Source organism: Microcebus murinus, chromosome 11 (genome assembly GCF_040939455.1).
Source record: "Microcebus murinus isolate Inina chromosome 11, M.murinus_Inina_mat1.0, whole genome shotgun sequence".
Taxonomy (NCBI): domain Eukaryota; kingdom Metazoa; phylum Chordata; class Mammalia; order Primates; family Cheirogaleidae; genus Microcebus; species Microcebus murinus.
In genome coordinates this window covers 94,985,817-95,274,174 of record NC_134114.1, presented here as the reverse complement: position 1 = coordinate 95,274,174, position 288,358 = coordinate 94,985,817, and the positions used below count along the sequence as shown (strand labels likewise).

Genomic DNA, 288,358 nt, shown 5'->3' with positions numbered 1-288,358 from the left:
TTAGGTGCTAGACATCCGTCCAATTCGCATGTCCTTGCTTATGGGAGGTTAGCAGGAAATTTCCTCAATGAATGATCTGCGAGGCCAGCTGTAGGTGTCTTTAGGCTGTGATTTTCTTTTTACACACATATGGTGAGAGTTAGTTTTAAAAAGTTAATTATATGCCTGAAAGGCCTGAAGAATTAACCTAGTATGGGTGGGCACTCTCTGAAGGGGCGTGAATGTATAGGAAAAAGAAGAGCTGAGTGGAGGTCAAACCGACAACTAGAATGGCTAAAGGTGATCCCCACCCAGAAAGGAATCGAGTAAAGGCCACTCAGAGACCTCCTCTGGCCAAACGGCAGGAAACACAGTATGGCGGCTGCATGTCTGAGAATTTTCAGTATCTTCTGATTTCAAATGGTTTGTCCCATTTTTCCTTTAAGAAGATAAGTAATAGACAACCCATTTTATTTCTAAATATATAGTGTGTGTAGTGCTTGCCTCCCTTGAGACTGATGTTTGTTTGAATTTAAAATGGGTACCCGTAGGGCTTAGGCAGGCAAAGATCCCATTTGTCCTGGGTCCTGTAGGAATAAAAAAGATGGTGCAGGGCAGGCTTCACGGATGGAAGTGCGCACTAGCAGACACTAACAACGGCACCAAGAGTGCACCCAGAGCAGTGGCTCTAACCCTGGGCGCACAGCAGGGTCTGATACGCAGTGCCTACATTGGCACCCGTTCCTCCACTGCGAGGCTCAAAGCTTCTCGGCTGTGGCGCCCCCCCCCCCCAGCTTGAGCTTGGCGGCGTGCAGAACGCAGGCCCCGCCCACACCCAGGACCAGTCTGCATTTTAACAGAAGCCCCAGGTGATTTATAGGAACGTTCACATTTGAGAGATCCTGCTGGAAGAGATCAGAATATGCCAACCCAAAATATGCCACTTTAGCATAAGGATTATTTTTAGCTGAAGGTCACTGAGAAGCAGCAGAAGCAGGAAGAGCTGTCTGCCCTCTCCAGTTCTGTCTAAAAGCAGGGCATAAATTTCCCTTTGTGAAAACGTGTTCCCTTCTCCCTACTAGGAAGAGTGAGCAACTCTGGACACCATTCTTATCACCAGAGACAACTGGAGTCTGCATAACAAACTGACAACCCTTATCGACCATGCACTTCCTAGTCACCTCTCCATTTCCACCCTCCCCTTTGTCTAGTCATCTCTCTGCCATTCATCCCCCCTTGCTAAAATCGTTTCCAAGTCCCCGGGTCTAATTGCCTCTCTGGGTTTCCACTTCGTCTCTGGGAAGCCCCCATGTATGTAAAAATGTTCACAAAATGTGTTTGCATACCTTTCCCGTTAATCTGTCTGTTATTAGTTTAGTTCACAGGCCTTCGAAAATTCCAAGGAGAACAGAGGAAATGTTTTTTCTCTACTGTGCTGCTTTGGGGGATAAATTTTTGACTTAAGAAGGGGTTTAATGACAGGGAATACTTTTAGGTATTGTTTATTTAAGCCTTTAAACCTACACCAATTAGAACAAAAATGTTTGCTTCTGGTCTTCTATAGGATTATTTACTATTTACTATGAAATTCCGTCCCCCCCCCACCCAGTACAGGGAGGACTTGAGCTGAACGTCGTTTAGCGCTTCAGGCAGGCTCAGATCAGGGTCCAGACGCCAGCAAAACCGGCCGTAGTTGAACAGAGCTCACCTCTGAATTTAGAACAGAGGCTGCTGTCTTCCTACTGTTTTAGACTTCCTGCTGGCTGAGAGCACCCCTTGGCCTAGAGGTATTGATTATAGCCAGAAATAAATCAGAGGCTTCTACGCCTGCTTGAGTTAAGAGTAATCAGACTTCACACTCCTGGCAGCTCCACCTGAGCTGAGGTCTGCACCCAGCCAACGCAAATCACTTCTCAGCAGAACTGAGAAGGCTTGCCCAGCGCGGGCACGGGCACCGAAAGCATCACACAGAAGCACAGGTTCGGGCCCAAATTAGCGTCCGCATCCCCCGCCACACCCAGACCTACTTCATCAGAAGCATGGAAGTCGAGGCCCAGTAGTCGGAGGAATCGGACTTTAACCAGCCTTCCAGGGGACTCTACTGCAAGCCCCTCGTTGAGATAAGGACGGTTCTTCCCGTGGGCACTGAGCACGTCTGTGTGCCAGGCATATCTCTAAGTCTATTAAGTCATTTAATCTTCACACCAACCCTGTAAGGTGAATGCCATTTTAATCTCATTTTATAGATGAAGAAAGTGAGGCTCAGAGAACACTTTCCATCATTTAACAAAACTGAAACCACTCAAGTACCTGGCACTGGGGCGTGTTGGACATCTGGACACAAAGGGGAGCGAAGACTCACGCCGCCCTGCTCCAGTGGGACTTACGGGCTCACGTAGCCACCTAGGACACAACCAGACAGATGAGAAGTCAGAGGCAAATTTTGTTACATACAGAGATATCTGAACCATAAAAACGGTCCCCAGCTGGCTGTCTCCCACGGCAACAAGTGGGTCCTGGCTGGCGGCAGAAGGCCTCCGATTCTCTCCACGTGGGCCTGTCCACAGGCCGCCTGAGCGCCCTCACGGCATGGTGAGCAATCCCGGACCAGAAGGTGGGAGCCAGAATGCCCTTCCTAGGGTTGCCAGATTTAGCAAATAAAAATACAAGACACCCAGTTAAATCAAAATTTCAGATAAGCAATATATAATATTTTAGTATAAGTATGGCATATGAAATACTTAGGACATGTTTATTCTAAATTTTTTTGTTTGATTTCCTAAAATTCAAAATTAACTGAGCATACTCTATTTTATCTGACAACCCAAACCGTGTGACCTAGGGTCAGAAATCAGGCCGGGCATGGTGGCTCATGCCTCTAATCCCAGCACTTTGGGAGGCCGAGGTGGGCGGATCGCTCGAGGTTAGGAGTTCGAAACCAGCCTGAGCAAGAGCGAGACCCCGTCTCTACTATAAATAAAAAGAAATTAATTGGCCAACTAATACATCTAGAAAAAATTAGCTGGGCATGGTGGTGCATGCCTGTAGTCCCAGCTACTCGGGAGGCTGAGGCAGAAGGATCGCTTGAGCCCAGGAGTTTGAGGTTGCTGTGAGCTAGGCTGACGCCACGGCACTCACTCTAGCCTGGGCAACACAGCTAGACTCTGTCTCAAAAAAAAAAAAAAAAAAAAAAAATCAGGTCAGGCATGGTGGCTCATGCCTCTAATCCCAGCACTTTGGGAGGGTGAGGTAGAGGACCACTTACAGCCAGAAGTTCGAGATCAGCCTAGGCAACATAACAAGACTTTGTCTCCACAAAAAATAAAAATAAAAATAAACTAGCCAGATGTGCTGGAACATGCTTGTAGTCCTGGCTACTTGGAAGGTTAAGGTGGAAGGATCCACTTCAGCTCAAGAGTTCAAGTTATAGTGAGCTATGATCGTGTGCCTGGGCAACAGAGAGAGAGAGATTCTGTCTCTAAATAAAAAGAAAGAAATTATACCATACCCCGTCAGTTCTGCCACACTTCATTAGCCGTGCTGAGCAGCTCTGATGAGACTCGAGAGCACAGGAGGCAAGGGTGTGAACGCCAGAAGGTGGCCATGACTGGGGGTTAGTTTAGAGGCTGGCTATGACACCAGACCCACGACCTGGTCACCCAAGGCTTGCTCCAGGGATCCATTCATTTTTCCCACGTTTTTTCAAAAAAAAAAAAAAAAAAAAAAGCATTGATCTTTTGTGGGGCGCGGTGTTAACGCCATTGCAAGATGGCGCCGGCTTCCTGGTCACGCCGATACTACAGGACTGATAAACAGGGTGAACCGCGCAGGTGTAGGGGCTTTTCCTGTCTCATCAAGTATGCATATGAAGGATCTTAGCTTGGCCTATCAGTAACGACCCTCGCGCGCTTTTAACCTATCCCCATCACTTCCCTCCTTCCTTAGAGTATATAAGTGTGTGAGAGCTTGTGCTCAGTGTCTTCCGCATCATGTAAGTCTAAAGGGAACCTCATTAAAGCACTGTCAGAAGAACTCCAGTTGCCGCGTCTTCCTTGCTGGCGAGGCGGGCGCGACAATCTTTCAGTGTCTATTATTACAATATGACACAAAAAAATAAGAGAAATAAAAGTAAATACCCTGAAGGAAGAGGAAGGGGACAAACGTAAGCCTTTTTTAAAGCCACTTCCTCAACAATGAGATCAATGTTTGCATATGTGTCTGGCTTTAATATCTATTCAAAATTATGTCTTTACCTACTATGCAAAAGGCTTTCAAACAACAGTGGTGCTTTTTTAATATTCCCTTTATGATTTGACTGATGATCACTTTGGGTATTTTAATCACCTTTTGTGTGGATATTTTCATCCCTCTTGAACAAAACATGTTGCTTTCTTTTTCAAGATCTTTAAGTCACTACAACCCTTTATTTTCTTGCCTAATAATATTGTGACGTGAAAGACTAACATTTTCATAATCTGAATACTCCATGCACAGTATTTTATCAGCTATCTGGAAGTTGGAAAACAATTAAGCAGAAGTAGAAATATTACCTGGCATTTCTTAAGTATCTACTAACCTTTGGGAATTTTCCATGCCTTTTAAGTCTCACTGAAAACCTGCAATGTGGATATTATAACCTGATTTCCTTTTTCCCATCGAATTTTATCCCACTAATATGCGAACTGAACACATCATTCTATTGAAGGTTTTTAGAGACCAGGATTTGAATACGTGCTTCGTTCTAACTAGGTACTAGAAATAAAGAAGGACAGGCCCTGAACCAGTCAGAGCAGAGGTGCAAAATGGTAAGTTGGTTTGCACGGTAAGGTTGACAAGTTTCTGAAAATCAGGAGATTCTGGAAAACAATATAGCAGCATCAGAAGGCAAGATATAGCTTGATAAGGAGGTAAGGGCGATTTGTACTATAATGCTCAGAAAATCAAAGGCTGCCTCTTCTATCACAACATCTAAAACCTTTAATTAGAATTTATACTTACATCTCAACTCCTGCAAAAGTACTCTTTGCCTATTTTAGAATGGATTTTATTATGAATAATAAAACAGCTCTCATTCATTGAGCATATTATATATGCAAGGCATTGTCCTAACTGCCTACATTGATAGGTATTATCCTATACAGGGTACCTATATAACCCTATTCCTCATGACAGCCCTGGAATAATGGGTTTCTTCCCCCATTTCACACACAGGAAAACTGAAGCTCAGAGATGCCAAGTAACCAGCCTATGTTTTGTTGTTGTTGTTGTTGTTGTTGAGACAGAGTCTCACTCTGTTGCCAAGGCTAGAGTGCCGTGGCGTCAGCCTAGCTCACAGCAACCTCAAACTCCTGGGCTCAAGTGATCCTTCTGCTTCAGCCTCACAAGTAGCTGGGCGCTACTACAAGCATGTGCCACGATGCCCGGCTAATTTTTCTATATATATTTTTAGTTGGCCAATTAATTTCTTTCTATTTTTAGTAGAGACGTGGTCTCACTCTTGCTTAGGCTGGTATCAAACTCCTAACCTTGAGCCATCCACCTGCCTTGGCCTCCCAGAATGCTAGGATTACAGGCATGAGCCACTGTGCCCAGCCTAGCCTATGTTTTAAAAACTGCTAAATGTCATAGTTGCAGCGTGAACAAATGTTCCAATTTGCCCAGATCAGAAGGGCCTCCCAGGATGCAGGGTTTTTAGTCACCCATATACTTGGGTTCAGATGCCAGATCCTTTTCTGAACCAAAGCTCAAGTTCTTTCCATTATTCAACATTTCTTTGTTGGGTCACATAGTGTTTATTTAGTCCCATCACAGCAATGCTTAGCACAGTTATTGTACATAACAACAATAAGTAAATATTCATTGAATAAATGAAGGAAAGGATGGGTGGATGATTTTGGTAGGTATCATTGGTGTAATGATAATACGTATGGTATGGATTGGAGAGGCTAAAATCATGGTGCTTAGACCTTCTCCTTCTTCTTTTGTAGGTTAATGTGCTAGTAATGGCTCGCCAGCCCTTGGGGGCAAGGAAAGATAGGTGTCTGGAGGATGACAGGGGAGGCCATTGTGTGTTGTAGTGTTTGTTGCTAATTTCCCATGGTGGCCAGTTTCAAGCTACCAAGGCAAAGGCAGCTGGAATGAAGTTGGGAAGAGATGAAGTAGCACACCATTATAGAATATTTCCGCCATATACATCCAACATGTACAGCAGATGTAAACAACCTCAAGAGTGTAGGTGATAGGAAATAGTTAGGAAGTGGTAAGTTTTGATGTATTATCTTTGTTTTAATATAATTTATTTAGCTGTAAATTTATATAATTTAACTTTTGAGAATGATTATGTTTAACAGCCAGCTCACCAAAATCCTAAAAACTGAACAATCAGTTTCTTAGAAATAATCCATTCCTAGTCTGTGTAGTAGCACTACAGAATTCTCCAGCTGGAGAAATTAAAAGTGAATGAGCTGATTCATGCAAACCCCATTATCATGCCTGAGGAGGGAGGGAGGGAGGGAGGGAAGGAAGGAAGGAAGGAAGGAAGGAAGGAAGGAAGGAAGGAAGGAAGGAAGGAAGGAAGGAAGGAAGGAAGGAAGGAAACTCAGACTAGATATCCTCTGACATAGAAAAAGAGCAAATTATATCTTCCAGAGATAAGTACCAAAATCATCGAGGTGAAACTCTGAAGGATTTTAGAAATTTGGTGGTCAATTAACAGTTATGAAAATATTTCTAAGGTTGGCTGAATTTCATAGAAGAGAGTAGTATTCCCACATGCTTGTGCATCTTTATTTTAATTAACTGCTAAAAACAATTTCCTGGAGAAATGTGATGATATAGCTTACCTTGTTTACATATATGCTACAAGAATTTAGTTATAATATTATTAAATTTACATATTGAAATGTTAATAGCTGAAGAAATCCATAGTGTTTGTGATATTCTGTTCTATAAAATGATTTCATAAATGAATTTCACATAATAAAGTAAATTCATAATTAGGAATAGGAATGATTAGGAAAGAGACACTGTAAATACTTCTCTAGTCTAAAGGAGATTATGTATACCTTTGTGTACCACTGTGTCAAAACAATGGCTTTAGGTATTGTAAGATTTTTTTATTGTTGTTGAGAGGCTGAGCTTTATTATGAAGGATAATTAACTCTAAAATTGTGTCCCTTCAAGTACTGTAAAAAGTAATCCCAGAAACAATTATCCATCTCCAAGTAAAAGGAACAATAAACATGCTTTTCCAGGGAGATCAGCTTTGCGCCTGGTATTTTCCAGGGTAGGGTCAATAAATGTTTTAGTGTTTGGTGGAGGTTATGTTCCACTGATCTGCCACCCAAGAAGGTGGGCTTCCAGAGAATCTCTGGGACTACTCGCAGGATGAAAATGGATCTAAAAAGTCCAGAAGATGCAGTGTAGATCATCTCTTGGAACTGAGCAATATGTGCCAAACATGCCACCAATATTCCAAAAGATCATTAGGGCCCTAAAAAGCAGCTAGGCTTGCAGGATGCTGTTAGCTCAGGGATGACATAGGGCTAACACGGCCACTTGGAGCTCTGTCCTAGTGGGTGAATGGGGGTCTCCATGTACTCTATCAGCAAGTGCAGATGAGCCCCCAGCACTGTGCCTGATACTCTGCTAGCCACTGGAGTGCTGTGCTGAATAAGCCAGAGGTGGATGCCTTCATCCTTGCAGCCCACAGAGACTACCAGAGCTGGAATGGACTTAACAGTCTGGAAAGGACTCGCACATAAGCTTCTGGCAATATCTTCAAATAAGGTTTTATAGTCATAGGAATATAGATAAAATTGCAACCTCTTCTTAAAGTCATGTTTAGTGAGGTATAATTTATATCAAAAAATTCACCCCTGTGAGGTGTATGATTTGATAAATTTTGACAAATGCATCCAGTTGTGCGACTACTACCATCACACTACTTTAAGCTTTCATTGTGTTACTGGACCACACCACCTGCGCTACGTTGTGACTGAACATACTTTTAATCCTAGAATAATCTTATGAATGGCATAAGTATGCTGATTTGATATTTCAGATAAAAGTATTAAATTTGTTCAAGGTAAGTTTCTAAATAAACTTTAATGTTTATAAGCCTGTCTTAGTCATTCTTCATTTTTTAAATGAAACCAGGCCTATCAAAAAAGCAAGGTAGTCCTGGTCTCTCTCCTGTGCTGAAAAGACTTAGCCTAATTATGTGGTTGGTTTTGTAGACAGCTAAAGAACTCTGTGAAAAATAAAGAGTATGCACACTACGCTTTTTTACAGAAAGCCGAACTGGATTCTCTTGCACTACTCTTGCCATACCCATCTCTCTAATCACCACCCCAGGTCTAACTATGGCAAGAAGTTAAGTTGCATAAGGTGTTTAATAATATTTGAAAGCTGGTGGATCTGTGTGCTCTAAATACACAGGATGCTAGGAATGGCCCATCAGCCCCTTCCCTTCCTCTGTCCCCATTCTCACCTTACCCTTCTTGAAGATGAGCGTGGCTGCGCTGAGCGGCGAGGCCGGTACGAGGTGATGCTCTCAACACTGCCACATTGAAGATTCAGTTTCAACACGAATTTTGGAGCAGACAAACGTTCAAACCCTAGCAATTTGTCAAATGTTTTTGCAGAACTTTTGCCTGATCATTTGCTCCACTGAGTGATGTTTCCCCCTATGCTGGGACCAGGTTCTCCGAGGTGGAGTATCGCTATGACGGAGCCACTCCACAGGCCTGGGAGGCCTCGGCAACACGCAAAGTGTGGCCTCACTCCTTCCCACCTCCGACTTCTCAGCCTCCATAACTGTAAAAAAATAAATTCCTTTTCTTTACAAATTACCCAGTTTGAGGTATTATGTTATAAGCAACAGAAAATGGAGTAAAATACAAACAGTTGTAAGCATGGATAGTAGTGGAAAGATATAACATTTTGGTGACTATTTCCCCAATTCAATTCCCAATCATGGAGATTGTTGGGAGAATTCAATGAGAATAACCTATTTACCAAGCAAAGCCCCTAGCACGTAGAAGATGTTCTATCATTTTAATTCCTTCCCTCCTCTCCTCCTTATAAATTAGTTTCAAAGCCCACTTGAAATATTCAAAGCTATGTATAGGCCCCCAAATCCACATTTAAATCAAGTAAATCTGGTAAAATGATAGTTAATAATGCTGACCCTTAGTGAAAGTATCGGACTATTTTGAAAGTCCAGACCCCCTCGTGGATTTTGTGTCTCATAGCTTCTCATTGCAAGGGAGCAAGAGCCCTTTGTGGTAACCTCTCCTGCGTGAGCAATGGCAACAGACTGTCTTCAATCTAAAGCAAACAAGAAGTTGCCTAAGTAAAGGTAGTGTCTGTATGAACCATAAACCACTTTCTCAGATAACTGCCATTAGGTAAGTCTGTGGACAAATTTGACAATTTTTATTTCATTGCCTTTTGACAGCCCCTTAAAATGGTTTAAGAGAACCAAGATATGACTATGCCTTTCAAAAATTCATCATTGAATATCTGTTAACCTTGCTCCCTGCGATAGCTGAAGAACTAAGATAATGCCCTTCAAATGGAGATAAATTACAATCTTTCAGAAGATTATCATGGTCTTAATCGAGTTTGCTCCGCGAACGGGACAGCCTGTGACCTTGTTAGTTACACAACAAACATATCTGTTACTTTATGTTTCTATAGGTAGCAAGGTAGAACATGCTTTCTGTATGCAAAAGGATAGATTTACTTCAGCAAATGCTTCTGTAGATAGAAGATTCAGCTTATTTTAAGAGAAAATATCAAGCTAGTTCAGATATGTAGTATAATTTAAAAAAATGTTTTATGTTGACATAATTTCAGAATTACAGAAAAGTTGAAAAACTAATATAAGGACTATATGGCTACCTCTCAGGTTCCTCAAATGTGAATATTTTATAGATGTGTAGTGTGATTTAAAGGAAGAGAAAGATGATTAATTCCAGGTTCAGAAACAGACGTCGTCTTATATAATTCTGCATTAGTGTGATATTATACGTCTGATAAAGGCATAGGAAATTCACAATTAAAATCATTCAGGAGAACGTTAGAGAATCCATATTCTTAATTTCTTTCAAAGAAATCAATTGCCAACTTTTATCCATAAATGTAACTAACTGCAGGTATATGAACAGATCCCAGCATATGGTCCAGTTTATGAAAACTACAATTACTACATCTTGGGAAATTAAAGTGCTTTTATCCTGAAGATAATGTTACAAATCGCATGGAAATCAGCTCATCGGCTGTTCTGGGATGTCAGCACATCAGCCGTGATGCCACAGTGCCAACTTTCAACAGAAGGGAGGGAGAGTTTGAATGGTATTAATTATTAAATGGCAACATTTAATCCTAGATCCTTATTATCTGTGCCAAGAGAAAACATCTGTGGGTGCTTAGAACAGGCGGATCTGAAGCATCCATACAGACTCTGTTAGGTTTTGATGAAGTCTCCGGGTAGCAAGGTGATTTGGGAAGCTAAGCATTTATTCTCCCATTTACAATCATAAACTCTCTGGAAATAGATGACTCTGTGGTACCAAGAAGGACTTTATAACTTACCACATGTGGTGGAGAAGAAAACAAAAGGCGCTTCCTTTCCAGTTTTGCCTTGTCAGGGCTATTTGAAATGAGTTCGGTGTCAACAAAAGAAAACTCAGTACCGCTGCACTGGCCACTCTAGCGGTGCCCGCCACCTGTGTGGCAATATCCGTGTATTTGTTCCCTGCTACCCCTTGCCTCTCTGCTTTAGTGTTCTTTCGGAAGTGTTCCTGACATTTTGTTTATCTTTCTTTTAAACATTCTGCTAAAATTTTGTCTGAAAATGAAGGGGAAAAAGCCTTCATTTTTCACTTGCTAAATCTGTTACAAGGGAAACAACTCAGGCCTTTCTCAAAACAATGTTTCAAGATACTGAGAATTCTCCCGTAAATCGCTGGGTAAAACTGGGGTTAGAGTATAAATGTGAAAGGGACAAAATAAGTTCTCATACATGATGCTACTTGGATGAAAACAAACTTTTAATGGATATTCTATTCTCTCTTTATTCTAATAGTGAACAGTCTTGAAGAAAAACACATTTTCCCTCTTAGCCTCACAAGTAGACACATATATAAATACTTTATATGTTTCTTAATGAAAAAGAGATCCTTTTGAGGTATCTGAAGGAACTTAAAAATTCTTACTACTATTATTTTTGATTGACAAATCATAATTATATACATGCATGGGGTACAATGTGATGTTTTCATATATGTATACAATGTGGCACAATTAATCAGGTGCATTAACATATCCATCATCTCACTTATCTATCATTTTTATGGTGAGACATTTGAAATACACTCTCTTATTATTTTGCAATATATAACATATTATTATTGACTGTAGTCACCCTGCTGTGCAATAGATCTCAAAACCTATTCTCCCTGTCTATCTGAAACATTGTACCCTTTGATCAACAACTCCACTCTCCCTCTCTCCTCACCTGAACTCCCCACCCTACCCCCTGGGAACCATTATTCTACTGTCTACTTCTATGAGTTTAACTTCATTAAATTGTATATACAAGTGAGATCATGTGATATTTGTCTTTCTGTGGCTGGCTTATTTTACTTACCATAATGTCCTCCAGATTCATTTGTGTTGCTGCAAATGATAGAATGTTCCTCTTTTTTAATGCTGTATAGTATTTCATTGTGTGTGTGTGTGTGTGTGTGTATATATATATGTATATATATATAAATCACATTTCCTTTATTCATTCATCCATTGATGACCACTTAGGTTGTTTCTGTGTCTTGGCTTTTGTGAATAGTGCTGCAATGAACACAGGAATGCAGATATTCTTTGGATTTATACTCAGAAGTAGGATTGTTGAAACATATGGTAGGCAGTTCTATTTATTTTTTATTTTTATTTTATTTATTTATTTATTTATTTATTTATTTGAGACAGGATATTCCCCTGTTGCCTGGGCTAGAGTGCAGTGGTGTCATCGTAGCTCACTACAGCCTCCAACTCCTGGGCTCAAGCAATCCTCCTGCCTTGGCCTCCCAAAGTCCTAGGATTATAGCCTGTGAGCCATTGTGCCCCTATTTTTAAGTTTTTGAAGAAACTCTGGAGGACTTTTTTGACAAAGTGCTTTTTATGACTTCATAAATACAATCTGAGATTTCCCTACCATGATTGGATTGGTTATAAGCATTTGACAAGGAAGTGTTTCCTTTTCCCTCTCTGGAGCACCTTGAAGATGCCCAGGGCATTAGGATTGCGGGCACTACCACAGTGTCCATTTGCTAGATTTGGGGGATTTGCTCAGTGAGGGATGCCCCATATGTAGCACTTAACAATTTTCTAGTGAGAACACTACAGCTTATCAACAGAAGGAAGTTTGTAAGGAAGTTAAAGAAAAACATGTTTTGCAAGCAAGTCTAAAGACTGCTTTTGAATTTTATATGTAATTCACCATTGTAAATCAGATTTCCATGTGATCAGATTTCTTATCTGTGCTTTTCAGTAGCTAGATAGGTTGGGTGCACTCTCCCTCCCCCATTTCTGACCTTTTGTTGATCCCTTCTCCTTCTAATATTTGAATCATGTTTTTTCCCCCAAGATTTGGGTATGGCTTAGAAAGAAGATAGAAAACTCCCAGCAGAATGGCTAGAAATTTTCACTAATTTCTATATATTCTGTGTTTAATATTTATAAATCCATGACCAAAAGTTAGACCAGTTTTGCAGACATATCTCAACCAAAGAAGCACAGTCCAAAAAAGTAAGTCCTAATCTTTACTGATGTCCTCAAATGCTTCAGAACATCCAAGAATGTAGTGTTCATTAATTCATTTAAAATCTTCCGTTCTCATATTTATTTTCTAAGCCTGTGAACTCTTGGTAGTCTTTCACTTATCCTAGTATTGACTTGTGGACCTTGTTAAGTTGTTGCCTTCTAAATATAATTTTCAGAAGTATTGATATCACTAAGCCAAAGCAATCTCTATGTAGATAGAACTGGTAAAAATCCTATCAGCTGTTCTGTCAGTTCACCTAGTCTAGATCTTCTTCCTTCCTCCCTCCTTTCTTGCTTCCCTCCTCCCAACATTTCTTCCCATCCACTCCCTCTCCACGTTATTACAGTGCTCTGCTGTCGCGCTGGGGAATAACTGTGAAAAGGGAGCAATCTCCTTCTGCTCAGGGTGATTCATCGTACTCTAAGCTTAATATGTCAGAGGGTACTATCAATGTGTGTTCTCGGGCACTGGGGCAGGTTCCACTAAGAGCTGGGACACATTACTTGAGAGAAAACAGAAATTACGCAGCATAAAAACAGGGTAGTGAGTATTTGTGAACAGTATTTTCAATCAGTTGCAATGATCCACAAGACCAGGTTGGTGACTACACACCCGGGGCTATAGTTTCACATGTGGTGACCGCAAGACCACAAAGTATGGTAGGGGAATCAAGTCAAGGAAACTTGTGACAGGAACCAACCGTTTATTCGGTAACACAGCATCTACTGCAGTCACCGGGGAGAGGAGCAGCCAGTCCTGGCTGCCGAGGGCCCGAGGAGCAGCACGAGGAACCACCGGAAGCCACAGCAGCCCAAAGCCAGAAGGCTGCCCTGTGGTGCTGACCACTAGCGCAGCAGAAAGACTCTCTGAGGGACTGCAAAAGTGCAAGAATTTGCCAGGGGGGCAGATAAAGGGTTAATGACATTTAAGTAGCAGAGACTACACGACTTTGGAGTCACACAGTCCTTGGTGTGGCTCGGCTCTGACACGCATTTGAGTGGCCTTGAGAAAATTATTTCTTTAAGCTTCCGTTGCCCCATATGTAAAGTGGAGATAAAAATAACTTTCCTTGTAGGCTTGTTGTAAGACTCTACTTACGTTATGTATGAAAACACGCTGATAAGACTATAAAAATTTTGATTCTTTCCTGTCTTTCTTCCTTCCTCCCTCTCTCCCTTCCTTCCTTCCATCCTTCCTTCCCCAGAATTCCTATAAAATCAGTTTCCCAAGATAAAGAAGAAAGAATTTTTACATTCCACATGAAACAATCTATTTCTTGTTCATTTAATATCGAGATTCAAATGGTCCTTTACTTACTTAAAGCAGGAAGAGACATTGGGAATCTCTCTTACAGATGCCCCTAGATTTCTAGAACAGGTGACTGTCTGTAAGTAAGCTTCCTCTCTGCTTGTCTGGGTAAGCATGCCCTCACTGTAAACAGGGGCTAGGCTGCCTAGATTATACATACACCGCATGCTTTCAAATGCTAATGTGTGATGGGCAAGAGTAGACACAGAAGAAATGATAAAAATGGCACATTAATAGTCACTAAGTTATGGAGGGGAGGGTCATAAAACTGAAACAAAAAAATAAAGGCAAGATTAATTCCCAAGAAGTTAATGAAAAATACCTGAAAGCAGGGAATGAATTAAGACCTTGAGTAAGGCATTTAGACTTAAAGAAGATGGATTGCTTAGGTGGATTTCAGCTTCAAGTAACAGAAAACTCAGCTCAGAATTGCTTGAACAATAGATTTATTGGCTCATATATCAGGAAGTCGAGATACAGTGAGGGCTTCAGTGTGGTGGTCACTATATCGGCATGGGTCTGGGCTCCTTTCGTCTTTCCACTCCGCCTGCAGCGGGTCAGCTCAGTGCTAAGGTTCGTCCCACGTTAATCACGGGGTGGTCACCATAGCTGTCAGAGCTCCGGGGCTTTCTTGTTCTGTTTCCGTGGGAGGGAGAGACTGGATTCTCACAGTTTCAGATACCCCCCGCAAATCTGCCAGCACCTTGTATTAACTGGGATTGGGTCCCCTGCCCCTGTCTGAAGAGACAAGGACTCAGCCTTCACCCAGTCAGGCTCACCACGGGCCCCGTGCGGGTCAGCTGCCCTTGAAGTATGTGGGCTGTGTCAGGGGGCTCGGGTGCCTGAACTAAACCAGGGTGTGTTAGGAAAAAGAAAGTATGAATGGATCCAGGTAGATCACCCACCTTGTATACTACAGAATATTAGCGAGGTAAACTTTACAATTTCATTCAGTTCAACCCCCTCATTTCTCAAATATGAGGGTAGTGTCATACCGTGAAGTACTGGCAAGGTTAGATCTAGACATGTTTCTTAAGTCCCAGGTCCTAGTTTGTTTCATTGTTGATGTGTTGTTTCGTCTTTATACTATACTGCCTCTTAAACAAGTAATACCAAACCTCCTCACTCTAACAGGTGCATGCAATACGGGTTTTCTAATTCTACAGTCCGTGATACTCAGTGAGTTCCCAGGTCCATGTGTCCCACCGTGTGCCCTATAGTGCGAGGTCCCAGGAATTTCGTCACGTCAGTGGTTCTTAGCCTGATCAGGCAATAGGATCACCTGGGGAGCTTATTAAAAATACACACGCGAGACGATGCTGACTCGTAGGTGTGGGGTGAGGTTTGGACGTCCATGTAGTTTTAATCCCAGTTGAGATGGAGTTAGAGACTGGAAAACTGAAGGTAGAAATAGGAGAGAGCATTACTTCACTGTAGACCTTTTTGTATGGTGTGAATTTTTTAAGAACCATATATATATGTTATTCTCTTTCCTTCCTTTTTCTGTTCTTTCTTTAGGCCTCCGATGTTTCTGAGGTGCAGCCAGGGCTGAGAACCATTAATCTATGTGGTCAGATGTCAATCTGTAGATTAAGTAATCTAGACCCCAAAAGCGTTTAGAACTGGTGTCAGAGTCATAGTCGAGCATGTTGCCTTTTTAATGGAAACCAACCACCCTTTAACGAAGGCCAACAAATGGCTCAGTGCTAACACCTGGCTCTGGTTCCTGGGCTTGTTTTTCCTGGTTTCTGCACACACTGCAGAGTCTCATTTCTTGAAATGAAGAAATGTAGATTACCGGGGAGTTTTGTTGACAGACAAAGAAAAGGAGAATCCCACAGGCCGTGGCTCGGCTTTCCTTTGGAGGCGGAAATGACGATCGTTGGTAACTGGATCCGCCCGCGCTGCCCGCATCGGCGCACCACGCGTGTCCCCTGACAGAGGGGACCAGGGAGCCGTGCTGTTTATTTAAGATGTCTTTGTAAGGGCACTTCCCGACGCCTTCACAGCTGTAAAAAGCAGAAATCGCTAACGGGATGCCCTAAAGCCCTTCTCTGACAATTGAAGGAGATTAGAGGGCTGACGGAGAAAGATGTGTTTAGACATCATTAAAATGGTAGATATTGTTTTCAGAAAGGGACGTCCTTTGCTCACACTTTTGTAGCCAGTTATTATCTGTTGGAAATCAACCACAGAGGAAATTCAATGTAGCCTAATGGTCATTTTCACAAGAATAGCCAGACCACTTGCCGGCACAGCAGTTACTAGTACTCTTTTTTATGTGGGCTTCACATAGGATTTTTTTTAACCAGCGTATAAACTGTCTGACAAGTCTCTCTGCACACCATATATGGGGACTCATTCCTCCCAGAAGCTCAAAAGTCACAGCTTGTCCTTAGACGACTGAAAACCTTTTAGGTGCAGATTGCGCCTCAGCTGTGTGCCAACGCTGCCCTTTCTTCCGCGAGGGCGTCCCGCCCGCGGCCCCGCGCAGACAGAGGCTCCGCGCCCAACTCCAGGGGGAGCTTGCTTGTTCCTGAGATGCAAATCTAGGTGACCCTCCTGTGGAGGGGCGGGAGCTGTCTCACCCTGGACCTTGCGCAGTATAGTGAGTGACTCAGCCCAAGGAAACGCTGTCTGAGCGAATGGCACCAAGCGCCCTGTTGCTTCCTTACAGGAGCCCAGACTTAGCTTGGGCCTATGGCCCGGGGTTGCGTCTAAGATGGACAAAAGATTCAGATTACTTCCAGGAACTGATAAGAGAAGGTAGAAGAAGGGAAATTGACATTTTCGTAAACTATTTCCCCACAAAGTATAGATGGAAGGGAAGCTGAATTTTCTGTTTCCCATTTTTTTCTACTCCTATCCATCTACCTGGGCCTTAAATTTCTAAATACATCAAAAATGATTATTCCTAAGAGCAAATCAAGTTATACAGAATACATATTTCTTATTAGGTGAAAGTTGATATTTAATATTCTACACTGCCTCAAAAATTAAAGAGCATCCTTTTCTTTGGTTCAAAAAAGGGGGCAGAGAACTAACATGGCTTGAGGTCCTTTTGTGACTTAGTCATGTGTCAAAATTGTTTTTTTGTTTTGGAGAGGATGTCTCCTTCCCTGGGCTAGAGTGCAGTGGAATCATCATAGCTCACAGCAATCTCAAACTCTTGGGCTCAGGCGATCCTCCTGCCTCAGTAGTCCCTCTTGAACAGCTGGGACCACAGGCTTACACCACCATTTTTTTTGTAGAGACGGGGGTCTCACTCTTGCTCAGGCTAGTCTCAAACTCCTAGCCTTAAACAATCCTCCATTCTAGGCCTCCCAAAGTGCTAGAATTACAGGCATGGGCTACCATACCCGGCCTCATTTAACCCTTGTAACCATCCTACAAAATAATTACATTGTATAATTTAATATTAATCCACAGATAGTGTCTACTGTGTATCTTCTATGTTCTAGGGACTCTTGCAGGGGTTATTGACTCAATCAATTTGCTAAAAACAGATGTTAATCAACTAGTAATATAAACTCCTCTTTATCTTTTTTTCTCTAAGAGAACTTTGGGGAGGTCCTGAATCTCTTTTTTCCGAATTAAATAACTTAGAACGTTCTAAAGAGACTTCACTTATTCATGCATATCCTTATATTATTTTTAAAATATTTTAATGTGGCTTGCAAAAATATATACAATAGCACAGGGTAAATAAAGATACTCAGTAGCAAAACGACTGTATCTTTCTATGTATCTATATCAGTTTCCTCCTAACATCAATTTCCTGTTCCCCACAAATAACTGTTTCCTTTTCCCGGGTCTCAGTTCTTACTTTCAAGCCGCTGTGGCTATCCTGGCCAGCTCTGGCTTCCTCTGGAGCTGATGGGGCTTTGCTAGGGCCCCAGACAGCCTGGCTGGCGCCCACGCGGGACCACATCGCCTCTTCCACAGGCACAAGCGAGTCACCAAACTACTTAAGCAAGAACTTTTGTCCCCAACAAATCTGTCGATCAGAGAGCCATTGAATCACGTGCTACGGAAGCCTCAACAAACAGGATATTCTATCTCAGATTTATGGCCTCTGGGCGACACAAGAGTGCCTCCCGAGGAAGCCTGTGAGCCTCCAGAACCCCGCGTCAACAACCGCAGCGGCGGGAGGAAACCCGCCAGGCGTCTGCTGCCCGGCACTTCCTGATTTGGGTACAACAATTACTGCCCTTTCTGAGTATGTGCAGCTTTGGGATTATTAATTTCGGGATGGGAAATCGTTAGTATTCTTAATTTAAAGAGGAAACCCTTGGACAGCAGTCTGCAGCTATAAATCAATACTAAAGATTTGCTCTGAATTATGATGTTTTTACCTGACTTTGAAATTGGTTTTCTTTTTTTTTTTCTTTTCTTTTCTTTTTTTAAGCTTTTGAATTTGATTCAACATACTGACTCTGTCAGGTCCCTGTGGTGAATTGATAATGAAATTAGGAGAGACAGGGTCCATTGACTTAGCAGACCTATGCCATTAGTTAAGTCTCCCTCTGTTTCTGCAACTGGCTTGACACCCACTTAGTCACCTTGGCTTTGGCACTCCCCGACACCGACACTCAAGCACGCAGAGCTCAGAATGAAGATGAGGAGGCGGCGTGGTAAACAGGCATTATCAAAAAAAAGACAGAGGTGGAAATCAATACTTCCATTAACATCCAGAAACAGACTTTTCAAAAAACATTTATATGTTTAGCTGACAGTAACATAGCAAGAAGACTAGTTCCTTCAAGGATCACTAATTATGTAACTATCACTACAATGCTATTTCTTTTTCTCCCCATTTGGCTAAGAAATACCACCAGTAGAATTTAAAATTAAAAATAAACAAAAAACTCTGCCTAACAAAAATACTCAAATAAAGCATACACTTTTTCAGGAAAGTAGATAGGATAAAATTTTAGTGATATACATCAAAATTATTAGTAATGTACAAAAAAATAGTCATTTCCTTGAAGTTTGTTGTAACAAGCCTTCAGTCGTATGTGTATTTCCTTTGTAAGGTCATTACATTTGTAACGCACATAACTGAGATACCTGTACTGCAATGCACTGGGTAAGTTTCTGGTTTTACTTTGTGGGGTTTTGTTGTCGCTATTGTTGTTATCCTGTCATCCTCAAATCTGGGTTTATTTCCTGGCTTCCACATTCCCCAGCTCTGTGACTTTGAGAAGCCAGATTATTTAGTGCTCAGTCCCCCTGTGTGTTAGGATAGTATGGGGAGGAGTAGGTAACAGGTGTGTGTAAATGCCCAGCACAGTGCCTGGCACACAGTAGAGTCCCCGTAGATGTTACTCTACGAATATGCCAGCCTTCCTTGTTTTCCCTTCTCCCCTGAGGGTCCCCTTGCCGCCTCTGCTTCACCATCTCTGACTCCACGCCTTCGGAGGGAAACGTCTGGGCAGAGGCAGCAGAAAGGCGACGGCGCTCAACCCCCTGGGGGAGGAGCTGACCTGGCGGCCTTCGCTCCAGTGTAAGCAGGCCGAGGCCCTCTCCCAAGGCCGCCGCCACTCTCGCTCCTCTGGCATTCTTTGCTACCGCCTGGGCACAGGAGCCCAAGCCTGGTGTGACCGCCCACCACCGCTGAGCAGTGCGCATGTGGGACCCCTCGCACCGCCAGGAACACAGGTCTGGAGCAAATAAGGAGACGCGGTCTGTCAGCTCGGGCTCTGGAAGACAGTTACTCTAAACTTGATTCTGATCTTCAAGAAAAGCAGGTTTAGGCCGGGCGCGGTGGCTCACGCCTGTAATCCTAGCACTGTGGGAGCCCGAGGCAGGTGGATTGCTCCAGGTCAGGAGTTCGAAACCAGCCTGAGCAAGAGCGAGACCCAGTCTCTACTACAAATAGAAAGAAATTAATTGGCCAACTAATATATATAGAAAAAATGAGCCGGGCATGGTGGTGCATGCCTGTAGTCCCAGCTACTCGGGAGGCTGAGGCAGGAGAATCACTTGAGCCCAGGAGTGTGAGGTTGCTGTGAGCTAGGCTGACGCCACGGCACTCACTCTAGCCTGGGCAACAAAGCGAGACTCTGTCTCAAAAAAAAAAAAGAAAGAAAGAAAGAACGAGCAGGTTTAGAACAAAGAAGTGCTGAGAACCTTGGGAGACAGTGAGAGCTTCTTACAATTCAAATGCGCGAAAGGCAGGAATACTGAGCAGTATCTTACATGCATCCTAGACTATGGAAAAGCAAATTTCGAAAAGTTCAAAGAAAACATATGTTTGGTCCCAGGGCCACAGGGTTTTCTAAAGGGGTATAAAAGGGCCAGAAGGAGTAGAAAAGTACATTCTAACTATGTAATAAAAATTAGCCAGATATGGAAGAAAAACTAAGGAAATCAATATGGTTGCTTGGGAACTCTCCTTTGAGCTCAGATATTAAAAGGTATGTTTGAAAGATCAAAGAACTTGTAGCCAAGAACAAAAGCGATGCAATAGCACAAATCTAGAATAAGGGTGTCATAATAGATAAAGTAGGCCGGGAACAGTGGCTCCCGCCGCTAATCCCAGCACTGTGGGAGATTACAGTGAGCTACGATAGCGCCACTGTACTCAGCCTGGTCACAGCGGGACACCCTGCCTCCCTCTGGCAAATAAATAAATAAAAATAAAGAATAAAGTAAAAAATAAACTCATTTTTGCTGGGGGGAAAAAGGAGAATAATAAATGACTTTTATTATACCAGCGTATGCAGAGTAAGAGCAAGGGACCGTTTGCCACGCATCTAGGAGATGATGATGTAATGCTAACAAGACAGAGAAAAGAGAATGGCTTAACTCCTCTCTTGCTTCTGTCTTCTCCACCAGAAGAATGAAGTTCAGGCTGAAAATGCAGATGTGTCTGACAACTGCAGACAACACGTGTCTCTGAGGCAGGGAGCGCCGGTGGTGTCCGTGGCGGCGGCCGCGGGGAGGGGACGGCAGCTAGAAAGTGGGCAGCGGCTGTGCCGGCCGCGGAGAGGCCGCAGTGGGGACAGAGAAGGCGGGGGCACGGGATGCCCCGCTGCAAAGGCTCTGGAAAAGCTCTGGGCACGTGTGTAGGGCGAACGCAGAGAAGGAGAGAATCCGCACGCCTCCGTGGCAGCAGAAAGCAGCGGGAAGGCGGCTGGAGAGTGGGGGGGAGAGCAGCCGCGGAGCCTGGTCCTGCCGGCCTGGGCCACCACTCGGCCACAGCGGCCGCGGCCTTGCCGAATCCCAGGCCAAGCCAGGGCAACAGCTGGGTGTCAAGGGGCCATAGAGGGTGGGATAAAATCTACGTCCCGAGGGCTTACTGTCTGTCAGAAGGTCTAGAACGAGGGCTCCTTGCCTGATCAGGATCCAGAGCTGAATTTTTAAAAATAAAATAATAGAGCCATTCACCTGCCTCCTCATTCTGTGGGTGCCGCATAATTGGCATAGAGAGCTCAGACCTGAAGGAATTGAGAGTTCTGTGCATTTCTTTGTGTTCTGTGTGAGATTGACGAGTTATCAGTAAAACTGTTGAGAATGGACAGTGCCACCCCCCCTTTCCCTAGTAAAGGCAGGGAGGGAATCTGGGTTATTAATTATTGAACAGCGGGGTGTTAATGCAAGTAAAGAAAGCTTTGTGGCCAGGCGTGGTGGCTCACACCTGTAATCCTAGCACTCTGGGAGGCCAAGGCAGGAGGATCATTTGAGCTCAGGAGTTCGAGACCAGCCTGAGCAGGAGCGAGACCCCGTCTCTACCAAAAAGAGAAAAAATTAGCCGGGCATGGTGGTGCATGCCTGTAGTCTCAGCTACTCGGGAGGCTGAGACAGGAGGATCGCCTGAGCTCAGGAGTGTGAGGTTGCTGTGAGCTAGGCTGACAACAGGCACCCTAGCCGGGGCAACAGAATGAGACTCTGTCTCAAAAAAAAAGGAAAGCTCTGTGGCAGGCACTACCATAGCTTATGATGAGGTTTCCTGAGGTAGACCGGGACTCAGGAAGGCTTTCCCGAGGAAGTGACATACGGGCTGAGAACTTAAAGATGAGTAGAATTTAGCCTGAAGAAACAGTGCACACATTTGGAGTGTTAAGATTGTTTTCAGATCCGGGGGCCTCACTTTAAAGAGGAAAGTTGCCAGATGGGAGCCCTGCCACAGAGGAACTGGAGGCGGCTCGCTTGGGGTACTGACCTCGCAGAAGAGCTATTTGTCAAGCCTAGGTAGTGGTGGAGGAGAAATTTGACCCAATTCGGAGGCAATCTAGTGTCAAGATCAAACTCAGAGGCTCCAGACCCAAATACCAGGGTTAGAATTCTGCCCCTGCCATGAATTATACCACCTCATATGTATAATAAGATTAATGATAATAATACACATCGCATAGGATTGTTGGGAGGATTAAATGAATAAATGCATGCAAGTGCCTAAGGCAGTGCCTAGAACATAGCAGTCACTGAATACATGTTGGCTATTAGAAATATCCAGTGAATGAATGTTATTACTATAATAAAGCAGACAGGCATGTATCGTTACATAAAAGAATGTTTGAGCAATTCAAGTTGTTGCACAGAGTAATCTGAGTTACCTGAAGTGTTTAGCCAGAGATCACACGACCGTCTGGCAGAAACAGGGAGGACTGCTACCTGCTTTGAGGAGGCAGATGAATTGGATGAGCCTCGTCTGTCTGACGTTCAGCATCCATAATTTCACGTATAAGAATGGGTATGTCAAGTCTTCATTTTGACTAATAGGTGTATTCCTGATGACAAAGTATTTGTTAAATGTTCTGTGAAACTTTCCTTGTCGGGAGAAAATATCTATTTTATAGATTCACAAGACTATCTGTCTTAAATTAGGACATAGCTGTCTGTGCATTTCAATTCGTGTTGAGTCCAATCCCAGGAAAAGCTTTGTGTTCGGTCCATAAGGTGAAAACAAGAACACAGACTTTTAAAAGACTTTATTCCAAAATGTGAAATGAGAGGGTTTTAATTTGCTGTCAAAACTGCCACAACCATTTCTTAAACATTTTTTTGTCGTTAGTGAACTAATTGCACTTTAATCAAGTCAGCAATGACCAGGAAATACAGTATAGATTTTTTTTTTCCTTCAAGGGCTTTCCTCGGAATTCATGATCTCAATGAGAAAGCTGATAATCTGTCAATTATTTACTCTCAAAATGCAGAAAAGAATCAAAGGAGATTTGGAAGGAAGCATTGGCCCATTTTACTGAGAATCCAGCCAGGCTGATCTGCTCAATGGTTAAAGAGTAACAGCAACTGCATTAAACAGGAGAATGGTCAGTGCAATTAATGCAATTAAAGTAATTAGTCCTGGCAGCTGTAAGGTCAAATAGAGGTAGCTTAGTAACAACAATCTGCCACTGCAAAATTACTGACATTTCCAACTAAATTATATTCTCTAAATTGTTGCCTTAATGCTAAATAAATAAAGTTATGCTAATGTAGGGACTGATTACAGATTGAAATTAGCACAATTGCTTGTTATACAGTCTGCTAGGGTTAACATTTTTTAAAAACATAATTAATGGCCTTTGCTTACTGTCTCCGGTTATAGATCCTGAAGCTCATTTGCATTCTTTTGCAATATGCTGACAGTGCTAAACGTCTCAGAAGAAAGATCTCATCTGCAGGCTGAAAATGCGTTCTTCACGTCATCAAGCTAAAACTTGTTATGGTTTCGGGGCAGTGTTAATAACAAAGATGACCAGAAAGGGAATGGATAAGAATGAGACCGGAATCCGTTTTTCTTTTCAGTCTTGTGATCCAAGCCTTTTCTGGAGTCAATGTGAAATGTAATTGCTCTTTTGACCTCTATCTTCTCTCTCCCCAGGTCTGAGGAAGAGCTACACTGGTTGATTATTGCAGGAATGAAAGGCACTCTGACCTTGTGGACCGTACGCCTTGCTGCTTTCAATGTTGCCCATTATACCGAAGGCAGGCAGCTCCTGGAGAGGGGCGGAATCTACGGAGAGCTGCTCCCCGGGCGACCTGCCAGAAACGGCTTCCGCAGCAGCAGTTCAGACGTGACCAAACAGCTCAGGCAGCAAAGGAAACAGCTAGGGGGGGAAACAGAGTATATCAAAATATTGTTAGCACAGTCTAAAGGAGCTCTCGGGCACTGTGCTATAGGGCGCCTTTGCTAACACTGCTCGGCGGCATCGCCAGAACTGAAGATTGACCTGGGAATATTTGCTAAGGAAGGAAGCAGTAACCAATACAAGTGTAGCTGCTGATTCCCTAAAATAAGCAGTTGCTCATTCAGAGGGGTTTGTGATTACATTCCTAGGTAAATAGGAATGTAGAGTGATTTTCTAGCGGAAAGTAAGTTGGGATATTTAGCTATGACAATTGTTCTAGATTATAAATTATTCACTAAAAACCTGGTTGGGTTATTTTTAGAATGTATGGTTGACGTAAGGATTAGGGTACAACTCACGATGAAACAACATGGTCTCTCCTTCAAGCTCTACAGGGAAAGCAGTCTTTGTTTAAAATCAGCTGTAGTTCCTTTACATAACTGCTAATTCTGCTCCGATCAATTCTATTCACCCAGATTTTATCGAACATGTATTATGTGCATTGTGGGAAAACGTAAATGGCATGTGAAGCATGCCTGTGAATTAATGAGACTGGCTGACCAGTTAGACACAGAAATGGCGCCATTTGCTTTATCATTCCATTTTATTCGCTGAGGGAGACCATCAGAGGTCCGCTAGGAGTGAGGCGTGGTGCTAGGTTCTCTAGTTTCAGACTTTCATTTAAGTCTTACAATAATTTTCAGGTTCATGTTGTTTCCCCACTTAAGGAAGAGTGTACCATGGTAAGGAAGACTTTGGAGTCTGGAATTATCCAGACTTGGGTTTGTTCGGGCAGAAAGGTGTGGTTCCTCTCCTCACCCATCATAAAGGTCAAAGCTGACACTCCTGTAACAAAAGATAGGTCGACAAGAGAAAAACATAACAAATTTATTTAAACAAAGTTTTATGTAATACAGGAACCTTCAGAAAAGAAGACCCACATGAAGAGTAGGTTGGCCTCATTCCTATAATGGAGGAGTCTAAATAAACTTAAGACTTTTTCCATCTCTACAGTTCTATGAGAGTTATTGTTGTACCACCACACGTCCCAGATTTTCCTTCTCAACTCCAAATGTTGTCGCCCATCATGTCTATAAAAATAATTATGCTCATCAAATGCTGCATTCAGGAAACAAAATCACCCTATCTAAAAATAAAAAGAACCATTAAAAGTAGGAAAAGAATGATGAATTAAGGCTAGGAGGAATGGTGTTAAAACATGATTTTCAAAAGAAGGGTACAGTCATGACCCTCACACAGATATAAAAATGAACATGTTAGAGATTTGATTCTAGTCATAACCAAAGAGGGACCCCAGCAGATGTTACAACCAGTTCAAGAGAATGTGAAGACACACCTTTAGAGAGCAGGAATATTGAAGTGAGTCTGCAAATGCAACAAAGCTGGTTTTTCAGGGTCAGGGGAGGAAAGTCAACTGAACCTATACCAGACAGGGGAAAATTTGCATGCCTATCAGTTATCTAAGGCATACAGAGTAGTAAAATAGCTCAAAGACAATGAAAGGCTAGAATCAGATAACAGAAAGAGTGTGCTGTACACAGACAGTGCACAGTTTCCCACTGAAGTACAGTTGTTGTTTTCTTTTTCTGCAATGGACATAGCTTTGATAGAATTCAGAATAGGCTATCCCAAAATGTGGCACTTTGCATGCTGAGTGTTTTAAGCTAAAGGTATTTGAGCAGGAGCAGGAAGGTCTCTCTAACCTTCTCCCTCGCTTCTTTCCTGAAGCAGATCAAACAAACCTAGGAAGGATTTTCTAGCCTTCCCTGGAAACAGGTCATAGCACCCTCATGTGAGAGGTGCCCTTCTGTACCCAGAGGAAAGAAACATCCTTACCTCTGAAACGGGATGGGTACAGAGGAGAATCTGAACAACAAGTTTTGCTAAATCCCCCCATTTCATTATCATTGGATTACACTTTTTTATTCAATCATGCTTCTCCACGACCATCCACTTACTCATCAAACCTAGCATAAAATAAATACACGGGTTTGCCTTGTCAATGAAAAAGAACCCAAACTCTGTAAAATAATCTAAAGAGGTTTATTCTGAGCCAACATGTGTTACCATGGTCCAGAGAGCCACGCCCAAGAAGCCTTGGGCAAGTGGTGTCGCCATGGTTCGTTTACAGTTTGGTTTTATACATTTCAGGGAGACAGGAATTACATGTAAAATCATAATCAATCCATGACAGGCTTACTTTGGTTTGATCCAAAAGGGCAGGCCATCGTGAAGTGGGGCATACAAGTTATAGGTGGGTTTAAAATTCTTTGATTTGTGATTGTTTAAAGAAATGAAGCTTTATCATAAAGGCTTGGAATGTTTTAATTTAAGGAAGCTTGTTATGCAGAGACAAGCCACCAGACATACTTGGGACACATACCCAGACTCAAGTGATCTGTTAAGTCAATTGATGACCTGCAGGTGTGACTCAAACTTTGTCTTGTATAGCCTTAGGCCTGTTAGTGAGTTACAAAGGACATCTCCAAGAGGGAAGCGGGGCATGATGAGGCAGGTCTGACCTCCTTTCTCATGGCCAGCAAGGCAGCTTTAGGGTATTTCTGGAGAACCCTTGGCCAAAAGGGGGTGCATTCAGTCAGCCAAGGGGCTTAAAATTTTATTTTCATTCACAACCTGCTTCTTCAGGTCTTCATTTCCTTATAAAGGCTCCCATGTCACAAAAAAACTTAAATAAACTTATATGCTTTTCTCTTGTTAGTGTGTCTTTTGTTATGGGGCGTCAGCCATGAACTTAGCAATAGATGAAGTAAAGATGTCTTTCCTCCCCTACAGCTTCATGTGGAATATGGCATTTCACTGTGGTTTCTGCTTCTTCCATGGCTATTTAGGAAAAGATCTCAGTGGGGGCCTTGATGTGAACAGGAATCACCTGGGAAACTTTCAAAATAGGATCACCCCTCCCACTCGCGTTGAGAATTCTAATAAGTGCTCTAAACGTGCAGAGGCCTCTTCAACTGTGTTTTGAGGCCAACGTTAAGGTTGGAAGAGACTGGAAATTCAGGTGTGTGTAGTCTTTACAGACACAGTCACACGTCTGACCCTTCGAGGAGCCTTTTGTGATTTTTCTTGATGTGGTTTAAGGGGCATGAACTGTTAAGAGTTTGGTTCACCAGGGGCTAAGAACTGATGTGCACACTGAAGGGACAGGAAGGTCAAAAGGAAAAACTGGGAATTAAAGAAATAAAAATAGAGAAGAAAAGGATAAGGAAAACTGGAAATAGAGAATAAGAGAGGACTCAGCTGTGCAGAGGCATGCCAAGGATGCCTCCCTGAGAGAACTACTTTGTTAATAAAAATGCCGTTTCAAACTCGTGCCCAAAAGAGTAGGAGTAAAAAGAAGCTTTCTTTCTAAAGCTCTGCTGCTTTGTAGATTCCCGCCTCCACTGGAAATCTAACGTGGTCGTGTTTTTAGCTAACTTATCAGAGCATATGCATTCTAGCTGCATTCTAATAGTCTGAAATGCTCTCATACTCGCTGTTCCTGCAATTTTACACTTCGGGGTTTTTTCCCCCTCTTTTCTAACACTTCCCTCCCTACACAAAAATTGAAAATAGACAAAATAATGAACTGAAACCCTAAATTGAAGTCTTTCAAAATTTTAACTTATTTTTTAAAAACCCACAATATTGTAAATGAACTGGACTAAAGGAAATATAGTTATTTATAGCTAGGAAAGGGAAGTTTATAAAAATGCCAATTCAGGCTTAGCTCAGCAACTAAAATGAAACATGAAAAAGGAAAAAAAAAAACAAAACAGAAAAGTGGAGAACTTTGTGGTAGTTCCAGGATGACCGTGAGAATCCCTAACTCAAATGGAGGACAGGACGGCTCCAGAGGGCCCGGGTGTTTCAGACCTTCTATGCAGTGAAGCTTTATAACTCTCCAAAATGTTAATCTGGAATCACTTTTGAAATAAAATTTGAAGAAATGTAGTGACAGAGTTCAGGACATGCTCTCCCAAATATGGCATCATGGCATTTGAGAAATAGCAGAAGCAGGAAGGCCACTTTCTGTCTCCCCACGCTCTTCTCCCCTGGAACAAATCGTGAGACCCTCATTGGAGAGCTGCCCTCCCTAATGCAGACAAAAGGCACATCCTTATCTCTGGAGGCAGAGAAGAATGTGAACAAACAGGCCTTCCTGATTCCTCCACCTCGTTCGTTACCATTAGATCACTCCTTTTTGCCCTCTAACCATACTTCTCCATGACTGCACACTCTCAATCAAACCCAAGCATAAAAACCCACACGTTTACCTATTTCTTTGGTTCTTCATTTCCTTATGAAGGCTCTTGTGTCACTTAAACTCACATTAAATAAATGTGTATGCTTTTCCCTTGTTAATCTGTCTTTTGTTATAGGGGCCTCAGTCAGGAACCCAGTGATGGGTAAGGAAAAGATATTCTTTTCTCCTATGAAGGTAACTCTCACCTGCACACATGTCAGCTGAAGATGAGAGGCGATATTATCTTGACTAAATCTTTTGGGAACTATGGACACCAGGGAAGGAAGAAAGGGCCATGGCTTTTCTACATGACATAGTGCAGATGGCCAGCAAAGCCCCTGTGGGCGCTGACTTCACTGTGTTTGAACAAAGTCAAAAAAGGTTAAACCAACTAACACCATGAAACAAATGAAAGAATGCTACTTGAGCCTTTATGAAGTCAAAGTTTCAAATAAATTGTTTGGTCTGACAGAATAGTTGCTTTCTTTTCATTGTTTTAACCTGAGGGATGAAGAAAAATAAATCAGTGTCAGATTTAAAAAAAAAAAGCTCTGGTAGCTTGGCACATATATAAAGAAAATGAAAATAATCATTTGCTTGTGAGAAAAAGAGAAAGCCAATAAAATTTACAGAAGCTTCCTTAGGGTTCAAGACACCCCAAAATATGGTGCCTTGGCATAGTAAATATTTTAAGATGAAAGAATTAGAGAAAACAGCAGAAGCAGGAAGGCCTCTCCGACCTTCTCCACACACCCTGCCATCCTTCTCTCCTGACTCAGAGCATAAAACGTAGGAAGCATTGTCTGACCTTCCTCTGAAGCGGGTCAGAGGACCCTCATGTGGGAGATGCCTTTTTGGGGTAAAGCATAGGAGCTTCCTTATCTCAGAAGACACAGGGACATAAAGAAGAATCTGAACAAACAGGTCTTGCTGAATTCTCCCTCCCCTCAGTTTATTACCATTAGATCATACTTTTGTTTTGTTTCTGATGCCAGGTCTCACTCTGTGGTCTGGGCTAGAGTGCCGTGGCGTCATCATAGCTCACGGCAACCTCCATTTCCCAGGCTCAAGTGATCCTTCTGCCTCAGCCTCCCGAGTAGCTGGGACTACAGGCATGCGCCACCATGCCTGGCTAATTTAAAAAAATTTTTTTGTAGAGACAGGGTCTCACTATGTTGACCAGGCTGGTCTTGAACTCCTGCTCCTCCTGCCTCCTGCCTCAGCCTCCCAAAGTGCTGGGATTAAGGTGTGAGCCACCGTGCTAGGCCAGATCATACATTTTCATCCAATCACACTTCTTCACAACTATCCACTTGTTTATCCCACCTAGCAATAAAAAATATACATGTTTACCTGTTTCTTCAGGTCTTCATTTCCTAATAAAGCATCCTGTATCACATAAAACTTATAGTAAATAAATGTGTATGCTTTTCTTTAGTTAATCTGTCTTTTGTTACGGGGGCCTCAGTCATGAACCTAGCAATGGGTGAGGAAAAAATTGTTTAAACACATCATTTAAAAACGGAACTTTGGACCAGTGAAGTGGCTCACCCATGTGATTCTAGCACTCTGGGAGGCTGAGGCAGGAGGATCACTTGAGCTGAGGAGTTTGAGGTTGCTGTGAGCTATGACACCACTACACTCTAGCCCATGCAACAGAGTGAGACCCTTTCTCGAAAGAATAATAATAGTACTAGTAGTAAAAGAACTTTAGAGGTACACAAACTGTACCAAAATTGCACTGCTTTCTAGATGTTGGGTTTTAAATAGTATCATACACATACCTTCCAAGTTTTAAAAGCCCATTCAAGGCTTTAAATAAAGACAATTTAACAGGAATGGACAGAGAGCACACTACGGAATATAGCAATGTAATTACTTTCATGTAAATTGTCTCCTCTATACAGTGTTAGAACAATGAGAAAAAAGGTTTATCTTGAGGAAGTTTGAATCAGTAGGAGGTGGACTTGCTTCAGAATGCCTGTAACTTCGCCATCCATAGGCAAGTGGCGGGAATGCCTTTCATTCCGTTTGCATTTGGGGAGTTTTCAGAGGTGTATTCATTTGCTGGTGAGATTATGTGTCCCAGCATGATCAGATAAGAGAAGGATAGAATTACTAATGATGAAAGGAGGCAGCACAAGGGCAAGAATGCAAAACAGCTCTTCCTTTTCTCACCTAATCTGGATGGATCTGAATTTCAACCATCTCTTTTTTTTCTAACAGTGATGGTGGGACTATTTTCCAAAGCTGGGTTAGGACATTGTAAATTGAGTTCTCCAGGCTTTTTTTTTTTTTTTTTAAGTGTCATTCAAAGAAGGAATATGATGTCATGGTGCTGACTGACTATTCCATTCTGCCTATTTGTATGCACTTGTTAGTTAATAAATTGAGGGCAGTCTCAATCAATGGGCATTCAGTAAGCATCAGCTATTGTGTAGGTAGAAATAATAAACAACACAGACGTCTTGTCCTTTACAAATGGTTTTGAATACAAAGTTAGAAAACTGCGATTCAAAGAAATGTTTAAATTAATGATTAGAATAATGGGGTGTTACTCTTAGTACAAGTGATGAGCACATAGAAATATAGGCTAAAAGTTCAGGAATAGAGGTGACTTCTCATCCTGTGCTTTCTTTAGGTAAATGCAGAGGCTTACCCAGAGCCCTCAGTGGACTACAATTTAACATTCCCCGGAGCAAGTCAGGGTCTGGAGCTGGGAAGCTGAACATGAGAGTTGGGAGGTCCAGAGTCTCTATCCTGCAAACTACAGAGTGGCCAGGCCCTCGCTTTCCTTTACTGCAAGCTTCAAAAAGTCTCCAGAAAAAGGAAAACTGTGTCCTTTTAGGGAAAATGTGGGAAACAACGGCAGGATCAGCATTCCATTGATATAGATAATACAGAGAGACCGAGTACAAACATTCTTATTAATGAAAAGAAAGTATGAGGAAAAACTATTTTCTGTTGACTCACCTAGGAAAGTTGTTAAAGGCAGCTTGGAACTGCAGCGCTCAGTCGGCTGACCTGGGTGGGGAAGGCTCTGTGTCCTTCCATCTACTGCTTGCTGCCTTTTTGGGTCAAGCACTTTCCTGGGGTGAAGGGGAGCTCTAGAGTGAGAAACAACAGCCCAGACGTAAAGTCAGTCTGCTCTGGGTCACCGGAAGCACCATGACTGGAGCTGACTGCTGCCACAGGCTTGCTCCCGGCCAGCGCTCGGTGGGCAGGCGCGGCTTGGTAGTGACATCTCTAGGCTACATAATGGCATCCTGGGCCCTGCACCACACAGAGAGCAAAGGAACTATGAAATAGTCATAGTCTCATCAAGAAAATAGTGTTTTGTAGTGGAACATCAGTGCCCACTAAATAATTGTTACAGAGGAAATATAGCTCCTATGATGGGGAAATTCTTTCAGAGTCATTTGCCCAAAGGTGAGAGTATGTCAGCAATAATCTAAAAATGAGAATGTAGTTATGAAAAATCCTCCCTAACCCTACCCCCACCTCCCATTCTAATATGTTCTTTAACCAAATCCATGAGAACATTCTAAATTAAGGCAAACACAAAGCAGCCTCGTAGCCACCTTCGCAGGCCATTTTTCAACCACAAAGTCCCAACACGTTGAGACTGAGCTGGGCTGGGCCGCAGAGGAGATGAAGAGACGTGAGAGGGGGCAATCTGACAAAGATGAGTAGAGATGGCAAGAAGGCAGATAATCCCTAAACTTCCGAATGGAATAATGGTGCTTTTATTGAGATACGAACTCTGAACAAAGACTAGGGTTTTTTTTAAAAAAAAAAAAAACCAGGACGGGGAAGAATTGGGTGGGGAGGAGGTGGAGGAAGATATATATATATATGAGAGAGAGAGAGAGAGAGAGAGAGAGAGAGAGAGAGAGAGAATCATCCTGAAAACAGAGAAATGGAAACAAATGATAGAATCAAGACCTAGAGGAAATAGTATGGAACCAATTAGTGCATATAGGTGGAAGGGCTAATCTTAAAGAGAGGAAAGAGGGATATTTATTGTTGTAACTAGGAAACTCCCTGCTCTAAGCTAGGAAACTCTTTCCTTTAAACTAAGGGACTAACATTTGTTGGTGGCTTTGTATGTACTTAGCTTTTCGTTTCAGCACTTTCTTATACACTTGACCCTTGAACAACACAGTCTGAACCGTGCAGGTCCACCTGTACATGGATTTCCTTCCTCCTCTGCCACCCCTGAGACAGCAAGACCAACCCCTTCTCTTCCTCCTCCCCCTGAAGATGACGATGAGGATGAAGACCTTAATGATGCTCCACTTCCACTTAATAAATAGGACATATATTTTCTCTTCCTTATGATTTTCTTAATAACATTTATGCTCTAGCTTACTTTATTGTAAGAATTCAGTGTAGAATACACATAATATACAAAATTATGTGCTATTCAACTGTTTTTCAGTAAGGCTTCTCTAGTCAACAGTAGGCCATTAGTAGTCAAGTTTTGGGGGCGTCAAAACTTGTATGCAGATTTTTGATTGGTTGGGGGTGGGGAGATCAGTGCCCTTAATCCTCAAATTGTTCAAAGGTCAACTGTATATTAAGATATGGTTAAATGAGAGCAGGCTATCATATGATAGCCTTATTTTCTATGTGTCTATAGGACAAGGACACTGGCTGAGATTAAAAAACTAGAGAATGAAATTAAGAAGATGGCTACATTTAGGACTATGTATTGGGGAAAGTGAAAGGAAAATGACTAGAGATAAGTAAAAGAATGCCAAATTGTACTGAGTATTGAAAACTGGATATGCATAGATCAATGTCTTAATTTTTAAAGACAAACTAAATACTATGTTGAAATAATTCATTGTCTATAGCAGTTAGAATGAAGAAAATTGCTTTGCTTGTTCTTAAAATGGTTATGTTCTCAAAAAAGCTAAACTCAAGAAAAGAACTGAGAAAACAGAAATAGCTAGCAAATTTCTGAATCACTGCTTAAAAGTGTGGAGGATTCTTAAATACATGCCCTTCTGGGGTCAATAGGTTAAACACAAGTCTGTGTTAGATTGGTTCAGATACCCTGCAGTAGCTGAAGGGTTATTCCCAAGGGGTTGATTCTACAAATTAGCAGTACTGGGAGATAGGATTATTGCACAACTCAGTGAGCTCTCTTAACATAAATTTTGCACTGACAGGTACAGTGCAAGAGAATAAAAGCAATGTAGTAAGATTTCCAGAAAATGTAACATATTCCAGCAAAACTGGTTACAATAAACAGTCTTGTAACACCCAGTTGAACAAACAGACTTAATTCAATTGAAGAAACATTTACTAGGCACAGCTGGGTTGGAAGCACACGTTGATGATGATGACCACGACGACAACAGGGGCTAAGTTTCACGGAGAGCTCACCATGCACCAAATACTATTCTAAGCCGTCTACATGCATCCATCTCAGTGAGTGCTTATGTAGTAGGCTTAATCTCAAGAGTACAGAAGCAGAAACTGAGGCATGCTGGTCACTGTCTCTGCCTTTCTGAGGCTCAGTGAAAATCAAGCTTGGAGGAAAAGCAACCTGTCTCTCCTTGCTTCTCCCACTCTCACTGTGAAAGTGCTAGCAGGAAAAGAAAGTGAACTCCTAGATAAAGTCTGTATATTGAAAAAATGGACTAATTTCTTATTATCATATAATATTAAATCATATCATATCATGTTATCTTGATTGTCATGCAGATGTATTTAGAAGTGTCACAAATGGCCTTGAAAAATATTGCCTTAATTATTGATTATATTGGGTAATGAGTAACTGCTGAAGTCAGCTGGAGATAGCAATACACACAATTCAATCTTTTTTTTCAGCCATAAAATGTTTGATGATAGTGTAAGTGCTTCTGATGAAAGCATGAGAGTGAATGTGTAAAATACCAACATTTTATCTGAGTTGTTTTAAAAAGAAAAAAGGAAATTATATTTACTGACAAATACTGTGTTTTATGTCCTAAGAGAGTTTCAAGAGCTTCTCTACTACCAAGATCTTTTGGAATTATTTCCATGTTGGAACCATTCCTTCATTAAAATGTCTGGCTATCATTCCATATCATTGCTGATACTGGATTTTTTTTAACCCTATCAAAAACATGTCAGCTACCACGTGCAGCCTCAAGAGTGTACAGCTGTCCCTCCGTATCCATGGGGGATTCATTCCAGAACCCCCTGCAGATACCAAAATAAGCAGATGTTCAGTCCCTTATATGTTAATAAAATGGCATAGTATTTCCATGTAACTTATGCACTTATTCTCCCATGTACTTTAAATCATCTCTAGATTGCTTATAATACTTAATACAATGCCTACTCGTCACTTTATTCACCTGGATTCAACATAGTGCTTGGCATGAGGCAAGTTCAAGTTTTGCCTTTTGGAATTTTGTGGAACTTTTTTTTGCCCCAAATATTTTCAATCCAAGGCTGATTGACTCTACAGATGTGGAACCCATGGATATGAATGGCCAACTGTATACACATTTGTTACACCATCTTTAGAGAAAACCTTGCAAAATTTTTAAAGGGGTTGTGTTTAGTTTATTAACATTATTTAAATAGTAACACATCCAGTGTTGATTTGCTGCCACTACTTTGGAAATATTTAAACATTATTATAACTTAGCTACAAATTCCAGTTTTATCTCTAAAATTAATGCTCTTAGGCTCAATTTATGCCTGTCAACACGTAATGATCATAGATGTGAGCTGCCTCATAATCCAGAGGTACTAGGTTACAATGTGTTACCATGGAAACTGTGTTTTATTGCATTTTCCCTTCTTGATTTAAGGCATTTGACAATCATAGCAACTGTTTGCCAGTCTTCCCACATCATAAAAAATTCAAAAACACAAACAACCAATAGAAAAAAAAAGAGGAAAATCCTCTACTGTTCTTGGACCGCACTAGAAATATAAAAAAGAAATGATAGCCTTATTTCTAACATGGACCTTTTTGTGAATAGCTTATCTCTCAGGAAGTCCAGGAGTGTTGGAAAATTCAATCAGTGGTTAGTCATCAAATGGACCTGTCTGCCTATGGTTCATTTTGTTTATTGCATCATATATCTTTTATGATCACTGGGACTTTAGCCTGAAACAGCATTTTCTTTAACAAGAACTGTGTTTCCTTTAATGTTGTTCATTGCATCTGAAACATTACTCTTCGAAATCATAGCACGTTTTCCATCGAGCAAAGGTCTGCAACCGAATCTTGCATGAATGTGTTTATTCAGGAGCTAGAGGGGGGGATAAAAAACCTCATCCAGTTCATGTAACATTAATCACTTTGCCAGTGTTCAGCTGAGGTCATTGCCACATTCCTAGCAGTATTAAGGCAAGTCAAGATTAATCACGTACATTAAACCTTGGAAAGGGAACACGTGAAAGGGATCTCAAATTAACATTTCTTAAAAGGCAGAGCAGGGACTGTAGTAAAATGGGTTTACCTTGCTGCAGTTTGTCTTGGGTATAACTTGCTTACTTTTACTATATGTGGTTATACAACTGCTATGAATTTGTAGGCCTCCTTTTTCCTATTTCTGGAGGTTGATAGGTTAAATTTAAGGGCTTTCTGAACATTCAAAATGAAGACTCATTCACAAACGTTTTTTTAGTACACAGTAGACACAAGGCACCAGCTAGGAACTGTCCATGCAAAATGCTTGCGATGCAACCCTTCCTGTCCCTGCCTCCTCCACGAAGTGCAGAACCAACCCAGGAAGACTGACACCACAGTGGGAACATGGTTTGGTGGGAGCACAGAAGAATGAATGACTGCTTGTGATGGGATATCAGAAAATATTTTACCAAAGTTAACTTTAGATGGAGATAAAGGTGAGGAAGGCAATCAAGGCATAGAGAACAGAAAGGGCTAGTGAGTTTTCACAGACGAATGAGTGACCTGATGGGGCTGGAGCAGAAAGTAAGATGTTGAGGAAGAGCTGGAGGGAGTGGCTGAAAATAAGATTGTACAATAAGTTGGAGCCAGATTGCAAAAGTCACTGAACATGTATGTACTTTATTCTAAAAGGAATGAGAAAACTGAAGAATTTGGAGTAGAAAAATTAGAATAATCAGGTTATATTCGAAACTGATTATTTGGAGCAAGGGCAGGTTGCGTGGCAGATTAGTTGGTAAGAAACTAGAGTTACTGTTTCCAACAAGGAGAAGGATACAGTCATCCAGAAAAGCAATAAACAGCTTAAATTTGACCATAGAGTGGAGAGAGACCTCATGGAACCAAATGTGACAGGACTAGTCCACTGAGTTCCTAAAGGCAGCCAGAGGGTGGATGATGGAGGAAAAGGAATCTAAGAGGTTGCCAAGAGATTTGGTTGGGTTGATTACGCAAATGACAATACCATTGACCAAGGAATGTGAGGTCACGGGAACATTCGAGTGATGATTTTCTATTAGGATGTTGGGCATCACATGATGGCACTGTTGACTGACAGTGGGGCGGGACACGTGGATTTGGGGGTTATCAACTTATACTTGGTTGTTTAAGTCATAGAAGAAGATGAGAATGTCAAAGGCAGTAAAGTAAAAACATATTGAAAGAGAGTCTAGGGAATACTTGATGGGAGAGAAATCATTTCCCATTTATGTGATAGATTTGCATTAAGGAAAAAAACCGGGGTGGGACACAGTGGCTCACACCTGCAATCCTAGCACTCTGGGGGACTGAGGCAGGAAGATCGCTTGAGGCCAAGAGCTTGAGGTTGTAGTGAACTATGATGATGCCACTCTAGCCCAGGCAGCAGAGCGAGACCCTGTCTCAAAACAAACAAATAAACAAACAAAACATTAGAAGCTTGAAGAATGTTTATTTTTTTTTCCATTTAAAAAGCAAACAGCACATAAGATAACAATTTCTAAAAGACAGAGAAAATTTAAGACTGAAAATTGGATTGAAAATATTTTACATTGGTTGCTCATATATATAAGATAATCTGTATTTAAGATGCTTTGGGGCTCATATTTAGAGAGTAATGTTTCACATAAGAGGCTAACATTATTTTGAACCATTGCAGCTTTAAATGTTCATAATATGCATATTTAAATATGTACTTATACTGCATGTGACAGATTTACACATTTCCCATGTCAACCATCATACACTTCCATTAAAGATTTATTTATTTTTAAAAATACATTTTATACTCTCATAAAAAGAGGAAATTAAATCATAAAAATACACACAAAGTTAGTGTTTACAGTCTAAGTACAATTTACACAAGAACCGTCAGAGTCAGTCGTTGTCTTTCCTGTGTTGAGTGCTGAGAGAAGGCCCAGGTAAGAGCCTATTTTCTGCTCATGGAGCTTTGCATTGCAATGACTAAATTTTCCTTGAAAACCAGATGTAAGAAATGTGAGGTACAAAAATATCACCTTCTAATAGAGCAGGAGACTGAAACTGTATTCATCTGTGCTTGGTCTCACCTTCATTAATATTCAAAATGTAAGAATTTTCTACCATCCAATAGCAGGAAGCTATTGGAAAAATCAGTGTTATATGTTAAATTAGGATGAGAGGTTTATACATTCCAACTAGTTTTCTGTACACTTATACAGTAATGCATTCATTCAAGAAGAACTTACTAGTAGCAGACCCTACGAGTGGATACAGGATGGTGAGACAGTCTTTGCAGTCAAGGAGTTAATACTCTTAGGGTGGAGCTAGATAAAATCTCAGGATGCTACTGTGATTGGCTGTGCAGGGGAAGCCATTCACACAGAGACTACAATGTAGCCCGAGTGGCCTAACCCTGGCTTAAGCCAATTGGCATTCCCATGTCCCTGGCCAGACTGAACAGCTCAGGGATGAATATGTGACCCAGTCAGAGCCAGTGAGATGTGAGGAGATGTTTACTGGGTCTTCTGGGCAAAATAAGTGCCTGCTCTCTCCCTGAGAGCTACCCAAGGAGCCCCTCTTCTCCTGGATAGTGTGGTGTGAGGGTGTGACGTAGGAAATTGCTTCAGGTGTTCTGCTACCGGAAGCTTACAGCCTGGAGTTGTTGAGGTTCATCGTGTGGAAGCTGAAGAGGAAGGTGCACCAAGCAGGCAGGGTGGAGGGGTGGAGCACCCAGGTCTTTAGTAGGGCAAGCCTCCTCCAAAGTCAGAACTACTTCGTTGACATGAGCCCATAGATTCCTTTTTTTGCTTAAGCCAGACTGAGTGGGATTTCTTGTCACAGTTGCAAGAATTCTGACATATTCAATAACATTAACACCTTCCGTATATCTAATTTTTTTATGTATTCAAATATCTACCAGCTCATGTTCTTCCAGATGTTTATTTCAGCTTAGAGTAAAATAGATCCCAGTGGAGTCAATGAGAGACAATGGATAAGCTCATCCTTTTTGAGAGCTTGACCTAAGCATAGAGGTGAAGCCAACTGCTTTATTTTATTTTATTTTTTTTGAGACAGTCTCGCTTTGTTGCCCAGGCTAGAGCGAGTGCCATGGCGTCAGCCTAGCTCACAGCAACCTCAAACTCCTGGGCTCAAGTGATCCTCCTGCCTCAGCCTCCCGAGTAGCTGGGACTACAGGCATGTGCCACCATGCCCAGCTAATTTTTTGTATATATATTAGTTGGCCGATTAATTTCTTTCTATTTATAGTAGAGACAGGGGTCTGGCTCTTGCTCAGGCTGGTTTAAAAACTTCTGACCTTGAGTAATCCGCCCGGCCTGCCTTGACCTCCCAGAGTGCTAGGATTACAGGCGTGAGCCACCCTCGCCTGGCCGAGCCAACTGCTTTCTAATCCATCAATTCTCATTCAACCTGATATGGAGATGAAGACAAAGTAAAGGAATATTAAAAAGAAGTATCTAACATTCAAAGCTAGCCTCCCAAGCTGATTTGACACTATCTTCCTAGATCTGGAGCCCTTTTTTCCTTATGTCCTCAATAGCACATAAGAAAGTGCTCAGCATTTTGATACTTAATAAAGATTTAAGAATTTTTTATTCATTGGTAAAATACACATAACACAAAATTTACCATTGTAACCATTTTTAAGTGTACTGTTTAGTGGCATCAAGTACATTTGAAATGCTGTGCAACCATCTATCCATCTCCATAACTTTTCATCATCCCAGTCTAAAACTCTGTACCCATTAAATAATAAACAAGAACTCCCCTCTCCTCTTCCCCTCACTTTCTAGTAACTTCTATTCTACCTTCTCTCTATGAATTTGTCTATTCTAGGTACTTCATATAAGTGTAATCACACAATATTTGTCCTTTTGTGTCCTATTTTACTTAATATTTTCAAGTTTCATCCATATTGTAGCATAAAGATTCACTTTTAAATGTATTCTTCCCCCTTCCTATGTTTAATTCCTGCTATTCAAAAAATAACATGTCTATATAGAAGTATTCTTTTTTAATTAGAACATGTTCGGGAATGGACATATATTTAGGACCCATAGGAGACGGGGCAATGTACTAAGACCGTTGCTGTTACATTATTTAATACTCGCAATTCTAACAGTTATGTTACTTTTAATGCCCCAGAGCCATGAGATCAGGTGGTATTCTAATTAGAACACAATCTCAATTCTCTCTGACTCAGAGCCTATGCTTTCTCCCTTTCTCCGCGTTGCAATGATCCAGATCAGGGGTCCTCAAACTTTTTAAAGAGGGGCCAGTCCACTGTCCCTCAGACCATTGGAGGGCTGTTGGAGAGTGCGGCGCACATTCCACACATGCGCACTGTGGGGACAAGTCGGCTGCTAAGCAGGACAGGCAGCCTCCGCAGAAACACACCGAGGGCCAGATAAATGTCCTTGGTGGGCCACATGTGGCCTTTGGGCGGTAGTTTGGGGATGCCTGACCCAGATACTCCAAACCAGAGAACAATCTAACAACAAGCCTGTATCTAGTTTCTTAAATCAATAATAGCTTTGCAATTTCCAAGATAATAGATTTATCCTTCTAATTTGGTTTTGTTTGTGCTAATATAAAAACTAGTTCACACAACCTGGGTTTATTTAAATATTTGGCAGAGGCTACCCTCCAGAAACCAGCCTGGGAACTCAAGCTTTCTGTGTCTCAGGCAGAGTTCACTACACACAACACACTCGTGGCCAGACTGACATTTGTCTGAGGCCCTGCTGTGCTTTGCATGTACAAAATGCTCAATAAACTTGGATTGAAGACATGGTATCATGTCCTTCTCAGAAAGGATCTAATGCAAAATGACCTATGATTTTCAGGATGTTTGTCATTATTACAGAGCCCAAGATTCTTCCAGCCTTCTGTACAGCCATTCTAGCTACCCAGAAAGAACCCTGCTCAGCAGCCCCTAAAACAAAAGCACTAGGGCTGCTTCCCAGGCCAAAGACTATGTGGTTGTTTGGAGGCTTCAAAAAAAATAGAAAAGGGTTGCTGGCAAAGGTGTTTTGTCTTGTAGAAACAGAGAAAAGTGGGTCAGAAGGTTTTTTTTTTTTCACATCTAGGGAAAACTTATTTTTTGATTGAGGACTTCAAAAGACACTGCGCAATTTAACAGGCAAACAGCACTGCCACATAGCCAGCTCTTCTGAGAACTGTTTCCCTGAGTTTGTATTTTCACTAAATGTGCAATCATTCATTCTTCACTCACAAATAGTTTAACCTGGTGGATGGCTCTTTGGGGACACACTGGAGAAAGTAGTGTATGTCCCGGCAACAGAACAGACAATGCGGTCAGCAGGCCTGAGTTGGAATCCCAGCTCCAACACTTTATTTCCTGTGAGATAGCCAGCAAGTCTCCAAAACTCCCTCTAGCAGTTATTTATATTGCTGTGTAACAAAGCAGCCCGAAATTTAGTAGGCTTAAAACAATAGCCATTTTATTTGCTTATAATTATGTGGGTCAGCAATTTGGACTAGGCTCCATGGGGTAGTTCTCTGCTCTCTCTTGGGGTCAGGCATGAGTCGGGTCACTCAGGCAGTGACTCGACTGGGACTGCCTGACCTAAGAGTCTCGCACACATGTCGACCTGGGCCCTCAGTGCTCCTCATAACCAGTAGGCTAGCTTGGGCGTGTTCACAAAATGGTCTCAGGGTTGCAACTACAAGCAAAAGATTGCAAACCCATATGCAAACACTTTTTAAACCAGTACTAACATCACATTTGCTAATGTCCCATTGGCCAAAGCAAGTCCGTTGGCCAAGCCCAGGTTCAAAGGGTGGAGAAAGAAACTGTACCTCTGGATGAGAAGAAAGACAAAGCTACATTGCAAAAAGCTGGCCTCTTCTGGCCTCCAATGTAGGAATGTAGGTGTGAATGTAGAATTGTAGCCATCTTGCAAACAAATTACCTTCTTTATGAAATGGGCATAATAACATATGGAATATAACATTACTGTGAACACGGAACCAATCCCTTCCTCTTTGCTGGCTAGATCACTAGGGCTTAGAAATGGAGAGAGTGTGGAATAAGGTAGATTTAAATCTCATAATGGAAGGTCCTGAATGCTCAACTGAAGTATTGGCGGCACTTACCTCAGGCAGCAATGGAACTTAATGCTATATCAGGTACACGTCGAATGGCATGATCTGAATTTGTTCAGGAAACTATTCCTACAGGTGTATGTAGCAAGATGAGAGATCTGGAGTGGACTAGATCAAGGATAACAAGGATGGCTGCAAGGAAGAAAATGGAAAGTGCTAGTGGGAAAAAACATCAGTGGTGGCAGGTAGAACAAAGACCATGGTTTTGGATGCAATCAGTGTAGCGCGAGGAGAGGGAAGAATCTGCAGTAACTCTGGGTCTCCACGCTGGGTGCTTGAGACGCGAGTGGTCCCAGAAACAGAGAAAGGAAAGGGATAAGAGATGCTTGTTTGGTGGGGGAATAGGGAATGGCGTGGAGGTATCAAGGAGACCTGGAGACCACAAAGTAGCCCCTCTGTAAAAAAGAGTCCAAAGTGTTAAGTTGACTTTCCAAAAGAGCCATTTTATTTCTTTATAATTATGTTATATTTTGGACTTGGTTATAGTAAATCTTAAGTTTTACATTCAGTATAGGATTGATGTCTTATCAGGGCAATGACATTTCATTGTATAGGATGCTTTTTCAGAGAGATTTTCTTTTTCTTTTTCTTTTTTTTTTTTTTTTGAGACAAAGTCTCGCTTTGTTGCCCAGGCTAGAGTGAGTGCCGTGGCGTCAGCCCAGCTCACAGCAACCTCACACTCCTGGGCTCAAGCAATCCTCCTGCCTCAGCCTCCCGAGTAGCTGGGACTACAGGCATGTGCCACCATACTTGGCTAATTTTTTGTATATATATTAGTTGTCCAATTAATTTCTTTCTATTTATAGTAGAGACGGGGTCTCGCTCTTGCTCAGGCTGGTTTCAAACTCCTGACCTGGAGCAATCCGCCTGCCTCGGCCTCCCAGAGTGCTAGGATTACAGGCGTGAGCCACTGCGCCGGCTTTTTCTTTTTCTTAAGCGTGTGTGAATTGATCATTTTCTCCTATCTGGTTTAAGAGGTTTTTTTTTTTTTATAGTGGAGGGCAGTTATTAGGTTATAAAGTATGAAATATCCAATTTCCTTAAATACTAATTTGATAGTTGATATTTCTAATGTTTCATTTTGATACTTCTTTATTATTATTATTATGAAGGCACGTGCTCAGTCTTTCAAATGCACATTTTGGCTTGTCATGATCTGTCCATTTTTTTTTAAGAGTAATTTTTGTGAAACCATAGTTAAGTCAAAAATTTGTGTTATTTTCTAATATGAGTTCCATCATGGAACCAATGCAGCACAAACAGCTTGAAATATCAGTGACATGTTTGGGATAAAGCCAGCTGATGCTTTAAAAACATAACTCAGGTCCTAGCACTTTCGTCTTAGTACTTACTGTCCGTTCGTTTTCTTTTTCATTTAGAATGAAATCCAAACTCCTAAACACGGCCTCAAGAGCCTAAGTGAGCCCCGCCCTGCCCTCCCCTGACTGTCTGCCCTTCAGTTACCTTGGTGCTCTTCCTCTCCTCCAAGACACCAAGCTCAGTCCTGCCTGGTGGCCCGTGCCTATGTTCCTTCTGCAAATAATGCTTCGCCCCCGGATTGCAGCAGTGTGGACATGTAGCCACCCAGTTTTTGCTTCATTTTGCCCATTCTTTGAAAGATGTTTTCTGGCCTCTATCAAATGGTGCCTGCCTCAGTCCCTCTCTGTCCCTCTTTTATTATCATCTTGTTTTATTTTCCTCACAGCAATTATTGTTTTTTACAATTATCTGCAACATTTGTTTATTTTCTTGTTTATGGTCAGTTTTTATCCACTAGATTTTAAGTACCATGAGACAGAATATGGATTTCGGTTTTCGACTCTGTCCTCAACACATAGAATTATGTCTGGCCCAAGAAATGCTTGCTACATGATTGAATGTAGTCAAAGTCACTTCAAAATTCCTTCCATAAGGTGGGTTCCGGACTTTTCACTGCACTCACACATATTTAGTGTGATTCAGCATGATGTCCTCTAGTCCTCAGTGTCTTCCAGGACTGTGCACAACCCTCCTGGTGTATTTGATGACAGTCAGAGAATGACAGAAGTATCTCTTGATCTGATTAATCCACCTTTATTCATGCAGGCTAAGATTGAACTTCTTTGTTCATATGGAACTCGTACGCATCTAAAACTCCTTATTTTTACCTACACACTACTCTTAGTACAAATCGTAATCTTATCCCATCCCAAAATTGTCATGAAAAATAATTCAAAATACCATCAAATACATAGGTTTTGTCCTTGTTCAATTTTCTCTTGTTTCTGGCTTATCATTCTAATTTGTCAGGTTTTTTCTGAATCCACATTATGTCCCCAAACACATTTGCTTTCCCAGTTTTGTGCCAAATACAGATATGATAAGCAAATTTCCTCTGTCTTTAGCAAAGTAGATGATAAAATGTTGGGTAGGGAAGTCCTGATAGAGAGAAGTGCCACTATCATCCCATCAGAAACCTCCCTCTGGGTTTAACCAGCCACCCCCCGCAACTCTCCTATCCTCAATTTTCATATCTCTCCCCTTTCTGAGCATATCATTGGCAATTTGTCATATGTCTTGTTGAAATTAAGATATCAAATATTTATAGAATTCCCTTTTCTACCTAATATTTAACCTATCCTATTTTTTAAAATGAAAAGAAATTAGTTTGTCATGATTTGTTTTTAAATTCCTGTTGACTGAACTGCAACCTTACCTACAATTTTACCTTACCTCTTTTTACCAAGGGAAAACGTCCTTAACTCAGCCGATGTTAGGGGCTCATCCTATTAACTCCTTGCACCTTGTTGCAGCCCTCGGACATCTCCACTCTTCTGTAATATCAATACCTCCTTCTTCTTGTTGGATCATGCCATCATCTCGGCAGCATTGGTTCTCAAACTTGATTTGGCTTCAAAATCATCAGGAGGCCTTGTTAAAACCCAGACTGTGCATCTCATTCCCAGAGTTTCTCATTCCCACCCCAGAGGTCTGGGCTGGGAGTCAAGAATTTGCATTTCTAATAAGTTCCCAGCCAATGCTGATGTTGCTGGTCTGGGGAACCGCACTTTGAGAACCACCAATCTAGTGTGTCCCATCTTTAACTAAACAAAACACCAAAACTCTCCTCTGATTTTACAAATACCTACAAAAATGGCGCCTATTTCCCTCTTGCCCTTCATAGCCAAACTTCCTCGGAGCATTTTCTAATGTCACATTCTCCGTTTTCTCATGTTTACCCACCCCTAACACATCTTTCTAGCAAGTTCACCAATGGTTTTCTTGTTAAATTTAAAGGTCACTTCTTTGACCTATTCTTATTCCACCTTTCTGCCACATTAAGAATTTTCTTTTCTTTTCTTTTCTTTTCTTTTCTTTTTTTTTGAGACCGAGTCTTGCTCTGTGCCCTGGCTAGAGTGCAGTGGCAGCATCATAGCTCACTATAACCTCTCACTCCTGGGCTCAAGTGATCCTCCTGCCTCAGCCTCCCAAATAGCTAGCCAATGTTTTTCTATTTTTGGTAGAGATGAGGTCTTGCTCTTGCTCAGGCTTGTCTCAAACACCTGACCGCAAGCGATCTTAAAATGCTTTTCTTCTTTTGTTAGTTTCCAAGATACCATTTTTTTAATGCTTTGCCTTCTAATTCCTTAATCAGAGGAAATGTGCTTATCATATCTGAGTTATTCTCTTTTGCTGGCTCCCCCTAATCTACCCAAACTCAGAATGCTGAGTGCTTTAGGGTTTGGTCCTACACTTTCTGCTGTATCTCATTGTTTCCCTAGGTGGTCTTATCTAGTAAGATGGCTTTAAGTACCATGACCCACACATTTAGCTAAGACCTGGCTCCTGAACTTTAGACATATATCCAAGTGGAGATCCAACTACCTATGTGATATTCCACTTGTAGGTATCTTGAGAATCTCAAATTTAAATCTTAATTTTTCATCATAAACCTATTCATCTCTCACTTATTCCTGTGGCAGGCAGAATAATGTCTCTCTCCAAAATGTCCATATACTAATCCTTGGAACCTGTGAATACCTAACCTTATGTGGCAAAAGGGACTTTGCAGTTGTGATTAAGATGAGGAGATACCCTGGACCATCTGAGTGGATCCAATGTAATCATGAGGGCCTTTCAAAGTGGAACAGGGAGGAGGCAGTAAGAAGGAGATATGACAATGTGTGATTATCAAGGTGGGCCCAGTACAATCCTTGAAAATAGAAAACCTTTCCCAGTTGTGTTCAGAAGGAGATGTGATGACAGAAGGACGCTTAGAAAGATTCGATGCAAAAGCCTCCTTTGTTGGCTTTGAGGATGGAGGAAGGAGATCAAGAGTTAAGAAGAGGTGATCTCTAAAAGCTGGCATTGCCAAGGAAACCGGTTGTCCCCCAAAGCCTCCAGAAAGAAACACGGTCTTAATGATACTTGGCTTTTCATCCACTGAGACCCATGTTGGACTTCTGAACTATAGAACTGTAACATAATGAATTTGTATAGTTTAAGCTGCTAAATTTATGGTAATTTGTTATATCAGCAGTAGACATCTACCCATTTGCCTAGGCCAAAACCACAGGTGCAGTCCCTGATGCTCCCTGTTATGTGCCTTTCACTCACTCAGTCCATCGCCAGGTTCTGATGGTTCTACCTCCAAAATAGATCTTGGATCTGTCCATTTCTTTCCGTCTTCACTGCCAACGTCCTAGCCTAGGCCGTCGTCATCTTGCGCATGCGCTGCGGTGACGTGCCGCATGGTCTGTTTGCTGCGCTCTGGCTGGCCTCCAGTTGATGCTCCATCAGTCAGCGACGATGGCCTTTTGAAAGTGCATGCCACTTCCTGCTTTAAACTTCTCAGCACAATTAAAATAAAATCCAAGTTTCTGAACAGGACCTGCAGGGTCCTACATGACCTGGATTCTGCTTGCCTCTCTGACTTCACCTTGGATGTTTATCTCAACCCCCTTTGTCTGGACGCCTTTCCTACAGCATGACAAACATTGCTATATGTGTTATTCTCTCCTCTAGCAATTTTCTTCCCATGGCTTCTTATGTTTCATGGCTGAACTCAACTATCATCTCCTTAGAAAGGCCTTCATGGACCTCTCCAGCTAAGGCACCCTGTCCCACCAACTTTGTCACTCTTTGTCAGATAGCCATTTATAATTACCAAGTTTGTTTTGGTTTTTTGCTTTTTCCTCCAAGTAGAATGCAGGTTCCATGAGGCTTTCTTAGCTGATTCATTGTACCTCCCCAGTGCCTACTACAGTGCCTGACACATTGTTGGTAGTAAATAGGTGCTCCCTGAAGTCATGAATATATGAGTGAGTGAATGAGTGATGAGATCATGGTTTTCTTTATTGAGGCAAAATGTATGTAACATAAAATTAACAATTTTAAAGTGAAGAATTCAGTGGCTCAACCCCCTACTAAATTTGACTGGCTTAAAAAATAATTCAGTGGCATTTAGTACATTCATAGTGTTGTTCAACTACCATCTCTATCTAGTTTCAAAACATTTGCATCACTCCAAAATAAAACCTCATACTCATTAAGCAGTTATATCCCATTCTCTCCTCCCCAGTCCCTGACAACCTGTTTTCTGTGCCTATGGATTTACCTATTCTAGATATTTCATATAAATTGAATTATATAATATGTGACCTTTTGTGTCTAGCATCTTTCACTTAGCATAGTGTTTTTGAGGTTCATTCATATTGTAGCATGTATTATTGTCCCTTATTGTAGCTGAATAATATTCTATATACAGATATGCTACTATTTGTTTAACCATCTATTTGCGATGGGTGCCTGGGGTTACTTCTACCTTTTTGGCCACTGTGAATAGTGCAGCTATGAAGATCGTACATGTTTCCTTTTAACAGGTCACAAACCCCATTTTGGTAATTGGGAGGCAGTCAGTGATTTCTAGAGTCTAAGCTCATTCAGTTCTTTCCTGTTTCTAATTCCCCAGCATATGTTACATGCCCCAGGATTTCCCAGTCATTGACAGAGCTCCATGATCTTATCTGCTTAATCATCATAGAGTTCTTAACTAAGCTGTTTACTCTATGGATTCAGGCAGTAGGTCCCAAACTTGATAGGGATGGAGACAAACTGGGGATAGGTGGGAAGAGATTTTAAGGGAAAGGGTCATAGGTGTCGTTTAAATTATGACTTTTTAAACACATGCACATTACAAGATAATCCATTCACTCATCCAGTGATGAACTCTGTTTCCCTCAGAAACATTAGTAGCTGCCAATGCTTTCCGAATTAAGCACTTGGAGTCCCTTGGTGGTATATTCAATACCATCTCCAGTGTTAGAAAGTTTTAATCTGCAATCAGATATATATTAAGCCATTAAAATATCATTGCATTTTAATGATTTGAATCTATGAAAATATGTAAATTAGCAATGGCTTATTAAACTTTACAGTTTCGGGTTATTGTAAAAAAAGATCTGTATATATTAAATGTTGGGAGGGAAGCCTTTTGTGTATTGTATTATATCATTCTTCAGTGAAGATGACAAGAATAAAAAATGATCATACAATTAATAATTTTTAAAAATATCCTTCTTGTGAATAGAAAATATTTCCATGAAAGCCAAGTGCAAACAGTTGTTTAGGTCTAAGTACTTTATCTCAATCCCTGGCACTCTATTTTGTGCTTTGGAAAGCTCTCCTCAATTCAGAACATAAATTTAGAAAAGGTTTCCTCCCCAAAACCCTCTGAAAGCCTGTAGTTATGGTGGTTACTTAAATATTATTTCCATAGCTACGCTGGCTTCTAGCCACAGCTGAAATGCATATCAACAAGCTTGGTGTGAAAATGGGAAGGGAGGGGAAAAAAAAGAGGAGACAGAGGACACTAATTTTCCTTCTTCCGAGTAGGAGGTATAATGTCTTTATAAAGTAATAATTAAAAGAAAAACAATTACTGGAACCTTATCTGGACCGTGCAGCTGTACTTCCTCCTTTTACATTAGCAGTGTTTCTAAGGTTATGACAAACCATGAAAATTGCATCTTTAGAGGAGTTTTATTCCTTTTCCTATGATTTGATTGAAACAGACAGCTACATTTTGTGTATATATAATTAGGCAGTAAAATAGGCTTTGAAGGCAGGTTTCCATTTAGTATGTGAGTCACACGCACAGCAGCCTTTCATTCAACAGCCAAAGACTGATCTTTTTAATGCCTCAACTAGCTCAACATGTTTTCTGAATGCTACATCTTGCACTGAGTAGAAAAAAGGGAAAGGAAAAAAAAATCAGCTTTTAGCCCATATTTCTTTCTTTCTTTTTTTCTTTCTTTTTTTTTATCTTCTTTCCAAAGTAAAAAACAATCTGAAAAACCAATCTAGGAAGTCTTTGGTGATTTAACCTTATGACAAACGGATTTTTATCGTCTTTTTTCCAGATTGTCGTCCGGGGCACCAGTGAATGCTGCACCAGTTCTTGGCGTGTCTAATCCCTCTCATAAAAGGCCATTGTGGCAGGAAAACTGAGACCAATGGCTTTTTCATTCTCCACCTCTCAGCTCTCCAAAGTAATGGCGCTGGGTCTCATCGTGTTTTTTCTTTTCAGATGCATAGTTTCCCCCTTTAACAAGGTTTTTTTTTTTTTTTTAAAAAAAAAAAAAAGGAGAGGGGGTGAAAGGAGAAGAAATACAATCCCATTTTTTCAATGCTGTGCCCATATGTGGCACTAAGTGATTTTTTTTCTGAACTTAAATTAGGAAGAGCTTTAACATGGTGCTGTTATTTGAGATGCAGCCTGTTTTTATGAAAGAGATTTTCCTCTGAGATTTTGTGAGCACAGTGAGAACAACCCTAGGTGTATTTTTTTTTTCTTGTAACAGAAGTCAGGCCTATTGGCTGTGCATCATCATCCCTCATCTAATTACAAAGCAGTCGCCTATTAATCGCTAGCTTTCATCTCACTGTATACCGTTTGCTACCTCCCGTCCCTTCCTGGCAAACCCAAAGCTGGAGAGAAATTATATCAAGCTATTTGGTTGATTTATGCAAGCGATAGTGTGTGTTTTTAGAACGCCTTTCATCTGAAGACCTCAAAGGGCCTCATGAACATTATCGTGTTGACAGGCCTGGCTCCCACATAAAGGGCACAGAGGGCCATAGTCATGTAAATCCAAATTTCTGGAGTGATTAGTACCCTGGTAACCAAGAGAGATGAACTAGGTTCTCATTTTTGATGTGAAATTTGATGTCCATGCAGGAATTTCCATTTCCAATGCAGGCCCCATCACTGGATAAACCACTCAGTATTCAATTTACTTCCTGGGATGTCCCCCTGGGGAGTCTACTCCCCAAGATGAAGGGCTTTACATGACAGGCAGGTGTATATATTTCTTCAATTGGCCTAATCTAATAAAGCTGGACATGATTTATATGTGCAAAATGTTGCCATGTTAAATAATTCAGAGTGAAACTGCCTTTCTAGTTGCGCTACAAATAGATGTCAATCTGCATTTGATGGGGCCTGTATCCCACAGGGACTTTGAACCAACGGAAAGAAAATACATTCCTCGTGCAGGTTCTGCGGAAGAGCACTGGGGACAGCTTTCCTAACGGAAGCCTACGTGATCTTGGCCCAAACCAAATGAAATCTTTCAAAGTAGACTATCCTTGCTGGTTCTGTTTTTGTGAGAGGAGCAGCAACCATACAAGACTGCAACAGTGTGGATAGCTGGATCTTTACGTGAGCCTGGCACAAAGAGGCCCTCATTACAAGAGAGAGACGTGTGTGCACACTCAACACCCAAGGTTGGAGTAGTCAACCTTACCTCCTAACACATCTCTCTTTCTTGCTGACTTTCTTATTCCTCTTCATATTTCTTCCCAATTCCTACCTCACTGCCTCTCTCCCCATTCCCAATCTTATTCTCTCAAACTGGGGATTTTTAAAGATTTTTTTTTCACAAAAGCAATATCTTGAGCCAAATTTTTATCATAGCTTCTCTCAAATAAAAGTTATACAGTTTTTATTCATCACTTTGATATTAACCATATAGACACAATGGGAGCTGTCAATTTACAAAAATAAGGACTCCACACTTCCATAGCATTATGTGTCTGAACTTCAGCAATGGTTTACATTTACATGATAAAGCGTAACTGGCGTTATTTCTCAAATGAAGCCTCTTTGCTTATGAAAACGAGACGGCAATATTATGAAAACGATCCAGCCAGTATTGGGAGTTTCTTGATAATAACTTCAGAGTGCCAGTTGTTAGCCTAATTTTATGGATGGATATGAGAAAACAAGGGAAATGCATGTCCTGCACCTTTATTTGTGAACTAACCAGACCAAAGCACTCAGTTATTTCATCAATATTTAACAGCTGATGGGGATCCCAGCATTGTATGACCCTGAGAGAGAACGCAGCCGCAGGCCTGGAAGGAGTGGAAAACGATGGGTGAGCCCTATTCCTGGGCATCCCTCAGTAACACAGAAACGAGGCGTGGTCTTTCAGGAGCTGGCCCTATTGCAAATGGGCCATGATTAGTTGATATGCCCATTATGCAAGAATATTTTTGAGGTTTATTTTAAGCCCAATTTAGGGGAATATTCTACAGTTATAAAAGGGAGACCTGCAGGGATTTTTAATGAAGGGGGCACGTGGAAAGTTAAAATTTCTCCTGCCCCCATCATGTTCCCTCATATCATCCTTTTTTATTGTCTTCATTGCATTTGTTACTGTCTAAAATTATCATATTGTATTACCTTTTTACTTATTATTTTCTCAACTTCACTAGAGTGTAAGCTCCATGAAAGCAGGGACTTTGGCATCCCTAGTGCCCTAGAATGGAGCCTGGCAAACAATGACTGTCCAGCAAATATTTGCTGAAAGAATGGATGAATACCATTATTCTAAATACATACATCAGCATTTGATAGACTTGTGATTCTATAATTCTATAAATACTGGACTAGTATACAAATGACCCGGTTACTTTATTTTGATTGTTGTTTGGTGTAAACACCAGCCCACTCTCTCCTGCCCCTTTATCATGCCTGCCACATCTACATTACACTGGAGAACCAGATATAGATGAATGACACAGAATCCGGGCAAGATGCTAACTTATAAGCGAAGTTTAGATATAGGTTTTGAGTAGTTTATTGTATTAAAATTCGTTGATCATTTTTGGAAGCCATACACTGCACCCCTACCAACGAGTCTAGGAATCAAGGACTGGTGTTGCTAAATCCAGTGTGTCTTCTTACTCTTTTTCTCTATTATGGAGGTCATAGACCACAGTGGTTAAGAATATGGACTTTACACTTGTGTGGGTTAAGCTCCAACTCTCCCATTGTGCCTCCAAAATGGGAGAATAGTTCCTATCTTCTTTTTATTTTGAGATTTTAAGAATAGAATTATGTAAAACACTTAACACCATGCCTAGCCCATAGCACTCAATAAAAATCAGCTATTACTAGAAGTAGTATCATGATGCTCTTGTTGTTCTTGTCCCCAAGCCTATGTTGGCTAGCCAGTAATAACTCTTGGAATTCACTCCTTGAATCTATAGTGTTTCCAGTGCAAGATCTCCCTTCAGACTGCCTATTCTTTCCTAGAGTTTGAGTCATTTCTGCTCTTTTATTGGAGTGGGTCAGTCAACCTGCTTGCCTTTACTCACGGCCGTCTGTGAGATCCATCTCGACTCCCAGCCCAGTCATGCCAGCATTGTCCATTGTCTGTCTTTAGAATCCCAGATTCTTAATCTAGCTACCACCTTGAGTCAGTCTCTCACTGTGGACTTGAAAAATTATTCCAAATATAGTTCTGAGTGACTAGAATATTAGAATAATTTTGCTACTATCTTTGATGTGTGGCCTTGGACAAAACATATGCAAGCTGAATTAACATGTTTTCATCTACAAAATTAAGGGAATTGGGTTGTAATAGTCTCTAAGGTCTTTGCCAACTAAAAATATGTTATTTGAATGATGAAAAATTTTCTTTACTTTCATATCTCTTCAGGTTAAATTTTTAAAGAATTTCTACAGCAGCAGAGCATTCAACCTCACTATTATTTTATCAAATGCTAGACTAACTGATCTTGATTGCACATTTGCTATTATGTCTTTATCTCAACATCTCCTACAGCTATCAGTTTGTAATATATCAGTTTCTAACATACACTTAGGCTCATATGTATACAATTGTTTTGACTTCCCTATCAATTTATACTGGAAGTACAATTTCAGGGCATAACATTAGCAATTTATTATGCCTGTTTGTATAATCCACAGCAATCAGGATGGAGTGCCATCCAACTACATGTTTATTTGATAGTTTCACTAGACAACATACAAAATAAAAATGCATTGCATTTGTGGATGGCTTTATGTCTCGAAAACACATTCACACACATTAACTCCTATGACCCTCGCAACAAATGAATGAGGTAAGTAGGGCAAGCCTTATTGTCCCAATTTATAACAAGAAAAACTAGGGCACAGCAGAAAACTGAAGTGGCTTGCCCTAGGCATCACAGTTGATTAGTGACAACTAGGACAAGAACCCTAGATTCTAACTCTGAATTCAGGGTTACTTCCATGGTGCCTGCCCCCATTCTCAGCCAGCTCACTCACCCCACTAAGTGCCCATCACCGAATCTTTCACTGCAGTAAGAGACTTGCCTAGCCACGAACCACATTGCTTTGTTTGGGCAGAATGGTCAAAGAAACAGTTAATACGAAAATATAAAAGTATACATATATGCTTACATATACATATGAAAAGCGGATACAGGCAAGTATTTGCGGTTTACACTTTTGCATTTGATGTGCTGCTGGAGATAAAAGTCCTGGCTATGCCTGGCTTCAGGGCCCTATTTGCCTTCACTGACATGGAGCCTGTGTGGAAACTAATAATTAAAAAGCAAACTCTAGGATGCCAGTGAAGAATTCTTATGGGAAGCAGTGAACACGGACACCATTTGAACTGTAAAGTTTTTCTAATTATAACCCTGAATAAACTATAGGTCACATATTTACTCATGCAGACTTATACTCACCTTCCCAGTTTTATTATGGTAACATCATGGGCATTGGTATTAATCTCTTTCAAGGTTAGAAACCTAGAAGTTTTGAACTTTTGCACCTTCTCCAATCTTCTGTCACTGACCTTTTTCACGCTAGTGAACCCATCTATCAGAGTAGTTGTCATTCCATTTCTCTTGATTTGCAAATTTTGTAAAATGAGATTTCATTTGTATATTGCTCATTCTACTACATGCCTAGTCATAGTTTAAGTCCTTTGTAAGAAATATAAAAGTAGAAAGTATAGTACCATCTGTCTGTTTGAAGTCTTGAAAGACAAGGTACATCTGAGAAAGCACTGAATGTTTATCTTTCCCTTAGGTTCATATGTTGAAGCCCTAAACTCCTGGCCTCAAGCAACCTTCCTGCCTCGGCCTCCAAAGTGCTGGGATTATAGGCATGAGCCACCGCGCCCAGCCCACACATGCTAGATTTTTATTGGGATTGCTAACATCATATCTGTGATAATTTGCTTCTGTCCATGTTTTTCTCCATTTTGTTTTCTTTTCCAGGAATTTTTCAGAATATATGTTTCTCCGGTGTTGTTTTGTAGCTCTATTAAAGGCTATTTTCTGTCATTTCAGTGGAGTTTGGGATATAAGTAGAGTTTTATAGGTACGCTGAGGCCATTCTCTTGATGTTATCCCCATTGAGTTTAAATTGAAAAAATAAGTAAAAATAATCATGCTCATCTCATAAGTAAAAATAATACTAATAATATGAAAGATAAAATTCAGATGCATATAAAGCAAAAAGGAGTAAGTTTCCTTTCAAATCACCTTCTAACTAACCATACTCTTTTTTTCCCCTACAGTTTACCATATATCTTTCTATACTCTTTGCCAGGTATTTACAAGCATATACATGATATGTAGAGTTTTTTCTTGCAAAAACTAGAATTTCACTATTATGACTTTTTCTGTAATTACCTTCTCTCTTAAGATTATATGATAAAGATCTTCCTAGATTAGTACATATAAATGATCTCATTCTTTTTATGGCTGTATGATATCATTAGGATAGAAATATTATAATTTATTATATCAGTTCTCCAAGATAGTTTCCAAAAAGCATAGGATTTAATTCAACACCTCAAAGAGTTATTAAGGTGTTATGTGAAGCAGGAGTATCAAATAACATATCATAATAGAAAATATTATTAAGCCACTCGTAAAAATGGAAAATGGAGACTATTCCAGGAAAAGTCATTTCATTGTTTCACTTATACTTAGGATTAAAATTATTAGGCAGAATAAAACAAGTAACAGTAGCCATGGCTAAGCATGAAAGCAAGCATCACATCAAATATTTACTTTTCATGGGTCATTTGAAGTTCTATCAACTCTAAACACATTGCCTTAAACTGTTGAAATCTAAAAACAGTTGTGCTACCACGCTCTGTTTTGTCCCTTATTTGTCTCATATCAGTTTACCTGATGTAAGATGTTGTGTTCCAATATTTATCTAAGCTCTTGCTGCATGCCAGAGTATTTTGTTTAACCCATATGCCAGCCCAGAAAATTATTATCCCTGTTTTAAAATTATAGACAGATTTTGTTCAAACAATAATTTTGTTCTTGTGTTGTTCTTTGTTAGTTGCGTGACCTAGTTCAAGTATATAACTTCTCTGAGCTTCATTTTTCTGGTAGACAAAATAAGGATCACATTTTCATATTCAATCATTTACAAATATTTATTGAGTTCCCACTACGTGTCAGGTACTAGGTAGCAACGTTATTTGGAGGATTAAATGAAATGATGCATATAACATCATACCTGGCACAAAATGGGCATTCAAATGATTGTTCAAATAATATTATTTGAATATTATTCAAATAAAATAATTTGAATATTATTCAAATTCAAATATTATTCAAATAATTATTCAAATATTATAATATATTTTTGATTATATAATATAATTATATATATAATCAAAATATAAATTTTTGATTATATTATAATCAAAAATTATTCAAATAATTAATCAAATAATAACTACTATTATTGTAGCTAAAGAGACACCCAACTGAATTTGAACCCAAGTACATATGAGCCCAAAGTCCTTCCTTTTTTATCTTCATAACTCCATGCTATCTTCCTAAAACTATGTCATAGGACTACACCATATAATTCGACATTCTTTTCACTGGTTTCTATAGCTGAAATCATTCAATTCTTCCAAGAATAAACCTAAACCCACCGTGGTCTCACCATGGTGAGAAATACTAGTCCAAATAATTTCTACCTCTCTTATTTTTTATTATTTCTTTGCACTGTGTACTACATGATCTAGTTTTCCATGGGTTGTCATACATTTTTTTCCCTAGTGCTGTAAAAGTTAGCTTGGGCTAGCATGATAAAATAAGACAGACTGGATGGCTTAGGTAAGAGAAATTTATTTTTTCACAGTTCTGGAGGCTAGAAGTCAGATCAAGATCCAGCATGGTTAGTTTCTAGTGAGGGCTCTCTTCTTGGCTTGCAGATGGCTGCCTTCCCCCATGTCTTCATATGGCAGAGAAAGAGAGAAAGAGTGGGAAAGAGAGCGCTCAAGAGTTCTTGCATGCCCTTCTGGGATCTCTTTTTATAGGACAATATTCCTAACAGATCATGGCTCTACCTTTATGACCTCATTCACCCTTAATTACTTCCTTAGAGGTCCCAACTTCACACTCTCTCTACAAAAAAACAAAAACAAAAATCCTAATATGTGCAAAGTTCAACAGAGGTCCCCAGAGCACCGAAAGAACCACATTCAGAATAACTGCACTAGTAGGATCCAATTCCTTGCTTCTTTGCCACAACAGCCGAACAGCAGGAAACAAGGCTTTCTGTACTAATATCTTCAGATTATTACCCTAACTTCTTTCCAAACAAAATAAGAAATAGTGCCAGAGAAGGCTCCCAGTTTCTGAGTTCAAGCTGGAGAAGAATCCTAGGTAACACAACAACTACCAAAGGGGCTGGGGTGCAGATACACACTGAATTCCACAGCCTTCCTTTCCTTTTCCCTGGAAGTTGCTATGAGGATAAAACCTTCAAGGAGTTTCTGAAGTGGGAATTTCTACAATCACTGGAGGCAACACCCAGGTAATTTACAAATGCTAAGAGGCACTCTCATACCCAAAAGATAAGTCAGGAGTACACCCTTTCTGCCTAAGCTTCAAATGGGAGATGATGAGATAGCACCAAACATTTGGGAAAAAAACACCACCTTGAAAAAAAGGGTTCAAAATTCAGGAAACAGAATTAAGCCCTGAGGAAAGAGTCTCAGATAATAGACTCCTGTACTTGAACTAAGAAAAATTAATATTGTGACCGGGTGCAGTGGCTCACACCTGTAATCCTAGAATTCTGGGAGGCGGAGGCTGGAAGATCGCTTGAGCCCAGGAGTTTGAGGTTGCTGTGAGCGAGGCTGACTCCAGCACTATAGCCCTGGTGACAGAGTGAGACTCTGTCTCAAAAAAAAAAGAAAAAGTAATATTGTGAAAGATTTGCGAAACTATTGTATACATGAAAGAATAGTCTGATATGAAAAAGAAACAATAAGAGTTTTTGGAAATAAAAATTATGATTGTTGAAGTAAAAGTCCTCAATAGATATGAGAAGTAGCAGAATGGATAAGCTTATGATCTAATTAACGAGCAGGAAAATTAAGCCCAATTACTGACTAGAATATGGGGTAGAAGGACACTGTGATGGGCTGAACTGTGTTCCACCTAAATTCATTTGTTGAAGCCCTAACCTCCAGTACCTCCGAACGCGAGTGTATATGGAGACAGGGTCATTAAATAGGTAACGAAGGTTGAATGGGGTCATATGGGTGGACTCTGATCCAATCTGACTGGTGTCTTTACAATAAAAAGACATTTGGACACACACAAAGAGACACAGAGGAGCATGTTGGTAAAGGAAAGGCGACACGAGGACACAAGAAGAAAGTAGCCATCTGCAAGCCAGAAGCCAAAAGGAGAGGCCTCAGGAGAGGCCTTACCGACTTAGTTGGATGTGCACTGCCTCAGAAAGAAAATAAATTCCTGTTGTCTAAGCCACTCTGTTTGTGGTATTTCGTTATGGCAGCCCTAGCAAACGAATACAGTGAAAAACATAAAATGTATGAGAAAATAGTTAAGGAACACAGAAGATATAACCAAAAGTTTTAACATTTATTCAATAAGACTTCCAGGAAGGTAGAACAGAGATAATGGAAGAAAGAATATAGTAAAAAAAATAAAAGAAAAGAATAATTCCCAGAACTGAAGACAAGAACCCACTAATGAAAAGATTTCCAGGGTGCTAAACAGGATTCATTTAAAAAGATCCATAACCACACACAACGTGGAATTTAATAAAGATATCAAAAAATGTGATGTGAGGTTCTCTTTGAATACAATAACCTATTTTCAACCTAAATTCACACAGGGTGAGTTTGTTGCAGCCCAGCAATAGTTTTTGATGCCTTTTCTGTCTCCTATAGATGGAATGCAAGTTAGAGTTGGATCAAAGTTTAGAAGCTGCCTACAGTGAATCTTTTATTTCTTTGAAATGAAGAAGTTGAAGCTCAGAGTGATTGAATGGCTGAATGTTTTTAAAAAATATATAGTTGCAAATTCTTTTTATTTTTTCCCATAGACTCCCATAGTGGGGGGGATCTATGTTCCCTCCCCATGGATCTGGGTAGGCCTGTGGCTGCTCCAACTGACACATATGGCACTAGAGCGACCCATCATTCTGGGTTTCCTAGGACAGTCCTGGTTTTAGCACTGCAAGTACCCTAGGAGTCTCCTTAGACCTGGGCAACTGGGATGGTTGGTGACCAGAGAAGGAGCCTCTGTGACTTCCAAGGTAGCATCATAAAAGCCCTGTAGTCAGAACATTTATTTGCTAGTACACTCACTCTTGCAGCCCTAAATTGCCACGTACAGAGTCCAGCTATCCTGAGGCTACCACGCTGGAAAGGCCAGGTATAGGCATTGAAGTTGATAGTCCCAGCTGAGCTCCGCCTTCCGGGCATCTCTCCAAGGTGCCAGATGTGAGTGAAGCTGTCTTGGACCCTCTAAATGAGCCCATGGCCCAGCTGAGTACCACCAGGTGACTTCTGTTGACACTACATAGAACAGAAGTATCCACCAGCAAGGCCTGCCCTTATCACTGACCCTCAAAATCATAAAACATATAAAATTGGTTGCTATTTTAAGCCACTGAGTTTGAGGACTGCTACATATAGCTATAGATAACTGGAACAGTGGCTGAAATTACCAAGAGGCTCAGGTCACATCAGTCTGGTCCAGTGTTTGCTCTACCATAACCCAGCCTTTTGATTTTTTTCTTCTTTCAAAATTACTGTAGATTCTCATCCTAAATTAAGCCATAGATTTCTAAGTATTAGATACATTTATTTGTCTATAGTAAGTAGGTTCTAAAGTAAACCATCTTGGCCGGGCGCGGTGGCTCACGCCTGTAATCCTAGCTCTCTGGGAGGCCGAGGCGGGTGGATTGCTCGAGGTCAGGAGTTCAAAACCAGCCTGAGCAAGAGCGAGACCCCGTCTCTACTATAAATAGAAAGAAACTAATTGGCCAACTAATATATATAGAAAAAATTAGCCGGGCATGGTGGCTCATGCCTGTAGTCCCAGCTACTTGGGAGGCTGAGACAGAAGGATCCCTTGAGCCCAGGAGATTGAGGTTGCTGTGAGCTAGGCTGACGCCATGGCACTCACTCTAGCCTAGGCAACAAAGCGAAACTCTGTCTAAAAAAAAAAAAAAAAAAAAAAAAATAAAGTAAACCATCTTTTGATAAGAAAATGAATATAAAGAATTGTTTTGAAAGCAGAGTTTTCTGGCTCATGGTATTTTCTTTTTTTATAGCAGTCTGGGTCTAATCAGGAGAAAGGAAACCAAATAGTAATTTGAACAGGAAAAGATTAATGTAAAGAATTAACTATAATGGAGGATTATAGTAATGAGAGCATGGCTAGTAAGAAGTAAAGAGAACTTTAGAGAATATAAAAATAGCAGACATAGTATATAATGAAATATCAGAAATAACACAATATAATATAGTCACCATCCCTAGTGCTAAGATAAAGCACCCAAGCTCTCCCCGAACACACTCACTGCTGAGATTAAGACCTTTTTGGAACGTATATGGCCTGGTTCAGTGGATGGCAATAAAGTCATTGTGGGACCATGCCAGGAGAATTTGCAAGAAATCCCCCCCGCCCCAGGAACTTGCTGGAAATCTGAGCCCTAGGATGTTGGGGCAAGCTGCACACAGGGGGTATCTCACAAGACGTTTATGTACAGTGCTGGCTGAGGGGATGCCAAGGGAAGCTGTTGGCCACTGGGTCCGGCCACTACCTGCAGTTGGCCACTACCAACTGCAGGGCAGGGTGTTTGTTATGGTCCAGGAGCTTGGTTCCAGAGAAACCATGCCTGCTGCTCGGAAAGACATCCATGCTGTGGGAGCCTGCCAAACAGATATGCCAAACCAGGATGTGAAACTCCTTCCTCCTGCAGTGTCTTCTGGTGCCCTCTTGTCAAGTTCTGTAAAGGATTGCCCAGATGTTTTCAAAAGAGGAACATTTTAGATAGTAATGGTCATACATTATAATTAAATTCACTATTTTTCAATCATAACTTTTATGTGAATGCCATTTATTAGATGACCAAATCAGTAAATGTGGTTTCAAAATTATTATTTAAAACTCTATTCATTAACTATAAATAAACAAGTAGTTTCCTTTTAGGGTGATGGGCATGCTCTACAAATCAGATTGTGGCAATGGTTACAAAACTCAGTAAATATACTAAAATTCATTTAATTGTATACTAAAATGAGTAAATCTTATGGTACATAAATATCTCAATAAAGCTGTTTAAAAAACCAGACACTATATGCCAGATACTAAAATGGAAAACACACACATACTACATATTTAAATGTATGAAAAATGCTAGGTCACCTGTTTTTCCGCTGTTAATTTATTTAACAGTTTTAATACTGCAATCAGATATTACATGCCTATCCAGTCTTCACATTGTTTCATTTGTATATTTTCCCAGAGCTATATTTCATGACTTCTATAAATCTTTTCCAGAACACCGATTCCTCTTGAGAATGATATACCACTCCTAATTAACGTTTCCATTTGAATGACTTTGAATATTTTGGGAAAGATTTTTAGAATATTTCTATAATCATCTTTAGTATAGAGTTTGACTATATCAGCAGCAAAGCCGTATTTGTGTTCCTAGGGGATTTGCTTTTTAACTTATTTATTCTATTGAACTGAAATAAATCTTCTGAGATGGCTGCTGAGGTTGCAGATTATTTTTGTTTTGTTTTCTTCTTGAAACAGTCTCATTTGGGAAGTCTGTTCATAACTTGGGAGCTACCTGAGCTTTTGGCAACCTGGGTGCAAGGGCTGACATCCTGGGCTCCATTTTCCGATGCTGACCCATGCCTCAGCTGAGGGATGCAGAGTCCACTAATTAGTTTCTGGTTTCTGGAGTGCAAAGGTTAATGACTTTGTAGAATTGTATTAATTCCTACTTATTTTCTAACTTAAATTCTTTTAAATAAAATATAAAAAATGGGTACCTTTCAAGAATTAACCAATAAAGTTCTTTGTATCATCTAGCCAGCACAATGCTTAGAACATAGTAGGTGATTAATAAATGAATACAAGTGAATGAATAAAATAACTAGTAACATAAACTAGTGAGATTTTAATGTGTGCCTCTACTTTGCATTGAGGCAAGCGTCACATATGTGGGTCAATGACAGACATTCAATGCTGGTTTATAGACAGCTATCTGGGTAAACAGAGAAGCCATTTACTTTAGGCAAATATGACCTAGTGGGATATCAAGTTGGAATGTAAAGAAAAGCCTTGCTTGAGCCCAGGAGTTTGAGGTTGCTGTGAGCTAGGCTGATGCCACAGCACTCTAGCCTGGGCAAGAGAGTGAGACTGTCTCAAAAAAAACCCAACAAAATTATCTTTGCTCACTCATTCGAGCCCCTTTATTTCTGCCCCATAGGTAGATGTTGTTCTTCTCCAGGGATCCCATTTTTGACCCCATGTTCTGTTTGTTGACATTAACCTTTGCTTTAATCAACATGTTTTTATTCATAAAGACCTATCTATTGGCCGGGCGTGGTGGCTCACGCCTGTAATCCTAGCACTTTGGGAGGCCGAGGCGGGCGGATTGCTCAAGGTCAGGAGTTCGAAACCAGCCTGAGCGAGACCCCGTCTCTACTATAAATAGAAATAAATTAATTGACCAACTAAAAATATATATATACAAAAAAAAAAATTAGCCGGGCATGGTGGCGCATGCCTGTAGTCCCAGCTACTCGGGAGGCTGAGGCAGGAGGATCGCTGAGCCCCGGAGATTGAGGTTGCTGTGAGCCAGGCTGACGCCACGGCACTCACTCTAGCCTGGGCAACAAAGTGAGACTCTGTCTCAAAAAAAAAAAAAAAAAAAAAAAAAAAAAAGACCTATCTATTAACAGGTTTTCATTCACCAAGATCTCTCCCTGCTTGGGTTAGTTTATTTAATTTGGCCGTAGAATGTTCTTCCAGAACCTGCACTTTCTAAATTGCGTTTCTAAATTCAGAGTTGGCTTATTACATGTTTACTGTTATCTTTTGTCCACTGAATATACTTGTAGGCTTGAGTATATCTCAATACACCCGAGCTGCTCACTAATCATTACTGCTCCCTACAATTTGGGGGAATCAATTCTATTATTTATGCATATAGAAGTTCAATATAAGTTCATTAATTTGATGTAATTTAAATGAGCATTACATTTTCCAAGAACTTGGCCAGGCATGATTCATTACTACCTCTTGGACCATTCTTGACTACCTTTTCTTTTCTATATATGTCAATACAAGACTGTATATGTTAAGAGATTCAAGTGTTTTCCATAGTCCCTACTAGGGGTAGGCAATTGTCCTGTGAAAAACTCAAACTCCTCTTTGAATGGGAGAAAGGCAGTTGTGTAACGTAGTCTGGCTGAGAGCTCACTTTGAGTGGATGCATTATGAAAGGTTGACACAGCACAGAGCCAGGGAACTCAGCTGGGTGAGCAGAACACCTTTGTGCTGATTCATAATGGCCCTATCTACAGTAAGACTTGAACCTACAGCCTGACCACCATTCCTCCCCTTCAGGACCCCTAGAATTTAGCCATGCTAGACAACACTGCAGTTCCATTCATTCTTTTTGCCCTACATCTATGTTCATTATGTCTCCTTGCTTGGCAAGGTCTTTCTTCCATGTACATTCTAATGTGGCACAACAATTTAACCCACTTCTTCCCTAGAGCCTACACTGATTCCTTAGATAAAGTTAGCTTTTCCTCTTCTCCAACATAATGGTTTTTGTACTTACTGTCATAATTCACATCCTTTTCAGAGTTTGGTATCTTATTGCCCCTAGGAAACTTGAAGCATCTCAAGAGCAGAGATGATGTCCTATTTCTTTTCACATCTTCTGTGAAGCTCATGTAACATGATAGAGTTTACTCATACTACTATACAATAGAGGTTAGTATCACTATTAGTGAGGTTATTGTTAGAGGTTAGTATTACTATTACTAAATGAATGAGTATCTCAAACTTAATCACAGCAAATGAGTTAAGATTTGTAAAATGCATAGCTTAGTGCCTTGCACAGAGTAAATGTTATACAGGTGTTTTTTAAATAAAATGAAAGGTTGATAAGACATGAGTTTGAATTTGTGAGGACTATTGTTATTATAATTAGTGAAAATTGGGTTTATACTTTATTAATAGACTCGGAGATACTTTCCTCTTTATCACTAGACTTTTACTAATGTGGAATCATGGGTAGAAGCATTGCTTTCTTTTTATTATTCTGTTCCTTTTTCTAATTACGTATCATTTCTCTCACAGTGATAGTTAAATCTCATTATATTTAATGATTTATCCATTTTCTGCTATAACAGTTTTATCAGTGACTCCTTGTGTTATAATCTCATTATTTCACAAAATTATATCCTATTTGTTAAGAATAGTAACTGTTACCATGATTTTTATCTTCTTCAATGCTCTTTTTAATGTCAATGTCATAGCTCCCTTTGTGAAAAGATTAGACATTTTTTCTCTTCATTTAGTCTAATTCTGTTCAATGTTGCTTATACTATATAGTGTCTTTTACTGTATTTTGCTATTTTATTTAAAGAATTTCTGTGTTTGAATTATGTCTGTTTCATTTCTATGACTGTTTCTTTGAATGAGACACAAAACATGCACTGAAGAAACCTAAATTATTAAATATTTTTTCTTTCTTCCAAAGTATAATATACTTGTAGTGAAATATTGAGTCTATAGTCCTTAATTTCTATTGAATATATATGTTTCTTTATGGGGATTTTTTACTTCTTGATTGAGACACAGTTTACATGAGAAAGTTATAAAGTGTTCAATTGAATCTCCTGGGTACAGAATGTATAAATAGAACATTACAGATTTTTATCATATGTGGCCTTGCAAGTAAATATGATGCAAAATAAACAAAACCTTGTGTAAAAAAAAGGGTAGGATGCAGATGTAATCTGCTGCTTGTTTGTATATATGACACAATAATGTCATTTGAGACTATTTTGCCCTAGTGGATTAATGCAAAAAATGTTCTAAAGCCAAGGGATAAATAGTATTTCTGAATGTCTTTTTCCTTCCTAAGACCTGGTAGCTTCCCCCCAGCCCCAATTTTTAATATACAAATTAAAAAATATACCTGAGTATGTGTTACATAAAGAATAATATTATGATCCCAATGTACACACCACCAGTCTCAGTAATGGCCAGGCTTGTGTCACTTTTAATTTTACTTCATCATCCATTATGGTGATATTTTTTAAATGTTTAAACATTTTCACCTAAGTGATAACAAGAAACTGATTTCTTTTTTAATCTTGAGTCTTAGGATCAGAAGGAACACATTTTCTCACATAATTTGTACATATGATCAAAGGTGCCATGCCTTCTGCTTGGCATAATATTGATCTCTGGAAAAAAATCACCACATTGTTTTTCTTTGATGGAAAAGCAGTTAAATGTATTTTTTCAGGAAAAGAAGTCTCAGACACTTGCTCAACAAAAAGGTTCCTATGTTCAACAAAAAGTGTGGCATTGTGGTCTACAGCCTCCTTTTTTGATGGCAGTCTTAATGTAGTTAATCATATAGTCTCTCTACATTAAATCTTGGCTATACTAAGATTTGGTTGCGAAACTTGGGCAAATTACTTATCCTTTCTGTCTCAGTTTCCCCATGTGATGATAATAGTACTTATCTTACTGAGCTGCTATAAAGATTAAATACATTAATACATATAAAGAAGAAGAGTTTCCGTAAAAATCACACATGTATTTCCTATTATTATTCACTTGAATCACAAATCTATTTTAAGTTTGAAAGCATTGTGCATCCTTAATACATGATAAGGATACACTTTTTAAAACTTTAAAAAAAGTATAGGTAAAATGTGACATTTTAATTATTAAGGAAAATACACTGTCTCCTTTGTCCTTAAAAATGGTCTGACAAGATTACTTTTCGGTATTTAATTGAAGATTTCTTAATTTAAATAAGAAAATGTTTTAAATAAAAAAAATCTCAGAGAAGAAAACTGTTGTCGGAATAGATAATGTTTAGAATTATAAAAATGAAAGCACATGTTAGAACAATTTGTTCATTTAACTTTCCTGGAATTCTTCTAGAATCCAAAGACATATCATGAAAACCCAAATACTTAGAAAACATTAAAATATAGTTAGAAGAAATGTCGCCATACATTAAACTTTCTTCTTAGTAGAGTCCCAATATGATCATTATGTTTTAAAGGGTTTTTTTTTTTTAAAAAAAATACAAGGTGCTTCTCTAGGTGATTTTAGTAATCTAAAAAAAGAGACAGAGAGGGAGCAAGAGAGAGAGGATATAAGAAGAGAAAAGAGAGGAGAAAGGAAAAGAAAAGGTGATTAAAACATTTTGGGAAGAAGAGGATCCACAGAGCAGCCTGGCATGCAGCGCGTGTGTTGAACTGTAGCAACCTTAACATCCTGGCCCAGGAGTCAGCCAATCAGGGGGCTGAGAACCGCATTTCCATAATGATGATTGGCTGCTGGACTGGAGGCTCCGCGGAGCTGTGAGCATGGGGGGGAATGCTCTGCTGAGAAAAACAGCAACACAACTCTCTGGCTTTCTGTTGTTTATTGCATATTGTCCAAATGATTGTAGTGATTCATCCTTTAGGAAAGCTTGTTTGGAAAACAAAAGAGGCACAGTTGTTCACAACAAAAGTGATATTCAACAGCCAAAGGAACAGAGTATAATGAAACTCTTTTATTTTTCTTTAAAATAAACTTTAGTCTGATTTCATCTAACCAAATATGTTAAGACTTCCTAGGAGATGCATGAGCATTGGATTTAAATTATAAATTAAAGGTTACTGTTTCTGAGAAGCATCATTGTTTTTAGTCATCTTCTGTCCACTTTATAAAATGTGTACAAATAAATATATTTCATAAAGTGTGAAAAAGATTCTTAAATTCTAGTGCAAAAAATATATTTAATACTTACACAATTAAGATAATTCTGCCACTTTCCACAAAGAAGCTATTTTAGGCATTTCCCCCACTCCGCACGCAGTCAGTGTGAAAGTTAGAGATACATTTATCAGTGTGTTTGGTATTGCTCTCACAAATTTTTACACACATATAAAAATCTACTGTCATTACCTCATAAGAAGTTTTAAAAATGGCAAAAGGGGAAGCAGAAAAAGGCAGGTAAATAAGAAAGGAGTGGAACATAATGGCTGTGTCCTGCTGCCTCTTGGTAGTATTGCACTTTGTTGTAGTTGTTTTGAATTCAAATAGAGCAGTGACAACATTTCACCTACAAGTTTTTAAATTTAGGTTTACAAACATTGTTTCCACAGGCCATCTTTCTGGAAATGAGAATAACTCTATAATGCAGATTAAGCAGAAGTATTTTACAGTCTCTCCCAGTGACCATTCCTTGGCTAGCTAACAGACCAGCCATTCAGAAGCAATTTTCTTCAGGCTGAAATTATGTGCTGACCTTAGCAGATCACTTCCCATAATAACCCTTCCCCCACCCAATGCTAAATACAATCTGTCTCCTACTCACTGTAATAACGTGCAAATGACTGTAATTTTGCAGACAAGAAACAGCCCAAAGTGAAACGTGTCTAAACAGAGGTCGATTTGAAAAATCAGGGCTATTACCTAAATCTGTAAAATACATATTGTAATAAAACCAGCAACAGCAATCTCCAATAAGTAGTTTTTAAAAAATGTAGCTTGTGTTTTGATCTTTTTTATGCACTGGGTCTCCACTGGTATAAAAGAAAAATCCTTTTTCAGAAATGGTTTCATTACATGCGATGTAAATTGCCTTACTTTGCTAACTGATCCGCAGACCTTGCTTGGGCACCCATTCAGATACAGCAGCGCACACCACACCACAAGAGCCTGAGCCAAGCGGAGGTACGATTTCAGACACTTAACACTGACCTACATTGCAATTCTTTCAATGTGAGCAGTATACCAATGTTTTCCTTTAGAAGAATGTGCTGGTTTGCTATATTTCTAGGTTCTCTAGAACTGCAAGGCAAAAAGGTTCCAATTTGCTGCTTTTTCTTTTTCTTTTAAGGCCGATGACTGGGAGAAGGAATGGGGAATTATGTAAACACATGGAGTTTATAAACATATAAAGTTCTTCAACTTGTTATTTCTTTACTATTAAAATTCATCATAGTCTTAAATCAATTTATGTAATGTTTGCTTTATATCATCTCAACTTGTTTAAGCTAACCTGTGTTATAAAGACCTGTCAAGATAGTCATTCTCACTCTTCTTCCATGTAGGGTCTTTTTGTCGTAATTTAAGGAATTTAAAGTGAAGGTGAGTTAATAGGGCACAGAAATGACCTGAAAAGTTAACATAGCAGTGGTATACAATGTGTATAAATACACATATTTGCAAATGTGTATTGGAAATATTGAAGAATCTTTCATGGCAAGGGGAACACCATTGGTGTCTTTCTTCCCTAAATTTGCCCTCCCAGCCCCACCACCAAAGGACCTGAAATGTTTGTGTGCAGAGTCCTCTCTCTCTGCTGTAGACCAGCTTTTTGGTGCTTTGTCTTGGTCCAGTGATATTTCAGAATAGTGCAAAACATCAAATGTTTGACTAAGAACATTGTTTATCTTTTTTTGATGACAGTTACTGAGAAATGGATAATGTTAAAAGTACTCCACAGAATCTTGAATTGGATTTATTATGCAGGTGTGAAAAGGCAGGGAGACAGTTTTTTTTCCAGGAGACTTTTAGCAAGTCGGAAGTTAGGCTGTTACCACTAGGTTAAAAAAGTGAAGACCTTCTAGTGTTTGTGTGGGAGTTTACTAAATCACTAACTCTATGTTCCCTGGAAATCAGGGCAGGACACCTGTCCACTGTCTTGAAGCAAACTTATTCATAAGCAACTCCAGAGGGATAAGAATCTTTTTCTATAATCTTCTTGGATAGCCAGTACGTTTCTCATTATGTCTACATTAAGTTCTTTTTCCTATAAAGTAAGCCCATTTCCTGGTAAGTTTTATTTTTTATGACTTTGTTTTCCACTTTTTTTGCTTGGTCTTAGGTATCTCAAGTGCCAATGTTGGCATAGATTTAGAAAAGCTAGGCTTAGGCATAGACTCTCTTCCAAATAAACAAAAACTGAAGAAATGATTTTTGATCCTTAATTATATACCCCAAATGAGAGGAAAGAGGCAACAAAGAAAGACCACTATGTTTTCCTGTAATTGAAGCCCTTGGCCTCCTCAGCACTAAGATCTTCTGCCCTTTAAAAGGATGAACAGTCTCTTCTGGGGACCCTCTGATTACCTGGTAAGCAACATAGTATATGCATGGGCAGAATTGATCTTGGGGTCCCAGTCTGGGGGTGGTTATTGGAGGCAAGATGATACTCTTTAACTGCCCCTTTTACACTCTCTTCATGCTCCATTCACCTCTCCATTCCAAATACTCATTTCCAGATAGCTCCTTCCCTCTATCTCATCTCTGAGTAGCTATGCACTAAGATGTAAAATTACAAAGGGTACATATTATACAATAGTGTATTGGTATTATGAAGTATATGCAAATGGATATTAGTATGGAGACAAATATGTTTCCAGTTATCTTGATAAGAGGTTAAGATAAAATTTTCATCTCTATAAATGCAGTTGAACTTTCCAATTTTGTGAAAAGAGTAGCTCTGATTTTCAAAGCTGGTAGTTAATTATCTTAGTTTCAGTCATGCATTAGCTGGTAGTGCTCTGAAGCCTCTTGATTGGCCCCTTTGTCAAACAAAACAAAACAAACACAGGAAAAGCCAGCATAACAACACTGATTTATTCAAAAGTCTCTTGGAAGACCCTGGGAAAAAGGAGAGGGGGTGGGGTGTAAATTGAATGTGGAGATGTTGGAATGGAAGGAAATGCTTTAACTTACCCAACTGGTTCAGGTTAAATATGTGGTCGAGTTGAGCATAAACTTTCATCTTCAGCCAGTGGAAGTTTATCAAAAAGGTTTAAGGTTTGGATTTTGGTGTTGAAGCTAGGGTTAGGTTAGATTATTAGAGTATTAGGAAGCCTAAACTTTGGTTTTAGTTATACTAAATCGATACTGCAGGCTCTGCGATTTGCTTTTAGCAAAAGAATGTATTGGAGGAGCTCTTAGCCTTCTTCAACCTCACTGGGTCTCATTTTTAAAGTCCTTTGAAGTCCTGTTGTTTGAAGAGCTAACCATTGATTTTTCCAAACTAATATAACATATGGGGTGGCCATGGGCTCCCAACGGCTGAAATGTAGAAGACACCACAGGGACACAGGAAGTGCCCAAGAGTGATCTGGTCCTTTGAGAAACCACTCTTCTAAAAGAAGAAAAGTTAAAAATCACATATGGAGCTGTGTTATTTATCAGTGGGCCATATACAAATGTAAAATCTGTACATTCAAAAATATAAAACAAACCTAAAGCTAAAATGGAGGATCAGTGTATATCAGATATTTAACTTGCCTCATTTTATTTGTTAAAGTACAGCTTTGATTTGGATACAAATTGACTTAGGGAGATCTAAGAACTATTATAGATTGCATTCCTATGGTTTATATATCCCAATAAAGGGTGGAAACTGCTATTTATTACTATTTGCAGCATCAAATCTAGTTCATTTACGGTAGTGAAACAACTAATTGGCAATTTTTTTATGAACTAAATATATTGAAAACTCAAACATGAGTCAATAGCCATTACTTAAAACATGTGACATAAATATTTTTATTGATCCACAGAGTCATCACTGAATATTTACATCATAAGCTATCTTCTGCTAGCACTAATTCACTCTCTGTGTCCCTTTCACTCAGTTAAGACACATTGTTAAATTGCAATTGTCATGTGGAAATTACAATGCCAGTAGTACTGGATCTTTAAAACTTGGGATCATGATGCTTTCTATTAAATTCACAGCACCCTTTGGCTTTAAAATTTCCATATTATAACCTCTAAAAATAGTGGAAGATAACAATGAAAAATTAAAAATAAAATGTGCTTTAAAGGCTTAGTATATATAAATACATTAGATTAAATGCATTAACTTTTATAGTAAAACACTAAACTTGTTATTTCATATTAACCTCCCTTATCCTATGACCTCAGAGTCCCATTAACTTGGTTGCTGGCCTTTGTCCTACAAGAAATTCTAAAATATTTCAGTGTTTGTGGATTGCAGCTGTAGCAGTCAGAGGATTTAGGATCTCCCTCGCCTGCCAAGAGAGGGTTAAAGATTTGTGGGAAGAGGCAGTCTGAGGACCTGACGGCTTAAAAAACGGGGATGGGCACTATTTCAAGGGTTAATATTTCTAGCATATTTTTCTCCCACAAATCGATCTTTTAAAAAATTTAGGGTGGCTAGCTGGGGACTTGTTTTAAATATATATATATATTTTTTGAGCCATGTAACACCAGGTGGAAAAGATTTTTTACTAATTCCAGGGAAGAACCATTCACGTAGTGTTGGCTAAATGGTTGCCCGCGTTCACACTTGAGTGCCTGTAGACCAGAGCACTGGAAACAAAAGGGTTACTTGTTTCCCTACCACCGCCTTTACCCCCAGATCGATTTTTCTTATTTAATCAGCGAGTAAAAAGAGTCACAGGGAAAAAAAAAATTGCAGGAAGGGCAAAGTAGTGGGCGAGGGTGGAGAGGCAGAGCTGCAGTACGGAAAAGCAGCCCGGGAGTTGGGCCGCCGGGTCCCGGAGCGAGGCGGGGAGCCGGCGGGACGCTCGCAGCGGTCCGCGCCGCCAGCCTCGCTTCCCCTCGCTGCGCGCCGGCGGCTCTTCGGCTTCGCCGCCGCCGAGCGATCACACACGCTATTTCCCCCAAGATAACGCAATCAAACTTGTATTTACCGACATCCTCTCCTCGCAGCCAGTTTGAGATTTGTTTTAATAAATAAGTGTTTTATGTGAATGATGTGGTAATTGAAACGGGCGCACCATTTTTTTCCCTTCTTACTGCAGGAGGTTCCTCAACCCCAATCGGGTTGGAAAATAAAACGCTTTGTCTCCACAACCACCCCCCACCGCACCCCCACCCGCTCGCAGTGTGTGTTTTATACGTGTGTGTATCTCAACCCCCTACAGCAGCCAAGAGAAAGCAGCTAGCCAATGAGAGCGCCCGGTTTCATAAAAGCTGCTCTCTGATTGGCCTAATGCGAAAGGGCATTGGGAACAAAGAAAAGTCCCTTTCAGGTATAGAGGCTGAGAGCTCCTTTTGCTCCACTCCCCCTGTGTGTGTGTTGTGTTTCAGTCCTGATTTCAGTGTTGCAGAACAAGCTTGTTGTGTGTGTGCACCAGGGGGATTTTTGTTTTGTTTTTAATTTTAATTTTTTGCTTTTATAAAAAATACACAGGACGGTCTGTGACATTTGATGGTCCATCTTTTTTAATAATAAATTTGTTGAAGAGATTATAATTTCTAAAATAAAGCGGCTGCAACCAAACACATTCAATGCAGTTAGAAGGAAAAGGTCAACTCGATCCAATACAGACCGTAAGTACGGTTGCGTGGTGTGTCTCTATATAGCACTTAGCGGGGACTTCATGCAGGGGAATGTGCGAGTTTTATGCATAGAAATGAGGAACTAGTTACAGGGTTTGGCTTTTGCATTTAGAACAACAACCCAAGAAGGGTGCATTTTATTCAGTGGAGGGTGAAGCATTTGTAACTTCTTCACACAAATTAAGCTTGACTGGGCACTCGGGGTAACTTAGAGCAGATTACCTTTTGGGCTCTAACCCAAAGGAGAATAAAAGTGACACAATTACATATCCTGGTCTGCAGTGTCAGCTCTCTAGCTCACCTTGCCCTCTCTCCCTCCTGTCCTAGCTGGGTAGACCCCCTCCCAAGCCGAGCCAGGAAAATGGGGGCAAGAGCAGACCAAGCCGATGTCTGTCTCCTGTCAGATCCCAGTGCCCAATAATTTAATATTAAACAAGGGAATAGTGACCCATTAAATGTAATGGTTATAATTACCATTTTCCATCTCCTTAAAAAAAAGCAAGCAGCACAAACACCATTAAGAGGGAAAAAAAGCCCCACCCAGCCCAAACAAACCCACAAATAGTAACAATCTCGTGTTTATTACAGGACCAGGCTTGGGCGCTAGCAAAATGTTTTTCTTTGTTTACTACATGAGGGGGTCCCTAAAATCCAAGTGGCGGGGGAGGGGGGCACCCCCTTCCGCCGGCGTCCCCCGCCCTGGCCCCTCGGGAAAGCCGACAAATTGGAGATAACTTGAGGAAAGGTTTATAAGGTGTTTCTTTAAAACATCTGCTTTGCTCTTGTGCTCATTACATTTCACTCCTCCCGAACTTCCGAGATCCTAGGGCTCAGAGAAATGTTTCACATTCATAACTTGTGGCTGCGCCCTCCGCAGGGTGGGGGAGGGGCGCGGGGGAGGGGGAGACCTTCAGCTTTTTTTTAAAGACCAGATCAGTATTTTCTTGATACGCTTGTCACCATTTTTGTTCTCACGACAACCAATTGAGCCCTTGATCCTCACGTGATGTGAAAGGCTTGCACTGTAACAAAATCGCTCCCTTCAGATGGTTGGTTGTTACCGCTCGCCCATCCCCCGCGCAGCCGGCGTCTCCAGCGCGGCGACTCGCTTCCAATCCATCAACAATTCATTACTGCTTTTAGCTTCCAAACGCCAGCTAATTAAAAATACTAAGCCAAGCTCCGAGGCCATCTGACTAAACACCGGAGGGGTGGGCGAGAGGAGGAGGAGGAGAGGAACAAATAAATAAAAGGGAGACGCGCCGTGTGCTGCGAGTGCAGGAGGGAAAAACTCCTGGAAAAGGTCGCCTTAAAAAAAGTCTTTTTTTGACTCTAATTATCGAATTACCACATGACTGATTGGCTTCAGCGACAGAGGATATTCCCTCCCGCCCCGGGAGCTGTACTAGGAACTCAGTTCCTTTTTCTTGAAACAACGTAAGACAGGGAAACATCACATCCTTCGGGCCGCAGCCCGGCCCCTCACCGCCGCCCGGCCGCCCGCCCGCGAAGGCGTCGGAGCCGCTCCGCGCGCCCGCCGCGCCTCGCCCGCCGCCGCCGCGGCTCGGCCCGCCCTTCCTCCTCCTCCTCCTCCGCGTCTCCCCCTCCCGTGCTCTTAAGTTAGTTCAAGAAATCAAATCTGTCAGGACGGGCGGAAAAATGCCACTTCCCGACTAACAGGCGGAATCCAGCCCAGATTTTCAGTCCTTTCTTCTTATTCTTTCTTCCCTTTCACTAATTTATCCCGATGTTAGCACATTCTGTCTCGTTACGAGCGGGCGCCTGTAGGTTTGCTACATGGGATCATTACTTACTGATCACGGTGGCTCTGAAGTCTGGAACTGAAGGCGGAATGAGAAGTTGGGAAAACTTTTTTCTCTAAGCTCTCTCTTTTTTTAAAAAAACGATTATTCTCGATGCTTGTTAAGAGGAAAAAAAACCTTTGGTGCTTCTGTTGTGAATGTGAAACATTATCTTCCAGCTGTACTGTGATACATTTTTTAAGGAGAAAAGGACTCCTGGTCCGTTTGCCAAAAGGGGGGTGGGGAGGTGGAATAATGTTATCGAGTGATTATTCTGGCTGAGATGTGTTATTTGGGTTCTTCCTTCTTGATCATTTGGTGTTTAAGTAAAATGAGGCACAGGCTTGTTTGCCGAGTGGAGTGGGAAAGGCATTTTGGTTTGCTGGCCTAATTAAAAAATGATAAAGGATTAAAGGTAAGCAATGTCTGTGTGTGTGTGTTTGTGTGTGTATGTATATTTATTTATTTTTTTCTTGACAATCAACTGTTAAAAAGGGGCTGATCCCTTTAAAAACCGTTTTAACTGCTCTTTGTCAAACACACACTCATTTGCGGTCATTGAGGCCACCTTGGCGCAGATCACTTAAAGTGTATGTCTTAATCAGTTTCCCGTACAGTCAGTAGCACCATATTTAACAGACTGAGCAGTTCTGTGACCTAGGAATATGCTAGAATTGTTTAGATGTATTTTTTTTCTCAGAAGGCAGCTATTTAACTTTTTATGTAACACTGCCTTTTCTATCAAGTAATGCTCTTAAAGACATGTGTATTTATATCCTCCCCCCCAAATTGTATAAGCTAATGGGGGAAAGGAGGATGGGGGGAGGTATGTATGTGTGGGGGGAGATTATTGGTTGTTTTTTTCTGTTCCTTACTGGGAACAAAAACCAGATTGCCCAGACAATTTGTAAAAAGAAGTGCTAAAATTAGAAATAAGGAAAATTTAGCAACATTCTATTCTGAAAACTAGCCTCAGAACTTCCAGGGGCTGGTCTTTTAAATTGGAAGCTCTAGGACATGTTTAGGATGTCTAAAGCCCGTTCCTTGCTCTTGTCTGCGTGTGCAGGCTGTATTCCTGGGTCCAGATGTCACATGTGCCAGCCAAAAATCCTAAACTTTAAAAAAGAAACACAAAAACCTTTCTGGACTTGAATCAGATCCTTAAGATATTTTAATGCTTTTTAAAAAGCGATTATCCTTGTGTTGTTGATAAAGGGATTTTCTTTTAGCTGCTATAAGATGCTTACTGTCATGGGTGTGTTTTTTGGGTTTGGTTATTTTCCTTTAAACCTGATATTGGACTGTGGAGACAATACATGAGCCACCTTACTCTCCATCCTTCCCTGAACCCCTTACTGACTCCCCAGTATTAATCGCTTTTATTCTGGTAACACCCAGACAAGAAATATTCGACTTTTCCCCCCTTCACAGGAAAAGGTGGACCTGGACTGAAGGGTGTAAAATCCCTGGACACATTCGTGGGGCAGGAAAAAGAAGAGGAAGATTAGAAGATTTTTTTTTTTCTTTAAGAGAAAGCCCAGCGGAGCTAAACGAATGTCCCCTCATCTCCAAAGGAAAGTTCATCGGATTTTTATTCTAGAGAGCTCATCTTCAGGATGTCAGTGAACATTTCTACTGCAGGAAAAGGTGTGGATCCAAATACAGTTGATACTTATGACAGTGGCGATGATTGGGAAATCGGGGTTGGAAATTTAATAATTGATTTGGACGCTGATTTGGAGAAGGACAGACAGAAATTTGAGATGAATAATTCCACCACCACCGCGAGCAGCGGCAACCCTAAGGATTGTGGCGGTCCGGCATCCAGTGGGGCCGGTGCTACCGCAGCCTTAGCTGATGGCCTAAAATTTGCTTCTGTTCAGCCCTCCGCTCCCCAGGGGAATTCACACAAAGAGACCAGCAAATCAAAAGTGAAAAGGAGTAAAACTTCTAAGGATGCTAATAAATCTCTGCCTTCTGCTGCCTTGTATGGGATTCCCGAGATCAGCAGCACTGGCAAGAGGCAGGAAGTCCAAGGGCGCCCTGGAGAGGCAACTGGCATGAATTCAGCGCTGGGTCAAAGTGTGAGCAGCGGCGGCAGCGGCAACCCCAGCAGCGCCAGCACCGGCACGGGCGCCCCCGCCGCCGCCGCGGGGGCAGGCTCCTGCGGGAAAAGCAAAGAGGAGAAGCCAGGTAAAAGCCAGAGCAGCCGAGGCGCCAAGCGGGATAAGGATGCGGGGAAATCCAGGAAGGACAAGCACGACCTGCTTCAGGGCCACCAGAATGGCAGTGGCGGCCAGGCCCCTTCTGGGGGGCACCTCTATGGCTTTGGGGCCAAGAGCAATGGAGGTGGCGCGAGCCCCTTCCACTGCGGGGGCACTGGGAGTGGCAGCGTCGCCACTGCAGGGGAAGTTAGCAAAAGTGCCCCGGATTCAGGGCTCATGGGAAACTCTATGTTGGTAAAGAAGGAAGAGGAGGAGGAGGAGAGCCACAGGCGAATCAAGAAACTGAAAACTGAGAAGGTAGGATAAAGTCGCCTTCCTAGATGTCCTACTCTCCTCTGTGTGCATTTGTGTGGGGGTGCGGGGGGGTGCCTCTTGTGTGCCTTACACTTCTTTGTGCTTTCTGGTTCTTTGTGAGATTTCTGTGATATGCATCCTTTAACACCGACATTTGATATGGGAGTTTACACGGGTGCAGGTTTGGCTTTTGCTTCTGCTGTTCTTGCTGCTGCTGCTGCTTGTGATGCTAGTGTTTGGGTCCCCAAGTGGGAGGGCCCTAGTGTTCTAAGGACCTTTTGCCCTGAAGATGGGCTCCTGGCCAGTCAGCAAGTTGCCGTGCGTGCTTTTAATAGAAAATCTTTCCTTCACACACCCACTTGACTCTTGTACTTTCCCCCTCAGGAGAGTGTCTTCTGTTTTAATTTACTGGTCATAGTATTGCTGATAATGTGTCCTTAGGTGCAGGGTTCAAGTTCCTTCCTTGGAGGGCAATGTCTAGGATTCTGATTTACACTCCACCCTCATCCTATTTATTATTTCATTACTTTCTCCAAAATAGTTCTGTCATAGGGTATCTTTGGATGGGTTATTGTTATTAGTCCTGCCTTAAACCCCAAGCTTGGTGTGTTGGGTCATTGGTTTCATAACTCTGCAGAAAAACTGGATGGTTTTGGTGGCTGTTAGCACTCTACCCTAGTTCCCTCACCCAGTTCTTAGTTGGAGATTTGAGAGTGTTATCACATGGATACCTAGCTTAACTGGGAGCTGGAAGCTTGGTAAGAAGAGTGAAATAGACCTGGTGGGTTGATGTTCTGGAAATGTGAAGACACAGCTAAAGAGGATGTGGATAAGAGTGAAGCAGAGCACTAGAATTATGCATTGCATTTGAACAGTGTGGATACTTGATTTAGGCCATTTGGACACTTCCTCTCATCTTTGTACAAATCTGTAGTTAGACACTGCTTTGGAAAAACTGCTTGCAGTTGTGCTGCTTAGTCACAGAGGCCAGTGTCTTACTGGTCTGGTAATTGTTGTGCATTGAGTAAAGTCTGGATAATTGAGAAGAGGCTCTGTACACTAGGTAGACTGAAAGCAAGTTGGGGGCATGTGTGATATTTCTATAAAATTAATCTTTGGATTAATTCTACAGGTTGTTCCTTGCAGAAACAACATTTCTATCGTGTGGTTTGTGGTATGGTTGTTTGGAAACATGCTTCTTAAATAATTTGATCTTTTGCTATTTCCGACTTTATATGTAAGTGGTTGTCATATGTCTTTGGGTAATTATGTCTCTGTAAAAATTGTTCACTGCTCTGTATTTAAACCTTTGTATTTTTGTTTTTGTGTGTTCAAGATTTAAGTTGGAGTACGGGAATAAAGTTTTGATTGTAGAAGTTGATGGAGGTACATTAGGGCGTAGATAATACCAAACTCACAAAAAGCCTCCGTACACTTTTTATTCATATCCCTTGGTCAGATAGCATTTTACATTGATGAATTTAAAAGACTTTAAAATTTCAGGTTTCGATTCTTACGTTTAAAATGTGTAGTTTCACATAATTTCAGCTAAAAGGCATTCTAAAATCTTCTTATTACCTAGTACAGTAGGGCATTTACTTTTGTTGCCAATAGTCTTCAAATTGCAGTTCTAATCTGCTTTAACTATCTAGATGAATTGCCCTAATCCAGAGCTCACAATGGCTGTGGTTAAGGAGTCAGAGCCATTTGATTGGATTCACTGGCTGCTTGGAATGTGGGAGGTACTGCCCTTTTGCATTCCCCTTAGCCTTTTAATCTTCCAGCCAAATGTTCACATTCAACAATTTTGTTTAGCTGGCAATCGGAACATTACAGTATCTCAAAGGCTGCTGTCATGGCAACTGAGATTAGAGCGTGGAGTCATCTCTCCAGTTTTTGTGTTCTTTTCACTTTCCAGTCACAGAGGAAACTAACTGGATGAAGAATGGAAGAATTAAATTATCCACATACATACAACTCATCTTCAGTCAGAGCAGAATAAGTGTGATAATGTGAGTTACATAAATGAAGAGCAGACAGGTCATGGTGGGTCTGGGGTGGGGGAGGGGATTCACTCCTGGCCCTGTGCGGGAGGGGGCTGCATGGCCAACTTTAGCCTTTGGAGTTGGCACGGGGCCCCTCAGGGGCTTGGATCCAGGGGCTTGTGTCCTGCAGTGTTGGCCATTCTCTATCTAACTGGGGTGTTGGAGCTCAAACACCAAACATTGTACCTTAAGACGATCCCCCCCACCACCCTGAACTACTTCTCTTAAGAATGCTTTCATCCCTTGCTTAAATGCCACCCAGGAAAGTAATTCTAATTCCACTAACTAGTGGTTGTATCAAATTAGGCATCAGTTCAGACAATAGTTCCTAATGATACGAGGCTATCTATTTACCTATACTAAAGATTTAGGAGAGGCTTCATCTGACAAAATATTTCAACACTGAGGCATCTTTGAGAAAGGTTTTTATTTTTTGACATTTTATACCATGTTTTAATTTCAGCCTTGCTTGATTATCTGGGTTTGTGAAGAGTCCACATGTGAACACTGAAGGAGAGTTGTATGCGTGTGTGAATTTGGTTTTTTTCTGGTTGGAAGGTTCACAGGAGATTCATAAGACTTGCTGTCACCGGTTAATTTTCACGGCGTGCTTAAATGTCTATTTTTGGTCTGTTTATTCTGTTTCTTCACTACATAAAGTCATGTAAAACATGATAAATTGGACCTTATGAAACCTAATTAAATCAATGAGTGTTCTACTCCTTTATGTGGAAACCACAAGTATGTTGTAAAAGTCGCCACTCCCTTAATACGTGAACAAAATCAAAACATGCTATAATTCTAAGATGTTTGAGCTATATTTCTATAGCCCATTTTGTGGTTACGCCACCAGTGACATGTCTGAATAAGTACATTTGATGGGTTGGCTTTTGGTTGTTAAAACCTGCCTCTCCACCTTCCCCTCCTTTCTTTTGAAGCATAATAGCCTTGTATGAAGCTCCTCTTTATGTGTCCTCCTTAGCTGTCTTACAGTTTTGACTTACCAGCCAGGGAAGCATTTGGCTGGGCTAAATAAATAATTATATAGAGTTTATGAGTTTATTTGATCTCTGGAAAATTTGAAAATACGTAGATTCTTAAAATTCTTAAAAGCAGCTGATATGAAAGGCACAGGAGGTCATGAAAGACACAGGATGGCATTTAGATGTGTCATACAGCTGTGTCTCAATACATATTCAGGGAAGAGAATTGTGTCTGTAATATCATACTGCTTTCATTAAGATGGTCCTTGTCATAAAGGCACTGTCTAGAAATGGACTTGTCTATAAAGGATATCATTCATTGTATTTTATTCTCTGGTAGAAGTCGTTTTACACTTAACTAGGGAATTCTGGCACATTTTCTAAGTGAGTGTGAGCAGTTTAAGAACATATTTTGATTAATGAGTTGTGGACGGTATGCTTTTTTTTTTTTTTTTAATATACTGCCCTGTATGAATTCTGCTTAGAGAGTGCAGTTTATCTACTGTGAAATAAAAGGGCAGAAAGGTCACTTACTATAATTAAAGAACAAAGTCCATTGTTGTTGGACAGCAAACTGTTTTGAAAGCTACATAAGGGATTTAGCTGTTTAAAACGTTGGTAACTAAGGGTGGCTTCCAATCAGCATTGACCAGCTCCTTACGTTTCTATAGGCTTCCTCAGAGGGTGACAGGGCTTTTTGAGGTGAGTGCAGAGGGGCTGCCCTTTCCCCAAGGAAGTTTTCTGTGAGAACTCATAGAACTTGTATTTGAGTATTCAGGAGTATTTGAGTGATCAGGTCCATCACTGAAATTCTGAGTTTAGTGTTTGAAATCCGTCAGGTTTGCTGGAGAGATTAAAAATTTGTACAGCTGATCAAGATTGTGCTAAAGGAGGTAAATAACATTTTGCAACTTTTAACAACTTTGCAAACAGTCTGTAAAAAAAAAAAGAGTGGGAGGAGGGATTGATGGTGCAATGTCATGAGGTTAAGAATGCTCTTCAAGTGAAATTACTTGGCTGCAAGATGTTTTTAATTAGAGTGTTATAAAGACTTATTTTTCCTAAGCAGCATTTTATAGTTAGTAAATGAAATGTATGCCGAAAGTGCTAAGCAGAAATCTCCCTAACCACAGAGGTGTTCAACAACCAGATTCAAACAACATGGAAAGTACCATCTGTTCTTCGTTTTCAGCATGAAAAACAGGGATTGAATGGCTGAGATTTGCTCCAATTTTGACGGTGTCTGTATTTTTTTTTTAATTTAAAAAAGTTCACCTGGTACTTCATAGAAACTCGAAATTGCAGTAATATGAGCAACACTGTGAAAACACATGTTCCTACATTTATTTTAACCAGTTCCACTTTTATTTAAAAGATTTCCAGAAGCTCAGCCATTGAACACTTTATAATGGTTATTCAGTTCCTGCAGGCAATCACAATGAGGGGTCAGTTCTTCAAAGATCTGACTATTTAGTCAGTACCTGAATTATTCTGTCAATTTTGCCCCTGGAGGCAAGGGGGGAAACAGGCTCTCTGGGCTAAGGCTGGTCAGCGTTTATCGGTTAATCTAATTGTGTGTGATATTGGACTGGTGTTTACCATACACAGACCTTGCTCTTGTTCAGAGCTGTAATCTAGGATTGTTGATAACATGGAAAAATATCCTTTTAAAGCTAACTTTTGAGTCCTTGACTTTTAGACACTAAGATTCTTGGTTCTGGGTTTAGTTAGAGCCCTGGGTAAAACATTATCCGGCCTTTGTTTGAGGTCTTTTATTGAAGCTAATGACTGGGCTTGTGCCTCCCTGAGATAAATGACATTATCTCTGAGTGGGCTGACAGGAAACAGACATGTTAATGGTGAAGCTGCGGGGAGGATCTGCTCGGGTTCTGACAAAAGAGTCGAGAAAGGGACCCCTGGTTGTGGTCATTAACACATAATGCATTCTTGCTCTTCCTAAGAGGCCCTTGATAATTGGAAAGCTATTTTAGCCACAAGCACTTAAATCATAAATCTACTACTCCCTAGTTCCTTTGCATTCTTAAAAGTAGCAAAGTAATGTGTTTTTTGTTAACAAGTGTGCGATCTGGGTTTTAACATGGTGGCAGTTCTAGGCTTCCCGGGTAATGTCGTTTGGGAGAGCTGCACCTTGAACTGGATTTATCAGTTGGTATCGCTCTTTGTCTTTCAACTTTGCTCAGCTGTTCCTCTACTTTAATAAAGTGAAAAAGGGGGTACAGAGGTGAAAAGAAGCCATTTTATACTTGAAGCTGTCTTGTGGGAGGGGGATAAAAATCTTTTTTATCAGTTGGGAAAAAGATTTTGCTCAGTGAATGGAATGTGATGAAAACAGCTTTTTGAAGTGTATGTTTAAAAAAGTCATGGGTATAATTGAGTTTCAATGAAGTTTAAACTCTGCTTCTTGAACGAAGATAATTGCCATGTTGAACATACTCTAGAGGTGTAGAAGAGGTGGAAGGATCATGTTATTCTCTTCTTTAATATTAAGCACTGGAAGTTTTTCATAGTAATTACTGCAGCACAACATAGTTTTGATTGCCAGCACTCTGAACTTGCCAGCAATCTGAACATCAAGGGTTTTGCTTGAATACTAAACAGTTTCTTCCTATTTGTGTGGCTGTCTTGTATAATGTGGAAGACAGAACTAAGGAAATCCTGGGCTATCCTTGTTAGCAACATCTGAGTGGAAATAACCCTACTTTACTAGGATCGTTGTCAATAAATGATATTTATACCCTCTTAATGTAGTCATTTAAGATTATAGGGAAAGAACAGGTGAATCCCCTGCCTCAGTAATGACTTAGGTCATCATGTAATATATGTAACATATCGATGCCTTGTAAATGGTGTTTCTTAGGTGTGTGTATATAAATGTTGTAATTGCTACTATAGGTGTTGGATGGGAAATAGTATGGGCTTTATTCTTTTAAAAAAAGGTCGCTGTTGATTTTACATTCCACTCTGCTGCTGAGTATTTGGGCCCCTCCCTCCCTGTCCACTTCTCTCTCCCAGCTGAAGTTTCACTAGTGACTACTTGCTCTGTTGCAAGTTCTTTTTAATTTAAGCTAAAGGTTTTGGCAGCTGGAACATAGCCTTTGCAACTGAATGAAAGGTTGTTAAACTCTTCATCTTTGATTGACCAGCAGTTGGGCTGTTTTGTAATGTTATTTTGAGAGCTGGGAGGATATTCTATCTAGAGGGTGAGACTGGCACTTTGCTCCTAAAGCTGAATTTTGCGTATTTGCTAAAGTTTGCTTAGAAATACCTTTGGGAATGTAGAAGAGATTATGGGTTTTGCCTAAAGAACTGAAATGGTCACAAAGCAAATACTTAAATTTTGATAGGTCAGTAGGCCTTGAACCACAGGGATCTCATCTGGTATTTAGAAGGTTTTCTTCCCCAGTGAAGCTAAATAAAAACTTAAAAGTATATATTATAGTTGTAATAGAGAACTCAAAGGGAAGGGTGTTTCAATTAGAACAAATGGGTTTGAAATGGTGAACAAACAACTAACTACTGCTAGTTTTTCAAAGCCACTTTCTCTTCTTTCTCATCCCCACCCCCCAACCTAGTTTGATTATTATTCACTGTGACTATTCTGGCTCAAACACAGAGCTTTATGCCTCCTGGGAATGCTCATTGTCAGCTAGCACCTTAAGAAAAATGTGCCTACAGGGACATTTAGGCATATTCCAATAATGCCATATGAATGCAGCTTTCACAGTTTAAAAAAGCAAATAAAAATATATTGATTATATTTTGTGTTGTACATAATGATTTTAGAAAGCAGATATTTAGGTTGTGGAATTGGCTTATTATGTTAACCAGAGAGCAGATGGCATGGTGCCACAGACGTATAATTTTACTTAAAGGGACTTTTAAGGTTTTGATGTGTTTTCTTTTCCTCTTATTTCCCTGATGGCTTCTTTTTATTGAAGGGTAACTTAAGGAGACCTGGTAGCAATTTTACTGCCTTCCCCTGACAGTTTGAAATAATAGCTTGGTCTTTGGTTGCACTGATCTTCTACCAGTCAACTTGATTCTGGTTTTTGTCATGTGGCAGAGAATTAAAAAAAAAAAAAAAAAAGCGTTTGTAGTATGTTTTAAGAAATGGACTCTTTTATATGCCTCAATTAGCAACAGACGACAAAGTTCCAATTGGTCACACTTTCATAAACTCCTGGAAGTCACTGTTTGTCCTTTTGATTAAAGAAAACTCCTGGTTTATTTCTTAGGAAAGCACATCTGGCCCTCTGGCTGCTTTCAGTGTACCTTTTTGTCCTTCGAATTAGTCACTGAAGGTTCATAGGTTGTGCTTAAGCTGTTCCTAGTTGGGTTAGCAAGTTTTCCCCATGCTGGTGGAGGGCTGTCCTTTTTTTGGATTACTACACTCACCACGTGTTTGAATTCAGTTGGCATAAAAGTGCCATTTGTTTCTGTGCCTAGATTTTACAGTTTTACCCATTCTTCACCTAAATTATCAGGAAGAGTTGGAAAGCATCTCCTTTTTTTTTTTTTTTTTTTTTTTGCAAAGTGTGCATAACCAGGCCAGATTACTTCTGGATTTCCTGTCACCTCCTTGGCTGATTTTTATGGATGGCTTATGTTAAAAACAACAAAAATGTTTGAATTGGAAGGGTTGAAGCCTCGGGTTTTCATTCTTCACGGATAACTGTTTATTTGTGTGTGGTTCACCACAGTACATGGATAATGCTATCAAATCTGTGCTTTATTATAGGCTTATGACTAGCACAGCAGCACTTTAGTTATGTGTTCCTGTGCTTTAGTTCTTTGCCAATTCCTTTGTGATGGAAATGAAATTAGAACTGAATCTTTGCAGCGAAGGGGAAAATAGACACAACAAATAGAAACTCTCCCTTGAGCCAGTTCAGAAGTAAGCAGTAGTGATTAAAATAAAGAAAAATACGTTAAATACAGAGAAAAATCCTTCAGTTTCACTTTTCTGTGAAGACATGTGGAAGATGAGGTGAGCACCTCGACGAAGGCAGGCTGCCTCAACAACCAGACTTTATCCCTCTGCATTGTCTGACATCCTAGTATTGATTGAAAAGCGATTCACATCCCCACATCGTGGAGATGCTCTAAGGTGGGATTTGAGTCGAGTAACACTGTTTGCTTCTGCAACACGGCTTTAAAACAGCGATTGCGCTGTTCCGCATCCAGCTCCGTTCGGCCAACTGTCTCCATCTCCACCCCTCGCCCAGATCCTTCCCGGCCGTTCCCGAGATGCCGGCAGACGCCAGACGCGGGGAGGAACGCGCAGCTGTTTCCGCTACTCCGTCGCTGCCTTACCCCCACAATCTGCTTCCTTGTTCCCTCCCCTCCCCCCTTTAAAATGAAGCGGCTTCTCTCCCTGTGACTCTCGCGTGCCCCAGTTTATCAGTCCGCAGGTTTACATCTTATCAGCAGCGGGTTTCTTCAGGAGGTCCGTTTATTGTGTGCTCCCCGGGCAGACGCAGGGCCCGGCCGGGGGCGCGGCGCTGGCGCCTCGGCCGGCTGCGCGCTCCCGACGACCGCGCGCTCCCGACGGCCGCGCGCTCCCGACGGGGGCGGGGCGGGGCGGGGGCGTGCAGCCGGGGACGCGCCCTCCTTCCCGCGCGGGACCCGTTTATGGCCCCGAGCGCTGTAAATCTGTCAGCTCTTCACGACGCCTTCACCTCTTTCTTCATTTGCTCCAGCTTCTAGTTTGACAACGTTCCCCTGAGGCGGAATTCTAATCTGCTTCCAATTAGTTGCAAAATGTGACTGAAATTTCCACATTATGACTGCTGTTTTACTTGCACGCACACATCTAGAAACAAATTAATGCTCTTGAATATTTATTTTTTGAGCCCTTGGATTTACTTTAAGAGGAAGAGTTTCCAACTGTTTGGAATGACTTCCAGGATTTGCATTTTTTTCCGAAAGCCTCATATATACTGGATATATTAAAACAAGACAAAACCAAAACAACTATGGTTGGGGTTCCTCCTCCATCCTTTAAATAAGCCTTTTTCATCTTTTCAACATTTCCCAAAATGTACTGCATGTGTTTAAGTTATGCAAATAAATTTTGTAGTGTTTCTAAAATAAAACAGGATGTTTGGCTAAGGAGGGGTTCCTGTGCAGCGTTTTAATAGAAGGTAAATACACACAAATTTCCATCTAAATATATTTTAAAGTATATTTGGCCAAAACACAAAGACTTTTGTTCTTTGCCTTTAAATTCTTTAATATTCAAAAGCTGTAAACCCAAATAAATGAATGGGTGATTAATTGGCTTGACGCAAATATAAGGGCAGCATTAAAGATGTCGCTATGGGCATTAACGTGTACCCTGCAAGTCTGTGTTTGGGTCTTTGGAGTACGCCCTCCCGAGCTGTTGGAGTCTTGTGGTCAAGTGGCATAGTCCATGGGTTCCTGTGACTTTAGTCTCCCCCCCTCCAATAATGCACTCTTAGGAGAATGAGTTTGGGGGTGGTTCTGTTTTGATGGTGATCATTCACCCCAAATCTATTTCTTCCTTTTCAGTAATCTTTTTTACAAAGATGTTGATCCATCTGATTATATGTAAATATTAGAGTTGTTTAAATCTTGCTGAGAAGGTCAAGTTAAGACAACCATTTTATTACTTGCCTTAAAGACTTTCTCAGGTACTGGAGGCTTTTAGTACCAAAGCAGTGGATCTCTGGGTTAGTATTTGTGGAAAGGTGCTGCTGTTAATATAAACAGAGAAATTTACTGGTGCATTTTATAGCAGAGTTCAGTACTCTAGCATCTTGGCAGGTTGGTATCAACAGTAATAATGGGCTTTAAAGAGGTGTGAAGGATTTTATTGATGGTAAAGTGGTTATGTTGATCACAGCACTCTGTATTAGTTTCTAAGTAACACTTTCACATGTAAATGGTGCATCAGTTTTTTAACATCGTTGTCATATATAATCATAAAAACCACATATTGAATGATTTATAATATCCTTTTTATGTGCTATTTTTAATCTCTCTGTAATCAGAAAGTGGAGCATTTAAACAATTTTTTTTTTTTTTTTTTGAAACAGAGTGAAACTCTTGTTTCCCAGGCTGGGGTACAGTGGCTTGATTACAGATCAGTACAACCTATAATTCCAGGACTCAAGTGATCCTCCTGCCTCAGCCTCCTAAGTAGCTGGGAATATAGGTGTGTGCCACCACCCCTGGCTAATTTTTTTAAAAAATTTTTTACAGAGATGGAGCCTCACCATGTTACCCAGAAAGTGATCCTCCCACCTTGGCCTCCCAAAGTGCTGTCATCACAGATGTGAGCCACTGCACCCAGCCAAAACTTTATTTATTTATTATATATAGAGAGTATAAATTATTTAAATGATTTTATGAAAAACTTATTTTTAGTGGTGCTTCAATTCTACAGAAGTAGGAGTCGTCTTTGTATTGCTTTCTTCTTACTCAGTGACTGGTAGGAAAAAATAGCCAGTTTGAAATCCTTAAAAATTTAAAACATGGGGCCTTCAGATTGCATAGACCTCCTGGGTTTAAAAGAAAAAAATAGTGGCTCCATAGTGAAATGCTCACAATAGGCATGATTGTGGTAGCCCCTCAAGTCCTGGGGTTCACTAATTACCCTTTAATGAGGTCAGTCTGCCTGGGCTTTTTCCCTACCTTGGGAGGAAAAGCACACAAGACAGTTGGAGTTCAAGTGGATCTTGCTGTATTTGCAACTTAGCATAACTGCTTTGAAGGCCCCCAGGGTGCTTAATTGGGGCCTGGCATTTTTGTTTGGGGGGGAGACTACACACAGCTCCTCATTGTGGGTGTAGAAGCCACTGTGCATCTTGGAAGCATTACATGCTTTTGTTGATGGTGCATAGTTTTATAAACTCTAAATGAGCTTATTGCCTTTTAACCATTGGGAGAGCAAAATAATGGAAGAACCTAGAAGTCTTTGGGTTGGGCAGTCGCCAAGCAGTTAAGAAAAAAAAAGAATGAATGGTTTAATTGTAGAGCAAACCATTTGTTTACAGATTAAGACTTATTCGGTCGCCAAATCCTATGGACTAGGAGGTGAAAGAATGAGGCTGTAAGGTACAGAAATTGAATGCCCAGTGTTGTGTTTTGTGATCATGCTCAGCTGTTTTTACCCTTTTTGTTTTCCTTTCACAAAGGAGGCAGAATAAGAATGAATTGTTTAATGGTGAGAACTGTTTGGCCAAGTGCATTTTTTAAGCTGTAAAGAGTGAGGGGAGGAAGGGGAGACAGGTTGTTATTTCTTTGCTGCCTGGTTAGGCAGCTGAAAACTTAAGGTTCTAGCTGAGAGGAGCTAGAAGACTTGCTGAAATCTTCCTGTGTGTTGGGCTGAGGGGGGTGGTAGTGGGGCTGGTGGTGGAGGCAGAGAATAGAAAAGCAGAAGAAAGGTGTGTGGGAAAGAGGGTGGCTGTTGTAGAGCCTTTGTTGCAGGGCCCAGGCAAGGCATTCTCTTGAATAATTGGGACCGTTTATAGAAATTCCCCACTATTTCATTAGTGAGTGGCCACGGTTCTAAATAGAAAGGGACTCTCCGGCAAGCAGTGAAGTGGCACAGCACTTTTGCGGGCAAGAGCTGTTGCCTGGCAGCCTGAATTTCAGGATGCCTTTAAAAACACACACACACACAATTTTTTATCAGAACTAGATTATATTTAACAGAAGATCAGAAATCATGGTGTTTGTCTCCATTGTGTTAATAGTTATAATTTGTCCTTCTAATCTTCGCATGAATAAATAGAATAGGCTTATGGAAATCGCTAGTAAAGTGTTGTTTTCTAGAAGTATCATTCTAAGCACTCCCCAACTCTGTGTTTTTATTTTTACATTAATCTTGGGAGTGAAACCTTTTATCTCAATCTGCCTTTTGTGTATAAACTATCACCCTTTCTGATAACTCAGCATACTTACAAGTATTGTTCCTACATGATACCTTTGTGTTCCCTTTGGCCATGAAAAAGCTCTTTTCTTCTGTAACATTAAAATCATTTGTTTATTACTTGATGCATGTTTGATACATTGAACTTTTAAATATCTTGGCTTAAGATGATGTTTTGTTTTTCTCCTTGTTTTAAGTTCTGATACTATTTATTATCTTGGCGTCATGATGCTTTTGAAATGGCATAATTTTTTAGTCTACATCATTGGCTGATAGCTTCTTTTATAGATCTGTTTTTTTCTGGGGGCTGGTGAACAACAGGATTGTAAGAATTGGGGAGCAAAGAGAGTATAAAAAATTAAGTGTCACTGCTTTCAGTCCTGTCAAATTGCTGGTGACTTTTTAATGTGCTATTGTTCATCCCAGATTCTTTTCTATTAATATTTTCTATTTAGTGAGAAAAGAGACAGGATTTTAGTTTTGTGATCATGGTAATTTTTAAAACTCCAAACTTTTAAATTTCATAAAATATAACAGTCATAGTCACTAAGTAGACTAAATTCATGGGCATATATTTTTTAAAAGTCCGTTTTACCGAAGTGGTAAAACCCTACAAATGCTCACCTAAATTTGATTTTTTTGGTTGTTTGAATGTTAATATGCACTCAACCTAGGTTTACTTAGGAAGCCAAAATAAAAGTGCAAAGATTAAAAAAACATGGCTTCTTGTTAATATTTATGACAACCTAGAGGCTTTGAAATCTTGAAATCGCTCCACAGTTTAATCCTTCCAGGAAAGAAAGGTTTTTACCAAATCGTCAGTGCCTCCACAATATGAGTGCTTCTGAGGATTTTAAAAATGCACCTGCTAACCATACCATCTATTTCAGTAAGTTAAGTCTATGTTCACATGTAGCATAAAGAATGGAGAGTTAGATGCTTAGCTTTCTGCCCTTCTAAATTTAATATTAACAAGAATTCCCTTGTCTTTTGCTCCTCTCCTCTAACCCATTCTTCTGTATACCATTTAAGTGGATCCTTTTGTTGTCCATATAAAATGTGAAAGGAAAAACGCTAACCCAAGACACTCTGAAAATGATTTTTAAAAACCTGCTTACACCAAAGTCTAATACTCTCTATCTTAGCTCATATTAAAGGCTTAAAGTCTCCTTTGAAAGGCCAGCATATGCCTCCATAAGCCTGCTATAAATTCGTACACATTACTGCCTTGTAAAAACCAGTGTTTTCCATTTACCTGGAGATAGTACAGCTGCAGAGTTACTCCCAGCAGATAATCCTGTCCAGTTTTAAAGTGATAGAAGTCCTGTGATATCTGTAGTTATGTACTGGTGATTGGATGACAACACAAAATGACTTGTCCTGGTTGGATTTGAGGTCTCTAAGTGTATTGAATCTTAAAACACGTTCGCTTTTCCTTTTCTGACACAGTAAACTCTGAAGAGATTTGAAGACTTATATTTGAAAAATTTAGAAAATGCCCAGTGTATTCAAATCACAGCATTCAACACATACAGATCTCTTCACATTGCTTGTGAATTTGGCGAGCGGCTTTCCAGCACACACTGGTAGTAGTGGGAAGTTAGGCACTGGAAAAATAGTGGAAAAATAGGCACTGTTTTATCTTTTGTCTGTAAAATAAATTCTGAAAGGTTTTTGAAGAATTTTATTTTGGATTTGTTGTAACTCACTTTGGGATCTAAAGAATAATACTAACTGTACAAATAATTCTGTGCAATGAGGTGTAGTTGCTTCCGTGTTATTTGAGCCCTGAATGTGCGTGCATAATTGGAGAGATTATTGGAGAGAGAGTGTTTTGCTGTGGTAGATGTGGTTTAAATCCTAGCACTGAGCGTAGCATTTACTTTCTCAGCTTACCCACAAAATCTGTGACTAATTTAGTGAATGTGAAGATTTCTGTCCAGATGGTTAGGTTTAATTGTAAAAACTGGAAAGATTTCAAAGTACCCTTTGGGGGAGTGCGGGAAACAACAAGTAAACAACAAAAAAGAATTAAAAGTAACCATAGATCACTAACTATGGCATATATGTATATTTTATATTTATAAACACACAGAGACATATATACTTAAACATACATATATATGTATAGTATTTACAGTCAAGGAAAAGCTTAAAGAATTTATTAAAACCGGGTGAACAAATAGAGTCTAGAAGAGGAGTGATTTTTAATATTTAAAGATTTACTGTGTTCTGTTCTTCAGTGTTTCCTAATATGTGTGCATTTAACCTTTCCTGAGCTCAGACTAGGTTTCCCCTCAAGTGTGTTAAGATACCACTTTTCTGTCACTGGCTATTCTTGGTTAAGGGGTTTTGGTATTCATCTCATCAAACAGTGGGGCAAATTCTGCTCTTGTCCAGGATTCCCTCTCTGGGGTGCTCTCTGAGGCCTGGACCCGCCTGCTTTTCCCAAACTGCAGCTGTGGTGCTCAAAGAGAGCGTAAGTTTGCAGAAAGGGGCCGTGCGGTGATGATTAGTGCTGTGTGAGGACGAGCCTTGTTTTTAGCATCCATTCATTTTTCACACTTCGTGTATTTGAAGGCCATGCCAGAATGAGTACAATTATCTGAAGTGATGCTTCTACAGCTGCTCAAGACCTCCTCCTCTTTCTCCTTGCTTCCTGTGCAGGTCAGAGTCTAAAGGACAGACGTAGGCCCCCTTCCCTTTTGTAGTTGGGGCACTGCTGACCTAAATCTTGGACCCATAAGTTAGCTTTGAGGTTGGTAGGCTAATAGGATTCTGTAGTGAACTCTATTTGTGTTACCTGGAATTACAAGGAAGAAAAGAAGAAGAATGTGTCACGGGGCTTAGGAAGCCCTGGGACAGAAGGCGAGGTTCTGGGGCTGTTGATAAGGTCTGCTGTGAGTAGAGGGGGTGGGTTTATGGCACAGTGGTCTACAAGGCCAGCAACATGGGTACATTTCTTGCTCAGGAGTGGAGATATGCCCAAATATTTATAAATAAACACATTTCATAATGTTCAGAAAGTATAAAGAAATGAGCCAAATTTATATGCATTATATAATATTTACCATATATCAGTTGCTTTAATATTTGACTATTAAGTCCTTAGCATTTTAAAATAGCCCAAGGAATGAGCTTGAGGTTGTCTTGTATGGTAAGGAAGATAACCAAAAGGCCAGCCAGGCTGGGATGGTGACTTTCAGTTTATGGAAAACCTGTGCAAGACAGGCCAAGAGAAGGTCCTTCCGGAGGCTGAGGCGATTATTGCCAGTAGCTTGGGAGGGCAAGATACACAAAAAGGCAGCCACTGCAAAGCAGAGGTGATTTTTGGCTAAGCTCCTTTTAAAAACAAACATCTCTTTTAACATTTGATATTTTCCTATCCACTTAGAACCTAATTTTTCTCCATTTATCACGAGCTTTGCCATCCATTAGCAGTCCACTGAATGACCCTTAATGTGATTTTAAGATGGTACCGCCACCCCACTGTGAGTAGGCTTTTAAAGCCCCAAGGTGTGGAGTTCAAAGGTAGAGACTGTTTGGTAAGAAGAGAGGCATGGGAGCTTTCCTGGTGTCTTAAATCACACCTTTTGCGCAGTCATCTGTTCTGCCTATTTGTAAAGCTGGCTTTGGAGAGAACTGCTTCTGTAGATGTTTCTTAAGACACTTGGAGCGAGCAACCAGGTATAAGTGATGAAGTTAAAGCAGGGTCTGATGTAGTTTTTTTTTTCCTGATTTTTTTTTTTTTTTTTTTGAGACAGAATCTTGTTCTGTTACCCCAGGTAGAGTGCAGTGGCAGCATCACAGCTCACTGCAACCTCAAACTCCTGAGCTCAAAGGATTCTTGTGCCTCAACCTCCAGAGTAGCTGGGACTGCAGGCACGTCGTGACACCCGGCTAATTTTGTTTTTGGCTAAGATGGGGTCCCGCGTTTGGTCAGGCTGTTATCAAACTCCTGAGCTCAGGCAATCCTCCTGCCTCGGCCTTCCAGAGTGCTAGGATTACAAGTGTGAGCCACCACGCCCAGCCTTTTTTTCTGATTTTTTTTAAAGGGACTTTTGGAGTGAGATTAAAATAGAGACCTAATGAGAAAATGAGATGCTGAAGATTGATACTGTCTTTAAATTATGGTATAAATGTCATATATTTCTACTTTCTATATTTGTTAATATAGTTTTATATATGTGTACATTTCTGTAAGTTGTGCTTTCTAGAAATCTCTTCAAATTTGAGATGATGAAATTGAGTTGAGGAATAAAAACAGAAATAGTGTGTATAACTGACAAAGATGCTTTGAGGGCAGCCGTGCAAGGGCAAGGCTACTGGAATCCCAACGACACGAGTCAGAGAGATGATGGGTGTGATAAACTCTCCATAATTGGTGTGGGCAGTGGTACTTTTTATTTCCTCTGCAGCCTTGACCTGGGGACAGGAAAGGCTTTTAGGGCTGACAGTGTGCAGGCCTGTGCTGTTTCTGTTGGAGATGCTGGCACATCTCAGGGCACAGAGAGGAAGAGTTTCATTAGAAAAACAAAGTAGGAGATTTACCTACTTGTTGCAAGGGGTCTTAAAGTGCAGGGTCTGAGGCAGTTGTGGTTTTGAAGCCCTGCCACAGGTTGGGGGCTGTGTCGGGTGTAAGCTTGAGATGGGACAGGAAGAGCAGATTCAGCAGCTGGTGCTGAGTGGATAGGGGAACCAAAGCCTGGAATCCTGATTGACTGGCTGTTTGCACTTTTTGTTGGGACATGCTTCTTTCTAGTCTTTTTCTTGGTCGATTGTACATGCTATTGAGTCCACTCAGATAACTAGCATGGAAGGATGGAATGTGTTCTGCATAGACCACGACAAGATTGAATTGGAAGTTGGGCACAGGCCAGGCCATACAGGGCCTTGTAGGTCATGGTAAGGAGTAAGGGAATGATTTCTTTTTTTTTCTAGACAGGGTCTTGTTCTGTGGCCCAGTCTGGAGTGCAGTGGCATGATCATAGCTCACTGCAGCCTTGAACTCCTGGGCTCACGCAATCCCCTTGCCTTATTCTCTCAAGTAGCTGGGACTGTAGGTGTGCACCACCACACATGGCTAATTTTAGAGAAGATAGACTTCTTTGGTAGGTGTCAGGGTGGTGAGAAGTTGTCATGTTATCTTAAGGTAATGAGGATAGGACTTGGATATGGTGTCGTGAAAGCATGAGAATTACAGAAAACACCTGGATTTTGAAGGTTGATGGAATCAAGAGTTGTGACTCACCTTTGCTTTATCCCATGGGTGCCGAGTGCTGATGTTTGATTTTGGATGGCCAGGGCTGGAGACACAGATTGGGGAAATGGGCATTACAGGTGGACTTTAAAGTTGTTGGGTTGGAGTGGTCACCTAGAGGGTGAGTATAGTTGGAAAAGGCTAGGACCCTGAGCTGAGCCACAGAGCATTAGGAGGAACCAGGACTGTGTCCATTGAGGAGGAAGAAAATCCAACCAGTCTGGTGTTTCTGGAAAGCAAGTAAAGAAATTCTAGCAAGCAGAGTGTGATCAGCCATGTCAAATACTGCCAAGAAGTTAGAGACCCAGAATTGATTCTTGGTGACCTTAACACAAATGTTCCTAGGGCTAGAGGTAGGGATAGGGAAATAAAAAGTTTAACTGGAGTGCTTGGATTTTTTTGTGGGAGGTGAGCAAAAACAGAACGTGATGAGTACAGCACTTTTCTTTAAGGGGCAGCATGAGGTATCAGGGAGTATCTATTAAATACCTATCATTTTTTAAAGTGGGGAACTCTCATCACTTGTTTGTATGCTGATGAGAATGATGGGTGGTTGGTGGAGAAAAGCTAATCATACTGGACAGAGAGGGCATAAGGTCCTGGAATAGGCATGAGGGCCAAGATGGAGGAGATCTGGTACATGGGTGCAGATAGGACCTCGAGCTGGGACAGGTCCTCCATTGTCACAGGAGAAGCTCAGAAAGTATAACCAGATGCAGGGCAGTTGACAGGTTTTGTGGTGATGAAAAAAGTAGAAAGTTTTCATTTTATTGTCGTACAGGGTATTGTTGCTATGTTAAGGGATTTTTAAAAAAATTATAGATGTTATAGATAGCAGTTAAATATCCATTTCTTTATTCATTCCTTGCCTCCTCCTGCCATTTAGAGAACTTTGACCATTTGGTGTTCTGACAGTAGGAATATTAGAATGAGGGAGGTGACAGTGCAGGTCTCAATTTTATTCTTTTATTTGTTCCTTACTTTATCGATCCAGTAAGAATATTTACTCAGCAAATATATTTTGAATGCCTAGCATATGCCAAGCACAGTCTGGGTCCTGGAGGTACAGTAGTGAACAAATCAAGTCTCTGCTCTCAAGAAGCTTATATTCTGGTTTATTCTGGACAAATAAATATATTTTGGTTGGTGTTACCTGCTATACCGGAGAATCAGGCAGGGGAAGTGGGAGAGAGAGATGGTAGGAAAGGAGAGTTTATGTTTCTTTTTGTTTGAGTAGGGACCTGAGTACTGTGATGAGCCATTTGACCCCTGTGGAGGGAGCTTTCTAGACAGAACAGCCTGTGAACAAGCTCTGGGGAGGAGGGAGGAAGAGTGTGTTTGGTGTGTTTGAGGAGACACCTGGCTGGCTAGAGCTGGATGACGGAAGGAGGAGAGTGCAAGGAGATGAAGTGTAGGCTCCAGGGAATGTTCCAGAACCAGGTAAGACTCAGAAAGGTAGGAGGGACTAGGGAGTTATGAGCAGAGGAGGGACAGGCTGTGACTTAAGTTATGGAAAGATCTCAATGTGTGGGAACCTACCTATCCTAAGTTTAACTTCTGGCTTCATTCCTCAGATCTTTTGATTTCATTCTCACTTCTAGGTGGTTAAGGGAGATGGGATGTTACCTTGTGTGAATTATATCAACTGACTGCACATGCAAGATCATAAATATTGAGTCTTTTTTCAGTGGACAAAACAGTACCTTTCTCAGAAGACATTAATTAAAAGAGAGTATTACTTTGCCCAGAGGGAATGTTTTCCAAGTGTGTCTAGTTGTACACACATACTCTCTGTAAAGACATACTATTGCCTTAATATAGCCCACCATTACTAAAATCATAAACAACAGAAACTGAAAATAATGAGGTAATAATATAAAAAGAAATGCCAGTCTTTTTTCTTTCTTGTATCCCAATAGATTGCTTGCATACTCCCAGGGAGTTTAACATGCCTCCTGCTTTGGAGACTGGTCTAGAGCCCTGATAAACTAGTTGCATTTATTAAAATACTTTTTAATTGACTGTTTTTTTAAATTAGACAAGCAGGACGTAAATCTGTAAAAGTTCAAACTGTACTAAATTATTATATAATGGAAAGTAGGTTTTACTACCCCCTTAGACCCCCCAGCCTGTTTCCTAGAGCCAATTATTTTTAACAGTTTTGTATGTCCTTCTTAAAATAGTCTCCGTATGTTCAAGCAAATATATTTATGTTTCTTGCCTCCTTATACAAATCAGCATATTAAAGAAACTGATTTGCACCTTGTGCTTTTCACATAACTGTATGTCTAGGATATCATATGTTACTTTTCTACCTTTGATTCCATAATTTAACTGGTCTTTTGATAGCATTTAGGTTAGGCCTTTGTAGTTACAAAAACTATTCTAATGAACATCTTTGCACACATATATTTCAAATTTCAGTTGTCTCCACTGCCCAACTAGAATGCATCAGTTTGCATTCACCCCAACAACAGAGCATGAATTGTCTGTATTTCTATAATTAGCACTACGAGTTATGATTTTCTGCCATTAATCTGTGTTAATCTGATAGTAATCTGATTTTAATTTGCATTTTTCTTGTGTACAAGCCATTGTAGCTCTTTATTTTTCTACATATTGGTAATTTATAACCTTTGAGTAATTTTCTGGTAAGTTCTTGGCCATTTCTTATTGATTTTAATTATTTCAGTGTATATTAATTAAATACATGAGTTTTGGGGTATGTTTTACAAATATTTTTTATGTGCTTTGCAAATCTTTTTTCTATCTCTATTTGTTATTTGATTCTGTTTATGGTAGTTTTTTTTTTTTTTTACCACTGTGCAAATATCTTAAATTTATATACAGTCAAGTTTATTTACAATTCATATTTTTATGGCTGTTGGGTTTTGTGTTGGGTTTTGTATTCCTAAAGAAGACTTTTATTACTCCTAGATTATTAGACATTTTTTTGTTTGTTTGTTTCTACCGCTTTTATGGTAGTTGAACTGACTTTATGGTCTTTAGCTGGAAGGTATGATATTCACCTTATTGGTTTTCGGGGTCATATTTCTATATAAATGATTTTTTTTTTTTGAGACAGAGTCTCACTTTGTTGCCCCAGCTAGAGTGCCATGGCGTCAGCCTAGCTCACAGCAACCTCAAACTCCTGTGCTCAAGTGATCCTCCTGCCCTCAGCCTCCCAAGTAGCTGGGACTACAGGCATGCACCACCATGCCTGGCTAATTTTTCCTATATATTTTTAGTTGTCCAGTTAATTTCTTTCTATATTTAGTAGAGATGGGGTCTGGCTCTTGCTCAGGCTGGTTTCAAACTCCTGACCTTGAGCAATCCACCCGCCTCGGCCTCCCAGAGTGCTAGGATTACAGGTGTGAGCCACTGTGCCTGGCCTGTATAAATGATTTTTGATTCAGTATCCAGAATCCTTGAACCCTTAATATAAATATTGTTTCTTATTCAAAGTTGTACATTTGAATTATTTGAAGAGTGCTTAATTGTTTTCATTTCCCCAAATATCCAGTCCCAGGTCTCCTAAACCCTGTTCTGATTCTCCAGCTCTAGAGGTTGGCTCTTTTGTGTGCATTTAGCAGAAGCTTCAGATAGCTCATTTGCAGATGTTAGGAATGGTTATTAGAATTTCCTGGGTTTTTTTTTTTTTTGAAGGTTCTTTATAGAAAAATCACCACAGTATTGCTTTAAATATGACTTAATTAAGGTGTTTTACAGGTGGTTAATTAGTACAGTTGGTCAAATGGGAGGTAGAGCAGGAAGGACTAATGATTTGCAGCTCCAGCCCTAGGAATATTTACAGCCAGTAAATACACTTACTGGTGTTTCCTAGAATCCTGGGGCAGGAACATTCCTACACAAATGAACTGCTTAAGTAGTAAAGATGAGCCATGGCTTTGCTTAGGTAGCCATTTTGGTTTAGTAGCGTAGATAATTGCTGTGGAGGCAGGAGAAAATGTTTGGGGAGTGTATAAAGCATGCAGTTGTAAGTATTATTGCTGTAGGTCTGATCTATGGAGGTCATCTCCTCTGGTCAGCTGAGCTTCAGAAAATTGCCAGTTTGCTGTCGTGCCCTCTTGGTGGAACATAGCCAACAGGTCCTGCTGATGTTGGCCACATGTGGCTTTTAGGTAGATTGTTCCCTGTTGCAGACCCTTTACTTTGATTCCTACTTTGGTGGTGATCCAGGGAGAGAAACTCTAGAACTGGAATTGGGAGACTGGGTCTCAGTTGATGATTATGGCTTTGATTTCTTTTTTGACTCTGGGCAAAAGCCACTGTTTCTGGGACTTAGTTTCTTTTTGGACTACATTTTCTGAGCATCCTTCCAGTTCCAAAAGAGTTGTAATTTCCCCCATTCCTACTTATTGCACTGGAAGCATGTGTCTTTTTATCTACATTTTCCCCTTTTTGTTCTGTGATATGTGAGTACATGTCCCCCTTGCCGAACCGAGACCTCTGAGGGCAGGGGTGCCACTGCCATCTTATTTTTATCTCCCTGGCACCTAGCACTGTGCCCTCTTCTAGGAAATGCTAACTCAATATTTGTTGAACTGGATTCTCTTTTAGCAGGGTTGCAGAGGAGAAGAGGGCCTCAAGCTGGCTCTACTGGGTCCACGCCTTTTGTCTTTCTTCCATGTAATGATCATAGGCGAAGCCATTGCTGAGAATTATCTGGATTTTCTTTTAGCTTGCATTTATGTGACATTTTTAATTCTTTGAAAGTACTGTCTGTGTCATCGGTTATATTGCACCTGCTTTCTTAGGTCTGGTAGAGCGTGTCTGTTGGATTTTAAGGAATGAAGCTAAAGAGGATTTCTACAGAACGGTCATGCTATGTCAGAATAACAGATTGCACTGGCATCCTGTTTGCTGGCACATTTTTGTCTGATGATTGTTTTTGTTACCCACAAAACTTTCAGGGCTAAAATGGAAGGCTAAAAGTCTTTATTCAAAAGTAAGAGGGAAGTGTCTATTATAGCTTAGGTGTAATCTTGAGAAAATTGTTTCAACCAAGTTAACAGTCTAATTTTTTTTGGGGGGGGGAAGCCAGCCCAACAGTTTGGAATATAATAAGATATTAGGAACTCAGGCATGAATTTGGCCCCTTTATCTCTGTTGAAATTTGTGTAAGAACTTTAAGTACAGCCCATTCTGACAATTTTGGTATATAATCATTGATTACAATCATATGTCATTAATAGCCATAATTGTTGTTAAAAAGAACAGTAGTTTGATTTTTTTTACCTTGAAGATGCCCATTAAACACAACATGTTATTAAAATATGTTTTTCCAAGAAATATACTTGTCAGTATCCATTCAGTAGATTGAAGATACACATGTTTACTGTGAAGGTCTGTTTCACCCGAACGAATTCTGATGTTGCTCTGTTAAATAGCCATGGCATGGTTGTGGTTCCTATAGAGCCTCTAAGTTGTGTGTATTTCTTTTTCTTTCTTTCTTTTTTTTTTTTTTTTTTAGACAGAGTCTCACTTTGTTGCCCAGGCTAGAGTGAGTGCCGTGGCATCAGCCTAGCTCACAGGAACCTCAGACTCTTGGGCTCAAGCAATCCTGCTGCCTCAGCCTCCCGAGTAGCTGGGACTATAGGCATGCACCACCATGCCCGGCTAATTTTTTCTATATATATATTAGTTGGCCAATTAATTTCTTTCTATTTATAGTAGAGACGGGGTCTCACTCTTGCTCAGGCTGGTTTCAAACTCCTGACCTCGATCAATCAGCCCGCCTTGGCCTCCCAGAGTGCTAGGATTACAGGCATGAGCCACCACGCCCGGCCTAGTTGTGTGTATTTGTTAACATTAAGAGAGTTTTTGCTGGAAAAATGGCAGAGAAAAGAGACCTCATAATCAGATGTATTACAAAAGATGATGATGATGCCTGTTCATGAGTAATCTAATATCTTTTGGAGTGAGCTTCTAATATAACATCATCAAAGTCGGGGCATAGTTTCCTTTTTGAGACATCTGCCTTCCCCCCAAGTAAGTTCCCCAGATAAATTGTTTACTCTGAAGGCTATTTCCTTTCTAATAATAAAGCAATAATTTTTAGGCTGGGCGCGGTGTATGGTGGCTCACACCTGTAATCTTAGCACTCTGGGAGGCTAAAGTGGGAGGATCGGTTGAGATTAGGAGGTCAAGACCAGCCTGAGCAAGAGTGAGACCCCAATCTCTACTAAAAATAATAAAAATTAGCTGGGCCTATTATATACCTGTAGTCTCTGCTACTCAGGAGGTTGAGGCAGGAGGATCATTTTAGCCCAAGGAATGTTTGTTGTATTCAGTAGCACCTTAAATTTGTTTAAGTACTTCCAAAGTGATATCCTGTTGGTTTCTTATGATGGTCTTCAAAGATCATACGTACATGTTATTGCTCCAGTTTACAGGTGAAGAAACTGAGATTTAGAACAAAAGCCAGTGGCTTTAGTCTAGCAAATGTTCACTGAGTATGTACTATAGTGAAAAAGAGGCGTAGATTTCTTTTGTCCCTAAATTTACCACTAGGTCGCTAGTTCTTATCTCTTTTGTAGGTTAGGATTTTACTGAGTATCTATGGACCTTCTGTCCAGGAAAAGAAAGAAAGTGTACAAACACACCAACCTTTGCTTCTGTAATTACAGGGTTTCTCAGACTCTACAAAAGTCTTTGAACCCCAGGTAAAGAATCTGTGATTTAACAATTGCTTGTCAACAAGCCCTTGAATTAAGTGACTGACTTAGGGGCCAAACGGCTTAACTACTGAGAAGCAACAGGAAATCATGCTTCTTTTTCCTTCCCTAATGTTTTCCCCACCACCCCACACTGATTTTGAAATGATGAACAACAAATGAAATAATAGGAAAACACTCTGTAAATATAGTGTTCTACAAATAAAAATGCAAACAAATCTGTAAGTGGCAGAGAAACCCAGGCTACACATTTTGCAGTGTGGCTTATGTTCATATATTAGGGAGCCTGCTGGAACCCCACTAAACCTTAGTTGCCAGCTGTTTAGTTTAATCTGATCATTTACAAAAATATAGCAATCCTCAACTGGTGTGTATGTTAAATACAGATATAACTGAAACGAATGCTCTGCCTATGGCATATATTTTTGCAAATGTTTTCTATGTATGGGTTATGAGAGCTAGTTTAATTCTAATTGCAGAAATATCAGTGGGATTTATATCTATCTTCATGAGATAGTTGGAAGGAAGAAATTTAAGTAGAGTTAGTGAACAATTTTGATTTTCGACACTGGAAAGAACTATGTTAATTTGAAGAAACTTATTAATGTGCAGGTTAGTATTAGTAGTTTCTCTTAATTAGATTTTGGTGGATAGCAGAAGTATTAGAAATGGAATATATGTGATGAAATTTTATAAAATTTCTGATTTTGAGGGGAGAGAAAAAGCAATGAATATTTCTACTGTGCATGTTAATTTAAAAATAATTCAATAATGAGTCCATTTATTTCATTGCAGCATTAAAAAGGAGAAAGCTTGTCTGTCTTATTCACCAAATAGCAGTTTTGCAGACCCTTACAAGTTCCCATATGTTAGTGAAAAACATTTTCCAAGAAATTGGCAGCATTGCACTTTGTAGCTCATGCCAGCTTCTTCCTTGGGCCAATTCAACAGAGAGGAGAGAAAAAAAAATGCCTTGTTTTAGTGGCTGAATTACTCTGACAAGCTTTCACATTGCCCCTCCTCTTATTAATATTCTTTTTGATGTGAGCTTGTAAAACAGAGGATTGGCTGTTAATCTCCAAGATCTCAAGGGCTTTTGGCAGTGGCCCATAATTGATGTGTTCACATGGCTGTTGTCTGACTACTAATGATTAGACAGCAGTGTTATCAACCAGCTAAATCAGTGTTGCTTATAAATCACACTTGATAAACTGCAGTTTCATTTCTTCAAAGAATCCGTGCATGTCTGCATACTTTGATGGAACTGCCAGAGGCATTTCATTATTCTATGACAGCTTAGATTGGGTTTATTTTTCATTTCTGTTTGACAAAATATTAGACTTTCTAACACATATGAAAGAGAATTTTTTTGTTGTCGTTACCCTAACAAGGCATTCAGAGAATGATAAGCAGAGAAAGATTACCTGCTTTCGATGGGAAGATGTACAGGTTGGATGGCAGGTCATACTTTTGCTTTGGCTACTTCCTCCAACATAAATGGAGTGGGGCTGTGGCACTCTGAAAGAAGAGGATCTCACCACCAGGGAGGAAGGAAGTTCTCAGAATGTGGGCCTGTGCTCAGATTGTGACATGGTGAGGCAGGCCGTCTAGAACTGTGAGATTGCACTCATTGTTCAGTCACAGTAAGTGCTGAGCCTGAGCGTCAGGGCATCACTCTGCTTTATAGAAGGAAAACGGGCAAGGAAGAAGGTTTTACAAGAGGAAGAGGTAACAGCTACAGAAATTGTATCAGTTGTCTCTCTGCCAATATGAGGACAATTGTCTGGCTACAGACACACCCAGAGTCCCCCATCTGCTCAGAACTCTGCACGCGGGAGATGAAACCAGGTTGCATGTTGCATACACATGGTGAGCTTTGAGGATTTCTGCTAAGTTTTGGGTGTTTATTTGGCCACAAACCCCTGTGGTCTTGAGCTAACTTGCCCCACCTATAAAACTAAGAAAAATTAAAAAAAAAAAAAGGACTAAATAATTGCTAACGTCATTTTGCTGTGCTTTTGTAATTTTGCATTGTATTTGGGCATTATTGTTTGAGAGCCCCTCAAGAAGCTCTTTGTTAACATTAGTTTATCTTCACTTAATTTTTGAGCTGAGATATTAGATTTCAAAGAAATGGTTAAATCAGAATTATTTGTGATTTTAAGAAATTGAATTTTAAAAAATGGACTTTTAAAAAGTCATATTGCTTGTAAGAGAATAATAGGAAATGAAGAGAAATTTATATATATATATTTTTAATTTTTTTATGTAGTTTTAAGGTGTGTCAGGAGTTTAAATATTTTATCAACGTTTATAACTTTTCTTCAGAATAAAATTACGTTCTGTGGCAAAGATTGGAAGTGGGAGTTTTGTTAATAAATTATTAGAATTTAAAGAGTTACTGGAACTCTAGAATATAATACAGGAGAATGCACTTACCACCAAAGCTACCTGAAACATGTTTCACCCACCCCATCCCCCCCCCAAAGCAAAACACAACAAAACTAAAATCACATAAAATGTCAGTACTTCAGAGTTTCTGTGATCTTAATTCTTGGTCCCCAGTTTATTCCTTAACTGCCTAAGAGTGGCTTTGACATGAACACTCTTTTTCCCTAGTAAATTTTGGGCTGTAATGAAAATAAGCACGATAGTCAAGGAATAAATGTTTATTGATAAATATTAACATTGATGAACAAAGGTACTTAAGGTGCTTATCTTAAAATGATTTGTGGTTGGAGAAAGTCCTCCCCCTTTTTTAATTAAACAAAACAATTTAAATGTAAATTGTTTTGGTTATGGTTATTAGATTTTAACGCACTGTGGAAAAATACCCATGATTAACTTAGAGGAGATGGTTGTTGAATGATTTAGATAGACACTTCATTTAGGGTTTTTTGTTTGTTTGTTTTAAAGAGATGGGGTATTGCTACGGTGCCCAGGACCATCTGAAACTCCTGGTGTTAAGAATTCCTCCTGCCTCGGCATCCCAAAGTGGTGCTGGGATTACAGGAATGAGCCACCATGCCTGGCTGCTTCATTTAGTTTTGATAAATAAAGCAATTAAATTATAGTTTCTTGTGTAGCTGTAAAATATTACAAAAATGCATTAAAAGGTATGATGTATGGTTTTCATTCTATAAAATATATATGTATATCTAAGGACTAGATTGTAATATTAAAAATAAAAATGGGGATATTTTAGAAGATTTTTTACACTAATTTTAAATAATTTTTTATGCTAAACAGTAGTATATATACATAAATCTATGAGTTTTATGAAGTATATATATTACCATTATGGCAAAAATAAAACATGCATTCTTTAATTTTAAAAGATACCAGTTTTTCCTGACTGGTGATTAAAATCATAATTCAAATCAACTGGATTTAAATTTAGCTTAGTTTAAAGCTAAAACTGTGTTGCAGGTGTTTATCTACTGACTGGAAATTAGTAACACGTAAGGAGCGTATAATAGAAATATATATTTTAATGTAGATATGGGAAGCTGTTGCTCCCAGGGTGCTTATAGTGTGATATTAGGATATAGACCCCCCCAAATTATATAAAATGTCTTATTCGCTGGTTAAGAAATCTTAGAGAGGTTATAGTATCCACTATAAAATAGCTGAGGCAAGCTTTCTTAATGCCATTTTATGGTTGTTGACACTGTAAGATCCTGATCTCATTCTTAGTCTAGGATTCCTCTCAGGACACCAGCTTTTGGAAGAGGGAAAATCATTTTTCTGCTAAAATAAAATGTTATTATATACTTGATTTTAAATAACTGTAAATATTCAATTATAAATCCATCCCATCCCTAGGTGTTTTGAAGTTTTTCATTTTTTGATTCATTTGAAAACTGTCCTCTGATTTTCAAAGAACGCAGCAATATATTTTTTTTAAAGCCAGAGAGGCTCTTTTATTTATTTATTTATTTTTATTTTAGCATATTATGGGGGTACAAGTGTTAAGGTTACATATATTGCCCATGCCCCCCCATGCCCTCTTGAGTCAGAGCCTCAAGCGTGACCATCCCCCAAACATTGAACATCTCACTCATTGTGGTTGTATATACCCATCCCCTCCTCCCTCCTCCCACCTGCCTGATACCCGATAAATGTCATTCCTATATGTCCACTGAGGTGTTGATCCGTTAATACCAATTTGCTGGTGAGTACATGTGGTGCTTGTTTTTCCATTCTTGAAATACTTCACTTAGTAGAATGGGTCCCAGCTCTATCCAGTAAAATACAAGAGGTGCTATATCACCATTGTTTCTTAAAGCTGAATAGTACTCCATGGTATACATATACCACATTTTATTAATCCACTCATGAATTGATGGGCACTTGGGTTGTTTCCATAGCTTTGCAATTGTGAATTGTGCTGCTATAAATATTCAAGTGCAGGTGTCTTTTTCATAAAGTGACTTTTTATCTTTTGGGTAGATGCCCAGTAGTGGAATTGCTGGATCAAATGGTAGATCTACTTGTATCGCTTTGAGGTATCTCCATATTGCTTTCCACAGAGGTTGAACTAGTTTGCAGTCCCACCACAGTGTAGGAGTGTTCCTCTCTCTCCGCATCCACGCCAACATTTATTGTTTGGGGACTTTTTGATAAAGGCCGTTCTCACTGGAGTTAAGTGATATCTCATTGTGGTTTTGATTTGCATTTCCCTGATGATTAGAGATGTTGAGCATTTTTTCATATGTTTGTTGGCCTTTATGCTGTCTTCTTTTGAAAAGTTCTGTTCAATAGACGCAGAAAAAGCATTTGGCAATATGTTTTTAATGTGTTGGTTTAGCCATGTGGCAAATTAGGCAAGCCCTGTAAACATGTGCTATTGAGATTGGTGGAAACTGCATGCTAGAAGGACAGTAATAACTAATGTTTGTTGAGCACTTATGTGTTGGGGATACTAAGGGCTTTATATGGAGTATCTCATTTAATGTGTCTATTACATTAAATACAGTTAGGTAATATTATAATCTCTATAGGTAAGGAAATTGAGGTTTAGAAAGGGGTAAGTAAATTTTTGAGATTATATAGCTAGGAAGTAAACAACATGAGATTCAAGCACAGAGATTGCACTTTTTATTTATTACATTATATTACTCAGTTCAGAAGTGTTAGTGGGACACATGACTTGTCACATCAACTGGTCTGTCATTATCTTCTGTGAGAAGTAGCTTCTGGGACTGATGGCCTTAGTTGTCCCATCCATGACTAGACTTCTTGATGAAAGAACCCCAGGTGTCTTGGGGTTCATATCTAGTTTCCAACAAAATATATTAGAGAACGATAATTGGTTCATCTAGTTCATTGACTTGTGGGGGAATTAAGATAAAATACCTTGGTTTTTAAGATTGAAATGTTATCAAAAACACATTACAATTACATAGGATGCTAAAGTTTCTTCTATTTCTTGAGGATACATAATTTATTGACTTTTTTTTTTTTGTAAATTCACTTCTCTGTAAACAGGGATCTTGTCTTTCTTGGTTGTCATTAGCACCGAGCGTACTGGCTGCCAAAATGAAGATATTTAGTAAATGTCGGATGTTTTAAGTTATGACAATTCTAATTCTATTCTTATGCTTAAGTTAGAATTGGAATGTGGCTCTTGTGTCTCTTCTGGGCCATGCCTCCTGGGTTTTATTAAGAGAGTGAAATAGTGGGCACACTAATGTTTTTTTTCTTTTTCACCCATTTAGAAAGGGGTCTGGATGTTTACTGCTTGCTTCTTAAATTCCTCGCACTTCTCCCTGCTTCCTGTCCTCTCTTTCTTCCTGCCCTCTCCCAACACACTCTCTCCCCTCTCTTCCTGCCCACCAACCCACATTGAAGTCCCAGGGTGAACCTAGATGAGCTATTGAAAATAGAGGCATTTCTCATTAACTTGACCACGCATCAGCAAACTTTTCCTCTAAAGGGCTAGTGGTAAATATTTTAGGCTTTGCAGGCCAAGAGGCAAAATCATGGATGTTTATGTAGGTACAATCACAGATATTATATAGGTACTTACATAATGAGGGAAAACAAATTTCCACAAAACTTTTTAATTGACAAAATTTAAAATCCATTGATAGTAATTCAGTACAATTTTTGATAATACAGGTCTCCTAATGAGAAGAATGGATTTTTTCTTTTTTTTTTTTGTGAGAAGGGATAACACTTCACTTAATAGAGGTTCAAAGTTAGTATTTGCTATCATGAAATTGATTGCAAAAGTTCATCTGTCAAAAACATTCTTAGCTTCCAGGCCATACAAAAATGGGCAGTGGGCCAGATTCGGTCCATTGGCCGTTGTTTGGTAGCCCTTGAATTGGCCTGTGGACTAAGAGAAACCAAAGCAGGGTCAGCTGGCTGTGACATCCGCCTCTGTAACGGCTCATTGCTCTAAGATGGCAAAGGGAGGGTGCTCAAATGGGACTTGTAGGGTGGAAATACCCTGCTATGTAGGGAAAGAGTGAACCTAATTTTAAAGAATACAAGAGTAGCAAGAGAGAGGGGAAGGAGAGAAAGTTTATCTCTGCTCAGAGCTGGACAGTGATTCTTAAGGGGGGGGTGTGCCTTGGACCCAACCAGGACATCACTCTGGGAGGGCCAGGATGGGGGGGGGGGAGGGCCGGTTGAAAAAGCTTATTCAGGATACTCATTGGTTTTGTGATTCAACCTCCTGTAGTGAAGGGCTCCGTGTCTTCTTGGCAGCCACAGAACATGGTACTTGGGACATGGTACTTGGGCATGAGGTCTGATTTCTCAGAGATTGTGAGTTACCTAATAGAAAAAAAGCGACTGTAGCCATGTATAGTGTGGAGTCATTATTTCTTCACCTAGATGGAAACAGAAGGTTCCAGTTGGTGTAGGGGCCGCACCATGGGCCACACTGCCAATGGCTGTTTCACCCTTGGTTAGGGTGAAACTAAGGGAAATGTCAGGAATCTGCAGATTTTCAGAAGGGAGCGGTTTTGCCCTTCTGGTAGGTGGAGGGTAAGGAGGAACCAGCTCCACAGGGTGGACACAGCCTCCTTGAGGCATCTCCATGGTGTTGGACACCGGGCCTCTCAGACTTCTCTCGTGTTAGAGCGTCTCTCTTTAGGTTTCGGTTCCTCTGCTCTTTGGGCTTGCCCATGCCTTGTCAGCTACCCCGCTCCTTCCGCTCTCCCTCTGCCCCGCCGTTGCTGGGTGCATGCTCTGCCCTTCTCCTCACTCGCTTCTGTTCCGCTGAGCCATCGCAGCACTCCTCTGGCTTCGCTGCTTCCTCTGTGCCAGTGACCCTCTCTAGTCTAGATCGTTCTCCTGGGTTCCAAACAGTTCTGTCGTGTGCCTGGCAGACCTTGCCCCACAGGCCGTGCCTGGCAGACCTTGCCCCACAGGCGTTTCTCTGCCCGTCCTCCGTCCCAGGGAATGGCACTCTCACCCACTGAAGCAGACATCTGGGGCTCGTCTTTGAGTGTGCCGTCTGCCCCCACCTTCCTCCCTCCCCACCAGGGGCCATCTCTTCTAGGAGGACTGTGCCGCCTTCCTCCAGTCCCGCCCTGCCTCCTGTGTTTCCCATAGCTCCCAGTATGTGCCTTTTTTATTTACTTTTTAATCAAATGAATAATCTGATCCTCCTGTGTCCCCTACTTAAAATCCTCAGTGCTCTCTTCTGACTTCACAATAAATCAGCAGATTCTTAGCCTGGTTGGGGCTCTTTGTGAGCTCCCTGATTCTCCTGCTCTCCCTGGTTCCCTGCGCTGCGGCGCCTTAACTGAGTGTGGCATCCAGAGTGGCTCAGCTCTGCCTGCGCTCCCGTCCTGTCCCCAGGCCGAGCCCCACAATTCCTTAAAGTCCGCCTCTGCACACCTGCCCCACCCCCTTGGCGCTCCCACAATGCCTGCTGTGTTTGGCAGCCACTGCCTGCCCACCTTGGGCTCCTGGAGCCATGCTTGGCACTTAGTGGCACCTGGCAAAAATTTGCTGGTGAGGGGATGGCTTCGCCAACAGTGAGGCATCTTAAACAGCAACCCTTATAAAGGGGAGAGCACAGGGTTAGTGCAGAGTCTCCTGTCACACACACTAGGTCCTTATGCCACCTGGGACTCACTTGTGGATTTCAGGGCTCTGCAGGAGGAGCTCAGGTAACAGCCTTCAGTCATCTGCCCTCTCCTCTCTGCATTACTCTGTTGAGTTTTATTCTACAGTGGGATTGCTTAGCATGTTTTTATTAAAAAGTTTTTTAAAAATGATGAAAGTAGTACATGCTCATATTAAAATTCAAGCAACATAGAAGGCTATAAAATGAAAAGTGCTTTCCTCTGTATGTTTTTGTGGATAACATTTCTGAAAGGACACACAAGCAACTGTTAGAAGAGGGGTTCTCTCCAGAGAGTGACCTATTGGCTTTTAAAATCTGTTCTCAGGAGGGAAACCAAATTCCGGACTATGAGCTGCTTTTTTTGTTGATGAGTCTGTGAGGAGAAACTTTTACAGGTTTGGGTTATGGTATGGATTAGAACTTGGAGGAGGGCGTGGCAGACCTCCCTGGGGTACCTGCGGCCTCTGGCTTTGCTCCTGACCCTGAGAGGTAACTTCCCACTTAGGGCTTCAGTGTCCTCAGTTTCCAAAATCAGATGTGAAAGCCCACCCTTCCCTTTCTGTAGAGCTGTAGTAGGAATGAATATGCCTTTAAAGTGTCTTCAAAAATAGGTATGTGGATAAGTATTGTGTATGGATGGAGATATTGCACACATGCATGTATGTAGTTATGTATGAAGATATGTATTAGGAGCTTTGTGATTTTCCTTCTCTTTCTAACCATTCCATCTGTGTGATACACTATAGAGAGCTTTGCCCAGTTGTTTTAACTGTGCTTTATATGAAACTAAAATTTCAATACTGTCATTAATTTATTGAAATTGACCAGTGTTTTAGACCAACGTTTGGCAGGTCTGGAGAGAAGAGGGATGAGACATACATGCTAAGCCTCTTAGACACATGTTGAATTTATGTGAGCAATGTTCAGATTTTGCAGGCAGGAAAGTTCATGGTACCAAGATAGTATCCTGGGCAGGGAGTCAAAATTGTCCTCTTCTGTGGCCAACCCATGATGCTTTGAAAAACCAGGTTTGGGACCCTTTTCAAGACACTACCCTAGTTCCCACACAATGTGACTCAGGTACTTCCTTGTCATTTAATTTTTTATGACCACCATGTATTGTGTTTATAGCTTCAATGTCTAAAATTTTAGTTGAAAATACACCATTTAGGTGGTTGTGGGATTCCTTAATGTAAAGTAAGGAAAAGAACTGCTGTTAGTTAAGAGAAATAGGAGTAAGGTAGTGTTTCCCAAATAGGCTTTTCTTTACTTTTTCTCCCTCCTTTCTCCTTTCTTCAAATCATGTCGGCTTCCAGAAGGGTGACGGTGAGAGACCTTCACCCTTTCTCTGATTTCAACCTAATTCCAAGGAGAAATTAGGAGTCACACAGTGTATTTATCAATGGCCAGCATAGGCTAAGATATATGCATCATTCCCATGTTTCGAAACTGACTTGTTGGCTAATATAGGCGCACGCATGTTAAATCTCACTCTTAAGGGATTGGGAACAAGATCTGATTGACGGAAATGGAATTTATGTGGAACTTTTCAGGAATTCAGCTTTGTACAAACAATGGGACTGTTGAAAAGGCTAGTCATTTTTAGTACCTTTACAAGAGTCTTCCTTATTTTTGGCTTATTAACAGTCTTCGGAAATACGATGAGAGGGAATCAAAGAGTCCTTGTGGACCAGATATGAAAGCGCTGAGCATCTGCTGCCTCGATTCAAGGACACCCAGCACTCTGAGCAGTGAGAGATGTCCGCGCACTTCAGGAACAGATTAGGTATCTGGGGCTCAGCAGTAGGCCAAGTTTTTTCCAAAGCACACAAATGAGGCTAAGTATGTGACAACCGACGTGGTGTGGGGACAGTGCTCGAGGCTGCGCCCGCCCCCCCACCAGGGTTGCTTTGCCGTGGAGCTCTACACGGTTATGGGCCTTAGAGGGAGGAATCTGGTTTGCCTTCGTAAGAAAAAAATGTAAGACGCTGAGTTGAGGAGTTTAATTATACGCTATCTTTATATCCTCAGTACCTTCTGTTTTCTTTGAAAAGGGTCAGGGCTAGAGGATGAAGTTAAAAATAGTCCCTGCTGTTCAAAGTGTCTCTGACACAAGTGGCCGGCCATCTGTGCTTTGTGGTCTGAGTACAGGGCCACTTTTGGCAGTCAGGCACGAACAATCAGTGACCCCCTTTCTTACCCACCAGAATGGTGCCATAGAGACCCTGGGTCGTTGGCATTCTGGAATTCCGGCGTGGCTGGGGCCCTGCTGGAAATGGAAGCATCCTTCTTGGCCCTGCTGGTCTTGGGGCCAGAGCCCTGGTCGCACCCCATCCGCGGGCGGCCACAGCAGCCCCGAAGCCATGACAGCACTTCAGCAGTGGGAGCCCGAGCCTTTGGTGGCTTTTTCTTTAGGCAGGGTTGGTCTTCACACGTGGTGATGAGAAGATGGAAATAGTGTTGTTATTCCCAGTCAGCCGGCATGGTTGCAGCTTTTAGAATTGGATGATTTAAAACAACAACAACAATAATGAAACAAAACCTGAGCTTTGGTTTCAGTAGGGTTTTAAAATGAGTTTTCTGAAGAGATTGTACTATTCTAAGCTGTGGGTAATAAAAGGTGATTGAGGTGTGTGGCTTCCAACATGCAGAAAAGGGTTGGAAATTACCTCTGGAGGAAGTTTTCTTTCCGTCTCGTGTTCTGTGTTACATGTAGAAGAATTTACTTTTAACGTTAGACTCTAATGTGGGTTCAAATTCTGGCCTGGCCACCAACCCCTGCGTGACTTTTTTTTTTTTTTTTTTTTTTGAGACAGAGTCTCGCTTTGTTGTCCAGGCTAGAGTGAGTGCCGTGGCGTCAGGCTAGCTCACAGCAACCTCAAACTGCTGGGCTCGAGCGATCCTTCTGCCTCAGCCTCCCGAGTAGCTGGGACTACAGGCATGCGCCACCATGCCCGGCTAATTTTTTATATACATATCAGTTGGCCAATTAATTTCTTTCTATTTATAGTGGAGACGGGGTCTCGCTCTTGCTCAGGCTGGTTTCGAACTCCTGACCTTGAGCAATCCGCCCGCCTCGGCCTCCCAGAGAGCTAGGATTACAGGCGTGAGCCACCGCGCCCGGCCTCTGCGTGACCTTTTAAGTTATGTCGCTTTTCCCAGGTTTCCTTTTCGTCACCTTCAAAATACTTCCCTGGACAATCTTATGAAGATCAAATGAGGGAATGCGCAGTGTAATCTCTGTTACACTCTGTGTGGTAAAACAGCTGTAATCCCTCTATGCCATCTGGGTTAAAAAGTAGCTGCCAATGTTACTGTCTTTTTATAAGAAAGCCCCTGGACTTTGAATCAGAGAGCTTTGGCTTTAAATTTCAGTTGCTTCAAGAGTTGCCCATCCTCTGAGATCTTCAGTTTCTGCCTCTGTATAATGGGAATGTGAGACTTAAAGGAGAAACAAACAGAGGTCCTTAGACCTTTAGTAAGAGTTGGCCTGTGTTGTTTTTGCAGCAAGCTGAAAGCATAAAGCACTTTGATCATGGTTCTGAAAGGAAAAGCTGCTGCTGCATTTAGGAAAGGCGGAATTAGGAATGACCAAAGTACATTCATACACGTTTGTCCAGGAGGGATGGATGTTCAACCTTGGTGATTAATTTTGGAGAAAAGAACAGTGCCTAATTTAAGGAAACAGTTTTTTGTAAGCTTCCCCTGCTTTGCTATTGAAGCAGCAATGTCAGGCAGAAAGGGTGGTTAAAATGCCAAGGAAGAGACTGTGGCAGTGGTCAGTTCCAAAGAGCTGTGGTTTCCTACAAGATAGTACAGTCTCTGTCTAATGCTTTTTTTTTTTTTTTTTTTTTGAGACAGAGTCTCACTTGTTGCCCAGGCTAGAGTGAGTGCCGTGGCGTCAGCCTAGCTGACAGCAACCTCAAACTCCTGGGCTCAAGTGATCCTGCTGCCTCAGCCTCCCGAGTAGCTGGGACTACAGGCATGCGCCACCATGCCTGGCTAATTTTATATATATATTAGTTGGCCAATTAATTTCTTTCTATTTATAGTAGAGACGGGGTCTCACTCTTGCTCAGGCTGGTTTCGAACTCCTGACCTCGAGCAATCCGCCCGCCTCAGCCTTCCAGAGTGCTAGGATTACAGGCGTGAGCCACCGCGCCCGGCTTCTAATGCTTTTTGAATTAAGAGGTGACCATGGACAATCTCACAATAAAGCCAAATACTGGGATATGGAGAAAACGTGAGCATTAACTAGTCATGCCTACCATGCTCATAGGGTGTAAAACTACTGACTCCTGAGTAAAATAAAAGCACCATGTCTCCTCTGGTTGTCAGTGATCTGAGAATCCCAGGATTGAGGGGTTAATCGGAGGATGGGTGTGGAGATTTTTGGCAACAGATGGGAGAAGCCCGTGGCAAGCTCCCCTGCCGGGGTTCAGACTGGACCCAGGGCGAGGGAGGGAGTCTGAGCGTTCAGGGGTCTCCCCTTCTCCCTCTGCCTGGCAGCTGCCTCACGCAGCAGAGCCACCTTGAATGTCCCTTTGTTGGGTCCCTGTGCAGCAGAGTGTTTGCTGGAGCCCTGCCCTGGTGACCCCTCCTCACTGGGTGTCAGTTTCCTGGTACTGAAGCCATCACTGGCCCAAACAGTCAAAGACTTGAGTGACGAGAAGCTGCCCCACCAGCACTCCAGCCTGGAGCCTTCTTGCTCATCAGCATGAAGGAAGTCCTTGAAATAAGGTGAACAGAGAAATATTGCCAGGATTTCTCTGCAGATACCCCCACCCCACCCCCTAGTCCTCTGAATACACACACTAAGTGCCGCTATCTGTGTAAATAACCGTTTCTTCCCCTCCCCTCCCCTCCCCGCCGCCCCTCCCGTGCTCCCAGGCTCTCTCGCGTGATAAATAGCCAGGCTACTGCTCAGCGTGCACCAACACCTGGGAATAATCATGCAAAAATAACAGTGAGAGACTGCCGCGCGTCTGTTCTTGACATTAACTTTCCTCAGTTTGACAGGCTGCCACCACCAGCTGTTAGACTTATGGGTCTTTTTTTTCCACTGGAGATGGCTGCTTTCCTCTTTTGGGTTCTAATAGGTTACATCAGTGTCCCATCAAGATGACAGAAAAGAGCTTTGACAAAAGAACCACTGCTAAAACTGGCCGGTTCTCTGTTCTGATCTTTTATTCCAGTTATTGGTGTTATTAGACTAATAATCCCTCACAGATTTTTAACCCCTTCGGTGCGGCGCTCCCGGCGCGACGCCCGCCCGGCGCGCACTGCGTCTGCGCTGCGCACGGCCCGCGGCGTTTGCTCCCGTGTGACGAGGACAGCTGGAAGCACTGAGAGCTCGCTTCACTTCACAGGCAGCTTTCCTTGTAACGTAAATCAGAACAGGTAACACACACATACATGTTTTCATTACGTTATGTTTAAATGTTCACAATTTTATTTTGATAACTGAAAAATTAGAAAAGTCACATCACTGCTGTCGGCTGAAGTCGCTGCGCGTTCCTCTGTGGCCGTCGACATACCGAAGTGGTTAAATGAGGACTATCTGATTAGAGCTGTATTAGAGTTTCTCCCCTCAGAAAGGTGTTTCTAATTGCCTCTCTTGAATTGCCTTTGGATGCAGCAAATCCTAGCATTTAGCCCCATAGGGCCAAACCATCTATTGATTTCTTATCAGTTCAGGTCTCAAATATATTTGAAATAATGATAATAATATTGACAAAAGCAGTAGCTCCTATTTATTGAGAGCTACTCTGTACCAGGCCCTGAGCTAAGGTTATCTGTATGATGCCATGAAGTAGTCACATGAGCCCGATGTTACTTCCATTTTACAGATGAAGGCGCTGAGTCCCAAAGATCCAGCTGCCTGCCTGAGCTTATGTAGCTGACAGTAGAGCTGGGATTCCAACTCATAAGACCGATTCTTGCACCACCCTGTCTTCACCTAACACCCTGCATTTTGTACTCAGGCCGCCACGAGTGGTCTCTTGGGTGTGGTTCTACAATTACTGTTGTAATTTTGTCCTATTTGGATGATTATTTGGTTAGTGTCACAGTCTCGCCTGCAGAGTAGTCTGTCTGCTAGGGCAGAGACCTGGTCGGTTTGGGCCCCTGTCCAGCAGGTTGCACCGGGCCTGGCACACAGCAGGTGTGCGGTCGTTACTGGTGGATGTGTGCTTGAGTTGAGTGGAGCAGGAAGAGATTTTGCTGTAGTGTAGGACTCATCGGGACCTCTGTGGCAATCCTGTCTTTGCCATGACGTTATGAAACGGGGTGGAGTAAGCAAGCCAGTCAACTGTCGCCAGATGCCAGTGTATGAAAGAAGCTGTATTTTCCCAGGCTGAGCTTCTCAGGGTTAAGCCCTTTTTCTTATACTTTTAACATACTTTAACTGCACTTAACCGTGCATTTGGAGGGGATTATAGATTTATGTTAAATATAGTAGGATATAAAAAGGAGCTTTGTAAGGCTGTGTGCAGGGTTAGGGGACTGTAATATCAGACCTGGGCCTTTTTTTTTTTCAAGCTGGTGTTTACTGGCTGAGAGCTATGCCGAGCATTCGCTCTGCATGAATTATCTCACTGAGTCTTCACTGCAGCGGGGTGTGTGTGTGTGTGTGTGTGTGTGTGTGTGTGCGCTGTTATTATTACTCCCATTTCTGAGATCCAGACACTGAGCCTTAGAGAAGCCCAGTAACCTGCTCAGGGCCCCACACAGCAAGCATATCCATAGGGCCAGAATTTGAACCCAAGCCTGTCTGCTGCTGAACCCCAGGCGCCTTCTGCCTCCTCACTGGAGGAGCCTGTGGAAACTGGGCCGCCCTCGGCTCGATGAGCTTCATTGGTTGAAGAAACTATGGTTCAGGGTATGGATCAGTGACCTGAGAAATCAGGGTGCAATGGAGCTGATCTTTTGTATAACGCAAAAATAACTACTGAAAGTCCTTTAAAATCCTGTTTTACATATGATACATGTGGCTTTGTGTTTGACACTGTGAGATACAAGAGAACTGAAACCTTTGGTGGGGGAACGTCTCCCAATGGGGGCTTTATCTGGTAGATAGAATTGCCACATTCTTTTGAATTATTTCCCCTTCTCCCTCTTTTGTCTCCCAGTGTATGTTGAACTCCTGTACCTTTTCTGCATGCTACTCTTTTATGCTTACCTGGGTTGTCACTGGAGATAGCTTATTGCCCTTGCACAAATATGGGCCACAGTTTCCTCTAGAATGAGTAGCTTGGGCTAGGTGGCTTGCTAGCTGGAGCATTCTATATTTGTCTCAGGGAAAGGCTGGAAGCACAAACTCAAGCTGCCTGTGGCTGAGCAAGTCAGATGGCAAGGCTGAAGTGAAGCTGAGCCTTGTTAGTTGATGCCATGAAGAATGTGGGCCCAGAAAAGCACATTATCTTATTATTATTGTATTATTAATTATTACAGAGTCTTGCTCTGTTGTCCAGGCTGGAGTACAGTGACGCTATTACAGCTCACTGCAACCTCAAACTCCTGGGCTCAAGGGATCCTTCTGCCTCAGCCTCCCGAGCAGCTGGGACTACAGACGTATGCCACCATGCCCAGCTAACTTTTTATTTTTTGTAGAGACAAGGTCTCCCTATGTTGCCCAGGCTGATCTTGAACTCTTGGCCTCAAGTGATCCTCCAGCCTCAGCCTCCCCAAGTGCTAGGATTATAGGTGTGACTGACTGCACCTGGTCTCAATTATTATTTTAAGAGATAGTGGAAGTTTAGACTTTTCTCTAATTTTTTAAGTGTTGGTAAAAAATTGGAATGTCTTAAAAAGTAATATGCCTGCCAAATAAAACACTTCTGGGAATGGCTGTGATGCCCCACTCCCTAAACCCCTGTTCCACTTTGTGACTTCTAGGGAAAAGGGGCTTGCAGTAGACCACATGATGATCTTTGTGCTCCACTTCTTCCCCCAAATCTACAAATCCCACAGGGAGTGAGGGGAAGAAGAGGTTCCCTCTTCTCTCATTGGTAGTGTTCATCCATAGCAGCTATGGGGGTGGCAGTTTTGAGCGACCATGAGAAAGCCCTAGTAGAAAAACTAAGAGAGAAATTCACTTGTGTAAGTCAAAGAGTTGAGCCTTTAAGACAATATATCTATTGGGTTTAGGGGTTTTAGACTATGACCACTTTGGGGCACTATTTATGGTTAAGTTCATATTTATAGCCAAACTCTCTGAACCTTAGCTTTCTTATTTTAAAACATGTTGGACAGGGCTCCAAGGTCCCTTCTGTAAATATCATCAGTTAAAGTTTATCATTACATTTGGATTGTGTTGATGGAAATAAACACAGTTAACTTACAAGTAGGCCCAAAGTACCATAGCTTTTCCCCTCAAGCCATCTGGATTCTTTAGAAATTTCATCTTGGAAATTATGTAAATATTCCAAATAGTATGTGTGTATATGTGTATACAAATATATCGATAGGTGGGGTTATGTTGAAATAGGGATTTAGTGTAGCAACTGCTGTGATAGGATTTCTCACCAATATTAGAAGGCTGAATATACATTTTGCAGTTGAGAGAAATGGATCTCAGACGGGTTAAATGACTCTCCAAGGTCACAGCTATTTAGTGTTAGAGTTGGGGCCAAAATCCTAGTGTCAACATGTTCTGCCCCCATAATTCTTGCATTCATTGCCCTATTGTGTCCTCATCTGCAAATCTGAGAATTGATTCTCTTACAAGACTACTCACCTCTTTAATTTGATTCCATTTTCTTGCACATCCAATTGAAGCTATATTCTCTCTCTTGCTATTAATGTAGGCTGTTGTTCAGGTGATGTAAAGAATATTTTCAGAGCATTATTCCATTTTGTCTTTTCAATTTATATTTGTAGCATCAAATTGCATGCAGTCAATTTACAACTAACTATACAAATTAAGACGTTGAGAAGCATGCAGAAAAATGTAGTAGAAGCTGGTTTATAATTTTCCTTGGTCTTTTTTTTTTTTAGATTCTAGAATTGAGTCAAATTTCACACGATCTTTTAGTTATAATAAAGACTACAACGTAGCATTGCATTTTTTGCTCTTTAAATTTCCTCTTGCAGAACCCCTTTCTTCATTTGTCAGCTCAGTTTTAAAATAAGAACTATCAATGCGAACTTTGATCCACATTAAGTTACGTTTACACAAAAGCATAAATCACCATATCTGGAGTTTGGGGCTGTTAAATGCTTTTCTTCCTTGGGCTCTGTGATCAAGAATGCAGAACAATAAAAAGCATGGAGCAAAAGAAGTTTTATGGCAGCTTTGAGAGCAGGAAATTAAGTTTTTTTTTAACATGCAGATGGGTGAAAGGCTGTTCTATTGCATCTTGGATCACTCAGGCAAGTGAACGTCAGTTTATCATTTTAGTGAAATGCAAACTGTAGAAATAGTTCCTACAGTCATATGAACAAGGAGCCCACACAGATGACTGCTTCAGCTGTTTAACTAGGAGCACACTTCCTCTTATAACTCTCTTGAAATATACTCTTTGTTTTGTTTTTTTTTAAACAACAAAGACTATATAATATTATGTCTGTAGCCAAGTGGCTATAAAGGATAATTTATAAAAGGATAACTGTGAGTATATGAACAACAAAAGAAGATAGAATTTTATAAGAATGACCTTCTATGTGTCCTTTTTATATATATGATGTTTTAGCCCAACTGATCATACACACAAGCAAGGTATATTGGGTTGTGTCTATGTGCAAAACCGAGACATGGGTAATCTGGAGTCCTGCTACAGGCTTTGCATTTGGCTATTCTGTAGCGGTCTGAAAATGGGCCAAATGATTGAATGGGTTGCTGTGCCTGTTCAGTACATGCAAAGCCTTTGGTTGCATTATGGCCAGACTTCTAAACTTTTTGTGATGAAGAGCTCCCTTTGCTGCTTTCCTGGGGATAGGGGTGCATGGGAGATATCATTGCAACACAAGATTTTGTACTTGGCTGTAATTTCTATTTCCTGGATTTAGAGAGAGGGCTACTGAACTTTGATCAGACTCATCAGGGATCTTTAGAAGTTGAACCACTGAAAGATTTGTACATTGGAGAAACTCAAGTTCTGTTAATGTTGGGCACACACATTTACTTCTCCTTTTACATGAATTCTGCTAAACTTTGCAATAGAATACTTAATTAGGAGTTTACACTTAATACATGCTAATGATATCCAGTTTATGTGTTTCAGTGTATGTAATCAAGTTTATATATTTTATATATCCAGCAGAGTAAGTTAATATATTTCAGTGGTGATTTAATTTATTATGGTTTATAAAGTACTTTCAAAACAATTTTAGTCTAGTTCCTATACTTAAATGTCCAATGATGTATTTGTTACTGTTTATTAGTGTTTATTGGTGTTTCTCCTTTAGAAAATGTTATAATTTTAAAAATAAGATTTCATTCCAAGTGGGAAAGAGCTTTAATTCCGTAAAGCGTATTTCATTCACATCTGCTGGGACTAACAGTTGTCCATTGATGAATTTAGAACAGTGAAGGCCTATGATTCTGGAATCTAGTGCTCTAATGTTTAACCTTGTTTGGCATAAAAATTAAAATGCTCATTTCTATTCTACTTTATATTTTGGCACCATTAAGACACTCAAAACATATTATAATTGCAAATGGAATTTGGAATGGTGATGTATTCTAGAAGTGATGTAAACAGATTGCATTAAGAGGAATTCACAGAATGCAGCGCCACTGCAGTAAGCCTGTCTGTCTTTCAGGTTGACCCCCTGTTTACAGTGCCCGCACCGCCTCCGCCGATTTCCAGCAGTCTCACGCCTCAGATTCTACCCTCCTACTTTTCCCCATCTTCATCCAATATTGCAGCACCAGTCGAACAGCTTTTGGTTCGGACTCGTTCCGTGGGTGTCAATACATGTGAAGTCGGAGTAGTGACAGAGCCGGAGTGCCTGGGGCCCTGTGAACCTGGGACCAGTGTGAATTTGGAAGGGATCGTGTGGCATGAAACAGAAGAAGGTAAATATAATTTGTTTATTTTTATATATTTCTCCATGCCCTCTTCCCCATGATGTGTTAATGTCCACTTGTGAGCGGAATTTGTTCCATGGTATTCAGAGAGGAAAGAAAAGTGGTTTTTATGCTGTCTGGATTTGTGTTGAAATAAGAACTACGTTTGTCTTCTTGTTCATGGCTGCTTTTGCATTCAAGATGAGTCAGTGTCTCTAAAAGTGATTCTCCACTTTTAAGTGCTAACGTGGAAGGACTGTGGGAAGCAGGGTCAGGATTTACCTTTCCCCTGAAAGGTGCTGTGGAAATTGGGAAGGATATAGTACCTTAAGTTTAGTTTATTCTTGCGGTGCAAACCAATCTGTCTTGACATGGTTGTTTTTGTGTCATAGAGGTTTATATTTACCTTCTGAATTGAGCAAGGGTTCTTGCACATGGCAAGGATCATTGTCATGATGTGGCTGTGGCTGGTTGGTGCTCAGAGCTAATGAAGCCAAGGTCAAAGGCTTCAGCCCTAGTTAAGGCAGTCACTTCTCTTCTATGGCCAGAGACATAGAACCTTTCCTGCACCTTAACTTAGCAAGCCATTTGGCAAGTGCAGTCCATTAGTCACAAGAGAAACAAGGTTCCAGAGAAATGGATGAGGATTAATCCATCATTGCTATTGGAAATATAAATCAGAGCATATGCGTTGCTGATACAGTGGATCCAAATCATGGTTGGCGACATCTCATAGCACACGACCATCAGGTACAGAGTGCTTCGATACCAGTGCCATTAATAGCCTCACCGATAATTGAAAACTAACTATAAGGGAGAAAGCTGCATTGCTCCACTGGGGAACAAGTAGAAAAGAAGTAGAGAAATCGTGCCCCAGCGTATAGCAGGGGAACAAGGAGAATGAAGAACAAAGAGAAGTTTTTTTCCCGTTAAGCCAGATTGGTCAAGGGTAAAGGAGATGCCAGTTGTCACTCTCATGGTCATTTTCAGAGGAGTAAGGACAAGAATGAGGATAATAGAAAGGATCTGAGACTCAAAATCAATCATTGGGTTTCTCTGAATAGGGGGGAAAATTGAGGGCCAAAACCCAAAGGGAGAAGGTAAAATATATGCAAAATAGGGATGGGAAAGGAGAATAGATTGAGGATAATTGCTGGGCAAGTAGTTCAGAAAAAAATAGTTAAGGATAGTGACACACTGGAGAATGAAAGAAGAAAATAAAAACGAACAATGAAAATCAGGCGACAGGTTGTTAGAAGGCGGAGAACAGCTCAAGCTGTTTCAAGATAGAAAAACAAAGATTCTTAGAGAACTCCGAATTCTATGTATTACATGAAATATACTCTTATGGCATATATTTTGTAAATAAAACAGTTTTGTAGATAGCATCAGTAAGGAAGAAGAAAGAACTATACAAGAAGCAATCAGGGAAAGGGAATGACAGTAGTAGCCATGGTGAGCTTTCCTTGTTTGCTCAAATGGAAGTGATTAAAATTTACTTTTGGCTTTAAACATTTTTGGGTTTTGGGTCTCCTCCCTCTTTATCCTTTTAATTTGGGTTTTTCAGTTATTTTGGGAAGCCATTTAAAACCATACTGTGGAACCACATTGGGAGGAATTGATGTAGGAGGAGCCAACATTAAATTTTTCTCATCTTGCTTGTCTGTTCAGACACCCCCTGTGGCGAGGGTTCCTGTGGGGAGCAAGCTTCCATTGCCTCTCTTTGGGTTGTGCAGTTTGTGTCCCTTAGATTTTTCCTAAGGCACAAGTAGTGGATAAGGGTGATACCTCAATTGAAAAGTATAGAACAGGAGTCAAGACACTAATAAGGTCACAATTAATTCATTTAGGTGCAAATTTTCAGAAACAGAAAAAGCTTTGGAAAGAGTAGGGGTTAATATCCATGAACTTGAACATCAGATTTTCTTGTACTTGGATAATTTCCTCATTAGGGTGAAGTGCTGTCTTCCCATTTCTTAGCTGTGACTTAGTGCCAGTCAGTTTATTACTTGTCATGATTTTATTTATTCAAGTGTGGGACAGGACTGAGTTCCTGCAGTGTGACCTCACTGGGTGGTAGATGATGTAAAATTAGCCATAAACTCTGGAACAGCTGTAAGGCTTGGGTTATTTTTCACTTTGCTTAGAAGTTAGCTTAGTTTTGATTAACCCTTAGGCTCTAATAAAAGATAGGATTATTCAGAAAAAAATCTGTGTTGAAAAACTACAGGCAGTACATGAATCAATGTGGAATTCTGATACTCTGGACATAAAGAGCTTTAAGGTATTATTATTACTATTATTTTTTGATAGTCATGTACATAAAGCCTTGCCAGTTCTACCTCATGCTTTGAAAAATTGGCCTCCTGAGTCCGGCGTGGCTGCTTTTATGTGCTGTGATCCACCCATCTCTGTGGATATCTTCGTGCATGCATGCCCATGGCTCTAGAAGGTTTTCAGGCCTTCGGCAGCTCCAACCTCCTCTTTACTGCCTCACATTTTCCAGGATTTGGAATGTGTGGATGTTTACTGTGGTGACAAGAGGGAGCTGGAGCTGTTAATAGAGTTATTCTTGCTGAATAAACTAAACTTCTGACCTCCGTAGAATGTAAGAACTCGTCTTAGTTAAAGGCCGAGGTCATAAGATGTGTGTTCAGAGTGCAGTCATTTTCAGGAGTGTTCCATTTGCATTTTTTCTCACTACATGTGTTTAAAGCTCTTGTACCAATTTAAAATTAAACCCATTTGACCATTAATTTTTCCCATTCGGGAAAAACAAAGAGAAACGCAGAGCAAACATGTTTGGAGCCAGTTACTTGGCAGAGCTGAAAGAGGTGGATGTGGGGTGGGGCGGGGGTGGGGTGCAGGCTGCAATAGTGGTATGAGGTTCCACTCACTAAGAGCTTCAAGATAAGCACTTATAAAACTGTCAGGTGCCTTTGACTAATGTCCTGTAGATTGAGTTGGATAAAATCCTTTCCCAGGTATTTTCATTTTGAGTGTATTGTATAACTGGTAGTGTTTTCCACAAACATAATTTGTTGTATGCACTCACAAGTGTACGGAGATTGTAGATGTGCCTGTGTTTTAAGATTGTAGAATTTTAAGAGTTCATATCTGCAGTCCTTGGGGAATTTTGAATATTTTTGTGATTTCTTTGGATGGTGGTGGGGAACAGCAAGACTGGAATATGAAATCTCTACTTAATACTTCATTGTTTCTTGTGCGTGGAATTCCTCTTTAGAGGAGGGTTCTTTTAGTCACAGTGTTTCCCCGTAGAGTCACTGCCAGCACAGTGAAGTCCTGGTTGTCTAAGAACCCAGCTGTGCTCAGGAACAAAGTGTTACTAGTCAAGTTCCTTCTGGAAAAAATTAGTGGGTTTCAGATCATGCTTAATAGGAGAGAAAACTATCACTGCATTTGGATGTTTGGTTATTCTACTCTGATCATTTTCCTTTAAGGTGAATGCATAGAAGCAATGATGTATTGTACAAAATTACTCACAGATGTTGGAAAGAATTTCCTTAGCATTTCATTTCTGACATTTGGGACACACATGCCCATGTATAGTTGTTTGAAAATTTACTCCTTTTTTGGGAGAAAAAAACAAAAAAACCAGAAAACAAACCAGAAAAAGCATGATGTATACAGCAATGTGTATAAATACATATGTGTTGAACTTGGCTTTTTAGCTCTCCTGAATGTGTTTTTCTTTTGATTTTTATTGAATCACGTTTCTTATTGCTTTGTTTTGTTTTTCGTTTGTTTGTTTGTTTTTGCCATACCTGAGAACATACTAGGTTCACCTGCATCCATCATTATATGACTGTCGTTCACTACTGCTCTGCCACTTGGGCATTCCTGACCCCTTTACTTTCCTAGTGGTTAAGCAAAACCACAGAAGAAAAGAAAGTAAGAGAAATAAAACTAGTATCTGCTAGTGATAGCCTTTTAAACATATATCGGCTATAGGACAGCATTTCTCAATGCTGTGCCTTTGAGTCACCTGGGGAGCTCTAAAAACGTGGAACTGCCCCAGACATTTAATTGGTCTAGTTTGGCATTGTGGTCTGGTTTGGTGACCTGGCATTGGTGTTTTGTCAAAGCTCCCCAGGTGATTCTAATGTACAAACAAGGTTGAGAACCACTGTCTAGGGAAAGAGTGGATGGCCTAGCTTTGTGCAAGTTTCTTTACCTTTTCCTTTTGAAGAAGCCACATTTGTTACTGCCTTACTTGCTCAGGTATAAGATGAACAGGAACACCTGCCCTGTTTTCCTCCTGGGGGAAGTAGATAGTGTCTGCCAAGATGCTGTAGTGTGGCAGATGAGCACGCTGGTTTAGATAGCGGCCAGTGAGAAAGAGGGCCCTCAGCATGGACTCTGCGGAGAATTTGAGGGGCTGCATGGACAGCCATTGGTACCACTCTTCCTATTATTAATGTGGTGGTGGACCTGACTGTTGATGTCTCCAGTGAACAAGGCACAATACTTGTATTTCTGTGTGGTCTCTGCTGAATTACTTTTGAAATGGTTCATAAACACATAGTATTGAGGAAAATTGTTAATATAGCAAAGGATTATACTCAGAATCAGCCAGTTTTCAGAGGGGACAATGGAAATAAAAATGGCAACTTATGATAGGATGATTTTAATGAGCAAACTTAACACCAGGTGTGAGAGGAAGGAAGCATGCTTGTTTATGTGTGGTCCTTCACCTATGTTCTTTGGTTTTCCAAGGAAAGAAAAGCGATTTGGGGAATTAATATTTTCAGAGTAATTAATTGGAGAAATAAGCAATTCTCTTTTAAGCTACCAAAGATGTTTTTGAGTTCTTCTGCTTGTCCTTTATCTCCAGTCATAAAGACGATAGCATTTAAATGTGCACTGTAGGGGGTTTCTAGGTAATTCATCAAAAGGCAAATGATTCTGCATAACAGAGGGTGACTCTAATGTATAGTATTGTTATTCCTATTCTGCAGTATTTACTTACCAATCTTATTACTTAAAATAGAACATTTATTTTTAAATTTTAATTAATTTGAGATGAGATTAAACAAGCTTACTTTGTATTTTTAGTAGCAGCATGGAGTTGGTGCAGTACTTTACTGAATGAAATATTATTTATTGAGGTATATCCCAGTGATTTTATAAATTCAACTTTGATTCACTAGGGGATAATCACTTTCAGCTTCTGTATTTTATTACCCCCCAAATCAGTGATGATTAAAACAGTGCCCAGTATCTGAGTTTGGCGGGCAAGCATGATTGTTTAATCACTGTGCTAGTAAGAAAAAGGGTCCAGCCTTGAACCTCAGCATGAACTTTTCCTTCACCTTCCTGGGCCATCCTGCAGTGGGGGCTGCCAATGAAAGTGTGGATGATTCCTGGAGGTCCATCACCATTGGTGGCAGAGCAGCTCAAAGGTGGCTGTGTACTTACGTGCATGAGTGCCGTCCACTTTCACATGAAAAAAGCACCCCAAATAAAAAAATCAGGTCTATACCTTTGCTGAACCATATACCATCTTAGTTACCTCTGATTATTCTGAGTACAGTGATGAACTCAGAAAATTTATTTTTTTAAATAAATAAAATTGGATTAAGGGTATATAATAAACAACAAAATTCATCAAAGTATTTTCAAGATTAATGAAACTAGGCCAGGTGTGGTGGCTCACAGCTGTAATGCCAGCACTGTGGGAGGCCAAGGTGGAAGGGTCTCTCGAGCCAGAAGTTCAAGAGCAGCTTGGAAAACATAGTGAGACCCCCATTTCTATAAGAAATACAAAAAACTAGCTGGTGGCTGCAGTCATTCGTACCTGTAGTTCTAGCTACTCGGGAGGCTGAGAAGGGAGGCTCTCTTGAGCCCAGAAGTTCAAGGCGGCAATGAACTATGATCGCACTGCTATACTTCAGCTTGGGCAACAGAGCAAGACGCTGTTGCTAAAAAAAAAAGAAAAGAAAAAAAAAGGTTAATGAAACTAATGTTACCAGCCTCACAGAAAAATATAAAGAGTAAAAATAGAGGACAGATCTTCAAATAGGCATAGACATTCAATAAATATTTGTTGAATGAAGGAGAGAGAAAGGAAGGAAGCAATTTTCCTAGGTTTTGTGCTGTTTTCCTCGGTATTGCTTTACTCTTGCACCTACTTGTTTTCTGCTTTACTGATGCAGTAATGCAGCCAAAATTTGGATATGATGAGTGATTGTGTGTTTTGCTGGAAAGCAACAACATAGTCATTTTATACCCTTTGTCAATCTGAAAAATATACTGCTGTTAGGTAGGATTCAGCTTAATGTTTCTAGACTAAATTTTTTTTTGGTGTTATTTGTGTAATATTTTGGTGGTGACATTAGGTGTTACTGAAGCGATAAGGTTTGAATTTACTGTGTAAAGGCATTGTTACCTTTTTGTTGGTTGATTTAGCCAGACTTATTCTTACATGTAAATACAGAATGTAAAACTAATGTTCTCTTAGGATTTAGGTGTGGTAAATGACTTAAGTTGTTCGGTAAGACTTGCGTGCACGTGTGTGTGTGTGGTATTATTGTCCCATCTGCTTGTTTATCTTTACCCTGTAAAGAAGGAGTTGGCAAGAAAATCTTGAAAGTATCTTAATATTATAGTGACTTTGAACTGAAGATACATTTTCTAATTACAAAATGGAGATTGGTTGCAAAGAATAGCTGTTGCTCCCTTAAGCATATTGATTAAAGTATTTCATTGACCTTTTTTGTGTGTGTACAATTTTTTATAACAGCTTTATTGAGATAGAATTCACACAATGTACAATCCACCCATTTAAAGAATACAACTCAGTGGTTTTTAGTTTATTCAGAGTTGTATAGCCATCACCAAAACTAATTTCAAACACTTTATTTACCCCAGAAGAAACCCCATATCCATCAGCAGTCACTACCACTTAGCCCAGTCCCCCCATTTCATTGACTTTTACATCATTATCTTTGATTCTTTGTTGTTTTTTTGTGTGAACATGTGTATGGATAAGAGAAGGGACTGGTTGTTGATTTGTTAGTACTTACTAATCGCCAGGCATTGTGCTGGGCATGCTTGCCAGGTAATGGTTTCCTTTAATCCCCAGAACAAAGTCTAAAATAAGCTTCCTATTGTTACCTATATTTAATAAAGGAGATTGACCAGTCCCAGGCTGCACACTTGGTGAGTGGGGGAGTCTGCATTTGAACCCACTGCGGTTGAACTTTCAGAGCCCTCTCTTCACACCATTCCTGGGAGTTCTGGATTGGGATTTCTATCCCTGCTCAAAAGCTCCTGTGTGTTTCACAAAGTGCTCTTTTGAAAGAGGAAGCCAAATGTGATGTAATAACTGGAGTTTATTTTTAAGCACAGAATGATAGGAATTTCTTTATAGTTCTAGCATCTGATTTTGGCAGCAGTACTTGAATCAGCTTCAGCTGGGTTGATGTATACAAACCATCCCTTTCAGCCCCACTATGCTGTGAGCTTCTTAAGTGCACAGATTCCATCTGTTTTGTTACTGTTGGATCCTCAGCGCCTGGCACAGAGTAAGCACGCCATACATATTTGCTGAATGTTGAATAAATTCATAGAACAAAGTGATATGGTCTTGATACCTGTTTAAGTTTTAGTAGTGTAGCTTTTTAGTGAGGGATATGTTACTTTTAAATTAAGTTAGACAATTGAAAATTTAGTCTGAGAAATCTACTTTGTCACTGATTTTTTAAAATCCATTATAAAGCGTGATTTCATGTTATTTGCGCTTTCAACTTGCTATTGTTTGGTTAATCAATACAAAAAGGGAGAAACAAAATACTTGGCATGCTTTTTCCCTTAATCATTAATATGCTCAATATGGTTTTTATTTTCTGATTATAAAAGGAATACATGGCCATGTTTTAGGACATTTGGGAAAAAAAGTAAAAATGTAGAAGGGAAAGAAATCTATAATTCAGGTGACCACTTAGTTCACTGTCTTAGCTTTTTAAAAAATTGTTAACTATAGGTACAGTGTTATACAGCAGATCTCTAGAGTTTAGTCACACAGCTAAAAGTTACATAAATAGGAAATTGTTGAATAGCAATTTCCCATTTTCCTCTCTATGCAGTCCCTGGTAACCACCATTCTACTCTGCTTCTATGTGGTTGACTACTTTAAATACCTTATATAAGTGGAATCCATGTGACTGTCTCATGTCACTTAGCAAAATGGTTCATCCATGTTGTCACATATGGCAAGATGTCCTTTTTAAAAGCTTAATAATATTCCAGTGTGTGTATATTCCTTATTGTCTTTGTCTTTCTTTTCTTTCATCCATTGATGGAAACATAGGTTGTTTCCAAGTCTTGGCCGGTGTGAATAGTGCTGCAGTGACATGGGAGTGCACTGGATCTGTTTGAGATCCAGAATTCAATTCTTTTGAAAAATACTCAGAAGGAAAATTGCTGTCTTTTAGTTCTTTAATGATAACCATCCTAATAGGTATAAGGTGATATCTCATAATGGTTTGATTGCATTTCCCTGATGGTTAATGATGCTGAGCATCTTTTTACATACTTGTTGGCCATTTGTGTGTCCTCTTTGGAGAAAGGTCTGTTTAAGTCTTTTGCCCATTTTTAAATTGAGTCATTTGTTTTTTTGCTATTGCTTTGAAGGAGTTCCTTATATATTTTGGATATTGACCGCTTACCATATACAGGGTTTGCATATATTTCCTCCCATTCCTTAAGTTGCCTTTGTACCTTGTTGTTTCCTTTACTGTGCAGACCGTTTTTAGTTCTATGCAGTCCCACTTGTATTTGTCTATTTTTGCTTTTGTTGCCTGTGTCTTAGCTTTCTAATATGTATTTTTAAAACATAGTTGAGATCATTCAGTGGATACACTATTTTGTTAGAGACTTTTTTTTTTTTTTTTGAGAATTGCTCTATTGCCTGGCTTAGAGTGCAGTGGCATCATCAGAACTCACTTCAACCTCAAACTCCTGGGCTCCAGTGGTTCTCCTGGCTCAGCCTCCTGAATAGCTAGGACTACAGGTACAAGCCACCATGTCTAGCTAATTTATTTATTTTTTGTAGAGACAAAGTCTATGTTACCCAGGCTGGTCTTAAACTTCTGGCCTCAAATCATCCTCCTGTCTTGGCCTCCCAAAGTGGTAGGATTATAGGTGTGAGCCACCACGCCTGGCCTAAAGACTATTTTTTAAGAGCAGTTTCAGGTTCACAGCAAAATTGAAAGGAAGGTACAGAGAGTTCCCATATACTCCCTGCCCCTACATATGCATAGCTTCTTCCACCATCAGTGTCCCCTACCGTAGTGGTACATGTGTTATAGTTGATGAACCTACATTGACACATCATTATCACCCAAAATTATATTAGGGTTCACTCTTGGTATTGTGTAATCCATGGGTTTAGACAAATGTATAATAACATGTGTTCACCATATAGTATCATATAAGGTATTTTCACTGCCCTGAGAGTCCTCTGGTGCTCCACCTATTCATCTCTCCCTCCCCTCTAAGCTCTGGCAGCCATTGGTTTTTTATTGTTCTCCATTGTTTTGCTCTTAAAATATCATATAGTTGGAATCATACACTATGTAGCCTTTTCAGATTGGCTTCTTTAACTTAGCAATATGCATTTACGTTTCTTCCATGTCTTTTCATGGCTTGATAGCTATTTCTTTTGAGTGCTGAATAATATTCCATTGTATGGATGTCTCACAGTTTATGTATCCATTCACTACCGAAGGATATTTTGATAGCTTCCAAGTTTGGCAATTATTAACAGCACTGCTATAAACATCTGTGTGTAGGTTTTTGTGTGGACATAAAGTTTTCAGCTCCTTTGGGTAAATATCAGGGAGTGCAAATTGTTAGATCGTATGGTAAGAGTATGGTTAGTTTTTTAAGAAACTGTCAAACTGTCTTCCAAAGTGCTGTACCACTTTGAATTTCCACAGGCAATGAGTAAGAGTTCCTGTTACACTACATCCTTGTCAGCATTTGTTGTTGTCACTGTTCTAGATTTTGACCATTCTGATAAGTATATGATGGTGTCTTGTTTGTTTGTTTGTTTGTTTGTTTGTTTGTTTGTTTGTTTGTTTTGAGACAGAGTCTCACTCTCTTGCCCAGGCTAGAGTGCTGTGGTGTCAGCCTAGCTCACAGCAACCTCAGACTCCTGGGCTCAGGTGATCCTTCTGCTTCACCCTCCCAAGTAGGTGGGATTGCAGGCATGAGCCACCATGCCTGGCTAATTTTTTCTATATATTTTTAGTTGGCCAATTAATTTCTTTCTATTTTTAGTAGAGACAGGGTCTGGCTCTTGCTCAGGCAGGTTTCAAACTCCTGACCTTGAGCAATCCTCCTGCCTCAGCCTCCCAGAGAGCTAGGATTACAGGCCTGAGCCACATTGTTGTTTTAATGTGAATTTCCCTGATGACTTGTGAGGTGGAGCCTCTTTTCATATGCTTATTTGCCATCTCTGTATCTTCTTTGGTGAAGTTTCTGTTATGGTCTTTGACCCATTTTAAAAATAGGGTTATTTGTTTTCTTATTGTTGACTTTTAAAAGGTCTTTGTATATTTCAGATAACAGTTCTTTATCAGTTCTTTGCCAGGTCTTTCATATATTTTCTCCCAGTCTGTGGCTTTTCTTTCCATTCTCTTGACAGTGTCTTTTGTAGAGTAAAAGTTTTTAATTTTAATGAAGTCCATTATATGAAATCTTTCTTTCATGGATTGAACCTTTGGTGTCATATCTGAAAAGTCATTGCCTAACCCAAGGTCATCTAGATTTTCTTATCTCTTGTTATCTTCTAGAATTTATTGTTTTGTATTTAAGTCTGTGATCCAAATTGAGATTATCTTTGTAAAGGATGTAAGTTTTTTGTCTTGATCTTTTTTTTTTTTCAGTATATGAATGTCTAGTAGTTTCAGTATCATTTGTTGAAAAGACTACCTTTGCTCCTTTGTTAAAGATCAGTTGACTGTATTTATGTGAGTCTGTTTCTGAGCTCTGCTATGTTTCATTGATCTGTTTATTTATTCTTTTGCCAATACTGCATTGTGTTGATTACTATAGCTTTATACAAAGTCTTGAAGTTGGGTAGTGTTAATCCTTAAACTTTGTTCTTTTCCTTCAATATTGTGTTGGCTGTTCTGGGTCTTTTCCCTCTCCATATAAACTTTATAATGAGTTTGCTGATATCTATGAAATAACTTGCTAGGATTTTAATTAGGATTGCATTGAATCAATAGATCAAGTTGGGAAAAACTGACATCATTGAATATCCGTATCCATAAACATGGAATATCTCTCCACTTAGTTCTTCTTTGATTTCTTTCGTGAGCATTTTATAGCTTTCCTCATAAAGATCTTATACATATTTTGCTACATTTATACCTATTCACTTTTAGGGAGCTTATGTAAACATATTGTATTTTTAATTTCAAATTCTACTTATTAATTACTGGTATATAGATAGAGATTGGCTTTTATATATTAACCTGATATCATGCAGTCTTGCTATAATCACTTATTAGTTCTAGGTTAGACAAACTTTTTAATGTTGTCTTCTTTTAATCTTAACATTAAGAAAGAAACACTTCTAATATTATTAAAACACTTTTTAAGAAGCATTTTTCTTTTCTTTTGAGACAGTCTTGTTCCGTCACCTGGCTAGAGTGCAGTGGTGTCCTCATAGCTCACTGGAGCCTCAAACTCCTGGGCTCAAGTGATCCTCCTGCCTCAGCCTCCTGAGTAGCTGGGACTACAGGCACGTGCCACCACAGCTGGCTAATTTTTCTGTTTTCTGTAGAGATGATGGTCTCGAACTCCTGACCTCAAGCAATCCTCCTGCCTTGACCTCCCAGAGTGCTAGGATTATAGGATGAACCACTGTGCCCAGACATTTCTCTTTGGTATGAAATAGTCTATGGAATAAACACACCAAAGTTTAATTTAAATTCTTTTTTTTTTGGGGGGGGGGTTTCTTCTTCTTTTTTTTTATTTCGGCATATTATGGGGGTACAGATTTTAAGGTTTCAATAAATGCCCTTTCCCCCCCTCCCCCCACAAGTCTGAGTTTCCAGCATGACCATCCCCCAGATGGTGCACATCTCACTCATTATGCACGTATATACCCGCCCCCCTCCCCCGTGCCCAATACTCTATTACTGTAGTACCTATGTGTCCACTTAGGTGCTGCTCAGTTAATGCCAATTTGCTGGTGAATATATGTGGTGCTTGTTTTTCTATTCTTGGAATACTTCACTTAGAAGTATGGGTTCCAGCTCTAACCAGGAAAATATAAGATGTGCTATATCACTGTTGTTTCTTAGAGCTGAATAGTACTGAATTTAAATTCTTTTAAAAATGAATATTTACGTTGCTTTCAACTTCTTAGATAAATATAAATAGCATTGCCTAGTATATGCATGAAGTTTTTTTGTTTTGTTTTATGAATTTGCAATTTTTATGCTAGATCAATTTTCAAGCTGAATTGCTGGGTCAATGTTACAGAAACATTTTTAATGTGCTGAAGACATACTGCTCAGCTGCTTTCCCAGAGAGTTGTACCAGTTCACACTTTCTAGAGGAGAGTGTTTGTCTCACTTACCCTCGTCACCTTTGTACCTACTGACTATTTTGGTGACAGAGGGGATGAGATTGCAAGTCAGATGTATAGTTTTCAGTGTCCATGTCCAGGACCTACCTTGGGCCCTACCTTGGGCAGGCAGGGAATGAGACTCGCCCCTACAGTAAGAGCCAAAGCTGTTCAGCAAGAGGAAGCAACTGCAAGGCCTGCTCCCAAGAGGGCCCACGGCGGGGCTCTGCCCAGTGCACGGCTTTGCTCTAGATGACAGAAAGGTTTGGATTTTGCTTCTGTTTGTGTCTAGAGTGACTTTTATAGCTTTTTCTCCCGCAAGTGAAGGAAGTTAAGAGACTTTTAAATATGAAGAATTCAAACTCCCTGGGGAGAAAATGAGTCTGTCAGGCATCCATTCTGAACTGGAAGGAATCTGATCCGCCTGTGTTTCTGTCTTTGTAAACATCTTTCTTTTAGAGTCTGCACCTTCAGAGTAAGGAAGGCTGAAGGACAGGATTTTTACAGAAAACCTTTTGCATCTCATGACTTGTTTATGATATGTGATTTGTCACTTGATGTATTCAGGCAGTATAACGATTTTTCCCTGGCACACCCAAGCCTGCCCAGCCCTCCTACTTGTATTTCCTCCCATGGTCTCTGTCCCCTCGGCTTCTTTGTGGACACCTGCGGCAGTAGGAAGAACTATCCAGGTAGGGTTTGAAAGTAGTATCTACCAAAGCATTCCTGTATGCCCTTCTGGGGCCTTTCTGTTCTCAAATAAGTCTGGCTGATATTTTCCTGGCAAAAGGAAAATAAGCTATAATATGGGTGAAGGCATATAATAGTTCCAAAAAGCTGTTCTCGGCAAAGAAAGTTAGGGAATGAGGCTCAGGGGCACAATTGCAGAGTATCTGGCAAAGTCTGACATAACAGCCAGGAGACCAGAGGGTGGTGGCATATAAAAAGATCTGTGAGGTAGGCCGGACTCTTATTGCTCATTTGATAATTTCTTATAACTGAATTGTAAATTGAGTGGTTATATACACATCTCACCTGTATATATTCATTCCGTTATTAAGCCTTCTGACTCAGTATTTATTTGAGCCACTTTCATAGTATTTCAGTCCTTGAACATTAGAAATGTGACTGTTTCCTTTACATGACAAATGACACATTTGGTGTGTCTGAGCAGTCAGACACTTCAGCCAGGGGAACCTTATGTTGCCCTGTCAATACCAACTAGTTGGCATTTTCTCATCTCTGTAGAAGACTACTGTAATTAGGCCTCTTATTCTTATGGAGCAACTGAGGTCCGACAATCTAAAGAAAGAGACTGTGGGGAATGTATTCTGTCTGGACTTCTAGTTCCTATCTAAAATGATTCACCTTTCCTAGTTTTGAGTCTGCGTCTGTGTGTGTTTGTGTGCAAGACTGTAACCTGTTATTTAAAAACTATGCTAAAAGGCAAATAAACATTTGCCTGTCAGTTTGAGGTTTGACTGAAATGTGGGAACTTAATTCGGCTTATAGAGTGAAATGTTTTTTGAATTAAATATTCACCAAATATTTTTCCCAAAATACCCAAACTGTAGCCTTCAGCTCTGTATTTCATATCAAGAAAACAAATGGCCCACGGCTCCCCGCGCCGCAGAGAGGGGTGCCACGTGTTCCCCTGGCCCAGTGGGCAGCTCTGGTCCTGCCAGCTCTTCAGGGGCTCACCTGCACGTTGGCACAGCTTGTGTGTTGTCATGTAGATGTCTTCTTGATATCCACATTGACAGACAACTTTTGAAGAAACTCAGGTTGAAAGAGCTGACTGAGAGCACTTAATGTGTCTTATTCCACCCGAGCAGCAGCGGAGGCCGTTTTGTTTAAAGAGAACCCACAAAGGCTGCCTTCCCTGCTTTCCTGAGCTTGGTGGGAAGACCAGTCTCCTTTCAGAGTGGGAAAAGCCAGCCAGGTCTGGACAGTGTGCGCAGTTTGCTGCTTCTTGCCAGGACCTCGCACATACCCATATAAAATTATTTCTTGTCCAAACAAACAAGCTCAGAAGAACCATAATTAAGATTGTGGCATTTGCTTGACACTCTCTGACCCTGGACCCGAGCTGGCTGCAATAAGCAAGTCTGTGAGAGGCACTTCGAGTTCAGTAAGTCTTTGAATACTCAAGGGCAGACAAGATAGGGGGCCATAGACCTGGAATTGGGACAGTGTCCATTGCAAAGCGCTAGCACCTTGTTGAATTTGCCTCTTCCATGGACCCTTGCCTGGTAGGTGACTGAAAGACATTATCACATTCACATGGAGATCTAAAACAATAGTAAATTTTGAGTTGATGGTAGAACAAATAACTTAATGGAATTAAGTGAACAGTGGGTTAATTTTCAAAAAAGAATACAGTAAGCTACTTAAAAATATATTGACTACACGTTAGTCTTCAGTGATTAAGGAGAGCATTACCTCAAAATCCCCAGTTGGTTACTAAAGAATCCCTGAAGTATCCACCCTTTAGGATATCTCACTTTATATCCGGCTTTTGAATTAAATGTCTTCTTGAAATAAATACCATCAGCCGCACCAGTCCTCCTGAGCTTGCAGTTTCTTGCAAGCAGCACATTTCCAAGTATGGAATTTCAGCAGAGCACATCATATGTTGAGTGCAACTGTTAAGTGTTTGAGGCTGCGATTTAGCATCAGAGTCCTTATTTTCTCACAGTGAGGAAGATGAGGTATGGGAAATTTATGACTTGTGTAGAAATCAAGGCAGGGTCCAAAGGAGAATTAAAAGCCACAGTGTTCCTGAGCTTTAGGGATGTCTGGAAAGGGATCTGGTTGTTTTGCCCACATATATCCACCTCTCATTTCAGGATAAGGTGGGCTGGAGCATACTGAGCTCCCCCTCTGGACAGCCAGGCCTGGCACCTAAGCCAGACCCCTGGGGTCCAGGTTCCAGTTTGTTGGTAAGTTTTTGTTTTGTTTTGTTTTTTTTCCTTGAGATTTGACTCTCAACCTGAACACTTACACCATACTTTGCCTGAGGGAGATGCAGGTGCTCTATCAAGGAATATACAGCCTTAATTTTTGTGCATTGCTCAGGGTCAGTTGTTTATGTGATTTAGAAAGTAGAAAGAGTAGTCTGGTGTTCACAAAGAAATATTAGGGGATTGTCAGGGAGCCTAATTTTGTGATGTTCTTTCCCTCTGTGAATTCTGGCAGTGCAACTTGTTACAGCTCAGTGTTTGGTGTCATTCCCCCATTTATTTCATTCTGATCATTAATGAAAAGCGACAAAAGCATAGTAGGAGTGCCAGGCCAGTTGGTAAACATAATAAGATTGATTAGAACCCAAAATGAAAACACTAAAATCACTTGAAGGCAGCCAGAGCCTTTCTTCTACTGCACATGAACTTCTTTTTTGAATATGTGAATAGTGAAGTGTCTGGAGTGACAGTGTGTGACTGTGAAAGCATGTGAGAGGTTATTCACCTTTAAAATCCCCCATTATAACTAAGCACAAAGGGCAGTTTATATTTCGTACAAAATACTGTGTTTATGAGGGCCCTCTGAGAGAGCACACTTACATACATTAAGAAGTACCTGTAATGTGTTCCTTAAAAATTCTTCATCCTTTTGGCTGCAATATGCCATCTGTCCATTTAACAGATTTAAAAAAGTGTATTGTTGCCGAATCCTCAAGGGTTCTTGGTATTGCACTTGTGACCACTACTGGGCAAACTGTTTTTGAGAAAAAACCTGTAGCTAAACCATGAGAAAAACCAAATTAAAAAAAAAATGGCAAGATTGCTATAACTTTGAGGTTACTATAGTGTATTGGTTTTAAAAGAAAAGGAAGATTAGTGAAAGGGGAAAAGAAAACTAACTGTGTGACTGGTAAACCTCTGCAGGGAACTCTCACCTCTCACCATCCCCATTTGTTATAAAAATGTATGTAAATATGATGAGGTCACGAAGTTCTTTCAGAGTATTCCTATTGCTTCCTCACCTTTTGCTGACATCCTCTCTCTGTTTACTGTGAAAGTTACTGCATTTTACATAACCTGAATAGTATGATGTAGTTCAGGAATGCCTTACCCTTGTGGGGGAGTTTGATAAGATCCCAGGGAAAAGAAGAACCCTGGAAAACAGCAAGAGAACTGGGCTGTAGTCTCACTTTTCTCACCATCTAGCTGTGTTTCCTTGGCTCTGGGCCTCACTTATGTATAAAATGAAGGGGGCAGAGGTTGATACACATCATCTCTTGAAGATACCTAAAGTTTAGATAACAAAGGAGTATAAAGATCTTAGGATGTTCTTTATGCCAGAATCATTTCAGACTTAAAGGATACTGAACAAAATTCTTAGCAAATAGCCGCAATGGCATTACCCTTACATAATGCCAAGTCCTGTTGAGTGAATAGGCATGACTAGAGTCTCCAAAAATGGATTTATTTCCAGGACTTTTTATTTACTCAAATCACTTACTGAACTGTTAGCACTTCTGCAGGTAAAGAGGGGGTCTGGTCTCAGTGGACTGATATTTATTTTATGTGGAGATAACTCTCCAAAGAAGAATGAGCCCATTAAAGATATTCTCTGATAAGATTCCTAAGAGGTATAGTTATAATAGCTTCATTAGCAAGTCCTGAAGCCCCTGGTCTGATATGCCTGCACAACCTCTAATGACTTCTAGTGTTTCTTATATATACCTCATGTTAAGACTCCTTAAAATGCCCCCCCAAATCACTGTGGAATAGAGAATTTATTGGATGAACTAGAGTTAACACATAAATGTAGTTTAATTTTCTTTTTAACTTCTTTTCAGGTTATATATGTATTCAGTTTAAAGAGCCACACGGTTCTACAAGGCCTGTAGCAAAAACAATAGTTTCCTATTGCACCTTTCTTCTTACCCAATTTCTACTTTCCAAAGGCAACTAACAACTTTAAACTTTTAGCTGTTATTTTTCTCTATACTTGGAAAACACATGTTTATATGGATACTTCTTGATTTATTTTTTCAGAGTTAGGTATTTTATTGTAATTTCTTATGGTGGAAGATAATGCTTTGGCTCTCTTACTCACCCCTCCCCCAACACAAAGATATTTTACCAGCACCCATACTTCCAATGTAGTTAGGAGTTATGAGTTCTATATTGCTGTGTAACAAATTATTCTAAAGTGTAGTACCTTAAAACAACATTTGTTATCTCACAGTTTCTATGGGTCGGGAATCTGGGAGCAACTTAGCTGGGTGCTTCTGGCTCAGGCTGTGTCATGAGTTCCAGTCAAGCTGTAGCAGGTGCCGCTGTCAGCCGAAGACTTGACTGGAGCTGACGCCTGCACCGGAGAGCTCCCTGACGTGGTTGCGGGCAGGCTCTCAGTCCTCATGGACTGTTGAGCCGAGGGCCCCAGCTCCTTGCCATGCAACACGAGCCTCTCCGTGGGACTGCTTGACACATGGCCACTTGCTTCCCCTGCAGATCCAACAGAGAGAGCCCGTAGTGGAATCCACAGTTTTTGCGTAACTTAACGTTAGGAACGCTGGCCCATTCCTCCTCATTGTAAGCGAGCAAATGCAGCCCACAGTCAAGGGGAGGGCATCACACAAGGGTGTGAATACCAACGGGCAAGAATCATTGGGAACCAACTTAGAGGCTGCCTACCACAAGTCATTTTTGGTTAGGTCAATATTCAGTGTTTACATTATTATGATTATGTATATATTATTCACAGCACAACCACGTACTGTGATTACCTTTTTTCTCATCCAACTTTCTCCCTGAAGTTGATAATTGGCTTATCTTTTGTTTGCTTGGTGTTGTATGTACCCGTCACTAACTCACCATTAATTGTCATGCAAGATTTATAATTTGCTTCTCAGTATGTTGAAATACATCAAGTATGTATTCTGTACATTTTATCTTCTGGAGTGGTTTCTCCCAGAGTCTCCCAACTTCTCCATTCTGGACGGATTGCTTAGGCATTATTCATAGCTATAAAAATTCTGAAGATACTATTGCCTCTTAGGTTGGATACCCCATTTCCTGAATCTATGTGCTCTTCTCGCTAGGTCTGACCCTTTATTTTGGTGGAGTACATCTTCCAATAAAAGTTCATGGGAAGTAAAAATCTTAAAATCTTGGATGTCTAAAAATGTCTTCTTTGTATTCTCATGCTTGATTGGTAGTGTGGTTAGATGAAAAATTGGTTGGAAATCATTTTTCCGTAGACTTTGGAAGCTGGTGCTCCATCTCTTCGAGCTCCTCAGTGTTGTCTTTGAGAAGTCCAGTGCCCTTCTGATTTCCGATCTTGTGCTTTATACTCATTGCTCCATCCTGTGAGCTTTTATCTTTTCTGTCTCCAGCATTCTGACATATCTCAACAAAGATAAAGTGGAAAAAAACTCCCCAAATCAGAAAATACATGAATTACCCATAAACCAGAGTTTTAAAAAAGGAGGGAAAAATCAGAAAAGAAGATTGGTGCAGGAGGTTCGAGTTTTAAATGAAAGAAGTTCCAGCAAGAGAATGGAAATGGAAATTACATCCTTTCCAAAGAAATATATCTACACAACTTCCAAAAGTATAGGACCTAAGTTTCCAATGAGAGGAACAAGCTCAGCATAGCAGATTAAAAACAAAAAGAATCACGCCAAAGGATGCCTTTTTCTTTATCTTTGTTTTTTCACTGAGAAATCTGCTCTCTTTGTTTTCATTTCTAAAAGGTTTTTGTTGTTGTTGTTGGAATTGTTTCCTTAAAAAACCTCTTTTTCTACTTTCATGAATGCAGTATCTTCTCATTTCTCTGAGGATATTAATTACCTTCTTTCCCCTAACGCCTGCCCCCAAAGCATTGTTTCTCATTCCTCTAAATTTCTTTTTTGTTTATGTATGTGTTTGATTTGGCCTCTGTATTTCATGTTGGATCCTTTCCTCAAATGCCTGATGACCCTTGGCTGTCTGCTTCTCCATGTGGCATGCTGAGAAAAGCTGATTTGGAAGTTCTATATGCTTCAGTGGAGCTTGTTGATGGTATAGAGAGAGCTGGGCAGATCATTTCTGTAGAGGGTCCACCAGCTATAGGTTTCCATATGCCTTTTTTTTTTTTTTTTTTTGCTTTGATCAGTTTCCCCAGAAAAGGCTTCTCTGATTTCCTGGCTGCCTACTTTCTTGATGCCAATTTTGGGGGGGAGGGGGGAGTGAAGGTTTCCTTCCATTATATAAATATTGACTTAATCTTTCTCTTTTATAGTGGCTATAATATTATGCCCATTTTACAGGTGAGGAAACTCTTAGCCTTAAGTTCCTTTATTGAGATTTCTTGGTAGCTACCATTTATTTTATGATCTGAAATTGAGATAATTTTTAGTAAATATGGAATGTTCCATTGTAATTATTACTTTACTTCTATAGAGAGATCAAATCATTCAATCCATTATTGTTATGGTTTACTTGGCCTATTTCCCCCCCCCCCCAAATGTGGCTTCAGTGATGCTTGGTTTTCAGAAGACTAGAAGTTTGGAAACTTAAAACAGTGACATATTAATGAAACTTCTAATGACCCCAAACTGCCTTTTTTATTTGGCTGTTGTTTATCTAAACAAAACAAATTTAGCAGCTTTTAGAATGGATACTCTCTCCTAACCCCAGTCCTCCCTCCCTCCCTTATGGCCCTGCCGGATCATCATTTTGGGCTTGAGCTCTGGTTTTTTTTATCTTTACTTAGCAACTTGAGTTGCTTACCATGCTGATTTTTAATAAACTCCTTTCAGGGTTTGTAGCAAAACTCTCATCTTCTTTGTTGACCAGCCCATTAGTACCTGCACCTCTAAGAAGCTCGAGTCATCAAGTTAGGTCTCATAAGCCCTTTCCGTCACAAGGGACAGATGCACTGAAGACCCCTCTTAAAACCAAGGCCCACCGCTGTGTTCTGTGGGAAACCAAGCCCCGAGGCAGGGCGCGTTCACCAGCACCCCAAAGCACTCTGCTCACTTCACTAAAGCATGTACAGTTACTTGTATTTTCAAGTTTTTCTTCTGAGCCTAGAAAGGTATATTTTCTTCTAGTCCACTTACTTCAGAATAATAAGAGGTACTTGCTTGCCTTCCTTGAGTATAAGGACTGTAAAAGACGATTTTAAGCATCACACTGTTACCTTATTCTGAGATAGAGGTTGTCTCTTTTGTTCACAAATGTATCTGCAGTGCCGAGAACGTGGGCAGCTACCAATAAATGTGTGCTAGCTGAGTGAGTGGAAGAAGAGGAAGGAGGCCACATTAACCCATGACTTTGTCCTTCAACTTAAAAAGTGGTGATTAAAAACAGTCCTGCCTCCCTTTCCGCCACATTGCTCATGTCCCACGTTGGCGCTCAGAACGAGCCTATGTGGGCTTCGGGCAGTGCTGTCAGTCCTGGCAGGAAGGTGACAGGCAGTCAGCAGAAGGAAACGTTTTTATATCCTTAAAAGTGTTATCTTCAAGGAGCACGGTTGGTTTGTGATGCCGGAGTGAAAAGAAGCCTCTTTTCAGATGGCAGCTTGATGTAGGCAAAGCTGCTAATTTGTTTCCAGCTTCAAGGAGATTTAGAGCGTTGGCCTCCCTGGCAGTAGCCGCAGTGGAATTGTTTTCTTGCTTCTTCATTTAAGTCCGCTGCACAGGAAAGGCCGGGTGTTTACAGAACCGGCAGGACCAAATTCTTCTTTTGCAGACAGACTTGGAGATTTGTTGCCTGACAGTTTTCTGACTTACTGGTGTACGCTTGGGAGAAGGCACCAATCCTTTTTGATATCTGAGGGCAACCACGAACTGCTCACGGGAAGGAGCGCTAGAGTCCAGCCATTTACCTGCCGGGAAGGGAAGAATCGCAGGGAAAGCTCTTGGCCCCGTGGCCCTGGGCAGAGCATCATCAGCCCTGGCAGAAGTAGACAGCATACAAAGAAACACACAGCAACTAATGTGCACCCTCAGAAAGTGCTAGTCAAACTCAAACCCTTGGCAAGTCATACCCTGGCTTGGCCTGCCAGTCTGGATGTGAGCATGAGAACTGAGATGGCAGCCCATTGTGGCAGGGTGGCAGTTCCAAGCTGTCCTTCTTGGTTAAGTCCCCAGTATGTTTAGACTACATTTACAGGAACCTATCAGTGGTAATTATAAGGGGAATGTAGAAAAAGAAACTCTAGGAGGTGGTTATGTTTATGTAGTCTTGGTTAGAAATTTTATTATGTAGATTTCCATAATTAATTAGATTAATTTTAGTCTCTTACAGTTCACTGGGATTTTTGCCCCAAAGTGGAGACCTTTGGGTACTGAGAGTTGAAGTTTTAAGATTTCTTGGTAATGCCTGGATCAACATTCTAGGGATTGCTTCATTGCCAGCTTTCCTTTTTTGGCAATGGAAAAGGCATGAATAATGCTTTCTTTGAAGCTTTAAGACACACAATAAGCAAAGAACTCTCTAATTGAACTTTACAAGCTGAAGGGGCTGACTTATGGGCAGCATTTGAACAAACTTCTAGTCACCATAATTTAGTAAGGGTTGGCTGCCAAAAGCCATGTAAGGCTTTATTTGACCCATTTATGAATTAAGAGCCTGCAGTAAATTAATTACCATATATTGGGGCTAATAAAATCTAGCAGGATTGAGAATGCCTTTGGGTTCATCTGCAGGGAGGAATCAGGACAGAGAGCTGCTTCCTTCCTGGTGTCTGAGTGTTTCCTGGCCCAGGGCCTTATGCAGTGTGGGCAAGGATAGCGTTCGCGCTCCATGTCCACCCAAGAGCCATTTGAGCCAGCTTTTGGCTCTGCAACTGCTGGAAGGCTCTGCTCTATTGATCATAATAAGCTGTTCTGTCTTATTAAAGTTGCATCATGGAGTCTGGTTTTTAGGAGCCCTATTGAGAATTAGTTGCAGAAGAAGCAATTTGCTTGTATTTTCCGACAGTTAACAGGCCAAGCAGATGGGATAGCAGACCTGAAATAGTTGGGTTGGCTGCCTGCCACTGTTCTATGAATTTTGATTTGCACAGATATGTAATAGTTGTATTTTTCCCTTTTTTGGAAGTACTTGCTTATGAGCCTTGGGAAAATTAATCCTTGGTTTCCTGTAAAGTACACCCTTGTAAGCGAATATTGCTGTAGTGCTCCTTGTAGACCTGCACTGTGTCTTGTGTCGATTAGATCAGGACATCATAGATTCTGTGCTCTGTCAGAGAGGAGAGAGTAGTACCCCTCCAGTTTCCCATGGCTCCTCAGGGGAAAACTGTTTGCATTCACAACTTACTTTGTGTCTTAAGTGTTTTCCCTTTCAATGGGTGGGATTACTTTTCCTTGTCTTCAGGCATTGTTCACCAAAATATTGTGTCAATGCAAGAAAGGATGTTGAGCTTAAAAAAAAGGAATTTATGTACAAGTGTGAAATAAGCAGGAGTGGCATTTGGGTGAAGAAAATCTGAGTTCTTCCTAAATCAGCCAAAAACTTAGGTATTGAATATATATGCAAAATAATATTTTAAAACAGGTGTAAGGTATAAAATACACCATGAAAACAAGCATATATTTCCTACCTCCTAGATTAAGAAATAGAAAATTTCGGTTTTCAGTACCTTTTTAACCCCTCCGTGACCCTTTCTCAATCCTATCATGTTTCTTACTTTCCCTTCATAACCAATATTCTGAATTTTGTGTTTTTATTCCCGTGTTTTATCACATACCTCTGTATTCCTAAATAATACATTGCCTAGTTTTGCATGTTTTTGAACCTTACGTAAGTGGAATCATATACAGTATATTTTCTCAACTTGCCTTTTTCACTCGACATTGGGGTGAATTCATTGTCATTGCTGTATCAAGCTGTTTGAATACACCATTATTATTTATACGCTTTTGTGCCCATGGATTTTTGGACTGTGGCCAGTTCTTTGCTATTTCAAACATGTCTCCTGGTATCTAAGCCAGTTTTTAAACAAACCAATCTATTTTAAACAGTATGCTGGTATTTTCTTTTTAAGATTTGTTTTGTTAAGAGGGTATGTCACAAAATATTCCAGGTATTATAGATCATAAAATGACCATTTATTACACACTTCAAAGAAAGCCCCATATTTACACAACAGTATAAAGGAACAGTCAGTAGCTTTGTTTTTTTGCTCTTAACAGTGGTCCAGATAAGTCATTGCTACAGCAGAATGCACTTCATTAATATTTGTTAAAACTACATCTTGAGGAGTTAAATGGAATTTTAAGATCAGAAAGATAAACAGAGGGAAAGAAAACCTCCAAGAAATGCTTACCTCGTTTCCATGTGTTGCAGTCACCTCTCCTTCTTGGGTTCAGAGAGCGTTTATTGTTTGCACGGGAGTCTCAGATGGCACTAGGATTCTGGTTACTTCTCTCCAGGGCATTCATCAAAAGCCTTTGATGACATCTCTTCAACTTATATGAAGTCGAGAACATACTGGGTTCTCAATAAATATGGACCACTCTTGGTGAATGCTCCATCTCTTTTTCTGCAACCCTATCTCCTTGCTGCCGGCATGGCCTGCGCGTGGCCAGCTGCCTCATGTCTTTCAGCTCTGGACTGAGATCCTACCTCCCCAGAAAGGCATTCCTTGACCCCCAAACTACCCTCTCTCCTGTTACTCCCCAAACCATTGTTCTGCTTTGTGTTCTTCAAGGATGAAGTCCCTGAAATGATAGCTGGTTTCCTGGCCTCTTCTCCTCTCCTGTGGGCATGGAGTCTGTCTGTCCTGTTCGCTGCTGGCTTCCAAGCACCCAGTGGGCCCTAACCCCTTAGGGGGATAGAGTGTAGAAATGGATTGAGGAAATGAATTTTCCTCAAATAACAGATAGGTTAAGGATATTTCTAACAAATGATGGTTGTGGTCTCATGGAATATGAACCCTGACAGGGCCAAGAGACTTTTTAAGTAAGTTATTAAACTCATTAGGCCTTATTTTTCTCATCTGTATAAATGGGGTTAAGGTTGTGGTAAACATAAAATATTAATAGATAAAAATTGCTTTGGGAACGTTTGTTATTATGTGTTACAGATATGTAAACTGCCACTGGCTCTATTAGCCTTAAAGGTTGTTGAAGGGAACTTGGATTGAAAGTGTTTTATAATTTTCCTGCAGGAAGAAAACAATCTTTAAAGATAAAAGCACCAGTCAAGTTGGAAGGCTCCAGAAGACCTTTTTTCTCTCATACCATTAACTCCAAAGTTGGCTTCAGTAATTTTTATTAAGAATCTGCACACTTTTGAATGATTTCTGCACCTAACTAATGTGAACAGGAAACTTACTAGGAGCATTTTTAGTTTTCTTCTCAACATTTAGATGTTTAGGGTTCTGTAAATTTTACTCTTGCCAGTACTTTGTAATATTCCCTTTTTCATCTAGTTGTATTATTTATCTGAGCAGCTGAGTTACAGTCTTCAAAGGAGAAATTGTTTTGTGTTTAACTTGTTATTTATTTTTAGCAAACATAGTCATGTGCTTTGCAGAGAAAGGGTGTTTGGATAAAAGCTTATTAAATTGCTTAAATACTTAATTTCAGTTGTGATGGGCATCAAAACTTTAAAAGACCACCCATTTGATTCTAATATGCAGCCATTTTTGAACTGCTACACTCAACTTGCAGGTTCCCTGAACACAGTGCCGGACACTGATAGGTCTGACACCCTTGCCTGACTTTGCCCGATGACACAGTTTACTTGCAGTGCTTGCTAAAATGCAGATTCCCGGACACCACTCCACAGCCTGCAGAGGGATGTTAGGGAACTCTGAGTTCCACAGGTGATTTTTATGATAAGCTTGGGGAACATGGACCAATGATTATTCCACTTCTTATGGTATTATGGTTATGAGCAAAGTCTCTTATAATTTACCTGGTTTGCTTCTGAGCAGAGAGACATGCTTTGCAAGCACATGCTGTCTTTTGAATTAAAACAGATGACTTTCATATTTGGGAAAAAGGTATATAAGTAGCAAATGGTGTCAATTATGTCATTTCAGGAAACAATTATAATTGCTTGCTTTCTGTAGTTAAATGATTATAGACTACATGCCGTATAAATCCTTGAAATAAATGAGTCTGTTCAGAGATAAAAAAAATTTGATCATAGGAATATGGCAAATTCTTAACTGTATTACAGAGAGTAAGGATATCACAGGTAACTAAAAGCCCAAACTGATGAAAAGTCTCCTTATATTTGAGGGACCCCCAACCGTCCTATTTTCTGTAGAGTCTTTTTTGAATTTGGAGCTGTTATCTGGCTAGTGTTTCACCCAGTTTCATTTTCATGATTTTTATTTTGTATAGATAGTCAGATAGAGTATTATATTAAAAAGGAAAGAAAGAACAACAAAAATCAAAGGTAAAAAGCCAAGAGCATTCAGTAGAATTTATTGAATTCTGTTTTGTGCTTAGCCTTATGCAAGCCACTAGGAAAGAAGTTAAAAGACCTTGTGGTTGGAGGAGAAATATAAATGTTTTACAGTGTATTGATAATGTACAACCTGTTTGATCTACCAACTGGTTAATCAACTGTGCAATAATTGAGAGTGAGAGACATATCTATGTATCTATATCTCTGTCTTTAAACATCATATTGTTTAGTGTTTCTAATCATTTGTAAGAGATTTCTAATCATTTGTAGGGGAAAGTGCCCCTGGTGTGAGTTAAGAGACTGAGTTTACTAATAACAGGCATCCCCAGCTTTGTGCTGAACCCATTTGAAAGGATGCATAAACTACACCCATATTGATGGTGGCAGATACAATCATGTCTCCTCTATTCGATACCTGAAGACTCCAGAAATTTGTTAATTGCATATGCCCAGTCTCTCAGGTTATGTTTTCTCTGCAGTTTGAAAATAGCCAGTCCTTTGCCCTCCCCCTTTCTTCCGAGTTTCTTTCTTAGACAGTTACCTGAATCTACTAGGACCTTACTGTTGTCACTGCATACTCACTACAAGCCATGATAAATGACTTGGGTTCATACCTTTTTTCTGATGAAAGAATTTTTAGGAGACATATTTGTTTTCTTAGACTTTCTCTGAACAATGTTAAGATCTGAGATTTTTGCCTTTTAGCATTTGAGACTCTAACATCAAAAGGCTGTTCCTTCAAAGAACTTCATGCTGCTTTTTAATTGGTAATTACTTCTCCCCTGGTTTAGCTCTAGGCTTGGTAAGTTTAATAGGCACAGTATTTTTATTTTATATTGTTGGTACTATGAGATGAATGTCTGAATCAAAAAACACTAAATTCTGATTAGGAAGACAGTTGAACACCTAGAGTGAAAATCTGTTCCAGCGTTACTTGGAAACATCTTAAACTATGTTCCAGTGAAAACAGGTGAATGATCCTTTTGCTTTTTGTAATTATTCATTTTGCATGCATATCTCATTTAGTATCTGGAGACGATTTTCCTATTTTCCTAGTCAACATAGCCTACTGATGTCATTGAGGGCATAGTTAGATTAGTTTATTAGTTCTTTAGAGATTTACTATTTCCATGGAAGAGGAACATAGGCTAGTGGTTTTCAACTCTGGCTGTACATTAGAATCCCTTTTTTAAAAAAGTGACCTTAGGGACCTGGATCAACTGCATCATGATAATTAGGGATTAGCCCATGACATAGTTATTAAAAAAATATCCCCTCCCATAACCATAATGTACAGCAGTATTGGGAACCAATGACAGAGACAAGCCAGTGCTGCATTGCATTTGGCCGAGAAAGAGTTAAGTCAGGTTTATTTAACTGGGTGCCTATTAACATATTATGTTGTATTTCTCAGTAGAGTTTTTAGAGAAAGAATCAGTCTTTTGGTTTTTAAATGATTTTGCTGGATTATTTCTTCATTCATTATTTGATTCTTTTTTCCTCTGCGGAATTGGGCTCCTCTGAGGACTGCTGCCTTTTCTGTGCACTTCATGATGAAGAAGCCCGAGGACAGTAGGATGTGCCTCTTTCTTAGCCACAAAAATAAACCGGATTTCTTTCACATAGAAATGCTTTTGGTATGGGAAGAGAAAATAATTTGACTCTTGAGGCATCGTGTGGGTGGAGGCATTTAGAAGAGAAGGCTGGAAATTGACTCTGGTGTTCTCACTACGTGCTATAGCAGTTATTAGAAACCTCATGTGGAATGGGATTTGTTTTTGTGGTTTCAAATGACCTTTTGGATATGGCAAGTTATTTAAAACCCCAGGTGGCAAGGTGAGTCTTGGCACATTACCCACGTAGGAATTGGGCAGGAGACATACAGGCAGGAAAAGAGCTTTCTGGGCTTCTGTATTGTGTGTCTCTATTTCCTGACCATTTAGTTAGAGCTTCCTTTGAATATTTTATTATCTACTTGGTTTATAATCAAGACCACCCACCTGATTTTAGCCTGCTGACTTTTCTTCTGCCTTTTTATTCCCTCAAGCCCACAGTGCATGTGTATTCATGTTTTTGCTTTCCATTCACGGAGATCTCCAGCTGGGAAAATATAGTGTGTACAATACTCTCTGCCTTCAGCTGACATTGCTCATAAATTGCAACAGAAACACTGCTATCAGCAGCTTAATAGCAGGTAGAATACAGCTCTACATATCAAGTCTCAGCAGGATACAGAAACTATGGTTACCAAATTTCCAAAGGAGAAAGGGAGGGGGTAGAAAGTTTTCTATCTAAGAATAACTGAAACAACATTGAAAATTGATTCACTGAAAGCAGCTTTTTGAAAAGGACTTATAAGGGCTGACTCAGTGGTTGCTTTGCTGTCACTTCTTGCCGAATTGCTATTTTTGAAGACCTCACAAGAGGTTTTTGTGGTGGAACAGTGTAGAAAAGGCAAGCTTGTTTGCATCTCTCTCTCTCTCTCTCTTTTTCTGTCTTCTATCATTAGAAAAGAAAGGGCCTTCAATAAACTTAATGAAAAGTGTGCTGATTAACTCTGATTCTAAGGTAGGGTGAATGCATGGCCTTAGGAGCTACTGGCTGGCACACTCCCCTCCATACATAGCAGTCCTGGCAGAGGAGTCCTGCCTGTGATGATGTAGAAGTTAGCCTTGCAGTTAGTTTTGTCTCTAAGCTACAGTCATTTGTCTGTTTGTTTATCTATCTATCTTTCTTTCTTTCTTTCTTTCTTTCTTTCTTTCTTTCTTTCTTTCTTTCTTTCTTTCTTTCTTTCTTTCTTTCTTTCTTTCTTCCTCTCTTTCCTCTCTTTCCCCTCTTTCCCCTCTTTCCCCTCTTTCCCCTCTTTCCTCTCTTTCCTCTCTTTCCTCTCTTTCCTCTCTTTCCTCTCTTTCCTCTCTTTCCTCTCTTTCCTCTCTTTCCTCTCTTTCTCTCTTTCTCTCTTTCTCTCTCTCTCTCTCTCTCTCTCTCTCTTTCTCTCTCTCTCTCTTTCTCTCTTTCTCTCTTTCTTTCTCTCTTTCTCTTTCTCTCTCTCTTTCTTTCTCTCTCTTTCTCTCTCTCTCTTTCTCTCTCTCTTTCTCTCTCTCTCTCTCTTTCTTTCTCTCTTTCTATCTTTCTCTCTCTCTCTCTCTTTCTCTCTTTCTCTCTTTCTCTCCTTCTTTCTTTCTTTCTTTCTTTCTTTCTCTCTCTCTCTCTCTCTCTCTCTCTCTCTCTCTCTCTCTCTTTCTTTCTTTCTTTCTTTCTCTCTCTCTCTCTCTCTCTCTCTCTCTCTCTCTCTCTCTCTCTCTCTTTCTTTCTTTCTTTCTTTCTTTCTTTCTTTCTTTCTTTCTTTCTTTCTTTCTTTCTTTCTTTCTTTCTTTCTTTCTTTCTTTCTTTTTCTTTCTTTCTTTCTTTCTTTCTTTCGTCTTGCTCTGTCTCCCAGACTGGAGTGCAATGGCACAATCGTAGCTCACTGTAACGTCAATGTCCTGGGCTCCAGGGATCCTCCCATCTCAGCCTCATGAGTAGCTGGGACTACAGGTGCACGCCACTGTGCCGGGCTAATTTTTAAATTTTTTGTAGAGATGGGGTCTCACTGTGTTGACCCAGCTGATCTCAAACTCCTGGCCTCAAGCGGTGCTCCTGCCTTGGCCTCTCAAAATGCTTGGATCACAGGCCTGAGCCACTATATCCAGCCAGCAACTATTTATTTTATCTTGCATAGTGACCTGTCCAGTTATTTGACTTCTGGTAAAAGAGCACACAATTATGTAGTATATCAAGGCATTAAAATTTTAGGCTATGATGTGAAAATGGACACTCTTATTTATAGAGCCTTTCCATTAAAAAAAAAAAAAGTAAAAGAATAGATAGCTGTACTAGTGTGAAAATTTCTAGTGCTTTATTTAGCACATCGTTTTATCTTAATAAGTGAGATTATATTAACATTTTGAAAAGCCCCAGAGTCCCCTCTGTGAAGAAAGGATTGCTGGGTTCCATCATCTTTTGTGAGTAGCCACAGCAGAATTCTGCCTCTTGCCAGAAGAGATTAGTGTGGATGGTGAAATAATTCTTTCTTTAAACCAAGTAAAGCTGTTGTATTAATACTCCTGTCATAGGGCTCAGGCAGATAAAAAGCTCTGAGCCTTGTTCCAGGCTCCTTAGTGACTTTCTGAAGGGATAGCCAAATGCATCCTCCTCCCACCTGCAGCCCCGTGCCCCACAGTGCTGGCAGTAATCAATCAAAATCGTTATTCCCCATTTCTTGCTCAACATGGTTTCTGTATCTCTTATTTTGTGTCATGTCCATTTTTCTTTAAAGTCTGTTAGCCTGGTGGCTCTCCTAAAAATCACCTTAGATCATTGGGGTAGATCTAGGGATTAGTATCTTTAATAAGCAATCAAGGGACTTTTTATCATCTGGTGAATTTGGGAAAACACAGGAGTCTGCTGGGTTTGAAACCCCTGTGCGCCATCTTACAGGGCTGAGTATGTCTGTGGGTGTGAGGGATTCACAGATGTTCTGAACCAGGGACCCAGGCTCAGATACCCACCCTATACTTCCCTCACAAATGGAACCCTGAGTCTTAACATTTAGAGCAAGCGGAGGCTCGCAGCCTGGGGAGTCTCTTGCAGTGGCGCTCCATTTAGCGCGGGCACAGTGCGTGTGGCCCGCCTCCCGCCAGGTCTCTTGGCGCCTTCTCCACGGAGGAGAGGGTGTGGTGGCTGACTGCCATGCGGAACACCTCCTCTCCACTTGGGGAAGTGCAGATACCGGGTGCCTGAGGAGGCAGCTCTCGCCTCTCAGCCATCAGTAGCTCCTTTTTGAGCCCTGTGATAAGATAAGGCAAGTAGAGCAAGATGCTTGCAATGTAAGTTTAGATAAACTCCATTTTGTAATGTGATTTCTGAGGGAGGGTTGGTGAGTCACGAAGCTGGCTCTTGCCTACCTCTTGCCCCTCTTTGCTTGTCAAGGTGCTGTCCCAGGAAGCCTGTGGTCACATCCATCAGAGGCAATCCTGTCCCTCCGTGTTGCTGCATCCGATGTTTTTTTCTTCTCAACGTGCTAAATGTGGCACTAAATGGGTTATGTTTTTAGCAATAATGACCTTTGCAACAGGTACTCTTGTTGTTCATTCTCTTCAATTAGTTTATATTCCATGAATTTGAGACATTTAGGTTTAGCTACCTTGCTAATTGGACCAAGAAGTTTAGAATTGATTCAATGAATTGGTTAAATGTTGGATTAAATGAATTGATCCCTGTGTCACCTACCATAGGACTTTGGTTATTGCTCAGCGCACTGGTTCCTTTCTTACTCAGACCTCAAGGAAGCCTCATCTTGATCCTCCTCTTCTCCAAAGCTATTTCCAATCACTTAGCTACGTGTTAGTCTCACTGGGGCAAAATTCCTGAATGGTTCCTGGCTGCGGGTCAGGCCTCCCAGCTGTGCGATCGATGGCTCTGAAAGAACCTCGTGCGCACTGGAGAAGCCCTAGGAGCCAGGCACCTGGCATGCTCATCGCCCACCCCGGGTGCTGCAGTGTGGAGGCAAAGGAAGGGAAGAAAGTTGGAGACCCAAGCGTGCTTTTGGCTCTGCTCTAGTCAGTCTTGGGGCCTGGGACCAGCCATTTGACCTCTCTGGGCCTCAGTTTCCTTCTCCATAAAGAGAGCAAGTTTTGAATAAATTATCTCCACGATACTTTTGTGCTTGAAAATTACATGATTCTTTTTGGCTTATTTTATGGGAATTTGAGACATGATATGATGAACCTTAGCACGTGGACCATGTACCTGGTCACGCATGTTTAGCATCCTAGCCAACCAGGGCACAGAGCAAACCCCTTGTATTGAAGGCCAGAAGTGTGTTCTGCTCGCTGTCTTTGAGCTGGTGTCTTCTGTGTGGGAGTACTGGGCCACTGTCACAGACTGCAGCAGACCCCTGGGCTCCATCCCTCAGCTCTATGGCTGACAGCCTGTGCGACTTGGGCAGTTACTCACTGCCTTCTTTGTGCCTCACTTGTGAAAAGGAGATACTGTCATACCGCGCCCCTCACTGGGTGGTTAGGAGGATTAAGAGAGTTAATATTTTAGAAGACATTTCGAATAGTGCCTGACACATAGTCAACACTGTGTATGTACTTGTTAAATTAACAAACAAAAGTACACTTCTTAGTGTTGTAATATTTGTTCTAGGCAGAGACAGGGGTGTTTTTCGTTAGCCTGCCATCATTTTCTCTATAATTTAAGATTTTAACATACAAGACCCTGGTACTTGTAGATCTTCTTACAGTTATTAACATTGATGTTAATGTTGCCATGTGTGTTCTTCCAACAAAGGTGACCATGAGGGGCAGGGGAATGAATGCAGTGCAGTACCTGCAGGGAGTGATCACTCTGTCCCCAGAAGCCCAGTCTCACGGATTGTCAGAAACAGCTTTCCTCTGGGATCAAAGGGAATGCAAACTATGGGAGAAGGTGTAGTTGGGAACAGTGCTTTATGTGTAAATGCTTTGTAAAAAATTTTTATTGCTCCCCCTGTCCCTCCTGCCTTGCCTCCCCAACGTCCAAATCCATACCAATAAATTTCTTTCTTCTTTTTCTTTTATGAAATGACTGGGTTTGTAAATATAGTCTAAGCAGAAGTTATCTTGAAGGGTTGATCCTAAATACCTCCCATGCTCTGGGATCAGGCAGTTCGTTTTTACTTTGAATTGAATTGCTAACTCATATTAAGTAATTGAAAATTTGCATCTCTCTAATCTCCTGTTCCAGAGGACACCTTCTGCCTCTGTATTGGCCATATTTATACATCTGTTGATTACTGGCATTTACATTTTTGCTATTATGGTCATTTTTTTTAAATGACATTTTTTATTAAAATTTCTTTTTAGGATTTTCTGTTCTACTTTGTGGAATATATGCCCACATGCTGGGATTTCTACATATTTACCAAATTTCTATTTTAAAATATGGCTTAACATAAAATTAGGCTAATTTAATTAACTAGGATTAAGCTTTAAAGGCCACAAATTATTAAACAGATTAAACACGCTTGCACGTACACACACATAGAGCAAACCCAATTTGTATTGTGATCATTTGAGTTGCGACAAGACTAGTCAAATTAAGTCACCAATCTTCTAGGGAAAAATGTATCTTTACTATATTATAAAGACAAAAATATTGAAGTTGTTTCCTTCCCATGCCCTTTCCTTTTATTAGGAGCCAGATACATGATTCCTAGTAGCCTAAAGACCTGACATTTTAAAGGAAACTACTCTATTTGTGTCATTTGGAGAGCATGAGATATCTAAAAGCATATTGGGAAAGAAAATTATCTTTCTGCATTCCAGTTGTTTGGTACCAAGAAACTGCTTGTTAGAAACTATGGGCCACTTGTCGAGGACAGTTGCTGCAGGTGCCACGTCTAGTCTGTGTCAAGAAGGATCACAGCAGGAAGGCATCACCTGAGTTTTCCAGTATTGATAGTCATGGATGTGTAGCCTGGGATTTGCATTGCCAAGCAATAAGTTAAATAATTTTATGTCTTCTTGAAATCAATTTCTTGTGATCACACATGCAGATTGAAAACTATGGCTTTAAGATTTACATTCAGCGAATAAAATTTACGTTCCCTGAAAGGCAAAGAAGGCTGTCATTTCATGCTTCCTGACCTTCATTGTCTGTTTCCCTTTGGTACACACAAGCAGCCTGGTACGCGCAGACGTACATGCCCATTATGGAAAGATAGCTTTCTGCTCTGTCAACTTTGTTTTATAAAAGCTCTGTTTTCTTTATTGCCTTTATCTATTACATCTGTAAAATTTATTTAAGCAATGACAAATCTCTCTTTGGGGCCCAGAGTCTGGGAGAATAACCACTGGCAGGCTATTGGGAGGAGATTTGTTGGATATGACTGTTCATTAAATTGCAAGGAGTAGTGGGAGAGGCCAACAGTCTGGATCTGCTGTGGCTGGGCGGGCTATGGTCTGTGTAGAGAGCTTCTACATCAGGTGAGCGACGAATGTACCTCATCAATTGCTTTTGCAATAGTTCAATGAAAGTGGATGGCTATTAAAATCCCAGAGGAAGTTTTCCTGGCTTCTTTAACTTGTACGATTACTTATCCCACAAAAACTTCTAATAAAAAAAAAAATAGAAGATACATAAAACCAAATTATTTACATCTATATCATTTTCAGATTATTTTTAACCCTTTTCACTTGCTTGCTTTTTTCTTGATTTCTTTATTCTACTCGGGATTTAATTTTTTAAATACCCCAGATTTTACAAAGCTCGGCGGTAGAATAAAAAACTAAAGTTTCTTTTCATACAAACATATTTATTTGGATTTTTCAATATTTCAAATTATTGATACATTCAAAGAGTAATTTTTATCTCTATAATTTTTGCTGTGTCGAGTCACACTCGACATCCGAGTGCAAAGGGTTAAAATGGAAATAATCAACTGAAGTGAGCTCCTTCACTTAGGAGATACCAGATCAGCTGATGAACAGTTTTCAGCTTTGCAGTTTTCACTTTTCTATTTTGATTTGTGTACATAATTATAATACAGGCGTTCTTCTGTACTTTTATTTTAACATTTCATGTGATTGAAGAATGGCGATTCAGCAAATTAAGTTTCTAACCATTGGTGTGCCGGTAAGTATTTAACAACTAGCTCTAGGGTGGGAGTTGCAGGGTGAGAGCCCTGACTTGTTGGGACGGCTGTTTTCCATGTGTACATATCACCGCCACGGTCAAGTTCAAGCTTTCAGTGGGATGCTCCTGAAGGCGGTGTTGGCAAGAAGCCTGTGGGGTCAGCAGCACATGACGTCCGCAGCACACCACCGGTCTTCACTGGGAAGACCCGACTCACGCTTGGACACTGTTTATGTAAACTTATGTGACACATATAGGAGCCTGGTACGGGAAGTCAGACTGCCTGTGTTCCATATCTCTGACTTTCTAACCTGGAGCAATCAGCCTGTTAAGCTTTCCAAGAGTTAATTTGCTCATCAGTAAAATAGCGATAATAAAAGAACCTGACACATAAGCTCTGAGGAATAAATGAGATAATCTGTGTATAAACACTTACTACTCTTGTGACCTACACATAGCAAAGCACTCAATCAACGTTCCTTATATTTATTTTCTGTCTTTACACCCTGGGGACAGAACACAAATGTTAACTACCTGATGTGTAAAATAATGCTTATTTTATTAGTTTTGAATTGCCTTCTTTGAAGCTTCTGAGGAAGCCCCAAATTCAGCTTTACCAAGATTCAGTGAGCAAATCTTGAGTTCAGTTTGTCTCTAGGCTTAACAATATCAGCGATTATGATTCTGACCCCTTGCTGCTTCTATATTATTAATATAAGACTTAAAATTTAGACTCTGTCTTTATACAGAAGCTACTTGAATATTTCAATTGATTATTTTCTGAATTGTTGCCTAAGTTATTTCTCAAGGAAGTTCTTTTATATAGGAACTGCCTATTGAGTTTTGTTTTGAATACTTTACAAAATATTTTTGGCCCCAGTAGCCCATTGTATTTATGAGTTTAATGTACTATGATGGTGTATTCTGGGTTGTTAGAAATTAAGGACTTTAAAAAATTTGTAAGCTCCAGATACAAGGCTACAATTTAAAGGAAAAGGTTAATCGCAAATTTTAGTTTTTCTTGATCTAATTCTCTCCAGTGTTAAAGTTAAGTTGGAGTGAATGGCACCAGAAAACATAATCCGCTGCACCAAGAGCCTTTAGAGAGACAGAAAGCATTATTCTCTTTAACCAGCACTTTTTGGAAAGCTTATCAAATTTAGTATTACTTTCACATATCTTGGAGTCAATATATTATCAAGCACACAAATGGAGCAGAATTTAAAATGGCTTTCTATTCACTGGTTTGGGAAATTGTGCACTAATTCATATATGGTAATTCATATACTGGGATGTACTAAAATAAGGTAACATAATACCTTGGCTAAATGTCTGAGGACATTTGTGGCCCAAAATTTCTCAATCAAAAGTTAAGTAAAAAACTGAGCCATTTAGTGCTGAGTGCTTTTCTCCAGTATGTACCCAAGAAATTTGATTTCCAAAATATCAACGTATGCTATCTCCCTGGAAGCATTCAGATTCTAGCCTATCATTTTCCACTTTCAACACGGCTTTTGGGGGGTTTTTGACGCTTGCTGCGTGGCAGGCCTGGTCTGGCCCCGGTGCAGTGAGAAGCAGACCTGGACTCCCTGTGGCACATTCCTTCTCCCCGGCCAACCGCCGTTTCCCTGTCTCTTCCCTGAGAGCCCTATTTGGGTAAGAGGAGAAAATAGTTTGCCTGTTTTTCAAAGAAAACCAGAAAGCCTTTGGACCAATAATTCTGCAACCCCTTAGAGTGCTGAATTCTTCTGGTGAAGCCTGAGTGGAATCTGAGACTCTTTACCCTGAGGCTGTCCAGTCCGTTGCTGGTTGTTCACAAATACAGCTACCAATTTCAGCTGAAAAGGATCTTTAGTTATTTTAAGCAAAGACATCAGAAGGAAATAATAGGTTTCCACTTTATTCCTCCATCAGATATTTTCCTGCCCCGTGTACTAATCTCCACAGATACTTGCTGTGAAAAAATGTATTTATTGTTCCTGCGCCAACTCCAAGTGTTGGCATTGTCCAGCCAAACACTCCATGTTTGTACTGGTATTAGATTCAGCGATTCAGGCACTGTGGTGGTTACTAATCACATTTTTGTCCAGAATATTTTTCTGTGTATGTGTGTGTGTGTGTGTGTTTAACTCTTTAGAGAATTACAAGGCAACCTGGAAAGATGTTGAAATGTTTGGTGTATAACACACACCCTGATGATGAGCTGCAATTAACAGTGCATTGCTTTCTAGAAAAGACTCTGAGTCTGCCCTGCAGGTCAGAGTCAATAAAGACTGAGTTACTAACAATCGTCTTTCTCTTGCTGAAGCCTTGGACTTAACCCTAACTTCATCAGACCAGCGAAGAAGAGAATAATGCGGACAATAGGAGTCCTGAAGGTTGACTTGGGCCTAATGCATGGAGGCAGTAAAAGCTGTCAGAGAGCTTGATGGATCGGCTCCACTCCTCAGCCCCCAGTGCAGAGCACTAATGTTCCTGCCTCTTCTGAGAGGGCTGGTGTGCCACCTGGGGTCAGAACTTATCAGCCTGTGGGGCTAATGTTTCAGACGAGGCCAAAGTGCAGTCAATAATTTATACTGAAATTTTTGCTTAGATTCGCAAGGAAAGCAGGTTTTGACTTGAATTCCTCAGTCTGTCCAAGAAAGAAGTCTGAGCCAACTTCAGATCTTCCTGCTATCATCACCATTGTGTGTATTAATAATACTTAAGATGAAGTTTAATTGAAGAAGAGAATTAAAGTCATCATGAATTATTTATTTAGCAGTTAACATTTGGAGCCACGTTTCAGGAGTTTCAGAATCAATAGGTGAAATGGGAAAAGGAAACACCAGTAATTTTGAATTTATTAAAAAACAAAATCACCTCTAGAATGTAATAACCAGGTCAGGTTAAACTAGAGTGACTTCGGAAACTATTAAGTGTCCATGGGGATCGTTGGTTTAGAGGCTCTGGAATTGAGTTTCGTAGTACTGAAAACGTGGAGAGAAATGTTAGGTAACATCAAGGACTCGAAGAGATACAAATATCAGAGAGGAATTAGATTGCAGTTAGATGCCTTAAACATTTCATCTGGTTTGCAGAAAAACGTACCCCAAAATTAGCTTACACGGGTGTGTGTGACTGTGCACGTGCAGGACCTCTCAGTGTCCGTGTGAACATGCGTATTTACACATACAGAGTATAGAAATAGACAGTAAGCAGTGACACCGAGCCGGGCTGGTCAATCAGTAACCAGCTAAGTTTTGTTCTGCTCCAGCAAAATGACGACTTTGCTCCAGTAAGTGCTAACAAAGGCCCTTTTACCTTCCCTCTGCTCCAGGAGAGGACTATTAGTCACACTTCATTAGGCTTGTTTACAGAAAAGAGCTGGTCTCTAAGCACGTTATTGAAATACTTGTAACTCTGTTGGGCTTTTTTTCTTTGCTGAAAGATAAGAACTTTGGAATGTGGAATGGGGGAGGGTGGGAAGGCAGCTCTCACCATTGTCAGGAAAACTGGTCTGTCCAGATGGGAATTGGAAAGATGGGTACGCATTTAACCTGCTCTGTCTCCCTCCCCAGAGCCTTGCCAGTGTCTCTCATGTCTGTTGTCACTGCGCTGGGGAGCTTTGATTTTGCCTTTTGTAATTTAGACAGATGTGGGGCGTTCAGTTAGCTGTTCTGAAAACTTGAAATGAGGTTTCCTTACTCTTAACTCGTCCAGAGAGGAGGCTTCAGTGATTTAGAGCCGCATTTCTCAATCGACTTTACTATTGAGTGGTCAGATGGGGAAATGTTTGCTTTACACAATAGATGCGTTAGGAAAGATAACTTTATATTGGCTGAAATTGGCGGTAAATATAGTAATAATAAAAGAAGACCTTAAGGTTGGGATTTGTAGTCCTTAAGGTTCTACAAGATGGGTGCGCCACATCTGCAGGGAGCCTGGCCGATGCCCGCGGCCGGGCTGCAGCCGACAGCATGTGGGCACTTACTCTGGCCACACCGCTGAGTGGGGGTCGCAGTGTTTTGGCATCTCCCCCATTCTTCTGTTTGTGACTTGGAGTTACACAGAGTGTGAACGATGAGGAAGCCATGGTGCGTGTGCTGAGCGTGCCAGTGGCGTGTTAAATGCTTTACCTAAATCACATCTCATTTAATGTTCATATTATCCATACTGTTTTATAGATGAAGAAACTGAGGCTCAGAAAGGTTTAGGTCAGCTCAAGCAGCAGCAGCTACAGAGTGGGCTGTGACCCAGGCGGATCTGTCTCCAAAGCCACACTTCCAGGCGCCTGGGTGCTCCATTCAGTCACTGCTCTTACTCTTTCTTCCTCCCTAGCCCTCAACACCCGCTACAGACCCAACTCCTTAGAGCTGATTCCCTCAGTTTTCCCTACGACATCCTGAACCCAAGTCCCAGTGTGTGTGTGAGCTCCCTCCCACGCTGCCTGGGGCTCGGCCACCTCCAGGTGAGCACAGGGAGGCTTACCTGGGCCGGGCCCCATTCACCCTCTTGCCTAGCATCTCTGCCATCCACATTCCTTGTTTCCTTTCTAAATTTGCAAAGACGATGCCTTTTGGGTGACAGACAAAATGTACCCCTTTGCATGCCAAGTACATGCAGATCCTGCCCATCTACACACACACACACACACACACACACACAGGGGTTGGGAGGCAGTGCCCCTATTTTCAGCTGCTGTTATAAATTGGTATTTTAAATTTCAGTGAGTGGAATAATAGCAGAGTGATCATCTCCAGTAAATGTTGTTGGCCTTTGTAAAGCATGGCTTGTTCAGAGGTTTTATGATTTACAGAGGACACAGCTGGTGGCCAGCAGAGCCGTAGGAATGTGCGCTCTCCTGGGCCTGGTAGAGCTAGAGATGAAAAGAGCCCAGAGCTGGCACAAAAGCAAATAAGCGCTCTGACTTTAAATAAAGCATCATAATTTATAGGAAGCCTGGCTCTTCAATCCCAGTGAGATACATGGATCAGTAGCAGCTTTTTGATGTGGAGCATAATTGTCAATTGGTTCCCACTGTCTCCTTGTATCTCAAGGACTGCGGATGGTAAGAAATTACTTTAAAACACAGTCCTATAATCTGTAGTTGTATTACACATATGTTGACAAGCAATTCCACAGAATTTAAACCTGAAGCTCTGCTAATCACACACGCCTAGGCTGGTGCTGATGTGCAAGAAGTGGTGGGTTCGTGAGGAAGCCTCGGTGACTAGAGGCGTGGGGAAGGCTGGTATCTCTGCATTCCCTTTTCCTTGCCTACGCCCCTCCCAAGGCATATGAGATTTTTCATTCTTACATTTTATTTCCTTTGCATCTTTCAGTCTCATTCATCTCAGTAATGAGTCTGCCTTCCCCCCTCTCCTCCCTCCCCTTCTCCTGCCACTGGGGAAGGACTGAATGAGAAGCAGCCTGCCACTACAGAAAATAGGGAAGTGGCTGAGCACTGCTAATGACTTCTCAAATTCAGAGCGTTTTACACCCTTCTACAGAGTACTTGCTTTTGTGGGGGAGTCGTGTGGTGAGAGAGTTTTTGCGATATTATTTTTGTCAGGTTTTGCTCTTCACCCATTTTTCCAGTTGAAGTCATGGCATCATGGAGAGCTTGGCTATAGGAGTTGTTAGCTAAAAAGATCCTGTAATTAATATGAAGTGCAGGAAACGACTGGAACCGATGATTTGAACGGCTGCATTCTTTGAGCTGCTTATCTTCCGTGGCATGTGAGCCTGACAGTGGGAGTGAGCACAGGCGTTTCCCTCTCACTCTGGGAGACCCTGGCCATGTGCTGTGTGCCCAGGGCCACTGAACACAGCTGTCTCCTAAAATAACACTCTTAAGAAAGGAATGCCTGTTAGAAGGTGATATCATAAGAACTGTGTCATTATTAGGGCTCATGGTAGGCCTATTTCAGTAAATATTTATAAGTACCTTTCCCAAATTTATGAACACTTTTGTTTAAAGGGAGGAAAAAACATCTCCTAATGAGCTGATGATAAAAGCTTATGAGACTGGATTGAGGACGGGGAGCTGGTTCTGTTATAGTCAGCATCAAACCTTTGTCTTCCTAGGAGAAAGGAAAGAGGAAGAAAATGAGAAATCGTTCTGCTATTCCAATGAGGAAACTGTGCTTAAAGAAGGGAGAGGGTGTGAGGAACCTGTGGGCACTAGAAACCATCATCTGAACTCATCAGATTTCACATGAAACAGTGGGTGCCTGAGAGGGAACAGGAGAAAACCCAAGTTTAGAACTTGGCATCGGAAATCAGAGTGGTGTTGCTTATTTCCCTGTCGCCAAGCCTCAAAGGAGGCAGCTACTTACTGGAAAGTTTAATCGAAGACAAGAAATGAAACCTCTCGGCACAGATGTATACCGACACGTACTCCATAGACGTACATAATTCAGCTTATGCATTTGAATCGCTTCACATGTCTGCCTCAGGAGACTTTATGTTTTTTGTTTGATTCCATCCCCCTGTCCCTCTTTGTCCCTCGAATCCTGCTGTGTATTGCCTGAGCGTTGATGGACCACAGCCTGAGAACCATCCTCTTGGGGTCCGGGGGTGACTTTGATGCAGGCCAGTTAAGTGTCTCTGACTGGCTGTCCTTGCGGAAGCAAGCTCAGGGCTTGTGCTTCTGCCCCTCCTCAGCCCTCTTCCTGCCTCCTGCAATGTGGTCACCTCAAACCTGTTCTCCTGACGGTCTCCAAGTCGGGGACTCTGGGCACCTTAGCAGAAACTATTAGAGGAACTGCCTAAGCAATAAGAAGCACATAGTGCTTTGTGAATAATGCAATATATGTATATTTTTTAAAGCTAGCCTCAAGCCATCAAAGGGCAGTGTTGCTTTAGGATATGTCTGCCTAACTTCAAAGAAATATTTTTGTTATCAATCATGTTTAAAATTATTTTCTAAAGATCTCCATATGACTTTTTTTAAATGATGCTCTTTGCTACCTAAAATGTATATAATTACACCTATGACATTTGATAACTAGGAGACTTGCTAGAACATATGTTCTGATGATTTAAAAGAAGTAAAGCATCTCTTTCTTCGATAAACATTAATTGATCTTTAATGATCTGTTTTGATTTTTTTTTTTAAGTTACTTCTTGGCCTCTCGAAGTTTTCATGAATGCTTACTTAAACTTGTGTAATGTTTGGTCAATGAAAATATTGTCACCACCTACATATGTGGCACAGGCTCCCGTGCAAATGTATGGGACAGGATGTTAGTGTTCCCAGCGGTGCCTCACAAAAGCCTTATTTCTGCTCCCTCTTCTTACCCACAGGGCTCCTTAACAGGCCATTGTATTTTCTAGAAGTGGAAAAGGATAATGTTACTAGGAAAGCAAGAAAAAGAAAAGCAGCAAGAGCTTCTTTTAGCTGACCAGTCAACTGGATATTGACCACCTGTCTTCATGGGAAAGAAATAGATGGCAGTGAATAAGCGAGAGTCTAGTTTTCCAAGAAGCTCAATGATTTTCCCAAATCAATACAGCTCATCAGGCCTCAGAACAAAGGCTGCGGGGGAGGTGACAGTGATGGAAGTGGCTGTGTGTTCTTTTGTGTATTAAACCATAAGACCCATGGGGAAACAAGGTTTCTTTAGCTGCGTGGTTTTTTTTAAGGGCTTATTCAATGTATTTAGGGGGGGAAATCCTTTCAGATTTTTTTAAAGATCTCCATAGATGATATACTGATGAGCAAATGTACTTTTGAAAGAGATAAACACAGTCAAGTAAGAAAGCCTACCATCTTTTAAAAGGCAGATTAGAACAGCATTTTGCCATGGCTTTTTGGTATTGGCTAAGGTTTCATTTTTTTATTTGTTATTTATGGGTTGGGTTTAGATGAACCAAAAAGAATCTCTTGGTTCTCAGATTAACCTCTGGCAAATAAAGACTCAGAACTATCCTCCCATAAACGAACCGTGTTCCTAATGTCCTGAAAATAACACCAGACTCTCACAGGAATGCTGAACTGTCATCTGAGAGGTTATAATTAACGTAGATAGAGTGATGCCAACATAGTCCAGCCACCGACAGAGAAGATCCATCCAAACCAGCAATTTTTAGCCCTTCAATCCTTTCATCTCTAAGCTCACTGTGCCTTCACGAAGTAGTACATTAACACAGAGCAGTGTGTGCCGGGTTTATGGCTGGGGTGGCGGCACACTGGGGCATAAAGTGTCTCATTACACTTCCCTTTGTTAGTGCTGCCCTGTCTCCCAAGCTCCACTGCTGTACACTGTTTACTCAGATAAAGTCCAGTGTTCAGGGTGACTAATCGCTGCACTGTGTTCCAGATGGTTTGATTACAGGATGTGGTTAAAGTGACTCTTCAAACATTCAGCCCAGCAGTAGGGCTCTTAAAAAAAAAAATACTGCATTTTATGATCATGTGACAACACTTACTTTTCTTGTCCTGGTGCTCCATATATACTTGGCATAGGTAATGGGAAAGTCCCTCTGCTTTTTGGCTGGCAAGTATTTTATGGGCAACCTTAGTTGTAAATTTTAAATTTTCCCAAATAATTATAAACTCAACTTTGTCCTTTGAAGAAGGCTCTATCTGAAGCTGGAACAACAGATAAATATACAAGATTCAGCTTTTTAAAAAGTACCAGTATTGAATATAGCAGAGTGACAGCGACAAAATATGGGGGGAGGGAGTTCTAAACAAAGGAATGGTGATAAATCACACCTTGTTCAATAGTTACATTGTATAAAAATGTAGGGTAATGTGATATCCAAAATATATGAACTTTATCCTGTATTCATGAAACCAGAGTATTGTAGCATTTTTATTGTCACTAATGTTTCACTAGAAAAATACATAAAAGGAAAGAAATGTGTAAATTAAAAAAAAAGGGATTATGGCATAAATGGGTTACAATTTGGTGTTCTTAGAATGAGGTTTCTGTTTTCTGCCTGAGTGCACACCAAGTCCATCCAGATGTGGTAGTCTGAATAAACGTTCAAAAAAACTTCTGTCTGATTCCAAATTCAGCATTTGTAATGCTTGGCAAAGACTTCTATCCCAGGGATGAAGCACTTTAAAGACTCTGAAACAGTCTTGAAACTGTAATGCAAACAGAGTTATGCCTATCCACTGGGAAATCAGGCATTTACCCAGTTCTTGAGGAAACAGCTTCACAAATACCAGAAATAATAATTCATAAACCACATTTATAACATCTTGGGAGCAAAATCTCTCCACAGAGAATGTCTATCATCTATAAGCTAGTAGGGGATTATGCCTATTGAAGAAGTATGATAATAGAGAAAAGAACTCACTGAGTAGGATTCAGTCTAGACTGTCTCTCCTCAGTTCCCATGTAGTTAGTTCCTGGGTGTTTAATGAACTCTCACTGTGAGCTGGGCCTGTGCTCCCAGGGTCTGTGGGTACAGACACAACTCCTGTTTTTAAGGAGTGTCATCTGGTTGGAAGAGACAGGCTTACTGTGTATATGAGTGGAATGAAATGTGACGGGGCCATTAGGGTAGGACAGATAGTCTCACCACATCCAGACATGGCGAGGGCATTTGGTGCTCACCCGACAGAGTGGGTTGTGTATTCCTGGCAGGAGGAGATTCCTATTGTCATTCAGGATCCCAGCTGAGGGAGACGTACCACTTTCAACTTGAGGCCTTCACAGTCGTGGTAGTCATTTCCATCATAGCAGCAAGAAAGAGAAGGAGACTGGAAGAATATGCATAGGAGGTTCTTATGGGCCAGGCCTGGAGGTGGCCTGTGGCAGCTCACTCACTTTTCTTTGTGGGACTTGGTCACACGGTCGCATCGAATCGGTAGGGCAGCGGAGAGAGAGTGTGGCTCCGAACCCAGAACGGGAGGCACACATGGCTCCTTGTGAGCTCGCGCGTGCGTGCAGCCCTGGCGACTGCGGAGAGAGTGGCCGTCCTCTGGCGGTGTGCGTGGTCTGTGCATGAGTGAGGGAGGAGTCACAGAAGTGATGGCCTTTGATTAGTCTTCATTTGCTCCTAATTAGGAACTTTAACTTTCCTTGAGGATTTGGACAGAGGCATCTTCAAGGGTTTCGTTCAGGGGAAATAAAAGTGTGACATGCGGAACAGTTGAAGGAATTTGTGTAGGCTGGAGGGGGGAAGGAAGAGCGTAAACTGGAGGTGAGGAGAATGCCAGCATAGTCACTGTCTTTGCCTGGATGGAAGGAAGGCAGTCAAGGGGACATGGGTGGACTGCTGTGCTATCAGAAGACACAGCCAGGACCAAGGTATTCAAAGACAAATTTAGTTTAGCACCAGGAATAACTTTCTAACAAGACGGCTGGAAAATAGCCAGGCAGTCCCGAATGGATGCTGGTGAAATCCTCTGTGATTAAGCTGGAGGAGGAAGGGTCCCATGCGGACACACCCATGCACTGAGGGCTTTGCACCAGCAGTTGGCTTTCTCATCTCATAGCTATCGTATCACTGGGGCCTTGGCCCATCATGGCCCTCTTAGTCTCACAGTACCTTGCAAGCATAGGCTTCTACTCTAATTACTAACTTTCTGCAACTTGTACATTACTAACTCAGATTCCCAGTGTAAGTTCCTGTTTGGTCGCCTCTGCTTCAGGTGCTCATCTCTGGTCCAGTCGGATGAGGTCAGGGTTAGGATCACTGATCTGGGAGTCTGATCACCCAGGCTGCCCTCTGAGCAGGGAAGGTGGGCAGGGCAGACACTGTGAGCTATCACATCCAGGATCTGCTCTAGTCTAATGTGACGGCCTAAGGGGCTGCTCTGTAAATGCAGGTAGTGTGCAAAGCTGTACAGATTGGGTGGCATTCCAACTAAAACGTGGCCGATTCCATAGCCCCACATAGATACCTGATGTGTACCCCGTAGACACAGTAAATGTTGGATGGGCTTGACCATCTCCCTGCAAACTCTGTGCTGAGGAAATAACAGAACATTGCGACTGGAATCCTTATGAGATCTCAGGGCTTATTTGGCTTCTATAGGTAAGAGATTGGGGTTGTAAAATAAAGACCTTGTTCTTATTAAATGTCCTGTAGGTAGTATGCCTCTGCGGGCAGCATCAGATGCTGTATCCGTATCTGAGACAAAGTGTTAACAATGCAAAGAAGAAAACCATGTGTGGTGAGCACAGTGTCAGACCATCCATTGTACTGTTCAGCTGTAATTCTTTATTAGTAATAAGCCTCAGATATTTTTCAATATAAAATGTTACAGTGTAGGCATTAGTTCCTTGAGAAAGACCATGACCAGTCCATGGGTAGAAAGGGGAGGATAATAAACCTGTTGGGATACTTGCAAATATAAAGATGAAAAGGACTCAGATAGAGTGTCCTTAGCACCTGCCTCACAGGCTAGGTGTTTGAAAGAATAAATGTGCATTAAAATAACATTACACTTTTTGGAATAAACTTATTTCCAATTTATATAAGATAGTGAGAAATATAACTTTATGCCTGCCCAGATTTATAAAATTCAAATTTGTACTCTTAAAGGACTAATTTTCATCTTGGACATTTATATAATAAGTCTGCTTTCTATGACCGTGGGTTACATAATGTTCAAGATTTTAAGATTTCAGCAAAATAATCAAACTGCTACTTGTTTTAGAACTAACATGCCACCTTTCCCCTTGGCCCTTCACAATAGTGTGTTGTCTAAACATAGAGTCTCCTACAAAGAGACAAGACACTGTGTAGTTTGTATGAGAAACATTCCTTAAGCCTTCATTCATATATAAAGCGGCAGATTTGGCTGTGTAAACACGTGTGTGTGTGTGTGTGTGTGTGTGTGTGTGTGTGTGTGTGTGTATTCGCATGTGAATTCTAGGCAGATTTAAATATTCTGTGGCATTGGGAAGCGGCTTGGACATATAAAGACAGACACAAGCACACGCATCTAATTAGCATTGCTGGATGGGGGCTGTTCAGAGTATCTCCCTGGGAGTAGAACCTTTTAAACACGGAGTGCTTCTGGAAAAATAAGGGTGACTTATTCAGGCCTTTTGAAGTTGAAAATGGACTTCCCTTTCCAGGATTTTATTTCCTCCCAGTGCAAATCACAGCAGCATCACTTGTCCCTAGACAAGAGGTCTGCCTATGTGGCTTCCAGACAGAGTAGCGGGCGACGCGCGCAGTGTGCGGTGTGGAAGTCGCCACTGCGGTCCAGCCTTTGCGGCGGCTTCGGCCAGCAGCCGGTAGCGGTGGCTGCCTGCGGGCTTCGGGTGCCGCGGTCCCCGCGAGCGGCGCCCTCCCGCCGGCCGCCCGGCCGCCCCTCGGCCCGGCCAATCAGACGCCAGCGTTCGCCGCGGGCGCCGGCCAATCCGCGGCCCGCGCTCGCTGGAAACGCGAGCCCCTTAGGGGAAAAGCAATAACAAAAGCCTTTCACTGCAGACAAATGTTAAGTGTCTGTGCAGACTTTTCCTGTTTTTAATTTTATTACTGCAAGAATGGAGGGTTTGTTGTTTCTTTCATGTTTCCTTTCAAGCAATTTTAATTATACATTTGTGCTACATCAGGGCCCCCAGAACGCAGTGATCCAGCCTATTGCATCCAAAGCTGAAATGCAGTAACCTTCTGGCGATACAGATACATTCCTGCACTGTAAATATAGCTGACACGCTAAAGAATTTTAAGCAGCTGCAAAGGTCTTTGACACCACACACAGTGCCCCAGAGAGCAGATGATGAGAAAACCACTCAGTCTTCCTCTCCTCTCCCAGCCCTCCCCTTTCCTGAAGGGATGAGCTCATAAAGAATCCTTTCCTCCAATTGTTCTGTCTTGTGCACATTTTGACCAAATGCCTAATTATCACTGATTTTCGTCGCAATATGAATTTTTATACTCAATGGTTTTTTAAAAAATGTCCTGAGGGAATTTCAGTGGAATCAGGCGTGATTTGAGGAAATGCTTGCTTTGCTCTTCCTAGCCTTTCCCCTGCTAGCCTATTGCCACAACGGGCAGAATTTACACTGAGTAAGTTCAGCTGTTGCCTAAGTAATAGCAACATGGACCATATGGGAAACAATTTTTAAATCTCCTTTTGAGGCTTTTGAAAGAAATTCTTCCTCCCCACTACTTGAATCTCAGCCATTCAGACATTTTACCTGCTGTTAAGTGGTTTCCAAGGAAATGAGTCTTACCTTGTGAGGTTTCCCTTAGCATCGAGGAACTCAGTACAGGTTTTTTGTAAAATTCAAAATGGCAGTGGTAATGCAAGAGAGCAAACCAGCTACAAATAGACTTTGAGTAATGTCCTCTGGTGTTTCCAAGAAAGAATGGGAGTAGGTGCAGAAAAGAAAACAAAGGCTCACTTATATATTTCATTTCCTTACCCTAATATTTTATGTACGTTTCAAAATCTAGGTCATATTAAAATACACTTTAAAGGAGTGACTTTTTAAAAATATGGCGCTAGTCCTCTAGAGAAATAAAGAGGATGTTATATTTTGTTTCTCTGTGACATTTGGTATACTAAGTGCACTTAAGTTTAGTAATTCACAGATGCAGTGCTAAATTAAATTGTCTGTCTGCAAAGCAGTTGGGAAAAGCAGAATGGCTTGCAGGAAACAAGTGTGTTGGTTTTGAGATTTCTCTTCTAATCCTCAATGGCAAATGCTTACCAAAGTTGATTCTAAAGATAACCCCAAGAGCAAATCTATTGTGCACATTTATTTTCTTAAGAGGGCTATTTTAGGAGTCCTTAATATGAAACAAGACCAAACAGTGAAACAGATACCACAGCAAGGCTGATTATTGTCTCACAAAGTCAAAGAGGGAGGATTAGGAAAGAGAAATCATAGCTGATTGTCTACTATCTGGACTCTAAGACCCTACTTTCCCCTCTATGCCTATTTTTATACACCTGCATAATTTTTTCTTAATATTTAGTAAAAATCCCCATTATTTTATGTTGTTGAATTAGAAACAAAACCGATTGCTTTCGGTCACCTTCTGCTTTAAGCGCTGGTAACTGGCGCTTAGTTGATGTTGGCTGCTTGCCAAACGAAAGCAATTATGTGTAATAATAGAAAAATTAAGAGGTGAGTGTTGCTGTTTTACAGCAGGACATGGCAAAAACCATTTCCTTCTGTCAGCAGTATCTTGATTACACTCTCACACACAGTCTCACCCTTTTGTACCACATGCGCACGCGCACGAATGCACACTCACATTATTTCCTGTGGGTTTTAACTTGAGGTCACCGAAACCAGAAAGAGGAAGGATGCAAACCACAGCTTTTGAAAGCAAATTAGAATAGAACTTTGCTGGTAAAAAATAGTAATAATAAATGAAGTGGAAATAGAGTAATCCATGCTAACCGTGATCCTTTTCTTCCCCCACCACCCACAGGTGTCCTAGTGGTCAATGTCACGTGGAGGAACAAAACTTACGTGGGGACCCTGCTGGACTGCACCAAGCACGACTGGGCCCCTCCCAGGTACAAACAGGGTCTTTATCTCTCTCCTCCCATCCTCTCTTTGCAAGGAAGCTATAGCGAGAGGTTAATAGTACATAAAGGTCTGCCTGTAATTGAAACCAGGCAAAAGAGAATTGAACAATTCAGGACTGAACACAGTAAAATGCAGATGCTGGATTTCTTTTCTATCAGGAGATCTCACTCCCCACCCCTTCTCTCTCTTCTTTGTTTTCTTCTTTTCTCAAAATGGGAATTTGAGCTGGATTGGAAGCTAGCTACCTGAGCTGTTTTCCTTTCATTTTCTGAGAAAGAATATAAGCTGTTGGTAGCCTGTTCTTTTGCAGGTGTTGGAAATTGTCAGTGGAAGGACAGGGTCTCCTTTCCTTGGCTGGGCCCAGCCCTTAAGCTACGGGGGTGTGGACTCCTCTTTGCTGCACTGTGTGCCTTGTGATTTCACCTGGCTCTTTCCAGGATGCTCATCTTGACGTCTGTTCCTTGCTCCCTAGGTTCTGTGAGTCGCCGACAAGTGACCTGGAGATGAGAGGCGGCCGGGGCAGAGGGAAGAGAGCGAGGTCCGCTGCGGCGGCCCCGGGCTCTGAGGCCAGCTTCGCCGAGTCCAGAGGGCTGCAGAGCAAGAACAGGGGTGGGGCCAATGGGAAAGGGAGGCGGGGCAGCCTCAATGCCAGCGGACGAAGGACACCCCCAAACTGTGCCGCTGAGGACATCAAAGCCAGCCCTTCCTCCACCAATAAAAGGAAAACCAAGCCTCCGATGGAGCTGGACCTGAACTCCAGCTCCGAGGACAATAAGCCTGGGAAGCGTGTCCGCACAAATTCGAGAAGCACTCCCACCACCCCTCAAGGGAAACCAGAGACTACCTTTTTGGACCAGGGCTGCTCTTCTCCAGTGTTAATCGATTGTCCCCACCCAAACTGCAACAAGAAGTACAAGCACATTAACGGCCTGAGGTACCACCAGGCGCATGCACACTTAGACCCAGAAAACAAGCTGGAGTTCGAGCCCGACAGCGAGGACAAGATCTCGGACTGTGAGGAGGCCCTGAGCAACGTGGCGCTTGAGTGCAGTGAGCCAAGCACAAGTGTATCAGCTTATGACCAGGTGAAGGCACCAGCATCCCCTGGCGCTGGGAACCCCCCTGGGACCCCCAAGGGCAAGAGGGAACTGATGAGCAATGGCCCGGGTTCAATTATCGGTTCTAAAGCTGGGAAGAATTCTGGCAAAAAGAAAGGCCTTAACAATGAACTGAACAACCTTCCGGTAATCTCCAACATGACGGCCACATTAGACAGTTGCTCGGCGGCAGATGGCAGTTTGGCTGCCGAAATGCCTAAACTGGAAGCAGAAGGATTAATTGACAAGAAAAATTTGGGAGATAAAGAAAAGGGCAAAAAAGCTAACAATTGCAAAATGGACAAAAACCTTTCTAAACTAAAAAGTGCCCGGCCCATCGCCCCTGCCCCAGCCCCCACTCCCCCCCAACTAATTGCTATACCTACCGCCACCTTCACGACCACCACCACGGGGACGATTCCTGGGCTGCCCTCCCTCACAACAACTGTTGTTCAGGCTACACCAAAGAGTCCTCCATTAAAACCTATCCAACCAAAGCCCACGATTATGGGAGAGCCGGTCACCGTGAACCCAGCTCTGGTGTCACTCAAAGACAAAAAGAAAAAGGAGAAGCGGAAGCTAAAGGACAAAGAAGGGAAAGAGACGGGAAGCCCGAAAATGGATGCCAAGCTGGGGAAACTAGAGGACTCCAAGGGGGCCGGCAAAGACTTATCTGGGCATTTTTTAAAGGAGCATCTCAACAAGAATGAAGGGCTGGCCAACGGGCTGTCGGAGTCCCAGGAGAGCCGCATGGCCAGCATCAAAGCCGAGGCTGATAAGGTTTACACTTTCACAGACAACGCGCCCAGCCCTTCCATAGGGAGCGCCTCGAGGATGGAATGCAGCACTTTGGTGAACGGGCAGGCGCCCCTGGCACCCCTGCACGTGTTGACCCCGAATGGCACAGAGAGTTCAGCGGCCAAGACGAGCAGCCCGGCCTATTCGGACATATCCGATGCTGCTGACGACGGTGGTTCTGACAGCAGGTCGGAGGGCATGAGGTCCAAAACCAGTTCCCCATCAGATATCATTTCTAGCAAAGATGGCATTGTCAAAGGGCATTCTGCAACTGCAGCACAATCATCTCAACTGAAAGAGTCCCATTCTCCCTATTACCACGGCTACGATCCTTATTATTCTCCAAGTTACATGCACCCCGGACAGGTCGGCGCCCCTGCAGCTGGGAACAGCGGGAGCACGCAGGGAATGAAGATCAAGAAGGAGTCTGAGGAAGATGCCGAAAAGAAAGACAAGGCCGAGCAGTTAGATGCGAAGAAAGTGGACCACAGCTCTGCGTGCTTGCAGCCCCAGCACCAGTCGGTGATCACTCAGAGGCATCCCGCGCTGGCCCAGTCGCTCTATTACGGCCAGTATGCCTACGGGCTCTACATGGACCAGAAGTCCCTGATGGCCACCAGCCCTGCCTATAGGCAGCAATATGAGAAGTACTATGAGGACCAGAGGCTGGCAGAGCAGAAACTGGCCCAGACTGGGAGAGGCGAGTGTGAAAGGAAAAGTGAGCTCCCCTTGAAAGAGCTGGGCAAGGAGGACAGTAAACAGAAAAACATGCCATCGGCCACAATCTCAAAAGCTCCCTCTACTCCGGAGCCTAACAAAAACCATTCTAAACTAGGGCCGTCAGTGCCTAATAAAACTGAGGAGACAGGTAAATCGCAGCTTCTCTCCAATCACCAGCAGCAGCTTCAGGCCGACAGCTTCAAAGCTAAGCAGATGGAAAACCACCAGCTTATTAAGGAGGCTGTAGAAATGAAATCTGTCATGGACTCTATGAAGCAGACAGGTGTAGACCCAACCTCGAGATTTAAACAAGTAAGATTGTGGAGCGTGGCCCCACCAGAGAGAGAGCAGTCTGACACTTGTTCATGTCTGGGCTTGATCTGGTTAGACTCTGACACAGGAAAGAAACCGACCTTAGGGTTTTTTCCTCTTCCCTTGAAAAACATCTTAAGATTCTTAGGAGTTTCATGTAGCCCTAAAGTGTACATTACTATTTCCTTGTCATGTTGTGTAGCAAAAGGAACTGTGGGCATGCACTTTGCAGACCGTGTTCCGTGCCACTCACTCACTCTGTGACTCTGACAGGGTCCCTTAATTTCTCACTTAGCATTCCACTACCAGGGGCTGTTGAATTCCCTTCTGACCCTCAGATTCTGAATCTGAGCTCTAAAATATTTTTTCTTTTACATTTCCGAATTTCTACTAGCATCTTCTCAGATTACTAAAACTGGGTCCCTAAATTCACACTTTCTGTTCATCATTTTAATAAAATTCGGGGCCCAGCTGTCCTTGGCGTGGGGTTTGACATGCCTAGATCTCCGTTTTACACTGTGTGAAGTGCCGGGAGCAGAGCTCGGTGCTGAGCCGCGTGGGGACAGTGGGGGGAGGGGCCTCAGCTCTAGCCATCCTAGAGCCCTGTGCTCGGCCAGCCTGAGAACACCTGAAAACTGGTCACCATGAAACCACCATGTGCTAGCACTTTCTGTCACAGCCCAGACATCCTGACTCACTGCGGCGCTGTGAGCATCGTACCGGCATTTCCCGGCACCGCACCCCCCAGCCCCGCCCCGTGCTCCAGAGCCCGGGTGCATCGGTGCAAGAACCCTTCCCGCCCCCACACATTTCTGCCTAGAGCTGGGGCTTAGGCCCAACCGTGAGTGTTCCCCTAGGTGCCTGGGTGCCCAGTGGGTTTGTGTCGTGAATGGCTCGCAGGTCAAAAGGCCATCCAGAGTTCTCACGTGCCCCACTTCCACACCTAAATCAGGCTGTCGCTTCACAGGGCTGCATTGGAACAATACGATTTGGGGGTTTATAGATGGCTTTGTTTTTCCAATAGAGAAGCCATAATGTGTGCTATTAATTTGAAATTTTGTTTTGATTAAGATGTTAGCACATAATGAGAAGTGAGCCAATATATTAAGCCTCAGCTGCAGTAGATGAAGAAAATGTATTAGGAAACCAAGAGTTTTTCCTCCTAAGTGATGTTAATAGCTATAGCAATTACTTAAATTTACTATTATTAGCTTGAGTTGGAGTTTTTAATATTCTTTTTACCTATGCAAGGTATTAAAAGGAAAATGAGGATTGGATTAAATATGTCTGAGGATATTATTTAATGTTGAGAAATGACATTTAGGGCCCAGCTCTGAATTCTAACTGACCTTAGTTTGAAGCCCAGCTCCACAATTGGGCATCAGTGTGACCTTGATATTGCTTGAACTTTAAAAACTTAGGTTTTGTCTTCTGTACAAGGGATCAGTAATGATGCCTACCTCAGACATATTACTGTGAGAGAAGCACATAAAGCTATTAGCACAATGCCTAGCACACACATGAATGTTCACTTAATATTAGAATGGTACTGTCACAATGATAAATAAGTTTTCTTAAAAATGGAAATTTTAAAACAAATCTGTTTTGTTTTCTTCTCAAAACTCAGGATCCAGATTCAAGGACATGGCATCATTACGTATACCAGCCCAAGTATCTGGATCAGCAAAAGCCAGAAGAACTTGATCGAGAGAAGAAATTAAAAGAGGATAGTCCAAGGAAAACTCCTAATAAAGAGAGTGGTGTGCCCAGCCTTCCTGTATCATTAACGAGCATCAAAGAGGAGCCCAAAGAGGCCAAGCGCCCTGATTCTCAGTCAATGGAGGAGAACAAGCTGAAAAATGACGATCGAAAGACCCCTGTGAATTGGAAGGACTCTCGGGGAACGAGAGTGGCTGTGTCCTCGCCCATGAGCCAGCATCAGTCGTACATACAGTACTTGCATGCCTACCCTTACCCACAGATGTACGACCCCAGCCATCCTGCATACCGCGCTGTCTCTCCCGTCCTGATGCACAGTTACCCTGGTATGTGTGTTCGTCCTAACCGTATTGGAGGGAAGAGGCTATGTTCAAATATTAGCTGTTATTATAAAAACTCAAGATGCATTAGAAGCTTCAAGAATGACATTTGTTTTGCTTGTTTTTATGCTGCTTAAAGTCCCAAAGATGAAACAGATTTAATATAAGATTTTTTTTTAAATGAAATGTCAAGAATCCTCCGCTATAGTTTCCATAGTCTCTGATGGTCTGCTATGGCTGTTAGACTGACAGATACTTTATTGCCTTTGAAAATATTCTAAGCACTTACTGTCATAATCATTATAGTTACTATTCCTTTCACTTAAGCGGACACATAAATGTATGAAATGGCTGTAAGCTCAATTCTGTTTATAACCTCCATTCATCAGGATGAATTAACTGGGAGAAGAAAATCGGAGAACCTAGATACAGTTTAACGATGATGTAGCTCATTCTTAACGTAGCCCCCTATTTTAAGATCTCCGACTCTTATCCCAAATTCACGTGACCCAAATGATTTTTTTTAAAGACGTAGCCCATAACTTGATATGGCATTTGTTGTTTATCTGCAGGGGCCTATCTCTCTCCAGGATTTCATTATCCTGTTTATGGGAAGATGTCAGGGAGAGAAGAGACAGAGAAAGTCAGCACCAGCCCTAGCATCAACACGAAAACAGCCACTGAATCTAAAGCACTGGACTTGCTCCAGCAGCATGCCAACCAGTACCGCAGCAAGTCTCCTGCTGTAAGCCTCCTTTTGTTGTTGCTTAAAAGTACTGTGTTTGGGGAGAAAGGGGATCAAGCTAGACAACAGTCTTGAAATATAAATGGTTTTGGAACCCAGCTGTGATTTCAGGATACTGTTTTATCCTAATACATAAAGAATGGAGTGTCAATAGTAAGATACTTTCTTTCACATGAGGGAAAATTATTGTTCAAGCATGTATGGTGATAGCAAGCTTTTCTGCTGCAAAATCTAGTATACCTTGCTTACCTGGGAGGATGCTCATTAGGTGGAAATTTAAATTCATAGGAACCAACGTTTGGTGTGAAATATTTCTGATAAAACTTTGAGAAATTAGATAACAAAGAACTCTATTTCGTAGCATCCTTTGTAAGTAGTTCAGAGGCTATAAACTGTCGACCTATTGGGGAAATCAAGTTTTTAAAAAATGTTTTCTTTTGGGACAGCTTTTATAAACCAGAGATTTTACATTCAGATGCTCTTTCTCTCTCTCTCTCTTTTTTTTTTAGACAGAGTCTCACTCTGTTACCTAGGCTAAAGTGAGTGCCATGGCATCAGCCTAGCTCACAGCAACCTCAAACTCCTGGGCTCAAGCAATCCTCCTGCCTCAGCCTCCCAAGTAGCTGGGACTACAGGCATGCACTGCCATGCCCGGCTAATTTTTTCTATATATTTTTAGTTGTCCAGTTAATTTCTTTCTATTTTTAGTAGAGACTGGGTCTTGCTCTTGCTCAGGCTGGTCTCAAACTGCTGAGCTCAAATCCACCTGCCTTGGCCTCCCAGAGTGCTAGGACGACAGGTGTGAGCCACTGCGCCTGGCCTGCTTCTCTTAAGATAATAGAAATTCTGGTCCAAAATGACATGGCAGTAATTGATGGGAACAAGTAGCCCCATGTAGGCAGTATGTCCCACTCCCACCAATGTGAGATGTATGTAAATAGACCCTCCCAGCCTGCATCACTCGTCTTTGTTGTTAGCTTGACTTCTGTAGAGATTTGAGTTTTCTACTCCGGCTATTGACCGTTAGTATTCATATGGTCGGCGTTCATGGTGGGGGCTCCATCAGGAGCAAAGCTGAGGTCCCGTGACATGGAGTAGCTGTTAAGCTCATTCAGGCGCTAGTTGGAGTCTTGCACAGTGTGCGCTCATATGCGAGAGCGAGTCACTGGGCTGAGGAGCGAGGACTGCATCTGCTATTTTTTGGCCCTGACTCATTGCTGTCCCCATAGCAACCCCGCTGAAGTATGCGGACGTGTGTCTTTGTGAAAGACAGCTCTCCACCCAAACGTCAGCTGCCAGTTCGAGAGACTGTTATGAAGAGAGACTAAAGAAAGACTATGATGGTTCTTGGCTAGAAAAGAGAAGTTTAAAGTAAATTAAGATACAGTAACTGTGATGTGAATGAGTCTGCCAGAGACTCTATAAAGAAACTAGAAAAGGTGATCTGAGTCTTTTTCTGTAAGTCCTCCTAGTACAAAGATTTTTTCGTAAACGAAAAAGAGAACTTTAGTGAAAGAATGGTTACACTCTAAAAGGTAGAAATGCATAGGAAACACACTTTCCTTAACCAAATTATGATTTGGGAGAATGGGAGCTTCTCTATGAGTGTTTAAAATGGAGAGATTCAGAATGTGGGCATATACTTTAAATTGGCATATAATATTAGGATGTATATTTTCAGTAGAAAAAAATGGATACAAATATGTTTAAAATTCAGAGATAAGTTTTCCCTACAAAATATAAATGAAATGAAAGTGTAATTAGAGAACTTGACCTTAAAGAAATCTCCAAAACTATTTCTTTTCCTTGATCCATATGTACAAGTTGTTTCTGGGAAGATATCGGGTGGATTCTCAACCTGCAGTTATGAGTGAGATAGAGAGAAGTCCTCTTATTTCAGTCATTTGAGGAAAACATTGGTGCCGCTCAGCTTACTTTGGGTAGAGTAATTGTTTAGGGTTGGCTTAATCCCAACTGAAACTAATGCCTATCTTTTGAAATTGTCTTCAATTAATAAAGAATTCTAAGTATCTGTCTACCTTTTAATCAGTAACAAAAGGGGTGTAGTACCTTCAAGTTGTTTTCCGGAGATTTAAGAGGGGAAAATGTCTCTTTTCTGTCGCAGCCTGTGGAAAAGGCCACAGCCGAGCGGGAACGGGAAGCGGAGCGGGAAAGGGACCGCCACTCCCCCTTCGGCCAGCGGCACCTGCACACGCATCACCACACCCACGTGGGCATGGGGTACCCACTCATCCCGGGGCAGTACGACCCTTTCCAAGGTCAGCGGCTCCATCGTTACTGTGTCTTTGTCATTCTGCTTTGGAAAACAATTGCTAAAACTGCCTTTTGAATCTTACAATAAAAATACTGAGCTTTGAGTCAACATTAGTTCTAGGGACGGTTTTTAACACTTACTTCCTAGTATTTTTTAGTGACACAGTTAAGGCTATTCCCACATCTTTGTATTCTATTGAGATGTGAAAGGGCTACCAGTTAATACTTGTCACTGGTTGATGGTATCAAGGAGGCTTGCTGTTATCTCACACACCAAGGGTGGCGGCCATGCCTGGGGCACTGAATATAGCCATCAGAAGATCAGATATCTACTTCAGGGAAATTGTAGGAAAAAAGGGGAGGGACAGTGGGAGGCTTTGAAACTACTTGTCCTGATTTCTGCAGGCCTTTTAAGTTGCTCTGTTCCCATGGAAGTAATGGAATTAACATGATCAGGTTTAACACTTTTTATAACCTAATTCAAGGACTCTTCACAGCTCTTCACTGCTGTGACTCTTTCACTAAAGATGAGCTTTGAGAAATAGAAACATATTTTAAAAGCTGTAGAATTGATGTGAGGGATCTTTAGTTTGTGGTGTGGTAGTTGAGCATGTAGTATTTGTCCCATCTCTGTCACCTCATGGGGTAGGTAGTGGCACCATCTTTACCAAAAGATCCATTTGCTAGGATCTTGCTCTCAGTTGGCTCAGACTGCCATGGCAAAATGCCACAGCTTATGTCACATTAAGCAACAGAAATGTATTTTCTCACCGCGCTGGAGGCTGGGAGTTCCAGACCAGGGTGCCGGCAGGGTCGGTCTCTGCAGAGGCGTCCCCTTCCAGCTTGCAGGTGGCCACCAGCTTGTTCTGTGCTCACGCGACCTCTTCCTTGTGCATGTGCGGGGTGGTGGGGTGGAAGAAAAAACCCTCTTATTCTGGTGCCCCTTCTTGCAAGAGTACCAATCCTGCCATATTAGGACCTCACCCTCACAACCTCATGGAACCTTAATCACCTACCTATAGGCCCTGTCTCCAGGTACAATCACACTGCGGGTTAGGGCTTTTTATTTTTTATTTTGGGGAGACACAATTTAGTCCATAGCACTTGCCAAGATGCCCCTTATCTTTCTATATGAATATAAAGTAAAATGATATGTTTGGAGGTATTTCCACAAATGGGAAGTGATAAACAAGAAGGGGTCATTTTTATTTATTTAACTCTTGTTAGTTGGTGTCAACTAGTGGTGTTAATAGAGAGCATCTTTGTTTCCCAGACAACTTATATTGAGTGTGAGAAGAACTTGGAAAGAAACGAGTTTTATTTCTAATGCATTACATCTATATAAAAATAAAGTATATATATGAACAGGAAATCTTATCACTTTCAAGATATTATTGTTATTGTAATGTGTTAAGTTATTAATACCGCTGGAAAAAGAAAATATATCCAAAAAAGGACATAGAAGGAGAGGGTAATCTCACCTAGTTTTGTATTTGTTTATTTTTCCCCAGGACTGTTTCCTATAAAATTTCAAAGAATTCTCTATTAGGCAAATTCATGCCATTTGGAGCTATTAGAATCTCTGACTGCTACCTTTGTTTTGCAGGGTAAAAGTTAAGAATATTTCTAGGTTTGATTCACTGATTCCATGTACATTATGGAATGCATCATGTCCAGTCACTGGGGAAAATGTTAAAGTGATAAAAGTTATTATGAAAGTATTGTATTCTAAGCAAATAGCATGCCGCTTCTATAATTCACTATGACTTTTGCTTCCTGTTGTTACCTGGTACCTATTATTTCTCCTGAGGTTCCCATTCAGGAATGCACGTGAACCATTTAGCACCACACAGAGCCAGAGAGATGGGATGCTATATCCTCTTTGAATAGCTATTAAGAAAACCACAGAGTATTTGATAAAGGGTTAGATATTGGATAGACCAAGTTGTTTGTTCTCTGTCCTTGCCGCATGTTTAGGAAAGGATGCATTGCTGCTGCTGTGCCTGCAGCCTTGCCACTAGGCCTGTGTCTACTCTTACCTTCCTGAATGTCACAGAACCTTTACTTTTCACCCCCATTAGGCTTGACCTCTGCTGCCCTGGTTGCCTCTCAGCAGGTGGCTGCCCAGGCATCTGCATCTGGGATGTTTCCTGCACAAAGAAGGTAAATATCCTCTACATTTTGAATTGCTTTTCTAAACAGAGACATGTTGATCTGTTGTTCGTCAGGAGGAAGCAAGTATAGGGTTTTTAGACAAAAAAAGTTAGCTCCTTGGATTTTGTATCATTGTAATGAATATGCGTATTATGCTGGTGTACTTCCCGTGTGACTTGCATTCTGTGTTGTAGGTTAGTAATTAACTGATTCCGTTTTTTTAGACAATTGACATCTTCTTAGGTTATCCTCACAACTTTGGTAAAATAATTCACCATGACATGACTCCCTTTGTTTTATTATGTTTAAAGATAAAGTTGCAAATGCAGAAATTTATTGTCATAATGCTAAAGGTAATGTTTGCTCTTTGATATTTTTAATTATTCCTCAAGTTGTTTTAAGAAGGAAAGTAATTTAAAAGAATTAAATTATTAAGATTATAAAATTAATTTTTTCACAATGTGTATCATTACCTTGTGTTTTCACTTCTCTGGAATTGAATTAAATGAATTGATTAAATGGAATTAAAATAAGCCCATCAATCATTCTGGTTTTCAGGTTTGCAGTATCAAATGCTGATAGAACCCTGTGCTAAGATTTGCTTTTCTTTTGCAGAGAATAACAAGATTGGAAATGCACGTTGTCATGTGACGGGATCACATGGGGAAGCGCTTTATACAGACATCAGTTCCATGGTGTTAATTTGAAATGCCTTAATGGCAGGCAAAAACCAGTCATTTCATTTTTGTAAATTACAGATTTTATCACAGAGTAACAAATGTTGCTGTAATTAAACTTCTGTTTTATATATATATACGTATACATGTCTGTATATATACATATATATATATATTCTTTACTTTTGTAGCAGTAACCAGGCTCGCACACACAGGGGCTGCTGCCACGCCGCAAACCACTCAGCAAAGGAAATAAAAAATGTATTTGTCATGTTGAAAAGTGTTAGCCACAAAAGGCTGCTTACTTTCTTTTCCTTTCCTTTTAAATTGTAAATAAATAATGTTATGTATCAGTGTGCCTGGACCTTGCATATCCTTCACATAGTTCCCGCAAGCCCCTCAGAAAGGCTAACTGTGATGATGACACTTTGGTACAATTTAGATGTCTATTTGGTGGCTCCTGTTAAAGACGCATCAGTGTAAAATGTTCCTGTAGTCACTGTTTGTACTTGTGTATCGTGGAAAAAATACTTTTGGAAGGCATGGGGTTGCCAGTACCACAGAAACTGTGTTGTATATAATGTAAAGATTAAAATGGGGAAATAATGAGCATCTGTGAATAATAAGGTGTCATTTTTTGATAATCTTGAATGGCAAATAACCCAATAGCCTGCATACCAGAGACATCTGTGATTGTTCTATTACTTGAATAGTCCTGCAGTCTTTTTTTTTTTTTAATGTTTACAATTATCCAGTTTTAGAAGAGAGAGACTTTAACGCCATTGCCTGGTTACTTGTTTTATGCTGTAATCTAGTTTATTTTATGTAAAATGTATATTGAATGCCCTTCTTTTTTATACCTGCCTTAAATAATTTGGCAATCAGAATTAAAAAGGTTTTTTTTTTATAATGGCTTCTTGTCTGTCTCATGTTTTTTCTAGCTGGCTGATAGTGATTCAAATTTTCAAAGAAGGGTTTCTTAATCAAGAACGCCCAATACACAGAATACAGTGCACAGATACTAACTTTTATTATACACAGTTGTAGCAACCAAATAGTGTATTTAATTCAGTGAATGTGTAAGTATTTAAAGGGTATTTACTCCAGACATGGAGCTTAGTATCGCTACAAATTGGTAGATACAGGTCAAAAGATGTAAATCGTATGACAGGTGGACAGTGGATAAAATGTATAAAAAACAGTGAGCTAGCTGTCATTAAATTGATATACTAGAATATTTTATGCTAAAGTTTTGCTACGTTCTCCCTTCTTCCCCCCTCCCTTCCTTCTTTCGAACAGCCTTTACTGAGTGCCTGTTCATCCCAGGCACTGTGCAGGGTGCTGGACGCAGCAGTGAACAAAGCAGACAGAAACTGTCCTCATAGAACTTGCATTTTTTAGTGGATGAGATAAACATATAATAAAATGTGAGTAAATACCGAGTCCCGTGGTTGGTTGAGAAGTGCTATGAAGAGAGATGAAGCATGGAAAGGGCATAGTGGATGTGGGGGGTTGTGGCTGTAAACAGAGTGGCCGTGAGAGATGTGAGGAAGGGGTCCATTACTACATCTGGGGAAAAGCATTGCAGTGAGAGGGGGAGAAGCAAGTGCAGAGGCCCTAAGGTGGGAGTGTGCTTTGTGTGTCTGCAATGGTTTATTGCAATCATTCATTCCAGCTATAAGTGTCATTATTATAATTGCTAATGGCAGTTCTACCACTTGGTTTACTAAAAAGTTCTTTAAATTGACAGAATTTGTCCTGGTATAATCTGGTTAGTTCTACCTAGAGGCCTTTGCTTCACAAATGAATAGATGATTTTTGCAATCAGAAAGAAATGTTTCCTTTGCTTTTGAAAGACCACCTTTAAGTGTTACATTTGCTACCTGCCTTACAAGTCTAGTCCAGGTTCTTAATAGATTTCAGGAGGAAGATACTTTTCTCCTAATTTCCAGTTTATTTTTCTTTTAAATTTCATCTAGCTTATCATTTACAAAAACATTGTTTATAGTGCTTATTCCTGTACCTAAGAGAGTATTCCTTATATTTTTCATCTGTTTAAGCTGTCAAATGTTTTCTGTTCTTACACCACATCTTGATTATCCTTGAAGACTTGTAATTTGTCTCACACAGTTAAGCAGGTAGGTCTCCTCTGTTCAGAGTACAGTTTGCAGTGTGTCTCTTGGTTGCCTATGTGCTGACCCCAGTTCTTGACCAACCCTTAACTCTCAAAACACAGCAGCCAAACTAAGGTCATCTTACCTCTTCACCAGCTGAATTGCCATGTTCCTGTTGGTAACTGGGTGACACTGGAGTTCCTGATGATTTCCCTACTTTTAGTGATACATATTTTTAAAATCACACATATGGAAGCCAATCTTACCTTTCAGCTGCAAATCTTACCTTTAGATGTATACTTATTATACATACTAATTTTTAATCACTTCTGGTTAGGTGGTTAAATAGGGTTATAAATAGGTGCATTAGACAGTGCTTGTCCCTGCTACTATAATAAACAGGAATGCTGATTAAATACTAAGAGATATAGGACCAAAAGCACATTGTGATTTGAACAGTTTTTCCCCCTAGGCTTTTACTGGAACATTATTCATGACTGGTTTACATTAATCACTAAATGAAGTTTTGTTTCTTCCTCTTACTGTTCAGTGTTGTCTGCGCTGATGACAACATGAATTGCCAAAGGCCAGAGCTTGTTTATATCATATGTGCCATTTCTCTGACTGAGTATATAGTCAGTAACGAATGGTAAATTAAAGATTCCCAAAAGACAAGCATGCTTGGCTCCATTATATTACTATGATGAATCTGCCATTAATACGTTCTAATTGTTTTACTTTTATAGACATAAAATCAGTCCCCTTAGTGACTAATAATAGGGTTTATTGATTTTACTAAACATTATTCATTCCAGGCCTGCTCATATCAGCTTGTCCTGAACATATGCAAAAAGCCAGCAGTGCTGACACAGTGCAAATTAACTTCGGGGAGAAATGGGAGTGAAGAGTTGTTTACAGCTGTGGTCTCATTGAATACAGAATATTAAAAACAAGGTAATAGGCTCCAAATAGAACCATTTATTCCAAGATTAGGATCTCAGATGTCTTTTTCATGGAAACTTGCCATTGATGTTCAGCCCAGGCCATTAGCACTTGCAGAGTAGAAAGGCTGGCCTTATACATTCACACTGGCTGTGACCCTGATTTAGTGTGGTTTCAGCCCAAGGGTCTGTGAGTAACCAGAATGAATAGCTCTGATTGATACAGAAGAAAACAGCAGTTTAAATGATAATTACTGGTCATTTCATTCCTTCCCTGACTCTGAAAAAGAGACAAGACAGGCAAAGCCATTTATTATTGTTTTTGTCACTAACCACAGTCATCCATTCCCTGCTTCCTGTGGTAGTCTGAGTCATAAATGTTGTTTACTTTCAGTTAACTTTAGGAGAGAAAACAAAGCAAAGCCCCAGTCTGACTATTAGCAGGGCCCCTGCCACCGATTTTTTTGTATTTCTCTTAACAAAATCACTCGTGGGGTTGGTTCTTAACCGAGGCACTATTGACGTCTTGGACTGGTTGATTCTTTGTGGTGGGGGGACTGTCCCATGCGTTGTAGGATTTCTAGTGGTAGCCTGGCCTCTACCCTGGAGATGCCATTAGCAACCTTCCCAACAAGTTGTGACAACTAGCTATGGACTGGTCATGTGAAATTGAGAACTCCTGCCTAGCCCCTAAACCCACATGGAGACCACTGAGTTCTCTTCTTTGTTGCCTTAGGAGACATAAAAGCCGTCCTTGTAGCTCCCTGTAACCCCCTGGAAATATAGTGGAGACACCCATTAGACAACGTGGATAAAATTGGACTGGACCTCTAGCTTTTTAAAGAGAATTGGATGGTCCATATTTTAACATGATAATTAGTAGCTTTTATGAGTTGAAGATGAATTCAATTTAAAAACCTGATCTGAGGGCTGAATTCAGTTCACAGCACATCAATTAGTACCATTAGCCCTCCAAAAGGCCTATTATTTTCCCCTGTATGGAAGGCTGTCAAATTGGAAAAACCTGGGAAAATGAGTAGCCCTTAAGCAAGCTGCTAAGATTGAACTTGGATTTTCTTCCCACAGGGACAGTCATTTGACTCATATACAGGAATAAACTTTGAGAGATTCTCAGATACACTGTCCATCTCAGTGAAATGTGGTGTTTTTGTTTTCATTTAAACATCGAAAATAAAGTGAAAAGAAACATGCCAAAATCTGAGATTAGGAGAAAATAAAGGTCTCCGGGGCCATTGTGAGCACGAGGCAAGATAATGCCCTAGGCGTCTGCAGGTTCAGGGTCCAGGTTTATGGTCTGGTCAGACTGTGGCCTGCCCCTTGCCTGCCTGTTGTCGTGCTCCTCTCTACATGGAACAGCAAGTAGCCCGGTGGGACAGAGCTCCTTCCCTGAGTCCACAGCAGCCGTGGCTGGTGATCAGCTCTCTCCCGCCCCGGGTGAGTGTAGGTGACACCTCACAGCCTCCTCTGCAGGACCCTGCTGGCGGCTCCTGAAAATAGATCAAAGTTGGCATGCAAAGTGAAGGCTATTTGTCGCCTCTGCAAGAAACTGAGTTCTTGAGAAACGAAATCATGGCCCTGTAACTTTCAAGGATGTCAACCTCCCTCCCCACCTCGTTTTTAATCCAGGAGATTGAACACGGCACCATGCTTCCTTCCAACTATTGGAAAATTTGGAAGTAATCTATTTTAGTGTTTTAAAGCAACCATTATTTCTTTAGTTAGAAAAGTTGGGGAGCTAGAGTCATTAATTACTGACCCGTCTTTCTACTGATTGATGGAGGTGTTTTCTGTTTCTCTTTACACTGTCATCACATCTCCTTTGACTCTTCTGCCTCCCACTTATAAGGACCCTTGATTAGATTGAGTCCACCCAGATCATCCAGCATAATCTCCCCCCCAAGGGCACCTGATTAGCCATCATAGTTCCGTCTGCAATCTTCATTCCCATTTGCCATGTGAAAGAACACATTTACAGATTCTGGGATCAGGACATGGGCGTCTTTAGGGGATCATTACTCTGCCTAGCACATCACCCAGCACAGTTTCTGTCTGCCTGGGCAATGTTAACGTGATGATAATAGGATAATACTGTTGTATGACACAAAATACTATAATTTGAACTGGTAGGTATAATGATCATCGTAATCATCATATTTGTAGTATTTGTTATGCACTAGATGCTGTTCTAAGCACTTCACCACTCATATCATCCTCATAACAACCCAATTTCTATTTTAGAGTTGGGCAAACTGGGGCACAGAGGCAAAGTAATTTGCTCAAAGTCACACAGCTATGTAAGTGACTGTGTCGCTAGTTTTCTGTGGGACAAAGCCCCACCCCCTTGTTATACTCCACATCCCAGGCCCAGGATCCTGGGAGCCAGGAGGCTCCTCAGTGCCTTGCTGGCAGAGGTTGTCGGAAGGGTTACCTTTTTCTTCTCATTGTCATGGTGACTCTGACCTTCTTTAATACTCCACCACATGCACATGATAACTATTGATAGAAGCTCGGAATATAAGAGTTGGGCTTCGTGGGAACCTGGTGCTTGAGCATCAGAGGCTGATGGAGACAGTTGGTGCTTTTGTGATTCTGGCTCATTCCAGTGTCTGACAATGGGCTTAAATATGTACTTTAATTATCTCCAAATGATGTCACACTTATGTCCCAGAGGATTTCTGAGAAGATTAGAAAAGGAAGATGTTCAATCCACAACTTTAAAGTCATTTTCCATAACCAGGTCCTTCTCCAGTGCATTTTGTGTCCACTGAAGGAAGAGGGGAATGAATGAATATGTGAAACATATTTGCAAATGTAACATTTAAACTATGCTCTAATTTCTGTAATCTTGCATTGAAATTGCTGCTTTATTATGATATGGCAGGAGCTTCAAAAAATGAATGAATGGCCTAGATTTTTCTTGATCATCTTCCAAATGGTTTGTGCTGGGGACAAAATATGCTAATTGATTCAAAAATTCTTCCTAATAAGGGTGACGGGGCCAGTGGATCAAGGCATCCTGGCCCTATTTAATCACTGGAGGTCATTGACCCGTAGGTCAGATGGAGAAGGTAGTCACCTCCCACACTGTCCAGAGTGGTCCAACCACCCTCCCCATCCTCCTAGACCAGATCAGATTTCCCCAAGGTCCACTGATAGGGCGGTGATAGGGGAAGAGGGTGGAATCCCCAGCCTAGCAGAGGATTTCAGTGCGATGATCGTGCCAGGGGAGAGCGTCCCCAGCAAGGCTGCTGTGCAGCTGGATATTTTCAGCCTCATGGAACACACCTATGACCCAAACTGCCTTCTGCCCCAAGGAAGCGTGTTCTCTCTCATAACATGCAGCCAAGAGCAGCGTGAGCTCCAGACATCATCCTTCGTGCTGCTGGCTCTGCTTCTCTGAAATACTCTTTGCTCGGTCCTCCTAGGTTTGATCCTCCGTGCTATGGCCACAGGACTCCCAGAGCTCCGTCCCGAGGCATCCTGCCCAGGGGAGAGAAGTGTGTCCTCCTGTGCCTCTCGTAGGAGGGAAGGAACCTTTCTCAGCTGTCTCCGGCAGGCATCCTCTCCTGTCTCCGAGGCCAGAACCAGCCCCATGCTCACTCCTGAACCGTCACCAGCAAGAGAATGAGATTGCTGTGACTTCCTCAGGCAAAGCTGGATGGGAACTGCCCCTGGGTTATGCATGGGAGGGGTAGGTCATGGTTTACACCCAGCGTTCTGCTGGAGGAAGAAAAAGGTGACAATATTTTGTCGTCTGACACATACATCTTTCCTTGAGGGCGGTGGGACTTGGCAACTCTCCTGGGTTTCCCCAGGAGTACGTGCTCGCTCAGGATGGGTGTGGGGGAGGCAGGCTGTTGTTTGCACGCAAGCAGAACGTGGAGAGACCCTCAGCTGCAACTGATGCTTCCTTAGAGAACCTGGCGATTGGGCAGAGTTGGGATAGGGAGGCACTCACGGCGCTGGGCCACACTGAACACGCAGAGGAACACGAAGGGGTCAGAAACCTGCTGTATTTCCTCTCTTGCTTTCACGACACAGCGAGTAGGACTCTCCCGGCAGGAAGAAACGAGCCACTGTCTGCGCCTGCCCATCCCGGACACACTCACACCGATACATGCTCCTTCCCCTGCAGAGCTCCCCGGAACTGACAGCCGGTAAAGAAGAGGAACCTACCTTCTCCCCAAAGCAGGTAGCCTTACACTCTGAGAGTTAGGTCCGGAGCCGAGAGAGAGACACGAAGCCTCGTGTGTAGCAAAATGCTGTTTATTTGGGGCATCTGGGTGCAGAGGGGTGGAGGCCAAAGAGGGTCCACCCTGAGGAGGGACAGCCTTGGGTTTGTAGAGGGCTTCTTTGTGGGGAGCGAGCACCTGGGCCAGAACAGCCGCTGCAATAAAATATTTTAAACAACCAATTTCTGGGCCCGCTGCGTCTGTCTCATCCTGCAGAGATATGGGGAGGGGGGTCGTTCCACCTTATGGGGGGATAGGAACGCCGGCTCTGCCGCTGTCTGTCAGATTTTACCACCTCTGATGACTCCCCAGACTCCCGTGGCTGTTGTTTTATAAGCCTAAGTTTTCCATTAATCGCGTTTTGTCCTATACATACTTTTTGGGTTCCCACTCGGAACAACCTAACAGGACCATCTTTACCAGAATACAGAAGCAAGTAAGAGGGGTGGGGCGGAGGGGGAGGGGCCCTGGTATCCCAAAAGTGGAAAGAGAAAGGACAAGTTAGCCCATTGGCAGAGGAGAATCTCACCAAGGAAGATTCCTCGAGAAGGATGAGACCAGGCCTTAGCCCGGGGTCACTGACTTAGAGTTACTAGAGGCTTTAGTTGAGAAAGAGCCTTGACTGGGTCTCAGAGAATGGTCTTGCTATCACTGGAAGAAAAGAATGGGCGGGCAGTCATCCCAGTTGGGTGGGGCGTAATCCTTGCTGCCTTTGCCTCCCACACCCACCCTCGCGGAGCAGAGCCCTGCTCGGCTGGCAGGAGGAAGAACAAGGAGCAGCCCCGTTTTCCTACCTTCCAGCTTGCCGGGTCCTGTGTACAGGGGCCAACATGCTCGCGAGTGGAAGAAGGAAACTAGATGGGTCCGCGCAAAGGGTCCCTGCTCTGGCGAGGGGCGGGCCAGTGCCCCACCTGGCAGAGCCAGGGACTGGAAACCCTTGGGGTGGAATTCATCCCTTCAGAAGGAATTTTGAAAGTGGGTGACCAGGATGTGAGGCAGAATGCATTCAGGAAACCCACTGAAGGCCGGGGGACAGGGTGCCCAGACCCTGCCCTGTCAGCCCCATAGACAGAGGGAGGCAGCCCTGGCCTCTGCGGGGAAGCCGGGTGGATGCCTACCTGCAGAGACAGCAGAGCTTTCTGGAAGCTGTGCTGTGAAGACCAGCACCCACCCGGGGCTCTGCTGCGCGCTCAGCCTCAGAAACCCCAGGTGCCCGTGTGTCCGCTGCCCCCAGCCCCACCCTCCCCTCGGCGGTGGCGAGACACACAGCCTTGGACAACAGAGGGAAGCTAAAGACAGCGGTTTGGCGCCCTCACTGCCGGGTGAGGCGAGCTGAGGGCTGGGGCAGGGAGGAGCGTGGAGAGGCCTCCAGCAGACAGCCAGAGCCTCTGACCCCCGGGATGTGAGCGCGGCCAGCGGTGCCCAGAGGTGCAGAGACGCGTGGCTCCTTCCTCCGCTCCCCAGCGTCCACCAGCACCCGCGTCACGGGCGTCACCATGAGCCGCAGGGCCAGAGGCGACAGAGCCGGCGGCCAGCCTTCCCTGCTTGGCCAGCCTAGGGACGCGCGGCTTGGCTGGGGCGCGGCCTGGCACTGCCGCGGCCGGTGAGGAGTGCCAGGGCCTCGCCAGCGCCTGCCCCGAACTGCGGGGAGGGGAGGCAAAGACAAAATACATATTTTCTATCACACCACAAAGTAGAAATTTCCCCCTTGTCGCTAGGTACTTCCTGTCCTGCTGGCTCTACTTTACTTTTTTCTGTGTCATTTGCTACCACCTGACTTGTTATATAGCTGCTTGTGTATTTATCTATGGTCTTCTCCTCCCTTCAGAAAGTAATCTCCCCGAGGGAGTCTCAATCTCTCCTTTTCACTCTTCTCTCTCCAGCACCCAGAATAGCGTCTAGCCCACAGCAGGGATTCAGCAAACACTGCCAAACAAGCGAGTGAATGTCGTGCAGGATACTGCAGGGATGGCATCGACTCACCTCCTTTCTTTGATGATTTGCCTCACCCACAACCTCTGGACGGATTTGTTCCTCAAATCGAACCCCCTTGGACCCTACTGGAGCTTCCGCGGATGCCGTCACTCCCGGCAGCCTCCTGGAGGGCTGCGGGATGGGCTGTCACCTGAGGAACCAGCCGCGGGTTCGAGGGTGGGAACTCTTGGAACTGGGAAGGACTGAAGATTGAGTCAACCAGCCAATGGCCAGGGATGGGGTTAATCATGCTCTGTGAAGCGACCTTGATAAACACGCTGCCACAGCGCGGTGCAGAGAGCTCCTGGGTTGGACACGCCAGTGGGGGCGGCACACCCGGAGAGGGCACGAAAGCTCTGTGCCACCCCCGCCTCCATTCCTTGTCCTATACCTCCCTTCCCTCTGGTGGTTCCTGGATTGTACCCTTTATAATAAAACTGTAATTGTAAATATAACTCCTTCCTGAATTCGTGAGTCATTCTAGCAAAGTATTGAACTGAAGAGGGAATCGTGGGAAGCTCCGAATTTGTAGTTGGCTGGGAAGAAGTGTAGGTGACTGGAGTCCCGTTTGTGGCTGGCATCTGAAGTGGGGGAAGTCTTCTAGGACCGAGCCTGCAACCTGTGGGGTCTGAACTAGCTCCGGGTCGTTGCTGTCAGAATTGAACTGGACTATGGGACGCTCAGTTGGTGTTGGAGGGCTGGAGAATTGCTGTTGGAAAATGAGGTAGCTTCGTGTAGGAGCTTCAGGGAAGAGACATGAAGGAGCAATCATGCAGATGTCTGGGGAAGTGTTTCCAGAAGATGGACAAGAAATGCAAAGGTCCCTAGGTCACAGTGTGTGGAGCGTTCAGGGGAAAGCAAGAAGAGTGTGGTTGTTCTTTAAGTGAGGGGCCCGATGGTGGACGAGGTGTTGTGTGGACGCAGTGGTAGCCTTCAGCTGCACAGCCAGCCAGGCCACCCCAGTCTTGGGAAGGAAGCTCACAGATTTAAGATGCGGGGTCATACAGTTTGCCGAGCATTTGGAACTAAAGCATAAATGAGAAGCAAGTGGAAAGAAATGGAGCGGATCAACACACTTCAGATGGTGCCCAAGGAAATGGAAGGGCCACACCACCTGAATCCAGGGTCATGGTGTCCGTGGATCTGTCTCTGCGGTGCATCAGCCTGCCCTGCTGATGTGTGGCTAGCAGGGCCAGCGCCCAGGGCGAGGGAGGTGGAAGCTGCCTGGAGCCAGCACTCGCTCGCTGTACTGGAGAGAGGGCGGGAGCCGCCTCGGGAGCCTCGTGAACAGTTGGGGCCTTGTTTGCACCTGCAGGGCAGAGGACAGGTGGGGTGCGCATGGGTGTGGCCGAGTGGCTGAAGCAGGACCTCCTGGGTACTGAGTGCTTCATGTCCTCTAGTATATTTAGGATAGAATGAATATCCAGTGCTTCATGTGTCTCGTGTATATTTAGTGCATCGTGAATATTTAGCATTGACTTGTTTCTTCCGTTCCATGCTATGTAGGCTCACGCATACATGCTCTACCTACTTTAGCTGTTTAACGTGTTTCCCAGGTAAATAATTTAATTTTCTATGCTTAACACATCTAATGATTTGCATCGATCTAGTTTGCTTGGTTGTCTTCTATAGCAGAATTGAATATCCTCAAGTTGGCAAATGCTCATTGCACAAGGCCCGAGAGTTGTGTGAGTGTTTGGGTGGGGAAAGTGATGTATTAAGTAGGATCTTGTAAGCTTCTGTAAAGACTTTATTTTTACTCTAAAGGGAATGAAGGAACCACCTTTAGGTGAGCCTTCATCACATGCTTGGAAGATTTTAGGAAAGACAGGAGGCAGGAAAACCTATAGCAGTCGTGCCAGCTGCTGCTCTCTGTAGTCATGCCTTATAAAGGTGCTGAGGATGAGAGTCATGGGGGGGGGTGGGTACTGATTTCACTTGTTTGCCTACCAGCCATTTCAATTTGGTCATGAGGGCAAAGCGACAAGACAATGTGGGATAAGGCAACCACACCAGGATGAAGGGAAGGACTAGGCATAGAGAGGGCAAAGGTCAGCCAATTAACAGATGCAGCCAGCTCTAGAAGGAAGTTTAAATAGGAGAAGTTTGCAAGATAGAAGGAAATAGATTAGTACCTTTAAGATTAAGGGGGCACTATTGCTTTTAACTAATCATTCAATCTTTGCAATAATCTTGACTTAACCCCCCAAATGTCCTATTCCAGTTATTCCTTATATATTTCCTACTGCCTATTTGAATAGATTTTGAATGACATGATATTATATACTTTAGTTGCCCCATTTTCATGATTTGAGTTAGCTGGGACAGAATACTAACATATTTCCTACTTTGGTAAAGATGTTGCAGGGTTTGTTCGTGAAGCCAAAGAACCTAGCAATTTTAAGTCATATAGAACCTTGAAAGCCAAGTTGAACTCTATTGTAAAGAGTCCTTTAAAAATGTTTTTGTGGAGTATAATTGTTTTTGCTATTTTTTGGAGTCTATCTTGTTGAAAGAATTCAGGGAGTTATTCATTTCTCATGTCCCTGTAACATAGAACTTACAATTGCATTTTGTTTATTTTTAAATTGCAGAATACATTTCTTGAAGAAACATATCACAAAACTTATGAAATAACTGTAGTGTACTATTACTATTTCTGCAAAGTAAAATTAATACATGGAAACACAGAAGTAATTTTATCTTTATTTGCAATAAAACATTACTCAACCAGCAAATGTAATATGTTATTGCCTTAAATATACTTTGACACATTGGTTAGCCATATGGAAAAAAATCAGCGTGGAATCCTATATAATTCCTTACAACAAAATAAATTCCAGATGGATCAAACCTTTAGTGAAAGTATCACAGCACTAGAGGACAAGATGGATGAATTTATTTCTGTTCTTAGAATTGGAGTGCTGCTTCTGTGTATAGCATGAAATTCAGAAGCCATAAAGAAAAAGATGGATAATTTGATGACATAAAAAAATTTAAGTTACATGTAAGGAATAACATCATAAATAAAGTTCAAGAAATGTGAAAATATTTGCAAAATATGCCTCAGACAAAGATGAATATTTATACTCAAATTATTTTTAAAAAGCATTGAGCCAGCAACCCCAAGAAAAGATGGGCAAAAGGTATAAACAACTAGTTATTAGAAAAGGAACTGCAATGACTAAGAGAAATATGAAAAGATGCTCATCTAGTGTATTAAAAGGATAATCTGTTGATTATTTTCTACCCATCAGTAAGATAAAGGTTAGATGTTGGTGAGGGTGAGGGTCAAAATTCCTACACTGTTGGTGAGAAATATGTTGGAGACAAATTTGGCACTGTTTGTCGAAAATATAAATGCACATAATAATTTCCTTTTGGGGAATAGCCTATAGCCATTCTCAGTTGCACAGAGACACTGTACAAAAATGTCCATTGCATCATTTTCAACAACCAAAAACTACTTAAACGTCTATCAGTGTGGTCCAGTAATGGTACAGCCAAGTAAGCTGCCTTGAAGAGGTGCAATAGTCTTCGTGTATTCACATGATATGGTGGCCACAGCATACTGTCAACAAAAGAATTTGCTGGATCCTATGTACAGGGTATAGGAGTACAATCTCATTTCTGTAAATAAATGAATACATATTTACATATGCACGTGTGTGTTGTAGACGTGTATGTTTGTTTGTTCTATTTGTATTTGAATAGAAACCCTGGAAAGCAAAGCCTCTCCAGCTGTTGGCAGTGGTTTACTATGATGAATGGGAGTGGGAGAAGTGGCCTAGAGGGGGAAGGGAATTTTATTGTTAATTGATATAATTATGAACTATTTGGTTTTTTTAAATGAAGGACATGAATCACTTTAAAAATAAATTGACATTTCTCTCACCAAGAATACATGACATTATGTGTCTACATATTATCTCGATCTCTCTTTCTATCACTATCTCCACTTAATTCATTTCTACTTAATTACTTTAATATATATATGTTAAATGAAGAGAGAATGTTTATTAATTATAAAATCTTTCACAGTGATGTTAAGTGCCTGAAAATATATTATACGAAGTTTGTCCTTGGCTATTAGTGGATAATATTTTATTTTTGCATAACATTACATGCTTATTCTTATAAGCTTAATGAGGAAAGTGCTCAAATGGAGTAGCAAACAAATAAATGTCTTTATTAATAATAGGTTAAGTACCCTCTTATGGTACTTAATATCTCAGAGTTAAAATTAGAACATATGCATTGTGAAGAAGTCTACACAACATTCTTTTAATAGATGTCTTGTTTCCTTTTGATGTAATGGAGAAGGAGCTTCATCATTTTAAGAAACCCAGCTGGGATGGGCAGTTAAGAGCGAGAAGTGGACTCATCGGCCGCATGGGCTGCCGTTGAAAGCGTAGTTTACAGTCCCCGGAGGCGGAAGACATCCTACAGTGGCTTCGATGCTTAGCAAGAACTGAGTTTAGTGAGGAGGAGTCAAGGTCACTTAGTACCCAGAGGAACAGAAAGGCTTCCTTTGTTTTGTTGTTGTTGTTTGTTTGTTTGTCTCCTTTTCTTTTGCTGACCCTGCTGCCAGTAACCGATGTCCTAAGCTTGCCCCGGACAGCTCCCGAAGCAGGACAGGCGCGTCCGTTTCCATCTCCTGTGCTGGGCCACAGAGGCAAGCCTGCAGTTCTGATATTTTGCATTTGCCTGGAGTAGCTTTGCGCGTCCTTTTCGTTTCAAGCTTTCTGAATCATGTGTTTTGGGTGTGTCTCTTTTATAAGAATAGAGATTAGTTTCTTACAAATTCAATCAGAAAATCTCTTTCTTTTATTAGTCAACTTTAGCCCATATTTATTTATGGCTCTGAAAGATATGTTTGTTTCTGTTCTTTGACACTATTTTGTATTATGTTTTCTTTTTGATTATTTTAACATTGTAATTCTTGTGATATTTGAGAAGGTTTATATTTTTGTACAAATATTTTGTACAACTCCTTTGTATAATTACCCCATACCACGGCTATTTCACACAAAGGCTACTTTTATATAATAACCCTGCTCTTCTTTGCTCCTTACTATTATCAGTGATAAAATTGGCTTATGTGCTCCCCTTTCTCTGTGACTCTCCTTCCTCCAAATTCAGTGTTAACTCTTTTGTTGTCATCTTTGTAGTGCTAATTCTTCCACTGCTTTGTCAACATTAAATGGCATTCCTTTATCCTCACTTATTTCCTTCCTTCTGCCTTTTCCTCTCAATTTTTATTTTATTATTTTATGTGATGTTAATAAAATATTTTCCATACCTAAAACAAAGCAATCATTGACAATGACTTGATCTTTTTGCCTAGATGTCCAAAGTATTATTTATCTTAAAATTCCCTTGACTTTATTAGATTATGTCTCAGTGTTGGTCTTTCTGTTTTAATTTTCTCTGACCCATGATGTGCCTTTTGAATATGTAGATACAAGTTTATTTCAGGAAAGTTAATTATTGATCATTTCAAAATACTTCTTCTGTTTTATTTTCCCTTCTTTGAGAATTCCAATTATGTGTATGTTGAATATCCTTTGATTTCTTTGTCTATTAGGTAAATTTTGTCTTTTATAACTCTTATTTTCTGTATAATTATTTTAAAAATTTTTTAAAAATTCTATATCATTTTGTTAGCGTATTTCATTTTGATCTTCGATATTCCTTTTTAGAGTTTTCTGAAGTTTCTGTTTTCTCCTTTGCTCCTTCCATTTAAACAGCTTCATGGCTAAAATGTTTTTCTTACATTTATTTGTAAGTTGACAGCACTATCTTATACTCCCTCAGATGCTTAGTCTTCTTTGTGTTCTTATCTTTTTATTTTGTAGTCTTACTTTATGGGGGTAGTTGTCTTATTACTTTTTAAAAAAGTCTCAGTAAATTTTGTGATTATAAATTTTATCTTCTTTATGGCAATATTTTTCTGAAGAGTTTTTTTTTAAAACCTGTTGAGAAGTTTTGATGATTTCAAAACATTTTTTTAAATGCTGTGCTAATTATGTTACGCATGATTGATTGGCTTAGATTTTCCCAGACCACTCGTTGATAGGAAGTTTTTGTTAGGGGTGGGCAATAGGGAGATAAAATTCCAGGCTTTGTAGCTCAAGGTTCTTTCCAGTGCTGCCTTGGAGGCACACTGCTTCAATGTGGCATCTCTGTGCTGGCAGTCTCATTCTCTTTTCCTCCCTGGACCTAATAGCATGATCACAGCTCTGTTTCCTCTCAGCCCAACTCACAGCAACCCCCTCTTTAGCTGCTCACTTCTCAGGGGATCCCCTTCATTCTAAATGCGTCTGTGCTTATGCTTTGGGGACATGCTGTCAGCTTGGGTCCCTGCAACCCTCCTGGGCTGCTCCCTGCTGCTTTCACAGCAGGTTTCTCCTGTGGGCCTCTGCGTGACGTGATCGCTACTATTTGGGGCAGCATTAAAATTAAGTTGGGATAGTGTTCTTGGTATATACGTTTTCTGAAAATGTTTCGTTTTCATTGTCCTCGTTGCTCAGTACAGTTTCTAGGAAAAAGAAATTCTGGACCAAATTTGTCATGCTCCCTCCTCCTCCATCTCTCCTTCTCCTCTTTCTTCCTCTCTTGCTCCTTCTTCCTTCTTTATTCTCAGCAGATTTTATGGTCCTTTCTTAACCTGAGACAAGATCTTAAACATGAGACAAGATCTCTTTTTGTGGAGATTGCTCTGGAGCAATACTCTTTTTTTTTTTAGGAGATAAGTATTGCTCTGTCACCTGGGCTGGAGTGCAGGGGCACAATCATAGCTAACTGCAGCCTCATACTCCTGGGCTCCTGGGATCAAAGTGCCTCAGGCCCCACTTCCCCAGTAGCTGGGACTACAGGCACACTGCCATGCCTGGCGAATTTAAACAAAAGTTTTGTAGAGATGAGGTCTCACTATGTTGCCGAGGCTGGTCTTGAACTTCTGGTCTCAAGTGATACTCCTTCCTCGGCCTCCCAAAGTGCTAGGATAGCACGTGTGAGCCACTGGGCCTGGCCTATTTTTCCTCTTTTGTAAAATTAACTCTTTTTTAAATTATGAGAACAATTTTAATTTAAATATTCAAATACATATTTCTGAAGTAAATGTAATGAATTTTTTGTTTTGAGCAATCAGTTTAATGTTTAAACATTTTTTTCTTCTGATCATAACCATAAAAGAGGTTGTCTTGCATCTTTTTCCTCCATAGCGAGCACATAGAGTTCTATATAAAATAAGAAGATTAAAAAATTTATTTTTTTAATTTTTAAATTTTTTTTAAAGAAAATTTACTTTTGGTAGACTATATCTTCATGCTGAGTCCCTAAATTATACTCTCTACAGTGCTTTACCTCAGAACACTCATTTTCTTATGCCAAATAAGGAAGGACAGACGTCACTCTTTTTTTTCAATTTTTTTATATTTTTGAAAATATAGAATTTTTCTAATATATCTTTCATTTTTCTATTCTTTTATCGACATCTGAAGTTCAAGATCACAGACATCACTCTTGTGGCTGCTGTGTTAGCCATCCGATTGAAGGTTAGTCCTGATAATCTATCATTTGTACAAAACAGTCATTGGGCACGGTTTGGATTTTCAGGGTTTATTCATCTACAACAAGGATAACAAATAGCTACATTAGAAGAATTCTTCAAAAACAGAATTGCTTGAGGGGAAAAGAGAAGGATGGAAGAAAAAGAAAACCTAAAGTTGTTCTTAGATACAAGATGGGATACTTCTAAGAATACATTTTACTTCAGGAAGATTTTCTAGTTTCTATATTCTTGGTTGGACTGCAGGGATCATGAACCCTTGTGAGATAGCAAGCAACGTCTTACACGACAGGCTCACACAGACATTTTTCTGGTGGAAACGATCTTTAGTTTTAATTAGATTCCAAGGATACTGATAGCGCACTATAATTTATTGTTTCTCGGTGTTGTGGTTGTTTGTTGTCCCTTACTAGCATCCACTCCCCTTCTTCGGTGACGGTGCCTCAGTGCTGCTTGGGGGCCGCCCCTCCCTCACACTCAGTCCAGGTGAGCACCTGCTCAGGTGTGACCACCGGGCATCTCTACCCTCAGCGATGGGTTCAGGAGCGGGCGGGCTAGTGACGCACCATGGCCTGGGATATTAGGTCTGAGAATTTGCTGAAACTCCTGGAAAGAAGCATTTTTTTCAGCAGAGTTGTTGAACAGATATAAATCTGAATCTGACTGGGACCTCCATGGGGTGAGAACTTTTCTGAAAGTGAAGCTAACAGGAAATAGGGTTAAGCTAAGAAATGGAAGAAGACAGTCACAATACGTGTTTGAGCCCTGAAGCCAGCAGTGTGGAATGCAGCCTCCTTCTGTGCTTCCTCAGTTATGTCAACCAGTACACACCCTCCTTCTCCACTCTTTCATTTGTTTGTTTTCTTAAATGAATTTGATCTTGTGACCGGAGTGACAAAGCACCCAGGCTGACATGTCTACTCTGCATGTCTACATAGTTTTTGAATATGTATAGAAATAGCCTCTGTATAATTTGGTACACGTCACAATATACCAAGAGTTATTTGAGGGATATAATTTACCATTTTACATATTTAAGTCTATTTGTTGACATAAAGTACTTTTTAAGAGCTAAGGAAACAAATACTTCTTTGTTTTTCTATCCTGTAATTATAGATTATGTTTTGTTCTTAGCCTACCTGCTTTTGCTCCTGAAAAAAACGCCTTCCTGCCCAAAATGACTTTCGTTGAGTTTCATCTGATATTTAAGTAGGCAGCACGGATGCCCCCGTGGCGCCCTGTGACCCAGGGAAGTGAGTAGAGGGAACAAGACAAACTGGAAGGCACCCAACTGTGGCCTTAGGATTTTTTTTTTATTTCTTTCATTCACCGTAAGTAAGAAAGAGTGCTTGTTCTATTTAACTCAATAAACTTAGAAAAGAGAACAAAGAATCATTTTGAAAAATCTACTCATAGTTCTAACAAAATGGGTTCTCTTATCTAAGGTTCAGTCGCAGCAAAGATGAAAAAATTCTTTTATGTGCTCAAGTATTTTTCAGTTTTTGCAAAAAATCAATACCATATTCACACTAATGTTTGCTTGTATAAAATATTGACTGTAGACACGTTCCTCTGAGTCTGTATGTAAAAGCACCCGTCTTAATCATCACATGAGTTCTAATTGTCTCCCCTCCCCTCTTACAGAAAGAGTAATGAAAGGACAGCTAAAAAGCAGAACTATATAGTTATTTTATAACTGGCACTAACAAATTTCACCAATTACAGAGTCCATTCTGTAAGCAATGAATGTGTGGCTCCCAATTAATCTAGTGCACCTCCAGGCAAGGTCTAAATCAGCTGGATACAGCTAAAGCAATTTGCACACAGCTAAAAGCAAATTGGAAAATAAGTGTCCCATGCTGCTGCCTATCTTTCCAAGCCAAAGACACAATCAGTATTCTGGCAGCAGCCCTATGTCATGTTATTTTCAGCTATCAATTTTAATTATAACAATTATTGATTAGCTAGGAAAGTGAATAATCTGAAGCTCAAACGAATGCCTTTGCTGCTTCGGGTCTCCTTCCTGCCTCTTAAGAGGTGCTGTTCTGAGTCCTGCTTAGAGGTCCCACCTGGGCATCTGGACTGTTCCATCCTTATTTTCCCTGCCGCTCCCACCACACACACAGTTTTAGTTTTGCAACTTGTCTTAAACACTACTCCGACCTGAAATAAAGCTTGACCAACATCTTATTTCTAATTAGATAATTTAGAGACAATTAAAGAAAAGGTAGCTCGATTTTGAAGATTTGGAGTTCATGAGACTATTTTTGCTCAGTTAGGTGAGGAAGTGAGAAAAGAAATTCTATAGAAAGAAAGAAAAACAGAACTATATATAAGAAAGAGAAGAAATATGGTCACTACATAGTTAGATGGAATAAGCAAGACAATGTGGTTTAGTGAGTGAAAAAAATATAAAATTTGGGGTTAAATAAGGCATAAAAGAATCTTTGCTTTAAGATTATTGCCACACTTACTAACTTTGTGATCTTGGGAAAATCCAAATATTGTTGCTGAACCTTTATTTGCTAGTCTATAAAATAGGAGTATGAATAACACAATGAGAATAATACTTTATTCATTAGCTAGTTTTATTTTTTAGGTGGAAAGAGCTGGGAGTGGGAAGGCAATTAAATGATACACTCTGTTTGGAAGAATTCTGCAAGAGGGTTATGTTATATTGAGCTCTCCTAAACAAGATCTAGCACATTCGTTGAATTAACCACCTTCTCCTCTGAGTCAATTTTCTCTTGTTAAATTCTGCGTGAAGGAAGCCCCAGAGAGGGAGACAGATATAGAGATGATAGATATGAACATAAATAAATTCATCTCTCACTTTATGAAATAGATGCACGCTAGCAAATTTGGCTATAAAGTGAATTTCTGCAAAGCAAATTCCATTTCCCTATTGATGTCTAGTATAAAATCAGATATATATCCATGGGAAAGAATTTCCCAAGATACTAAGTCAAAAATTGTTATAGGATAGCAGTTACTTTGAAGTATGTTCAGAATTTTGAAGTATTTGGCATGATATTCCAAACGATGGGATTCATCTGGAACCTATCTTTGCAGAAAAAAATTGGTTGATGCCTAAGAAGGATCTTGGAACCTAAGCTCTTCTTCTCCTTTGTTTTAAGGGCTTACAAAATCCATGTAAAGTAGATGAATTGTGTGCTTTATCACTTTCTTAATCTAATAATTCAGCATATTGAATTTATTAATAGAAGGCTGGATAGAACTGGACCACATGGTCCAGTTTGAATGTGATAACTGTAGTCCAAGGGGTTTGGGGTCTTCTGTGAGGTTCTAGAGCAGGATATAATCCAAGAACTAAAGCAAGATCAGAGCCTTGTTATTCTAGCAGTTCTCATAGACGAGCAGTTAAAACCTCAAATAATTAATAATCAATCTCCACTTGCTTATTGCAGGAAAAATCATATACTTAGAGAGCCATGCTTGTAGGACTCAAATATCATGGAGAAAATAGTCAACTAGTTTCATGAACATCAATTTTTTTTCTTACAGATTTCTTAGAAATGATTTCAAATTGTGTGTGGAGGAATATAATCTAATTTTTTTTCTTTCATTCTAATTTAAGGAAAGGCATGGCCTACTGTGTTAGTTTGCTCTGTATTAGCAGAGAATACTATTTTTAGAAAGTGATTATACAATTGCTAGCAATTCTGTCACCGTATTTCAATGGAATCTATTTATTACTTTAGTAAACATTTACATTAAACACCAGAATAAATAAAGATCTCCAACAGTGGCATGATCAGGAATTTTTAACTGTTCCAGAGTCATTATTTTTTTAAACATCCTATTTGGATATGCAGTATTAGTCATACTGGAAATATTTTATTTTATATTATTTATTCTTCTGAGAGACAGAGTCTTGCTCTGTTGCCCAGGCTGCAGTGCTATCATAGTGGTGCTACCACTGATCGCTGCGGCCTTGACCTCCTGGACGCGAGAGACCCTCCTGCTGGGACATCAGCAGGCACCCCCATGCCCAGTGAATTTTTTTTCCTATTTTTTGTAGTGATGGAGTCTTGCTAATGTTGCCCCGCTGGTCTCAAACTCCTAGTTCTAAGGAGTTGGGATTACAGGCATGAGCTCACACACCTGGCTCATACTGGAACTATTTTAGAGTATCACATTCTTTTCTAAAGGATCCCCTTGCATTTTTGCTTTTGAGTCTTTGCTTTAACATATATTATAAAACAAACAGGACTGTATTTCAATATCTAGCACTTAAAATTCTTTAATGATTTACCACATTTCAGTCAGTTGAAATTCTTTTTCTATGAGCAAAACAAGCATAAAAACTTCCTTATTTGATAAAAGGTACTTAGCAAGAGCTGTCAGAAATGTCCTTCTGTTACTACTTACTACATTTCAACCTCATAGACTTTCACCATTGAAGGTGGAATGATTCGACGAATCCATTGACAAGTGTCTATATTATAACTCGAAGTATTAGAAAGGACATCATACATAGTAGAAACAGCATGAGATTTAGTATCCAAAAATCTGGTAGACCCTCAAAATGTACCCTCTCAATATATGTTGCTGGGAAAGTTATTTAATCTCCATGAGATCATTTCTCTCATTTATAAAATGGGAATAACTAAACAAAATGGGCATTGCAGAGAATTAAGTAAGATAATTAATTTAAAGTGCTTAATAGTTGCTCAATAATCATTATTTTCTCTTTTCCATTCTATCTCCTATCTCAAAATAACATCAATAGGGGCATAAGGTGTTTCCCTTAACTGCTAAATGGAATATTCTATAAACTCCTGATTTCTCTGTTCAAAATCAGTCATCAAGTAAGTGGGAAAAATGACCTGGGGTAAATTTATTATTTTTAAAAAATCAAAATCTTTATTGTAAGAAAGTTTTATCTAACCAAATGTTTACCTTTAAAATCCTAAGCTTTGGCCCATGTACTTTGAGCAATATTTTACAGAATCACAGAACCTTGATGTTAGAAGAGATGTTACGTATCATCTGGTCTAATTGCCCAGCTGGTGTTCTGATCCCCACTTTCTTACAGCTCGGTCCTACCTGAGCCAAAGGAGAGAACTGATCACTGTGGGTCTCACTGGACTGGAATTTCATCCACAGAGCAGACTGTTGGGCTACAAACCAGATGCCTTTATTAAATATGTTTCTTCTGGAATGGGCCTGATCTACGAGCCTTTGGGGTCCCTTGGTAAGTTCAGGAAGCATCCTCCCATTTAGCAGGCATAGTTACTTCTAGATCTGCTCCAGGGCACCAGGCTGGAGCTCAGGGTGTTCCAGCTTGGGTAGCTTGTGCCCAGGCCTGCTTGCCTTCTTGGTATGTCTGGAGTCTATACCGTTTGCTTTCCTTGCCTTTCTGTCCTTAATTGTTCTGGGCCTAATTTCCTCAGCCAACAGGCTGATTAATTTGATATAGCAATTTATTAGGTGTTAGTGATGATCTTCTCTCTTAGAATTATTCACATCTTAAAGGTGACTCGTAAAACTACAGTGACCTCGTCAGCAGGACTGAAACAAGGCTATCTGGGACTTGGGCAACCTAATGGGGGCATATCTTGAAAGAGCAAGGCACCGGAAGCCCCCCTGACCCCAATTCTTACAACGTATTTTCCTTCTGCCTGTTTAAGATCAGTGTGGGCAAGTGTCCATGTATACCAGGAACAGAGAATGTCTCTTTCAACTTACATGATTACTCAATGCAATTGAAATGTTTTAGCATAAATTGAAATAACCTAGTAAAGGCTGAGTCCTATCACTTTAACTTTGAAATGCTTCAGCTGTTCAGTGTTTCTAAAAAGAAAAAGCGAGTCCAACTGCTTCATGTTTCAATCTGACACCTTTTTAAGTGGCTGAGAAGGGAAAGGAAGGGCCTGCCGGATGGCCCTCTCTGGCAGGGGAGCTGGAAATTGTCATCCTTATCAAGACAAGGCTTTGCTTTTCAAGAAGCAAATACCCAAGTGGCTTGATGGGGCCTTATTTAGAAACACCAACCACAACAACAGGAAATCTGTGTGCAGCAGAACTCATGCTCTAAGAATTAGAAGAACAGATTATTCATCAAATGGATTCCCAGAGCCACTGTGCTGTTGCCTGTGCCAATAAACCTCGGCTTTGCCTCCAAGCAAAGTGGGCCTCCAGGTGTCTGGTCTGTCCAACCAGACTAGAGAGTCTACAGAGAAAACCAGACATTTTTAATTCTATCCTTTCCTGGTCCTACCAGTAATGGTGATTGTCTGTGTCATGTTTACCCAAGTTGGAAAAAAACATCGATAACAAATATTTTTGTTGTGTTTTCTTTAAGTGGCCTTGAGCGCCTATTTCAGTGGACATGCCCATTGGTCGTCCATTCGCGAAGTGCGCCTCTTACGTGCCATGCGTCAATTCCAATCCCCATTCCCGTCCTCGATAATCACTTTAGCTGATGACTTCTGACACTTTTACTCACTAAACATTGATTTGGCCACGATCTGAGATTTTAGTAAGAAAATGGAGGCTAATGGATATAAGCACTTCAGTTTTCCTCCTCTTGTCTCTCTTCCCTCACTGCTGTCTTTAAGAAGGAAGATCCTTTCCATTTTGCCAAACTGGCCCCGAGTTGCTCTCTTGCTTCTCATCTTTGTATCTCCTTGGGACCCTCTATCCTCTTTTGCTCCGTCTTGCCAGCTCTGTCTTTAATGCTTCTTTCCTTCTCGTATGCTCATGTTCAGCTCAAGCCTTCATTATGCTAAAACATTTTAGTTGTTCAGCCATTTTAGCCACAAAGGCATAAGGCCATCTCCCACCTCTTCACCAGCAAACTTCTCAGGCTTTCTGTCGCCCTTGCCTGTTCTTCCTCACAAGATACTCAATCCTTAACGTTCGGAAATCTGGCACATTCCCTGTTTTCTGCTGAGAGTGCTTCTTGACTGGAGCCTGGCGTCTGACAGCCCAATGACCTCCCCACCCCCAGCCTATGTCCCTGCCAGTCACCTACTCCCTCCGGCTCTCCCGGCTCTTGGCTTCTGAGACCTGGTCCAGTTCTAATTCTCATCTTTGTTTTTTGAATTCTTTTATTTCCTCTGTGGCTTTTCTTAAATCTTTTGCCCTTAAACATAGATTTTTGTTTGTTTGTTTCCTTAGACCACTTCTCTCTTTTGGTTTTCCTTCAGGTTTCTTTCGTCCTCAGGACTTCAACTGCTGTTGTCTATGTGGCCACTTTCAAAGCTATATTTCTTTTATTGACCTTTCTCCTAAGTTTCAGACCTATATATCTAACTACCTCCTAGCAACATCCAGGTATCTCTACCTGGAGTCTCTGTCAATCTCAAACCTGGTAAACCAAACACCCAAGCCTCCTTTCCTCCACTAAATCAGCTGCTGCTCTGGGCCTGCATGCGTCTTTCCAAGGCGCTGCCTCCCGCCCACACCCAAGCCTGCGAGCCTTGTTAGCTCCTTGCAAGCCTTCAGTTGGTTACTTCTACTCTGCAATTTCTCTTATATGCACCTCCTACTTTCTTATCACCACCATAATTCGGGTTCTCCTTTCTTCTTGCTTTGACTGAAACAGCTTGCTGGGTTATGTGTCTGCTCTCTAGCTCTCAAACTCCAGGGCATCTGCACAGCAGAACACCCTATTCGGACATCTTCGGGATTGATAGCTTGTGGGTTAATAGAAAGAAAACCGATTAAAACAGAATCAGGAATGATGATACACACATACCTTAAATTGTTTTTAACTTAAAGCATATAAATGTGTGTTAATCTAACACTTCTTACCCTTTGATTCATGTGCTGCACCATCTTTTTTTGTATCAGCATCTCAACTGCATTGTTTCTTTGGTTTTGGCTTCTTTTAAATGGGGCAAGAACTTAATGGAACTTTTGAAAACATCAGAGAACAAAATTGTCCTCTATTTTTATGCTATCCCACCAATTATTTACAATTCTATCACCCACACCTAATTTGACAACATAAGAAAAAAAAATAACTCAGAGAAAACACAAATCTCTTCTGTCATTTTTATTTTATCAGTTTATTTTAAATGTTAAATAAACTACATAGTCATAATAACAAAGACAACTTGTATAAACAGGTTTGGGAGCAAATGCAACCCAGTCTTGCTAAGTGTGTAAACGAAGAGAGCAGAGGTGCTCAAAGACTCTGCCTGGAGAGACGGCTGGCAGGAGCTGAGCCGCCTGTGTGCAGTGGCCAAGAATGAGGGATGGGAACATCTCGGCTAGTCTGGGGCTTTGGCTATTTGGGGGTCAGTTAACAGAGCATCTACTGTATTGTCAGATTACCTGAAGCGAGATATCTTTGTTCCTGAGATGCTAAAGAATGCCATTCGCAGTCTGCGGAGACACCTGACCGCCTGGGAACCTGGCCCGGAGGCGGCGCTGCTGGAGTCACGCCCTCTCCCGCCCAGAAACTTCTGCCTCGGCAGGGCAGCTGCGAGTCCACATCCTGCAAAGAAAATGCTACAGGGTCTTTTCAAATAGTTTTTAAACAGAGACTTAACAAAAAAAATCATATATGTAACAATAAACTCCCCCAAAATCAAAATGAAGACATTTATATACATCTGATTTTAATATAGAATCTCCATAGCAACATATTACTTATTGTTTAATATTCAGTAACGTAGAGGCCAATTTGCTCATAAAGTAATTGCGTAATGTGGCTCAGTGTTAGATGATAGGAACCTCATTCTTGTATAAAATATTATGATCTTGAGCCTTTCCATCCACCACGAGTTAATGCCTACTCTGGGAATTGATGTCATATTCCCTAACTAGAATCACTCCTGGAGAGCAATATAATTTATTGAGAAAAAGAATCATAAAAGAAATCGAGTGCACTAATCCATGGATTAAAATATAATTTAAAAAACTCTTTCTGACTTAGAGTTCATCTGTGAAATGATTTTACTGAGTCTCATCCTCCATGAGTAGGGGCATGGCCAAAAACCAGATTCACCTCCTTTCAACATGTAAAAATTTATCACTGAGCCCCAAACCAGCCCAACGTGGTCTTGAGATTCTTGTAAAAGGGTTCTCCTTCAAAAAATTGAGCCTGCTCATTCAGCACTTGTTTCCAGAAGTTCATTGCCTGTCGGATAATCAGAGGTTTAGATTTCAATGACATGTAGAACGTGGGCTCTGTGAATTCTCACAGGGCTCTTAGGCCAGGCCTGGAAGAGCCTGCCTGGGCCTGTCCCTTGGACCTGTGTCATGTGCTGTCACTGGGAGTTCGGAAACATGTTACAATGCAGCCCTGAACTCTGGTGCACGGATGACTTGTTTTTCCGAAAGGAAAGAAGGCCAGCATTACTATGTAAGCAGAGGAAGTTGACATGATCTCATTCACGGGCCTTTCTTCTATTTGTGTCAGGGGAATCCACCTCCGCAGAATAGTAAGCCTTTCTTTCGGCCACACATGGTTGTCTGCCTAATTTTCTTCATTCTTAACCTTTGCCTCTGCCTTGGAATGAAGTGTGAAATACTGCCCGGGCGCTGCATTCTTTCTGTATATCTTCCTCACAATGGTCAGGAGGAACAGGGTTAAAGATGTTTGCACACCCAGAAAATAACTCCAGCACTCGGGGCTGAACAGCCAGCTATCAGTGGGAAGTGGCTGCACATAAAAATGGGTTCAAAGAAGAACATTTGTTTCTGTCTCGTGTGATGTGCATGGTATTAGCCTACTTAAATGCTGTCTAATTTAAATTAATAATAAAAATGTCTTGTAAATAATAAAAGCCCCAAAAGCAACAGACTTTCATTATATAGTATTAATTGCCTTTGAATCAGAACTTTGCTTTAAAACTGTTTTAGTACAGGCAGTACTATTCAATATTATTGAATAATATTGAAATCCTTATGAAGTAATAATTTAATTTACTATATATTGTATGGTGTTACTTTGTTTTCTTATTCTTTTAGTTGCATGAAGCAACTAAATATACAGTGTTGAATTCTACTATATATTGTAGAATTATGAATAATTCTATAGATAAGATTATTCTGAGAAATGTAGAGACAATACTTTGACTATTTGTAGCCAGCAAGTAACTATGCATTCCATCCTGCTACTCACAAGACTTTTAAGAAGCTCTTTGTCTCAGTTGATGACTTGATTGATCAGAAAACATTTTATTTTTATTGGTTTACTTTAAAAAGAGAATGAGAGAGCTGAGTTTCTAAATATATGTTGTGAGTATCGGTGGTAGCTTGATCTTATTTCTAGTATTCTCTTACTGATTTCCTATTTCTCATTCCTGAGAGAAGGAAAAAAAGGAGGAAACCAAACCCCTCATGAGCATTTGAGAACAGACTGTGAGGGTGGAATCTGATGATCCATGTGCTAGGACTACAACTCAGCGAAATGCCATGCGTCCGTCCTGCTTCCCTTTTGCTGTCCTCTTCTGACTGCAACATTATGCAGGCACCAAAGAGGGCGAAATCATCGTGGAACTCATTTTTCATTCTATGCTATGTGGCTTTGGCAGCTTAAGGTTTTCTTGGAACCTCCACAGCACTCTGAGCTCCCTGGGATTTGTTAGGGAAGAAACCACTCAGGCCCACTTGATCTTTTCTTCACATGTTGTCTTAAAGGGACTAACTAGCTTCTTTTTAGAGATCTGTTTTTAATCCTTTTTTCCCTTTACTTTTTGGTAATTCTGATGACATAATAGCATTTTGGAAGACAAAATAGAGGAAAGCCCTTTCCCCTTTAATAAAATTATTTCAACACAATTGGTATTATTGTTTTCTATCTATTGGCACCCAGTCTCTTTTACATAAATTTATTTTTACATAGTTTGTAATCATGATGTATTTTTTTATGCTTAACATAGACATATTGCTGAGTTCCTATATATTTTTCATAATTATTATCTAAAGTAGCTGTATAACAGTTTATGAAATAGATTGTCCATCATTCATTCAAGAATTCCTTCTATAGTTTTTGAAATTAAGGTTTCTATTTATTTTCTTTTACATTATAAGTAACACTGTGTGATTATATTACTATTTAATATATGAATCATGTTACTATACTATATAATATTTGAATCATATTAATTCACATCATTTTCTCCTTATCTTTAAATTGTCCTGAGGCTATGGACTGAGAAGTGGGTATACAGGGTCAGTGGGTATGAAGATTCCATGGCTCTTAATGTTACACATATGCCAAATTGCTCTCCAAAACTGCTATGCCAATTATGGGTGAAAATGCTAGTTTCAGTGCAATCTAGCTCACACACTTTATAGCTACTCTATGCTGCAGCCTAACGAAAGAACCAGACTAATAATACCAGTCTGTTCGATGCTCTGTGAGGAAGAGAATATTGGCTGCAGGAATCAGCTTCAAGTGATTATTAGGAGAGAAAATTGGCATCGCTCTCTGATAAGACAAAATGGATAATACGTTGCGCCTAGATGTTATACTATTTACATTCTTAGTCTCTATTGTGTTTCTATTGCCTATTCATATTTTATAGGTATGTGTTATTTTATTCATAAAGATATTTTGATAAAGTCATATTTTTATAGACAAGTTATTCAAGTGTGGAAGCATGTGTCAGACTCCAACTCAGCTGATTATATCATTCCCTGTTCAAAAACCTCACTAAACTCCATTACTTGCTAAATAAATTCTGAATTCTTTATTCTGACATTTCAAGCCCTTGCTTTCCTAGCCTCACGCTCCCTTCCATCTTTATTTCTTACTGTAAGTTTTCTACACACCAGCCAATCAATGACATTTGCTGGTCCTCAAGTAGCACTCGCTGCTCTTGCTCACCCTCCTTCCTGCCCCCACCATGGCTTTACCTTTCCCGGGGAAATTCCACTTAGATTTCAAGGTGTTTAGAGTTAGGCCCTCCTACTGCCTCCCCTGATTCCTGCCATGCTTCTCCCCCCGAGTGCCTATGATTTTCCTCCTCTGGATCACTATAAAAGTTTTGCTTCTTTCTTAAAGCATTTATCATAGTCTATCTATCTCACGGTATTTGTGAACTTGTCAAATACCATTAAGTTGTAATATTTTTGATGGCAGGGAAACGTCTTAGTCATTCATTAATTGTTCACAATATTTAGCAAGGTGTCTTACATTTAGCAATTTCTTAATAAATATTTGTTTAATTAAAGTATATGAGTTGGGCCCAAGAGACCCTAATTAGTGTCATCATCCACCATTTGGTAGCAGCTATCAGAACATAGATATAAAATCTCAAGAGGAAATAACCAGACATTTATGCTCATATGGTAACTGATGTGAGTAATTCTGACCCTCAAGTGTTTTGAGATCTTTAAGTGCCTTCTGATCATCCAATATACAATGATCTGTTAGACTCTTTCAGGTTACAAAACAGCTAATACATATCCAGGCTACTATTGGGGTATTTATTGTAGGGATTCGTAAGGAAATAAAGAATGACTTAAAATAATCTCATTTACCACACTGCCCTGGCTCCTGGAGAACCAGAATTTGCAGCTGTTTGCCTAGTTTGTCCCTGGCTCCTCAGTGCCAGCCTCTGCTGCTCCCAATTCTAGGTCTTTGCCATTGTGGAAACTCAGCTTCTGTTGGTTTTTGCAGCCACTGCTCTCATCAAGATTGACCTTGTTACTCAAGTGGAAGCTTTTACCGGCCAGCTAGTGCCCTCAAGTCATCTGCAGTTTGGTCCACCGTTTGCAAGACAGCCAGATGCCTGAGCTTACAGATTGGGGTCCCACTTGTGCCCATCTGGGGCCCAGTTGGTTGTGTTGAGATGATTGTGAAAACCGTGCAAATTCTGGCTGCTTTTTCCATATGAACTTGTACATGTGACCTACACTGAGAGCATTATATCTCTTAAGCAGGTTTAGTATTTCAATGTTAAATTAATTTGTGTTGTTATAAAGTTGGTAATCTCTGTTATATATAAACTCTATTAGCCCATATTTTATGTCAGAACTTTACATTATCCAATTACGACAGGTGTTAATAGGTTATGAGACTGATGCTCTGCCTGCTGCACCAAGGAGGTGACTGTCAGATGTTAATAGACACTCTACCTAATAAGTGCTAGCTTTTATCAAGCACCTACCACTGCAAACACGTCTCCTTTAATCTCCACAAGAACTCTACAAGCAAAAGATTTTTATCCCCATTTCATTGATAAGAAAACAAAGGCTCAGAGAGATTAATTAACAAATCTAAAGTCATGATTAGGACATAGAACCAGGATATGCCCCCAAGTTGGTTAGATTGCAAAGCTAGTACTTGAACACGTTCAAGCATGGATAATGTAGAGTTTGAGTTATTTAACCATCATTTTTCTCTAAGTAGAAAACATATCAGGTTTTATGTAAGGTTTAACTTTTTCATATTTCAGGGTGAGTTTGGATATTTTACAAGTCAAATCAAGAGTTAACAAGGCTGAAGGCACACAACCTGAACTTCAGTATTGTCAGTGGTTCTGCTTATTACACCATGAAAGGTTTTTCCCTTATCCTTCACATTTTTATTTTCAAATATTAGAAAATGACCCCAAATACCTCATCAATGAAAAAGAATATGCACCATGCTGGAACAGAGCTTTATGCTAAAAGGCTTTCCAGAGGGAATTAACTCAGCAGATAAGCAACCTTCCTGAGTTTAAATAGCTTTCCTGAGGACAGCATGTGTTGCCTTTATAAATATACACAAAACAATTGGAGCACGTGAACTTAAATTTGCAAAACTCAAAGCTTTTTGCAGAAGAAAAAATAAAACATAAGATTTCTTTCTTGTTTTTTCATTAGAAGCTGAACTGTGTTCACAGTTGCATTTCCAATTCAATTAAATTTTTAAAACTCACTATAGTTCTTCCTACAGTGTTATATTCCTTTTATCTGGAATTTCAGGTTTCTCTTTTCTGTTTCCTGGGATTTGCAAAGTAGCAAAATCAGCCAGTTTACATTTAAGATGTTTTGATTCTTTTCTCAGACTCTTGCCAGTGTACTTAACACAGAATGATTAAAAGCTGTGTGTTCTGTTAGAACTGTTATAGTGTTTAAACAAGGAAGTCTGTGTTTGTTTAAGAGAATGGGGAAATGGTTATCTTGACAGATTAGCCTGAAAAAACAGGACAGCCACAGTCTAGCACAGATGTCCACATTTGCCACTTGGCTGGCTTTTTGAGGTATTCTAAACAAAACTTGCTTGTGTGCTTGTGCCTGTGTTCTGCTTGACACCTGACTGAGGAATGTGATTAAGAGCTACTGCCAGGGCCTGTGTGCCTCTGTGGGCAAATGTTCCCAGGTTTGAAATTTCTCAGAGTCTGTTTAACTATGTCATAATTAAACTAATGGAACACAAGAGGAATTTCTCTAACTGGCTTAAAGACCCTGTTCAAATGCAATTTTATCTCACATCACACACAGTTCCTGTGGCTTCACTGCAAAGTTGAAATGAAGCTGAACAGAAGCTGTGGGGTATGCCACATTAATCAATCTCTTAAAAATGGATCTTCAAAACTGGATGGAACATCAGTAGCAGTGTGGTTTAGTGGAAATAGTACTGGATGAAAGTTCAGGAAACCTTTATTCAGGCCCTAACTCTGCCACTTATTAGCTGTTTGATCTTAGTCAAGTCCTCACTGAGCCCTTCTAGGATAATGAAGCTGTTGTTGATATTGATGACAACAGCTTGCATTTACTGAGCCCATGTTCTGTGCCAGGCACTGTTGTGAGCTTGGCATGCAAAAGCCCATCTTACCCTCAAAAAAGCCCTACGAGGTGGGTGCAATTATTAATAGCTTTGCTGTTTCCTAAGGAATCTCAGGAAACCTAAGAACTTTGCTCAAAGTCATCTATCCAGTACACAAAATACCAGCTAGAAAGTTTGAACTGGGGTCTGACTGTTATACTTTTTATTGGATCTCTGTCTTAGACAATAGGATCTTTAAGTGTAACTTCTATTTGTTAAATTCAACAGTTGTGAAATCTGAAGACATCAACATCACTTTAAACATGTCTACAAATAAATAAAAAAGACAAAGACCCTTACTGGGTTATAATCGTGAGTGGGCATAGATGCCTGTGTCTGTTGCCTGGTTCCACAGTTTGCCATAAATCTGATGTAAAATTGTTTTGTCATAAACTTTATAAAAATATAGAATAGCCTCGCAATGTAGTATTTGCTTAGTCAAATCTTGGGAGCTTAAACCTTTGGCAAGTGTGATTATGATTTTTTTTATAGAGGAAGAAATTTAAAATATGGTGTGTAAGTTAGAGCTTTAGGATATGCTTGTTATGTCAGATAAGCAATGGCCAATTTCACTCTCTTTATTGTTTTTATTGCTATTAATATGCACTTTATTTTATAATATGGATGATATTTGACTCTGAATTTAGAAGTTGTTCTAATGTAGCTTCATTGGTAACAAAGATTCCACTGACTTACTTTAAATAAGATCTTTGATTTATGTGTAACTTATTCACATGTGTTGTGTGAATCTATTTCCCAAAAGCCATGAATGCACGGTTTTTATTGAAAATACAAAATTCAAAATGTTAAAGTAGCTGATGATAGTACACTTCTGCTCTGGCTGTTCTGTCAGTGTTGGTGGGGTTACCCAGGTCTTTGGTGGACCAGACAGTATTATAACAGTGGATTCTACTGGCTTCATTCTTAGAGATTAGCTAGAGTCTTCCACTAATGCAAAGTCTAAAGTTATTGGTTTGAAAAATGAAATCTGTACCAATTTTGATACATCTGTACATATTTATTAATAAAATACAATGTATTTAATAATTAACTTCTTATGCAATTGTTTAAATAATTTATGGCAGTGTCTAAGCTCCTGTAATCTTGACCTTAAGACAAACAGCCTGCATGACTTCATTTCTAGTCTTGCCATGATCTTCATTTCCTTCTTTTTGGACCTAACCCAGTGAGTTCCTAGCATTTGGAACGACCTTTTACTCTACATCTGCTGTTTTTCTCTCCTACCAATCCTGTTTAGGATAAATATCTTGGAATTCTAACTTCAACCATCAATCTCTCCTGCATCCTTATCAAATAATAACAGGATTTACCCAATGCGCTATTTTGTTTACCAATAAAATAACTTACTTCTTCCCAGATAGGAATCCATTGTTTTGTCTTATCTCTTTCAGAATGCAAGAACTGAACAATTGCATGGTCAGGGTCACTTGTTTATCCTCATGTTGGCACAGGGCCAAGCAGCTGATATTAATAGATAACAAAGGAATTTCAGCATAATTTCGTGCTGCATACATTCTTGGCAATGTGTCATGTAATTTCCCCGGGTTGATTTCCCCAGGAATTCCTAAAGCTAAGGAATTAGATTATGTTCTGCTAACATTTGAGATCACCACATTGGGGATATGATCTCCATTTCATGCATAGCTCAAGACAAATTGAAATCAAGAGCTTGGATATGTTGACTCAGGTTTAGGAAAAGTGAGGTCCAAGTTTTCAGGGGCTGTTGGGTCCAGGATGAGCATGCGGCCTGCCCTTCCGCAATTGAGCATGTTCACGAGGGGGAATGATGGGGGGGGGGATCGGAGACAGGCCGCGGAGGGCAGTGTGTGAGGCACGGGTGTGTGAGGGGCGCCTTGCTACTGAGGTGACTTATGGAGGGCTTGTATTGTACGAAACTTGTGTCTTTTTTCCAGCCTCACTGCCCAGACCACCTCCCCTCCTCTCTTCTAGAATTAGTGCCAACTTGTCCACTGTTGATCCACTGATTGCATTCATAGCTCCAGGCCAAGGTGATCACCAGGGTTTGGAGACAAAAAAAAATTTAGCAGGAGTATCTTTTAAGCAATATTTCCTATACTGCTTAGGAAATTGGGGACCCATCTTTCTGAAATTGTGGACCCATCTTTCTAACTCTTAAAAAAAAGGTGACTTACTTTTTAATTTAAACAAATTATACAAGGAAACAAGATGTCACATGCTAGAAATAGGAGACATCACAGCTGGAAAAAGCTGTGAAAACAAAACAATGGGTTTTAGGCTCTAAAGGCTGAAAAGGATCTGAGCTTGAGGCCAGTTTTCTTTTTCTGAAAAAGGAGGTGGCAGGGTTAGGCAGGTGGCAAGGGTGTGCTGGTGCCACGTGAACACTTTGTCCTTGATGTATTTAGAAGGATTGAGAGAAAACTGAAAATAGAATAACTTTCTCACCGTGTGAGTTAGTGCTATTTAATGCTGTGTTTGTGAACTGTTTCATTTCACACACCTTCAATAGCATGAGTCTTGCACATTGAGAAATGTTTTCCGCTATGGTCTGGACCAGATAGGAGCTGGCAGTAGATTTGAAAGGTCAATATGGATTTATTGAATGCCTATCACATATATATCATTTGTGCAAGGCATTATGACAAATAAAACAGAATCACTTGAATTGGGGTTAGAAGACATACGTAATATGTGTGTGTATATGTGTGCGCTTGTATTTGAGATCTGAAACTAGCACTAAATTGGCATATGAAGGAGTGTGATGTGTGATGTATTTGGTACGCGCCGAGGTATTCAGAGAAAGGAAATGTCATTGTGAGGTGTGGTTGTCTTGGAAAAGTTTCATAAGAATTTATCTGGTGTTTGAACAACATGTACATTCTGGATTGCAGGCAAGTGGAATGAAGACACTCCCAGAGAAAGGGCTTGCACGCCAAAGCTTTGTGATGGGGTCAAGGACTGGGCCCACAGAGCTCAGGTGAGATGTAGGGCATGGCAGATTGCACGGGGGTGATTAGGAGAGACAGGCTGTAGAAGCTGGATTGGGTTTGATGTTATTGGCAGGAGAGACATTTCTGGCTGTTGAGCTGGCTGCAGTCTGACCAAGGGTGTGAGGGAGATAGGCTTGGTTAGTCAGGCGTAGGAAACAGGTACTATCAAAACAGGTGGTCCCCAAGAGCATGTCGTGGTGATAGAGAGAAGAGACCTAACTTATACTAGTGAAATACAAATATGAGTCCATGGCTCTGCAAAGATTATAACCAGCAGGGCTTGGGGAGGCACAAGGAGAAAGAGAAGTGAAACAAAACTTCACATTTTGAGGCCTGGGGCAAAGGAGACTCCGTAAAACAAGATGGTTTGCGTGGGGGAGATTTTCATGTTCTTGTTTAAGTGTGGGTTTGAAGGGTTATCTTCAGTTTTATCTGAAGCAGCTAAAATTAGATTTGGCCCTCATATGAAAAGCTCAGTCAGAAATGCAAGTCTCCATTCTGTGTAAGAGCAAATACTCCGTCCCTATAGGGGAGGGAAGGAAGAGGACGGGGAGACAGCATGGACCGACTCCTGTTTCGTGTGCCGAACTGCACCAGAAGAGCTACATCTCGGTGTCTATTCTCATTGCAGCTCAGAGAAAAAGGCGGTACAGAGCCCATGTTGCAAATAATGGACGCAAGATTGAGAAGTCTTAGGGGTGTTTATGGTTGGAATAAAGGAGAATAGAGGACAGAGAAAGAATCCAGACAGAGAGAGGAAGGGAATCAGGAAAGGGAATCTTTAGAGAAGCTACCAAGGACAGTATTTCAAGAAAGCACTTTTCTCCTGTGTTTCACTGTTTATTTATCTTTTATACATAGTGTAATTTTTTCACCTCAAATCCTTTTGAGAATTAGGTATTATATTGATCAAAACAATGAATCAGAGCCCTGTGAATTGGACTTGGCAATTTTTGACAGTAAAATAATATTAGATTTGATAATGTCACTGGGGTTTTGCTATTTTTCTCCCCTTTAAGACCAGTATTTCATAAGAAACAAAAAAGTCACATTTCATTTGGAACTTTAAAGTGTTCTGAATGAAATCCTTGGAGTGAAGAGATGCCAAGTGGCTCCTAGCTCAAGAGTGGCTCATTAACTCTGGTTTCAACTAGTTTCCGGGAAGTTCCTGTCCAAGCGTGGCCCGTTAGCCTTCCGAATGGAATGCACACACGAAACCAGAAATCAGAATAGGCAGGCTTTCTAAAGAACAGTTCTTTGATGCACTACCTGAGCAGGAAGGACTTCAATCATGGAATCTTGCAGGTTTCACAAATTTTAATGACTCTGTCCTTCCAGGTCCCCGAGGCAGGACTCGTACACATGCATTTCAGAGGCCTAGGAGGTAAGGTGATTTGGGGCCACACAAAGCAATGCACGAGCACCGGGGCTCTGGCGCCAGCGCTGGGCTGTGGGCAGCACACAGCGCAGGTGCGGCCTCTCTCAGCCTGCCCCGAGCCAAGTGCAAGGTCACTTGGATCATCAAGCGACTGGGCTTCTTGTGTGTGTTCAGAGCGGCTTTTACCTCCTTCACTGAAGTACCCCTAGACTTCGATGTTCTGCTTAGAATTTAAACTCCCCTTAATCTGGCAGGCTGCGGGTGTGTGCCAGCGGGGTCCGCCCGACCCTTGCTGCAGCTGCGAAGGGGACTGGGGGTTCCAGGCACAACGATGAACGATCTCTCGCTTCGTGCCGGTCCTTGCTCCCCTGCCGCCTTCCCTGACCCTGTGCCTGCTGTCCTTGCTGCCTTCTGAGGCGCCATCTCTCGGCACCATTTCTTCTTCTCAAGCAATTGCCGGACAGAATATTGCGACTTAGCAAACAGGGTTTATCCGAAAGCCTTGCAGTTATTTATCAGAGGAGCCCATTTGGCAGAACTGTTTCTTCTTTCAGATTTGGGGGATCATAACCTTAAAAGTTCATTCATTCATTCGACAGCATATAACAAATGTTATTTGAGAAATGCTTATCCCGTGCCAGGTACTGTGCCAGACAGGCACTTAAATGAATAATACATGTTCCATGTTCTTAAGAATTTTGGAATCCAGTGGGAGGAAATAAGCATTGGTTACTTTTTTTCTTTCTTTATTTAGAAAGGGTCTCACTGACTCCCAGGCTGGAATGCAGGGGCCCAGTCATAGCTCACTGCAGCCTTGAACTCCTGGGCTCCAGCAATCCTCTTGCCTCAGCCTCCTGAGTAGCTAAGGTTATAGGGGCACACCACCAAGCCAGCTAATTAAAAATAATTTTTTTTTTGTCGAGATGGGGTTTCGCTATGTTGCCCAGGTGGGTCTCAAACTCCTGGCCTCAAGTGATCCTCCTATCTCATCTTCCCAAAGTGCTGGGATTACAGGTGTGAGCCCCCTGCCTACCTCAATGGCTACTTTAGTTATAAGTAATACAATAGCTATGATAAAAACTGTGGGAGATCCACTAATATGAGCAGTGGGAGCAAGGGGAAGGCGTGTCTGAGTCAGCCGCTCTGCGCTCTGTTAGCTCTCTCACTGGCCCTCAGGGCACGCGTCTGCCCCGTGTGGGGACCAAGTTGCTGCAAGAGCAAACGTGGGAGCAGGCTGGCACACACTGGCAGGGCTGTCCTGGAGCGAGTGACCTCCGAGTGCCCCCTCCACCCCAGGGGCCCCAGTGTTTCCAGTCGACTCTGCAACCACAGGCGGAGCAGGGGCTCCGGCCTCAGCTCCAGCATGTCGGCCGTGCCCACTCTGTTGAGCTGGCACCTGGGCCACAAGCTTGCTGAGTGGTTTGACTGTCCTCTCTGTGCACTGGACTTGTTGGGCACTGGGTCCACAGCAGCCAGCAGAGATGCCACATAGCCAGTGCTCAACGAACATTAGGTGGATGTTTATTAAATAAATTAATTACTGGGGGTTGGGATAGGGGAAGTTAATAGAGCTGGCCTTTTGAAGGAAGTAAGACTTCCTTCAAAGTTTTGGAACTTCCTTCCGAGTTTTGGAAATCTTAAGTCGAATGCTTTTCTAATTAGAAAAAGAATAAATGTACATCACTGAATTTTCTGAAAAGTCCATAATGAATAAAATAATAATAATCAGCTATAATCCTATGACCCAGAGATGGCCACAATTGACATTTTGATGTATTTTCTTTGGAATCTTCAGTATGTGTATTTACTTGTGTGTGTGTGCGTGTGCATGTGTGCATAATGGGGCAAAGACTTTAACATGTGAACGACTTACTCGTTCTCTCCACGCTCAACTGTGCAGACAGCACTCCACGCCGGATCCTGGCTCTAGCCCTTCAACGTGCTGCTTGGGCTGGTGGAGGAGAAGAGACTGCAAAGAGCTGGTGGCAGTGCAGTTCCCAGGAGAAAAAGCACGAGGTGACATGAAACAGGTGGCAGTCCGGACCGTGAGGGGGTTGCAGGTGAGCACACGGTGAGGGGGGAAAGCGAGAAGAGAGCCCGGAGACAGTACGGCGTTGGCTAGAATTTGAGGAAGGGCGCCATGGGGAAGTAGCCCCGTCCTGCCAGCGCTGGGGAGACAGTCGACGAAGACGCAGCAGAGCTAGTGTTTTATATGTCGCGGAACGCAGTCCTCCCTCGGTCTCCTCCTCAAGGTACTTCCAGTAAAGACCTGACTATTCAAGGCCTACGTGAGAGTGGATTTCTGGTTTTGGATGGACGTCTGTGCTGGGATGAGCTTTAAGTTGGGAATAAGAAGGGCCGGTTTGTTCAGACTGTGCGTGCGTGTGTGCATGTGTGTGCATGCGTGTGTGTGTGCACGTGTGTGCGTGTGTGCACACGTTTGTGTGCATGCAAGTGTGCCTGTGAGGGGGGTGTGGTGAGGGTAATAATTTAAAATAGTTTGTTGTGGCATCTTTTGTTTTCCTAAGCACTTGATCTTGGCTTTCCTCTGCCTGAGGTGCCCACCTATCTACATGTTGGGAATGTAGAGAGGGAACAAGAATAATATGCAATTTTTGGCATTCAAAAATATGATTTTGCAGCAACTCAATAGTCTTGAATGCCAGAATATTAGAAAAAATTTTTTCTACACTCGTTCGTTTCCTTACTTTTTGGCATATCCAAATCCATACCTAATGAGTTAGACCATAGGCAATTTCTTGATGGAGGGTCAGACAGGAAGGCGACAAGTCTTTTCTCCGGGAAGAAGGAGGAAAGAGAATCGGAAGAGAGGAGACATCAGAAGTGCTCCCCGAGGTGAGTTAGGAAGGGAGGTAGAAAGCAGGGGTCTACTTAGCTCCCCGTCCGGATGCGTGTCTGGGGAAGGGGCAGGTGGCCACGCCGGCTCCCAGCAGTCGGAAGGGGAGCCGCAGTCAGCCGGCTCGGTGGAGCAGCCTGCTCAGGCGGAGGCAGGACCTACAGTCCATCTCCCTGGAGCTGTCCTGGTCTCTGTAGGACAGAGCAGGATGCAGAAGGAGCTTAGTGTGCTCGTGGAGACTGTCGAGTGGGGCTAGCAGAGTGGAGGCAGGATGCCTCCATCACAAAGGGCAAGAGGCGTCGGCTCAAGCCGGGCACAGTGGGGCCTGTAAGACCTGAGAGGGGTTTAAAACTTCAGGCTTGTCCACGCTGAGGGGCCAGGGGCCGGCTCCGCCAGCTGCAGGATGTGGCTGCGAGGGGCTCTGGGGCTGGCGGCATCCAGGTGCTGCGGGAGGTGTTGGTCGAGGCCAGGGAACTCAGCTCTTCCGCCCTGAGGTCACTAAGCCTCACTCCTCCCCTCTTACCTGGAGAGATTAGCATTTCTATCCAAGAGTACTTAGAGACCCAGTCTAATTTATTGGATCAGACTAAATGTTAAATCTGTCAGGATACTTACTTCATGTTTTTCCAAACAATGAATATCTGGGTGCTAGAGGGGGCCCTCCATGGATGAAAGGAATCACACACACACACACACACACACACACACACACACACTCACTCACTTAAGGCCATCACGTTGGGATAGAGTTGTTCCTCTTAAAGTTCTTTTGTTGGCAAAGATCAGAAATCCCCTAAGGCTCCTCAGGCAACAGAGGAAGGGATAATTTAAGAGTCCCCCAGAGCCAACCTATGGATATCCACAGATGAGAAGAAGAGAAGAGACAGGTCTCAGGGGAAGTAGGATAGGAAGCTCAAGACCCTGGTCTACACTCGCTGCCTCAGACGTCACATGACTGCTCTCACGGCTGCTTCCCTTTGCTTGCTGGGCACAGGGCGGCAGCCACCCTGAATTCCCGCAGAACCCCCCCCCCCCCAACTGATGGCTTCCTTTGGGACCTCTTGGTTCAAATTCCAATGAAACACCTTTTACACAAACTAACTAGAAATTGACTATAGATCTAAAGGTCAAATATTAAATTTTTAGAAGAAACTATAGAAAAATCTTTGTGACCTTGGGTTAGGCAGAGAGTTCTTAGATATGACACCAAAACACAATTCATAAAAGAAAAATATTTGATAAATTGGGCTTTGTTGATATTAAAATTTTTTGATTTGCCAAAGACACTATTAAGAGAATGAAAAGACAAGCCATACTCCAGGAGGAAACATCTATAAAACACATACACTTGTGTCCAGAATAAAAAATTCTCAAAACTCATTAATAAAACAAACAACCTAATTAAATATGGGCAAAAATTTCGAAGACACTTTACCAAACAATGTATATGGATGGCAAATAAAAACATGAAAGGATGCTCAGCATCATTAGTTATTAGGGAAATATAAATTAAAACCACAATAAGATACTATTATGCACCTGTTAGAATGCTTTTTTGGCTGGGTGTGGTGCCTCATACCTATAATCTCAGCACTTTGGGAGGCTGAGGCAGGAGGATCACTTGAGGCCAGGAGTTGGGCAACATAAAGAAACACTGTCTCAAAAAAAAAAAAAAAAAAAAAGGAATTCCTTTTTTTTTTTTTTTAAAGACTAGCAAAAATGCAGAGCAACTCAAAATCTCATACATTGCTGGTGGTGATGCAAAATGGACTTTGGAAAACAGTTTGTTGAGTTACTAACAGTTAAATATTCATTTCCCATATGATGTAGAAATTCGACTTCTATGTATTTACAGGTGAAACAATAAAAACACTTCTACATGAATGTTTATAGTAGCTTTATTCATAATCTTCCCCAATTGGAAAAAAACCCAAAGGCCTCGCAACTAGGAATGGATAAATAAGTACATGTCAAACAGTGGAGCACTGCTCAGTAATAAAGAGGAGTGAAGCAGCAATACATGCGATAGGATGAAGGAGGCTCAAATGCGTCATGCCAGGTAGAATCAGCCACATTCAAAGGAGACACACTATTAATAAACGACTCCGTTTATATGGCATTCTCCGAAAGGCACAGCGATAGGAGTGGAGGAGACCGGTGGTCGCCAGGAGTTAGAAGTGAGGACGTTGTCTAAAAACGAGCAGCACAAGGGAATTTTCTTCAGGGGGATGAAGATGAGGAAAATGCTGTCACTTCATTATGGTGGTAGTGACATGGCTCTATGCACTTGTCAAAATTCATAACATTCTACATTTAAAAATGATTTCATTGCGTATAAATTTTTTAAATTTTTTAAAAGTTTAAAAGGGAAGTAGAAAAGAATTTCAGTAAGAGAGAACATACAGTCGACACTTCTCCGGCCAGCTTGCAACCTTGGGCCAGTCGTTGCCGATCTCTCAGCAAGCAGACCCCTGAGCTCTCTCTGGGGTTCCAGTGGGTCGTAACAAAGGGTTTGCAAATGAACAGGCTTGTCCAGGACAGAGTCTTACGTGCTGACATCATTGATTAGCCTTATTTAATGAGCATTTCTCAAGTTCTTAAAGCCGTCTGGTATGCATCTGTTGAACGTTGCTAGTGGCCCACTCTACCTATGGATGTATGTGCTAAATTTCAAAGAAGAATTCGAAAATAACTAGATATATATAAATAAGGTTGAGAAGGAAGGCAAAGAAGAAGGAAAAGATCTAAATACCATCTGGTTTCAGAAGTGTCAGAATCAGCATTTACTCTATCAAGAATTTGGAGAAACTATTTTGAATATAGTATTGGGATAAATATTAATAGTTTGTGTGGCATAAAAATGTACATTAAGATCTAACTTCAAGAGGCCAAGGAGCTCTCTAGTTAGAGGCCAGACCTAACACATAGGAACAAGATAGAAGTATTCCTATTTTCTGCTTAAAACATGTTTTTCATAGATCTCCTTTAAGCCTTATAAAGTTGTATTATATTAAGTATTTTATAAAGCCCTGTTGAAACAATAGACCTTTAAAGTATCAGGATCTAGAAATCTTTTTTGAAATATGCAAACATGCGTCAGTAAATCTCTACCTTGCTTTTATAAGGCAGAGATGTTACATTTTACTATTATTTATAGTTTTGGCAAAGCTTCCCTGGTTCTTATAATCAAGTATCTTTGTGTAATTGCTGAGCATCTTGAAAACACTTCAAAATCAACATAACTATATATTCGGTAGAAGCATCAAAGCAGCAGCAATTAAGCCCAGAGCTGCTAGCTGATATTTAGGGACATCAAATCCCATTTTTCACACCATGAGGAATTGTCCGAGCTTTGGTTTACAACATAAAAATGAGTGAATTGGTGTTATATCAGGAAACAGAACGAACATGCTCCCAGGCTGCCCTCTCAGCGGGAGAGCCCCGTAACTGTGTTATTAGGCTTAATTCTCTTCCTTCCAGGAATGACATTTCTAGGTTAAAACTGAAGCCAGTAGGGTGTGTGTGTGTGTGTGTGTGTGTGTGTGGTGATTGGGGTTGGGGTGGTGGTGGGGAGTTAGGGAGTAGTCCACTCCCTTTTTTATGAGTCCCTTATAGTGACAAATACTAGAACGTTCTCATACTTCATTCTCTGATGAGCAAATACAGTAATCACTCAGGAGGCTCTTTAAAAGAAAAATAAGGAGATTTTCAATAATCTCCTCTTGTCAGACCTTGTATAACATAAATGTTTCAGTGGAAGATTAAGGGCCAATCATGAAAATAAAATAGAGTGGCTTGAGGTGATTCAGGGAGAAGAGAACACAGTCATTGTTTGTAAATAAAGGTTAATGATATCTTTGCGCCAGTTGCAAGTTGGTAGTGTGTATTTTGATGAATTATTCCAAGGCTGTATCATAATTTGTGACCCACATACAAAAGTCATACAAAGTGAAGTAGTTATCTGCATTTTATTATCAGCAAAGGATTTTGTTCCTAATTAGAGCCCTCTACCCCAATACCACCAGACTCTCTGTCTCTCTCTATATAAATATATTTTTCAGAGTAATAGTTCCCCCACAGAGTATGATAACTTTGCAAGACTGTGATAACATTGACCAGCCACAAAATGATTAAGGAGAAAGAGATAGCTAGATTAGTCACCTACATATGCCAATAGGGATTGGGGGTAAGGCTTTACATTTTTCAAAATTTAGATTTATTTACTTTAAAAATTGTTGATAGAAGTTTTTACATCTCACCTCAAAAAGACTGTACAATATCACTGCTGACAGCACATTTACCCAGAGACTGACTTTATGCTAACAAATATGCTGTTCAGATTGTCAGCAAAACTAAAATGAATGAGCTTAGCACAATTCAAATGGATCTTTGGCATATCATCAATCAATTAAGTTCTCCCTGGCACTCTTAGGTTAATATCAAAGTATACAATACAACATCATCCATTTTATTTAGCATTCTTTGTGTGCAGTCCCATAAAACATGCTCACAGTTTTCTCATACCTCCCTTCTAGACTAGAGTGGCCCTCACAGTGACAGAGCAAAAGCGGAGGGGATGTGACCAAGGATGGTTCCTGCAGCTTCCTTTGTCTCTGGAGGAAGGTGTCTCCAAAATAACCGCATTCAAGAATAAAAGTCACAAAGGCAGTGAGAAATAGAAGGGTGGGAAAGTGTCAAAGACATGGAGTAAGCAGCCCAGAAAACTCACTCAACTTCAACTCCAGTGGTTCAGTTGGAAGTGACCTCAAAAACAGATGAGCAGACAGAAGCATGATGAGGGCTACTCCAAGAATGTTTCTGAAACTGGAAGGTCATTCCAACGTGCATTCTTATTTAGCACTGACTTGGTTTGCTCCAGGTAAATGTATTAAATTCAAGTTTCATTTAAGATGCAAGTCAGCCTTGTCATTGAAATAGCAGAAATAACCATTTTTGCCATGTACAATTGCACATGGCGGAGACAAACGCTGGGCTTGCATGCCTCCAAAGAATGACAACATTTGCTTCAGAGGGAGGCAAGAAAGCATGGCAGGAGAATGGTGACCACAGACTCTGCTTTCTGGTGTGAGTATTGTAGCTTGTGTCTCTGGAGCAATGTAAGAGGGCCATCCAAATTTTAAGTACACTTCTTATTTAAAAGATCCCAAAGGCGAATATCCCCTAGCTGTGATCTCTACTTGGAGAGCTGTGACTCCCTGGGGTGAGCGTGGGAGCACAGGTTATTTGCAAAGGGACCCATTAATACATCTACTCCCTAAATGTTATCAGTAGGAAGAGTAATGTGACATACATATGTCCTATATTGGATGTATGTATATACTAGTGAATGAAATTAGAAGAAATTCCATTAAAAGTGTGACTGGGCTCATAAAGTTGCCTGTTGGCATCATGTACTTTTAAAATCAATAGCTACTAGAAAATGGAAGGGTTCTTTAGCTTTTTTTAATATTAAAAATAGATCTTCAGACATACAAGGATAGCAGCTTTATTCATAACTTCCCCCAATTGGAAACAATTCAAATATCCATCAACAGAATAGATAAAAAACATTGTGAGATAGTCATATAAAGAAATATTGCACAGCAATAAGGATGAATAGACCGCTGATACAAACGACCACATGGGTGAATCTCGTAGACATGATGTTGAGTCAAAAAAAAATGCCAGATACAGTATACTGTTTGATTCAGTACAAAAAGCAGGCAAAGCTAACTGATAGCCATCGGAGTCAGAACAATGGTTGGACCTTGAGGGGATTATAGGTTTTGAGTAGGCAGGAACATGAGGGAAACTTCTAGGGCGAAGAGAAACATTCTAGCAGAGCTATGCCAGTGGGCACATACGTAAAACTTTGCCCAGCTGTATACTTATGATTAATAACCTTTATGTGCCATATTTTTGTAGCATGGGTGTTTTAAAACATGCCCACAAATTCTTTAACTCTGCCCCATTAAGAGGTAAGATCTTTATCCCTCACCCTTGAATCTGGGTAGACTTATGGCTCATTTATAATCAATAGAATGCATTCAAACAGTGAGCTATGTGATTTCAGACACCAACATATAAAAGGCAACCAGCTTCTGGTTCATTAGTTGAGAGACTTGCTTTGGAATCCTGAGCCATCACTTAAGAAGCTCAGCTGTCATGAGGCTGCCGTGCAGTGAGAAGGCTGAGGTCACGGGAAAGGCACAGGTACGTGCTGCGGTGGACAGCCCAGTGAAGTAAGTCTTTGAGTCATCCAAGTCCAGTACCAGACACAAGAGAAGATAAGTCTCAGTGATTCCAGCCCCCAGCTATTGAGTGAGACCTCCTCCTGCCTCCGGCACTTGAGTCATCTGAGCCGAGGTTCCAGATATTTGGGAGCAGAGACAACCATCCTGGCTGTACCCTGACCCACAGAATCTATGAGCATATTAGAATGACTATTTTACACCACTAAGTTTGGGGATAGTTTGTTATGCAATAATAAATATGTCAACAAGATTTTATACCTGAATAAAAATCACAATATTAAAAAAAAACGGACCATCAAACTCAATGAATTTGGGAACCAGTGTGAGTCAGTGCAAGCACAAAAACCAATTCACTTAAGCAAAATGGAATTTATTGGCAGGGTATGGTGCTGGAAGGATCTAAAGGAATTGAGAATAACTCTACTTAAGAAGGCCCTCCAGGGGCCTTGGTAGCAGGAACTGAAGAGAAGTTTCTTCCAGACTCAGTCACTGCTGTGAATGTGCTCTGACCACAGTCTGTGTGTCACTCTGATTACGATTTTAATTTCAAGGAAAGCAATCAATCAACCCAGACCCAGAAACATGCCCACACCTTGTGCAGCGGAAGACAGGCACAGTGATGTGCAGCTTCGCTAAGATCAGCGCACAGTGGGGAAGGGGTCAGTACCCCAAGGGAAATAAAGGTGCTCTTATTTAGCAAGGGAAGACTAGACATGAGGCATTCAAAACTCACGTTGTAAGGAACCAGTGATTCAAATGAAGTTCTCTCACCTCAGCATGAGGCTGGTGACTTTGTGCTCTAACCAGCGGCGTTCCAGTGTCGGTACTACTCAAAGATGAGCGAAGTGGATTGGGTTGCTGGTGGCTGTTCAGGGCTAGACTAGAGTTTAAGCTCCTTCCTGCTTCGCATTTGCATGCCCAAGACTATCTTGGGTATTGAGAGCGGGGAGGAGAGTCCTTCTCCATTGATCCACTGTGACGCGGTGGGGCGTGTGTATTTCTGAAGCTGACTTTAAATACCCGTGGCAGTCGCAGTACTCTCCCAGGCCCCTCTCCCACAGCCACTTGACTGTTGGCTGCTGCTGACAGCCACTTCGTCTTCTCGAGAGAACTGCGCTCGACTGGTGGGAGGCCTCGCTGCCTCCACAGGCAGTGAGCGAGGAGGGCTTATGGCAGAGGTTGGGCCCTGGCCCCAAGGGGAGACAACTGCTGTGTGGTGTGGGTTCTGTGCTCCAGAACCCTCTTCCTGTGAAGGGGCCAATGCTAGACTTCACCCAAGTCCACATGCTTGCTTGGCTCTTACCCTCTCTTTGTTCCGTTGCCTCTCTTACCAGGTTTCTACCGAGAGCCTGTCCTTAATAAATCACTTTCATAAGAATCCCCATCTCAGGCTCTGCTTCTAGGCAACCCGACTTAGAACTCCAGTCCAGGTCCGTGGTTGTCAAACTTTTGTGCACATTGAAATCACATGGAGGGCTGGATAAAACACAGGTCCCTGGGCCCCAATGTTGAATTTCTGATTGAGTAGATCTGGGCTGAGGACAGAGGATGTGCATTTCTAACAAATTCCCAGGTGATACTCATGAAGCTGGTCTGGGTACACACTTGGACAATCATTGCTCAGACAATTCTATGGTGGTGTGATTTTAAGCATAAGTCTCTTCCATACACCATTGCTATTGCAAAAATATTTTGCCAAGTAGCCCTGCCATGGAACCTGAGATTTTTGGTTAGGAGGTTGAAGACCTAAGTATTAGTGCAAATGCCATCCATAAACTATAAATATATTAGGTTTTATATCCTGTAGACTAGCTCTAGTATAGCATAGTTTTCTTAGCCAGTTACCTAGTAGAGCTCCTAGAAAGAAGGCTATAATAAGGACAGGAAAGTTTTGATAGAGTAAAAAAAGTCAAGAAAGTGCCATCATAGTACCTTTCTGACTTATTTTAGTTACAGAATCCTCCCTTCTAACAAAAATCTTCAGAGATAGCCCAATACAGAGAACCAAGTGGAAAGAGTGAAGAAATCACTAAGGCTGACTGGCCTATACACTGGCTGTGTTGGCTGGTCCAAGAGGTCTTTAGTTTTTTCTGCTTGATCCAGGCCTGGCCTGGGGCTGGTTCCATATGGCAAGTTTATTTTGAGGAAACAGACCAACCATGTGATTTCACTGAGAAACCAGAGCCCCTATATTGCATTTCAAGATCTGCAGTTGTACTGCTGAGACAACACGCATTACGAATGAAAGCAGAACTTGGCTCCATTGTTTATATAAATGATGCTTAGTAAAATCCGTGTTAGAGGAATACCGATGTCACGGGCCATGTACAAATTTTTTGATGTTTTCCCTTCCGTGTATTTCATGGTCTTGCTTTTTATTCTGAAAAGAAAGAGGGCTAGGGCATATGAAAATGCTTAAGCAGCCACACGCTGCTGCTGTGATGGCTTGGTTTTGATGGATGCTGTGGGACCGCGCGGCTCACTGCAGAGTAATGCTTTTAACTTAGATCACATAGGTTTTAAGCGAATATGTTTAACACATTTATGCTCCAGAGTTTGAAAAACCTTCTTCCTACAAAATAGCATTTCTTGAGACACTCCCACTGGCGGGGGTTGGCGGGGCTGCCTCTCTGGCTCAGACACGGAGAGTGTTTACTTGCTTTGTCTTCAAACTGCTACAAGTTTCAGGCCCACAGGGCTGCTGTCTTCTTAATGAAGCAGTTAATGATGTGTGAATCATAGATCCTGACAACCCCTTTAATAAAAACAACAGGACTGCATCCATGGTAGAGGGGCTGCTAAGCAGCGACAGACTGCCTCGCACAGCGCAGCGTCTTTAAGTAAAGCGCCGTTCTTGCGTGGCGGCACTCACATTCCTAGTCAACACAGAGGAGAACAAGAGTCACGAAGAACATGCTGATGTACAGGACACTTCTTTTCCACCCGGATGGGGCTCGGAGTGCAGGAGCCAAGGAGGTTTCGGAGATGCTGCGGAACCCTGCTTCTCTGCGAGCTGCCCCTGACAGCAGAGGGCTGTGTGACTCAGTAGCCTCCAATTTGCTCCCACCCCTCCACTGGAGCGCAGGAATGTTGGCTTTCCAGGGGATTTCAACGACCCAATTGTCTGTTCTGAATTCCTCCTGGTGCTCTGGATGGGAGGAGTGGGCCTGAACTTCACCAGACCGGCAGCGCTGGGCCCAGCTGTGCAGCGAGGCACTTGCTGGTCGCTGACCTGGCCAGTCCGAATGCACGAAAGCCAGGCTCGTGAGGAGCTGCACAACAAACCCAAACCTAAACAACGCCGCCTTTTCTCCATTTAATTTGGTGGCCACTTTTAAGAAAAAGTGAATTCCCTTTCAATCCCTCAATAGGCACTGGATTTGGATGCACAGGCCAAAGTCCAATCTCTTTATCATTATCCCTGGGATGAGAAAATCCAAGTCTGCCTTGTTTGGCAGGGGTAGTTTTCCTTCAAACAGTTCAAGGAACTGTTTGTCTAACCCTCACCATTTGAGGTGACAGATAGCAAAGCAAAGCAAAGAGAATGGCATGCATTCACCAGTGAACACAAACCTTTCCATTTGTTCCCAGAGCCTGAGAGCAGAGGAGCAAGGAAATCACTGCACACTGAAAGGGCATTGACATGCAAATGAGGCCGGGCACCCTGCTTGGCTTCAGAAAAGCCCTGCGGCCCTGCTGGGAAAAGTGCCTGGCAGGGTGGGGGCTCTGGGTCTGGCGTGCCTTCTCCTGGGGCTCTCTCAAGCAGGGGTCCCACGCACCTCAAGGAGAAGGGCCAGGATTAGCCCAGGAGACGCTGGGCTTTGGTGGGCAGGAGGGAGGGGAGTGAGTGCCAGGCACGTCATCAAAGCTACGGGGTGACCTTCTGTCCCAGTTTGCCTGGGACTACAAGGTATCCAGGACACTGGATGAGGTGGTCACTGCAGTTTGGAATGATTTGCTACCCTTAACTTTCTCACCTAGACAGCAAACAGGAATCATTGTCTCTCCTGCAAACAATGAAATCCACTGTTAACTCAAGAATCGCTTTATAACCTGCTGTTTCTTCCTCTTCTTTCATTGATTTCCAGATCTTTTCTGTAGCCTACTATAAGTAGCAAAATTAACTAGTTAGATTTTCTTTCTGTTTTTCAGTCTCCCAGTTCCACCCATGGGAAGAAGGCTAATAAATACATAAAGTGACTGTGGGAGGCAGGGTGGGGCATCCATCATGATTATTAGTTACCTACTATGTGCCCGGCACATGTTGTATATGTTTCATGATTATTAATTTACTTACCGCTGTCAGTGGTCCTATGAGTCAGGTGATGTTTTGCCTGCTTTTCATATGATGAAAAAAGGAGCTGATAAATTAGGTATAATTTTCATAAGTTTATACAAGCAGTGGATCTGAAACAAAACTCCTGGTTTCTCTGACCCCAGGTTTCACGGTGTTTCTTTGAACCTCATGCCTCTGAAAATGCTACAGGCGATTGGGATACAGAATAGACATTTATTGAGCCAGACATTTTACAGACTTTAAACCAATAATATCATTCATTGAATTCCACATAATTTTGCATAATTATGATCCAATTAATACATGATTGTTGTAAAATCATTAATATAATGATGAATACAAAATGAAAAGAAAAAGTCTCCCTACTCAATCTCCCTCATCTCTGCACTCCCTGGAGGCAACCACAGCTAACAGCTTCTTGTATAACTTTTTAGAGATTTCCATGAAATATGGATATCTTTCCATGTCAGCATATGGTGCACAAAGATCATTTTTTTTAAGCAGCTGGGCTGCACCTTATTCAGATGATGGTATTCTGACACAGGACTGTGTTACACAATTTAAATAGTTTCCTATTAAGGATATTAAGGCAGTTTTCATGTTTTTCCATTAAGAATGATACTATGATAAATACTCTTGTTTACTTATATTAGGACCCTTTTGCAGATGTATCTGAAAGACAAATGTCTTGAAGAAGAGTATACATTTAAAATTTTGGTAGGCATTGCCAAAAAGCTGTTCAAAACTGTACTAATTTTTATGGCAATCAACAAAGTACGAGAGTCCTTGTTTTCTTCCAATCCTAAAAAACACTGAGTGTTAGAAAATGATCTAATATTGGCCAATCTGGTGGCAAAAAAAAAAAAAAAGATTCATTGTTGCTTTAATTTGCATTTATTTATGTGAGCACTTGAGTATCTTTATATGTGTTTATTTGGCATCAGTATTATCTCTCAATAAGTGTGTGTCTGTGCTAGATATTGCGGTGGGTGCCAGGAATACAGAGATGTATGGAGCAAGACATCTGTCTTCAGGGAACTCACAGTCTATCACACACACAAACAAAAACTGCAATGAAGTATTACAGATTTTGTGGGAGGAGTTTATATAGACTACTGAGGGAGTCCAAAGAACTGTGTGGGCAATTCCCCAAGGATGGGTCCAGGCTACAGGTCAAAGGGCATGGAGGAGCTAATCCTTGAATGTGGCACAGTGGAAATAAAATGAGTCTTAGAGATAGAAAGGCTAAAATCCTGACTCTGTTACTTCTTGTGTTATCTTGGGGAATTTGTTTGACCTCCCTGACCTTCAGTTTCTTCACCTGTAAAATGGGGATTTTGCTTCTTAACCGCATTGTCAGGAGGATTGCAGGAGGGAATGCTGATGTGCCAGTAACTGCTCCATGTGAATTTCATTGTTAAGAAAAAAATCTTCTTGTTCGATGGCCAGCTTACCTGAGATCCAAGTTCCAGTACTTCCAAACTCATCCAGTTTTGAGTTTTCAAACACAGATTGGTAAGAATAGGGACTTCAGCACCTAGCCCTGCTCCTTTATGCTAATGTCTTTAAATAACTTAACCACTGTTAACCATGTAGGTAACGTAGCTGATATACATTTCCATGGTCAAGAACAATAATTCCTAAAACAAGTTTTATGAAACTGTTGAAAGAATGCTATAATGCCAATTGGAAGATAAGAGAGGACCAATTTTGAGCTGTGATTTGGAGAGAAGTGTGGTTGGAGCCATGTCTTGCCTCGGCACTTGTGAGGAGCTGGAACACCTCCACTAAGACAGTGCCTTGATTGTCTCCATCAAGACTGGGAACCATTTAAGATTTCTCACCCCAAGTTAAATATTCAGATGCCCTGAAGTCAGACTTAAAATATTTTAAATGCCATTACTCTTTTAGATAAATTTAATTTAACACAGATTTACTAAACTGTCTACTAAGATGAACAATTACTCCTTGGAAAGACTCCTGGGAGACATTGGGCTCCAAGAACTTTGCTTTAATGACTTTGGAAGGCAGCAGGTTTAATTCTCCCTTGCAAAGATATTTGTTTATTCTGTTCCCCATAAAAGAGCATGAATGGATTTAGACAATTTGAATGACTTCCAGTGGGTTTTGGTACTTGGGAAGGACCACTTGGTCATTTGTTGATACATGAACATGTTTCCAAATGGGCAGTCTTCGCATGTGGACTGCCAAAACCGCCCGTGGATAACAAGAGCCCAGGTTAAGAAAAGTTTGTGTGTTTCACACTCTGGAAGGTCAGCTCTGAGGTCACACGTGGGCAGGCCTGTGCTACACTGCTATACTTGTGTGCCCAAATGAGGAGTGTAGTGTAGCCGCTGTGTGGTTTGCCCTAAATATAGCCAAGTTCCTTCTCATAATCTTCAAGAAGAGATTATAACCTGCAGGGAATGCAGGTACATTTCTTAGAAATCAGTCATCCCAATTCTCCAGCCTAGAGTTCAAGGTAGGGTGAAAGTGGCAGAGTAACGTCCCCAGTGCTCACTGCCTCCCATAGAGACCAAAGCCCTTAGAAACCTACAGCAATGACAAGCTTTGGGTGACTTTCTTTGGGCTTTTCTCCATATCAGGTTTATTGAGATAAAGCATACATACAGTAACCTGCAAAAATCTTGAGCATAGGTTGATGAATTGATACATATCTCCCATGTGGTTTGAAATAAAACTTGAATGCAAATTGTAAAACACAAGCCTTACATAAATTCTGAAATTAAAATAGCTTCTTTTTAGATTTTCTGACTGGTGCTTTTGGATAAATTAATCAAAGCTAAACTGCTCTCTTTCTCCTGCGTGTTTGCTTTTAGGTCTTGAGCACCAGGTTGGTCTGACCATGTTTAATGCAGCCCTGCCTAAGAATGAGGGGTAAGATTGTCCTCCCTCCGTGGTTCCAGAGGGCAGGACCTTGTACCCAAGGGAGCTCAAAGAAGAGAATCAGGCTGATAAGTCCCTGAAAATCTCTGCCATGTGTTTGAGGTGTTCTTAGGTAGTGCTTATTTGAAGCTATAGAAATTGTGACTCTGAGTTGAAGCAATCAATAAATCAAATGTAACATCTAAGGTAATTTCAGAGCAATCCCTGGGAAACTTGGCTCATTCAGTTGCTGCTCTATCACTTAAAGCAGAGGTCTTTGTCTTTGGGGTTGATGAGTAGGTATATGAGCAATTCCAGAGCAAACTGTCAGATAAAGCAAACTCAATTCTTGTCCTATAGTGACAAGGTCGTGCACCACATACAACTGCTTTTAGATTGCCTCTGAGTAAACTCAGATGAAGAAAAACTTGTATCAAAAAAAAAAAAAGAGAGAGGAAAAAAAGAAAACACCCAGTCCACCTCACCTGAGAATACGCAGGGATCAAAAGGAGTCCAGCTCTGGCGGGGACACTAGCACATCGTTCTTTTTCAGTAATGACTTCTTTACATTATTGAATACAATGGGAACTTTAAGGGCGACTGCAATAACAGTTTCTCATGAAAAATTAACAAAGAATTTATGGAAATGTAGGAAAAGTCCCAAAGCAATTAGCTTAGATTTCTCCAGAGTCTGAGAAAAGCCAGGATAATTGCATGCAGAAACTGCATAAAGTGGCTATTTTCATTATCGTTGGATACAGAAAGTCCATTTTCATCACAATGGGATATAATGATGTTAAAGCTAACAGGGAGATATGTTTGAAAAGGTTACAACACGGTTTACCAAATGGTTTGATTTATGTAACTTTGGAGATACACACTTAAGATTACTGTTAAGGGGACTGGAGAGGTTACCCTTGAAATTTCCAGTGGCTCCTATATGATAGGAAAATATATTACAGTTTCTGAAAGCTAATTGTACATTACCACTAGGATGCACAAGAATGAATTTAATTTGTCTCAGAATTGAAAGCTGAATTGTACTACAAGCTGGCACATGAATATCCATTCTGACTCGGCTCTCTTGTAAATTGGCTATTACGTATGTTTATAGGTACACTTAGGGCTGGGGCCTCTCCCTGAACGTCGCAGAAACTCTGAGGTCCTGGCACCCTAAGGAAGCAGAGGCGACATTCTGAAAACCTGCAGGATTCTTAGCAGGCCTGAAAAGAGATTATATATCATTATGTAAATGTCACTATTTTCAGTAAAATAAAATAAAATGAAGAGTATCATCTCTTCTTCTTCTTCTGATGTTCATTCACAAGCACTGGCAGTTTAACGACTCTCTCCAAGTCCAAGAAACCCATCTTCTCCTCGGCTGTCTGCAAAGAAATGGGGGAAGAGACATAACAGAGTGAGCCTTTACCAACCCCCAATGTCCTCTGCAATGTCACAGACATGCACAGATCTGGGTATCCTTTGCTATCTATAAAAAGCTGCAGTTAAGGCTGTGCCTGGGATTTGAATGATTCTTGAAACCATTAAATAGATTCTTGCTCTGAAGCCCACAGAATATTAATAACTTTCAGTAGCTCAGTGTCAAAAGGATCATACAGTCTCAATCTTATTTGGTAAACACTCTCTGTTTAAAAAAAAAAAAAGCAAAGAAAGAAGAAAGAGATTATTTAAGTGTTTCCAACAAAAGCCTCAGCAGAGGTCCTACTCTGAATGGACACTGCTGCCTGGGGACAAATGTCAACACAGTTCAAGCTTTGTTAAAAGGACTGAAAAGATCTGCGAGCTTGCACATGGGCACGCTTATGGCCTGCATTAAGAAAATCAATGTGCAATAACAACACAGCATTCACATCCAACCTGGCCAATACACTTCCAGCAGATGTGACAATCATATTTTGACAGTTCAGATAGCTGATAACGGATGGCAAAAGAAATTTCTATTTGACATGGGACCTGAGTTTACACAATTACAGCCCCTCTGTTTGTCTGGGCCATATTAAGGATGCGAAAAGCAAAGAGAACAAACAGAAGCCAGTATCTCAGTGTAATCAATGCAAAGTGGTACAAGCCCCATCAGTATCATTCTACCCTACTGTTAATTTTTATTTGCTTCTGCATGTAATAGTATCCGAAAGAATAAATTAAGATTCTTGCAGTTCTCCTTGCTTCCCAATTTGCCATTTTTTGCTAGCCTCTTTGTCATTTCAAACACATTTTTTTTAAGTACATTATTCACCTGGCTAATGAAAGAAAGGAAGGAAAAATGAATAGAAAGCTTTGTTGTAAATGGAACTGGCATTTCACTCAGGCATTCTGAGCAGCTCTGACATTCAACACCCTTGTACCTGAAACTCCTGGACATCTCCCACTCAGGCAGGTCAAATAAAGCTGTTCCTTGGGGGATAGTTTAAAACTACTTGTAACATGTTTTGATTTACAGATTATCAATTCTGCTGAGCAACATAGGGACACATTTGGGAGTCGCATAAACAAATACATTCAACTGTGCTGTGGATTAACCTAAAGTGACTCATTTATTTAAAAATCTGCCTACTACTTGTCCTCATTGATTAAATGCCCTTAAGAAAGTAAGTCTGATGAAATGAAAGCCATTAAGATGCAGCACACCTCCTCCGCTCCTTTTGATGGTTGACACATTCCCTGGAGTGGGAGATTGGACGGCTGATAAGCTAACACTGAATTATAAGCACTTTGTGGAATGTCACTGGCAAATGAAAGATCTACTGTTTTGCTTGCAAAGCAACCGTATGCCTTAACAGCACAAAAATGGACACGGTGCAGAATTATTTCATTCTCTGTGCTTAGAATATAAACGAGTGTGTACACCGTGCGTGCATTTTCACAGCAGGGATCAGCTCGGAGCCAGCAAGGCTTGTTCCTGGCTGCAGTACCATTGATCACGAAAATAGAAGGGCCTGCCAAGGACTCTGTCAACTGTCAGGACTCCAGCAAGCATCGGGGGATTTTGCTGTTGCTTGCTGTTACCTGAGCTTTCTTAGAAGGGAGAGGGGGATGTGCAGGGAGGGAGTGTGTCGGTGGTGGTACTGGGGCATGGCGAGGTTAAATGGAAAACTCTCTCTTTTTTGGAATCAGAGATGTAAACAACATTTGAGTTGCGGTGGAAAGGGTGCCAATATGAAGTTTAAGCCATGTCTTTCCTTACTAGCCTGTGGCCTCGAGAGAAAATCACTTCAATTTGCTGAGCCTCCAGTTTCTTCAGCTGAAAAATGGGGCTAATAACGTTTGGCTTTTATTGGATTGTGGAGAGAATGGCACGGAATAATCCACAAGCACCTGCTCTGTGAACTGTCTAACACCATACGAAGGTCAGAGGTCACCACAGGCTGCAGTGAAGGAGAGCACCAGGTGGTGTTTGCTCCCAAGCAGAGGACACCCTCACATGGGCAGGGGCCTCTGTGCCGCCCGGCTGCTATGTCCTGGTCCTTCCGTCAGGTGTCCGCAGGCTCAGTGTGCATACCCAAGCCCTTATAGAAATACCAAGACCCGGAACATAGTTTAGATTAGTAACCAACCCAACTGTCTGAAATAAAAAAATAAATAAATAAAGGAAACCCCGAAGTGCAGTGAAATACTAGTAAATGTTGGAATTGTGTCAACACCCAATTAGAGACCATCCTTGAGGAATATTTGAACTATTTTTTTGTTGCTGTTTCTCTTTATGAGCAACCCAAAATTCTTTCAAAAATCTTCAATGGAAGGTTATTTTTAGGTTTATCCACATAAATGTTCATTTTCCTTAAAATCTTTCTCTTGGACTATGCCTCCTAGGCACAGATATTATTTTTTCCAAAGATTATTTTGATAGCATTATTTGTTGCAAAACGTCTGTGGGTTAGATCAGGATTGAGCAGACTCATATCTATCTCTATACGGATCTCACAGGGTCTTCTCTCCAAGGCTGATTCTAGAAAGGGCTTTGGCTGCCCTTTTCCAATCTGAAACTCAAGGGTGAGTGATATGGACAGTCCTGTTTAACTCTGTGGTGCCCACAAAATGAACTTGGTTCTGGTTTTGACTTAGCCAACTGCTGGTTGTGTTGCCCTGGCTTATCCCTTAAGTTCTCTCATAATAATACTAACAATTATGATAACAGTAATGACAATGGTAATGACTTCTAATTATTGATTGCTTCTCATGTGCCAAACATTTTTACCCTGATGAATACATTGCATCTGATATAATTCTCCTAAAGATCGGACATACTGGGTACTGTCACCACTTTACCACGCCTGCGGTATCTGTAGAATCATGTGCTCAGATTCCATGTTTGGTATATTTGAAAAGAGGGGTCATAACTCAAGTCTGGGGGAGTCTAGATCCTGAGCTACATCCATCCTCCTCTCCTCACTGGGCTCTGGAGAATATTAAATGTGATCATGCCTGTGAAAATAATTCTTTAAACATTTATTTAAAAATTATTTTGGCAAATAATTTCTTATGAAAAAGCTGGAAATCACAAAAGGAAGTAAAACCCAGTTATAACTAACTCTATTGCCTTTTATAAAAAGATACAAAGTAAACATCCCAAGTCCCTGCCTCCTCCTCCCACCCCGGCCCTCAGAGATAAACACTTGCTAACTGTTGTTTTGTGTGCACTTCTGGGCGTTTCTCCTGAAGAAAGTGCACTGGAAACTCGGGGGTTCAAGTGTCCAGGCGTGTCGTCCGGGCTGTGGGGGACGACGGGCGGGGGCGGGGGCTCTGCAGGACGGGGCTCTGCAGGAGGGGGGACTCTGCAGGACGGGGGCTCTGCAGGACGGGGGGCTCTGCAGGACGGGGGGCTCTGCAGGACGGCGGGGGCTCTGCAGGACGGGGGGGGCTCTACAGGACGGGGGGCTCTGCAGGACGGGGGGCTCTGCAGGATGGGGGGGCTCTGCAGGACGGGGGGCTCTGCAGGACGGGGGGCTCTGCAGGACGGGGGGCTCTGCAGGACGGGGGGCTCTGCAGGACAGGGGGGGCTCTGCAGGATGGGGGAGCTCTGCAGGACGGGGGGGGGGCTCTGCAGGACGGGGGGCTCTGCAGGATGGGGGGGCTCTGCAGGACGGGGGCTCTGCAGGACAGCGGGCCCAGCGGCCGCCGAGCGGGGTGTCTTCTGTCCCAGACCGTGTCTCCGTCTCTGTCCTTCTCTGCTCTCCCGCTTTGTTCCTGCTTGAGTTCTGGGCCTCCACTTCTCGCGGGCCACCCCTCATCTGGATTTCAGGGGCAGCATGCCGAAGCGAGAGTGACGGTGGAAGGCAGAGGGTGTCGAGCAACAGGGAGGAGAATCCACGCTCGCTGCGTCCGCGGGCCGCCCAGCTGGGCCGTCTTAGCTGGGCGCGGGCGGGTCACAGGCGTCCTGCCCGGGGCGGCCGCGTGGGGGCTGGAGCCCAGTGGGGCTCGCTGGAGAGGGGCTCGGTTTGTTCCCGAGTCCCGGGCTCGCCGTGCTGGGCCGCCGGCGTGGGGCTCGCTGGGGCCTCGGCGGAATCTGCACGGCCGGGTGGCGGCAGGGCTGGAGTGAGTAGCGGGAGGGCCGCAGTGAGTAGCGGGAGGGCCGGAGTGAGTAGCGGAGAGGGCCGGAGTGAGTAGCCGGCAGGGCCGGAGTGAGTAGCCGGCAGGGCTGGAGTGAGTAGCGGGAGGGCTGGAGTGAGTAGCGGGAGGGCCGCAGTGAGTAGCGGGAGGGCCGGAGTGAGTAGCGGGAGGGCCGGAGTGAGTAGCCGGCAGGGCCGGAGTGAGTAGCGGGAGGGCCGCAGTGAGTAGCGGGAGGGCCGGAGTGAGTAGCGGGAGGGCCGCAGTGAGTAGCGGGAGGGCCGGAGTGAGTAGCGGGAGGGCCGGAGTGAGTAGCGGGAGGGCCGCAGTGAGTAGCGGGAGGGCCGGAGTGAGTAGCGGGAGGGCCGGAGTGAGTAGCCGGCAGGGCCGGAGTGAGTAGCGGGAGGGCCGCAGTGAGTAGCGGGAGGGCCGGAGTGAGTAGCGGGAGGGCCGCAGTGAGTAGCGGGAGGGCCGGAGTGAGTAGCGGGGAGGGCCGGAGTGAGTAGCGGGAGGGCGGAGTGAGCAGCGGGGAGGGCCGGAGTGAGTAGCGGGAGGGCCGGAGTGAGTAGCGGGAGGGCCGGAGTGAGCAGCGGGGAGGGCCGGAGTGAGTAGCGGGAGGGCCGGAGTGAGTAGCGGGGAGGGCCGGAGTGAGTAGCGGGAGGGCCGGAGTGAGTAGCGGGAGGGCCGGAGTGAGTAGCGGGAGGGCTGGAGTGAGTAGCGGGAGGGCTGGAGTGAGTAGCGGGAGGGCCGGAGTGAGTAGCGGGAGGGCTGGAGTGAGTAGCGGGAGGGCTGGAGTGAGTAGCGGGAGGGCCGCAGTGAGCATCTGCAGGGCCCTCAGCTGTCACCCCTGCCGTCGGCCGCCTCACCTGCAGACGGGCGGCCCATGCAGCGGGGCCTGCCTGGACACGCGGGCTGCTCAGGCGCGGTCCCCCCGCGGCGGTGCGGGGTCTGTCTCGGGACCGTGTCCGCCCCAGCCACGCTCGACGGAGAACACCGCCGTGGCGGGACATGTGCGCGCTTGTCCTCGCTGTGCGCCTGACCGAGTTCTCACCGCAACCCAGAGCCCAGGAACGTCACGCCCTCCTAGCGCCTCTCCATGCCTCGTTCACAAAGTGCATTCACGGCTTCCTAACTGGCTGAACTTGCTTTTAAGCAAGACCTGGGGTTGCTCGGTTCACTCGGTGTGCTCTCATTGCCCGTTTTCCACACGTGCAGGATAACGCAAAACGGTCCTATATAATGATAATAAGGTAGACATTCCACCGAGAGGGGTTAGTCACTTGCGGCATCAGAATGATGAGAGGGAGGCTTTGAGTGGTTTATCAATGTCAGAAGAAGCCAGGGATCGAATTACAACTTAATATGCACAGTTGGGTGTGTTTTATTATTTATAACACATGCTTCATTTTTAACACTCCTTTGAATGCAGTATCATTCTTCTGATGGGTCTCCCATCCCGATCCCCTCCCTCGCCCAGCCTCCTCCGTTTAAAAGGCCGCGAGCTGCTGTGTCAGGCGGGCGGTGCGCAGGGAGCCGAGGAAGTCTGCTTTGCCCCGGCCAGGAAGTCAGATCCAGGCCTCTGAGCTGGATGTGTCAAACGCTTCCGGAATTGACACCAAGAAAATCTATGCTCGCATTAATGTGTCAAACATAGAGCTTGTACCCACTGATGGGATTCAGAAAACAAGACATAGTAGACTCACTCGATAAATACCTGTCATCTGTGCCTGGCATCGTGCTGGGCATGGGGAACAGCCATGGACGAGTCAGGCAGGGACCCCGCCCTCGGGGAGCTTACATTCTTGTTAGGGGGACAGGCGAAAATGCAAGATGACTACAGGTTGCAGCTTGCGCGGTGACACTGTGTGAGGGAGAATGAGGGTGGGCAGGAGGGGCTCTGTCCAGGGCTGCTCCCCACAGGAGCGGGAAGTAAGCTGACGGGACAGAGCTGTCAATTTCCAGGTCACCGCTGGGCCATTTTTAAGCCCTTTTGGTAGGTCTCTAGCAGCTCATCATTAAAATATTGACAATGAGGTTATGTGAAGTTCATGTGGAGAGTTTCCATGGGAGATGTGCTGGTTTGCGAGGGCTGCCGTAATGGTGTGCCACCGACTGGGAGGCTTAAACAGCAGATATTTATTTTGTCGTAGTTCTGGAGGCCGGAGGTCCATGCCAAGGCGTTAGTTTCTGCAGAGGCCCCTCTTCCTGGCTTGTAGACGGCCGTCCCCTCCCCGAGTCTTCACATGTCTGTGTCCCAGTCTCCTTGTCTCATAAGGGCACCGGCCATGTTGGGTTAGGGCCTAGCCTGGGGACTTCATTTCCTCTATAAAGACCTTGTCTTCAAATACAGTTATATTCTGCGGTGCTGAGGGTCAGAAGCTCAGCATCTGGATTTTCTTTTTTTTTTTTTTCTTTTTTATTTAACTTTTTGCATCTGGATTTTGAAGACACACAGTAGAGCCCATAGGAGAGGAGGAGAAGGATTCTTCCTCGTAGACTTTTGTATGAATGCAATGTGGGGAACATTGTCTTTATTTATTTATTTTTCAGCATATTATGGGGGTACAAATGTTAAGGTTACCTATATTGCCCTTGCCCCCTTTCCCCTGAGGGGAACATTATCTTATACTTCGGATGCATTGTAATGTGCTGTGCCTTGTGCCTGAGGCAAATTACCATCGAATAACACATTCAGGGATCTTTCTGCAGTCTTCGGATAGACTGGACTCCAGGAGGTGGGCTCTACCCTAGGTGGGCCTCCTGGAACCTTGGGCCAAGCTGTAGATTCTTTTTAACAGTTTTACATCTATTATCTCAAAATTGGGAGGTGGATCTGACTATCAAATTCTAAAAAGGTACTGCCAAACATTCCCAATCTAATTGAATACATATTATGTAAAAATCACCAAGCTAAATCATTAGAAAAAGAGCACCTAGTTTAAAAAAATTCTGTTGATACATTCATAATTTTGTACCACAGAAGGAAATCAATTGACAATTTATTGAAAACTATGTGCTCAGCACTCTGCTCAGGGGAAACCAGAGGCACAATAATTGATTGATTTTTCTTTTCACTCAACGGATATTTATTGAGTCCTTACCGTGGGCTTCATTTACCATGTTCATTTTTGAAAACTTGGCTAAAGATAATTCAAGCATGAGCTGAATTTATCCAATGTGTTCTACGTGTTTCTTACTGTAGAATCTCTCTAGGAGCCCCCGTGCCGGAGGTGTAGTGTGATGCGACTGGGAAGATCTGGATGCCACATAACTCACAGAAGGTTTCCTGGAAGGTGAATCCCCCAGGTTGTGGGGACGTGTGGTCAGAATCCACACGGGTGACGGTGATGTGAGGGAGCAGCAGCACTCGTGAAGACCTGGGAAGGAGCTAGAACGTGGAGAGTGGCTCCCATAGAATTACTGGGCAGAGCCTACAAGTCTGTGTGTTTCCCTTAGTGGACTTGAGTAATAATATATTAATACCTAGCAAAGAAAAGAGCCAGGTCTTTGTTTTACACATACACTCATACACGCATGTTTAAACTCATACTCCTATAGCACCTTGCACTTTCCTTACTCAGGTGTTACATTGTCTTAATTGTTTACTTTCATATACGCCTCCCACGGCTCTGTGCATCTCTGGAACACCAGAAATGGAGCTGATAGATATTTGTTGAATGAATGAATTAATCAATTTAGAATTTCTTGGAAAGTTTTTCCTTAAATAAGTTCTTTCAGAATTTGTGGTAATGGTATCCTTTTTGTATTTTTTTTATTTCTCTTCTTTTTTTTTTCTTTTTTAAGAGATGGAGTCTTGCTGTGTTGCCTAGGCTGGAGTGCAGTGGCTATTCACAGGTGTGACCATAGAAGCCCAGAACTCCTGGGCTCAAGTGACCCTCCTGCCTCAGCCTCCAGAGTAGCTGGGACTACAGTTGTGCACCACAACGCCTGGCCACTATATTTTTGAATCAGATCGAAAGTGCATCACTAAATTCTGCCTCATGGTGTTAGCATCTAGACAAGGTTCTAAAGTACATTTGGATGCCTTCATGACAAGTGTGATCCATTACAGTGGCTTCAGAAGGCATCTCTTATGCATTGTCTAAATGGAAGATTATTAAAAATGCATGAGAGAGAGAATGAGAGCCCACAAGAGAGAATGAGTGGCAAGAGAAAGTGAAAAAGAGAATCTTTCTTCTCATACGTAGAAATGAATTTAGTGTTTGAGAGACAATGAGCACCTTGGTCACATTCACCAGTTGTACCAAAATATTGTCGGCCTCACACAGATGGGAGCACGGAGCACTGCGGGCTTTTACTGTTTCAGAGTCCCTTTACTGCCAGAGTCCCTTCGTGTGCTTCTCTGATGTTTGTGGGCTCCTGTCAAATTGTGAGTTTCACCTGAAATCAATGGAAGTTCCACGAGAGCCAGGGAAATACTTGGGAAGAAGATCTGGTCTCAGAGTTTTCAGTTGATTCTGAGAAATTTGGTCCAAAGACTCTGTCTGGGACAGATAATACCTGAAAGAAGGAAATGAGAATCACTTAAGCAAAACAAAAACCACTACTGCAATGAATTTGTAACTAAATGGATGGGGATAGCAATAATTATTTCCATTTTAAAATGAATAATATCTGGACACAAAGTAATAGAAGATAAAATATGTACATTTAAAGTCCATAAATATAAAGTTCACTTTTTTCTTAAAATCATTATGTTCAACAATAGGGGGTTAATTAAATTATGATATATTCTCATGATAGATTACCTGATAGCCATTAAATAGTATCTTTTAAAAGAATTTTAAAAGCCATGGAAGACACTTATGATACAATAAATTAAAAAGCACTTTAAAAAAGATATAAGTATTAAAGATGCAATTGTGTAAATATATATATAGGAGAAAAGTGAAGTCCTGACCATCAAATGTTAATGCTAGTGTTTTCTTGTGTATGTATACATAATGTGCGTGGGGAACTATGGCCAATGGTTTGTCTTTGTAGTGTCTTCATTTTAAATTATAAAAATTTCAAAGAAACAGAAAAGTTCCGAAGATCATGAAACTGACACTTATGTACCATCACAAGATTAAAGGGATGCTAGTAATATGCCATATTTGCTTCAGATCTTTCTTTAAAACATACATGAAATTCAACATTACAGATAACAGCTTTGGTCCCACCCCTGTTCCTTCTTCTCTGCTTTGCATAAGTAATCTCTGATTTTTAGCTTGGCACATGTTTGCCTGTAATAAACATTACATTTCACAGGTTTTGCCATATGACTGAATTCTGGCCAATAGAATTAAAGTAGAAGTTATATGCACTACATCCTGAAAGATTCCTTAACGGAAGGGGGATTCCTTCTCTTTCCCTGCTCTTTATGCTGGCTGGAGCTGTCTTGGCCCACCGAGTAGAAGCTACATATCAAGGATGGTGGAGCTACACAAGATAGAAGAACCCTGCTTTCTTCATGCCTGCAGAGTTGGCATATCAGGCCTAAGCAACTTATCTGGACTTTTATTTGACAAACCAATGAAATTGTAATGTATTTAAGTCACTATCATTTTAGAGTTCTTGTGGCTGACAGCCTAAGTAAACTCATTTAATATACTGTGTATCATTTTCATGTGTGTCTTGTATTTTTACTGTGCATGTAGGCATCCTAAACAATATATATAATATGTATTAATATTATAACTAAATGGTATCATACTGTACATATCCTCTTGTAACTTGCTCTTTAAAAACTATTAAAAAAAGTTTTTGATAAGCACCCATATTGATTTCCATAGATGTGGTTCATTAATTTTAACTGTTCTATATTATTCCATAATTACATCTATCCCTACTGAGGAATAAATAGATTGCTTTCACTCTTTTATTATTACAAAAAGTACTACAATAAACATCTTTGTACATGTTTTGTTGTGTAGAAGTGTGAGTTTCTCTAGGTCGATACTTAGCAGTGGAGTTTCTGGGTTAAAGAGAATATACATCTTTATTTTTTTTTTTATTTATTTTTTTTTTTTTAATTTTAATTATGGACGAGGTTCTGGGGTCCAAAGAGAGGGGGGCCCCAGAAGTCGCCGAGAATATACATCTTTAAATTTACTAGGTCTTGCCAAAGTTGCTTTAAAATCTACTCTTTCTAGCAGTATGGAAGAGTTTCTATTTCTCTGCATCCTGAACAGAATTTGCTATTACTGGGCTTTTCAAGTTTTGCCTATGAGTAAGAAATCGTGTTTTATTGTCATTTTCAATTTCTCCATTTTTCATGATGAAAATGTATCACCTTTATAATTAAGAAAGGTAAATATTAAAATATCACCCAGCTTGAATCTCAAGATGTCCATTAAGTTGCTTCAGGGAGTCTAGACATGTATCAAGGATCAGTGGGGAATCTTTCTCATCCATATGCTTCCCTCACCAAGCTCATAGAGACATCTAATCTATTATTCTAGAAATGCTGTGTTCAACAATACAGGACAATAAACCTTTTGTTCTGTTTTAATACACTTTTTATGAGAGCTGCAAACCCATGGTGCCCAGCCTGCTGAATGGTGACCTGTGAGTTTCGGAGTGCCTTCCCACAAAATTGCCTTGTTCTGCTGCCATGGTAAGCAAATCTCCTAGCTTCTTTGCATTACCCACCCCTTCAGAATATTGTGAAATGGGAGAAGAATGGTTTTGCTTGATCTCCCTTCTCCCTACAATGTCCTCAGTGATTCTTTCCTTTCAGTAAATATGTGCTTCCCCTCTGCTCTCAGGGTCATCCCATCTGACCTGCTCCCCTGGCCACCCCACTGCTGGCCCTGTCTGGAATCAGATTTCTCCAGACCAGGGACCTGAGCCCGACTGACACTGCGTCACACTAAACTGCTGCCTAGAGGTGATTGCTTTCTGAGGGGCATTTGCACTTTAACAGGGGGTCTCTGAAAGACAGACCCACCTTTGAGAAAGGACTGCATCTCTTTGGGTGGAATTTAAGACCCTTGGTAAATGTAAGAGGAAAAGGTTTAGTGCTCACAGACTATGTTGGAGTTGCTCAAATGATAACTTAAAGTTTACTAATGGGAATCACTTTGAGATTATTTGGCTTACCACGTAAAAATATATAGAGACTTGGGATGGTGGCTCACACCTATAATCCTAGTACTCTGGAAGGTCAAAGTGGGAGGATTCCTTGAATTTAGGAGCTTGAGACCAGCCTGAGCCAGAGTGAGACCCGATCTCTACTAAAAATAGAAAAATTAGCCAGGTGTGGTAGCACAAACTTATAGTCCCAGCTACTTGGGAGGCTGAGGCTGGAGAATCGCTTGAGCCCAGGAATTTGAGCTTGCTGTGAGCTATGATGATGCCACTGTATTCTAGCCAGGGCGATAAAGCAAGACTCTATCTAATATATATATATATATATATATATATATATACACACACACACACACACACATACATACATACATACATATACACATGTAGAGAGAGAGAGAAAGAGAGAGAGAGAGAAAGACATGAAAAGAATACAGTGGTCAAGTCTTCATAAGACAGTATTTTACAAAGTCCATGTTCATTTTTAGATCTTTAAGGTAAAATTCTGGCAATGACAGAAAAAGGCCACTGTTGTGCAAAGTCTTCTACCTGGACATCCTTGTAGTCAAACAAATTTATACGCCGTAGAATTTTACAGAGGTAAAGACAGCACTTTAGGTGTGCAAACTGCTAAGCAAAGCACTTAACAGAGGGATTAGATCATCTGAAGACCAAGCTACTAGATCAAGGGAAACCCAATGGTTCTATGGAGGCATTTTGGGGTAAACAATTATAATAAGACCAATTCTCAGGAGTAAAGGATTCTAGAGCCTTTAGGTCAATTCTGTTAGTTGATGTGGAATCACTGAAGATTGGAAGTGAGAAAGCTAGCTGCGGGAGCCTGTTCTGTGTCTCCCAGCCATGTGCTTTTGGATCTTTGTAGGTCCCAGGTTGGGCAATACTGGATTCCATGATGCCTCCCAGCTCTAATATTTTATGATTTAGAAATAAGTCTGGGTCACATTTTTGCCAATTTGGAACAGGAGCCAGGTAACCTGTAAGCAGTAGTGAGGCATAATAAAAATAGCGCTGATTCTGGAATCTAGGTAATAAAAACAACAGCAACATACAGCGTGCGCCACATGACAGCATCACTTTAAGCTGTTCACAAATATTAACATTCAAGTTTTGTAACAACTCCATGAGGTAGATACTATCATCATCCCCATTTTCCAGTTGAGGAAATCAAGGCTCAGAGAGGTTCAGTAAAATCTTCTGGCCCCACATCTCGTATTGAATCTTTGTGAGTCCGTTAAAGTCTCCGTGACTCAGCGTCATCATCTGTAAGCCAAACCCCACTTTACAGCAGGGCTATGGCAGACATCAAACGGGACAACGCACATAAATGACACTGGACATGGCTTTTGTGTTTTATTTGTATAGACACGAGGTATCATTAAGGATTCGAGATAGAGGAGGGATGAGTTTTGGTTAAACGTGCAAGTGCTGCATGGTTATGGCAGTGAGTAGAAGCTTGTGTTGTCTCAGGAGCTTTATTTGTTTGCTACTGCTGGAGGGGGGGGTGTTTTACTTCATTTTGGAAACCTGGAATGGAGATTTGGGCGAAGATACATATATATATTTTACATATATATTATATACAAACACAGACACATATATATTCTGTCTCTCTACCCTCTAGAGGTGGAAAGAGGTATGATTTTGTTTATATAACCAGGGCATTTATTCAGCAATATGAAAGAGCTAGCTATATGATATACATATATTTACACATGCATATATATTTCTATATACATCTACATTTAGCAAGATGAAAGAGCAATAGCTCTATGGTGCACCTATATACCATATGAGTATTGTGTATCATATGGATATAGCTATGTAACTATGGTGTACCATAGGGATAATGTTCTAAATGGGTGTGGCTGAGATTGGTGGGAACCTTTCATTGCTTTAGAAGCAACATTTCTTTTTTTTTTTTTTTTTTTTTGAGACAGAGTCTCGCTTTGTTGCCCAGGCTAGAGTGAGTGCCGTGGCATCAGCCTAGCTCACTGCAACCTCAAACTCCTGGGTTCAGGCAATCCTCCTGCCTCAGCCTCCCGAGTAGCTGGGACTACAGGCGTGCACCACCATGCCTGGCTAATTTTTTCTATATATATTAGTTGGCCAATTAATTTCTTTCTATTTATATAGTAGAGACGGGGTCTCGCTCTTGCTCAGGCTGGTTTCGAACTCCTGACCTCGAGCAATCCTCCCGCCTCGACCTCCCAGAGTGCTAGGATTACAGGCGTGAGCCACTGCACCCGGCCAGAAGCAACATTTCTTATTGTTTCTGGACATACAAATCAAAGACACAGAGAATGACATAATTTAAAACTAATTTTGGTCTAATACTATTTAGATATAATTCTCAATATTTTCAATTTTATTCTTTCTGGGAAATAATTAATATTCTTTGGGAACATAGGAAAGAGTGAAACATTGCAGAATTTGTAGCTGAACTTTAGCCAGATTAGTACAGTCCTGTTTCCATGCCTTTAGGCCACCTGCAAAAATCTTAAATAAAAGTTAAAGGCATTTACTTCTTTTTGAAATCCAATGGAAACATTCATATAGAAAGGCTTTCTACAAGTCAGCTTCACTGATAAATGCTTCCAAGGACAAATTGGTAATCTAAGTGTCCCATGTTTTGTTATAATCCTGGAGACTTTTTCATTATAATGGGCAGGTTTACATACCTAAAGACTTTAGTGTTTGGAATTTATTTCACTTTGTTCGTATCAACTCAATTATTCCATAAATAAGAATTGTGGTGTGAGTCACTTCTACAGAGTTGGAGGTTTGTTGCATGCAAGTTCCTGAAAGCTCAAAATAAGGTCTCTCTAGAGGAATATGTTTGTTTTACTCATAGTAGTTTTATTTACATAATATTTGACATATATGGAACAATATACACACATATGTACACTTATAAGCATGAATAAAACTACAACCAGCATCGTGAAATTACCTATGTATATTTTCTTCATCCCCATATTCTGTTACGGAAGGCAACCACTCTCCTAAACTTCTGTGTTTAATCATTGTCTTGCTTTTTCCTTAAATAGATTTACAGAGATATAATTCACATACCATACCATTTGCCCATTTAAAGTACACAGTCCAGTGTTTTTAGGGTACTCACAGAGTTGTGCAACCATCGCCACAATCAATTTTAGAACATTTCATCACTCCCGAAAGAAACACTATACCCATTAACAGTTATTACTCTTTCTTCCCCAACTCTCAACTCTCCCTCTTGTTTTTTTAAAATATAGCTTTTTACCACAGATGTAAAACACATGTACTTTTATCACTATATACTTAGTTTTGATTTTATTTGAGTATAATAAAAATGTTGTCATACTTTACTCATTTTTCGCTCAGCATGTTTCTAAAATTTATCCACACTTATAGTAGTTAGTTAATTCATTTTCATAGCAGTATAACTCCACTGTTTGAATAAACCACAATTTAATCATATCCTTAGTATAAATCTCATTTATTTTTAGTTGTTTTGCTACAAGAATTCTGTTCTGAATAATTGTGTATATGCCTCGTGTTGTACATATGCAAGAGTTTCTCTAGTATATACCTGGCACCGTAATTTTTGGTTGCAACTTTACAAAATAATGCAAAATTTTATTATAAAGCAGTTATATGAATTCATACTCTTATTAATTGTATGGTAGATTCTTCTTTCACACTCTTGCCAACAGTTAGTGTTGTCAGGCCTCTTCTATTTGCTACTCTAATAGATGGAAAATAGTATCTCACTGTGTTTTACTTAGTGTTTCCCTGACTGTGAATGATAAGTTTTTTTCATGGGTTCATTTGCCAGTTTTGTTTCCTCTCCTCTAAAACAACTGTTTATGTCTTTGCCCACTTTCTCCATCTGTTTGCTCGTCTTACTGATTGGCAGCACTTCTTTATATATTCTGAATACCAACCCATTTTCGGTTATATACATGGCAAGTACCTCCTCCAAGTTTCTAGTGTGTGTTTTTGTCTTTCTTTTGGTGCTTTCCTCCCCCAAGTTATTTACTTGTAAGTGTTTAAAAATATCTATTACAACATTTTTGACCTATGAGTTATTTAGAAGTCTTTTTTGTCTATATGAATTTTTTTTAAATATTTAACTTATTCCTTACTAATTTCTAGCTTGATTATATTATGGTTAAGATCTAAAATTTGAAGTTAAGCATGTTGTGATTTAAAGTTTTATGTATTTACCATGGTTTTTGTCAGCTTGAGCTATCAACTGTGGAGAGATATGTATTGAAATGTTCCACTATAATGATGCATTTTTTTACTTTTTATTTGCAGTTTTATTTGATTGTTTTATATATTTTGAGGCTCTATTTGGTGCATAGAGTTTTTGAATTTTTACATGTTTTTGTTGAGAATAACCTTTTACAACTGTGACACATTTTGTTTAAAAATTATTTCTTAAGCATATTTTTGTTCTGAATTAATATATACAACCTTGCTCTCTTTGGTTCATTTTGACATTGTGTGTGTGTGTGTGTGTGTGTGTGTTTACTTTCAACTTTATCAACTTCTATCTTTTTACATTCGACCTTTCCATGTCCTCATTTTTAAACTCTATTTTGCAAATAGCATATAGCTCGATCATCTCTATTCCTTAGCTGAACAACTTAATTCATTTACATTTTTTTAACTAATAAATTTGGATTTGTTTCTATCATATTGCTTTGTGGTTTTTCTATATGCTGAGTTTTCTGTGTTTCTTTCTCTCTGTGTACAAATTATTTGAATTTATGTGTTTATTGTCTTATTCTATTCTTCCTTCCACTTGTTTGGCAGATATGGAATATGCCTATGTTTGTAATGGTTACACCTGAAATTTTACTATGTATATTTACCTTAACAAATTCCAAAGTCGGTCTTATCCAAGTGTTTTCCCAAGCCATATAAAAACTTAAAAATACTTGTTATCTTGATAAACCACCTCCAAATTACCTTCTATTTTTGTCCATTGTTTTAGTTTTTTTATTCAATAACATTACACATGAACATCATTATTATTGTATACAGTGTTTGTTTAGGCTTACACATGCATTGTACAATTTCTTTTTTCTCATTTTCTTCTTGCCTCTAGATCTTCTTTATTGAGCAGTTTTCTTATCTCCTGAAATACGTCTTTGAAAAGTTCCATTAGTGAAGGTCTGCTGGGTAAACTATCCTAGTATTTGTTTATTTAAACAGGTACTTATTTTCTCCTCATTCTTAAAGGATATTTTGCTGAATATACTGTTTTAGGTTGACACTGTACCGTAAAATTTGATGGCATTCTTCCATTATCTTCTTGCTTTTACAACTGCTGTTGAGAATCTTGCTGCCCATCCAATTGTTTTTCTATAGGTGATTTGTCCTTTTTCTCTGGATACTTTATAATTCTTTATTTTGTCATTGGTATTTTGCTGTTTTAGTACCATATGTCTAGGTGTTGATTTGTTTTTGTCTATGTTGAGTTTTGCATCCTCTATCTGAAGATTCTTGCTTTTCATCAATTATGCAATATCATTGACAATTATCTTCATGAATATTGCTTCTCTCCCATCCTTTCTCTTCTTCCCTTTTAAAAATTAAATCAGATGATTTCTTAATCTTCTCATGTTATCTTCCGTGCTTTCTACTCTCTGTGCTGCATTGTGAGTAACTTTTAAATGTCTGTTGCCCTATTCTCTAATTTTTTCTTCAGCTATACATAATAGGCTGTCCAATACTTCAATGGATTTTAAAATTTAAATGCTTATATTTTTAATTTCTAAAAATTGGCTTGATTCTTATTTAAATTTTATAAAGCCTATCATTGCTTAATAATTTAAAGAACTACATATTTTTAAAGAACATTGCAGGCATATTTTATATTTTCTATATTAGAATTATTCTAATATTGAAATCATCAAGACACTAAATCTATGGATTTTTGTTTGTGCTGAATTCACTTATAACTGCTTATTTTCTTAAGTGTTTGGTGATTTTTTAGTTGTTGCTATTGTGATCTCCTTTTTGGTTCAACTTAACCTCCAGGAATCATGCTACTCTAAATTGGCAGTACTTCCTTTCAGAGAGGATTTGTGTTGCTTTTCCTCAGAGCTGGGAGTTGGGTGCTACTAACTTTGGACCTCTTTAGCTTTTTTGGAGAATACATGCTAATGCAAATTCCCCAGATTCCAGGGCTCCTACTTGTAGCAGTCATAAAATTCAGCCACCAAAGCCCTGCACTAACACTGGAAGTCACCCCTAGGTTAATTCCAGACTTAGTGTTCTTATTGTTCACCTACCTGGCTTCAGGTTCAGCTTGTTACTCCTTTCCTATTCCTTCTTGTCTCCCTTTTAAAATCCCTCTCACTCTTTTATGTTCCCGACATTGCATTAAAAAGTTGTCCCTGTTTATCCAGGGTCACTGCATCCCCCCAGTCCTCTGAATTTCCAAACTCTGCTATCTCAGACCTTTTCCCCTTACAGCAGTAAACGCTCCCAGGGGCTTTATTCTCACACATGCTTTCTGAGCCCTTACCTGTGCCAAGCTCTATTGTAGATGCTGCAGGGAATAATGTTCTTGTTCTGGAGAGCTTGGAATCTGGAGAGAAAAACGGCCATATTCAAGAGAATTACTCTGCAAGGCAGCCTGAGATGGGTGCTAAAACAGAGCCGCGACCGCGGAGCAGGCGAAGGCTAAGCGGAGAGGGCTGCACCCCCTGGGGAGGCTCAGACTGAGGATCAAGCTCATGCATTGAACATAAGCTTCCATTTCATAACCGTCCAAGGGTGTACTGCTGGGCAGAAGTTAATCAAGTCTCTTTCATGTTAAGAATGAGTGATGTGAAGGGCAGAAGCTTACTGCAGAAATCCGAGGAAACATTCCAGACAGCCCATGCTGTTCTTCTAGTCACAAACCTTCACTTGTACTAGGAAATTATTTAGAAGGTGCGTGGCTGAGAAAAGGTGGAACACATTTAGGCATTTCAAATATTTCCCAGGGAGAAATAGCCAATGCTTATCCTGCTATTAAAGGGAAATGCTGAAGTGACTACTGTTTGTCTACTGGTGTTTTCTATTATAGCCCTATTTAAGAGGGCTGTAACTTGACTGTAAAAATTCCCTCTGGGTGAAAACTTGGCATACCAGAGTGTTCCCTTTGAATAATGCCTGCCCTAAGGAAAAAAACAACAACACAGATTTATTTTATGGTAGCCAAGGTCTTTGAAAGTCACAGAAGAAGACAATAAAGCTCTTAGTATTGGAGATAATTGATTCTTTCTATAGATGTTGCATTCTGTACTGCATGAAAGAAAAAAACAAAACAAAACAAAAATCAAACTTATTTGTCTCCTTAATGTACAAAACAAATATCCAATTTTAGACAAGAGTCTTCATGTAGTGTGCCAAAAAGTATAATATTAAAGCTATATAGTGTCTACTAATGGAAAGAATGTTTTTTGTTTTTGAATAACAGATGCAGTTGTAAGACACTGGCTGGCTAACAGAGTGTATCCCAATAGCTGGAACTAGCACAGAAGCAGGTGGCAGTTTCGTTACTTCTACTGAGTTAGATGAGCTCTACCAAGACAGTGAATTGTGTCATAAAAACTCCAGTGACAACCAGAAGATCAATATATTTAATACCAAGCATTATATGCCTTTTTTTTTTTTTCTTTGAGTAGGGTCTGGCTTTGTCATCCGTGGTAGAATGCAATGATATCATCATAGCTCACTGCAGCCTCAAATTTCTGGGCGATCCTCCTGCCTCAGCCTCCTAAGTAGCTGGGACTACAGGCAGGTACTCCCACACCTGGCTGATTTTTCTTTTTTTCTTTTTTTATTTTTTTTATTTTTTTTTTTTTTGAGACAGCGTCTCACTTTGTTGCCCAGGCTAGAGTGAGTGCCATGGCGTCAGCCTAGCTCACAGCAACCTCAAACTCCTGGGCTCAAGCAATTCTGCTGCCTCAGCCTCCCAAGTAACTGGGACTACAGGCATGTGCCACCATGCCCGGCTCATTTTTTCTATATATATTCGTTAGCCAATTAATTTATTTCTATTTATAGTAGAGACGGGGTCTCACTCTTGCTCAGGCTGGTTTTGAACTCCTGACCTCAAGCAATCCGCCCGCCTCGGCCTCCCAGAGTGCTAGGATTACAGGCGTGAGCCACCGCGCCCGGCCTGATTTTTCTATTTTTTTGTAGATACGGAGCTCTGCATACCTGCTGTGGGGCTCCCCTAAATTTTGTGAAAGACAATTTTTCCACTGCCAGGGTTGAGGGGGGTGGCGGCGGGAGCCAGGGCCAGGGGGAGGGTGCTGAAGAGGCGTAGCTGCGGAGGGAGTCGGACCTCTGCTGCTGGGTTCCTAAGAAGCCCGGGGTTGGGGCCCCCAGACTTAAGGCCTAAGGCACTTGAGATAGGAGCTGCAGCTGTTGCCTTTTGGGGAGCCTCATTTAGCACATGATGTTTGTCTTGAAGTTCTGAGTGCAATTCTAGTGTTTAAAGGCGCATAATCTAGATATGAGTGAATGACGTCTTTAGTGCCCGGCAGACACAAAGCCGTCCGGTCTGCCGCTGGAGGAGGTGCTGGCTCTCCAGTGTTTAGAGTGAGCTGGTGTGTGTGCCTACGAAGTGATGCCTCTCCACGAATTGTTAAAGATAAATTTGATTACATGCAATCAAGTTGTAACCTATTGACCAACCTTAGAATCCAACTGCAGAGTGAGATGTGACTGTGCCATGGTAATAGCAATGGCAGTAGGAAAAAACTTGTCTTCTAACCCTTTAAACTTATAGAGGTGAGGAGAAAATTAAAGAAATAGAATTATAGAAATAGATTGGTGGTTGCCAGGGGATAAGGAAGGGATGGGGAGAGGGAAGGTAGTGGGTACATGTATAAAAGGGCAAATGAGGGATTCTTATGGTGATGGAAATATTTCATATCCTGACTGTATCAATGTCAATATTTTGGTTGTGACATCATACTGTAGCTCTCGAAGATATTACTACCGGGAAGAAAGGTGCACAGAATTTCTCTATATTATTTCTTACAACTTTGTGTGAATCTATAATTATATCAAAATAAAAAGTTTAATTTAAAATAATGTCAGCTCACGCCTGTAATCCTAGCACTCCAGGAGGCTGAAGTGGGTGGATGGTTTTCGTTCAGGAGTTTAAGACCAGCCTGAGCAAGAGTGAGACCCTGTCTCTACTCAAAAAAAAAAAAAAAAAAAGGCAACAACAACAAACAAAAAAAAAAACCAGAAAGAAATGAGCTGGACAACTAAAAATATATAGAAAAAAAATTAGCCGGGCATGGTGGTGCATGCCTGTAGTCCCAGCTACTCAGGAGGCTGAGGCAGGAGGATTGCTTGAGCCCAGGAGTTTGAGGTTGCTATGAGCTAGGCTGATACCACGGCACTCTAGCCCAGGCAACAGAGTAAGACTCTGAAATGGAAGAGTTTTAAAGACATGAAGTAACTGTGTTTAGGGTCTAATGTAATTTTAATTCACTATTAGTTAGGCATCTTATTTCCTTTTAGGTGTATAACATGCAGCAATAGTTCAGTCTTTATGGTATACTTATGGTTAAAACTGATACATTTGATCAGATGTCCACTTGCTTAGGGGGAAAGCATGCTAGTATCTCATTACACTGACATCTCACTTTGTTCAAGAGAAGAATCATTAAAACAGAAGTGAAAAAATCCAAATTTTTATATATTTATTATTTATTTATTTTCAGCATATCACAGGGATACAAATGTTTAGGTTACATATATTGCCTTTGCCCTACCTGAGTCAGAGCTTCAAGTGTGTCCATACCCCAGATGGTGCACATCACACCCATTAGGTGTGGATATACCCATCCCCTCCTCCCCCCTCCCACCTGCCTGACACCCGATGAATGTTACTACTATATGTGCATGTAAGTGTTGATTGTTAATACCAGTTTGCTGGTGAGTACATGTGGTGCTTGTTTTTGCATTCTTGTGATACTTCACAAACTTTTAAGTTGGTTGTAGTTTTTTATTTTTTTTTATTTTTTTTTTTTTTTACTTTAGCATATTATGGGAGTATAAGTGTTAAGGTTACATATATTGCCCGCGCCCCCCTCCCCCCTCAAGTAATGTAGTTTTGAAATTTTGGTTATACCAATGAAGGTTTCAGTTTAAATAGACTCTTTAGCAAATACTCTGTAAGGTGCAAAAGTCCTTCTATAATATAAGCAGTAAACTTCTAAACTGTTAACTAAATTTTGACTTTCTCTAAGGTGGGATAATTCTATCAGACTGGCGTCTCGAGAATCATTTTCAGGGACTATGTTTGGTGTTGAGGAGATGAGAAGAGGAAATAATGAAAGTAGAGTTTGGAGCCAGACAAAACTGGATTTGAATCTCTGGGCCTGGAACAATTTAATTATCTTTGCTGTGGCTCATCTGAAATGCAGAAAGTGATTCCTGTCTCATAAGTTGTTTTGAGGATTAAATAAAGAGCGAGTGTGCTTGGGACGTGGTATGGGCTCATAGCCACTCATCAAATGTTAGCACCCTGTCCTTGGATCAACAGGCAAAGGAAACAGGGGAAAAGGAACGAAGATCTTCCAGGCAATTGCAAAAAGGTATACCTTCCTCTGAGTGACACAGTCTCTTACCTGTTTCCTTGGGGACAGTAGGATTATTGTTTGTGTTGTGCCTGAGCATTGTTGTTGCAGTCTATCTAAATGATGGGCTTGCGGGATATTTCTAAAAGATCATTTTGTTCATGGAACATTAAAACCATCATTGCCTAAACAAAACAAACAAACCTCTGTCATCAGCGTGGTACATTGGGCTGAAGAGAAGTTTCCAGTAACACTTGGGTTTGCAGGTGCTGGCCTGACATGCAGGCTGAGAGACTGAAGGAGCTTGCTGTCCCTGCTGGAATCCCACCCTCTGGCTGCTTGAGGTAGCCCTCTGCCTCCATTCTTGGCCTTCTGTCTCAGGCAAATCCCAATGTGTTAATTAAAATATTTATTTAAAAACAACAATACCACCACTATGTTACAGAGAGGCTTGTAGGCCTTTTCTTTTATCACGTTAAACACAAAACAATATTCTCCGAGAGGCAGTATTTTATCCTTCCCAACCCTGAGGGTTTGACCGTGAGTCAGTTCCTGCGGCCCGCTGTAGCTGCTGTTAGTGCTACAGACTGCCTGGCAAGGACTGTGGCCATTTTACCAATTCAGCATGAAGCAAAATTATGATGAAACACGTTTAGTGTGGATAGCAATTTATTTTTATACTAAAACATATTTAAGGAGCAAATGTGACAGGAAGAAAGGTAGACAGAAGGTACAGTGTCTGTCTGGGGATTATTACCCTACCTAAACTGGGGAGAAATAATAAAGCAAGTTTCCGACTGTAGACTGTGTCAGTTCTAGATAAATAGCTAATCTAAGATTACACGTTTACCCTATGACAAAACTACACAGCAGCCACAAGGCAGGACAAGCATGGTGCATATACCAGCTTTGCATTTTTAGGCAGTTTTAAAAAATTATTAAACACAACCAGCATTTTTTTCCCTGCATTTTCTTTTGCAGCTCTATTTGTCATTTTTGCAATTTCCTAGACCAAAAGCCACATTGCTAGAAAAATAATCCACCACAGAACTCCTGTTTTCTCTTCCCCAAATGACTGCTAGTTTCACTCTGACTTACTCGATTCACTTTATAGATGTTGACTATTACAGGGAGAAATAGAACTGAGGAATGATGCACTTTCAGCTGGTATGTTAATTGGACAGTTTATTCAACAGCAGCATTAAGAATATAAAACCCTCATCACTAGTCTTCTTTGAAAATAAAGCCTTTGCAAATAATAGCACTTATATAAAACTTAAGGCCTAAATGTTTCTTGTTTATGAGTAACATAGTATTAGCATATGAAGATCATTACTAACCAGCGATGGAATCTGCGTTGGAAGCCTGTCGGGGTGCTAATGGTCGTAGTCCTGGAAACTCCGCATCTGCCACAGGATTAATTACTCACATAAAACATTATCATTTCCCCACATCTCCCGTGAGCAGGAGCTGCTGCTGGAGTGATTAATGGCTCTGAAAAGTATACCAAGGAATAAATAGGAATGCTACCCGGTGGAGTGAGAGATCTGCTCTTGATTCGTATTAGAACAAGCTGAAGGACCTTGGTGGTGTAACGTTTATTTCTTGAGGCCCTTAAGCAATTAAAAAGAAATATCTGGCACAAACTCTGAGAACCTTATCATTTAAATGGCCAACACTGCCTTCCCCGGGGCCTTCCTGGAGGAGGAGACAAGGGTGGAGATAAAGTTAGGTCAGAGCAAAACCGGGGGAACTGGCCGCCAGGGGTGGGTTACAGCTGCTGTTTGTTGGTGCTGGGTGTGCAGGGTCCCCCCGCCCTGCACTTTGCATTCTCTGAAGTTCAGCCCAGAGGTGACTGCCAAGGTCGCACTGGCCCCTCTGACTCTTCTCCACTCTACCCTCTGCTAGGTGTCAGGCGGAGGCAGATTCAACTTTGAGAGGATGGAGGAAAAGAAAAGTAAAAGCATTTGAAAGACAATTTATTGTTTACAATTAAAACTAGGGGATTATAGTTCAAAGGTGAGAACCAGTCTGCAATTAAGGCTGGAGAGAAGCCTTAAACAAGCTATTATATGACAATTACCACAAATGGGAGCAGGAGGGAATCTATTGATTGCGTCTCTGAGCTCCCCTCCCGTCCTCCATCATCCCAGCCCAGAGCCTCTGTCAATCCGTGGACCGCCTTCAGTGTACAGCGACTTGGCCAGCTTGGCTTTTGGCTCCTCTGCATTTCAGATAAGAGAGAAACCGACTTTCCAAACAAAACCTAATCCTTGGGTTTAGAAAATTTATCTTATTTTTTTGCTTCTGTTTTTTCCTTTGTTTTCCATAGGCCTTTTATTGGGGGATAGATTCTCACAATTGGGCTTTGGGAAGTTAAAGCTATAGTAAGTATTAAAGGAGCCAAGATAATTTCCAAAGTCTTTCAGCGTCATTATAATTAGAGATGCAATTACAGTGAAGTTAGTGGTAATTTAAATTGATCAGCTGGATATCAGATGATGAGTTGTTTGGAACTGGCAAATTTAATGAATATCTACTTGGTGAGCAGACTTGCCTTTCAGTAAACAAAGATAAAACCTGGCCACCTGGTTGGCCACATTTATGAGCCCATGAACCCGTGGAAATGCTATTTATGCAGGTGACAAAGCTCGGCACTGCGGGGTTTTCAGGGAAAATAACACCGGAGGTGCATCCCGTCGAGTTCTTTTCTCCCCCCTGCTAAATGTCTGCTGCTTTCATTAAGCATTTAAATGCTACTCTTTTCACAGAAGATCTTGAGAGAACCTCCTAGAACCTTAGGTTGTATTCTTAAAGTGACTCCATTTTTATCTCAGTTTAGTGTATTTTTTTATTAGATAGATCCAACGTATCTCACTAGCATTCTGATTTTCTAAGGACTTACATAAGCTTGGCCAGAATCATCTTGTCCCTAATGTCCCTAATGGCAGGGGTCGTAGAAGGGGGTAAAAGAGAGAGAGAAAGAGACCCCAGAGGGAGGCTATGTACAGCAGCTGGGAAATTATGAATTCATCCTGAAGGTCTGGGCTATTGTTACTAGGTTTCCAAGAGCCAGAATTTTGTGGTGAAATCCTTAGCATTTTATAGAAATCAAGAGAAAAATTGGTGTTGAATTCTTCATGGACTTTGGCTTGCATATGGTTTAGATTGAAGCGTGGCAGGAGTGGGGCTTGCCAGAGATTGGAGAAAATGTTCCTTGGACCCTTTTGTCTATTCACCACGACATCAAGGATATTTTAGGATGGTAGTGCTGCTACTCAAGACATCACCATTTTGCCTCATTATGTCTTCTTTGATATGAGAAATCTGAATTCTAGGTGATTCAATATTGTCCCTTTTTGGCTTTAAGGCTTAGTAAGCTATAGGTCTTGTTATTTAATGTAATTTTTCAAGCCTTGAATAAAAACATTAAAAAAAAGACTAGCAGGAACTGTGGCTTCCTTTTTACTCTTTTTCTCTGTAATTCCAGCTATAGGACTTATTTGTTTCCCTTCAATTTTATTTTTTTATTTTTAACTGCTTTTTAAAAAAATTTCAGCATATTACTGGTGTAGAAATGTTTAGGTTACATATATTATCTTTGCCCCACCCAAGTCAGAGCTTCAAGCATGTCCATCTCCCAGATGGTGCACACAACAGCCATTAGGTGTGAATATACCCACTTCCCCACTCCCCACTTCCACCTGCCCAACACCCAATGAATATTACTACTATATGTGCCCGTAAGTGTTGATTGGTTAATATCAATTTGCTGGTGAGTACATGTGATGCTTGTTTTCCCATTCTTGTGATACTTCACTTAATAGAATGGGCTCCAGCTCTAACCAGGTGCTAGATCACCATTGTTTTTTGTGGCTGAGTAGAACTCCATGGTATACTAACTATACCACATTGTATTAATCCACTCATGTATTGATGGGCACTTGGGTTGTTTCCACATCTTTGCAATTGTGAATTGTGGGGCTATAAACATTCGAGTGTAGATGTCACACTAGGACTTATTATAATAAGTAAAAATCCTCTGAAGTTTACATCTTCTATCACATACTACTACTGCTTCAAAATCCATGTATGTATTTTCACCACAAGTGCTATACCTTTGAGAGAAGCAAGTCTGACGATTGAGTGTCTGGCTGGAAATCATTTACTATCGATGGTCACTCAGCTCAAGATTGTATCGCTGAAATGACTTAGGAAGAAAAATCAATAATGCTCACGCATTGTGCAGCCCTCTTAGAGGACCATCTGTTTTGCCTTGCAAGAGTATTCCTGTTCCAGATCATTCTTTTGAAATAAAAGAAGATAGAAAGGTAATCTAAATCATAGCTCATTTTCTCTTATGCCCTTATTTCATTTTCAAGTTCTCTCTCTCTTATTTTTTTGTGGGAGGAGAGAGGTAAAAAACAAGTCTTATGTGGAAACAGAGTAAGTAAGTAACATAGAAGGCTAACGTGGGTGTGTTTGTATTATAATTTCAATTGCTCATGTTTTTAGCTGAGAAAAAAATCTATCTGGTGTGTAATTAATGATTTCTCAATTTCAGACTTTTTTGAGGAAGGAGGAATGGCTTTATCCCCACAAAATGGCTTTCATGAGTGGAGGATGATTTTACACACACACAGGGTCGCCATCACTCCCGTTTCCAGTTAGACATGATACTTTCATTATTCCTCTAAATTTAATTCTTATGCGTTTGTACCCTAGCCTGGATCAGAAACAAATTCTGGGACAGGGTTCCAATGAAGCGAGGTGGGGCTGGGCCTGTATGATCTGGGAGAGGAGCAACATCAAAGCGCGAGACTGAAGTCCTTCTGGAGCACACCGCCAGCTGGGTGAAGGAGCAGGATGGACCAGGTTTCCCGTAGCTGCTCAAAGGCGAAAGCCAGACGGGCCTAAGGTCGCAATGGGCTTGGAGCTCTCCTTGGTGCTGAGACAGCACCTGGGGGGATGCTCCTCCATGGTGCTGACCTGCGTGTGCCCGATGGTCGGACTAGAGCAGTGATTGCCGTGGTGGGTTGTGTACCATGGGGCACAGGCAGGGAATTTTTACAAGGAACAGCATTAAATAAGTTTGAATTCATGGTGAGAACATTATTCCTTCGTGAGAGTCCTCATCTCACCTCTTCACCGTCAGTGTTCCTGTCACCGTTAGAATCCAGAGGATATCGTCTCCCTCTCCCTCCCTCCTCCTCTTCTTCCTTCCTTTCTTTTATTTTATTTTGGTAGCTCAATGTGCTTAACTTTCTTTATTTTAATGAGATGAAAGCCCCAGGTTTGTTTATTTTCCTTTCTCTGGATTTTACCTGTGTCTCTGTTGCTAGTTTTAGAGAATTTCAGCTCAGGTTTTCATCTGAGACCCAATGCATATCCTGACAAAAAGTACAAAAGGATGAATCCATTCTACTCTCTTGCTCTATATTTGAGACCATGACTGGTTTAGTGGCTTCAAGAACTACTACATTTTTCAATGTGTTAAGCTATCTGAGGAAGCTGAGAGTGTAGATGAAGATGCTAAAAAGATATTTCCTCCTGTATTAAAACAAAAGACCTGTTTTTCACTTTTGGTGACACTGCTATTAGAAGCGCATGCCTTCAAGAACTTACTTCACTAAAAAGGAGGAGGCGGGAGCTTCAGGTTTAAGCCTATAAATGATCAACTGATTGTGGTGCTGGGTGCCAATGCGGTGGAAAGTTAACTGTGCCTGTATACTTGTCAGAGTTGTTATTGTTTTTGTTAGGGCTTGAGTGGCAAAGTTCCACAGATTTTGTCCCAATTTCCCCAAAACTACTTTCTCTCCAAGACCCATCATCTTTAGCATGTAATTATGCAGAATGCAAGGCTTTGGGGCGTGTGCATGTGGAGCCATCACAGAAACTCACGTAAAACGTCTTGAGTAGTTTAACTTCATATCCGTGGGCATGGATGTCACCAATCTTTCACTAGCACAGGAAAGGCAACTCAAGGCAGCACCGTGTAGAAGACACGAGGAGCGCTTTGCAAAGTCCAAGGGCCTCCAGCACCCAGCACACGCCACGAGTGCGCCCGGGCACGGACGCCAGGGAGTTTTGGCCCACAGGCGGCTGCGGCCCCTCCCTGCACTGCGGGAGAGACGCTGCCGACCGGTTACGGCGACCCACAAGCCTTGCAGTGCAGCGCAGTCAGCCTTTGCCCCCAGTGCTGTCTTGGTCTCTGACAGGTGCTGTCCGCTGTGTGGTCAATCTGCTACACCTGTATCTGGACGCACCGGGGAAAAAGGTGTTGGGATTTTGGCAAATTTGAGAAGTGTGTATGTACGCCCCTTGAGTTAAACGTACGGTTTGAAATCTACAGTAGGATCAGGTTCTTGTTCCAACTCAGCCACTGATGAGTTGTGTGACATTGGGTAGGTGACTTCACCCCTGGAGTTTGGATCCCTGGAAGTGAAAATGCAGCTAGCCTTTCAATCTCAACATAATTTCCTGGCCTGGCATGTAAAGAACCTGCCAACTTCCTCACGCTTTTATGCGGAGTCTCGGGATGACTGCCATGGCACAGGCCTTCTCCGCTGGACCTGCCAGCGATGGGCGTCCCCTCCAGCGGCGGCGGACGCACAGGCTGACCTGGCACGTGAGAGGGGCATGGCCTGAGAGGTCAGCCCAGCCACTCTACCGTCAGCCCTGCGCCTGAGTGGCTGGAACTGCAGACAGTCAGAGTTAGTTGGTAGCAGAAGGAGACCGCCCAGAGACCCCGCTACAGGGACAGTAGCTGCACACGCTACTGGGTGGGCAGCACTGGTGGGCAGCAGCGGAAGTTGGCTGCTGCAGGGACAGGTGGCTCGCTGGCAGGTGTTGATGGCATTGTGTATTGACTGACATCCTGGTCTCTGTGAGGAAGATTTCCTGACTTCCTGGCTTTCCTGTGAGTTCTTATTCAATAGTGCGCGCGCCCATTGCCTGGCTCGGGGGCTGAGGGCGAGTAGGGGTGGGGCCTGGGGGATCCGGGGCCCAGATGCACCCATGCACAGGGCAGGGACTTGCTTTCCTCACCACCCACTCCCCACGGGGCATCCACACCCCTATCCTTCTTTGAGTGTTTATGGGTCTTCAGGGTTTTTAAAACTGGCGGTAGTTCATGGCGACTGACAAAGTCTTGAGCCAGGTTGGCACTGTTCTCCCAGAGGGCCCTTGAGGCTGCGTGCCTGCCGCCGCAGCAAGCCCGTTGTGGGGAGCATGGGAAGAAGAGGTGAGCCGGCACAGCTCTTTGGAGGAGGGAGGTGCAGTGCTCAGGGGCACAAAACAGACAGTCTACAGAGGCTGACAGTTCCCAGGGGCTGCAGGCTGCTGGTGATACAGGGGATATTGAAGGAGGAGAGGCCAGGAAACCCAGGGACCCTGGTGCCCCTACTGGCCCGCAGTCATTGCAAGCCCCTCTCCCTACAGGCCTCTGCATGTCCCTTTTTGGTTCCTTCTCTCAACACTCCTCTTTCCTCTACCCTTGGGAAACCCAAGGTAATCTTGTTGCATACACGGGGGAAGGGCAGCAGTAGCTTATTCTGTTTCTTGTTTTTCTTTTTTGTATATATTCTAAGTCTTGGCTCTTGCTCTCAGAATGCTAGAACTTTGAGACCCTACCCAGTCAGAGACTCCTTTCTTCTTGCTTTTTGCTGCAGCAACCCTCCATTCATGAATGCCGTGAGCCTAGCTGCTTGAATGAGGGAGAGAGAGCAGGGCACTGAGGTTGGTGGGGGAGCCTGTACCATAATGAAGAAAGGATAAAAAGAACTCTGGTTAATAAACATGTACAACAAGTCCCGTGACCTTTTGGAAGTCACCTGAGCACATCTCTTTTGTGCATCTTGAAAGAGCCTAACGTCCTTTCTTTGAGTCTCTATAGAGCAAAAAGTTTCCAAGCCTTAGGGAGTGGGCCATCTCTTTCAGGTAATGTGATAAGTTATAGTACATCTATGTTACTTGGAAAATCTTTGAAATGTTAAGATATAACCTGTAAAACTGAAATGAAGGAGAATGAATGCAGATCATTAAAGTCTTAAGATATTGATCAAATAATACCTCGATACCTTGGGCACCGGGCTTCTGTTCAGGAGGGATCCAAATATAACAATTTGTTCAAGTAGCCAAGTCAAAGAGCTAACTTAGGAATGAGCAAAATCGACAGGATAGAATCACTGATTCGAAGCATGAAAGCAACTACGTGTTGTGTTAAAACGCCCACCAAGGTTTCTCTTGAATGAGCTCAATTATAGGTGAAGTTCCTAATGAAGATGAACAATTGCAATCAAATGGAGCTAGCTGGCGAGGAGCACAAGGCCAGGGGCCGTGTTTACCAGAGAGGCTTTTAAAAATAACAAAAATATGCAATGGTGCAATCTTCCAGTTTTTGAGCAGTGCAATTATGATCATCTGGTACCAAATATATCTTCCTTTTGTAAGTAGTTGCCAGCAAATACATATCTTTTCTGTTTTGTGATTTGAGTCAATTAAATGTTTCATGCAAAGAATAGCAGTAAGCATTGTGTCAGAACACAATGCACAATCAGTTGCCACTCGCTCTCTGCAAAGTACCTCAGTTGCACAGTAACAGTTTACAGAACGTCACTTGCCCAGGAAGCTAGAATTATTCAGGGAGATTATTATGCTGAGGACAAAAAGGACAAGGAAAAAAAGTCATTTATGTTTCACACTGGATAAATATGCAAATACGAGGTGCTATGAAAATGAAATGCATCTAAATGTATAAAGTCTTGCTTGCAGCTCAATCAGCCATAACAATTAAATTTCGCACCAAACTTCTTAAACAACTGTAAAGATACATTAGCTCTCTATAGATCACCATCATTATTTACATGTTTTCTTTTCAGTAACGAATGTCCATGATCATATTTCACCATGAGCTGACCAGTTTTCTGGCACTATAGATTTTAAAATTTTTTTATTGTTAATTATTATGGGTACATAATAGTATAATAGTATATCTTTATAGGGCACATGTGATATTTTGATACAGACATAAATATGAATTAATCATGTCAGAGTAGTCAGGGTATTCATCATCTCAGGCATTTATGATTTCTTTGTGTCAGGAACATTCCAATTCCACTCTTTTAGTTATCTTAAGGTAAATCCTAATTTATTGTTGATTACAGACACGTTGTTTTATTTATTTATTTATTTTTAATTTTGTTATTTTAGCATATTTTGGGGGTACAAGTGTTAAAGTTACATATATTACCCATGCCCCCTCCCCCCTCAAGTAAGAGCTTCAAGCGTGTCCATCCCCCAAACGTTGCACATCTTACTCATTGTGGTTGTGTATACCAATCCCCTCCTCCCCCCTCCCACCTGCCCGACACCCGATAAATGTTGTTCCTATGTGTCCACTTAGGTGTTGATCTGTTAATACCAATTTGCAGGTGAATACACGTGGTGCTTGTTTTTCCATTCTTGAGATACTTCACATAGTAGAATGGGTTCCAGCTGTATCCAGGAATATATAAGAGGTGCCATATGACCATTGTTTCTTAAAGCTGAGTAGTACTCCATGGTATACATATACCACATTTTATTAATCCACTCATGAATTGATGGGCACTTGGGTTGTTTCCACAACTTTGCAATTGTGAATTGTGCTGCTATAAATATTCGAATGCAGGTATCTTTTTCATAAAGTGACTTTTGAACTTTTGGGTAGATGCCAAGTAGTGGGATTGCTAGATCAAATGGTAGATCTACTTGTATCGCTTTGAGGTATCTCCATATTGCTTTCCACAGAGGTTGAACTAGTTTGCAGTCCCACCAGCAGTGTAGGAGTGTTCCTCTCTCTCCGCATCCACGTCAACATTTATTGTTTGGGGACTTTTTGATAAAGGCCATTCTCACTGGAGTTAAGTGATATCTCATTGTGGTTTTGATTTGCATTTCCCTGATGATTAGAAATGTTGAGCATTTTTTCATATGTTTGTTGGTCATTATTCTGTCTTCTTTTGAAAAGTTTCTGTTCATGTCCTTTGCCCATTTTTTGATGGGGTTGTTTGATTTTTTCTTGCTGATTTTCCTGAGTTCTAAATAGATTCTAGTTATAAGCCCTTTATCAGATGTGTAGCTTGAGAAAATTTTCTCCCATTCTGTGGGTTGTCTGTTTGCTCTCTTGACAGTTTCTTTGGCTGTGCAGAGTCTTTTTAATTTGATTAGGTCCCATTTGTTTATTTTCATTGCTGCTGTGATTGCCTTTGGGGTCTTCTTCATAAATTCTTTGCCTAGGCCAATGTCTAGAAGAGTATTTCCAACATTTCCCTCTAGAATTCTAATAGTTTCACACCTAAGGTTCAAGTCTGTTACCCAGCATGAGTTGATTTTTGTGAGAGGTGAAAGGTGTGGGTCTTGTTTCAGTCTTCTACATGTGGCTATCCAGTTTTCCCAGCACCATGTATTGAATAAGGATTCTTTTCCTCAGTGTAGGTTTTTGTCTGCTTTGTCAAAGATTAGTTGGCTATATGAGGATGGTTTTATATCTGGGTTCTCTGTTCTGTTCCACTGGTCAATGTCCCTGTTCTCGTGCCAGTAAAAAGCTGTTTTAATGACTATAGCCTTGTAGTATAGTTTGAAGTCTGCTAAATTGATACCTCCTATTTTGTTTTTATTGCCTAGTATTGATTTTGCTATACGGGGTCTTCTCTGTTTCCATACAAAGCGTAAAATTATTTTTTCTATATCTGTGAAAAATGATGATGGCATTTTGATAGGGATTGCATTGACTCTGTAGGTCACTTTGGGTAGTATAGACATTTTAACAATGTTGATTCTGCCTACCCACGAGCATGGTATATTCTTCCATCTGTTTACATCCTCTGCTATTTCCTTCTTCAGTGTTTCATCGTTCTTCCTGTAGAGGTCTTTTACCTCCTTAGTTAAATATATTCCAAGGTACTTTATTTTCTTTGTTGCTATTTTGAAGGGAATTGAGTCTTTGATTTGGTTCTCACTTTTATTGTTGTTGGTGTATATGAATACCTCTGATTTCTGTGTATTGATTTTGTATCCTGAGACTTTACCAAATTCATTTATCAATTCCAGGAGTCTCTTGGTTGAATCCTTGGGGTTTTGTAGGTATAATATCATGTCATCAGCAAAGAGTGAGAGTTTGATCTCTTCTGCTCCCATTTGGATGCCCTTAATTCCACTCTCTTGTCTGATTGCTGTAGCAAGGACTTCCAGCAGTATGTTGAACAGAAGTGGAGATAGTGGGAAATCTTGTCTTGTTCCAGTTCTAAGTGGGAATGCTTTCAATTTTTCCTCATTCGGTATGATATTGGCTGTGGGTTAGTCATATATGGCCTGTATCACTTTTAGGTAAGCCCCATCTATGCCTATTTTGTTGAGCATTCTTATCATAAAAGGGTGTTGAATTTTGTTGAATGCTTTTCCTGTGTCTATCGAGATGATCATATGGTCTTTGTTTTTGCTTCTGTTTACGTGGTAAATTACATTTATAGATTTGCCTATGTTAAACTATTCCTGCATCCCTGGGATGAAGCCCACTTGGTTGTGATGGATTATTTTCTTGACAAGCACCTGGATTTGATTGGCTAGGATTTTGTGGTGAATTTTTGCATCTATATTCATAAGGGATATTGGTCTATTGTTTTCTTTTTTTGTTGCATCCTTTCCTGGTTTTGGTATCAGGGTTCTGTTTGCTTCATAAAATGTGTTGGGGAGATTTCCTTCCTTCTTGATGTTGTGGAATAATTTCTGCAGGATAGGCACCAGTTCTTCCTTGTAGGTGTGGCAAAGTTCGGGTGTGAAACCATCTGGTCCAGGACTTTTCTTTTTAGGAAGGATTTTTATTGCTATTTCAATTTCAGTACTTGATATTGGTCTGTTCAGGAATTCTATTTCTTCCTGGTTGAGCCTAGGGAGGCTGTGTGTTTCTAAGAAATTGTCCATTTCCTCCACATTTTCCAGTTTTTGTGCATAGGGGTTTTTGTAGTATTCATGAATATATCTTGTAACTCTGTGGCATCCGTTGTAATTTCTCTTTTATTGTTCCTGATGGAGCTTATTAGAGATTTTTCTTTTCTGCTTTTCGTTAGTCTAGCCAAAGGTGTGTCGATTTTGTTTATTTTTTCAAAGAACCAACTTTTTGTTTTGTTAATCTTCTGTATGGTTTCCCTGTTGTCAATTTCGTTTAGTTCTGATTTGGTCTTAATGATTTCACTTCTTCTGCTTGGTTTGGAGTTGGTCTGTTCTTCTTTTTCTAGCTCTTTGAGATGATTCATTAGGTTGTTTATTTGTGATCTTTTAGACTTTTGGATATAGGCATTTATGGAAATAAACTTTCCTCTCAGGACTGCTTTAGCTGTGTCCCACAGGTTTTGATAACTTGTGTTTCCTTTGTCATTTAGTTCAAAGAATCTTTTGATTTCCATCTTGATTTCCTCATTTCTGACCCATGAACTGATGAAAGAAACATATTTTCAGAGGTTTTGGGGTAGAATTTCCTGTAAATGTCAATCAGGCCCATTTGTTTTAGAGTTCCACTTAAGTCCATCATTTCTTTGTTGATTTTTTCTTTGGAGGGTCTGTCCTGTGCTGTCCGTAGGGTGTGAAAGTCTCTGACTATTATGGTGTTGTTGTTTATCCATTTGTTTAGATCAAGTAGAGTTTGCTTTATGAATCTGGGTGCACCAAGGTTGGGTGCATATATATTTATTATTGTTATATCTTCTTGTTGAACTGTACCATTCACCATTATATAGTGACCTTCTTTGTCTTTTATTACTTTTGTTGATTTAAAAACTAAGTTATCTGTAATCAGCACTACCATTCCAGCTTTCTTTTGGCTTCTGTTTGCTTGAAATATTGTCCTCCACCCCTTTACCTTTAGTCTATATGCATCCTTGCAGGTTAGATGTGTTTCCTGAAGACACTAGGCTTGTATTGTTTTATCCATTTGGCCTGTCATGGCCCGTTTACAGGAAGGAGGATGAACACAGAACACAAAACACAAATGCAGAACACAAAGAAAAACACAGACACACGTACAAATGGTTGACTCGAGTAATAACACAACGGGTCAGTTTTATTTTTATATGTTAAAGATAAAAGTTAGTTCCTTGTACGTAACTGCCCAGGCATTGCAGCAATGGCCATAAATTCCAGAATAGCCTTAGGGAAGCAGACGTGCCCTGACTCAGAATCTCAAGGTGGTTGCTCTAGGCACTAGGCATAGATAAAGGACTGAGATTAGCAAGGATGGGCAAGGTGAGCCACAGGCGGCATTTCTCATCCCCAGCTTCTCTTAGGGTGACCCCCTAAGATATTTGGTTGAACCCCGGCGGCTTTGCTTGGCTTAGGTCGCCCCTCCCTTGAGGGGTCTTACCCGTCATTGACTAACCAGCCATCTTATGGGGTGTATGCAGCAATCAGAGGAACAATGTGTTAATCGTGTGGCTTCCAGACCCCCAATGGTGTGGGGTGGGGTTGCTCTTGCTAGTTGCAATTTCTTTAGTGAATTTTTGTTCCAGGTCCTGGAGTCTTTTTGCGTTTTCTTTGTGTTGATTATCCAGTTTTTCTTGCAACTCATTGAATTTTCTAACGATCCATGCTCGAAATTCTTCTTCTGTCATTTTAGTGGTCTTATTTTTGTTGGTGCCCATTTCTAAGGGGCTGGTGTTCCTCATTGGAAGTGTGTTTTCCCCCCAAAGTTTGAGTTTTCATATTTCCAGAGTTCCTTCGCTTATTTCTTCTCATCTGGATCAGTTGTTGCATCTTTCCATTTTCATTTGGGTAATGACACACCCTGTTTAGTCTCTTAGCCAGTAGGTGGTGTTTGTGGGTGAGATTCGACCACACCCTGTATGATGAGTCAGTAGATGCCCTGAAAAGGATGTGCAGGATGTCCTCCCTGTCAGTAGGTGGCGCTTGCTTGGAGGAACAGGCTACGCTGTTGTTTTTGTGTCCTGTAACCAGCTCTTGTTCCAATAGAGAGGCATTCTAGTGCCTTAGGTGGTTGGTGGGGCTTTGGAACTTTCAGGTGTGCCCTTATTCTCCCCCTTAGTGAGGGCTGGTCTTGGAGTGAGTCTGGGCAGAGCTGGGTTGGGTAAGCCTGCCCTGAGGCACCACCAATGTTGTTAGCAGGGGTCAAAGTTCTGGTCTCTGCTTCCGGGAAAAGCTGTCAGGGAGGGGCTGGAATGGCCCTGCTCAGTCAGAAAGTCTAAGTGTGGGGTGGGGCTGTCTGAGACCCGCAGTCTGGAGCGGGTCTTGCTTCTTTCCACCCTCCCCAACTCCATGGCTTCTCGTGAGCCTCTGCCAGCAGGCCAGACCTCACGCCACCAGGCCTCCCCTGGGTGTGATGCTGGCCGGGAGGTTCCCTGTGCAGGAATGCCACCTGGGCTGGGCGCACGGCCTCCCTTTGGTAGGAGGGTTGCCCTCTAGGACGCTGATCTGCCCCTGAAAACACACACATCTCAGTAGGCTGTTCATGTGTATCCCTTCTGTGCCCCGGGCAATGTGAGACCTGGGTGCATGGGACCTGGTCCTCAGGTCTGACCTCTGGGCCCTGGAATTCACTCCTTGACCCCACTAGGGAGAGAAGTGCCAGTTCCAATTCACCCACAGGGAGTCCAAGCTGGGTCGATGTCTCTCAGCCTCAGGGTCTGCCCCGTTCTCCTGGAGTCACTGGGCCAACAACACCTGGGAGGGCTGGCAAGTAGGGAGCTCACCATCTGAGTTCCCCTCAGTCAGCTGTAGGGCCCCAAAAGGGAAGGTCCCGTTCCCTGGAGATGTCTCTGGCTGGTGGTTATATTGTCTCCCTTGGGAGCCGCAGTTAGGGTCAGGGTAGGGGAGAGTGAGGCAATATAGCACCTGCCTCGCGACTCAGGTCTGTGCACAGGGAAGTGCCCTGCGGGAGTTGGGAGCCTGGTGCCGTGTCCGCTACCGGCTTACCACTCACTGGTGGTGGCTGTCTCTGGGCTGGTGTCCGCAGGTCTCTCCACCCACTGGGGAGCCCACCAGCAGTCCGAGATGCAAGGGAGGGGACAGTTAACTGCTCCACCTACCCTTGCCGCTGGTTTCCAGGCTACTCGGGAGGTCTCTGCTTCCAGTTCTCCTCCACAACCTCCTCCTGTGGAGTCTCCCGTGGTCTCAGGTACCCCTCCTTCCGACCCTCATCCGATGTATGCTCGTCTGCTTGCTTCTTTCTTCTAATTTCTTCTAGAAACTGTCTTTTTTGCAGAGACACTCTGTCTGGCAGTGTTTCTCGTCCGCCATCTTGTTCCGCCCCTCAGTCATGTTGTTTTAGATACATATCGTCACATCTGTTAAGCTGTAACCGGTGAAGTATAGGAGCCACAGGTGGTTCATCTTTGAATCCCTCCTACCCAGTGTCTCACTTGTAAGGGATCAAGTAAAGGTTTGGTGAATGGAACATACTTTTATTAATCCTCATGGAATACCTGCTTTGTTTTTAAAAAATTCTATAATGCATTTAATTTATCTGGGCAATATTCATTGCAAAGCTACTACATGCTGTGCCAGCAACTGGGGAACACATGGTCACCCAGTAGTTACTCATCGAGTTGGACATGGTGCATCTTCTTCCCGAGCTTAAGTTCATGTGAAGAGAGGCAGACAGGCAGCACTGCCCCCTTGATGCAGGCAAGCCGGCCCCCACAGCAGGCCTTGTGCCACAGGAGGCCCCACTCCAGCCATGGACAAGAAGTCTTGGAGCCCGTGGGGCAATTTCCACCTACAGCCCACTGCCCCCCCCCCCTTCTCTAGGTGTTTGGGATGGGAATTCCTGCTCAACAGTTCCAGCAGCTTCCCAGGCATGGGTTAGCCTCTTTCTAGATGTAGTTCCCTGGAGCAGACAGCACGGACCCTGTAAGCCTTGCCAGGCCCTCAGACAGTGGTTTAAGAGAGCGGCCATGGGCAGAGCCTGGATGCCTGCTGTAGTGCCCACGTGCATGCGCGGTGCCTCTCAGGGTGTGACAGAGCTGAGACTAGGGAGAAAGGGCAGCAGAAACCACGTCCAGGGACACCCACTGGTAGCCTTGTCCCAGCCCTGCAGCTGCTGGCAGTGGATCTTCACACAGGTCAGTAGGAAACTACGCTAAGTGGGGGAGGCATTTAGTATTTACTCCCAGACGTGGCTGCTCAGGGAAAGCTTCCCAGAGGAGCTGACTCGCGAGGTGAGTACTGATGGATGGGTAGGAGGAAGAGCACTCTAGAAATAGGGAACAGCGAGGTGAGGGGGAAAGCGCGGCTCGCCGAAAGAGCCGAATATGGATGTGGCTGACCGGGGCGAGTGCATGTGTCTGCGCGTGGGGTGCTGAGGGGTGAGGGGCGGACACAAGACACAAGCAGGTGAGGCTGGAAAGACCGGTGAGAGCCGGACCAGGAGCAGCCTTGCTGGCCGTGATTGGGAGTGTAGACTTTGTCCTAATGGCCACCAGTGAGAAGACACTGGTGGCTGTTGATCTGGGAAGGGGCGACGCGATCCCCTTTACATTTGCGGACTGTGTCTCTGAGCTCGGGGAGAATGGGATGGAGATGGCGGCTGCCATGGCGAGGACACTGAGAAGAGAGGGGGGCAGTGCCAAGCGCTGCGAGGCGCCGGTTTGGCAGGATTTCGTGGTAGATGAAATGGGAGGTGCTGGTCGTGGGGACACACGGTCAAGGGCAGTTTGGGTTCTCTGGAGTAGGGGACAGGGATGCCGGTGGTGGCCCTGACTGAGCTGTGAGGAGCAGGAGGCGGAGTTGAGAGACACGATCGGCTACAATTCTAGGCCAAAGTCCTTTCTTCTGAATGAGGCTCTCACCCAAATTTAGGGGAAGGGGTGGGACCACAGGACCCTAAAGACAGGCCCTGGGATGTCTCTTTCCCAACAAGTCGCCCTCATATGAGGGGTCATGAGAGCCAAGGAAAGTTTCCTCGCCATGCTTCAATAATTCTATTCCCAGCAGAAAAACCCAATTAACGCAGGCACGGCCATCCTGCTGTTTCCAATGTGGCAGCCAAGTCACTCCCCGAGACGGCCCTGGGGACTGCAAAGCTGTGTGGCAAACCTGCCAACGTTATGGCCATGCAATTTCTCCGAGATCAAAGCCATGGAGAACCCAGTCCACTGGGGGAACTGGCATGTTGGCGAAGCTGGTCCCACTTTTCTCTTCCCTACTGATGAAGTAAATAGGGACAATACAAATGGTCTCATTTTAAGTTTTTCTCTGACTTTGAAAGAGCAAATGACTTTGGGGCTGGCGTGCCACAAGGACACCCCACTGGGCCCTTGACGGACTCACTCCCGTCTCCCTCGCTCTGTCAACGGGCCGGCGTGTTGCCTTGCTCTGTCTCCCAGCAGGCCTTGCCCTTCCCTGCACACTGGTGCGGGGTGACCTGCTCGGTGACTGCGGAGGGCAAGGGAGGTGGGGGGGGCTGCTCCAGGCCAGCTGTGGGGAGCAGTCTCAAGTGGGCTGATGCGGAAGAGGCTTGGGAGTGGAGTGAGGAGAGTGAGGGGATGCTCAGGGAAGAGCAGACGTGAGGGGTAGCAGGGACTCTCTCGGGTCTTAGTGACACTCTGATTTCCTTGGAAGACACGCGGCATAGGGAGGAGTCAGATTTTGCTAGAAACTATAGCCTGAGCACTGTCAATGCTTCTGTGCTGTGGCCCCAAGCCTGGCACAGAACTTAGACAGGGAGAGAAGCGGGGAGCGTCTGTCTTAGGGCGTGGGCACCCCAGCATGAAGGGGAGGATCAAACTGGATTGTCTTAGAGGTAATGAAAAAACAGTCTTTGCTACTCTGGGCTAATCTCTTTTCTATAAAGGAGCTTGGAGAGTGGGGTCATGAAAAAGTGACAAATAGAAATCCATGACACACAAGCATCTGACTCCACTGTGCCCTGCCACATGTTGCCTTTACTTCCCACTTGTCAGTGTGGTCGCCAGTATCCTTGAGTCCCTTGGAGAGTTCTTTGAAATAAATTTCCATCTTCTCTTTAAGTGAACTTCCACATAATTTGTTTTGTATGCTTATTAGCCGAGCATAAAATCCACATTCATTTGTTCCTCAATTTGTCAATTAAATGCTTTCCCATGCCCAACTTGTACCCAATAAAAATATAGAGCTGTCCACTGAGTAGCTACCTTTGGAATTGTCCTTTAATAGCTTCCTCAGTAACCTTTTAGAACCAAATCCCCTCATCTTCATCTGAAACCTGGCCTACTTGAATTTTAAACTTGTCATATAGCTTTTGGGAAAAAATAAGTTCTGATCCATAAAATCACCTTCAGAAAATGTAGTATTTATCTCAGGAACAATGCATTTATTAAGACAGAGATGGGTATTTTAAATGAAATGCCTACTTTTCCAGTAATATAAATTTTTATATTTCATAAGACAAGAATCCACAGAAGATTTAGGGATTAGAAAGTTACTTTTAATTTTCAGGAGAGGATGGAGGTGGGGAGGGGGTAGCCAGTGATGATGAAGTCCAACTGTGGAGATTAAATTTCTTGGGGTTGCCTGTTTCCTGCTGAGAATCCTGGTAAATCTCAGAGAAGCCACATGGAAGTGGCCATTGGCTAGAACTCTTACCAAAAAGGCTTCTTAATTTACCCACAATTTCAAGTGCTGGTGTTAACTTACATGGCTTCTCTAAAGGGATCTTGCTTGGAAAGCTTTTTCAGGAAGGGATCATATTGTATCTGATAAGAAATGACCTAGGTGTTAAAACCGATCCCTCCTTAGCAATCTGGAGAAGTAGTAACCCTAGGATGGGCTAAGTTATTTATTTAAGGAGGATACAGATTCAGGAGGTACTATTAGAATGAAAGTAACGGACAACCACAACCCCAAAACGGAATTTTTGTTTTGCTTTGTTTTACAATTTATGATATAATGTTAAAAGTACAACATGTAGCACAAAAATAGTAATAGTGGCTGAGTTAATTCTGCATTGCATGCGACTGTGAGAGGCGCTAGGGTAAGACACAAGTGTGGCAAATAAAGGCCTCTCTCACCTCCACTTCTGCTTCCTATTCCTTTGGTTTCTCAGGCCTTTGTACAATTTCTTCACGCATCAGGGACACTTCTTTTCTCCTTGTCCATCTGGTAAATCGCCACCCACTTATGAAGCTCTGCTCTTTCTTCCCCTCCACAGTGGAATGCTTCCCGGCCAGGTCCCTCTCTGCAGAAGTTGGCTGTCATCGTTTTGGCTCTCAAGGTGCCTTTGTGTTGGTGTGACCTACACCACATTGTGGGAATGTCTCAAGGACTAGACTGTGTGCTTCACTTAGGTGGGGACTGGATTTATGGTTATTTTCATTTTTGTAGCTACTCTGTGCCCAACACAGAGCCTGGAAACTGGTAAGGCTAAATAAGGGTTTGCTGGGTGAAAAAACAAATATTTACTGTGTAACTGTTAGATAAGAGGCAGTGAAGGAGCTGCATAAATACAAGGCAAGATTTCAGCCCATTTTGAGTGCATAATCTAGTTATGGTGGCAAGACAGAAGCATCTGAAAATGCAAGTAAACGATGAAAGGCAACAAATGGTGAAAGGTGAGGGGGATGACTCCAGGGCTAAAACACTGATGTGTTAGAGGCTGGCTTTCCTTCTAGCTGGCACAGCAAGCAAACCCTTGAAAAATCTTCCTGGAGAGAAGTCATCTGTCTCTTTCTTTTGAATTATAAAACTAGTTTATGTATCCTCCATGACACTCATCATATTCTACGTTGTCATACAGATATTTGTGTCATGTGTCATCTTTTCTTCCTTGCTAGAGTAAATTTTATTCATTTTAAAAAATATTATACAGTGCAGGGCTCAGTGTTATGTGAAGGATACAGTAGGCGCTCAAGCAAGCTCTGTTGCATGAATAAAATTCTTGCTCTGGACTCTTGAGTGCTCAGTGCATTCAAAGCAAGAAAGTTCATGACCCACTCTCTTGGTCATAGAATGCTTGGGAAATGAGAGGAATTAAGTTGTATTTGAAGTGAAGAGTAGATTTGTATAAATAAATAGATGCAGGGAAGGTAGCCACTGAAGACAGAATGGCATGAGCACAAGTTTGGAAGGAGGGCTGCAAAGACAAGGAGAAAGTGGGTAGAAAGCGTGGGGACCAAGGGAAACCTGCCTTTTGCCCTTTGAAGGTTTGCTGAATACTCAGCTCACAAAAGGCAGATTAATTGGAAAAAAGGCATACAAATTTACCAATGTGTGAGAGAGAGAATCACAGTGAATACCCCTAAGCTTGCAGTGGGGTGCAGAAGCTTATACACCGCCTTAGGGTCACAGAGAGAAAGGGAGCTTGGATCGCGGTGACACAGGTCACGGGAGGGGCGGAAGAGGCGGCCTGGCTAGCTAAGGTGGTCTCACTGTGTAGGCGAAACCCCACAGGTAGCAGCCTCAGAGGCAGTAGGTGGCGAATGTTCTTTCAGACCTTTGAAGGCGCCAGCCGCTCCTGTGACGTGTCCCAGATCCGCGGAGCGAGGCCTGGCCGCGCCAGTGCAGACTGGAGGGCGCAAGTCCCCCTGCGGCGGCGCGGGGCTGCTTCTGTCCGCAGGCCGTCTGAACACCACCTCCAAATAAGTCACAGAAAGCATGTTTTGGGATTAAATATTTGGTTTTCTTCCTAAAGAAAGAGGACTCCTGAGAGAGAAGAGGGACGGGGTGGGAATGGCGGAGCGCCGATGGCCAGAACAGCGAGCCTTTACCAGGCCGGGCAGTGCCCGTCTCTGCGGTGCCACGGCAGCCCCGGTGCCCGCCGGCCGCAGGGCGCGGGCTCCCGCCCACCATCACTGCCGCGCTGAGGTAGAGGAAGACTGTCAAAGGGACGGAAGGTGGAGGAGGCAGAGGAGACAGCGAGGGTGTGAAAGGGAAAGAAGAGAGAGAGAAAGGGATGTGGAGACGGCCTGTGGTGGAGGCCTGACGGGCCCTGCAAGTTCCCAGGCTGACCCGGCAGCAGTAACGGCTGCCTCTGAGGTTAACCGAAAGTTGATGAAGTTGCTGAACTAGAAAATTTTCCAAATCATTAATGTTGTTTCTTGTTTGTGTAGGTCCAGGACAGCATCAAATTTATCTTTTCCTCCCCCCCTGGGTAGAGCAATTGCTACTTCAGCAAAAAGACTCAGTTATGAAAATCTTGCTATGGTGAATTGTTTGGGAAACCACTGGTTTCTGTTCTGGTGTTTTTACAGAGAACAAAAGGGGCTCAGTGCCTCGCATCCTTCGATTATCTCAACATAAGCGTGGGGTGACACAGCAGAGTTCAACACCGTGACTGTGTCAGGTCACCGGCCGTGAAGCAGTAGCGGGGCTCCTGTGGGCAGGGCGGTGGCGATTGTGTCCGTCCCAGAGGGCAGACAGGGACTGCACACGGGGCCAGGGCAGCAGTCTGCCAGCCCAGACCTCGCGGCATCGCTGGGAGGAGCGTTCACTTTAAGCCCGGTCCCCTCCTTTGAAGCCGGAAGTCACTGGCCACTGCCGGGGAGGCCTGTTAGGGCCGCGAGGATCAAAAGCCCGACTCGGGCTGGGAAACCCTTTGTTCCTGGCGCTCTCATAATAGTTCTTTCCTTTTCTTTGACTGGGAGAAGCAAGTCAAAATAGGATTATCCTAATGGAACAGAAGTGTTTTATATAAAAAAGTTCAAAAAAGAAATCCAAACAAATCCAATGTCTTTCATTTACCGAACACTGTTTTATTACTGTGCCCAAATGGAAATATGCTGGTGGCCACTGGGCCCCTTTCTGAGGCTCTAGAGGAACTGTCCTTTCTCAAGTCATGGCTGATTTACAAGCAAATGTAATGGCCCTTTTGACCACAATAAATAATTAAAACTAATGATTTTCCTAATTCAAAGCCCTTAAAAGCACAGGCTTCAAAGACTGGCCTCGTCTGAAATTGCTTTATTGCATCTCCAACTTGTTCAACTGTTGCAAAACTGCAAGCCATATGTCCAATTATGAAAATAAAGATACACTTAAGTGACACCTTCCGGGGATTATAAAGTGCACTACAGGTGCAAAAAGCACAGTGCAGTGGCTTAAAAAATAGAGGCACAAGAGTAAAGTAATAAAATCATGTGCTCAGAGTTATTTCTGGGCGCCATTGTTTCCAAGGGGAGTCATCTCGCAGCTAACGCCAGCTTCCTCGTCACAAGGAGCTCTGCTCATGCGCAGTCTGGCCAGGAGGTGGTTTCCCAACAATTCCCTCTTGTCTGCTTGGCTCTGAAGACCACCTGAGTGGGGACAGGAAGCTTCAGTGGTTCTGTGAGTGTGTGAGGCTCATTTCTGCAAAAGTGGTGGGCATTCTTAGAAATCTGACTGTTGAGCACGAGGGCAGGCTCGGAAGCTGGGCAGAACAAACGGCTTCGTCGTGGCATTTTAGCCTTGCTGCGTGCGAGCCAACTTGGTGTTTTAAAGCAAAGGCCAGAAGTGGGAGTGTTGTGGGTGTGAGTGGGCTTCCCTCAGCAAGCGGGCTCAGGAGCACGCTTTGGCGAAAATCCCGGAGAGAGTCTGGGCGCCCCTTGGGCTTCCAGACAGCATGTTTGCAAGGAAGGCAGAGGAGTAATTGAAGTAATTTACCCTTTCAATTAAAATCTGCTTGGGTAGCTGGCTGCTAGTTTCAAACTTTTTTCTGTAATTTAGGGAGAAAGTGAGAATGCATGGACTTTCAGATGGATATTTGGAGTAGGGCTAGTACCACCATTTTTTCCAGCCTCCATGTCACTTGAGTATTGGCAACACCAGGGTAAAACAACCAGCTATGGCAGCCTGGAGACGGAAAGTCAGCATAAGATGGGAGCAGGTTATGGGAGCGGAGTGAGCAGGTGTCTGGGCACAGGCAGTGGCGCCCTGCTTTGGCCTTGATGCTGTGGTTTATGGATTCATTGTTGCTAAGGGTGTGTAATATGTCGTGGAAAAGAGAGGTAGGGAGAGAACAGGGAGGAGGGCCGGGTCGTGTGTGAGACTGTGTGCGTGTGTGTGAGGCGGCCTCTCCTCGGGGAAGGCCGAGGGGCAGGATGCGCTAAGGTCTCCCTGGTGAGAAGACAACTCGGCTCAGGAGCTAAGTCTTAAGGCCGGGGCTGAGCTCGAGCGCCTGCAGGGCCAAGTGCCCTGGAGGTGACCTGCAGAGTGTGCGAAGGGCCGAGGCAGGCAGGCCTCAGCTCCAGCCACGTGCTGCCAAAGACAAGCTAGGAAATCGATTTTTATATGACTATCCTGATTTTTCAAAGACTGGCAATTGCTTAAATCTTTTCTTAAACATTGGAAAAGCCAATTAAAGCTGTGGTGCTAAGTTTTACTTGTGACTACCAGTGAGACCTCGCTTTGATTTCTTGTCCCAGGATGGCCACAGTCCGGCCCTGTGGCAGCAGCAGCACCCTGGGTAGAGGCCAGCATGGCGGAGGCGGAGGCAGGGCACAGCCATGGCTATGGCTGGGGCTCAAAGCTCGGATGGAAGCAGTGACGGCAGAGGCAGCCAATGGGGAGCTGGAACCAAGAGAGGATGGGCCCAAGTCACGAAAATCATGGAATGAAGACTTGCCAGGCTTGGGTTTTATTGCATAACCATTATCGCATGTATTGGGTGTTGGCAGTTGAATTGTGTCCTCCCAAAATATATGCCCAAATTCTAATCCTTGGTACCTGTGAATATTTCCTTATTTGGAAACAGAGTATTTGCAGATGCAATTAAATTAAAGATGTCAGGATGAGATCATCTTGGATTAACTGGGTGGGTTCACTGGATCCTAGATCCAATGACTAGTGTCCCCATAAGGGAAAGGACAGGAGACTGCTGACATACAGACGCCGAGGAGCGGACACTGGGGAGGAGGCAGTGTGAAGATGAGGGCAGAGGACAAAGTGGTGTGTCTGCCACCCAAGAGCACCGAGGCTCACTGCAGCCACCAGAAGCCAGGAAAAAGGCAGGGGGCAGGTTTTCTGTCACAGCCTCCCGAAGAGCCAAACCTGGCCACCTTGGTTTTGGATTTCTAGCCTTCAGAACTCTGAGGGATACATTTTTGCTGTTTTAAGCTGCCAAATTTGTGGTAATTTGTTACAGTAGCCCTTGGGGACAAGTACATTGGGCTCCCAGGTAAGATTTCCTTGGGAAATCACAGTGGCAGATGAGGGAGGAGCCGGGCAAGCGTGTGGAGCTGGAGTGGTGTGGTCGGAATGGAGGGGACCCGCTGGCAGCTGCTGGGGGCAGCGCCTGGGGCGGCGTGGGGAGCGAGCGGGCTGAGAAGCCTCTCAGAGTCGCTGCGGACTCCAGCCGGAGGCCGTGAGGCCCGGACCCGGGACTGAAGATAGAGCAGAAGGGTCGTCTTTGAAGAGCACTTCCTTGAGGAGGAAGAAGTGGCAGGACCTGGCGAAGACTATGGGATGGGAGGCACTGCGGTGGGAGAGGATGAGAGGGGGCAGGGCCAGGGGTTAGTTATTCCGAGGCCACTGGGAGGATGGCGACAGCAGTGGCACCTACTGAAGTGGAGACCACAGGAGCGGAAGTGTCAGGAGGAAATACAGTGAGGTCAGGTGTGGACAGGTTCAGCCTGGAGTGCCTGCGGGTCCTCCAGGTAGAGATGACCAGCAATATTTTGTCTTTGTAAGAAATTTTACATGAAGGTTTTGGAGGGCCGTGAGAAGAGACGCTCTAAAGTGAAATGGTGAAGATGGTGGAGCTAGCCCAGCAGTGTGTACTTATTGAAAAGAGCCTCCCTGCCTTGCTTTTGCCTTTTTTTTTCTTTTGTAGAGAACAGAGGTTCACATCTTAGGGGAAGAAGCATGACTCAATTTTGTGGTCAACATTGGTTATTTTCACCTTCTCGTCACCCCTCCATCCTTCTGGCTGGAGAATTATCCTTTCCTATAAGAAACAATGGTGATATAGCACCTCTTGTATTTTCCTGGATAGAGCTGGAACCCATTCTACTAAGTGAAGTATCCCAAGAATGGAAAAACCAGCACCACATGTACTCACCAGCAAATTGGTATTAACGGATCAACACCTAAGTGGACATATAGGAGTAACATCTATCGGGTGTTGGGCAGGTGGGAAGGGGGGAGGGGATGGGTATATACACGTACATAATGAGTGTGATGTGCACCATCTGGGGGATGGACACGCTTGAAGTTCTGAATCCAGGGGGGAAAGGGGAAAAGGTAACATACATAACCTAAACATTTGTACTCCCATAATATGCTGAAATAAAAAAAATAAGAATTGCCCTTTCCATTTTCAGCTCCCCCACCCACTCCAGGAGCCCCCAGCTGACCCTGGCTTGCCAGCCAGGCCACTGGATCTCTCTGGCTACCGTGGCTAGTTCAGTGACAGTCATGTGACCCAGATTGAACAGTGACAGCCTTGCCTGGGACCTCTGTCTGGAGTCGACATGAAAGAGGGGGTCCACATTGTGGATGGGCTGCCCAGCTGCGAGTGTGCCAGCCGGGTGGGGCCTGGGTCGCGGCTTGGGCGACGCTGCTGGGGGTCAAAGCTCATACGGGGGAGCAAAGCTGGCGGACGAGCAGGCAGGTTCCTGATGGCTTTGAGTCGCTGATCCTCTTTTGCTGTAAGCCAGTGTGAGGTGGCATTTATTTCTTTACAACTAAAAAGGGTGCCGATGAACACATCAGTAATCTATTGCTCTCTGCTAGCTGCTGGTGCCTGGAGTGGATTTCTTCAGTGACAGCCATGCTGGACACTCTGGGTTGTGCACTGAAGAGAGGAACATCAAACCCAGCTTTCAGGGCTGCGGCGTGAGGGAGGCCAGCATCTTTTTCAGAGGAAAAGGAAGGCTGCCACAGCAAAGGCAAATCAAATGCCATCTTTTTTTTTTTTTCCTGCTAAGTTTGGCAGTGTTTCCCTTGACAGAAAGTTACAAAATGATCCTTTTAAAGGCTACAATTACTAATTGGTCTGCCTGGGAAAAAAGTGTATCAAGTGCCTCTACAACTTCATTGCTGTCATGCTCTCCTTTTTATCTAAGGCAAAAACAACCAGTTGGAAATGTGTGGGTGCACATTTTAAAGCTGTCACAGAAAGTCTGATGCTTGTACGTATGCTATTTCATTATGCTTCAAGATATTTCCTCTAGAACTGACTAATGAATGTTAATTTTCCCTCTGCTATGACACCACTCTCCCATTAGACATTTGACTTTGAAAGTGGCTATCTGGGATCTCTTCAAGAGTGTCCCATGTCATCTACTGTGCAAGATTAAGCACTAAAACATGATGCCAATGACATGTTTTTCTTGAATCATTAAAATGGAAACTGAAATTAAGGTGCCATTGACTTTTTAGTCGTTCGAAACTAATCCTTTCCTATCATCAAAATGAGAATTCTACAGATTGATTACAGTATGGCTATATAATTGTTGCTCTGTTTCTATCAGTATGTGTGTGTGTAATTAACAATGTCTTTAGCCATTAAATAGGTCTACTTTGATTTTTAGAAAGGCTTTAGAAACAGAGGCACAATGACAGGATTTAAATTTCTTAATCAAATTGGAGAGTATACATAAAATGATTGAATTGGGTTGCTCATTCATTCACTCATTTATTGAACGGTCCCGTCTTTATCAGTGTGGAGTGGCCTGGGTAACTTGACATATGAGGAGCCCAGAGGCCACCGATGGTACTAGCAGACTTGTGCTCTGGCATTCACAACTCTAGAGGTTCTTCTTGACGAAAGGGAGGGCCATCACCATGGTCCTAGAGATAATAAAATTGAAGGATTTTATTCTGAAGCTGGAAAGAAACTCAGATCCATTTATTACTATAGTTTCATTCTTAAAGATTTTGGGCCTTAATGAGGTTGAGTTGAATACTGCACCACTGAGCAAAGGGGCCTGGACTCTTGTCTCCTCATCTAGTGAAAATGTCTGCCATTAATACATCAACATGTATTGGGGATGGCTTTATGCCAGGCACTGTGCAGCATACACCGGGGACATCATAGCCCCTGACCTGGAGGGAATAATGAAGTAGTGGGAAGACAGACATATCAACAAACACTTCCAGTGTATTGGAACTAGTGTTTACATCAGTCTACTAGGATGTGAAGGGACTTCACAGGGAAGGCAGCATTCGAAGCGAGTCTTGGAGGATGAGTAACAACCTGTCGAGTGGACAAAGAGAGAGAGTGAGCATGTCCAGAGACGGGAAAGGTGAGGCACAGTCACAGCATGAAGCTCAGAGCCTGGCTGGCTGTGGGAGTCATGGAACATGAGGCCAGGCAGACAGGCAAGGATCAGACCATTTTGTGCACAGCGCTAAGGACTTTTATCCTGAGGGCAATAGGAAGCCAGGGAGAGGTTATAAACAGTGGCCTGATCAGAACTGTGATTTGGAAAAGTCACACTTATGATAAGCATTGGAGGAAGTGGAGATGAGGGGTCGGAAGGCTAATTAGGAGCTGACCCGATGGTCCATTTAATACATGACGACAGCTTGAACAGGGCAGTGGCCTGGGGTGAAGCAGGGAGGAGGTGTAAAATAATTTGAGGGACATTTAGACAATGAGCGCAACAGGACATGGTGATTGGTTGAATGGAGGGTGGCGAGAGAGGGCAGGAGAATCAGGCATGCTGACTTCTGTAGGCTGGGAAAGTAGGGGTTTGGTGGAGCCGTTTCTCACGTCAGAGGACAAATGAGAAAGCAGCCTGGAGCCCTGGGACTCCTAGAGGACTCTGAGAAAGCCAGCAGACGGGGTGATGTCTTCCCATGGTCCCCGAGACCAGTGTGTCCGAGAAGGTAGCCACTTTCTGGCACTGTTCAGGCTTCCAGCCAGCGGTGAAGTTTGAACAGCTGATTTTCTTTTCAGTTTGTACTTTTTTATTTTGAGAAAATCAGGAAGCTCAAGTTTCTCTAAACTGAGCTTTTGAGGACTCTCTACTCCACTTTGTGCATGGATGAGACCTTGCAAAGTAGCCTAATGTTATTGGCAAAAAATTAAAACAAAATGAAAGGAAACAAAAACACTAGACTTATAGGAAGGTGACTGTATTTTAGCAAATTTGTTTCATGACATGGTGAAGCAGGGTGCAATGTGGCTAGAACAGAGAGCGTTCAACCTCTATGTAACGTTGAAAGCATCTTAGATGTTTCCAGTTGCTTAATCTTGCTTATTATATGAGAATGATGAAAACCAGCATTTAAATCTATCTCCCCTAATCTCTGTTCGACAGGCAGATGGGATTCTCGTCTTTTCAAAGCTCATGTACACTCTAGAGATAAATGTATATAACACATTAGATTCTCACTAAATTGGTATAAGCCCAACTCTCCTGCTGTCAAAGCATCTTATGGATTTTCAAACAAACAATATTTCGTTTTAGATGAAATCTTTATTACTGTTTGACATTTGGATATGAAACTGGAATGGAAATCTGAATATAAAAGCAAGTAAAAATAAAACAAGTTAAGCTGAAAGTGTTAATGTCATTTAGTGTGAACACACTTGCTTGGCAGGCTCAGAAATGATTGTTTAGTGACTTGATTTATGATTCTTTGGGCAGCCAGAAATGAAAGTGTTTGGAAGAAACTTAAAGAAATTGTTTTTTTTTGGTAACAATCTCTAAAAGTGGTTAGTCACTCTTGCTTGAGCAGCAGCACCCTTCTTCAAGAGAAACCACATATACTACACACTATATTCAGAACCCAATTTAGATAGGAGGAGCTGTGACTCATCTAGCTTGGGTGGGAAGGGACAGCCGAACTCTGGATCCCTCACTAAGCTCCCCTCAAAGCGACTAGTAAATGTCAGTGGCAACTCAGAGAACATTTTGAAAATCACTGATGAAGAAAAGCAGAGAGGGCCAGGACCTCCCACATCTTAGAAGATATACATTTCAATCTGGAATTGGCCGTTCTCTTGGTAATCCTCCTGTGGGTGTGTCTTTCAAAAATTGTTCACCTTAGAGGACATATGTTCTCAGGCCAGCCATAGTTCTTCTCCTGTCCAGCTTGGTAGATTTAGGCAAATTATCTTGCCTATGGTCATGTGGAGAATTTGCTAGGATCATTTTGAAAATGTACAAGTGCTATTAAAATGCAAGGCCAAAGGAGCTCATAAAGATATCAGTGATATTCCATTGTTAGTTTCTATCATAGCAGGTATGAATCTTATTTCTAAACATGAGTGTGTAAGAAAGGTCATGCTGCCTTGCTTTCCTAGTTTAATGAAATCTATCTCTGGCTCTTATCCCACTGAGCTTGCAGAGAATTCAGTACCACCCACTGCTTGGGCTCCAATCTGACCCTGTCCTAGGGTCACAGGAAGTTCCAGGGAGGTGTAACTGAGAGGATTACTTGGTAGAGTTGTCCTGCTCACAGCTGAATTGCTAATGTCCTAGGAACTGCATGTTGCAAATCAAATATTCTTGAATTTGTGTTGTTGCTTCTGAAACTTTCTGGGGACAAGCATGCTGTATACTCAACTCAGAGTTGACTCATCTCAGGATGGTTTCCCAGGGAATTTATTAACAGACCTCACTAACCTTGTCCCTGGATGGCTGTAGGCATTCTCCACTAAATGACAAGATCTTCAAAACAGGTGCTTTTGGTTGTTACCAAAGGATCATGGTAACATGTTACCAAAGGATCATTTACCTTAGCACTTACCCCCATTGCTGTCTTAGTTCTGACTGCCTCTGTTTTTACCTAACCACCAACATGACTTATTTTTCTATTGGTATAAGAGCACTGTGTACCACAATGAGCTACTTAAAATATTGGCAATGTTTCAGCTCCTGCCCTGCCCCCATCTCTCTTTCAGGAGTTGTTTGCTATAATAGATGCATTGGCTCTTTTTGCACTGGCACATTTGATAGAAGCTGCCTGGCAGTAAATACTGCATGGTGCTACAGATTGCCTCCAACCTGATTTCTTAAGCCTTAACTTGTTCCAATACTTGTACGGCTGGGTTAGCACATGGGGTGCTATAAAACACTGGGGCTGGACTGAGATAGAAAGATAAAAAGCCTTCCCAATTCTTCAAATTCCCTTTCAAAAGGCTTTATTTTTAGAGTCAGGGATAAAACAGCTAAAGTCCATATGCAGATGATGAACTTTGAAGTCTAAATTGCTGAGTCTCAGCAGAGCTTTTGCTGTTGAACGCAGTCATCACTGCTTGCAGTAAGTCTGGGTTGCCATTGTGTAAGTTGTCTTCTTATGTGTAAAAATGGAAGGGAAGGCTTTAAAAAAATATCCTACTATCCATTGGACACCCTTAAATTATACTGATTACAAAAGCCATTTTTCAATGGAGCAGAAAAATATGGGACCATGCAGAATCTCCCAATTTCATTAGTGAATGCAGTGAGGAGAAAAAAGGACTAATATAAAAAAAATTTAAATCCCATTAATTGCATAAGAAGTAAGGTGATTACACATAGGGAGATTTCTGATTTGCAACTCCATGAAAGGCATATAGGGAAATCAGAATTACTGACGCCTTTGGTCCCGACTGGGTTGTGGGGGAGACAGCTGACTGTGCACCAGAACCACGGTTTTATTTCTTCCGCCGTAGTGGAGGCTGTGCAAGAGCTGCCCACATACCTCACACTTTCCATCTGCCCCTCTGGTTGAGTGAGGCCGGGACACACAAGGAGGATGTAGTCATTTCTTATCTCATGCCTGGACCTCAGAATGCTTTTTTTAAAAAAAATTGCAGTAGTGTAAGCAAGGAAAAGTAATTTGAAGTCATATAATTTCCTTAAATAGCTAAATCTTTAAAGCCCAGTATTCTTAGAGAGGTGTCTTACCTATGAAAAGCTAACAGCATGTGTGGATGCGTGAGAATCCGCCTCGCGGCTCTATTTGATTTTACTTATATTCCTCACCAGGTGTTCCCTGCAGAATAGTATAAACCCTTTGTAAGACAGCGAAACATGCAGGGGTCAAGCTGGACGGAAAACCATTTAGAGAGGCAGATGGGGATTTTACTTCCCACTGGGAGGGCGAGGCTGGGGTGCCTGGCGGGGTGGGCGGGTGGGTGGTGGAATCGTAGGTGTTGGCTGGGAACAGGGAGGAGAAGGCTCACAGTCAGAGTGGAACGGGAGGCCTGGGGATGGGGAGCAGATAACAGTGCAAATTGACAGCAGGGCTCAGAACAAAGGTTTCTGGCAAGAGTCTAGCAGTTTGGTCTTAAGAGGAAGTAGATGTCAAAGGGAAATTAATGCAGGTGGCTACAAAGTCTGAGCAGGTGGTCAGCAACCTAGAGATCCACAGAAACTGGAGAGGCGAGGCAAAGGCGGCAAAACAGGTGTGCTGCAGGAACACAAAGGAGAGACTTGATGGGAGCCAGGCGGGCCCCGGCCGCAGGTTTCTCGGTGTCAGTGAGGCCCGTGCCCGCCGGCAAAGCGAGTCACCTGCTGTTTCATCTCTGCTGCCTCTGTCATCTCCTGTTGAAGGAGTCGTGGCAGAAGTGACACTCAGAGTTCCTGGTGGTAAAGAGGAGAACAACCCATCACCCCTAACGGGCGAAGGTGTGCGCTGCCTCGGACCACGACAGTAACGGCGGGCAGACTCCGGCCCGGCGCGCTGCCGTCTCAGCCAAAGTCCTGGGCCAGTTACCAGATGCTCTGGTCTCCCTGAGGTTAAGAGCAGAGAAAATACAAGTGGGCCTTTCTTTACAGCCCTTTGGGGACCCAACTATACCAACTATTTAAGCTTATGTTCCTTGATTTTACCTGGATCAAGATCCAGGAGGAGAGTACTACAACGTGCACTGGATTTCTCTCATTTCCAAATTGCAGTTGTGTTTCTGGAATCTTCCTGCAAACAGAAGAGCTCACTCTTCCAAATGAGAAATAAGCTGTCTTCTGATCGTTCTTAATAAAAAAGTAGGCCAGAGATTTTCCTGGGATGGCAATATCATTTGAATTTCATGGCTACCCACAGCGGCTTCCAGTGGAGGCTCGATTTATATCCAGATCCGTATGATTTTAAAGATGAAGTCAGCTTTGGTTTAAGATTCTAATTTCCAATTAACAAACACATTACTTTACGATAACTCTGTTTAATGACTAACAAGCATGATTAGCAGAAGGTCAACTGTATTCGAAAGGGCAGGCCGCCCCTTGGAACCACGTGTAGTTCTTTCCTTAGAGATAACAATGTTCAATGTTGTTATGAATTTTCATGAGAATTAATACTGGGATTTGTGTCTTTCCTAAATGTCTTTGATGATGGAACTCAAACAAGCAAGCAAACAAATATTTCTTCAAGCTTCATGTGGGAAAAGCTTTTAATTTATCACTTGCATCTTGTTAATCACAGGAAAACTGGAGCAAGGGAGCAGGGACCAGTTAGCTCTGTGTATGGACAGTGCAGTGGTGGTTTTGTGCCTTAAGACTACATCAGTCAGAGCAGAAGCCGAATACCTGAGTCTAGATTAGGAACAAAACACACACATTTGGCTTCTTTCTATCATAATCTTACTGTTCTCCTAACACCAAGCTTTCATCCCATTTGCAATTATAGGATATTTCATGCACATATTAAGGGACCTAAAAGAAATCTCACCAGTCGGGTGGCTTTGTTACTAAACTCTCAGAACCCCTAGTTAAAAGTCCTGCCCCTGGGATCAAGTCTTTGGCTACGCCTTCAGTGTTTTACAGTTTTATGAGCTGGAGATATTTTTCTGTTCCTCTCTTTATGCCAATCCATCTCTCCAGAAAATCAGGAGAAGGTAGTTCCTGGGTAAGGCTTCCTGTTTTTTTCCAGAGACAATTTTTCTTGCCAATTTTCCTGATGGTCTTTGCCTGAAGAGGAAGGGAGTTCCAAAGGGAGCTTGATTTATGTGTTTAAGATGAAATCTGGATTGTAATTTCCCAAGAACAAACATATTACTTTACGACAAGCAAATACCCTTGCAGCCTTGCCTTTGGTCTAGAGAGCAGCACGCGTGAACAGCAGAAGGTCCATGCGGCAGATCCTGCACATCATCCCCCTTGGGGCCTATTCCCTCCAGCACGTCCTCCCAAACCCACGCCCGGGAGGCTGGAAACTGCACCTCACAGATGCCTTTGCAGTTAGAGGTGCCTCTGACCTCCACTCTCGAAGCAGACACAACCGCATGAGATTAGGGAAGAGGGAAAGAGCAGGAGGCGGCGGCTGTATGCGTGCAGACCTGACTCTCCTGCGAGCAGCGCGGAGCAGTGGGGGCCCGGGGCTGGCGGCAGCGGAGGCGGCTTCGTGGTTCAGCAATTCCCAGCAGCAGCGGGAGCCCAGGCTGTACCCGCACCCTTTAACGTGCCACTTCTCCGGAGTAGTTACGGGCGCTGCTGCTGCAAGTTCTGTTTAGAGCCCATTCTTTCAAATCACCCAAGGATTTTGTGAGCTCTGTTATATTCTGTAATAATTCCCTTTCTCCTTTATATTATCT

At 41.7% G+C, this 288,358-nt stretch overlaps 1 protein-coding gene and 1 long non-coding RNA gene across 3 annotated transcripts; one reads left to right on the top strand and one right to left on the bottom strand.

Moving 5' to 3' along the window:
* Window positions 1-24,795: 24,795 nt before the first annotated feature.
* On the bottom strand, window positions 24,796-46,691 carry LOC142873694 (uncharacterized). Its single transcript, XR_012921650.1, has 4 exons — window positions 46,615-46,691; window positions 44,700-44,877; window positions 37,145-37,257; window positions 24,796-25,038 (listed from the first exon to the last, which is right to left on the bottom strand). It is a non-coding gene; the product is annotated as an uncharacterized LOC142873694 (long non-coding RNA).
* A 25,215-nt stretch (window positions 46,692-71,906) lies between these two features.
* Window positions 71,907-186,934, top strand: ZNF608 (zinc finger protein 608). Of its 2 annotated transcripts, none has more exons than XM_012751782.3 (10): window positions 71,907-72,197; window positions 75,440-76,530; window positions 119,284-119,539; window positions 168,512-168,599; window positions 169,085-171,539; window positions 173,167-173,584; window positions 174,151-174,323; window positions 176,449-176,602; window positions 178,679-178,760; window positions 179,367-186,934. In XM_012751782.3, exons 2-10 carry the CDS (start codon window positions 75,625-75,627, stop codon window positions 179,371-179,373), a joined length of 4,539 nt encoding a protein of 1,512 aa, XP_012607236.1. In that variant the 5' UTR covers window positions 71,907-72,197; window positions 75,440-75,624; the 3' UTR covers window positions 179,374-186,934. The 2 variants fall into 2 exon arrangements, with proteins under 2 accessions (XP_012607236.1, XP_012607235.1); XM_012751781.3 differs by lacking the exon at window positions 71,907-72,197 and adding an exon at window positions 73,845-74,423.
* The last annotated feature ends 101,424 nt before the right edge of the window (window positions 186,935-288,358 follow it).

Excerpts from the sequence above, each read along its gene's own strand:
- ZNF608 (XM_012751782.3), top strand. The coding sequence starts at position 75,625 with ATGTCAGTGAACATTTCTACTGCAGGAAAAGGTGTGGATCCAAATACA. Across the intron at positions 76,531-119,283 it reads AGAAACTGAAAACTGAGAAG|GTTGACCCCCTGTTTACAGT; the intron begins GTAGGATAAAGT and ends TCTGTCTTTCAG. Across the intron at positions 176,603-178,678 it reads GCAGTACGACCCTTTCCAAG|GCTTGACCTCTGCTGCCCTG; the intron begins GTCAGCGGCTCC and ends CACCCCCATTAG.